Genomic DNA, 241,407 nt, shown 5'->3' with positions numbered 1-241,407 from the left:
GTACATTTTAGAATGAGTATCAGTTCTCATGTTGGAAAAGATTTGAGACATGAGGGACAGGGCCATGGGGAGATTTAAACACAACGATGGGTAAACAGGACTTGGTGCATGTTAGGAAACTGCCAACTGAGTTTGATGAAGAGAAGTTTACAAAGGGTGCAACACAGGTGCCCACTCAGAAAAGCATTGGAATAGTTGATTATGGAGGTACAGAATTAACCTGGAACTACATCCATGGCAAAGAAAGAACAAAAAGAAAGCCATAGAAAATGCTTTCAGGAGCAGAGGGTCTGAGGTAGGAGGGCAGTTCGGTAGTATTGAAGAAATGAAAAAATTACTATGATCAGAGTTTTACTACTATTCAATCCCACCCAACATTAACTTTCTCAGATGTGTTCCCTTTTAGACTTCGTAACCAAAGTGACCGCTTGATTCATTATGAAGAATTTGGAAACATTTCAAGGAAATAATAGGACCATACGATACAAGGACAGAATAAGGCCATTCAGACAATTGAATCTGCTCTGCTATTTGTTCATGGCTAATACGTTTCTCACTCCCAATTTCCTGCCTTCTCTCAGTAACCTTTGATCCCCTTACTAATCAAGAACCTATCTATCTGTCTGAAATACACTCAATGACATAGCCTCCAAATCCTTCTGTGACAATGAGTTCCATAGATTCACCACCTTCTGGTTGAAGAAATTCCTCCTCATCTCAGTTCTAAAGGGTCATCCCTTCACTCTGAGGCTGTGTTCTTGGGTCTTAGTCCAATTCTATCCAGGCCTCTCAGTATTCTGTAAGTTTCAGTGAGATTTCCGCTCATCCTTTTAAACTCCATCGAGTGCAGACACAGCAACAAATTAAAAATTTAATTTCAAGTTGTCAAGTCACTGATAATATCAAAATAGAACAGAAGGAATTCAATTGGGGACTTAAAAAGATAAACTTATATCAGGTAAAAATTAATGTTTTTTTAAAGTCAGTCGTAAGGAATAGCAATATTGTTCCAAGTCAGAATGGCGTGTGACGTGGAGAGGAATTTGTAGGTGGTGGTGTTCCAATACAAATTCCTCATGAAAATTTGTAGTATACAATAATTTGCTGGGCAGAATTCCCAACCTACAGATTATATTATAGTGTAGAAATACTTAAATATACTTGCACTTATGTCATTTATACCACATGCCATCCTGACTTGGAACAATATTGCTGTTTCTTATCACTGACTGTTAAAAACATTAATTTTTTCAGTGACTTGAAAACTTTGCATTAAATTTTTCATCTGTTGATGTTAATTTGAAAAATAAATTGGGATCCATGCACCTTTCCAGGTCACACCATTGAAGACTGTCCTGCAATTTATAACCTAGAACATCGAACACAGAACATTACAGCACAGTAATGGGTTCTTCGGCCCTCGATGCTACACTGACCTGTGAAACCCATCTAACCTACACTATTCCATTCTCATCCATATGCCTATCCAATGACCATTTAAATGTCCTTAAAGTTGGTGAATCTTCTACTATTTCAGGCAGTGCGCTCCACGCCCTACTACTCTCTGAGTATAGAAACTACCTCTGACATCTAATCTATATCTATCACCCCTCAATTTAAAATTATGTCCCCTCATGCTAGCAATCACCACCCAAGGAAAAAGGCTCTCACTGTCCAACCTATCAAACGCCCTGATTATCTTATATGTTTCAATGAAGTCGCCTCTCAACCTTCTTTTCTCTAATGAAAACAGCTTGAAGTCCCTCCACCTTTCCTCATAAGACCTTCCCTCCATACCAGGCAACATCCGAGGAGATATAGCTTCCATATCTTTCCGGTAATGCGGTGACCAGAACTGTACGCAATACTCCAAATGTGGCTGCACCAGAGTTTTGTACAGCTGCAGCATAATCTTGTGGTTCAGAAACTCAATCCCTTGCCCAATAAAAGCTAACACACCGCATGCCTTCTTAACAAATCTATCAACCTGGGTGGCAACTTTCATCAGTCAATGTACCTGGACATCGAGATCTCTCTGCTCATCTACACTACCAAGAATCTTAGCATTAGCCCAGTACTCTGCATTCCTGTTACTCCTGCCAAAGTAAATCACCTCACACTTGTCCACATTAAATTCCATTTGCCACCTTTCAGCCCAGCTCTGCAGCTTATCTATGTCTCTCTGTAAACTACAACATTCTTCGTCACACAACTCTACTGACTTTAGTGTAATCCACAAATTTATATAAAATGACAAAAAAAAGTGGACCCAAAACAGATCCTTGCAGTACCCCACTAGGAATTGAACTCCAGGATGAATATTTCCCATCAACCACCTTCCTCTGTCTTCTTTCAGCTAGCCAATTTCTGATCCAAGCCGCTAAATCATCATCAATCCCATGCCTCTGTATTTTGTACAATAGCCTACCGTGGAGAACCTTAAAAAAAAGCCTTACTAAAATCCATATACACCACATCAACCACTTTACCCTCATCCACCTGCTTGGTCACTTTCTCAAAGAACTCAAGAAGGTTGTGAGGCACTGACCTACCCTTCACAAAACCATGTTGACTATCCCTAATCAACTTATTCCTCTCTAGATGATTATAAATCCTATCTCTTATAACCCTTTCCAACACTTTACCCACAATCAAAGTAAGGCTCACAGGTCTATAGCTTCCAGGTTTGTCTCTACTTCCTTTCGTGAAAAAGGGAACAACATTTGCTATCCTCCAGTCTTCTGGCACTATTCCTGTAGACAATGATGAAATAAAGATCAAAGCCAAAGGCTTGGCAATCTCCTCCATAGCTTGCCAGAGAATCCTAGGATAAATCCCACCCGGCCCAGGGGACTTATCTATTTTTACACTTTCCAGAATTGCTAACACCTCCTTCATATGCACCTCAATCCCATCTAGTCTAGTAGCCTGTACCTCAGTATAGGGGAACCTCGATTATCCGAACATGGTGGGTAAGCACTATTTCGTTTGGATAATTGATTATTTGGTTAATCAATTAAATGCCTTTCGTCTGGGGCTCAGAGTTTTTAAAGTCTGCTCCTCATTCAGCAGACTGCAGCAGCACACAGCGCGCGAGGCCCTGCCCAACACCTCCCCCGCCCTCGACACCACCCCCAAAATCATCCAACTCTGCCCACCCCTCCCCCAACACCGTCTCCCATCCTCCAACACCACCCCCAGTCCTCCAAAACCGCCCCCCCCAACAGCACCCCTCCACCCCCAACACTGAATCCTCCGCCCTCCAACACCACCCCCTGTCCCCAACACTGGCCCCCCCACCCCGTCCAACACCACCCCCACCCTCCAACACTGCCCCCTGCCCTCCAACACTGCCCCACCACTCTGTCCAACACTGCCCACTGTCTGCCCCCAAACCCATCCAACACTGCTCCCCGACCCGACACCACCCCCCTCTCCCAACACCGACCCACCCACCACAAGACTGCTGCTGCTGCCTTTGTGGGGTAAGTCTCCAAATAGCATACACACACACAGCCACAGCCACACACACAACGTTTTACTGCAATGTTTTGACAGATTCCACCTTTGCCCTGTACAGGACAATGTTGGAGTGATTATCTGGGGAAGGGGGCCGGGTTAGGGTACACCCTTCTGTAGAACTCCAGAGAAAATGTGCGGAGAGAGAGAGGGTGGGAGGTCAGTCATTTAGAAATGGTGCCTGTTTAATCAATGTAATCAAAAAACGTGATCACTGTTGGAAACACGTCTTTGATGTAATGTTTCTATCGGGACCTTGAGATCTCCTTTGGATAATCTGATTTTCTGATAATTGGTATTCGGATAATCGAGGTTTCTCTGTGTTCACCTCGACCACATTGTCTTTTTCTAGTGTGAATATAGATGAAAAGTATTCATTTAGCGCTTCCCCTGTCTCCTCTGAATCTATGCACAACTTCCCATTATTATGCTTGATTGGCCCTAATCTTACACTCGTCATTCTTTTATTCCTGATATAGTTATAGAAAGCTTTAAGGTTTTCCTTGATCCTATCCGCCAATGACTTCTCACGTCCCCTCCTGGCTCTTCTTAGCTCTCTCTTCAGGTCTTTCCTGACTAACCTGTAACTCTCAAGCACTCTAGCTGAGCCATCACATCTCATCCCAACATAAGAAACCATGGCTCCCACTCTCGACAACTTCGTCCCTGCCTGACAGGTACATACTTATCAAGGATCCGCAGTTGCTGGTCCTTGAATAAGTTCCACATTTCAATTGTGTCCATCCCCTGCAGTTTCCTTCCCCATCCTATGCAGCCTAAATCTTGCCTAATCACATCGTAATTGCCTTTACCCCAGCTATAACTCTTGCCCTGCAGTATATACCTATCTCTTTCCATCATTAAAGTAAATATAACCAAATTGTGGTCACTATCACCAAAGTGCTCACCTACCTCCAAGTCTAACAACTGGCCGGTTTCATTACCCAGTTCCAAGCCCGAAATTCCTGAAGAAGGGCTAATGCCTGAAACGTCGATTCTCCTGTTCCTTGGATGCTGCCTGACCTGCTGCGCTTTTCCAGCAACACATTTTCAGCCCAAATCTAATGTGGCCTCGCTCCTTGTTGGCCTGTCTACATACTATGTCAGGAAACCCTCCTGCACATATTGGACAAAAACTGACCCGTCTAAAGTACTTGAACAATAATATTTTCAGTAAATATTTGGAAAATTAAAGACCCCCATAACAACTACTCTGTCACTCTTGTTCCTATTGAGAATCATCTTTGCTATTCTGTCCTCTACATATCTGGGACTATTTGGAGGCCTATAGAAAACTCCCAACAGGGTAACCTCTGCTTTCCTGTTTGTAATCTCAGCCCATACTATCTCAGTAGACGAGTCCTCAAATGTCCTTTCTGCAACCATAATACTGTCCTTGATTAACAGTGCCGCACCAACCTCTCTTTTACCATTTTCTTTGTTCTTACTGAAGCATGTAAATCCCAGAACCTGCAAAAACCATCCCTGTCCCTGTTCTACCCACGTCATTGAAATGGCCACGACATCGAAATCCCAGGTACCAACCCATGCTGCAAGTTCACCCACCTTAATCTGGATGCTCCTGGCATTGAAGTAGACACACTTCAAGCCAATTTCTTGCGTGCTGGTGCCTTCTTGCGATCTTGAAATCTTAATTCTGACTTCACTACTCTCATCTTCCCATATATTCGAACTACAATTTTGGTTCCCATCCCCCTGCTGAATTAGTTTAAACCCACCCAAAGGGCATTAGCAAATTTCCTCCCCAGGATATTGGTACCCCTCTGGTTCAGGTGAAAACCATCTTGTTTGTAGAGGTCCAACCAAACCCAGAAAGGGCCCTAATTATCCACGAATCCAAAACCCTTCCTCCTGCACAAACCCTGTTCTCTCTCTCATTTACATCTTATTGTTCATTCCTTATTTAGTACATTTCAGATTATTTAGCAGCTGAATTCAATCTCCATAAGATAAATACAATCTCTTGAACTGAACAGAAATGAAATTAGTAAGTTTGGAAACTGCAGAAATTGAAGCTGTTCAGATAAGAAGTAATAAATTGGCAATATTTAGAACATTGAGCAAAGAACAATACAGCACAGAACAGGCCCTTTGGCCCTCGGTGTTGCGCGACCTGTAAACTATTCTCAGCTCGTCCCCCTACACTATCCCAAAATCATCTATGTGATTATCTAACGATTGTTTAAATCTCCCTAATGTGGCTGAGTTGACTACATTAGCAGGTAGGGCATTCCACGCCCTTACCACTCTCTGTGTAAAGAACCTGCCTCTGATATCTCTCTTAGATCTATCTCCCCTCAATTTGTAGTTATGCCCCCTCATACAAGCTGAAGCCATCATCCTAGGAAAAAGACTTTCACTGTCTAACCTATCTAATCCTCTGATCATCTTGTATGTCTCTATCAAATCCCCTCTTAGCCTTCTTCTTTGCCAATGAGAACAGGTTCAAGTCTCTCAGCCTTTCCTCATAAGACCTTCCTTCCAGACGAGGCAACATCCTGGTAAAGCTCCTCTGAACCTTGTCCAATGCTTCCACATCCTTCCCGAAATATGGGGACCAGAAGTGTACACAATATTCCAACTGTGGTCGCACCAGCGTTTTGTATAGTTGCAGCATGATATTGCGGTTCCAGAACTCAATCCCTCTACTAATAAAACCTAACACACTGTATGCCTTCGTAACAGCACTATCCACCTGGGTGGCAACTTTCAGGGACCTATGTACACGGACTCCAAGATCCCTCTGCACATCCACACTACCAAGAATCTCTGCCTTCCTGTTATTCTTACCAAAGTGCATCACCTCACATATAGCTGCATAAAACTCCATTTGCCACCTCTCAGCCCAATTCTGCAGTTTATCCAAGTCCCCCTGCAACCTGTAACATTCTTCCACATTGTCTACTATTCCATCGACTTTAGTGTCATCTGCAAATTTAATAATTCATCCACCTATACCTGCGTCTAAGTCATTCATAAAAATGACAAACAGCAGTGGTCCCAAAACAGATCCCTGTGGCATACCACTAGTAACCGGACTCCAGATTGAATATTTTCCATCAACCACCATACGCTGCCTTCAAACTGCTAAATCACCCTCAATTCCATGCCTCTGCATTTTCTCCAACAGCCTACCATGTGGAATCTTATCAAAGGCTTTACTGAAGTCCATGTATACCACATCAACTGCTCTACCCTCATTTACATGCTTGGTCACCTTCTCAAAAAACTCAATGAGGTTTGTGAGACACGACCTGCCCTTGACGAAACCATGTTGACGATCTGAAATCAAATTGTTGTTTGCTAGATGATTATAAATCCTATCTCTTATAATCCTTTCCAAAACCTTTCCTACAACAGAAGTAAGGCTCACTGGTCTATAATTACCTGGGTCATATCTACTGCCCTTCTTGAACAAGGGCACAACATTTGCAATCCTCCAGTCCTTTGTGGGCAAAGTCTTAGAGAGAATTGTAAGGGATAGGATTTATGAACATCTGGATAGGAATAATGTGATCAAGGATAGTCAGCATGGTTTTGTGAAGGACAGGTCGTGCCTCACAATCCTTATTGAATTCTTTGAATAGGTGACTAAGGAGGTAGACAAGGGGTAAAGCGGTAGATGTGGTGAATATGGATTTTAGTAAGGCATTTGATAAGGTTCCCCATGGTAGGCTACTGCAAAAAATACGGAGGTATGGCATTGAGGGTGAGTTGGAGGTTTGGATTAGGAATGGGCTGGCTGGAAGAAGACAGAGGGTAGTAGTTGATGGTAAAAGTTCATCTTGGAGTGCAGTTACTAGCGGTGTTCCGCAAGGATCTGTTTTGGGACCATTGCTGTTTGTCATTTTTATAAATGACCTGGAGGAGGGGCTAGAAGGTTGGGTGAGCAGGTTTGCGGATGATACGAAAGTCGGTGGAGTTGTTGACAGTGAGGAAGGATGTGTCAGGTTACAGCGGGATATAGATAAGTTGCAGAGCTGGGCAGAAAGGTGGCAAATGGAGTTCAATGTAGGTAAGTGTGAGGTGATTCACTTTGGTAAGAGTAACTAAAAGACGGGGTACTGGGCTAATGGGCGGTTACTTGGTAGTGTGGATAAGCAGAGGGATCTTGGTGTCCATGTACACAGATCTCTGAAAGTTGCCACCCAGGTAAATAGTGCGGTGAAGAAGGCATATGGTGTACTGGCTTTTATTGGTAGAGGAATTGAGTTCTGGAGCCCTGAGGTCATGTTGCAGTTGTATAAGACTCTGGTGTGGCCGCATCTGGAGTATTGTGTGCAGTTTTGGTCGCCATACTATAGGAAGGATGTGGAGGCACTGGAACGGGTGCAGAGGAGGTTTACCAGGATGTTGCCTGGTATGGTAGGAAGATCGTATGAGGAAAGGCTGAGGCACTTGGGGCTGTTTTCATTGGAGAAAAGAAGGTTTGGGGTGACTTGATAGAGGTGTACAAGATGATTAGGGGTTTAGATAGGGTTGACCATGAGAACCTTTTTCCACGTATGGAGTCAGCTATTACGAGGGGGCATAGCTTTAAATTAAGGGGTGGTAGGTATAGGACAGATGTTAGGGGTAGATTCTTTACTCAGCGAGTCGTGAGTTCATGGAATGCCCTGCCAGTAGCAGTGGTGGACTCTCCCTCTTTATGGGCATTTAAACGGGCATTGGATAGACATATGGAGGATAGTGGGCTAGTGTAGGTTAGGTGGGCTTGGATCGGCGCAACATCGAGGGCCAAAGGGCCTGTACTGCGTTGTATTTTTCTATGTTCTATGTTCCTCTGGTACTAAACCTGTGGACAATGACGACTCAAATATCAAAGCCAAAGGCTCGGCTATCTCCTCCATAGCTTCCCAGAGAATCCTCGGATAAATCCCATCCGGCCCAGGGGACTTGTCTACTTTCACTCCTTCTAGAATTGATACCACCTGTTTGTAACTAACCTCGATCCTTTCTAGTCTAATGTCTCGGACCTCATTCTTCTCCTTAACAATATTCTCCTTTTCCTGAGTGAAAACAGATGAGAAATGTTCGTTTAGCACCTCTCTGATCTCCACAGGGTCCACACTCAACTTCACACTTCTGTCTTTGATTGGCCCTATTCCTACCCTAACCATCCTTCTATTCCTCACATACCTTTAGGGTTCTTCTTTATTCTATTTGCTAAAGACTGCTTGTGTCCCCTCTTTGCTCTTCTTAACTCTCTCTTTAAATCCTTCCGAGATAATCTGCAACTCTCCATCGCCTCATCTGTACCATCTTGCCTCATCAACACATCAGCCTCCTTCTTCTTCGTAACAAGAGATGAAATTTCTGTAGTAAATCACGGTTCCCTTACCTTATCACTTCCTCCCTGCCTGACAGGGACATACTTATCGAGGACACGCAATATCTGTTCCTTACACCAGCTGCACATTTCCATTGTCTGCATCCCCTGCATTTTGCTACCCCATTCTATGCATCCTAATTCTTGCCTAATCGCATTATAGTTGTCCTTGCCCCATCGATAACTCTTGACCTGTGGCATGTACCTATCCCTTTCCATCGCTAAACTAAACGTAACTGAATTATGGTCACTCTCTCCAAAGTGCTCACCTACAAATAAATCAAACATCTTGCCTGGTTCATTACCAAGCACCAGATCCAGTGTGGCATCCCCTCTTGACGGCCCTTCAACGTACTGTGTCAGGAAACCCTCCTGTATACACTGGACAAAAACTGATCCATCTGATGTACTAGAGTTATAGCATTTCCAGTCAATGTTGGGGAAGTTAAGGTCCCCCATAATGACCACCCTGTTCCTTTCACTCTTACCCAGAATAATTTTGCTAATCCTCTCTTCCACCTCCCTGGAACTCTGCGGAGGCCTATAAAAAACTCCAAGCAGTGTGACCTCTCCTCTCCTGTTTCTAGCCTCAGCCCACACTACCTCAGTAGACGAGTCCTCATCAAAAGTTCTCTCAGCCACCGTTATACTATCCTTGACTAACAAGGCCGCACCTCCCCCTCTTTTACCGCCTTGCCTGTTCTTAATGAAAGATCTAAACCCTGGAACCTGCAACATCCATTCCTCACCCTGCTCTATCTACATCTCCGAAATGGCCACAACATCCCAGGTACCTATCCATGCTGCAAGCTCACCCACCTTATTTCGGATACTTCTGGCGTTGAAGTAAACACACTTCAAACCACTTCGCTTTCTGCCAGCACATTCCTGTGACCCTGAAATCTTGCCCCTGTCCTTCCTACTCTCAACCTCCTGTGCACTGCAACTCCACCTCCGGTTCCCATCCTCCTGCTGAACTAGATTAAACCTACCCGAATAGCATCAGCAAATTTCCCACCCAGGATATTAGTACCCCTCTAGTTTAAGTGAAGACCGTCCTGTTTGTACAATTCCCACCTTCCCCAGAATGAGCCCTAATTCTCCAAGAACCTGAAACAACTGTCTCAAAGTCTTAATAAGTCACCACGTTGAGCTGAACTGCCTTGTTTATTTGTCTCCCTTTACTTTTTGCAACAAGATCCACTCTAATTTACAAAAATAGGACATGCTTTGTTTGTAACTAGAAGTTTCTGAGCTCTGTTAATTTGTTGCTGATGAAGCTGAAGTCTCATTCAGGGCTGTGACAATGGTAACAATAAGAGTGATGTCCTTGGTTCCTGCACTTCTCGACATGATCTGTTGATTTGAGTTTGGAATGTTTGAAACAATATCAAGGAGTAATGGCTTTGACTTAACTGGAAGAACAGAAAACTACAGATCAAATGACATCTCATTTTATCAATAATATAATATATTTTTATTGTTGACTAGCTTTTCAGTCACAAACCTTTAAGTGTATCTACGGAAGGGAACCTCTTCATAATTTTGTTATCTTCATGTGAATTTTCTTTGCTTTTCAGACAGCTCAATTCTTGAGAACTTTAAATCTTGACACAGTTGACTCCCATTGGAATGTGACAGTGCAGGACAAGTGTTGGGGAACTTCACTGAGAGAGGGATGGAGATAAAATTAGTTAGCTGTTAGAAATGCACAAGTTAATAAAAGCTGTATTTGTTAAAGGCATGTCATGTATGCAAATTTACAGCTAATTTACTGGAGAAGGCAGACGATAATCCACGGGCGACAAACATTAATCTTTCTCATGCTGTTGAAGTGGGATGTCCCTTTGGATTGGAGGTAAACAGTCCACAATCTTATATTGTCTATATTTATACAATTTCTTTATTGCAATAAAACATCCAAAATAGTTTACAGTTGCAACATAAAGCAGAATGTGATGTCAGGTTACATAAAATGACATTAGGAAGAATAGCCAAAAGCCAAATGAGGTCAATTTTAAGCAGCAGCTTCAAGGAAGAAAGAGATTTAAAGAGGTGGAATGATTTCAGAGGAAATAAGTGAATTTCAATTCTAGGCAGCTGGAGTCATAGCCACCCATCGGATAGCAATTAAATCACTTAAGTTCAAGAAATCAAAACTCAGCACATATATCTTGGAGTGGGTTAGAGTCATAGAGATGTACAGCATGGAAACAGACCCTTCGGTCCAACCCGTCCATGCCGACCAGATATCCCAACCCAATCTAGTCCCACTTGCCAGCACCCAGCCCATATACCTCCAAACCCTTCCTATTCATATACCCATCCAAATGTCTTTTAAATATTGCAATTGTACCAGCCTCCACCACTTCCTCTGGCAGCTCATTCCATACATGTACTACCCTCTGTGTGAAAAGGTTGCCCCATAGGTCTCTTTTATATCTTTCCCCTCTCACCCTAAACCTAGGCCCTCTAGTTCTGGACTCCCCAACCCAAGGAAAAGACTTTGCCTATTTACCGTATCCATGCCCCTCATAATTTTATAAACCTCTATAAGGTCACCCCTCAGCCTCCGACGCTCCAGGGAAAACAACTCTAGCCCGTTCAGCCTCTCCCTGTAGCTCAAATCCTCAAATCCTAGAAATATCCTTGTAAATCTTTTCTGAATCCTTTCAAGTTTCACAACATCTTTCCAATAGGAAGGAGACCAGAATTGCACGCAATATTCCAACAGTGGCCTAACCAATGTCCTGTATAGCCGCAACATGACCTCCCAACTCCTGTACTCAATACTCTGATCAATAAAAAAAAGCATACCAAATGCCTTCTTCACTATCCTATCTACCTGCGACTCCACTTTCAAGGAGCTATGAACCTGCACTCCAAGGTCTCTTTGTTCAGCAACACTCCCTAGACCTTACCATTAAGTGTATAAGTCCTGCAGCCCCTCGCATTTATCTGAATTAAACTCCATCTGCCACTCCTCAGCCCATTGGCCCATCTGGTCAAGATCCGATTGAAGAGATAAGGAGAGACTATAAGTGGATATGAAAGCCAGAATGAGAATTTTAAAATCAAGGCATTACTTAGTTGTCGGCCAGTCGGTCAGTGAAAATTTGGTCTAGGGTGAACAGGACATAAAGAACACAAATAAGAACTATGTGCAGATGGAGGCAGTTCAGCCACTTGAGCCTGCTCTGCTGTTAAGTACAACCATGGGTGATCTCATATATGAAACTTAGCATGAGTAAGGTCAGGAGTTTTTGACGACTACAGTTTATCAATGCCAGAGGCCAGTTGATGGCAATACTGGATAAGTCAGATTTTAAAAAACTGAAAGAACTGTGGATGCTTTGAATTAGAAACAAAAACATATGTTGCTAGAAAAGCTCAGCAATTCAGAGGAAGTGTTGCCAAAGCTGAAACATTAACTTTGAATTGTTTTCACAGATGCTGCCAGACCTCCTGAGCTTTTCCAGAACCTGATGCTTAAATCTGATTAAAATCTGGGGGATTGAATGGCCATAAACTTTTATGTTTTGCAATTTGTTACTATGATCATCTAAATCTATTCACACAAGACTATCAATGTAGTTTTAACAAAAGCATGTAAAATAATTACTCAAGAGAAAGAAGAAAAATAATTTATCATTGTCAGCAATCACTCGCAAACATGTATAATTGCCCACTTGGGAAAGTTCACATCACTGGCCATGGGTTCTATGGGTCCTTGTGTAATGAGCCTGATCCTAAAGCCACATCACCAACCAAACATTTGGCAGGTGTTTCCAGGAAGTGGACGTTGTCCCTGACCTTGAGATCATTTGCATTCTTTCTCCAGTACCTTTTCTGCACTTCCTCTTGCTGATGGGTGTTCTCAAAGACTTGTGTCCCTACACACAGGAGTTCCCTCCAAGTTGGTTTCTTCTGAACAAGGGTCTCCCATGTTTTGACATCAAGTTGCATTTGTTGAGGGAAGACTTTAGGGAGTCTTTGAAACACTTCCTTTGTTGTCTTCTCATTCAAATGCCTTCCTTGAGGTGGGCAAAGAAGATTTGAGTTGGTAGTTGGAACTCAGGCACACTAACCACGTGGTTGGCTCAGCGGAGTTGGTTTTGGATGATCAAGGCCTCGATGTTGGTATTATTAGCTGCTTCAACAATGTGGATGCTAAAACACCTGACCTCTCAGCTGATGTGGAGAATCCAAACAGTGTTGATGGTACTTCTCAAGGATCTTGAGATGGAATCTATATGTAGAGGTGTTGGAGCGATATAGAAAGTCAGTAGGATCACTACCTTATACACAAGGATCTTGGTATTAGCACGGATGTGACGGCTCTCAAAAACTCTCATCCTTAGGCAACCAAAGGCAGCACTCACAGATTGTATGTGATGTTGAATCTTCACATTGATGTCAGACTAGATGTGAGGTCTCTTCCCAGGTAAGGGAAATGTTCCACATTTGGGAGGATTTCTCCATTGATCTTAATGAAGGGATGGATCAGCTCATATCCTGGGATGGTTTGGTAAAGGATTGGAGCCTTCTTGAGGCTGACACTGAGGACAATGTTTCCGTCTGCCACAAAGGCATTAGTAAAGCTTGAAGACTATCTTCCAAGAAAGCAGAAAGGACAAAGTCATCTGCATACTGAAGTCCCACACGCAAGATTGGTCTCTCATTTTCTTCTTGGATTTCAATCGGTTGAGGTTGAAAAGTTTTCCATCCATTCTGTAGACAATGTTCATTCCACTGTGAAGCTTCTTCTTGGCAAGATGAACAATGGTGGTGATGAAAATGGTGAAAAGAACAAGGTGGGGGGCAGCGGGTTGGAATGACACAGCCTTGCTTGACCTCAAAGGAATATGTCATATTGCTTGATGAGAACTGTCACTGATACCTTGTCTTTTTGAATATGGAGGATGTTGATGAATTTCGATGGACCGTCAGCCTTTGACAGGGTCTTCCATAGCACGACCTGAAAAGGCTTGGTCACGTCAATCGCTTTGTAGAGCAATTGGTGTTATTCCTGGCATTTCTCTTGTTGTTGCTGAGCAATGAAAAACATGTCTATAGCTGCATGGTTTGTCAAAAGCCCCACTGGCTTTCAGGAAGGATTCCTTTAGAGATTGGGAGAAGGCACCTAGCGAGGATTCGGGGAATGATCCTTCTGGCAATGGAGATTAAGGATGTTCTTTACTAGTTCCCACAGACCACTTTGTCTTCTTACTTGAAGATGGTGGCAGCATCCCTGAAATTGGCAGGGATTTCTTCTTTGTCCCTGATATTCAGAAAGAATTGATGGAGATGACAGGTAAGCATGCTCCTCCAAGTTTGTAAATCTCTATTGGAATATCACCTGTCCTGCAGCTTTTCTATTCTTCATGTGCAGTTTGGCGACTTCACCTTCTTAGGTGGGAGTCCAAGATCATCTTTGATGGGGAGTTGGAGAATTTTCTCAAATACGTCCTCATTGATGATTGTATCATGCTTTAGGAATTCTTTGAAGTGTTCTTTCTATCAGAGGCTGATATTTCGTCTGTCTATCCACAAGGTCCTATCCTTACTCTGCACTGGTTTGAGACCAAGGGTGTTGGATCTCTACATTGCATTGGTGGCACTGAAGACACTCTGGGTACTGTGCTTGTCAGCATGGAATTGCAGCTCTTAACTTTCTCAGTCCACCATCACTCCTTGGTTTCCTTTGTCATTTTTGTAACTTCACAATTACTGTTTGATGCATTCACTTTATCTCACCAGTGATGACTTTTGCCAGGCACGGAGAGATTTCCTCTTCTTGTGGATGAGGCCTTAGACGATATGGACAAACCATTCTTGGTGTTTGCTGGTTTTTCCACAGCATGAGATGATGATTGTCTTCAGCTCTTTCCAGCTTTCTTCCACTCATTAAAAATGAACTCTTTGGAGATTTTGGTGAAGACATCATTGGGCATTTGCTTGTCTTCTTGGTGGGTGAAGCCACTCAATTTTGAGCTTTTTTCTGAACTGTTTCTGTATCTTCAGCTGCTTCTGATGGAATTTGATGGACTTTGAAGAGCAGATGAACTGGTGGTCTATCCAGTAGTCATCTGCACTGGTCACTGCTTTTGTAAGAGGTCATCCTTTAGGCCTCAGGATTCAACAAAATCGTAGTCGATTATGTGCCAATATCTTGATCATGGGTGCCTCCAAGAAGTCTTGAACTTGTCTTTTTGGTGATGACTAGCTATTGTTTCACACATTTGGTGAGCAGGAGAATCGCACTGGTGTTGCAATTCCTGACTACTTCCTTTTTGATAGTTCCTTTCCAGAGTTGGGCATCCTTTCCAACCTGGCATTGGAGTCCCCAAGAATGATCATTTCATCTTCAGGGATGTTGGTGAGTATGGTGTCCAGAGTGGAGTAGAAGCCTCCTTTGGACTCATCAGTGCTGATGACTGCTGGACAGACCACCAGCTCATCTGCTCCCCAACATCCATCAAATTCCATTAGAAGTAGCTGAAGATGAAGAAACAGTTCAGAAAAAAATCTCAAAGTTGAGCGGCTTCACCCACTATTGTTACCTTCTGATTCTTGGCGTGTTGTAGATGGAGAGTAATGAGGTGATTGTTGGTGCCAACAGAGAGCTCTGAGAGTTGGTTGATGAGCTTATGCTTGATGGCAAATCCAATTCCATGAGTCCTGAGTTGCTGTTTGGGTTTTCCACTCCAGAAGAATGTGTAACCACTACATTCTTCTGTCAGCTGCCCTTCGTCTGCTCTTTGAGTCTCCCGCTGGACAGCAATGCCAGCATTGAAGTGCTTGAGTTCATAGGGCAGTTCTTTGTTTTGGAGGATTGTTTTGCTCATTATCTATCAGAATTTGTACATACAAGGTTCCAAGATTGAGTTTCCTGTTGGTTTTCAGATGGCAGGTAGATGAGCCTACTGGATGTGATTTTCTAGCCAGGTTGGTGATGAAACAGGCTATTTATAGGACATCTTTTCTAGCCCCTTCCCATGGAGGGTAAGCAGAGTGAATCCTGAAGAGGGTTGTTCAGTCATGAAGAAAGCTGGTCCTATTCCAAGAGTGAAATGACCAAGTCAAATTCCATTGACTATGTACTTATCTGCAGCTAGGGACTTCCAGATCATGCAATCCTATCCCGTCACCATAAGACCATAAGACAAAGGAGTGGAAGTAAGGCCATTCGGCCCATCAAGTCCACTCCACCATTCAATCACCTCTTGCCGATCGCTGCAGGGCTTGTGTTGTGTGTGTGGGGGTTTGAATTCCTCTGGGTAGATGCTTTTTGTGAGACATCTTTTAATGTGAGAATGTTGTTGCACATCAACAGGCACACAATTCTTGACAGAAGGAGAATCCAGTTCCAGTGGCAAGGAAACCATGATGACTGGGGATTCTCCTTCTGCTGCCGATTTCATTCACTGTCACAGCTGTTGATATCAGATTAACATCTTCTGCTTAGATTGCCATTGAGGACATTTTTCTGATTGTGTTCTGTATGATTCCTCTCCTCCAAGCTGGGTGACCCTGACGGAAGTTGAGAATTCCTTACAGCATTGCTCTTGGCATCAATGGAAAACATGTATGAAATAAAAACATAATTTGGAAAGATCTTGCCATAAACAGCAAAAAGAAAATTCAACCCTTTTCCCATCAGTATTTTGAATCAATATTCAGTGAAGTTCCACTCCTATCTTCAGTTTTAAATGTCTTAACTGACTCATGAGGTTGGCAACTTTCTGCACATTCAACAGATGTAGTTCTCTCCATTATTGGCTCTCCCTGAGATTAAAAAACAGACTAACTCACCAACTGTCAGATCAGATCTTCACAGTACGGAAAATCAAAAAGCCATTTACCTCTACATTAGAATCCAAGTTCCCAAACTATAAACGTGCATTGTAACCTCTCATAATAATTAAAATGTCAAGTTTAGTCATAACAAATGCACAAAGAACTGACAAAGCAAAGTAATGCCATGGGGAATGAGAGTAGGTAATCATATTAATAACCGATTGGAAACCCTCATTTTGTGGATAAATATAACATCAAAAACAGTCTGGTCAATAGACAGAAAAAAAAGTTGTAGAAAGACCAAAGATCATGGATTCAGTTTTACCAATGCTGGAAGATGCTGTGCTAATCTGGTACTGAATGTTAGTCAAGCAACCTGGATAGTTTAGAAAGGTGGTGATGAGATAAAGCTTCATATTGTCATCATACATTTGTTTTTTGCTGTGTTTTTATGTAATGTTATGAGTAATATGCTGATGAGAAATACACAAGTACTGGAAAAGATCCAGAGGAAATGATGTGGGTGCAGCTGATGTGTCTGTGCTTGTCTGAATCCATTCTGATCTACATAATCATTGCCAGATTATCACTGAAATGGCTTCTATTCCTGGTGTGGTGGACTGTGTCAAGTCAAGACCAGTGAGTGATAGATTACAGTATATTCACTGTCGTCTCTTAACATGTTTAGCATATCTTTAATTAGAGACCACATGTAGTCCAACAGTAAATCAAACACATCCAGCATTGCCAGTTTCCCCAATAAATTGCAATTCTGTTCACATCTACAAACCATTTAATGGCCCTGTCTTACCTTCTTGTTGCAGTTTCCTCCAGTCCTATGTCTTCTTCAAAATCTATTCTTCTATGTTCTCCATTGCATTACTCACTCTTTATTCCTCCATAGGTGGCAGAACTTTCAGCTTCCTTGCATCTATTCTTTAGATTTCCTTTTTTAAAGTACTCAACCTCTAGAAACTACTTAAAAGCTATATTTGACCAGGGTTTTGCTAGCCTCCCCACATAGAGTTATGTCAGCTGTTCCTGAATCTTTTATTATACTTTAGGTCGAGCCTTGTGGGGGCTCTAATCTTTGGCTGTTCTGTACAGAATAGCTTGGAATTGTGGGAGGATCTTCGTAAAGACCCATCCCATGTAAGCCTGGCTGATAGTTTCTAGGTTTTAGACTGGGAGGACTTGGGAATGTTATCGAAGTTTAAAAAATAATGAGATGTATAGATTGAATTAATGGTAGTTGTCTTTTCCCTAGGATAGGGGATTTCAAGACGAGGGGGCACATTTTTAAGATGAGAGAAGAGACATGTAAAAAAGACATGAGTGGTAAATCCTTTACACCAAGAGTGGTTCACGTGTGGAATGAACTTCCTGGGGAAGTGGTGGAAACAGATACAATTACAACATTTAAAAGACATTTGGATAGGTACATGAATAGGAAAGGTTTGGAGGGATATGGGCCAGGAGCAGGCAATGGGACTAGTTTAGTTTGGGATTATGTTCGGTACAGTCTGGTTGGACCAAAGGGTCTGTTTCTGTGCTGTAGACTCTATGAGTCTATGAGCAGTAACTCACTCTGTCTTAATCTTTTCCAGAGTTTTTTCCATGTCCTGTGGAAGGAGCATGGAGTAACTAAGATTGCTCTTGATGAACTAAGTATGCAGCACTAAGTATGAAATGTCTGTGAGGGTTTTGTGGCACATTAGTAGTGTCCTTACCTCTGAGCTAAAAGGCCTGGGTTCAAATCCCACTGCATTCAGATATGTGTCATAATATGCCTCAACACATTAATTAAAAACAACCACAATGTGCAGATGACATCAATAATAATAGACTTCATTGAGTGTTTTTTTGGTTCTGAAGCTTTTTTTTTCACTTTTAGTAAATTACAAGTACCTTAAACAGGACACTTGGTGCACTACTTATTTGGTGATCCCACCTGCAGAAACCTTCATTGATCCAGCCAGTTTTCCACAACTCTTTACAAAGAGATGTTAAAAGAGTCAAGAACCAGATGGCACAGGTTTAAAATGATTTGCCAAATAAATGCAAATGCGAACCAAAACATTATTACACAACGAGTAGTGAGATTATGGAAGTATAACTAGGATATTCAAGAGGGTATTGGATGAATATTTGGATTGAAATAATATACAAGAGTACAGGGAAAAAGTAGGAGATTGGTAGTAAGTAACTATCCTCATTAAGAGAGCCGGTGCTTTGAACACTCTGCTTCTACCCTGTAACACTTATATGATTCTGAGATATAAAACCAATTGCCTCTCTCCCTCCCTTTGTGATGAAGAGAGAGAGAGGATGTCAATAGCCCACAACATAGAGGGAGCAGGAGGAGCACCTGGAAAGGCAGTGAGCCAGTGCAGCGCCCCCGCGTGCCCAGAGCGAGAGCAGATCAAGGCGGGAGGCTGTGACCCGGAAGTGCGGCTCTGGGGAAGGGGGAGGAGAGAGTGGGTTTAGTTTCCGGGTCGGGGCTCTGCAGCAAGGATGGCGGCGCCGCTGGAGGACGGGGAGGTGCTGGACTCTGAGTCTGACTCGGAGATGACCACGGGCGGAGAGCCGCAGGTACCGGGGGAAGGGTTTGCAGTTGAAAGGGTTTTCCCCTCTCTCTCCCCCCCCCGCCTCAGGACTGAAATCATGATCAGAGTCTTGCTGCATGGAGAGCCAGCCCGAGTACAATGGACTCTCAGTGTCCTGTCCCTCCCCAGCACTGCAGGGGGCAGGGGGGGTCTGACTGACTGACTGGTGTAACCGGCCTCTGGGCGGGGGCGGGGGCTGGGGCTGGGGCTGGGGCGGGGGTGGGAGAGTGCAGCACTCTCCGTACCCTCCCTCCAATACCAAACCCCACTTTTAAAATTCACGTCCCTATTCCAAGACCCTTTTTGCAGCCAGTCGCTTCCCCCTCACCTCCCCCCAACCCCCACCCAGCGATTGTTGGAGAAACTCAGCAGCATCTTGTGGAGGAAAGAAAAACCGTTCAAGGTTTCGACTCCAGCGACCCCTCTTTCTAAACCCTTTGGTATTCTTTTCCCCCTCTTTCTGTGGAGCCTCCACCACCAGGGTTTATGCTATCTTCCCACTCTGTCTATCCTCTTGTGCATCTCCCTCCAATTTATCTCTCCCCAGCCTTCAATAATATTTAAAAGCTGAATATGCTGCAGGTTGGTATGCAAAACTCGCATTTCAGGTCAGCCTCTTTTTGCTGTTGGCAAAATGTAGCCCCACCTGTAGTTGACTGTAGTAACAGTTGCAACAATAGGGCTTTCAATCTCTCAGCAACAATTTCTGCATGGGCCAGGTCTCAAAAGACTAACAATGGAAGGTCGCAAACCTGAAATGTTAACTGTTTGATTCCACACATGCTGCCAGACCTGAGTAGGTCCAGTGTTTTCTGTTTTTAGATTTGCACTTGCTTTTGTATGGCTGATCTATAAAATTTACATTAGTGAATGATTGCACCTGATTTCCTTCACAAACTTCAAGTTGATCAACTTCAAGTTAGAATTGTCATGGTAACTGAATTTTCAACTGTCCTGACAGCATGCTTATCTTTAGAGGAAAAAGACCCCACTCTTCTCTGTTTACCTTGAGTAATGCCAATGCACAACAATGAGTTAATGCAAGTTTATTTACCCCTTTTGCAAACCTGTCTGTACCCTTCCAGCTTTGTTTATTATAATTTAAATGTATAGACCAAGCACCCTTGCAGGCATCTCTCAAATAGTTTCCTTTCTCTCTGGTTAAAATGTTAAAGTGAAACATTCAAGTATATTTAAACTATTTAAAGCATTTTATAACTCACCTGGACTTGTGTCTCTTACTTTCTTTAAGATGCTCCTTTAAAAAATATTTATTAGGAAAGTTGTCCAGCTGCTTGATCAGGTATATATCTATATGGTCTCTTTTTCCCCCTTTAAGACTATTTCAGTCATGCAGTCTGGGATGTTTTACTATCTAAGATATTCAGGTGGATGGAGAATACCTTATGATACTCATTAGACTCTGCAGGAAGTAACCTACCCAACATGAACACTTAGCTATCAAACAGTGTAGCTGGACAGTTTGTTTTGTTGTACAAGACATCTTTCTTGAAACTTAGCTACTGTGGATTTGTTATAACATCATTCAGGGGCTATTTAGGGTTGTGCCTAGAACAATCCAAGTAATTGGAATTATTTGATCTGAATTCACCTTTTTGAGGAGGGGGGGGAATTCTGTTGGTGCAAAGATTAACATCTTGAGTGTTTGGGCCTATAGGTGGACTTTCTAAATTCCATTTGTGTGTAAGCTGTGGTTAATCTCTCATAATATTCTGTCTCTTCTTATGGATTTGTACTTTTTAAAAATAAATTTTACCTGAATAAAATCCAAATTTGCATGTTAGTTTTCTTAATTTTGAAAATGTTTGAGTGGACACTTCTAGAATATTCCATCAGCAACTAGTGCTGATGCAATGTAAGAATTTAACTATAGTACCATACAACCACCTATCCTTTATTACCACCCATGCTGTATATCAGTACATTTCTATCAGTAGCTTCTCCAAGATTGTCTCCCTGGCTCCTGCTATTTTTCAGTGACATCTTGTAAAAACCTGCCAGGATCCATATGTACACAGACACCTGGTTTGTCACTCTTTCTCTCAAGCTGTTCACCACTTTTTGATTTGTCATTGTGCCTGTCTGACATCAAATGAGATGAATTGTTTTCCATTGTGTCAGAAAGCCCAAAGCCATCGCTTGAGGCCAAGTCCAACTGTTTGACACTGTGTGATGTGATGTTTGACGCAGTTTCCACCTCCATGTCATAGAATCCCTACAGTGTGGGAGCAGGCCATTCAGCCCATCGAGTACACTCTGGCCCTCCAAAGAGCATCCCATCTGGACCCACGCCTTACTCTTTTCCTGTAACCCTGCATATTCATGGCCAATCCACCTAACCTGGGCATTTTTGGACTGTGGGAAGTATCCCATGCAGATTTGTGGAAAATGTGCGAACACCACAAACACGGTCCCACAAGGGTGGAATTTAACCTGGGTCCCTGACGCTGTGAGGCACCACTATGCTAATCACTTAGCCACTGTGCAGTCCCATCTCCTCCTTCACCAGGAGTACTGTACTGATTTTCACTCTGAAATTAATGAACTTGGTCCCTCCCTCAGCTTCTTTGTTGCTGACATCTTATTGACAAGAGAGTTACTGTCTGAACTTGACTATTCCAATACTTCCTGTCTGGCTTTCAGTGGCATTATTGCAGTCTGGGGTGGGAGAATGGAATGTCTTCAGTCTGCCCAGTATTTGATGGAAATTTGTGCTCGTCCTGTACTTTTTCATAGCAGTTTGACTATTATAGACAATGTGGAAGTCAACATAGATGATGAGGTAAAGCTCGATGGTGTCAGGGTATACCTAAAACTCATCAGCTTCAAGCCAACTGTTGAAGTTCCACTTCCCCTTCAATCCATGTACATTGACCTAGTTTGTTGCAAAGTGTGACAACAACTTTTAAAATCCTCAAACAAAATTAGGAATTGCTGGGAAGGCTCAACCTGTCTGGCAGTGTCTGTGGAGAGAAATTAGAGTTAACATTTTGGGTCGTCATAGAATCCTCACAGTGTGGAAACAGACCATTTGGCCCATCAAGTCTACACTGACCCTCCAAAGTGCATCCCATCCTGTCCCTGCAACCTGACACCTCCCAAAGCTAATTCACCTAACCTGCACATCTTTTGACTGGGAGAAAACTGGACCACCTGGAAGGAACCCACGCAGACACAGGGAGAATGTGCAAACTCCACGCAGAGGTTGGAATTGAACCCAGGTCCCTGCAATTGAGAGGCAGCAGGGCTAACCACTGAGCCACCGAGCGGCCCCAAATGGCATTTGAGGAAGGGTCATTCGATCTGAAACATTGACTCTGAATTCTCTCTACAGATGCTGCCAGACCTACTGAGCTTTTCCAACAATTTCTGTTTTCATTTATAATTTACAGCATCTGCAGTTCTTTTGATTTTGTTTACAATTCACATCTTTTCAAGTCCTTTGGTCTTGTCCCAACTTATCTCTGCAATTTGTTACAGCCCAAAAACTGTAACAAGATTTTTTTTAAGATTACTGAGCTCCTCGATGTTGCACATCTCTAATTTTATTTAGCTGTTTTTGGCTGTACCTTTAGTTGCTTAGGCTGTAAGCTCGAACCTCTTCCCTAAACCTCTCCATCTATTTACTTCCCTCTTTTGTTTATGATGCCTCTGACCAAATTCTTGGTCACTGGTCCCAATATTTCTTTATGCAACTGGTCAAATTTTGATTTTGATTCCTCATGATGTCTGTACAAAGCAAATTCAGTTCATGGCTGCGGTCATGGGCAAAGGTATCAAGTTCCAAGCCCAGGTGTTTGAAAGACTGAGATCTTCACTTAAAGTCTATAAAAATAGAATTTCAGGTTGTAAATAAAATTTAGGAGGTTAATGCAATCTCTTTTTATTGTTGGACAAAATTATTTCAATTGCTGAAGGGAAAAAATCTCAAGTACATGGGGGCATGCAATACATTACAAAATAAGAGCAAGGAGGTCCATTGGCAAAATGCATTATGAACAGGGGTGAAAGAATAAATTTGAAACATTGGTTGGAGAGGTGGCAGCCATTTTAGTAGCCACAGCAAAGTGTGAATAGCAAATTATCGCTTGCATGTTATTTTCCAAAGCAATAATTTTAATTAGGCTGAACATAATGTTCATGCTTAGTAACTGTATTGTACTTCATTTGCAGAACCAGCAAGCTGCTATACCCAACTTCCCAACTACACCCTTTAATGCACAAAATGATGTGCCAGCTCACCCATCTTCATTTGATTTGAGCAGCCGCTACCGAACCACAACATCTGACAATTCAAGTGAAGAGAGTGATCTTGATTCTGATGATGAGGAAAGACTCTTGTGGCGAAGGAAGCGTCAAAAATGTTCAAACAGTGCAAACAATCTACCTTTAAAACCTCCAGGCATGCCTTTTGGTCCAGTTGGTGATGGTTTTATGGGGACTGGAAATCCTGCAAAAGTACAAGATCGCAAAGTTAACAATATTTGGGGCTCAGTGTTACAGGAGCAGAATCAAGATGCTGTGGCAACAGAGCTGGGAATTTTGGGAATGGAGGGCTGCATTGACATGAACTCTCGACAGTCTGAGACTTACAATTATGCAATGGCAAAGAAGATGATGGCAAAACAGCGTCGGGAAGAGGACGAGGAAATGAATAAGTTAGAAGCAGAATTAGATGAGTATATACAGGATGGAAGGAAAATCAAAAACCAGGAAGAGTGTAATCAAAGCAATCTCAAGCGAAAAAGGCCAGTTAAGGAGAGGCTAGGGGAAAGGCTTGAAATGAACTACAAGGGAAAATGTGATATTAAAGAAGATGATAGTCCAAATAAGATTTCGGATGAAATAGCCTACAGGTTGGTATGTTCTGTTTATCTAGAATATGACAACTGATAGGTTTTCTGCAGAGGTAATATTAAGGTGCTATCTGCAGTTTAAATTTCTACCTTGGGTGAGTCTCAGCAAATTTGCCACATGTTCTGTGTGCCCCTGAGTCTTTGTGGCATACCCATCTGTGGAATAGTCATCGAACATTACCTCTCTTCTTTTTTTTGTTCTTTGACACAAGTCAAAATTATTGTTCAAAGAAAGGGGAAGTAAAAAATACCTTTGTCTCCAAACTTCAAGTGAAGTACGCTGTTCAAGTAGAATTTTTGTTTTTATTTCTTAGGATATGAATGTCCTTGGTAAGGCCTGAATGTTACAGAATCCCTACTGTGTGGAAATAGGCCATTCGGCCCAACAAGTCCACATCAGTTCTCCAAGGGGTAACCCACCAGACCCATTCCCCTACCACTCTACATTTTCCCCTAATTAATGCACCTGAGCACTTTGGGCAATTTAACTTGGCCAATTCACCTAACCTACGTATCTTTGGATTTTGGGAGGAAACCGGAGCACCCAGAGGAAACCCACACAGACATGGGGAGAATGTGCAAACTCTACACGTAGTCGCCGGAGGCTGGAGTCGAGCTCTGGTCCCTGGTGCTGAGAGGCAGCAGTGCTATCCACTGAGCCACCTTGCCACCAGATGATGTTCATCTCTAAGAGTCAGTCAGATTGCTGTCTGGAGTCATGTGCAGGTCAGATAGGCAAAGCCAGCAGATTTCCTCTCCCAAGAACATTAATGTACAAGATGGGTTTTTCAAGGAGCCATTGTAATACGGTGAGATGACATCAGCACAAATGAAGTGATTTTGGCACATCATCTACAGAAACTATAATGCAACATGGGAGGAACTTAATACAATTAAAGCTATAATCAGATCTTTAGAGAATACCTTGAGGATCCTGTCTCAACTCCTCCATTTTGAACACAGTTGCATTATTGTTACAAGTATTGCACAAGAGCTTTGGTTCTAGGCGACTACATTACTTGACCTCCTTTCTGATATTTTAAAATTTGTTTCAAGTTGTCAATGAGATACTTAGCCTTTGGCTTGTCAGTAGTCATAGTAATTTTAGCTAGTGTTTAAAGCTGAATTATAGGTACAGAACATTTTTTATTAACTGGCACTTTATTAACCTGGAGGTTGAGGGAATGACCTTATCGAAGTTTATAAAATCATAAGGGGACATCATAGGTTGAATAGCCAAGGTCTTTTCCCCAGTGCAGCAGAGCCCAAAACTAGAAGCCTTAGTTTAAGGGGAATTTTTTAAAAGTACCTAAAAAGCAACCTTTTCGTGCAGAGGGTGGTAAATGTATGGAGTGAGCTGTCAGAGGAAGTGGTGGGGGCTGGTATAATTGCCCATTCAGATGCCTTTTAAATATTGTATGTGAATTGGAAGGGTTTGAGGGATCTGGGCCAAATGCTGACAAATGGGACTAGATTAATTTAGGATATCTTGTTGGCATGGACAAGTTAGACTGAAGGGTCTGTTTCCATGCTGTACATCTCCATGACTCTGACTATGGGACCAGGAGTGTGCCAGTTGACTAAATATTATGGCTGATAAAGAGGTCCACATTATTAATGTAAAAACATACAGTAACAGAAATGTAATGCAGTGGCTATACAGATCACTGTTATACTTAATTTACAGCATTTATCACTTCAAGTTGCATTATTATTTCCCTTAAATAAAACTTACCAGAAGAGAGCCTTCTCACTCATATCCTCAACTGATTACTCTGATGTCGTGATAATACAGTGAACCTCTGGTATTTGAGGTATATCATTTTTGCCCGTTTATCAAGAGTGTCATTCATAAGGTAGCAGTTAAAACAAAGTTTGTTATATTTCTAATCAACCGAGACAGGTGTTATGACACACCTCTCGAGCAGGTGACTTGAGCGCAGGCTCCTTGCCCAGAGATAGGACACTACTACTGTATCACACAAGCGCTGATGCACTGTTTAGTCTGATAGTGTTGCTAGGAGATACTCATTTGCAGCAATGTCTCAATTTATACATGTAAACCAACAATTCAGCAACTGAAAATCAGATTCAATGAGGAAGATTTTACATGTTGACTATTACTAAGACATGACTTGAAGATAGGACCAAGAACAAGATATGCCAGGTTAGAATTTCTATAGGAAAGCTGGGGAAAATGGCACGGGAACCACCTTGATGAAGATTGAAATCATTTCAGTGGTAAGAGAGGATAGAACAAGAGAGAAGCAAGTTTATGGGTAGAATTATGAAATGGGAAAGGATTAAGACAGTAGTGAGTGTTGTGTAAATACCCTCCGATTACTAAACTGTATAAATGCAGAGATTAGGTAAGGATAGTAAAGGCAGTTGGGGTTTAATGGAAGATTTCAAAATTTATATGCATTCTCTCAACTTCAGTGTTAAGTTATCAGAATATATATCAAACATCTCGTACTGGTTGAACAGAATCAGACTGTTCTCAACCTTAAAGTCATTTTTGACACCAAGTTGTTCTTCCAGCTACATTTGTATTATAAGCAAGACTACCTACCTCCAACTCCATAACAGTTTCTGACTTTATGCCCATTTCACTTAACTGTTGCTGAAACCCTGTTCATATTTGTTACCTTTGAAACTTGACTTCCATTGCATTCCTGACTATTCTCTCACATTCTACCCTCTGCAGGCATCAGTTCATCCATGTCTGATTTGTGCTACGTTCCTTTTATCACTGTTGTGCATGTTGACATACAGTGACTCCCATCAGGCAACGTCTAGCATGTCACCACGATAGTGAACTACTTATGTGTCTCAAGCTATGTACCCTAGAACCAATAAAATTCCTGCCATGTTAGATTTAATAATGAGCCTGATTTAGTTTGGTGTCTGTTGGTGAATGAACATTTATCTGTTATCGATCTTAATCTGATTATATTCAGCATAGTATTTGCAAAGAAGAAACAAAATTTGTGAAGCTGACTTCAATGCAGTGAGAATAGAGATTGGTCATAGTAAACTGAACAACTGTTAATGGATAAAACAACAGAAAAGTAGAGGGAAATAATTAATAAAAATATGAATAAGATTCAGAACATGTTTACACCTCTAAGGGTAAGAACCATATTTCCCAAAAAACACACCGGTAACTAAAGAGGTGAGATAAAGCTAAAATAATGCAGAAAATAGATTGTGTCGTGGCAAATGAGAAAGAAAAACAGCAATAGAGGTTAACAGAACAAAAGCCCCTCAAAATCTTGAGTATGAAGAGGCATGTAAAGGCCATAATAATCAATACAACTTTTTTTCATGACATTAGATGTTACCAGTGAAAATAAGGCAGTTGCAGACCTGCTGAAAATAATATCAGGCGTCACGGTGGCACAGTGGTTAGCACTGCTGCCTCACAGTGCCAGAGACCCGGGTTCAATTCCCGCCTCAGGCGACTGATTGTGTGGAGTTTGCACATTCTCCCCGTGTCTGCATGGGTTTCCTCTGGGTGCTCCGGTTTCCTCCCACAGTCCAACAATGTGCAGGTGAGGTGAATTGGCCATGCTAAATTGCCCGTAGTGTTAGGTGCAGGGGTAAATGTAGGGGAATGGGTCTGGGTGGGTTACGCTTTGGCGGGTCGGTGTGGACTTGTTGGGCCGAAGGGCCTGTTTCCACACTGTAAGTAATCTGATCTAATCAAATATGGCATTTCTATTTAAGATAGAAGAAGTTGACAAGATGACAGACTCTCCAAGGAAACCAGCATTGAATCAGAAACAGATCCATATTAGATTAGATTAGATTAGATTACAGTGTGGAAACAGGCCCTTCGGCCCAACAAGTCCACACCGACCCGCCGAAGCGAAACCCACCCATACCCCTACATTTACCCCTTATCTAACACTACGGGCAATTTAGTACGGCCAATTCACCTGACCCTGCACATCTTTTGGATTGTGGGAGGAAACCGGAGCACCCGGAGGAAACCCACGCAGACACGGGGAGAACGTGCAAACTCCACACAGTCAGTCGCCTGAGGCGGGAATTGAACCCGGGTCTCTGGCGCTGTGAGGCAACAGTGCTAACCACTGTGCCACCGTGCCGCCCATAACATAAGCAAAATAATTTATTAAAGATTGACAAATCTGTTGAACCTCATATGGTTTGTATCTCGGAGGTCTTAAAGGAAATAGGTTGCAGGCACCAGAGCTATGATCTTCGAGAGTTGGTTCTTGAGGCTAATAGGACCGGAGGGTGAAAGCTAGAACAGTATGCTGAGTTGGATGATCATGAGCCATAATCACATTGAATGGTGGAGCAGACGCACATGGCTGAATGGTCCTCGCCTCCTATTTTGTACATTTCTTGATTTTGGAACTGTTTTAGTTTGAAAAATTAATCATTCTCCTACTTAAAGATAAATTGATTTGTTGTTATGTTGTTGAGATACAGTGAGAAGTGTTGTTTTCCATGCTATATAGACCGACAGAACCACACAAAGTGCATTAGGGTAACAGAACAGAGTGCAGAACACAGTGTTATAGCCACAGAGAAGGTGCAGAGAGTGAGTTCAGAATTAACATTGGTAAAGTCCATTCCAAAAGTCTGATAACAAGATGGAAGTAGTTCTTGAATCGATTTGTATATTTATTCAAACTTTTACATCTTCTGCCTGCTGGAAGAGAGTATAACCAGAATGGGAAGGGTCTTTGATTATGTTGGCAGCTTTCCTGAAGCAGCAGGCAGATGGACTCTGTGGATGGAAGACTGGTTTATATGATGTTGTTCACAACTCTTTCTCTCTTGCTGCCTTGGAAAGAGCAGTTGCCAATCCATGCTGTGATATATCCAGATAGGATGCTTTCTGTGGTCCATCTATAAAAATTGTTGTGTTAAAGGAGTGGTTCTGATCCACAAAGGTTTGGTGACTTTGGATAGCCATCTATGTCACCTGGTTTGTATCCTGTTTTCAATTTCAAATTGTTTTGAAGTTCAAAATGGATCCTACCTGTGCTGAACATGACAGAACAAAGGTGGATTTGGAAATCGATCATGCCTGACAAGTGTAGTTGAATTTTTCTCCACCTCTTCCTCCTCCTCTCTTCTCTCGTCTTCCCACACCCTCTTCACTAATAAGGAACAATCACTAGGTGGATTTAACTCCACTGAAAGCGTACATATATGAAATTTAAAACTGCATCCAAAGGCTGACGTGTTTTTAAGACACCCACCTTTTGAATTCGGAGATACAGCACATATTGATTACGAGATTAGCATATAATACCTAGGACTGGAAAGTTTGACATCTTAGTGGTGGCAGGTTGTCCTCATTTTTCTGAGTGGAGAGAAAAGTGGCTTGCTCAATATTTAAGCCCATCTAATGACACTTATTTTGACCCTGGAGTTCATTTTTCCATGGAAAATTATTTTAAAATATGCCCCAAGAATGCCTTGGCCTTTTTAAATCAAAATGATTGAGAATGTTGAAGCAGTGTGCACCTGTTATGAAAAATGTGTTGCAGAAAATGTAACAGAAATTTCAAATTTCTATTATTCAGGCTCCGAGAACCAAAAACCGATCTGATTCACAGGGTTGTTAAAACTATTGGAAGGAAGAAAGCAATAGAACTTCTGATTCAAACAGCGGAAGTGGAACAGAATGGTGGACTCATGATTGTTGTAAGTAATGCCTGTCTTTTTAAAAATTGTGCGTGACTCCATGACTTTGTCTGTGGAGTAACTAAACAGTGCCATTCAGGAGAAAATCAGTTTCAGTATCCATTCTTTGCTTAGTTAACTAATCTTAGCTGAGCTAGTCATGGAGTGTGACAGCTGGTTGCTGCATCCCTTGGTGAGGAAGAGGGAGGGTGACCAGTAATTCTTCTGAGTGCTGTTGGATTTGGATGGGGAGAGGAATGGGATCAGTTTAGATTAGATTCCCAACAGTGTGGAAACAGGCCCTTCGGTCCAACCAGTCCACACCGACCTCTGAAGAGTAACCTACCCAGACCAGTTTCCCTCTGAGTTATGCACCTAACACTATGGGCAATTTAGCATGGCCAATTCACCTGACCTGCACATCTTTGGACTGGATAGGGATGGAGTGGTAGGCATCTTTGGTTGTGTTGCAGTGGTCCAGATTGTTCGGTCCTCTGGTGAAGTGTTCGTTGAAAATAGTAAGATGGTGAATAAACTGTGTTTATTTCAATCCTGTGTACCGGTTGTGTCAGTAGGCAAATTGTAGGAGATAGAGGCAGGCTGGAAGACTGGATTTAATGTGGGCCATGACCAGCCTCTTGAAGCATTTCCTGATTTTGCAGTAGTCATGAAAGGGCATCACATATGTACTCTTAGGTACAGATATGGTGGCGGTCATCTTGAAGCAAGTGGGGACTTTTGCTTGTAGGAGGGAGAGGTTGAAGACGTCGGTAATTACCTCGTCCAGCTGGTCTGCACAGGATGTGAATACTAGTCCGGGGACACCACCTGGGCCCATCACTTTCCTTGGGTTGACTCCCAGAAAGACTGATCTGACATCTCCAGTGGCTGTTGGGGCAGGTGGCACTGTGCCACTGGCATTCTGCTCAAATTGAGCATAGAAAGCATTGCCCGCATCAGGGAGGGAGATGTCTTTGTCTGCTATCTTGCTCTGTTTCGGCTTGTATTCCGTAATCTTGTTTGGGCCTTGCCACAGACAGCAGGAGCCTGTTTGATAGGTTTGGGGCTCTAACTTAGTCCGAATGACATTGTGTAAGTCATATCCGGAGCTCCTGTATCAGTCTGGGTCATCCAACTTGAGTTGGATGGTCTTCCTGGTTGAAGAACACCTAGACTGTGTAACAAAGAAGTCAATCTTCCACACATTTCCTAATTAAGTCCATGATGGCAGTGGCATACTCGTGGAGGTATTCTGCTGAGAACCTGTACACGGTCCAGTCCGCTGACTCCAATCAGTCCCAGAGATGCTTATCCACAAGTTTGTGATGCTTTCTGCAATCAAATAACAATTTGGCAATATCGTTGAATTTCTCAAAGTGATGGTGTAAGATACTGAATAAAATTCGTTGCACAAGGGACCATGCTCCAGCAAGGACTCAACATGGTCATTGTTTTGAGTTCTGTCTTAATGCTTGAATGTTAATAAAGGACATACTCAAACATTATTGATCACAAATCCAAAACCCCTCTCATGGTTGTGAAATTCCAGGTTAATTTAGATGAATGTTAGCCACTCATGAACTAAAATAGGTTGAGACACTCCCTTAGTATAACATGAAATAAAGATAATCTTAAAGACACTTTTTGCAAGTTGACCTCCTAAGGTATTTGGCACAGGAAATTGGAAAGTATAGGATGCTGGGTTATGTTTCTACAGTTGTAATTATTGACAGTTGATTCAGGGTGTTGCCTTTTAAAAGTTGTAACAGAAGAAATGGATTTGCAAAAAAAAAATCCGTGTAGTGTTTAAGTTGTAAGGTTTTACATTATTGCATTATCATACAAGTAGATATGGGAGCTGAGGCAACTCCTTTAATACTAATGGCCTTGTTGTCTATTGGAGCGATTGGATATTTTTTGGATTCAGTGATATCAATCTTCCAACTTGCTGAAGAATCTTGTTTTCCCAATACAAGGCTGATCCCAGGAAAGATATACTGGAACTGGAGGCAGTCCAGAGATAGTCCCTCCATGCCTGGTATCAGCCTACTTTCCAAGAGGAGATTTGGTAGATTAGACCTGTACTCATTAGAATTTAGAAGAATGAGTGGCAAATGTATTGAAACAAATAAGATTAGTAGAGGACTTGGATAGGGTAGCTGCAGAAAGGTTGTTTCCTCTTGTGGGAAATCTAGGACCAAGAGTCGTCATCTTAGAATAGTTTGAAATTGGAGTCACAGGTGGACAGATTGGTGAAAGTGGTGTTTAATACACATGCCCTCATTGGTTAGAATATTGAGTATAGGAGTTGGGTCGACATGTTGTGTCTGTACAGGACTTTGGTGAGACCACTTATAGAATACTGCGTAAAATTATTGTCCTTCTATAAGAAGGATATTGTTAAATTAGAGAGTGTGCAGAAAAGATTTACAAGGATGTTGCTAGGACTGGAGGGTATGAGCTATAGGGAGAGGCTGAATAAACTGGGGCTATTTTCCTTGGAGCATCAGAAACTTAGGTGACCTCATAAAATCATGAGGGGCATGGATAGGGTGAATAGCCAAGGTCTTTTCTCCTAGGATGGAAGAGTCCAAAGCTAGAGGACATAAGTTTAAGGTGGGAGGGGAAAGATTTTATAAAGGATCTGAGGCGTAGCTTCAAACAGAGCACTGTGCATTCATCCAAAGGAAGTGGTGGAGATGGATACAATGACAACATTTAAAAGGCATCTGGATGGGTACATGAGTAGGAAGCGTTTAGAGGGATAGGGGTTGAATATTGGCAGTGGGACGAGGTTAGATTGGGATGTCTGGTCCGCAAGGACAATTTGAACCAAAGGGTCTGTTTTCACGTTGTCTGACTCTATCATACGTTTAACATAGATGAGGAATTTCTTGAGGGTGAGTGTCTCTGGAATTCTTTACTGCAGAGAGCTGCTGAGCCATTAAGAATATTCAAGGCCAAGGTAGAGAGATTTTTAATCAGTAAGGGAATCGAGGGTTTTGGGGGAAAAGACAGGAAAGTGGAATTGAGGATTCAGATCAGCCATGAGTTTGAATGGTGGAATAGACTTGGGCTGATGAGCCTACCTCTGCCCTATGTCTTATGGTCAAAATAGGCTTGGGAGGTTAGACTTTACATTTAAGATGGCAGAGATCCCTTAATAAAATAATACTTTCTAAAGAAAGCATAATAGTGTTTAGAGATGTGTTATGACTTTGTCCTTAGGGAGAGCTGAAATGCTTTTGTCACTTCAAAGGTTTGCAGCTGGAGGTCTTTCTCCAGGTCTCCAAGAGAAAGTGAGGATATAGAACTACATGTCCCAGGAGATCAAAAGAAAAAGTGGAAATGTCTGAGACACGTGTAAACAAAAAGAAAAGTCGAGGTCTAACAGGAGTGGGAGGAACAGTGAATTAGTAAGCAAAGATGGACTTGCAGAAAGGGAGGCTAGTTTTTTTTTTTGCATGAATCCAGCTTCGTTGTGCAATTGTTTTTCTGCTTCATAGGATGGCAGTCGCAGAAGAACACCTGGTGGAGTTTACTTGCAATTGTTGAAAAGTACACCAAGCATCACTCAAGACCAAATCAAGGTTAGAACTGAAACATTTTTATGTAATTAACTTAATCATCATACTGTTTGATAAGGGCAAACGAGTGATTTTGTTCTTTGCCTAAAATCAGTGCTTTAGCTGCTGGTTGTTATTTTGTAATGTCTGCTGAAAGTGTAAATGTGTAGGCAGAGTTCAGATGCATTACATGAGTGACTCAGTGCTCATCGCAACAGATTAATGCCTCTGCAGAGTACTTAGCTTGGGAATTTGGTGAACAATTAAGTTTCCTTTGCAGCTACAAGGCAATGGAGTGGTGCAAAGATGATTTATGAGAAATTTATCAGAAATGGATGGGCATAAACGTCAGGCAATAATTAATGGACTGTTTCTCTTAACTTCAAATTTCTAAAAGCTTTCAATAGGGTCGACACAGAGAATGATTCTGATTATGGGGAAGAGGATCACTAAAGGTCATCAATATAGATTTGAGAGTGCCAAAAGAGAATCTAGGAGAAACCTGTTCAGTCAAAGAATGGTGTAAATTTGGAACTTGTTACTATTTTAAGTGGTTGAAGCATGTAGTCTTAGAGATGTACAGCACAGAAACAGACCCTTCGGTCCAACTCATCCATGCTGACCAGATATCCTAAGTTATTGCTAGCACTTGGTCCATATCCCTCTAAACTCTTTCTGTTCACATACAACATTTAAAAGGTATCTGGATGGGTAATTGTACCAGCCTCCACCACTTCCTATGGCAGCTCATTCTGTACACATAGCACCCTTTGCATGAAAAAGTATGTCTCTTGGGTCCCCTTTTAAATCTTTCCCCTCTCACCCTAAACTTATGCCATCTAGTTCTGGACTCACTCCAACCCAGGGAAAAGACCTTGTCTGTTTACCCTATCTATACCTCTAGAAGGTCACTCAGTCTCTGATGCTCCAAGGAAAACAGCCCCAACCTATTAAGAGTCTACCTATAGCTCAAACCCTTCAACCTTGGTAACATCCTTGTAAATATTTTCTGAACCCTTTCAAGTTTCACAATCTCCTTTTTATGGGAGGGAGACCAGATTTGCATACAATATTCTAAAAGCACCCTCACCGATGTCCTGTTCAGCTACAATTTGACTTCCCAACTTCTGTACTCAATGTTCTGACCAATAAAAGAAAGCATACAAAACACCTTCACTATCCTACCTACCTGAGACTGCACTTTCAAGGAACTGTGAACCTGCACTCCCTTTGTTCAGCAACACGCCCCAGGACCTTACCATTAAGTTTTAGATAGATTTAGATTTAGATTACTTACAGTGTGGAAACAGGCCCTTCAGCCCAACAAGTCCACACCGCCCCGCTGAAGCGCAACCCACCCATACCCCTACATTTACCCCTTACCTAACACTACGGGCAATTTAGCATGTCCAATTCACCTGACCTGCACATCTTTGGACTGTGGGAGGAAACCGGAGCACCCAGAGGAAACCCACGCAGACACGGGGAGAACGTGCAAACTCCACACAGTCAGTCGCCTGAGGCGGGAATCGAACCCGGGTCTCGAGCGCTGTGAGGCAGCAGTGCTAACCACTGTGCCACCATGCCGCCAGTGTACAAGTCCTGCTAAGATTTGCCTTTGTTAATGTAATCAAGGAGGAGTAGATTACATTGTGATAGAGCCATGAATTAATACTCCAAAGGAACATTTAGAGGAGGGAAGATTCAGGTGAGGGTAAACACTGGTATGGACTTGTTAGGCCAACTGCCATTTATCTTGTGTGATCTTGTGTCATCAGTTGCATTTTGTTTTTCAAAACTTGTGAAGAATGGCCACTAGAGGGCTGCTTAAACCAGAATTATACAAGAACAATCTTTGAAGGAGAACCAGGCAGCACGGTGTCTGAGTGGTTAGCACTGCTGCCTCACAGTGCCAGAGACCTGGGTTCAATTCCCACCTCGGGCAACTGTCTGTGTGGATTTTGCACATTCTCCCCGTGTCTGCGTGGGTTTCCTTCAGGTGCTCTGGCTTCCTCCCACAGTCCAAAGATGTGCAAGTTAGGTGAATTGGCCATGCTAAATTGCCCATAGTTTTACGTGCATTAGTCAGGGGTGAATGTAGAGGAATGGGTCTGGATGGGTTGCTCTTCAGAGGGTCGGTGTGGACTTGTTTGGCCGAAGGGCCCGTTTCCACACTGTAGGGAATCTAATCTTAATGTGGGTGGCACAGTGGTTAGTACTGCTGCCTCACAGCGCCCGAGACCCGGGTTCAATTCCCGCCTCAGGCGACTGACTGTGTGGAGTTTGCACATTCTCCCCGTGTCTGCGTGGGTTTCCTCCGGGTGCTCCGGTTTCCTCCCACAGTCCAAAGATGTGCAGGTCAGGTGAATTGGCCATGCTAAATTGCCCGTAGTGTTAGGTAAGGGGTAAATGTAGGGGTATGGGTGGGTTGCGCTTCGGCGGGTCGGTGTGGACTTGTTGGGCCGAAGGGCCTGTTTCCACACTGTAAGTAATTCAAACAAGTATTCCTATCTTTCTCTTAAAATCATTTCATGCATGTGTTCCTTTCTAGTTCTGTATTCTACTTGAATTTGGCTTTCTGGGATCCTCTGTTCAGTCACAGATTAAGCTCTCAAAATTTAGTTGCAAAGGACATTATCTGCTAATATTTATTTTTGTTACAGTTTTCCAGTCATATTAAATTAGTCAGAAAATATCTCTTGCTTTCAATCAACAGGAAATTTTTTATGATGAAAATCAGAGAGAATATAATTGCAAAAAAGCAGCCAAAAAAAGGAGACGGCACATCATTGGGAAAAAGATGAAGCAAGCTATTAAGGAACTGAACCTGCAAGTGGATGATGATGCTTCACGAGAGACTTTTGCTAGTGATACAAATGATGCCTTAGCTTCTGTGGAGGATACAGAAGAGGTTCACATGGAAAAGCCACCATTAGATCCTGAAGATGCAATTGAACTGGATAACAGTAATGATCTAGAAATCTTTTGAAAAGGTTGCTTAATTACAGTACTGGAAAACTATGAGACAAATGTAATAAATACCCCATATCGATGATCTCATTAAAATTTCTAGTTGACATATTTGTGCTACATTTATAACGCCCTCCTTACTTGAAACAATTTTTTGACTTGTATTGTGTGTTTAACTTGCGAATTCATGCTTACCTTTCAAATGACATAAATTGTCAATTAACTTTGTTGTGCTCATATAACAGCATTTTTGAGAATATAGGGTAAAGTGATGCATTCCTATCAGCAAAGGAATCTTAAATCATTCTTCCATGTAAATTTTATGTTTGCGTATCATAACGTTTTGCAAATTTAGTAAATTTTTACTTAAATGCAAATTTTTTTGCAGCTCCTTTGATTCAATTCAGCTTATGATGGTGATTTTATTGGAAACTGCTGGATGGTATCGGGCGAACAGATATTATGGAGTTCAGTATTTGGCATGTGCATGTGCAGGTCTGTAAAGGCGTTAAAACGACCTATGGAAAACTGGATTATGTAAATAGCAGTACAGTGCAAAAACAGTGAGGAAATAAAGTAAATACATCAATAGTTTGACTGGTGCACAGCTTTGGATATCCGATTACAAAATTAAAGTTAAACCATAACATACACTGTTGTTTCACCAAAATTATAGCCAGAAGTTCAGTGGAGGGAATGTGGGTACTGAAACTATACCAGAGTAGATGAGTCATTTGAGCTTTTGGGCAAACGAGTAAAATACCATTTTCTCGGTTTGCAACCCATTGTTGAAGAAGTTTGAAAAATTCTGTTGTGACATCCCTGACAAGGCCATAATTTATTGTCTGTTCTCAATTGGGCCGACTGGTTAATTTGCTTTGGAAAATCAGGTTTCCATCTTATTGTGTATGCATGCCAGAGAGGTTAGAGAAGGAAATACAATATTCTTAAGGACATTGTGAATGTTCAGATCAAAAAGGGGCCCCTTGAGAGAAAAGAAAGGTTTCATTTGGCTTTTGAGATAATGTTTCAACAAGGTTCTCCAAAGGCGCAGAAAGCAGAACACCATTCATAGTCCTGCATGGGGTTGAGTTGAGTTAATCAGAGCCTCCTTCCATATAGAAAAGTGAGGGAGATGTGTCTCAATCATTGGAAAAGCCACAGTGCAGTGCAGCAGAGCAGGGGCATGAATAGACAATGGAAAAATGAATGATAATTGCTTTCCTTTTATTGAAATACATGGTTAAAATAAAAGTAAAATTTAATTTTTGAGGGTAAAACTTTTAATTAGATTAAAAATGAGCTTTAATACTTAGCATACCTTTTAAAAAGAGCCACTAAACAGCCCAAGAGAACTGGCTACCCTGAAGTATAGAATAGATAAATTGGCTGCTTCCAGAAATTTTCAAGTGCCAACACAAAAGCTTTTTCCTCATTTCTTTGAAGTGGAGCACTTATTTGCATGAACATTCCAAATCAGCCAAGGTGCAACAATCATATATGAAAGGTCTATCCCAACTAGTTCTGAAAAAAAAATGTTATGCAGAAGATGGTGCTAATGACTCCATAGTTATCTGCTACAAAGTACAATTGTTTAGTGAACAGAGCATCAAAACTAACCTCAGCTGAGCGCTGAAGCCACATATCCCTGGTTATGTGATTGTATCTGGTGGTGCGTTTAAATGATCTTTGATTATACAGTTTTTGACTTCTATCATTTGTCTGCTATTAACACCAAAAGAGTCAATAATAAAATCAGCTCTGTGCCTGGTTAAGCCTATCTCTAGTCTTGACCTTTCTGGGTTTCTATCTTTTACCTGCAGAGTGAACACATTCTAAGCCTACAACAATCCAACAATCATACCAAGAGAAAGGACAGATGTGAACAGTAAAAATAATACAATATACCTTTCCCTCTTGTCCTTTAGTGTTTTTTTTTCTTTCCAGCTGTATTAGCATGACAATAGCTATACTAATTTCTGTAATACAAAGGGACCTCAATTATCCAAAGAGCGTGGGTAGGAACACAGGAACAAAATATTTTGTTTGGTTAATGGAATGCTGGATAACATAGTTTAGCTAAGCATTGCGACCTTACCAGATAATCTGAAATTTGAATAATCGAATGCTGGATAATAGAGGTTACTCTAGATATCTCTTTTTATTTTTGGATTATGGACTTTGTAAATTCATTACATTTGCAATATAGTTATGTCTTCCATACAGATTTTTCAAAACATCTTTTATGGGATGTGGGTGTTGGTGGCAAGGCCAGCATTTGTTACCCATCACGAAACGTCCTTGCACTGTCGGCCACTGTCAGAGTCGACCACCTTACTGAGAATTTGGAGCCACGTGTCAATCAGGCAAACTCCCTTCCCTAAAGGACAGTAGTGAACCAGATGGGTTTTTATAATGGTCAATATAGGACTATTATTAAGACTAGTTGCATATTTCTGATTTTTGTTAATTGAATTTAAATTTCACCTACTGTCACGGTGTGATTTAAATATGTGCATTAGCATGTAATAGCTGATTTGTTACAAAAGGCTGATTGGAGTCATGATCTGAGATTTTTTTCATTTGAAAGCGTTTGACCCAAATGAGTGTTGATAGCTGCTTTTGTGAACAACTGGAGTTTTTATGCAGACTGTTGTCAGCTATAGTCTTTGGTTGCAGTGATTGTGTAGTTAGCCCATAGGAACAAGAAACAAAGTATCAGCAACAGATGGCCATCTCCAGAAAGAATAAAAAGCATTACAAGGAAAACTTTGGGGCTGTATTTGTCCAGTACAACTCCCAACTCATGAGGGTGTGAATGATGCTGGATATTGAACTATGAAGCACTTACATTAAAATAGGTGAATAACAGTTTAAGGATATCTCATATCAGTGATTGGGCTATCATTGGGAATACAGAATGGTATGATTCAGAAAATACAAGAAGGTATGGGAAGCAGCAGGCTAGATTTGTAGCATTGTGTTGCCATAGTCTTACCAGATCATAGTGGCTGCTCTCTCATTAGAGAGAAGCAATTGGTGGTGATTTAACCTGAGGGCTACCACACCTCAGGCTAGGGAAGAGGTTGAGAAGGAGAGTCCTTCATGGTAACCTCAAACCGGTGATGGGAATTAAACCCACAGTGTTGTCATCACACTGCTCTGTAAACAGACAATCCAGCCAACTGAGCTAAACCGAACAGTAGGTTAGAACCAAAAATGCAAATTGTGGAATCTCAGCAAAATGTTCATGAACTGTAAACTTGTGAAGACAATTTTGAGATTACTTTGTGCCATGTGTTTATGAAGAATTGTAAGAATGAATCATACATATATAAAAGTTAGCAGGATTTAGCCATTCAGCAGGAGAAAGTGAGGTCTGCAGATGCTGGAGATCAAAGTTGAAACTTTATTGCTGGAACAGCACAGCAGGTCAGGCAGCATCCAGGGTACAGGAGATTCGACGTTTCGGGCACATTCCTGAAGAAGGGCCTGTGCCCGAAACGTCGAATCTCCTGTTCCCTGGATGCTGCCTGACCTGCTGTGCTGTTCCAGCAATAAAGTTTCAACTTTAGCCATTCAGCACCTTGAGCCTGCTCTGCCTTTCGACAAGATCATGGTTCATCATAAAAACTTCAACTCCATGTTCCCACCTGCCACTCTTGCTGTCAGAGTTTTACATACTCCAGTTCTCCAGTACTCCTGTTCTTTTTCTTTGTCATATGGCTCCTGAGAATGGCTGCTATTTTAACTTTTCCCTTCCATTACACAGAGCTTGTAAGCAGCGCTCCCTGATTCTAATTTTAACTGTATGAAATAATGAATAAAATGTTAGTATCCTGAAAAGGAAAGAAAATATTCCCACCTCCTCCCAATAACTTTCACCCGATGTTCCATCTCTGCCTAAAAAGGCGATGAAAGCAGAATTTTTGGATTTTTTTAAAGAAAGTATAGAAGATTCTCAACTTTTACAAAATATATTTCTCTTTTGTCTTAAGTGGGCAACCCTCATTTTTTTAAACTTTGAGCCTTAGTCCTCGATTGTCCCACAAGAGGAAACATTCTTTCCATATCTGTTCTGTTGTGTCTCATCAATGGGGGAGGAGGAAGAATTCTTCGCCCAAAGTAAAGATGTGTAATGCTGATTTCTCAGGCACTGACAGTGGGTTTCGAGGTCTAAAATAGTATGCACATTTCTGGTGCATGTTATGCTGGGTGGTATATTGGTGAAAATGTTAGTATTGCTCAGTTGGGGTCTGATGGATAATGGTAGAATACACAGATTATTATGTCATACTCTATGTATGCAGAATTGATAGCAGCATTGTCACTATGGCATTCCAGCTAATGTTATCTCTTAACCTTGCATAGCTGAAGACAATTTTAGCAGCAGAATGGACTCTGCACTGGTAGTTTTCTCATAGCAGCATCAACCTGCTTTCAGGTTAGTTCAGAGCTTCCAAACTGTTGAGTTTTAACCCTCTAGTGAGGGTCACGAGATGAGATTGAGAGCTCCGAGCCAGGAATGGTCACTATGAAGCTCGTAGCAACTAAACATCCTTGTTTCTTTTTAATGGTGGGTGTGGCCATGTTTATTGATCTGGAGGCTTGCCCCAAAAAAGCTGGTGAGGGGTAGCCAGGCTTTTTAAAAATTCCAGAAGATTAAATGTCTTGCTGCTCATTGGCCTCTCAGCTCCATCATCCGTGATCACCATTCCCACAGTTCTCACCAAGGAATTCAATGGCAATTTTAAAGCCTTGAAAAGGGTTTGGGAAGCACTGGGTTTGTTATGGATTAATATATTTGGCTGCTGGGTGATATTTTCCAATGGAAGAGACTGAGAATTCTGTGGTACGATCCCTTTGGGAGTGGAGAGAATGGCTTCTGACTGCAACATCTCCACTCAGGCTTAAATACGAGAAGAAGGATGTATCATATGGCCTTTTTCTCCTTTTTGATATGTTGCTGTATAACCAAGGAGTAGGAAATAAGTTATTGATAAGATTTCTAAGTCATTTAGACAGATAATGCGGTAAAACCAGGTGATGGAATTTTCCTTTCCCTGATGTGGAGTGAGCAATTGGAGGAAAGGTGGGAAAATAGAAAAAGAGTGATAACATTAGATTCTCAACATGGAGAAAGGATTATGTTCCCTCAGCTGACTTCAGATTCTCACCATTGAGCAGGTTGACCTGGAAATCATGTCTCACAAATTTGATTGAGTTTTTTGAAGAAGTAACAAAGAAGATTGATGAGGGGAGAGCGGTAGATGTGATCTATATGGACTTCAGTAAGGCATTCGACAAGGTTCCCCATGGGAGACTGATTAGCAAGGTTAGATCTCATGGAATACAGAGAGAACTAGCCATTTGGATACAGAACTGGCTCAATGGTAGAAGGCAAAGGGTGGTGGTGGAAGGTTGTTTTTCAGACTGGAGGCCTGTGACCAGTGGAGTGCCACAAGGATCGGTGCTGGGCCCTCTACTTTTTGTCATTTACATAAATGATTTGGATGCGAGCATAAGAGATACAGTTAGTAAGTTTGCAGATGACACCAAAATTGGAGGTGTGGTGGACAGCGAAGAGGGTTACCTCAGATTACAACAGGATCTGGACCAGATGGGCCAATGGGCTGAGAAGTGGCAGATGGAGTTTAATTCAGATAAATGCAAGGTGATGCATTTTGGGAAAGCAAATTTTAGCAGGACTTATACACTTAATGGTAATGTCCTAGGGAGTGTTGCTGAACAAAGAGACCATGGAGTGCAAGTTCATAGGTCCTTGAAAGTGGAGTCGCAGGTAGATAGGATAGTGAAGAAGGCGTTTGGTATGCTTTCCTTTATTGGTCAGAGTATTAAGTACAGGAGTTGAGAGGTCATGTTGGGGCTGTACAGGCCATTGGTTAGGCCACTGTTGCGTGCAATTCTGGTCTCCTTCCTATCGGAAAGATGATGTGAAACTTTAAAGGGTTCAGAAAAGATTTACAAGGATGTTGCCAGGCATGGAGGATCTGAGCTACAGGGAGAGATTGAACAGGCTGGGGCTGTTTTCCCTGGAGCATCAGAGGCTGAGGGGTGACTTTATAGAGGCTTCACAATTATGAGTGGCATAGATAGGATAAATAGACAAAGTCTTTTCCCTGGGGTTGGGGAGTCCAGAACTCGAGGGCATAGGTTTAAGGTGAGAGAGGAAAGATATAAAAGAGACCTAAGGGGCAACTTTTTCACGCAGAGGGTGGTACATGTATGGAATGAGCTGTCAGAGGATGTGGTGGAGGCTGGTACAATTGCAACATGTAAGAGTCATTTGGATGGGTATATGAATAGGAAGGGATATGGGCTGGGTGCTGGCAGGTGGGACTAGATTGGGTTGGGATATCTGGTCGGCATGGACGGGTTGGACCGAAAGGTCTGTTTCCATGCTGTACTTCTGTATGACTCTATGACTTAAATCTCATGAAAGCTCCAACTTGCTTTGTTCAGTTGTCATTTCCAATTTCCTTCTCCTCCACTGAGAAATGAGACAGCACAAATTATTGGCAAGTGAATTAGCTTGACTCATGATGGCTGGAATTCACCAAAATGGAACTGCTTCATCACAGCAACAACTCCATATCAACCAGCCTTCTCAACCCCCATCCATGCAAGTTGATATTGGCACCTATCTAACTAATCATTGTGCCTGTTCTTGAATCAACTTGCACATTATTTCAATCCATTAAACTTTACTTTGGAGTTCAGGGTACAATCAATGACTTTTGTACTTCTGGGAGGTTACACATCGGGACAGATACACATCTTGCATATCTGCACAGGATGCATCTTTTGACTCTTGCTTTTATAGTGCTTGCTAACTTGGTGCTTATTTGAAGGCTGCTAGCCTCTATCTACTTCATACTGCTTTCTTTGTGCACAAAATCATAAGTGTTTAGTCACAGGCTGCCAGCCTCTGTGACTCCCTTGTTTTTTTAGTATAGAGAGGCAGGCAGCATGTGGCAGGGTGGAGTGAGGGCCGTGATGTGTGGATATGTTGCTGCATGACACCATGATACACCTATGCCAGCAGTTCTTGTGGCAAACAAACTCCATGTGCTTCAGCAAATGGTCATGTGTGAAAATTAAAGAGGAGCAGTCCTTAGTGTGTGAAGGTGTGCCAGTCAGTCAAGTGGCTTTTCTGATTCTACTCCAAGGATTGGCCACAGTCAATTGGTGCTTAGTCCTAAAAGAGTCTGGAGATTGGGCCATCTCCAGTCCTGCAGATCAAGTGCGAACATTCAGGAACTTAAGTAGATCAATTGGATGTTGAGGAGACATCAGTGCAGGGGATTGGGACATGGTCAGTCAGGGCTATTCTACCAAGATTAGAGTGGTGCTGGAAAATCACAACAGGTCAGGCAGCATCTGAGGAGCAGGAAAAATCGACGTTTCGGGCAGGAACCCTTCATCAGGAATGAGGATGGAGCCTCCGGTGTGAAGAGATAAATGGGAGGAGGGTGGAGCTGGGGAGAAGGTAGCTACCTCCAGCCCCACCCCCTCCCATTTATCTCTCTAACCCATGGGACGGCACTCGTCAAAAAGGTTATGTCAACTCTCTCTCTACATGAGAATTTCCCAAGTCTAGTTCTCTGGGGATAAAGTAGACACATTAACAGTTATATAAAGGGGCCCAATGGAAACTAGGGAAACAGAAAAGTTATAGAGTCCACGGGGCTGGCAACAGAATGTGGAACCTGAAAGGATGAGGGAAAATTCACACATCCCAGGCAGAGTGTAGTCACTGACTGAACTGCAGCTGGGACCTTGCCATGTCAGATCAAAAGCCAATTGTGTAATAAGTACACAACATGACACTGCAGACAAAGTGTGTGCAGTAAGTTACTGCTAAGGAGTAAACCTGTTGGAAGTGGAGGACCTGATAGGGATAATTACAGTAATCATGCCTCCACTAATTCAGTAATGCCGTTCATCTGACTTAAATTTGCAATTCATCAGCGGGTCATTCATTGTCCAAAAATGCACATTATAAATCAGTGCCTCAAGTAATCATGACATTACGTTGTATGGACTAATTGCTTTTTATCATGTCGGTAAGCAACTTTTGTCAGAAAGAAATACTTAAAAGTAAAACTTTCACAAACCATAACAAACACTGGACGACAACGCTTCACATCTGCCATATTTGCACACTAGACTGTGATGAGGAAGAACACTTGTTCTTTACGGTGTGGGGACATGTAGGAATTATCATGAGACTTCATGGCAGAATTCTATTCTTAATACCTCATGTAGACACGGTAATTACCTCAATAGGAAGCTTCTCCTCCAAGCTGTGGGGGCATAACATGACTATGTCCATGATGTAATTGTTACCACTTTATCCAAAAGCATAGTTCTTAATTTCCCTTGTTTCCATGACAAGGAGAGTCAAGGAGCCTGGCCAACGGGATTCTCCACCACCACTGGAGCAGATGTTATTGGTGGCACCGAGGTTACTTTGAGAGTGCCCAATCAGCAACCTGTGGATTCAACAGAAAAGGCTCCACTCCCTCAATGTTCAAATTATGTGTCCTCATCTATGGCAAATACCAGAGGTCTGCACCAGATATCCTGGGATCTGCTATGAGTTGCATTCTAGTGAACTCTTACATTCCTGCCTCCCTCCAGGGTCCTCAGGCCATACAGGGATGGTTGCTGGGAGACAAGAAATACCTGTTCCAAACATGGCTTATGACACATTTATAAAACCCTGAGACTAAAAATACAATATTGCTGAACTTCCACCATGGTTTCAGTAAAATAGAGTCAGAAGTCACATGACACCAGGTTATAATCAAACAGCTTTACTTGAAATCACAAGCTTTCAGAGCACTGCTCCTTTGTCAGGTGAAGTGGAGGGAATTGCACTTAGAAAGCTTGTGGATTTCAAATAAAGCTGTTGGACCAACACCAGTACCTCCACATCACAGCAAAATCAGACCATAGGCCTCTTCAAAATGAATCTTTGATGCCTGGACTGCTCCAGTAGAGCCTTACCAAACAGTCCAGAAAGGCTTCGTCACATCATTGTGGCATGCATTGCTCTTCACAACTTCAGCTAGCAAAAGGAGGTTAGCCTCGTTGCAAACAAAATAGGAAAGCAACAAAAATCTTCTGAAGGTGAAGATGAACTTTGGAGAAAAAAGATCAAAACAATGATGCTTTAAAAAAAGAGGAAAGAATGGGCAAGCACGGACAACATGGGAGGTGATAAAAAAAATGGAGCACCTAACCTGTACAGCGATCTGACCAGGCACCTAACCTGTACAGCGATCTGACCAGGCACCTAACCTGCACAGCGATCTAACCAGGCACCTAACCTGCACAGCGATCTGACCAGGCACCTAACCTACACAGCGATCTAACCAGGCACCAAACCTGCACAGCGATCTGACCAGGCACCTAACCTGCACAGCGATCTAACCAGGCACCTAACCTGCACAGCGATCTGACCAGGCACCTAACCTACACAGCGATCTGACCAGGCACCTAACCTACACAGCGATCTGACCAGGCACCTAACCTGCACAGCGATCTAACCAGGCACCTAACCTGTACAGCGATCTAACCAGGCACCAAACCTGCACAGTGATCTGACCAGGCACCTAACCTGTACAGCGATCTAACCAGGCACCAAACCTGCACAGCGATCTGACCAGGCACCTAACCTGCACAGCGATCTAACCAGGCACCAAACCTGCACAGTGATCTGACCAGGCAGTGAACCTGTACAGTGATCTGACCAGGCACCTAACCTGTACAGCGATCTAACCAGGCACCTAACCTGCACAGCGATCTAACCAGGCACCTAACCTGCACAGCTATCTGACCAGGCACCTAACCTGCACAGCGATCTGACCAGGCAGTGAACCTGCACAGCGATCTGACCAGGCAGTGAACCTGTACAGTGATCTGACCAGGCACCTAACCTGCACAGCGATCTAACCAGGCACCTAACCTGCACAGCGATCTGACCAGGCACCTAACCTGCACAGCGATCTAACCAGGCACCAAACCTGCACAGTGATCTGACCAGGCAGTGAACCTGTACAGTGATCTGACCAGGCACCTAACCTGCACAGCGATCGAACCAGGCATCTAACCTGCACAGCAATCTGACCAGGCACCTAACCTGCACAGCAATCTAACCAGGCACCTAACCTGCACAGCGATCTGACCAGGCAGTGAACCTGCACAGCTATCTGACCAGGCACCTAACCTGCACAGCGATCTAACCAGGCACCTAACCTGCACAGCGATCTAACCAGGCACCTAACCTGCACAGCGATCTGACCAGGCAGTGAACCTGCACAGCTATCTGACCAGGCACCTAACCTGCACAGTGATCTGACCAGGCACCTAACCTGTACAGTGATCTGACCAGGCACCTAACCTGTACAGCGATCTGACCAGGCACCTAACCTGCACAGCGATCTAACCAGGCACCTAACCTGCACAGTGATCTGACCAGGCACCTAACCTGCACAGCGATCTAACCAGGCACCTAACCTGCACAGTGATCTGACCAGGCACCTAACCTGCACAGTGATCTGACCAGGCACCTAACCTGCACAGCGATCTGACCAGGCACCTAACCTGCACAGCGATCTGACCAGGCAGTGAACCTGCACAGCGATCCGACCAGGCACCTAACCTGCACAACGATCTAACCAGACAGTGATTCTGCACAGCAATCTGACCAGGCAGTGATTCTGCACAGCGATCTAACCAGGCAGTGAACCTGCACAGCGATCTAACCAGGCAGTGATTCTGCACAGTGATCTGACCAGGCAGTGATTCTGCACAGCGATCTAACCAGGCAGTGATTCTGCACAGTGATCTAACCAGGCAGTGATTCTGCACAGTGATCTGACCAGGCAGTGATTCTGCACAGTGATCTGACCAGGCAGTGAACCTGCACAGCCGGCTGCCTCTGTTGTTTAGTCTCAAGTATCTCTGGACATTTGAGTTCATTCTAAGAAAAATAAACAAACAGTGAAATTCACGGCTGACTTTAGAGAAGTTTGAATGAATGAGCTCACAGCATGGAAGCAGCTAAGTGACCATTTTTTAAAGAGTAACCTTATTTTATTTTTGTAAATCTACAATAGTGAGTAAAGTGGTTTTTTTTCTGATTCTATGTTTTAATGAGATCTATCTCTTTATTAAACTTTAAATATATAAAACCTAGGTACAAAGCTATCCTGGAGCGGTGTTTTCTAGAGCAGTAAGACTGTGCTATTTTCTGGGGTCTGTAAATTGTTAAAGTGCAAAGATGGACTTTTGTAGAGTGATATGCTCTTCCTGTCAGCTGTGGGAGATCAGGGAGAGTTTTCATGTTACTCATGATTATGTCTGCAGGAAGCATGTTTGGTTGTGAATCCTATTGGATTGCATGGATCGGTTAGAGCATTAGTTAGAGGCAATGAGGAATTTACAGGAGCTGGGGTGTGACAGATGTGTTGCAGGAAAGGGACATAAACCCAAGATACAGTCAAGTAGATGAGTTATCTCTAAGAAAGGTAGAAGAGGTAGGTAGGTAATGCAGGAATTTCCTGTGGCTCTCCCCATCCAAACAAGTATATTGTTTTGGAAAATGTACAGGGTGGTAGACTCTCTGGGGAATGTAGCACTGACAGCCAGATTTCTGGTACTGAGATTGGCTCTGCTGTAACGAGAGGTACATCAGGTTCCAAGTGATCGATTGTGATAACAGACTGTCTAGTTAGAGGCACAGGCAGATGTTTCTGTGGCTGACAATGAGAAATCAGAATGGTGTGTTGCCTCCCTGGTGTCAGGATCAAGGATATGGAGAGGGTGCAGAATATTCTCAAAGGGGAGTGGGACCATTGGAACAAACAACATAGGAAGAGAAAAGGATGAGATTCTGAGGAGACAATACAGGAAATTAGGCTGAAATTTAGAAATTAGATCCTCGAGGGGAGTAATATCTGGAATACTCCTGGTGCCATGAGCTGGTGAGAGTAGAAATAGGAGGATAGAGCAGATGAATGCATGGCTGAGGAACTGATGCAGGGAAAAGGATTCACATTTTTGGATCATTAAAATCTTTCTGGGGTAGAAGTGACCTGTAAAAGGAGGACAGAATGCACCCAGAGTGGGGGTGTTGATTGGGACTCAGGGAGATAGTGAAGAATGACATTAGTCTAAGACCGAGGAAATCGGAAAAAGGAGCAAGTCAAACAGTCAGGGTAGGCAGGAACAAAGCAGAGAGTGAGGTAGGACTGATAAATTAAAATGCATTTGTTTTGAATCAAGAGGCCTTATGGGTAATGCAGATGAACTCAGGGCATGGTTGGGAACATGGATTGGGATGTCATAGCAATTACAGAGATGTGGCTCAGGGATGGACAGGACTGACAGCTCAATTGTATAGATGTTATAAGAAGGGTAGAACAGGCGGGTAGTGGTGTTTTTGATTAGGGATAACATTATGGCTGTATCTATGGAGGATATTCCTGGGAGAATGTGCAGGGAGGTTATTTGGATAGAACTGAGAAATAAGAAAGGAATGATCACCTTACTGGGATTGTAACTATAAACCCCCAATAGTCAGTGGGAAATTGAGAAGCAAATTTCTAAGGAGATCTCAGTTATCTGTAAGAATAATAGGGTGATAATGGTAGGCGATTTTAACTTTCCAAGCATAGACTGGGACTTCCATAATTATTAAGGGCTTAAATAGAGAGGAATTTGTTAAGTATGTACAAGAAATTTTTATGATTCAGCATGTGGATATACCTACTAGAGAAGGAGCAAAATTTGACCTACTCTTGGGAATTAAGGCTGCGCAGGTGACTGAGGTGTTAGTAGGGGAGCACTTCGGGGCTAGTGATCATAATTTTAACAATTTTAAAATAGTGATGGAAAAGGATAGATCAGACCAAAAAGTTAAAGTTCTAAATTGGAGGAAGGCCAATTTTGACAATATTAGGCAAAACATTTCAAAAGTTGATTGGCAGACATTTGCAGGTAAAGGAATAACTGGAAAATGAGATAATGAGGGTCAAGAGACAGTATGTTCCTGTTAGGGTGAAGGCCAGACTCGTCAGTTTAGGGAATGCTGGATGACTACAGAAACTGAGGTTTTGGTCAAGAAAAAGAACGAAGCATATGTCAGGTATAGAAGACAGAGATTGAGTGAATTTTTGGAAGAGTATAAAAGCAGGACATGTATACTTAAGCGGGAAGTCAGGAGGGCAAAAAAGGTACATGAGATAGCTTTGGTAGATAGGGTTAAAGAGAATCCAAAGAGATTCTGCAAACACAATAAGGACAAAAAAGTAACTTGGGAGAGAATAGGGCCCCTTAAGGATCAGCAAGGTTGCTTATGTGTGAAACTGTAGGAAATGGGGGAAAAACTGAATGTGTATTTTGCACAAGTATTTACAATGGAGAAGGATATGGAAGATAGACGACTTGGAGAAATAAATAGCAACATCTTAAAAAATGTCCATATTACAGCGGTTGAAAGAAGTTGTAATGGCCAAGCATTGCTCATTCCTCACAAGCAGACTACAGATAGTCAGCGATCCTTGAACTGTGATGCTGATTACAGACAAGGTGTTGTACTTTAATGTGGACAAATGCAATGTACAGGGAACATGCTAGGGCCTAGCCTACACACACATCTTCCACAAGGTAAAAACAATGACTGCAGATGCTGGAAACCAGATTCTGGGTCAGTGGTGCTGGAAGAGCACAGCAGTTTAGGCAGCATCCAAGGAGCTTCGAAATAGACGTTTCGGGCAAAAGTCCTTAATCAGGAATGGCTTTTGCCCGAAACGTCGATTTCGAAGCTACTTGGATGCTGCCTGAACTGCTGTGCTCTTCCAGCACCACTGATCCAGACACATCTTCCACAGTTACACCCACTTTGGGTGAGTGTGGGTACAGAATCAGTATAATTTCACACATCTCTGGAGGGAAATGTTCATTCTCTGGATTGACATTTCAAGGGAGCACTTGGCCTTTGAAGATTGGGAGATGTGCCTTGGCCATCCAATAAGTTCCCTCTGCCTAATAGTACATTAGTCTGCCAAGGCAAGCAGCACAAAGAACTGCCTCCCACAGGTTCAACATTGTCCTACTAGATACTCAAACAGTACACGACAAAGTCGTGGATTCATTCGCTGAGCTGATGTGTTTTCTGCAAACGTTTTGTCATCTCACTAGGTGACATCATCAGTGTATCTTTTGATAAGCTGTTGGTAGTCTGTCCTGCCTGGTATTTATATGTCTCTGTTGGTACTCCCAGTTCTGTATAGTAGTGATTTGTATACGGGGTCCAATGAAATGTGTCTATTAATTGAGTTCTGGTTGGAGTGCCAAACTTCAAGGAATTTTCTGGGATGTCTCTGTATTGCCTGTGCTATGATGGTTACATCACCCCAGTAGAATTCCCTCGTTGTCTCTGTGGTTAGGAATGAAGGAGTGCTGGTCCTGTCTGGCAGTGGCAAGCTGATGTTCATGCACTTGTATGGTCGGTTTTCTTCCCATTTGTCCCACATAGTGTTTTTCACAGTCTTTGCAAGGTATCTTTTAGATAACGTTCATCCTGTTGGATGTGGGTGTTGGGTCTTTGACTTTCGTGAGGAGCTGGTGGAAGGGTTTGGAGGGATATCTGCCGGGTGCTGGCAGGTGGGACTAGATTGGGTTGGGATATCTGGTCGGCATGGACGGGTTGGACCGAAGGGTCTGTTTCCATGCTGTACATCTCTATGACTCTATGACTCTATATTTAAGTGCATCACCATACTGTGCAATTTTGCATTGGTTTCATTTCACTCTTTGTGTTCAAGCAGCTAACAGATTTTATAATTGATCATAAAGTAAGAATGCCCTTCAGTTTGATAATGCAATATGATTAATAGAAAAATTCCATTGGTAGGTCCACACCCACCAGTTGGAAAGAAGGTGAGAACCCCATCTGATCAAGATCCAGTTGTAATCTGAAGTAACCTTCTTCGCTGTCCACTACACCTCCAATTTTGGTGTCATCTGCAAACTTACTAACTATACCTCCTATACTCACATCCAAATCATTTATGAATAGCAGTGGACTCATCACCAATCCTTGTGGCACATCAGTGGTCACAGGCATCCAGTCTGAAAAACAACCCTCCTCCACCACCCTCAGTCTTCTACCTTCGAGCCAATTATGTATCCAAATAGTTAATTCTCCCTGTACTCCCTGTATTCCATGAGATCTAACCTTGTTCACTAGTCTATCATGAGGAATATTGTTGAATGCCTTACTGATGTCCATGTAGATCATGTCTATCATCAACCCTCTCCGTTACTCTGTCAAAAAACTCAATCAAGTTCATAAGACATGATTTCCCATGCACAAAGCCATGCTGACTATCTCTAAATATGCTTTTAAAGATGAACATGAGGTAGTACGTGAGCCTTCTCGTGAAAATAAAGACAAATAATTGAAAAGAAATGTAGCCACACGAGTAGACTCACTTCAGAAAAAGAAAGCATCAAGGTCAGAATCACATTTAGAATTGTAAAATAAGTACCATTTAATATGCATTTAGTCTTCCTAGTGTAGAGAAACTTGCCTAGTCAAGAGGTGATAATTGCAATAACTTTTCTCTTTCAAATGTGATTTGAGTGTCACTGGCAAAGTTAGCAGTTGCAGAGGCTTCTTAGCTATTTTGGAATGCAATTAAGAGGCAGCCACATTGAAATGGATCTGTGGCTCAACTAGAAATAGACTCAGATGAATTCAAAAGACACTTCAGGAACTCTAATGCCAAAGACAGATCTTTCAGAATAGGTGCATGGAAACAGAGAAACTGGAAGAATAGGAGGAGGTTTTTATGGATAGTGGAGTTTCACTCAGGTAATTTCTTAAGTGCGACAATAAGAATTGTGAGATTTCTTGGCATATTTGCAATGTTTGTCTTCACAGATTGTGAGATAGACACACCTTCTCATTGACGCAGGTTACTTATTTAAAGCAATTTATACCAAAATATGAAATTCATTGTTACATTAATTAGGTCACAGGCCACTTCTGATGTTAGGTGATTATCATAAAGGACTGTGAACTTACATCATAATAGTGTGTGATTCATATACTAGAAAGTTTGTTCCTGCAGTTTGAAAGTTCATTGGACATTCAATGAAAAGGGCAGTGCTGCTATAAAGATGCTACATTAGATAGTCTTAAGTCATTAGCAAAATTGGAACTTAGAGACCCTATCTATTTCATAAAGTACAGTATAGATTCTCCATTATCAACCAACATGAGCTCTTCAAAGGTCGATGTTGCAACGAACACCAAATCAAAAACGTGAGGAGTATGTTTGAACCTGAAGCATTGAGCATATATGTGACCTATCTTTCCTTGAGTGTGAAAAATACCTCATCAATTTGTGTTCAGTTTCCCTGATCTATTTTTAATTTTGTCAACAAATTGTTAATGGTGTCTAAATGAACATTTTTAAAAACAGTAACAATTTCCTTTGCATCCTAGCTATTGCCATTGCTCTAGAGAGTATGGCGTGTGTAAATGGTGCGGAAACTAATTATAGTATTTGAACCTTGGATTTAGATCTGAAAGTTAAATTGCTTGGGTTTATTTCTCCCTTTATGAACAATGCCCCTGTAGCATCTTGGCAGGGTTCTTATTTTGTTCAGTTCTGGGGCCCTAACTATTTTCTGAAGGGATTTCCCTTCCATAACTTGTAATTTTAAGTTTTTATTTTTCTACAGTCTAGCCTCTCAGTACAGCAAGCCTCCAGCCTACTACAGGAGTAGGCATTGTTCTGGCTGACAATGTTGAGGGTGCTGAGCAGCTCGCCAATGGCAGCTGTCCTGGTTAGGATGGGTGTGCCTAACCAAAGGGACTGCAAGAGTTCAAGAACCCAGCTCAACACCATTTTCACAAGGGCAGCTATGGATGGGCAACACATGTTGGCAAATGAATCAAAAACCTCTAGGGTCATCTATAAGTTGTTTACCACCCGTTAAACTGAGTTGGCAGTCCTGCCAAACCATCCTTGTATATTTGCAACTCACTTTGTGATCAATATTAGGGTCACTGTCCAACTGGTAAATTTCAGTTTTGTGTCGCTTAGTTTTTTTTTTAAGTGTAAATCTTGTTGACATCAAAGGAAAGCATAACTTTTAAAGATGTTTGTTTACTGGTTTTATTTTATGCTTGTTGATAAACCATTTTATAGGTGTTATAGCCCATTGCCTTTTTAATGAGTAATGGACAAAAACATCCTCTAGCTGGTATACCATGTGTGTAACACAGTTCTCTTTAAGTATCCTTTTAATAGCCTTGACTGAGATGATTAGGGTGAATCCAAAGAGGTTCTTTAAGTATATTAAATGAAAAAGAATAACTAGAGACAGAATAGGACTCTTCAAGGACCAAAGTGGACATGTATATATGGAACGGCAGCAGATGATCGAGATCCTCAATGAATATTTCTCCTCTGTGTTTACTGTGGAGAAAGACATGAAAACTTAGGAACTTGGGGAAGTTAGTGTGATATCTTGGAGATAGTCCATATCATTGTAGAGGATGTTTTGGAAATATTAAAATGGATGAAGGTGTGTAAATCTCCCAGTCCTGACCAGATGTATCCAAGAACCCTGCAAGGGGCTAGAGAAGAAATTGCAGGTGCCCTGGCTGATATTTTTGTGTCATCTTAAGCCATGGTGAGGTCCCAGAAGACTGGAAGGTAGTGAATGTTGTGCCCTTATTCAGTAAGGTCTGCAAAGAAAAACCTGGAAACTATAGACCAGAAAGCTTAGTACCTGTGGTAGACAAGTTACTTGAGAAGATTCAGAGTGATAAGAATTTGGAAAGACAAGGTTTGAATAGGGGTAGTCAGCATGGCTTTGTGTGTCATGTCTCACAAATTTGTTAGAGTTCTTTGATGAAGTGACTAGGAAGGTTGATGAGGGCAGGGCAGTAGATGTAGTCTCAATGTAGATGTATTTCTAAGGCCTTTCATACGGTTCCAAGTGGTAGGTTGCTCTGGAAGTTAGAATGCATAGAATCCAGGGTGAGCTGGCAAACTGGATATACAATTGGCTTGATGGTAGGAAGCAGAGGATAATAGTGAAAAGATGCTTGTCGGACTGGAGTCCTGTGACTAGTGAAGTGCCTCTGGGATCAGTGCTGGGCCCACTGCTGTTTATTATCTATATCAATGATTTGGATGAGAATGTCCAAGGCATGATTAGTAAGTTTGCAGATGAGACTAAAATAGGTGGTATTGTGGACAGTGGGAAAGGTTATCAGAAATTGCAGCAGGATCTTAAGTGGGCTACGAAATGGCAAATGGAATTTAATATTGATAAGTGTGAGGTCTTGCATTTTGGAAAGTCAAATCAAGGTAGGAGTTTCATGGTGAATGATAGGACCTTAAGAAGTGTAGTGGAACAGAGGGACTTTGGAGTTCATGTGCATTGAATTGAATTTATTGTCACATGTACCAAGGCACAGTGAAAACCTTTGACTTGCGTGCAAAGCAGGCAGATCACATAGTTAAGTAGCATAGATAGTAAATAATAGGTAAAGCGGCAAAACAAATAAACACAGGTACAGGCAAATGTTAAGACTTTGTGAGTCCATTCAATATTCTAACAACAATAGGGTAGAAACTGTTTTGAAACCAGCTGGTATGTGTGCTCAGGCTTCTCTAACTTCTCCCTGATGGTAGAGCTTATAGAAAAACATTGCCAGGGTGAGATGGATCTTTAAGAATGCTGGCAGTCTTTCCTTGACAGCAGGCCTGGTAGATGGATTCTACACATGGGAGGTTGGCTTTTGTGATTGTCCGGGCCGAGTTCACCACTCTCTGTAACCATCTCCAAACCTGAATAGTACAGTTGGCAAGGGTATTCGCTGTCATGCCAAATTTCCACAGCTGCCTGAGGAAGAAAAGACGTTGTTGGGCCATTATAACCAGTGCATCCACATGAAGAGTCCAAGAAAGCTTGCTGTTGGAAGGTTCTCTGAAAGTGGAGTCACAGGTAGATGGGGAAATGAAGAAGGCTTTTGGCACACTAACCTTAATCAGTCAGGGCACTGAATATAGAAGTTGGGAAGTTATGTTGCAGTTTTACACTTCGTTGGTGAGGGCTGCACTTGGAGCATTGTGTTCAGTTTTCGTCACCTTGCTATAGGAAGGATGTTATTAAACTGGAATGAGAGTAAAAGAAATTTATAAGGATGTTGCCTGGACTCAAGCGTCTGATTTATAGGAAGAGGTTGGATAAGCTAGGACTTTTTTCTTTAGAGCATTGGAGACTGAGGCGGAACTTATAGAAGTGTATAAGATCACGAGAGGCATGGATAGGGTGAATTCTCCAGGGTTGGGGAATTGAGGACTGGAGGGCATCAGTTGACGGCTAGAGGGGAAAGAATAAAAGGGAACCTGAGGGCCAATGCTTTTACACAGAGGGTACTATGGAAATGAAATGAGCTGCCAGCGAAAGTGGTTGAGGCATGTACATTAACAACATTTAAAAAGCTTTTGGACAAATACATGGATAGGAAAGGTTTAGAAGGTTATGGGCCAACTCCAGGGAAATAGTGTTAGTGTGGATGGACAATTGGTCAGCATGGACCAGTTTGGGCCAAGGGCCTGTCTCCGTGCTATAGGACTCTATGACTATGATTCTAAATGCTTTATATTATTGAATTCCAGGTTTAAATGGTCTTAAAAATTTGAACTACAAATTTCAATTAAAATGTAATTAATATCCTTTACAGAAGAAACACTTCACAAAATTTGTATTTACATAATTCTGCTTTGACACATTTACGTAGCTTTTTTTCCAAAGTGAGAAGTTTTGATTCTATGAAAGTATAAAAGTAGAAATAAAAATCCTTTCAGTTGCAATAAAAATTTATGCTCATCTAAATAATTGGAGACTTAAAATTTAGACCCTAATTTTGTATATAGCATATCTTTCTCAAATTTAGTATATTTTATTATGCTTTGATCACACTTTCCTAAAGGACCCAACAATAAGATTAATTATTGTTCATACCTCATTACACAAACATTAGAATTTTTTTCCTAAGTTTGTTCTTCAACATGTTTTCTTACGGCCTTCTTAGTTTGCATTGTCATTTGTGTACCTGTATCAATGGATCTGCCAGTTCCCTTACCTCTTTTAGACTCTCAATTTTCAATGAAAATTGTCTCCATGTTTTTTCTACCACATTGCCCCACTTCATACCTACTTTGGTTGAGTAGGCAGAAAAGTAGCAAATGGAATTTAATCTGAAGAAATGCTTTTGAGGAAGGCCAAAAACAGCAGTGGGGTACTCAACAAATAGGAGGTTTTGGGAGGGATACATGAAGGAAGAGATCTTGGATTGCATGTGCATTGGTCCCTGAAAGTGGAAGGACAGGTAGATCAGGTGATAAAGAAGGTATATGGGGTGCTTTCCTTTATCAGGTGAGGTAGTGAATACAAGAGCAGGGATATAATGTTAGAACTATGTAAGCTACTGGTTAAGTTATAAGTGGAATTTTGGACACAATTATGGTCACATTAGAGGAAGGACATAATTGTTTTAGAGAGAGAACAATGGAGATTTAAAAGACTTGAATACTTCAGGTATGAGGAAAGATTGGTTATGCTAGAGTCTCCTTAGAACAGGGGTGGCTGAGTGTTGACTTAATCAAGTTGTACAAAATATTAAAGAATTTAAATAGAGTGGGCAGGAAAGACCCCACAGCAAAGGTCAATTACCAGGGCATAAATTTAAGGTGATGTGAAGAAGGATTAAAAGGGGCATGAGAAAAAAAAACTTTTTGCCGGGGATAATGGGTGGCTGGAATTCACTACCTGGTTTGATGGTTAAGGCGGAAACCTTCAACTCATTTACAAGGAGCCTAGTTCTGCATCTGAAGTGCTGGAACCTGTAAGGCTATGAACCAGTGCTGACAAATGGGATTAGGAATGGGCAGCTAGCTCATGTCACCAGAGTAGACATGATAAACGATGGTTCTATACCGAAGTTAATATGTAAACTACACATATATTCTGCAAGTTTGTTAATATATTCCTGCCTTATGTTATAGTTCTTCTCTGTATTAACTCTTATTTTAATGTCATCCACAAATTTGTTCCTGATGAATAATATCTAACCCCCAAACTGAATTTTACACAGTGATGGTTACCCTGGAGATTCTTCTCCTTAGCCAAAGTTAAGCAAATTATACAGTCGTGCTAAATGCCCAATAACATGGTATTTTCAATCCAAGCATCTTGTTTAGTAAACCATTGTGACTTACTGTCTCTACTCCCTACTATTTTTCAAGAAAACAACCAATATTTTTCAAGAAAAAGACTAATGAGCATAGGCTTCCTATAGGCACTTATCTTCTCAATGGTAACATGAATTACAAATATCTTATATCCAGGTGAAAGTATTAATGTGCAATCATTTAAAAACAAACTTTGTTCCATTCTGAAACTAAATAAATGGTTTAAAGTATAACCACTCATAAAACCTGAAATTCCTGGGAATTAGAGACTAACAATTTATCAATCATCAGCACAGATGTTTTGGTCAAAGTGTGATCTCCCTGTGCTCTCTTCCTAGCAAAACTACCTAGCCTGCCTTCTGACCTTTAACACTCAAGCAACCCAATTGTGTTGACAGCAGAATTAAGAACAGGTCTCATGAATGTCTTCATTCTTGCATTTTACCCTAAATTAAAAACACAATGCCGAAACGTTACAACCTTGTAAAATCTTACATTTGTAACAGAACAGAAGGTTACTCTTGTAGACTGGATGTAAACATAAGAGGTATAGTTAGTAAATTTTCAGCTGACACCAAAATTGGAGATGTAATGGACAGCGAAGAAGGTTACCTCAGATTACAATGGGATCTTGATCAGATGGGCCAATGGGCTGAGAATTGCCAGATGAAGTTTAATTCAGACAAATGTGAGGTGCTGCATTTTGGGAAAGCAAACCTTAGCAGGACTTATACACGTAATGGTAAAGTCCTAGGGAGTGTGCTTGAACAAAGAGACCTTGGAGTGCAGGTTCATAGCTCCTTAAAAATTGAGTCGCAGGTAGATAGGATAATGAAGAAGGCATTTGGTATGCTTTCCTTTATTGGTCAGTGTATTGTGAAAAGGAGTTGGGAGGTCATGTTGCAGCTGTACAGGACATTGGTTAGGCCACTGTTGCGTGCAATTCTGTTGTCCTTCCTATCGGAAAGATGTTGTGAAAATTGAAAGTGTTCAGAAAAGATTTACAAGGATGTTGCCAGGGTTGGAGGATTTGAGCTATAGGGAGAGGCTGAATAAGGCTAGGGCTATTTTCCCTGGAACGTCGAAGGCTGAGGGGTGACCTTATAGAATCATGAGGGGCATGGATAGGATAAATAGGCAAAGTCTTTTCCCTGGGGTCAAGGAGTCCAGAACTAGAGGGCATAGGTTTAGGGTGAGAGGGGAAAGATATAAAAGAGACCTAAGGAGCAACTTTTTCACTCAGAGAGTGGTATGTGTATAGAATGAGCTGCCAGAGGAAGTGGTGGAGGCTAGTACAATTATAACATTTAAAAGGAATCTGGATGGGTATATGACTAGGAAGGGTTTGGAGGGATATGGGCCAGGTGCTGGCAGGTGGGACTAGATTGGGTTGGGATATCTGGTCAGCATGGACGAGTTGGACCGAAGGGTCTGTTTCTGTGCTGTACATCTTTAAGACTCTATGACTCTAGACAGTGCTAGTCGGATGGAAGAAACTTCGCATGGAGCATAAAAATCAACTTAGACCTTTTGGATTAAATATCTTGTTTCTTCATTGTAAAGATTTGTATTAATCTTATTGAAAATACCAAGACAATTTAATAATTTAATATTGTTATCATTTTGCTACCATTGCCTGTGAATTTATCATGTGCAGTACTTAATTATTTGATTCTGGTTTTTCTTTTTTGCTATTTAGGTGTCTGCACAATATTTTACTATCTATTTTTGTACTTTTGATCATTATTTTTGTAACGCCTCCTAGCCATTTTAACTGTTGCCTTAGTTTCTTTTTAATCTTGTATCCACTTTCATTATGCTCTTTTTGTTTATTTTCTTGGTGTGTTTTTTAATTTACCCATGTTCTGTCATCAGGGACTAATTTGTTTTATAACATCAACTTTCCAGTTTGTTGTTCCATTCTTGTTACCCCAAAAACAACTTCTTACCCCTTGCGTTGGTCTTTATCTTAATCCAATGTGACATACTGTAGATAAATAAATAAATGAGGCAAAATTGAAACTAAAGAAAAAGTCATATATTAGAATATAAATAGAAAGGAGAGGGTGATAAAAGTGGGGCAAGTGGGGATTGATGTCATGTCTAGCAATGGGGAAAAGGGAGTCATGTCCAGTATTGGTGAAGGGGGATTGGGTCCTGGGCTTAAAATGAGGGTGTTGGGTCCCATAAAGAGAGGGAGAATGTTGGGTCCAGAGTGGAGGCTGTTGAATTCCAGGAGGAGGGGGGTGGCTAGTCAAGGACTAGAGGGAGTTAGGTGTCTGGGGGAGAGAGGTGTAGCTGGGGATGTGTGAGCTAAGTTGAGGGAGGGTGTCAGTTGAATATTCTTTTACCTGTTATATTAGGTATTTAATAGTCTTCCCTCAGTAATTATTTATTTAAGTGCAGCAGAACCCACTACACCCCAAAATGAGATTATATGTTTGCATTGCTCCTGACTATCCATAATATTTATTTCGTCTATAGGTAGGACATTTATGGCAGGGTTTTCACCATTTTGAGTCCTCTTCCCAGATAACATTTCCAGTTTTTTTGAGAAATGCTAATAAACAGTACGGCGTTGTTGAAACATAATAATATCCTTCCAAATAGATCTTTAGTTAAATTACAGTTTCCACAGAAAAAAAGATAGGATTAAGAAAATTTACTTCAGGAAAATTCCCTATAATTGATACATAAGATAACAGAATTTGATGGAACCACTATAATTTTTTGATATAATTATTGATTAGTTGTTGGGTGACAAAGTTCATGATCAGAAAATAAGAATAAAATATTTGCCATATATTGTCGCAATAATATGGAATTGTAATATTAGTTTTGTTAAATGCTACTTTTTAGACAAAGTATATTAATCAAAATTGGAACTGAAAATATTAATTTATAATTTATATTTTCCAGTTGTACCATAGGTCATATCCCAATTTTCTCTGACCTCCATCCTTGTATTCCAAGGCGCTATGTAATGCCATGGAAACAGGACATGAAGAACAGTAGGCTCATTTTAAAGGTATTGTTAATTTAATGTCAGCAATTGTTATGACTGAAGACCTACATTTTTCCTATGTTATTTCCTATGTTATTTCCTATAATACTGTAGAATGAATATTTTTAAAGTGCAATCTTAAAATCCCTGCTTCACGAGGTTCAAATCCAGCTCAATCAGAATTAGTATTTTCATATTTATAAGAATCCTTGACTGTGTGGATTATGTAAACTGAAAGTCCTTTGCTATATTTCAAAAATGTATACTGGCATTTCTTTGATCCTTCTGAGAAAGATTAATGCTGTTAGTGCCAATTTGTGCAATGTTAGAGTGTATTGTACCATAAATGGGTAGGCATGGGGGATGCAATTGCCTTGTGGTATTATTGCTGAACTATTAATGCAGAAACTGAGCTAATGTTCCTGAAGAAGGGCTTATGCCCGAAACGTCGATTCTCCTGTTCCTTGGATGCTGCCTGACCTGCTGCGCTTTTCCAGCAACACATTTTCAGCTCTGATCTCCAGCATCTGCAGTCCTCACTTTCTCCCCTAATGTTCTGGGACCAAGTTTGAATCCCACCAAGTACGTGGTGGAATTTGAATTCAACAAAAAATATCTGGAATACTGATGACTATTGTCAATTATTGGAAAAAATCTATCTGGTTCACTAATCTTGTTCAGGGAAGGAAAATCTGCCATCCTCGCCTGATCTGGCCTACATGTGACTCCAGATCCACACACCTTGACTCTCAATGGTCGAGCAAGCCATTCAGTGGTACCAATCAATACAAAGTATCTTCAAGGGTTAGGCAATAAATGCTGGCCAGCCAGCAATGCCCACATCCTACAAGTGAATAAAAACAATACACGGCAGTAAAGAGAGAACTAAACAGGGGTCTAATTGATGAACAAAAGGAAATGAAGAGTCACAGAGTTATATAGCATGGAAACAGACCACTATGTCCAACTCATCCATACCGATCAATTAATCCAATCCCATTTGCCAGCACCAGGCCCATATCCCTCTAAACCCTTCCTATCCACATACCCATCCAGTTGCTCTTTGAAAATTGCAATTTTACCAGCTTCCACCGCCACCTCTGGCAGCCCATTCCAAACACACACCCTCTGTGTGAAAAAGTTGCCCCGCATGTCCATATTAAATCTTTCCCCTCTCACCTTAAATCTATGCCAACTAGTTTTGAACTCCCCGCTGTGAGGAAAGGATCTTGGCTATTTACCCTAGCCATGTCTCTCATGATTTTATAAACCTCTATAAGGTCACCCCTCAGCCTCTGATACTCCAGGGAAAACATCCCCAGCTTAGTCAGGTTTTCCCTATAGCTCAAACCCTTCAAAACTGGCAACATCCTTGTAAATCTTTTCTGAACACTTTCAAGTTTCACAGCATTCTTCCTATAGCAGGGAGACAAAAATTGCAAGGAACTATGAATCTGCACTCCAAGGTCTCTTTGTTCAGCTCAGACCTTACCATTAAGTGTATGAGTCCTTCCCTGATTTGCCTTTCCAAATGCTGCACCTCATATTTATCTAAATTAAACTCCATCTGCCATCCTCGGCCCATTGGCCCATCTGATCAAGAACCATTATACTGTGAGGTAGCCTTCTTCACTGTCCATTACACATCCAAATTTGATGTCATCTGCAAATTCACTAACTATACCTACCATGCTTCCATTCAAGTCATTTATATAAATAATTAAAATCTAGTGGACCCAGCACCAATCTTTGTGGCACACCGCGGGTCCCAGGCTTTCAGTCTGAAAAGCAACACTCCACCGCCACCCTTTGTCTCCTAACTTGCTCCCACTACTTTTGTATCCAAATGGCTGGTTCTCCCTCTATTCCATGTGATCTAACCTTACTAACCAGTCTACCGTGAGGAAACTATCGAATGCCTTATTGAAGTCCAGATAGATCATGTTCACTGCTCTGCCCTCATCAATATTTTTCGTTATTTTTTTCAAAAAACTCAATCAAGTTAGTAAGACACAATTTCACATTCACAAAGCCATGTTGACTATCCCAAATCAGTCCTTGCTTTTCCAAATACATGTAAATTCTGTCCCTCAGGATTCCCTCCAATAACTTGTCCACCAAGTCAAGCTCACAGGTATATAGTTCCTTGGCTTTTCCTTACCACCTTTCTGAAATAGTGGAACCATGTTAGCCAACCTCCAGTGTTTTGGCACCTCACCTATGGCTATTGATGATAAAATATATCTAAGTAAGAGGCCCAGAAATCACTTCCATAGCTTCCCACACAGATCTAGGGTATACCTGATCAGGTGCTGCAGAATTATCCACGTTTATGCATTTTAAGACAGGTGTCAAAGAAATTAGCATAGGATAAAATGAGGCCCACACAAAAGAATACTGGCTGAAGTTACTCAATATCAAAAGCTACTTGCATTTGAAAGGCATCTTACAGAAAGCATTATTTGAATAGCAATAAAAGAGGAGGGGCAGTGTAAAAATACAGGATTGAGCCTATGATTAGGAGTCAGAGTTATAAAAAGAGACTAGAAATTTGGGGCTGGGTGTTACTAGATTAGATTACATTACAGTGTGGAAACAGGCCCTTCGGCCCAACAAGTCCACACCGACCCGCCGAAGCGAAACCCACCCATACCCCTACATTTACCCCTTACCTAACACTACGGGCAATTTAGTATGGCCAATTCACCTGACCCTGCACATCTTTGGACTGTGGGAGGAAACCGAAGCACCCTGAGGAAACCCACGCAGACACGGGGAGAATGTGCAAACTCCACACAGTCAGTCGCCTGAGGCAGGAATTGAACCCAGGTCTCAGGCACTGTGAGGCAACAGTGCTAACCACTGGGCCACCATGCCGCCCACAAGTTCTTTGGTGTTGGATTGGAAGGAGTGAATGCTGAAAATGTGGGAAAGTAGTCGATGATAAGTGTCATGCCAACGTCTTCTAGCAGGGACAAATGATGACCATCCAACCAGAGCCCAGTAAAGTGGCCAATTAAGGGCTTCTTTATGACTACACTGGCATTTTACTTGCCACATGTAATTGATGTTTAAGACTACTTTCAGGCTCAGAACATGCAAACAAAGAACAAGAGTACGTCACTTGGCTGTTCGAGCCTAGAGCACTTTGGATGTACTCAACTATTCAATTGATCTGATTTTAACCTCAACTCTACATATACTGATCACCTTACATCCCCTCAGTAATTCAATATAATCCATGTAAGATTCCATGTTGCAGATGCCATGATGATGGGAGGGCCCACTGCCTCACGTCGTGTGAACCTTAGTGGCCTCTGTCAGACACAAGGGACAGACTGTTCACCTTTTGAGAACTCTTTGGCTTGCAGCTGGGCCCAAAGTGGCAACGGTCATCATCATGGCAATGGCAACATGGAATTATACACAGGTTACATTTGTTTACCAAGGGTGTAGAAAGATTATCAGTAGTGTATGCATGAATGGAGAGTTGAGTAAAATCAGATCAACCGCGATCATATTGAATGGTGGAGCAGACCAAAGGGCCAAGTGGCCTACTCTTGTTCCTTGTTCATATGTTCTGAGTCTGAAAATAGTCTCAACCATCATTTTGAACCAACTTTGTGTAAGGCAGCCTTCCAATTGTTCGCCTCTGTGTGTGCCATCCAGTTAAGGACAATGGGTAGCCCAAGGAAGATGGAGGCTCTCAGCATGATTTCGGGGCTGAAGCCACTGAGAGAAGTGAACATTACCGGAAAAGACAGATGCAGGAGATACCTCAAAATGCAGGGGTTCACATTCTTCCATGGTAAAAATAACAATAACGTAATGTGAGGCAGTTCAGGCTGGAGAGTTGACCCACCCAGAAAGCCATGGTTGTCCATGAACAATACAGACCCTGATGGTGCTAACCTCCTATGGCCTGTCAACCTCCCTGTGTGAGGCCTCCTCTACAAATGTAGTGATTGGGACCAGGTGGACCTTGTTTACTATGAGGTTCCCTGATTGGCCCAGGTAAACAGCCCCAACCACGTAGTCAGTGACGGCCACCTCGACCTAATCACTACAGCAACATTGTTGGGCCCCAAAACCAGCAGGTAGGTGCATGTGACAATAGGAAAGTAGGGGGGAATGGCTCTTGATTGGGCCCGATTAGGAGTTGGATGGTCATGCTGTGGCTGGACAGGACCTTGGTTAGCCCACTGTTGGAATATTGAGTATAGTTTTGGTCTCCCTCCTATTGGAAGGATGTTGTGAAATTTGAAAGGGTTCAATAAAGATCTACAAGGATGATGCCAGGATTGGAGGGTTTGATCTACAAGGAGAGTCTGAATAGGTTGGTGTTGTTTTTCCTGAAGCGTTAGAAGTTGAGGGGTGACCTATAGAGATTTATAAAATCATGAGGGACATGGATAGGGTAAATCAACAAGGTCTTTTCCCTGGTAGTGGGGGGGGAGGGGTGAGTATGGAACTAGAGGGTATAGGTTTAGGGTGAGAGGGACATGCAGAGGGTGGTGCATGTATGGAATGAGCTGCCAGAAAAAGTGGTGGAGGCTGGTACAGTTACAACATTTAAAAGGCATCTGGATTGGTATATGAATTGGGCATGGGCCAAGTGCTGGCAAATGGAATTAGATTAGGTTAGGATATCTGGTCGGCATGGACAAGTTGGACTGAAGGGTCTGAGTCAATGACACGATAATTGAACTTGCTCCCTTCCCATTTCAATGGCACAGGCAATATTGATAATGTCTAGCCTTTTATTTCAGTTTCTTTTCATGGATTGTGCAAATGGCAGCTGAGTTCACCTAAATAACCATCCTTCAAATTAACTCATTATATGGATGATACTTTGAAATAAAAGCAAAATACTGTGGGTAGTGGAAATCTGAATAAAAACAGGGAGTGCTAGAAAAACTCAATAGGTCTGGTAGCATCTGTCGGGAAAAAGCATTACTCTGATGCTGAGTCCAGTATGACCCTTCTTCAGAACACTGAAATAGTCATCAGCAAAATGATAAGACGCTCAATAAATACTAGGCTAGGCTTTCTGTTACTAGCATGTTTTATTATTAAATAGAACGAGCTGAGTTACAAATTGGATTATCCCCAGGATTAGTGAGGAAAAAGTAATCATATCAAAATAAATATTTGCAGTTATATGTACCTTCCACAACCACAAGGTATCCCACACTTTACAGTCACTAAAGCAATTTTGGCATTTGTCACTGATGCAATGTAGCAAATGTGGCAAATAATTTGTGCACAGCAACCTCCTAGAAGCAAATGGCAACCTCCAGATATAATGATTGAGGCATCGATATTGTACAGGACGCTTGCTTTTTTATTAAAAATAGTGCAAAGGGATCATTTATGTCCACTTGAAAAAGACAGATGGACTCTAAGAGAAACATTTTAACCAATAGATGGTTACTCTGACAGTGTGAGTACTGCAGCAGAGTACTAACCTGCACCCCAAGTGGGAAGTGAGAATGCTACCAAACAAACCACAGCTCAGAACTAATGATTTAAAATACAAGTTGATGCCAATGACAATTTGTTTTGTAAATTCATAATTGATGAGCATTGATTTAAAAGCGTTTGGAAGTTAATCTTCTTGAATTAATCACCTTATTGATCATGACTTTCCCATTTTAGCACCAAAAACTGAGTGGAATACCACATGATGAAGGGGAAGAGAGCTTATTCCTGGAGAGGCGTGAACGGCTGTGTCATGGAGAGGACAGACTCTGTCTCAGTGATCAAATGAACCAATTGACTCCAGGCAATATGCTTCATATTCCTCTGTCTTCCCATCTCTCCAGGTACCGGAGCACTATTATACGACGCTGGGGCAGATCTCGCACCTAAACACTTTCTGATTGAGCCACCTTCCTATATTCTTTGACCAGTATAAAAGAAGTAGTTGATATCTTTGGGGACCTGCTCATCATCAGTTACTAATTGTTCCGTGCTTGTCAAGAGTAATAAACTATATCACTGTCTCAATAAAAAATGTAGCATAAGCTCATCTGCACTGTGCCTCTGTGACTCTATGTGTTCATTTATGTTAACTGTGTAAAGGGGATTCATCGTAAGTAACTTAAGACCAACTGTTAACAATGATGATCCATATTAATTCATCCGTGAGCTGCCATTGGCATTGAGTTATAGTGCATGCAAACAGACCCTTTGGTCCAACCAGTCCATGCCGAACATAATCCCAAACTAAAGTAGTCCAAAACTCATATGTGTGTATACTACTTGTGGAGAAAAGGTCATAGCTTTCTGGGGTCAGGCTGTCACAACAATCACTACTTGTTCTCCAAAAATATATTAAAATGGCACTTTTCCTTCCAACATCCAGGCCACTGGCCAGAATGATGCCCAGGATTACAAATTTGGATGATGGAGGTTCTTGTAATTTCTATATTGTCTATTCTTGTAAAAAGATGATTAAAGCAGCATGTTGGGTCCTGCAGTCGTGTTATTTAAAGGGCCAGACATCTTGATGACTTGTACATAACATGTTTTAAACTTTTCCAACACAAGATCCCTAAAATGTCTTGTTGTGTTTTGTTTTGGCATCTGCCAAAGACTATTTTTTTATACTCATGGGAATGACAGGGGAGTAGGTGACTTGCCTACTGAACAGGTTTAGGGATCGCAGTGTCAGTGTCTCTGAGTCAGAAATTACAAGAAGGTAGAGCGGAAGTGGTGGAGAGAATAAGCCCTGCCATTGAATGTCAGGGTGGGGGAAGGCAGGGGCACTTTTCCTGATTGGATATTGTCTTTGCCAAGCAGTTGGATGATGAGAATGTTATTTGCTGCTTATCGGCATAAGCTTGAATGTTATGCAGGTCTGGCTTTGTATGGATACAAACTGCTTCATTTTTGTAGGAGTTGTGAATGGTGCACAGGAGGGATCAAAACACCGAGAGAGAGAAATGGTTAACAACAACTAGTATTTACAATAATTGAAGAGGGCATTCAGTGGAATGCATAGCTCCACCACACTGTGATATCAACATTATTACACTGAAATAGAAGACATATATGGATACTGAAAATCTGAAACAAAAACAGAAAATTGCTGGAGAAACTCAGCATGTTTGGCAGCATCTGTGGAGAGAAAACACGTTAAATCGTTTGAGTTCAGCAAATCTTCTTCAGTGCTCTGAAGAGTTTCCCCAGCAATTTCTGTTTTATGTTTACAATTTGGATACCATCGGACTGTCATAATGTACTTGCTCTGCTTTTTCTTCACAGGTGCTGCCAGAACTGTTGAGTTTCTCCAGCAACTTCAGTTTTTGTTTCAACATTATTACAACTGCCCACATCTTTGTTAATGTTTTTGCTTTTGTGACTAAAAAGCTCAAAAAAAGCTTTGTATGAAGAGCGCCTTTTTTTTTTAGGAGGCTTCAAGGCAATCCACATTTAACAACCTGCTTTGGAAACTCTGCTTATAGTTTGATAGCTGTGACAAATTTTATAAGAGTAGTTGAGTTAATCCTCATTATTCCACAAAAAAATCACTTTATCCTATCTCCTAAAGTTAACAGATCAATTTTATAAAATTAAATTCCAGGATCCAATTCGGTATCTTCACACCAATAAGTAAGTAGTTCTTCCCTAAGCAGTACCCTATTGGTGTACCAGGTTTTGTTGAAATCCATCCACTAAGTGGTAGATGCAGATACAGTTACAACATTTAAAAGATATTTGGATAGGTACACGATTAGGAAGTATTTAGAATGATATGGGCCAAAATGGGAGTAGCTTAGTTTGGGAAACCTGGTTGGCACGGATGAGTTGGACCGAAAGGTCCATTTCCATGCTGTATGACTCTATGACTCTATCTATGACTCTAGGCTTTGAAATATATTGCCAACAGACAGACCAACAAGCAGGGAAAAAAAAGTACTATCATCACACAATAAAAACAAACCACTGTAAATATTCAGCATATCTGATATCGTCCAAGATGAGAGAAACAGAGTTAATGTGTCACATTGATGACCGTTTCACATTTCCAACCATAAATCTTGAGAACTGGTTCTGATGCGATTGTAATAGAGGAGTCTCTAGTCAGCGGCACAGACAGACGTTTTTGTGGCAGGCAGCAAAACATCAGAATGGCGTGTTGCCTAACTGATGCCAGGGTCAAGAATATCTCAGAGAAGTTGCAGAATGTTCTCAAAGGAGAGAGGGATCAGCAGGAGATTGTTGTACACATTGGAACTAACAACATAGGAAGGGACAAGGATGAGATTCTGAAGCGAGAAAACAGACAGTTAGGCAGGAAGTTAAAAAGGATGTCAAGGGTAGTAATATCTGGATTACTCCCAGTGTAACAAACTAATGGAGGTCATGGCTGAGGAGCTGGTGCAGGGAGAAAGGTTCACATTTTTGGATCATTGGAATCCCTTTTGGGATAGAAGTGAACTGTACAAGAAGGGCACATTAGATCTGAGTTGGAAGGGGACTAATATAGTGACAGGGAGGTTTGCTAGAACTGCTCGGGAGGATTAAAATAGTAAGGTAGGGTGTGGGACCCAGAGAAATAGTGAGAAAAGAGATCAATCTGACACTGGTACAGTTGAGAACCGGAGTGAGTCGAACAGTCAGGGCAGGCAGGAACAGGGCAGAGAACAAGGTAGGACTGATAAATTAAACTGCATTTATTTCAACGCAAGAGACCTAACAGAGAAGGCAAGTGAACTCAGGGCATAGTTAGGAACATGGGATTGGGTATCATGGGATTGGGTATCATGGTTCAGGGATGGACAGGACTGGTACGTTAATGTTCCAGGATACAAATGCTACGGGAAGGATAGAAAGGGAGGCAAGACAGGAAGGGGACTGGTGTTTTTGATAAGGGATAGCATTATGGCTGTACTTAGGGGGAATATTCCTGGAAATACATCCAGGGAGGTTATTTGGGTGGAATTGAGAAATAAGAAAAGGATGAGCACCTGATTGAGATTATATTATAGACCCCCAATAGTCAGTGGGAAATTGAGAAATAAATTTGGAAGAAGATCTCAGTTATCTTTAAGAATAATAGGGTGGCAAGAGATTTTAACTTGCCAAACATAAGCTGTGACTGCCATTGTGTTAAGGGTTTAGATGGAGAGGAATTTGTTATGTGTTTGCAAGAACATTTTCTGATTCAATATGTGGATGTACCTAATAGAGACTTGACCTAATCTTGGGAAATAAGGCAGGGTATGTGACTGAGGTGCGAGTAAGGAAGCACTTTGGGGCTAGTGACCATAACCCTGTTAGATTTAAAATAGTGATGGAAAAGGATAGACAGGATCTAAGAGTTAAAGTTCTAAATTGGAGGAAGACCAATTTTGACGGTATTTGGCAAGAATTTTCAAAAGTTGATTGGGGGCAAATGTTCGCAAGTAAAAGGATGGCTGGAAAATGGGAAGCCTTCAAAATGAGACAGAAGTTTCCTGTTAGGGTGAAAGGCAAGGCTGGTAGGTATAGGAAATGCTGGATGGCTAGAGAAATTGAGATTTTGGTTGATAAAAAGAAGGAAGCATATGTTAGGTACAGACAGAAGAGATCGAGTGAGTCCCATAAAGGCAGTAGGAATATATTTAAGAGGGAAATCAGGAGGACAAAAAGAGGACATGAGATAGCTTTGGCTAATAGGATTAAGGAGAATCCAAAGGGAAGCTATAAATACATCAAGAGCAAAAGGGTAACTAGGGAGAGAATAGGCCCCACAAGATCTTCAAAGCAGCCTATGTGTGGAACCGTAGGAAATGAGGGAGAAACTGAATGAATATTTCGCATTAGTGTTTACTTGTGGTGAAGAGCATGAAAGATACAGAATGTGAACAAGCAGATAATGACACCTTGAAAAATGTCCATATTACAGGGGAGGAGGTGCTGGCTGTCTTAAAATGTATAAAAGTAGATCAATCCCGAGGACCTGATCAGGTGTACCCTACAACTCTGTGGGAAGCTAGGAAAGTGATTGCTGGTCTCCTTGCTAAAATATTTGTATCATCGATAGTCACAGGTGAGGTGCTGGAAGACTGGAGGTTGGTTAACATGGTGCCACTATTTAAGAAATGTGGTAAGGAAAAGCCAGGAAATTATGGACCAGTGAACCTGACATCAGTAGTAGGTAAATGTTTGGAGGCAATCCTGAGGGACAGGATTTACATGTATTTGGAAAAGCAAGACGGAGTAGGGATAGTCAACATGGCTTTGTGCGTGGGAAATTATGTCTCATGAACTTGATCAAGGTTTTTGAAGAAGTAAGGAAGAGGTTTGATGAGGGCAGAGTGTGGACATGATGTATATGAACTTCAGTGAGACATTTGACAATGTTCCTCATGGTAGACTGGTTAGCAAAGTTTGATCTCATGGAATACGGGGAGAACTATCCATTTGCATACAAAACTGGCTCCAAGGTAGGAGACTGCGGGTGGTGCCGGAGAGTTACTTTTCAGACTGGAGGCCTGTGACTAGGGTATGCTACAAGGATTGGTGCTGGGTCCACTTTTTCATCATTTATATAAATGATTTGGATGTGAGCATAAGAGGTATAGCTAGTAAGTTTGCATATGACACCAAAATTGGGGTGTGGTTGACAGTAAAGAAGGTTACTTCAGAGTATAACGGGATCTTGATCAGACAGGCCAATGGGCTGAGGAGTGGTAGATGGAGTTTAATTTAGATAAATGCGAGGTGCTGCATTTTGGAAAGGCAAATCAAACATGAAATATACACTTAACAGTAAGGTCCTGGGGAGTGTTGCTGAACAAAAAGATCTTGGAGTACAGGTTCATAGCTCCTTGGAAGTAGAGTCGCAGGTAGATAGGATAGTGAAGAAGGTGTTTGGTATGCTTTCCTTTATTGGTCAGAGTATTGAGTATAGGAGTTGGGAGGTCATGTTGCGGCCGTACAGGAAATTAGTTAGGCCACTTGTGGAATATTGTGTGCAATTCTGGTCTCCTTTTATAAGAAGGATGTTGTGAAACTTGAAAAGAGTACAGAAAAGATTTACAAGGATGTTGCCAGGGTTGGAGGATCTAAACTATCGGGAGAGGCTGAATAGGCTGGGAGCACCGCAGGCTGAGGGGTGACCTTATATAGGTTTATAAAATCATGAGGGGCATGGATAGGGTAAATAGACAAAGTATGTTTTCCTATGGCGAGTCCAGAACTAGAGGGCATAGGTTTAGGGTAAGAGGGAAAAATTTAAAAGGCACCTAAGAGGCAACTTTTTTCATGCAGAGAATGGTGCATGTATAGAATGAGCTGTTCTGTGAAGTGGTGAGGGCTAGTACAATTAGAGCATTTAAAATATATCTGGATGAGTCATAGAGTCAAAGAGATGTACAGCATGGAAACAGACCCTTCAATCCAACCCGTCCATGCTGACCAGATATCCCAACCCAATCTAGTCCCACCTGCCAGCACCCGGCCCATATCCCCCAAATCCTTTCTATTCATGTACCCATCCAAATACCTCTTAAATGTTGCAATTGTACCAGCCTCCACCACATCCTCTGGCAGCTCATTCCATACACGTACCACCCTCTGCGTAAAAAAGTTGCCCCTTAGGTCTCTTTTATATCTTTCCCCTCTCACCCTCAACCTATGCCCTCTAGCTCTGGACTTCCCGACCCCAGGGAAAAGACTTTGTCTATTTATCCTATCCACGCCCCTCATAATTTTGTAAACCTCTGTAAGGTTACCCCTCAGTCTCTGACGCTCCAGGGAAAACAGCCCCAGCCTGTTCAGCCTCTCCCTGGCAACATTCTTGTAAATCTTTTCTGAACCCTTTCAAGTATATGAATAGGAAGGGTTTAGATTGGGCTAAATGCTGAAACTGGGACTAAATTAGGTTAGGAGGGAGGAACCTTTGCAAGTCTGTGAGAGTGTTGTCCTGAGCTGGGGTAGAGCTAATTGCAGGGAATGTAGGTAGCGGCGCATGGCTGCAAGCGTGGAGCGGAGGATCCGGAGGGAGGTCTGTTGCTGGAGGCTTCGGATTTGTTGTAAGTACTGGTTGTTCTGCTTGGGTCCAAATTTTGTTGGTCTGAACGTAGTCCAGAGTCCGTGCAGGGTCAGTCGGTTCCGTAGGCAGGTGCTGAGGAAGGAGATGTGGCTGTGGTAGTGAGTCTGTTTGAGAACCTGGCTGAAGAGCTTCTGCCTTTGCAAGTCTGTGAGAGTGTTGTCCTGAGCTGGGGTCGGGCTAATTGCAGAGAATGTAGGTAGTGGCGCATGGCTGCAAGCGTGGAGAGGAGGATCCGGAGGGAGATCTGTTGCTGGAGGCTTCGGATTTGTTGTAGGTACTGGTTGTCCTGGTTGGGTCCAAATTTTGTTGGTCTGAACGTCTTTTGCAAGTCTGTGAGAGTGTTGTCCTGAGCTGACTTTGGGGAGACAGGCCACCTACTTCAGAGAACACCTCTAGGACACCCGGACCAACCAACCCAACCACCCCGTGGCTCAAGACTTCAATTCCCCCTCCCACTCCTCCAAGGACATGCAGGTCCTTGGACTCCTCCATCACCAGACCATAGCAACACGACGGCTGGAGGAAGAGCGCCTCATCTTCCGCCTCAGAACCCTCCAACCACAAGGGATGAACTCAGATTTCTCCAGTTTCCTCATTTCCCCTCCCCCCACCTTGTCTCAGTCCCAATCCTCGAACTCAGCACCACCTTCCTAACCTGCAATCTTCTTCCTGACCTCTCTGCCCCCACCTCCACTCCGGCCTATCACCTTCACCTTATCACCCTCACCTTAATCTCCTTTCACCTATCGCATTTCCAACTACCCTCCCCCAAGTCCCTCCTCCCTACCTTTTACCTTAGCCTGCTTGGCACACTTTCCTCATTCCTGAAGAAGGGCTCATGCCCGAAGCGTTGATTCTCCTGCTCCTTGGATGCTGCCTGACCTGCTGCGCTTTTCCAGCAACTCATTTCCAGCACTAAATTAGGTTAGGATATCTGGTCAGCATGGGCGAATTGGACCAAAGGGTCTGTTTCCATGCTTGACATCTCTATGACTTATGACTCTATGAATGGCCATCAACTGAAAATGTTAACCTTATTTCACTCTCCTTAGATGATCCTGCTGACAGGGCTACCAACCATTCTGGAAGAGCCAACAGGCATTGAAAGCAACCTGGAAATTTTAAAACAATAGAATTCCATTAATTGATTTCTAGCAACAAGAGTCTATTTTACTGATTGTGGTCACAGGTACCATTCCTCTGCAAGGTGGCATGGTACATATGTGCCACCGTTGCACACATGTTCAGCCCCAAACTTTCACTGCCTTTGCCTGCCTAGAAAATTCATACCCACCAATCCAGTTCCAGCACAGCCTAGAAAGCTTTAATTGCTCCTGAGATCCTGACTGACAATCTTGTAAGGCCAAGTCTTTGGCTAAAAAGGGGCACTGCACCCTGCTTTGTTGCTGCCATTACCAAAACTCCAAATTGTTCAAATCCTTGGAATAACACATAGAATACATTTCACCTGAAAGAAATGATATCACCTTTGCTTCTGCTTCCCCTTTTGCATATCATTCCTTCTAGTTTATATTAAAATGTAATTGTTGGTTGCACAATGACTGGCACAATTTAGCACAATCTATGTACAATAAGCTAATTGCTTTCAATGGGTCTGACATCCCTTGCATTGGGATAATTGATTATAAAAGTCAATACAGTTCCCTGGGTTCAACATCTGGAAAGTTCTACATTGTTGATACAGCAGGACCTTTTCTGATTTTTTTTTCAGCATGCACAAATCTATGTATTATTATGATCTGTGAGATAACAAATCCATCAGTTTAGCACCAAATTGCATGGCTTTGCAAAGCAAAGATTTCAGACTGCAACCTTGTCCACATTCATTTTTGGTCAGAGCCAAGTAGACCTTATTCAGCAAGCTGCATCAGATGATCACTATCATCACCAGGTGGTATGAGTGAATCTTTAACAGGCCCACAAACTAGCATGTTCATTCTAAATAGGACCACCAAGTAATGTAATCTCAAAGGCAAACAAAAGGTGATTGTGCAAGTTCCACGTCAATATATGCTGGACCACATACATTTAGGTCACATGGGCTCAGGAAAAAAATACAAGAGATTGGTGCATGAATCTATATATTGGCATGATATATATAATAAGAACATCAACCAGCTATTCAAATTGTGGGAAACATGTCAACTGCATCAACATCAACAATGACAGTATCGCTCCTTCCTCTTGAGATTCCTTTCATGTCGAGGTGCAAGATCACTATTGTTATTTCCATATTCAAAGAAATAATTACATTTTGGTCACTGACTACTTCACCAACTTCCCCTTTATGCAACAAATCAAAGATACCATTAGTGCAATAGTTTTGACACATTAAATGCCATATTTATTATATTTGATGTGGCTCAACAAATTGTGGTCGAAAAATGTGATGCTGGAAAAACACAGCAGGTCAGGCAGCAACCAAACAGCAGGAGAATCAACATTACAGGCATAAACCCTTCATCAGAATGCTGCCTGACCTGCTGTGCTTTTCCAGCGCCACAATGTTTGACTCTGATCTTCAGCATTAGCAGTCCTCACATTCTCCTAATCAACAAAGTGTGCTTGACTAAAGTCCACTGTGCACTAATGTATCCTTCCAAGATGTGTAGGAAATGTGACTTTAAAAATATTATCTCTTCTCCTTTTCGCTCTCAAATGAACAGCCTGGCAAAATGCACTGTTTGTGCTGTAAAATCCATGATAGTCAAAAGTGGCTTGCTAAGATTTTTAGTGGCTGTGCTAAATCTGCTTGCTACTTCTCCAATGAGTTTACTCTCAATGGCAGCTCTCATATTTGGAAGGCAGAGCGACTCAGTTTTTCTTACCCACACTCTCAGCTTCCAACCATATGTGTGTGATGAAAGAGAGAAGGGAATGGTATAAAGCATAATCAAAAAGCATCCAGGCAGTTTTTCACTTGAACCAGGGCAGAATGTGAGAATTCAAGTATTACGAACAAACATATAGCTCAGTGGAAAGAGACTACAGTTGTTTTGTGTAGCCTTCGCCATGTAATGCTGTAATGACAAATGGTTAAATTCTATGAATAAATAGGCAAACGTCTGAACAGCATGGAATCAACCATCAGTTACACAAGATAGTGACTACTGACACATCTATGACAAATTACATATATCCATTTGTGAAGACACGTATGGCACACATGGCCAAGGCGTGAAATTTGTCCAAGGACTGGGTCTGGTTGTGTCACACGTCCATTAGAGCATTGTCCAAATATGTAGAAATATTGTATCTATATGCGTTATTGTACTTGTTAACGGAAAAGGGTTCCAATTCTTTAACAAGAAAAGGTGCGGGATGTTATATGGATTTCAGATAGGAATGACAGTGGTATAATATGACGGGCAACATTCAAGTATAAAAGTGCCGATTTCACCTTCAATCATTCTTTGTAAAAATGGAGTCAGTGTGTAGAACATAGAACATAGAACAATACAGCACAGAACAGGCCCTTCGGCCCACGATGTTGTACCGAACATTTGTCCTAGCTTAAGCACCCATCCATGTACCTATCCAATTGCCGCTTAAAGGTCACCAAAGATTCTGACTCTACCACTCCCACAGGCAGCGCATTCCATGCCCCCACCACTCTCTGGGTAAAGAACCCACCCCTGACATCTCCCCTATACCTTCCACCCTTCACCTTAAATTTATGTCCCCTTGTAACACTCTGTTGTACCCGGGGAAAAAGTTTCTGACTGTCTACTCTATCTATTCCTCTGATCATCTTATAAACCTCTATCAAGTCACCCCTGGTCCTTCGCCGTTCCAATGAGAAAAGGCCTAGCACTCTCAACCTATCCTCGTACGACCTATTCTCCATTCCAGGCAACATCCTGGTAAATCTTCTCTGCACCCTTTCCAAAGCTTCCACATCTTTCCTAAAGTGAGGCAACCTGAACTGCACACAGTACTCCAAATGTGGCCTAACCAAAGTCCTGTACAGTTGCAACATCACTTCACGACTCTTGAATTCGATCCCTCTGCTAATGAACGCTAATACACTATACGCCTTCTTACAAGCTCTATCCACCTGAGTGGCAACTTTCAAAGACCTATGAACATAGGCCCCAAGATCCCTCTGCTCCTCCACCTCACTAAGAACCCTACCGTTAACCCTGTATTCCGCATTCTTATTTGTCTTTCCAAAATGGACCACCTCACACTTGGCAGGGTTGAACTCCATCTGCCACTCCTCAGCCCAGCTCTGCATCATATCCAAGTCCCTTTGCAGCCGACAAGAGCCCTCCTCACTATCCACAACTCCACCAATCTTCGTATCATCTGCAAATTTACTGACCCACCCTTCGACTCCCTCATCCAAGTCATTAATAAAAATTACGAACAATAGAGGACCCAGAACTGATCCCTGCGGAAGTCCACTTGTAACTGGGCTCCAGGCTGAACATTTACCATCTACCACCACTCTCTGACTTCGACCGGTTAACCAGTTTTCTATCCACAATTGGTCTCACTATTGCAATGCACAATAGTGAGACTAATAAGCACAGAACTCAAGACTGTAGATGTCTGTGATAGGATAGCAATTTAAATCATTAGTATTGCCTCAACCAGAGGCCACTCTTCGTAACATGGACTAACAAGTAAAACAGCACTTGGGCTTTATCATACTGACAGCGGTGCTTGACCCGTGAAACTGCAAAGTAACCTGGTAACACATTTCTCATCCCTAGGAAAGCAAAAAAGCAGTTTATTGAAAACAAATTTGAAAGTGACAAGTCAAACGACATCATATTAGGAGAGAAAAATAATGTCGCTGAAGTTTGATTAAGAGTTGTCGACAATAATCTCGAAGTGCCTTCCTGCTGCTTCTGCATATATCAGATTTCCAGCACCTACAGAGAGTTACATTTCCACAGCCCCTCCCCCATCTGTGACGCATAAAACCAGCTGCTGCCTCCACGGAAGCAATGATGACGTCCAAGCTACCGCATGGACGTGACGGCACTTGACCAATCATCGCTCCCTATGTAAATACGGACCCGAGGGTCTTTCCAGATTGGCTGCCTCCGACCGGCCCGTTGTGACGTAATTGAGGGTGACACTGGGTTTGAGGTCAGAGGGCGGAGCGGTTGCTGTGAGTAAACAGGTTGTTGTGGGAGAGGATTAATGTACCTGAACCTGGGTCCCGGGGCGAGGCCCACTGCATCTCCCGGGGAGTTGGGAAAGCCCGGACCTGTTGATGGCCTTCCTTCCCGGTCTGCATTGCTGTCCAGGTCACTGCAGGAGAACCATTACAGCGTCGTGAAACAGTGTTGCGTATCTGATTCTCTTGACTCTCCAATGAAAATATTGGAGTTGGGAAACCGGGTTGTTTGTGTTGGGGGTCACATGGGCCTCCAGGAAAATGTCTTAACTCGTGTTGACCGGTCCTGAGCCCAAAGCAATGACTGTTTCCACTGAACTGAATCCTGTCTTATTTGTTTCTCTTGCTCAGATGTGAGGCTCTTTAAGTTTTCAAACTGGGGTGTACGACGTTATCCTCAGTAATCGAATCGGGTTATGTTGATCTGATTTGGCAGGTATTGATGGTCGGTTGTTAACATAGCTGTTAATAACAAGCATTGAAGTTTTCAGCACTTCCAAGGATATTACCACAGGCTAGAGATTGAAAATAACCTGTCTTATGTTTGTGTATTTTTGCTTCTAATATTCCATCTCCATTGATGAGCTAGGAGTTAGATTTCAAAGCTATGATATTGTGATAAGGTAGCTTAATTTCTTTGGTAACTCCAACTTGCAAGTTATTTCTTTGTAATTGTGTCTAATGGATGTAGCTGGCTGCAGTTAGTAAATGACATCTGTTCTACAGGTCAGTTTGGAGCAAATTATTTGTTTTGTGAATGTAGGCCTCTGCTGTTAATCTTTTGACAAAGTAGGTAAAAAAAAAAATTTGGCTTCTTGAAACGTGCAATGTTTGAGCACTTCAAATAGGTTGCAAGTTTAGGTTGGCTGGAGAGTTTACGACTAAGACCATAAGAGAGGAACAGGAGTAGGCTGTTGGCCCATGTGCCTGCCCTACCATTTAACAGGATCATAGCTGATCTGACATCCTAATGTCCACTTTCCTGTCTTTCCATGTAACTCTTAGATTCTTGACTAATAAGGAAATATCATATCTTGGCCTTAAATGTACACAAGGACTCTGTCTTCAGCTCTCTGGCAAGAAGATCCAAAGACATTTAACCCTCAGATGAAATTCTTCCTCATGTCGGTCTTGAACTAGTACCCCTTTATTCTGAGATTGTGCCCTCCATTCCCATGAGGGGGGACAAGGTGGCTCAGTGGTTAGCACTGTTGCCTCACCGCACCAGGGACCCGGGTTCAATTCCAGCCTCAGGCTATTGTCTGTGTGGAGTTTGCACATTCTCCCCATGTCTGCGTGGGTTTCCTCTGGATGCTCTGGTTTCTTTCCACAGTCCAAAGATGTGTAGGTTAGGTGCATTAGTCAGGGGTAATATAAGGTTCTGGCTGGGTTACTCTTCGAAGGTCACTGTGGACTTGTTTGGCCAAATGACCTGTTTCCACATTGTAGGGATTCGTCTATGATGATTTACCATATCAAATTCTGAAGAATCCTATATATTTAATGAGATTACCTTTCAATCTTTAAGTTAACTGCAATTTCCCTTTCATGAAGCCATGCTGACTCTGCTTGATTTGATTATGAGCTTCCGAATGTGCTGCTATTACCCCCTTATGGGAGTATGAGTAGCCTGGTCACTCAGTAGTTAGCATTGCTATCTCTCAGTGCCAGGGACCTGTGATTGATTCCAGCCCTGGGCAACTGTCTGTGTGGAGCTTGCAACTTTCTCCCAGGGTCTCTGTGGAATTCTGCCAGGTGCACAGGTTTCCTTCCCACAGTCCAAAGATGTGCAGGTTAGGTGAATTGGCCATGCTACTTTGCCCATAGGGTCCAGGGCTATGCAAGCGAGGTGGATTAACCATGGCAAATGCAGGGATAGGGTGAATCTAGGTGAGATGCTCTTTGGAGAGTCAGTGTGGACTCGATGGGACAAATAGCCTATTTCTGTGCTGTAAGGGTTTTATGATTAATAATTGATTCCACCATTTTCCCAACAATAGTTATGAACCAAATCGGCTCATAGTTATCTGCTTTTAAATCAGGTTGTCACATTGACATTTTTCCAATTCCCTGTACTTCAGAACTTCTCCAGAATCCAAGGATTTCTGAAAAATTACAATTAATACATCTGTCTCTGTAGCTTCTTTTAGGATTCTCAAATGCAAGCCAGTTATCTACTTTTAGCCCATTAGTTTGTCTAATGCTATTTCTCTAGTGATGATGGAACATAATTCTACCAACATAATTATTTAGTATGAATGGAATGTTCAAAGTTTCTTTCATTAAAGATTGATGCAAAATATCTGTTTAACTTCTGTGCCAGTTCCTTGTTCCCCATTACACTCTTTCCAGATTAACTTTCTGAGGGCCTTATGTTCACTTGGACTTCTCTCTCTTATATAATTAAAAAGCTTTTATTGTCATCCTCACTTGTTTATTTTCTGTGTTCATATATTCAGTACTCCTTTCCTGGATTCTGAATTTATTCCAGTCTTTCATGCTATCACTGACTTTTGCCCTGATATGCTTTTTCTTTCAACTTCTGTACTGTTCTTAACTTCCTGAGTTAGCTATGGTTGGTTTATCTTCGAATCTTTCCAGCTGAGAGTCATGAAGTACCTCTTAAATGTATGTTGCTGCTTTCTTATTGTCTTTTCTGTTAACTTATCTACCCAGTTCATTTTTACTAATTCTATCCTCATTTCATTGTATTTCATTTGATTTAAATTAAACAGTTTTTTGACTCCAGTTTCTCTCACTTAACATGATAAACTGAATATTAAATTCTATGATCACTAATTCCTAGGGGATCTTTTACTTGGAGGTCTCTTTTTAAACCTCCTCATCACCCATTACTAGATCAATAGACACCTTGCTTCTTGATTTGTTTCCAAGCAATATTGCTGTAAGAAACTATGCATAGTGCACTCTGAATTTGTTTTTGTAGTTACCTTTTCCAGCACAATTGACCCAATCAACATGAAGATTAAAGTCACCCACAATTATTGCTCTATTCTTTTTGCATGCTCCTATTATTTGTTGATACACTCCCTTTCCTATAGCTTGAAATTGTTTGGGGTCTATATGTCACTCCTACCAATGTCTTTCCCTTCCTGTTGTTTGTCTTCACCCAAATGGATCTACATCACCTGAGCTGAAATCATCTCTCACAACTGTCCTCATTTCATTTCTGAACAGTGCTACCCAACTACCTTCTCCTTTCCTCCCATCTCTTGGGAAGGTTAAATGTCCCTCAAATGTTAAGTTCTCAGTCTTGTTCTACTTGTATAACCATATTTCACAATGGCTGAGATTATATTCGTTCACCTCTTGAACTACCAGATTACTTGGGATCCTACCTTTCACGAGCCATTATACTTCAGAGTGGATGCCATATCTGTCATTAGCAATCTTTAAAGAAGAGAAGGAAGAATGGTATCAGAGATTAACCGATCATTCATCTTTTTTCTGTTTGTGGTTCCAAACTGTTTACTGTGACTGTACATTTGCTTGCATAATTTAAAATTCTGTCACTTATTCAGTTCATTTTGAGTTTGGGAAGTTCTTAAATCATGAAGTATGCTGTATAAATACAGATTGTTGTAGAAGAACTCAATGGTTGCGATCTTATGCAACTCCTCATTGTAGAAAAATCACGTTTTAGAAACAGTGCTTAGTGTTGGCTGTAATGAGATTACATTGCCAACAACCATTTTAAATGTTTGTGCTTTGGAAACAGTGTCCCCAATTCATTAATTGCATTACAGTGAACTTGTGTTAATGAAATATGTGTTATAGCAGAACAATCTGAATGTTTTTTTTGCCTATTTGGAACTTTGCTGTTCTAAGTCTGGGAATGACTTCCAAATAGTAATCTCGTTTTAAAATTTAAATCTAATATGCAACTGGCTAATTTACTTATATTAACTGACCATGCTAATGTTGTTATTGTTCCTAGGTAGCTGAAAATGTGTTGCTGGAAAAGCACAGCAGGTCAGGCAGCATCCAAGGAGCAGGAGAATCAATGTTTCAGGCATGAGCCCTTCTTCAGGAAGAAGGGCTCATGCCTGAAATGTCGATTCTCCTGCTCCTTGGATGCTGCCTGACCTGCTGCACTTTTCCAGCAACACATTTTCAGCTCTGATCTCCAGCATCTGCAGTCCTCACTTTTTCCTATTGTTCCTAGGTAGCCTGTATTAACACACACGCTGTGCCTCGGTGTAGAAGTTGCTTCAATAAAGCTAAATTGAGTGCAGGATTCCTGTTCTTCATTCCACTGGCATTCAGGAAGACTCCTTTTTTTAAAAGTAAAGTGACGAGAATGTTGCATAGTACATTTTATTTTTAAAAATAATGCTATTTTAAAATAACTGGGATGGATTACTAAGAGTAGCCTCATTTTTGGGGGGGTTGGAGTAGCTTTAGGGTTTTGACTTTTTTTCCATTTGAAAGACTAATGGATTACACAGTTTAACTGTGTTCCAGTTTGTTTGGGCAACCTGCCTGTGGAACAGGTGAGAGTGAGGTCTTAAATGAATATTTCTCATCTGTATTCAGAGGAGAAAGACATTGTAGCTGGGGAAGTGAGGGTCTAGAACATATCAGTAAGGCTGTGTTTGATGATGTAGCAGGTATGAAGGTACATAAATGCCCAGAGCCTGATTAAAATTCTTCTGCTATAGAAGCAGGGGAGTAGATTGCCAGGCACCTAGTAAAGATATTTAATATTTCATTTGCCCGTGAAGTGCCAGGTGACTGGCGAATAGCTAAAGAGGTTCCTTTTTTCAAAAGTGGTACAGTGGTGATAGGCCAGGTAATTACAGGCCAGTTAGTCTGATGTCAGTGGTAATCATTTAGAAAAAAGAGCGATAGGGATAATCAACATTTGGAAAGGCAGGGATTGATCAGGGTGAAAAGTGTGGATTTGTTAGAGGGAGATCCTGTCTGACTAAATTTGAGTTTGTTATAAAAGTAACAAAATATATTGGTGGTAATGCAGTTGGAGTGCTTTAAATGGACTTCACTAAGGTCTTTGACAAGGTCCCAAATGGAAGGGTAGTCTAAAAGGTAAGAGTCCATGGGATCCGAGTTGGTAAACTCTATCCAAAATTGGCTTGGAAATAGGAGGTAAAGGGTGATGCTGGTGGGTTTTTATGATTGAAAGCCTGTGACCAGTAGTGTATCACAGGGACTGGTGCTGGGACCCTTGCTGTTTATGCGTTGGATGTGAATTTAGACTTGGATGTGAATTTAGAAGGTAAAATTTGTAAACTTGCAGATGACATGAAAATCAGCAGTGTTTTTGGTGGTGAGGAGGATGGTCTCAAGCTAACTTTTTATCTTGATTAGCTGGTAAATTAGGTAGAGCAGTGGCAGATGGAATTTTAATCCTGATAAGTGTGAGGTGATGCATTTTGGGAGGTCCAGTAGGGAAGAATATACATAATGAAATTAGGTTCTGAGGAAGTACTGAGGAACAAGGGGACCTTGGTGTACAAGTCCATGGATCCCTGAAGGTGTCAGCACAGTTAGACGGTGATGAAGAAAGCATATGGGATGCTTGCCTTCATTAGCTGGGGTGTAGAATATAGGAGTAACATACTAAGCACTGTTGTTAATTTACCTTTTAAATCCGTGTTGACTGCCTAATTATTGTCAAAGCATCCTTTTTTATTATTGTTTAGAATTTTCCCAATGATTGACACTGGAGTATTGGGTTGGTGGAAATCGTGGGGTTACAGCATTATGAAACATTAGTTTGGTCACAGCTGGAATACTGTGTGCAGTTGTGGTCACCACATTATGGTAAAGACCTGACTGTACTGGAGAGGTTACAGGGCAGACTTACCAGGATTTTTGCCTGGGATGAAAAGTCTCAATTATGAGACTTTGATTTTCCCTTGGTTTGATTTTACCCTGGGTTTGATTTTCCCTCGAATACTTGGATGTTGAGCAGGGATTTGATTGAGGAACACCCTTAAAATGCCAATATATGATGACAGTGGATCAAGTGCCAGGTAAATGGGATTGGGGTGGTTTGATGCTTGTTGGTCAGCATAGACATGGTGGGCTGAAAGGTCTGTTTCTATGCTCTTATTCTGAACAGTTTATTCTACCAGGCATTATTTATGGAATGTTTTGATAATTAAAAATCATAAAATGATTCATTTTGTTTTTAGCTGTTAAATGCACTTTTTAACATTCCTGATGTTTTTTTTTATTGCAGCAAATAAGTCGTCCAGTTTGAAAAGGGGTAAAAAGAAAATGTTGCAGTTGGCAGAGTTGGTGTATCTTCTAGTTTATTTGTGTACAGTATGGAATATGTTCATATCTTTCAGGTAAAATAAGCTTATATGCAGAGCCAAGCTTTGAGCTTGATTAGCCTTTTCAATTGATGTAAATGCTAAGCATACAATACGTTTTAAATTAAAACCTATTAAGAGCAATTTTTATGGTTGATTTTGGGTGATACTAAATACTCAATATGAAAAACCTCCCAAAGATAAATGAAACATCTCTGGACTAATGTCAATAAGGAACTGAAATGTATTAATTTTTTTTTAAAAAAAAGGTAATATTACAGAAATTGAAGGGACATAAAATAGATTGTTACCTGGACCTGATTATCCACATCCCATAGGTGACTTTGGTAAAGGATGTGTTGGTGGTCAGCTTATAAAATTCTATAGCCTGGGGAATGATTCCAGCAGATTTGTAAGGTTGCAAATGTAACCACATCCTTCAACAAAGGAAGGACAGAGAAAACCATTATTTACAAAAGGAAAATGAAGACCAGTGTCTGGTCTGAGCTAGTCACTCTATGACAATGATTGGTTGTCAGAATTAAATGTACATCAAACTTTGTTTTAATTGGAACACTTGGTAAACAGGCAAAAAATTGTATACCTAAAATCCGACGATCTACTGTGATGTCCGAGTGTTTATGCTGTAAATAAAGTATGTGATGCCTATACCCCCCCCCCCCCCTCGTTACATTACTTACTGTATGTTTTTACATTAATGCACCTAAAATCAATGTATTTACATAGATTTTTTGGGGGGTATGTTGATGTCTCAAAGTTTCACTTGGTCAGGGTTTGCTGTGGTTATGCATACCTCTTGACTATCCAGAATATTTGATCACCTGGCATACTTTTGGTTCCATAGATGCTGCCTAACAAAAGGTGTGCTTTAATATTTCCAAGTTTACAGATGACAGGAGCTGGATGAACATGCATGTATGAAATAGATGCAAAGATGCTTCAAAGGAATATGGAGAGGTTAAGTGAGTGGGTAACATTGAGAGATTGAGTACCAGGTAGCAACATGAGAGATAGTAAAATATAGTGTCCAAATGGTGAAAGATTGAAGTGTTGAACTTCAAAGGGACTTGGATGTCCTTGATCAGGAGGTACTGAAGATTAATGTGCAGGTACAGCAAGCAAGTCAAGAAAAATGGTATGTTGATCTTTATTACAAGAGGATTTGAGGGTGGAAATAACTGTCTCACTGTAATTATATAGAGCTTTGAGACCACACTTACATATTGCACACACTATTCTCCTTGCCTACAGATTTATTTGTCATAGGAGTGTGAGAAAGGTTGACCAAGTTAATTCATGGGACAGAGGAATTATCTTATGAGGAAAGATTAAATAGGCTGGAGTTTTGGAAAATGAGAGGTAGCTTCATTGAAACATACAAAATGCTTAGAGAATGGTGGTGAAGATATTTACACTTGCTGCAGGGGATCTAGAACTGGGAAACCGTCTCGGAATAAATGACTGCCCATTTAGGATTGTGAGAGGAATTTCTTCAGTAGAAGAGGGTGGTGAATCTTTGGAGTTCTCTGAATTCTCATACAGCATTGTGAAGCATAGCTGTTTGACTGAGATTGATGTTTTTAATGTGAGGAAATCTATTGAGGGATATGGGCTGCTGCAGAAAGTGTTCACTAGAAGATCAACCGATAAATGATGGAGTAGGCTTGAAGCATGGAATAGTGTACTCCTATTTCATATGCTTTCACTAGACACACAGCCCTTTATTGCTCTGTTTCCTTGTAGGGCACCTTCAGATAAATTTGAATTGGACTTTCGCTAATTATAGTCCAATCTTTAGTGAGCCTGGCAATGGAAAGTGATGCATCATCCTCCGAATTGATGCAGCCTCTTGATTCTGCTGACTGTGTAACATACCTTGGGATGTTTTACTGTGTTCAAGATGCCATAGAAGTGGTTGTGGTTGTTGTGGTGGTTTTTCACCCTCACCCTCACTTCTATAAATCACAAAGCCATTGCCTGTGTCTATTATTAAATAAAGGTATTATCCAGAGTACCTCTAGACACTGCTGAACAGAACACCACCGATTTCATTCCCACCTTTTAAACGTGTAGTTCATTTCAACTAAGGCAGAATCCTTCCTCTTGGGCTAGAAAAGGGAAATAGTCAAAACTTTGCTTAGTAATTTGTATTGGGTTAGTATGGAAAGATGACAAGTGTCAGCTATAAACAAGATGACTATAGTTCAAATCTTTTGATAAGTATTGGCCTACTTACCTTTTGGTGCAGTTTGTCACATGTTTTTCTGACCCAGAATCCTTCTCAACTGAAGCAGCTTACACAGGCTATGCAAAGGCAGCAACAGAATGGATCAGTGCTGAAACCACCCCCCCTTTTTTTTTAGCAAAACGTCATGTGTTTTAATGGTCCATTATGCTCTGAGGGTACTGAGTATATGTAGGTGTGACAGGCTGCTGAGGGAGTAGGGTACATATGGGTGCCAGGTAAATTGGCGAGGGTTTGGGGTAAGTCGGGGCAGGTTCGGGAAGGGTAGAATCAGACTTTTGTAATGTGGCAAATCTGCTAGGGTAGATTTGGGATTCGAAGGGATAATAAGGGTTTGGTAAACGTTTTTTTCTTGGAGAGGAGATTGAGAAGTTTACAAAGTCATGAGGTCTGGATGGAAAGTTGTTCCTGCTTGTGAAAGAATGAAGAATGAAAGGCTGCAGATTTTAAATGTATTTGCTACAGTTGCAATTCCATGTTGGGGGGAAAAGCTTTGGTTCTGGAATGCACTGCCTTGAAGTGTGGTGGACGCAGGTTCAGTTGAGGCAATCAAGAAGACATTAGATGATTATCAAATAGAAACAATGTGCAAGGCTAATGGAGAAAGCAGGAGTATTTAGTTCATTTGGAAAGCTGTGTGGATACAGTGCACCAAATGGCCTCCAATGATTGTGATCTTTCTAGTACCGAGCAGAACATGAACTTTGGAATTGATTTTGTGACTATTATATATACCTAATTTCAAAGGCCCTTTTAAAAAGTAAACATTAATTTCGTCTGAGCATAAGAATTTATTTTGTTCTACTAACTACAAAGTATATAGCCTGATTTTGAAAAGTGGAATAATGCATTTGGACCTAATTTACCAACACAGATTACTGATAATAAAATTCAGTTGAAAGATTCAGTTAAAATACTGAATAGAAACTTCAAAGACCATAGTGAGATTGCTGGCTCAAGTTTTGAACTTTCCAACTGTTGCCATACAAACCTTTTGAAATCTTTCAGCAAGCAAGATGCATAATCAATTTTTTATAATTGGTTGTTATCCTCTTTCAATATTTGTCACTAGTTCTAAATTGCATCACTTTTGGTCCATTACCAGTTTAAATTGCTCACAAGTGTGCATGATGAATTACTCATGTCACTTTTATCAGAATATCTTGACTGCACAAAATTAAATATGAAAGAAAATGCAGTTTTAATTGGTCATAGAGATATACAGCACAGAAACAGACTCTTGGGTCCAACTAATCCTAATTGGTTTAATAATGTATACAATATTTACACTTTTGTATAATGCATTTACAAAGTTCATCTTAGTTAATTTTGTTTTTTTTAATTTAAAATTGAGGAGTGCAGCATAACAGCTTGTTTGTTGATATAATTATAATTCAGTGAACTTGTTGTCTGGATTCTTCTAGAGCATGTGATGCTGTGCCATTGCAGTCAGAAAGGAATGCAAGTAAGTACTGAAATGATTAAATTAACAAGTAGCAAAATTTACTGTAATTTTTGAAGAGAGAGCAAGAAAAAAAGGACAAGTCCTAACTGCCATTGAAACCAGTGTAATGTTAGGATATAATGTTTTGACGACAAAAATATGCATCCCTATAGACAGACATGTTGTTGTTAGTGAGTTTTGAGAAGATTTGTAGCTCAGGTTGAAGTTCTGGTTGTAGGTTTGCTGGCTGAGCTAGAAGGTTTGTTTTCAGACATTTCATCATCATATGAGGTAACATCTGCAGTGAGTCTCCGGATGAAGCATTGGTGGTATAGCCTGCTTTCTATTTGTGTTTGGATTTCCTTTGGTTGGTGGTGTCGTTTCCTGTGGTGGTGTAATTTCCTGTTCTTTTTCTCAGGAGGTGGTAAATGGGATCTAAGTCAATGTGTTTGTGGATAGACTTCTGGTTGGAATGCCATGCTTCTAGGAATTTTCGTGCATGTCTCTGTTTGGCTTGTCCTCTGATGGATGTGTTGTTCCAATCGAAATGGTGTCCTTCCTCATCTGTATGTAAGGATATTAGAGAGAGTGGGTCATATCTTTTTGTGGCTAGTTGTTCATGTATCCCGGTGGCTAGTTTTCTGCCTGTTTGTACAATGTAGTGTTTGTTACAGTTTTTGCAAGGTATTTTCTAGATTACATTCGTTTTGCTTGCTGTCTGTATAGGGTCTTTCAAGTTCATTAGCTGCTGTTTTAGTGTGTTGGTGGGTTTGTGGGCTACCATGATGCCAAGGGGTCTGAGTTGTCTGGCAGTCATTTCTGAGATGTCTTTCACATAGGGGAGAATGGCTAGGGTTTCTGGACATGTTTTACCATCTTGTATGGGTTTGTTGCTGAGAAATTAGCGGACTGTGTTCATTGGATACCCATTCTTTTTTAAAACCGTGTGATTTTTGTGTGTTGGCTCGTTGAAATAATGTTCTGATGCAGCTTTGTTTGTGGGTGTTGGGATGGCTGCTTCTGTAGTTTAATATTTGGTCCATATGTGTTTATTTTCCTGTCAATGCTGGTTTGAAGTTTCCCATTGACTGTTCACTCTACTGCGATATCTAGGAATGGCAGTTTGTTGTTTTCCTCCTCTTTAGTGAGTTTTATGCCAGTAAGGGTATTACTGGTTGTCTTGAAAGTTTCCTCCTAATTGGTTTTGTTTAGAAATAACAAAGGTGTCATCTATGTAGCGGACCCAACGTTTGGGTTGGATGGTTGGCAGAGCTGTTTGATCTAGACATTAGACAGCGACAAACACAGAAAATGAAAAAACTAGACCTGAAGAAAGTAGACAAACTTACACAAAATAACAACACTGACAGCACAGAAGCATGGATAAAAACTTATCTGACCGACCCTTAACAGACACTGAAAAAGCCGTCTTAGTAAGAGGATTGAAGTACAACTTGCAGGGTGCGGACAAGAAAGATTTCTTCGCAGCATTAGAAACAATACTGAAAGACAACCAACCCTCAGAAGAAACCCAGCAAACAAACCATCAAATAGACAGTCACACCAACATTAAGCAGGAAAAAGGAAGGAAGGAAGGAAACACACTCAATACATAAGAAAGGAAAACACTAGAAAGATTTAAAAAAATAATAAAAACGTTGTTATCCTATCTGCAGACAAAGGATGCTTGACAGTTATTTTAAATCAAAGAGACTACATTGAGAAAATGAACGCACTACTTGTAGATACCAACACTTATCAACAAGTGACGATAGACCCGACCCCACAACTAGAAAAGCGAATCACAGCCCTACTCAAAAAACTTCAGAAATCTGGAGAAATAAATAAGACCAACTTCCAAAAAATTAAACCAGATGGATCCAACACACCATGCTTCTACGGATTACCAAAAGTTCACAAACCAGGAGCCCCGCTCAGACCCATAGTCTTGCTACCTGGAACACCAACTTACTGATTGACCAAGAATCTATACCAAAGACTAAAATACTTAGTTGAACACTCACACCACTCCATCCAAGAATTCCTGAAGATTATCAAAGACACCAAGATGAGGATGAAATAATTGTCTCCTTTGACGTAACCGCCCTGTTCATATCCATCAACATCAACCTAGCCAAGGAAACACTGACTACATTATTAGAAGACCCAAAGACAACATAGACCAAACACCACCAACGTTGATCACCCAAGGTCAATATCATCAAGCTAGTGGACCTATGCCTTACCACCCACTTCACCTTCAACAACAAAACCTACAGACAAACCAATGGAACACCCGTGGGATCTCCGATATCAGGGTTCTTAGCATAGGCAGTAATGCAGAGACTTGAGCAAACAGCTCTGCCAACCATCCAACCCAAATTTTGGGTTCAGTACATGGATGACACCTTTGTCATCACTAAATGAAACAAATTAGAGGAGATCTTCAAGACAGACAATAATACCCTTAACTGGCATAACCTTCACGAAAGAGGAGGAAAACAAAACAAACTGCCATTCCTAGATATCTCAGTGAACAGCCAATGGGAAACTTCAAACCAGCATTGACAGGAAAACAACACATACGGACCAAATATTAAACTACAGAAGCAATCATCCCAACACCCACAAACTAAGCTGCATTAAAACATTTCACCGAGCCGTCACACACTGCAGCACAGAGGAAAATCACTTATACAGTGTATTTAAAAAGAATGGGTACCCAATGAACACAGATATCTCAGCAACTAACCCAAACAAGCAGACAAACATGTCCAGAAACCCTAGTCGCTCTCCCTTACATCAAAGACATCTCAGAAATGACTGCCAGACTACTCAAACCCCTTGGCATCATGGTAGCCCACAAACCCACCAACACAGTAAAACAGCAGCTAATGAACTTGATAGACCCTTTACTGACAACAAGAACAATTAATGTTGTCTACAAAATACCATGCAAGAACTGTATCAAACACGACATTGGACAAAACTAGCCACCAAGGAACATTAAAATCAACTAACCACAAAAAGACTACTATCCTTACTTACAGATGAGGAAGGACACCACTTCGACTGGGACAACACATACATTAGAGGACAAGTCAAAAAGATATGCACGAGAATTCCTAGAAGCATAGCATTCCAACCGGAACTCTATCAACAAACTTGACTTGGATCCCATTTAGCACCACCTGAGAAAAAGGACAGGAAATGACATCATACAACCCAAAGAAATGCAAACACATAAATAGAAAGTGGGCTACACCACTAGTGCTTTATCTGGAGGCTTACTGAGGATGTTACCTCATATGGTGATGAAACATCTGACAACAAACCTTCCAACTCAGCAAGTAAACTTACATCCATGTTTTACTTTGTTTTCTTTTATGAGAATGTAGGCAAGGACAACACTGAATATCAATTCCTAATTGCTCTTGGTAGTGGTGAGCCAACAGAAAAAAATGCTGAAGTTTGTGTTGAGAAGATATTTCTGTAGGGTAGCTCGATAATCAAGTTGAGAATTTTAATTTAGCAATGATGCAGCAATTTTTATATATTTCTTCAATAAAAACTTTGACGTAATTTGCCTCCAATGAAGAAAATGTATGAAGGTGTTTCAAAGGGACATTATAAACGAATAAAGCACTAATAAACATGGACATTTTACAGCACCAGTCCATTTGGCCTGTGATATTTGCACTAGGCAACAAAATTCTGATCCACTAATCCTGTCTTTCCAGCTTTGGCCCATAGTCTTGGATCAAATTTAGCTAGCTATCTAAATATTGCTTAAATGTTGTGAAAGTTTCTGACTCAACTGCACTTTCAGGCAGTGAGTTTCAGACTCTGACCACCATCTGAGTGGAAAAAAAAAATTGTCCTCCACTCTCCATTTCACTTTCTACCTTTTGCCATAAATCTATGCCCCTGGTTATTGACCCCTGTACTAATGGAAAAAGTGCCACCTTATTTATCCTATTGACGCTCCTCATCTTATCAATCTCTATCCGGTTCCTTTTCAGCCTTTTTCTACTCCAAGGAAAACAAGGTCAGCCTATCCAATCTTTCCACCTAGCTCAGACACTCCAGCCTGGGCAGAACCCTGGTAAACCTTCCCTGTATCCTCTGTAATGCAATCACATTCATTTGTAATGTGACCAGAATTGCATGCAATACTCCAGTTGTGATCTAAGCAGCATTTTCTATACACCTCCAATATGAACTCCTTGCTCTTGCCTTTGTTAGCCAAGGCATAGAATACAAGTATCCCCTACACCTTTTAAACACTTTACCTACCTGCCATGCTAACTTCTGGGATCTGTGGACATGTACTACTGGCCTCCAATGTTTTCCAGTGTCCTATTATTCATACAATCAGTCCCTTAGAAATCTTTGTTTAACTTCCCCAGCACTAAAGTTAGACTGACTGACTTAAATTTGAAAATTTCTGCTGTGGCCCTGATATCTCCTTCCTCAACAGCCTGGGATACCTCTCATTGGGGTTTGTTGTTTTATCCACTTTTAAGGCTGCTAAATACAATAGTACTTTCTGTGTGCATTTCTTCTGATATCTCATGCTCTCTGCCCTGATGTCTTTACTTGTGTCTTTGTTTTTCATTATGAAGACTTCCTCAAAGTATAAATTGAGAACCGTGCCCATGACTTCTCCACTGATTGATTAACTCTAACTCTATGGTACCTAAAGGACTCTAGTTTCCCTAGTTCTCTTGCTCTATATTTGTTTGGAAAAACCTCTTTCTGGATTTCCATTGTTTTTTTCTACCCACTAATGCTTTTTCATCTTTGCTTTCCTAATTTCAAATTTTATGTTTCACCCCTCTGCATTCTTATGCTGCTCCATGGACTGTATTAAACCCCCTAGTAGCCGGCATAAACTCCTTTGTTTCTGCGAGTGATCACCTGTGAGTCTCTGACATCTGGGATTCTCTGGCGTTAGTTCCATCTTTTGTCTTTAGGTAGAAATATATTTAACCTGTAGAACATAAAACAGTACAGCACAGGAATGTGTCCTTTATTTTTAAATAACAACATTTGAAGGCAAATAAGTGCAGCTCCAATGACATTATAACAGACTGACATCACACCCTGACTTATGCCTTTTAAAAGTCAGGAATTCACCACTTGGAAAGATGAACAACAAATATAAGGGAGCAAAGTAATCTGAAGTTCCAGCCAAGTGGCCAAACTTGTACATTTTTGATCAAAATCTTGGAACTTCTTACTAAATGCGTTGTGGGAGAACTTTCACCACAGACTTAAGTAAATGCCCTTGATCATCTTGTAGGCTGTTGGAAATGGGCAATAAATACTGGCCTTAGCATTGGTACTCACATCTTTAAACTTTTTAGGGATTGCTTTTTTGAATGTATTGATCTCTATGATTGAGGTTTTGACTGGTGAAATAATTCAAGATCATTTGTGCTTTTTGTTGTACAACAGCATGTCAAAATAATTGCAGCTGAAATAAATAGAACTTTAGTATTTTAATGTTAAATCCAAACCATATTATTAATGTGGACTGATGAATTATGTTAGCTGATATAGTTTTAAAAAATATAATCCACTTAGTCTTACTCTGATCTTGATCACAAGAAATTACAGTGGAATAATGTCGATTTTCTCCCAAATTGAGGGCATGCTTATTTGCAAGTTTTCTAAAAAAAAATAAGCACTTTGTTTCCAGACTACATATTTGAAAATGTTAATAAAGCACTTCAAAAACCATAGCGCTCAGTATAAAGGTTGTTTTGTGGAATAGTGTTGCCTCCAAGCTTTAAATCCTTTTTTGACAATGTCCAGCGAGTAAATGAGTTTTCTTCAAAATACAACAGTTCTAATTGCACAGGGCAAACAGAAGCAAGGACCTTTGATCTCTCAGGCAGTTTGCAGTCTGCCTTAATTTTGAGATGCACTAAGAAGCTAAGTCACCTACAGCCACTTCACCTAGAAATCACACGTTCATCTAAATAACTGAAGTTGTTCTCTTTTTTTTTTCTCCATGGGAATCAGTAAACATTATTTTTAAAATCCAAGCATGAAGATAAGAGACATTATGAAAAAGTGTGATTCTGAGCTATAAACTGGTCATTTGAGATGATTGGGCATAAAGGAGCAATTGTGAATTATCTTTAAGTTTTATTGTTGCATGGTATACATTAGCATTAAACAATATGTGCTATTTAGCTTGTAGGCTACAAATCTGGTGATTTTTCTATTCCTAAAAGGCAAGACTAGAGTTATTTTGTTCAAAAGCCATTTATTCATCCTGAGTCATGCATCTATTGAGGAAAGAAAATGTTCTTTTAATATCAGTTCATTGGAGTCCTATGCTAATCGTTTATGGATGAATAATCCAAATTCACTTTATATATTTTCCTGCTCCTCCTGGAAAAAAATACTTGATTTCTGCTTTGTGCCTTATTCCAATATTCTCCAGGCACTAGATACCTGACATAGGAAATCACAGATACAGATAGTTCAATATCTTAAACTGTAGCTGTGCTGGTTCACTGAGTATTTTGTACCAATGAACTGGTGCAAAAGACCATGTTTACTTTTTAGAATTTTATAATCTAACTGTGATTATTTTTTAAAAAATCAAAATTCATTTGGAGGGGGAAAATTGGCTAGTAAAAGTAATATGACGTAAGGCTTGATTTATGAATTTTACACTTTTTAAAAAATTTATGATTAAACAGCAAGTATTTCACAATCAAGGCCTTGCTGGGAAAAAGAAGAATTCAGCATTATAAGAGAATGCACTCCATGTCATGATTATGAAAAGGTACTGTGTGCATGTAATTTTGAGTAATTATAGACTTTATTTTGAGAGTTGCAAAATCATTAAGTTATAGAGTCATACATATGGATAGCATGGAAACAGACACTTGGGTCCAACTCGGCATGCTGATCAGATATCCAGTTAAATCTAGACCCAATTGCCAACATTTGGCGCACATCCCTCTTAAATCCTTTCTAATCATAAACCTATCCAGATGCCTTTTAAATGTTGTAATTGTACTAGTGTCCTCCACTTCGTCTGGTAGCTCATTCCATAATGCACCATCTCTGTGGAAAAAGTTGCCCTTGACCTCCCTTTTTATATCTTTCCCCTCTCTCATTAAACCTGTGTCCTTTTTAGTTTTTGGCTCTTTCCCCTTTATTGGTCAGTGCATGGAGTATAGGAGTTGGGAGTTTATGTTGAGGCTGTACAGGACATCTGTTCGGTCACCATTGCAATAATACATGCATTATGGTCTCCCAGCTGAAAGAAAGATGTTGTGAAACTCGAAAGAGTTCAGAAAAGATTTACAAGGATTTTGCCAGGGTTGGCTGAATAGGCTGGGGCTGTTTTCCCTTGAGCATCAGAGGCTGAGGAGTGACCTTAGAAAATTATAAAATCAAGAGCAGGGAAAGAGTAAATAGCCTAAGTCTTTTCCCCAGGGTGGGGAGTCCAAAACTAAAGGGAATAGGTTTAAGGTGAGAGGGGAAAGATTTAAAAGGGATATAAGGGGCAACCTTTTCATGCAGAAGGTGGTGTTTGTCTGGAATGAGCTGCTGGGGGGAAGGGGTGGTGGCTACTAAATTTACAATAATTTTAAAGACTTCTGGATGGTTATATGAATAGGAAGAGTTGAGGGATATGGGTCAAGTGCTGACAAATGGGACTAGATTAGTTTAGGATATCTGGTCGGCCTGGACAAGTTGGACCCGAAAGCTGTTTCTGTGCTGTACATCTAACACTATATGAATTATGAACAGGAGTAGTCCATTTGATCACTTGAGCCTGTTCTGCTATTTAATGATATCATGGCTAATGTGGCAGTGACCTCAACTCTACTTTCATATCAATGCACAATGAAGATCAAGATGAGGAATTTCTTGAGGGTAGTGAATCTGTGAACTTATTTACTGTAGAGGGCTGTCAAAGATGGGGCATTTATTCAGGCCTGAGAGATAGAATCTTAATCAGTAAGCCAGTTGGAGTAAAGGGAAAAGGCAAGAATGTGGAGTTCAGGATTATTAGATCAGCATGATCTTGCTGAATCGTGAAGAGGACTCACTGGGCTGAATGGACTCCTGCTCTCGAATCTTATTGTCTTATGGTAACCCCTGATACACTTTAACTTCCTAGTTAGTCAAGAACCTATCTATCTGTTCCTTGAAAATAGTTTATTACTCTGTCTTCTTCTCTGAGGATATAAGTTCACCATATTCATGACCCGCAGAGAAAAATTCTGTCTACTTAAAATGGAAAATAACTTTTTTTTTCAATTTTGAGCCCTAGTTCTGTCTCTTCCCAAGGTAGAAACTTTCTTTTCGCGCATCTCATATTAAGTCTGCTCAAAATCTTGAATTTTTCTGTAAGATCAGCTCTCATTCTTCTAAACTTCAACCTGCTCAATTTCCTCAAGTCCTTCATCCCTGGAATCTCAAGTGAACAGCATTTAATGCAATTATGCCCTTTCTAAATAAGGAGCCCAAATTGAACATGGCACTCAGAGTTTGGTCTCATCAGTGTTGTGACTTGTAGGAAAACATTGACTCTCTTTATGTACCCCTTGCAGTAAAATTGTTTGTCTTTATAAGGAAATGTCGTCCCTGCAAATTAACTTTGTGCTTCAAATACCAGGACACAAATCTCTTAAGAGGCGTGCAATATTTCTTCATTTACTAATGTGCATTTTAGATTTTTCATGCGAAAGTGGATGAGTTCACATTTCCCTACATTGTACTCAATGTGCCAAAGTGTTGCCGACTTGTTTAACTATATCTCTTTTGACACCTTCCTCTTCACAGCGACAATATATTTAAACCCATCATCCGATTAATATGTATAGATTGTAAATGGGTGAGGCCCCAGCATTGATCCCTGTGATATTCCTCTTGTTACATCTTGCCAGCCTACTGTTTATGCCTGTTCTCTGTTTCTTGTCAGCTATCCGATCCTTTATTTGTACTAATACTACATATTCTTCAGACAATGAAACAAAAAATGCATAATGTTCCAGGTGTGGTCTCAGCAAGGTCCTGTACAATTGCAGCAAGACATCGCCGCTGCTTCTGCACTTGAATCCTCTCATTATGAAGGTTAATGTATCATTCACTTGCTACACCTACATCTTGCTTTTCATAATTGGTGTAGAAGGACACCCAGGTTTCATTTTACACCTCCCTCTTTACCAATCTATTTATCTTAGATACAGTGTATATGTCAAGTTTTGAAGATTGTTCTTTTCAGCTGAAATTAGGGGGGGTCACCTTTTTCACAAGGTATTGTTTGGGGAATGAAATTCATGCTGGGCATGAGCCAAAAAATGGACAAACGAGCCAGATCTCTCTATAAAATAAACAACAAAAGGAAAAGGAATTATGGCTATTATTGAATATTTATCTACAAAGTAACTGTCTCCATTCTGCCTTCTAGGATAGAATGGTTCTGTCATACCATCTTCCAGTTACCAGTATCATAAAGTGCACATATCTACACATACGTATAAATGTTAATAGGCATACCAACAGGTGGTCAGGTCATCTACCGGAGGTATTTGTACAACACACAATTCGTAAAATTAAAAAGAGGAGCAGTAAAAACAAAGAGACTGGTAGTATTTTATTTAGAAGAAAACGCATGAAACTGTTAATATATAATAAACACTTTACATCAAAAAAACTCTTCTCACCATATATCACATATTATGGGACAACTACTTAAAAGACAAATTACAAGCAAAAGACCATTAGAATCCTTCAAATTAACTGCCCTCATCGGTTACACCACTGAATAATTCATTCCAGTTGTCTTGGTCAAGGATATCGTTATATGGATCATCTTCATCTGCATTCTCAAGGGAATCATCAATTGATTTGTCATCACTTCCATCTGACCATACATAGTCATCCTTTATACCATTTAAAGCATTAGAAATTCCACATTTTTGAAGGCTTTGACAATTTCAGTTTTCATCTCCTTTCAGGACTCAACGGTCCACTCACATGCAGTTGCAAGTAATGGAGCACACATGTTGCCACCCTTTGTGAAATTTTCTTGCCTCTTCTTGCATCCAAGTATCCCATTTCTTCCATACTATGTCCTTAAAAGGTTTATTGATGCTAACGTCCAGTGGCTGCACCATGCTCGGAAGGCCTCCAGGAATCATTGCAATGTCAGGATTGTTATCTCGAAGTTCACAGATGACTCTTTCCACTCTGTGATCTGAACATATCCCAAACCAGTAGGCTTTATTCCTTTCTAGGTTTACCTGGTCGCATATTCCAGACCTCCCTAATCCAAGTCTTGCAGCCACCTTCATCATCCACCCTTTTTCATAATGAGGACAACAATGCCTTTTGGGAATTTCTATTTTGGGCAGAGTTTTCCACTTAAAAATCACCATAGGCTTTAACTTTGTTCCATCTGCCATACAACCAAGTACCACAGTGAATCAACTCCCACAGTGAATCAACTCCTTTCATGGGCAGTTGTCTTAACTAAAACTATTTTGGCTCCAATCTTGTCCGCAGTTCTGTTCCCTGGCATATCAAAGTTCGTTGGGGTTTTGTCCATATTGCTGATACATGAGAGCCTGTGCCCCTTTTCCTTCCGACTTCTAACTACAAAGCAATGGAAACCTATTAACTTAAGTTCTGCTGGTAGACGTTGGACAATCTTGGTTTTCTGTTAAAGCACTAAATCATACCTTTTCATAAACCTACTACACCATCCAGCACTGGCTTGGAAATAGTCATAGAGATGTACAGCATGGAAACAGACCAGGTATCCCAACCCAATCTAGTCCCATCTGCCAGCACCCGGCCCATATCCCTACAAACCCTTCCTTTTCATATACCCATCCAAATGTCTTTTAAATGTTGCATTTGTACCAGCCTCCACTTCCTCTGGCAGCTCATTCCATACACGTACCACCCTCTGTGTGAAAAAGTTCCCCCATAGATTTCTTTTATATCTTTCCCCTCTCACCCTAAACCTATGCCCTCTAGTTCTGGACTCCCTGACCCCAGGGAAAAGACTTTGTCTATTTAGCCTATCCATGCCCCTCATAATTTTGTAAACCTCTAGAAGGTCACCCCTCAGCCTCTGACGCTCCAGGGAAAACAGCCTTAGCCTGTTCAGCCTCCCCCCTATAGCTCAAATCCTCCAACCCTGGCAACATCCTTGTAAATCTTTTCTGAACCCTTTCAAGTTTCACAACATCTTTCCGATAGGAAGGAGACCAGAATTGCACGCAATCATTGAATCCGTCTTTTTTTGTTTTTTGCTTCGTTTTTGGCACATATTCTTATACATTGTCGAGTGACTATGCTTTCATTCTGATGACACATAATTACCCAGTCAGCAATCTTTTCTTCTAGTTGTGGCCTCTTATTTAGCTTTCCTTGGTTGGCATTCTTCTGTTTAGGCATAACCTTTAACTGTGAGGCTTTTTTCCTCCAATCTCCAACATGTTTTTCGGAAACACAGAACTCTCTTGCAGCTACACTATTCTTCTCTGCAACTTCAATAACTTTTAAACTGTACTATATACTTATTTCTTTGTGATGCCATTTTGTCAAAAACATTTGGGGGTTTTGGAGTAAGTTCAGAGTACAACTGTACATGACACCTACTTCTAAGAAGCTGAGGCAACAACGGGAAGACCAGTTCGAGGGCTGCCATATGGTACCGTAGATATTTGCGTGCACACGTCAAATATGTATGTAAATATAACAAATATATACAGAAAGTTGTAGTTATCAACATTAAGTTTCACGATTTGAAAATTGTGTTACACAAATATATACTGTGGTAACATGATGATGCAGATATTGCATTTGAATAAAAATGTGCAAATCATGCCCTTTTAAGGCTGCATATATGGTCAGGAAGAGACCCCTGGAAAAACTAGAGTTGACTTATACACAAAATATATGCAAAGTACCAGATTTTTTTGGCCAAAAATAAGGGGTTGACTTGTACATGAGATTGACCAATACACAAGTATAAACAGTAATATAGAATCTGTCACATAGCTTGTGTTGATACACATGATGTGACGTGCTGATGTTGGACTGGAGTGGACAAAGTTTAAAAATCTCAACACCAGGTTATTGTAGTACTAGGAAAAATAGTACTTCCAAATAAACCTTTTGGACTATAACCTGGTGTTTGTGGTTTTTTTTAAAAACCTTGATGTAGTTAACTGTATGTAGCCTTTTATGTTTTAACACATACTCCTGATCATCATTTGATACTGTTATTCAATAACTTATTTTCGAACCTTTTGCAGACTGTGCATGTAGAATGTACATCCACTGGATTTGTTGAAGAAGTAAAGTGTGTAACAGACCAAAGGTATAGGAGGTAAGGTGAATTCAGTCCAATAGAACTTTCTTATTATTAAGAAAGTGTTGTTGACATTGGAAAGGTCAGCTTAATCTGTAAATACTAAATTACCTTGGGAAGAAAAATAATCAGCACATCTACTTAATAGCTGGATAAATTCAGAAACAAAAATTTACATTTATATTTCTTATACTTCACTTGTAACTTTGACTTCTCCATTGAATTGCTTGAAATCTTTAACATTCTTTGTGTACCCATGTATGAACACTCACTCGGTCCCTTTTAATGTTGCCTCTTGCATACATTTCGCCTAGCTTGAGATCATGTAGTTGGATGTCTCTAAATCTAACTACACATGGTCCTTTTTTTGATAGGTGCTCCGATACATTGCATTTATTTGGGATCCATAACATTGGAGAGGGTTGATAGTAATGGAGATTATTGCCCTTTTAAAAAGACGTGGGGACAGAAACTCAGTTTAGATTTTAGGATACGGAGATTGCAAATTTAGTGTGGTGAGATATGTGTAATTTTTGTTTCAGAATTTGGAATTTAAACTCATGGCACGTGGCTGTTCATCTAATTTTGTGAATTGGGTTTAATAATTAACTGGATCAGTCTTTCCGAAACCATGGTTTTAAAGAAGTATGTACCTCTCAATATAATTGGAATTTACTTTATTATCGGGTTTTATAATGGGGAAAGAAAACATGCAAACCTTAAAGCAAGCTAATGTCTTTTAATAATCAAAGATTGATTTTTAGCAGAGAAAAACTCAGAATGGAAAGCTTTTAGGTATTTCAAAGGAGACCTCGTTGAAGTCAGATACAAGTATAGTTTCTGGCAGAAGAATTGACTTGTTCAGAGCAGTTAGGGAAATAAGTTACCTCTGTGAAATAACTTAGTTATCAAACTTCCAGATCAGGAGTATTTGGTTAGAAATCTGCATTGGTAATTTCAGAAACTGAGCAAGTCTAAGCTCTCATTTGAGAGTATGCTCGAGGGGAAGATCTCCCAAGCTTGAGAGGCTGGAACTGAAGAAACAGTTAAATCAAAATCTACAGATTTGATAGGGAAGGGATTTCTCTGCATTTTGATTAACTATGAAGTTATGATTTTGGGGAGTCGATGGGATTATATTTGTTCATGTGTTTTCGAAACAACTTTAAATGGTTATATTTAGCTTATTTTGATTTCATTTGTACAATAAATTTTGTTTGCAAAAACATGCAGCCATGTTCTAATTTTTGAATAAATGATTGCCTTTACAAATTTCCAAAAAAAAAAAATCTTATCAAATCAAATTTAGGTCTGGGATCTGGCTTGTTCAATAATAATATCAACTAGATTTATAAAATTAGTCTTGGGTTTTAATTTTATTACATCTTGTATAATCTAAATGTATTCACAGATGACTCTTCACTTCCCTCCTAATGTATGTATCTCCACATATTTGCACTTGAGGATTATGCAGAATGCACTATACAAAAATGGGCCTTTTAACTTTTGAACCATCTCAACAGTAGAACTATTAAAACTCCACACCATCCTCCTCATTGCTGTTGTTTACCTCATCCTCTACATCTAATTCAATGACTTTTTTCTCATTTTAAGTACTTAACTCTCTTCTCTTTAAATACATCTATAATATTCATGTCAATGATGCTTCCCCGCTTGTGGTAGAAAATTTTGCATTACCTTCATTTTTAGGTAAAGATTGTTCGATAAACTCTTTAGTGGATTTATTAGCAACTATCTTGCATTTATAAGCTTTGTTTTGAATTCTCAAGTGGAAGCAACATCACTATATCTACACTTTCGTTTGTAACTTTAAATGTCTAAAATTTATTGGTGAGACAATTAATAGATTTTTCACAAGCTGTTCTAGTCTAGTTAGAACACTGGCATCTACCCGATAACGTGGAAAATTGTCCAGATGTGTCTTGTACATGAAAAGCAGGACAAATCCAACCCCACCAATTACCTCCCCATCAGTCTACACTCTACCATCAGTAAAAGTAATGAAAGCACTATCAACCTGCTTAGCAATAACCTCCGTGACATGCAGTTTGGGTTCTGCCAGGGCCTGACCCATTGCAGCCTTTAATCAAACATGGACAAAACAGCAGAGATCCAGAGGTGAGGTAAAAGTGCCAGCCCTACATCATGGCTGCATTTGACCAAGTGAGACATCAAGGAACCCTAGCAAAACTGGAATCTGTGGTTATCAGGGGCAACCTCAGATGATTGGAGCCATACCTGACAAGTAGGAAGATAGCAGTGGTTGTTGGAGGTCAGTCATAGTCCTAGAGATGTACATCATGGAAACAGACCCTTTGGTCCAACTTGTCTGTATCGATCAGATATCCTAACTTAATTTAGTACCATTTGCCAGCAGTTTGATCATATCTCTCTCTCAACCCTTCCTATTCAGACTCCTTCAGATGCCTTTTAAATGCTGCAATTATACCAACCTCCTCCACTTCCTGTAGCAGCTCATTCCATACACATACCACCCTCTGCGTGAAAACGTTGCCCTTCGGTTCCCTTCAAAACCTTTCCCCTCACCTTTAAACTTGTGGCTTCTAGTCCTGGACTCCCCCCTATTCTATTTATCCTATCCATGCCCTTCATGATTTTACAAACCTCTATAAGGTCACCCCTCAGCCTTCGATGCTCCAGGGAAAACAGCCCCAGCCTATACAGCTTCTCCCTAAAGCGCAAATCCTGCAGACCTGGCAACATCCTTGTAAATCTTTTCTGAACCTCTTCAGGTTTCACAACCTCCTTCCGAAAAGGAGACCAGAATTGTATGCAGTATTCCAAAAGTGGCCTAACCAGTGTTCTTTACAGCCACAACATGGCCTCCCAACTCCTATACTTAATACTCTGACTAATAAAGGAAAGCATACCAAACGCCGCCTTCGCTATCCTATCTACCTGCGACTCCACTTTCAAGGAACTATGAACCTGCACTCCAAGGTATCTTTGTTCAGCAACACTCCCTAGGACCTCACTATTAAATGTATAAGTCCTGCTCTGATTTGCTTTTCCAAAATGCAGCACCTCCCATTTAGATAAATTAAACTCCATCTGCCACTCCTCGCCCATTGGCCCATCTGATCAAGATCTCATTGGACTTTGAGGGAACCTTCTTTGCTGTCCACTACACCTTCAATTTTGGTGTCATCAACAAACTTACTAACTATACCTCCTATGTTTACATCCAAATCATTTATATAAATGATAAAATGTAGTGGACCCAACACCAATCCTTGTGGCATGCCACTGGTCACCGGTCTCCAGTTTGAAAACCAACCCTCCACCACCACCCTCTGTCTTCTATCTTTGAGCCAATCCTGTATCCAAATGACTAGTTCTCCCTGTATTCCATGAGGTCTAATTTTGCTTCCCATTCTCCCATGGGGAACCTTGCCAAACGCCTTAATGAAGTCCATATAGATCAAGTCTACTTTTCTGCCTTCATCAATCCTCTGTGTTACTTTCTTAAAAAAAAACTCAATCAAGTTTGTAAGACATGATTTCCCATGCACAAAGCTATGCTGACTAAAGCTGATCAGTCCTTGCCTTTCCAAATATATGTAAATCCTGTCCCTCAGGATTCCCTCCAACAACGTGCCCACCACTGACACCAGGCTCACAGTTTTATAGTTCCCTGGCTTTTCCTTCCCACCTTTCTTCAATAGTGGCACCATGTTAGCCATTCTAGAGGCTTCTGGCACCTCATCTGTGACTGTTGATGACACAAATAATCTCAGCAGGGGGCCCAGCAATCATTTCCCTAGCTTCCCAGAGTTGTAGGGTACACCTGATCAAGTCATTGGGATTTATCCACTTTTATCATTTCAAGACATCCAGCACCACCCCCTCTAATATGGACATTTTTCAAGAAGTCACCATCTATTTCCCCATATTCTACATCTTCCAACAGTAAACACTGCAAAATACTTGTTTAGTATCTCCCCCATCTTCTGTGGGTCCACACACAGGCTGCCTTGCTGATCTATTCTCTCCCTAGTTACCTCTTGTCCTTAATATATTTATAAAATCCCTTTTGCTTCTCTTTAACCCTGTTTGCCAAAGCTGTCTCATCCCCCTTTTGCTCTCCTGATTTCCCTCCTCAGTACAGAAGACTCGATTATCCGAATGAGGTGAGCAGGCACTATTTCATTTGGATAACTGATTATTCAGTTAATTGATTTCCTCTGGAGCTCTGCTTTCTGTGAAGTCTGCACCCTGTTCAGAAGAATTGGCAGCAGCACACTGTGCACAAGTGCCCCCCCCCCCCCCCCTGTTTACCTGCAAACATCTTCCCCAATCAGCTTTTGAAAGTTCTTGCCTAATACCATCAAAATTAAACTTCCTCCAATTTAGAACTTCAACTGTTACATCTGGTCACTATTTTAAAACCAGTAGAATTATCATCGCTGGCTCCAAACTGCTCCCCTACTGACACCTCAGTCACCTGCCCTGCCTAATTTCCCAGGAGTAGATCAGGTTTTACACCTCTGGTAGGTACATCCACATACTGAATCAGAACATTTTCTTGTACACACTTAAATTCCTCTCCATCTAAACCCTTAATACTATGGCAGTCCCAGTCTATGTTTGGAAAGTTTAAAATCCCCTACCATAACTATCTATCATTCTTACAGATAACTGAGATCTCCTTAAAAATCTATTTCTCCATTTCCTGCTGACTATTGGGGGTGTCTATAATGCAATCCCAATAAGATGATCATCCCTTTCTTATTTCTCAGTTCCACCTAAATAACGTTCCTGAATATATAATCCCAGGAATATCCTCCCGAAGTACAGCCGTAATGTTATCTCTTATCAAAAATGCCACTTCCCGCCTCCTCTCTTGCCCTGCCTTTCTATCCTTCCTATAGCATATGTATCCTGGAACATTTAAGCTGCCAGTCCTGTCCATCCCTGAGTTATGTTTGTGTAATTGCTATGATATCCCAGTCCCATGTTCCTAACCATGCCCAGAGTTCACCTGCCGCCTTTGTTAGGCCTCTTGCATTGAAGTAAATGCAGTTTAATTGATCAGTACTCCCTTGTTCGCTGCATTGACCCTGTTTGACCTGACTATTTGGCTCGCTCCTTTTCCCACTTGTACCAGTGTCAGATTGATCTCTTTCCTCACTATCTCCCTGGGTCCCACCCTCCACTTTTTACTAGTTTAAATCCACTGAGCAGCTGTAGCAAATTTCCCTGCCAGTATATTAGTCCCCTTCCAATTCAGGTGCAGTTTGTCCTTATGCATGTCACTTCTACCTCAGAGGAGATTCCAATAATCCAAAAATGTGAACCCTTCCCCCATGCACCAGCTCCTCAGCCACACATTCATCTGCTCTATCCTCCTAGTCTTCAGCTGCAGAGTTGTCCTGGGGCAGAGTTCCTCAGGGTAGTATCCTAGACCCAACCATCTTCAGCTGCTTCATTAATGACCTTCCCTCCATCATAAAGTTAGACTTGGGGTTCACTGATGACTGTACAATGCTTAGTACCATTCACAATGACTCAGATACTGAAGCTGCCCATGTTCAAATGTAACAGGATCTGGACAATATCCAGGCTTGGGATGACAAGTGGCAAATAACATTTTTGGCATTCTTGGCATTCAGTGTGTTACTATTATTGAATCCCCCATGGTCAAAATCCTGACGGTTGTCATTGACAAGAAACTCAATTGGATTCACCACACAAATGCAGTGGCTACAGGAGCAGGTCAGAGGCTAGGAATACTGTAGCAAGTAACTCATCTCCTGCCTTCCCAAAGCCTGTCCACAATCTATACAGCACAAGTCCAGGAGTGTGATAGAATATTCCCCTCTTGCCTGGATGAGGGTAGCAAGAAGCTTGACACTATCTAGGACAAAGTGGCTCACTTGATTGACAGTACATCCACAAGCATCAACTCCCTCCACCACTGTGCACAATCTACAAGATGCACTGCAGAAATTCACTAAAGATCCTCAGACAGCACCTTCTAAACCAACTAACACTTCCAACTCGAAGGACAAAGGCAGCAGATAAATGGGAACACCACCACCCTCAAGGTCCCCTCCCAGACACTTACCATCCTGATGTGGAAAGAACAGTGATATTTTTCCCTGTTGCTGGGTCAAAAACCTGGAATTCCCTCCCTAAGGGCATTGTGGTTCAACCCTCAACAGGTGGACTGCAGCAGTTGAAGAAGGCAGCTTGCCCTCACCTTTTCCAGGGCAACTCCGGACTGCTGAGACTCTAGAAGGCTCTGGTCAGACCACATTTGGAGTATTGTGCGTAGTTTTGTGCCCCACATCTTGGGAAAGGTGTATTGGCCCTGGGGTATGTTCAGAGGAAATTTACGAGAATGGTCCCAGGAATGAGAAGCTTGACATGAGAAGAGCGTTTGAGGACTTTGGATTTCTACTGCTTGGAGTTTAGGAGGATGAGGGGGGATCCAATTGAAACATACAGAATACTGAATGGACTCGACAGAATAGATGTTGGAAAGATGTTTCCATTTATAGGAGAGACTAGGACCTGAGGGCATAGCCTGGAGTAAAGGGAAGACCTTTTTTTAGAACAGCAAAAAGGTGAAACTTCTTCAGCCAGAGAGTGGTGAATCTATGGAATTTGTTGTCACAGAAGGCTATGGAGGCCAGGTCATTGGGAATATTTAAGACTGAGACAAATAGGTTCTTGAGTCTCAAGGATTATGGGGAGAAGGTGAGAGAATGAGATTGAGAACCTTGTCAGCCATGATTGAGTGACAGACCAGACTCGATTGGCTGAATGGCCTAATTCCTGCTCAGATGTCTTATGGGCAATAAATGCTGGCTGACAGTGATACTCACGTCCCACACATGAATAAATTTTAAAAAAGCTCTATTTAAATGAAATTGTTTAGGTTGAAACTTGGTTTTGCTTCATTTTAATAACTGCATTAATTTCTATTATTGACTTATTAAAATGCTTAAAATGCAAATGTGTGCATATAATGACACAAGGGGAAGAAAATTATAGCATTTTTTTTTCTTAAATTCATTTTAAAGAAAAATCCATCACCTAATGCTTGAATTCAACCTATGTTCCTTGGATTAGATTTTTAAAAAATGACTGTTACACTTACTTAGTTGGTAAACTTTGACCATGATCTGCTAAATAATTTAACTGGAATATTTATAGCTGAAGTTACTCCCGAGAGAGAAGAAAATACATGATATTTTCTGGACTTTGGGGAAAGGCAGAGGAGTGGCACTGGATGATTTACTTTTATATAGTGCCCTCGAACACAATGAGCCAATTGATATCCTGTGGTGTAACTATTCTATGAATTCACTTTCATTATTGAAATTCTCAATTCCATTTTAGCACATGTAAAATATTTATGATTTAGTATTTGGGGGATAATCTGAAAATAAATGTTTGTAAAAAACACCAAAGATTTTCCATTGTGCTTTTATACACTGTTGATTAGCACTTTATATTACTCACAATTGATAATTTTGGATGCAATCTTTTAATCATTCCCTTGTCCAGGAGGAGCAAATTTTATGCCAATTGTTCAGAATATAGCATGTTTCCTGACTACACTTAATTTTATAAGAAGAATGTATTGCATCTGACTTTATAAATTTGGATCATGGCAAAAGTGCTTGAACCAAAAATGAAAGCAAATATTGGGTATTGGAGTAGATCTTGTGAACTAGCTGCCATTTCATAATCTCCTACAGTGCCACTAACTAATCCTGATGGTGTCGTGGTGATGCTGAAGATGTTTGGGAGCTGCTCAGTTTGTTTAATGACATTTAGTTCTACTTCATCACTGCCACACATTCTTTCTCCAACACTCCAGTTCTGGATGAACTGAAGCTTTCTCTGATTGAAGACAAAACTGTTATGTTCAGCACCTGTTACAAACTCCATTCCCAGCCACAGATTTCACATCTGCCTGGCTACTGCCTCTCACTGAACCAATCGGTTTCTAACTGTTGTCCTATTTTGATCCCGCTTCGGATGTTTATTTCAAAGAATGAATACCTTTGTTTTAATATCATCCCTGTCCACACCTATATCAGCCAAAATCCTGAAAACCTCATCTATACTTCTGTGACTATTCAAAACTCTCCTGGTCAGCTTTCCCTTCCTACTGTTCATAAATGAGTTCATCCAAAGTTCTGATATGTGTTCTAACTCTCTTCAAATCCTCTTTACCCGTCACTTTCCTGATTCCTCTGTCCCCATCCCACCCCTTGTGATTTAACCAGGGAATTTGTGAGACTCTGTTTTAAAGTACAGTGAAGTACAGTAAACCTCATGTTTAGGTTCTTTCCACTGTTGAGGCTCAGTTGTTTGAAATATAAAACTATGTTACACCATGGCCTATCTTTTATCCTCTAAAATTTGTACTTGGAGTTGTTTATAAAAGTCAATGATCTGTTTAATTTGACAAGTAGATCTCAATGTTGGATAAAGAAAGTTGCCTAAAGTATACATTAAGCTTTAATTTCTATTTTCACTTCTACCTCTTTCTAGCTGTCGTTCAGTTGAAATGGAAGAATTGAAGTTCTGGAAATTTGAAGGAATTATGGTTTTGCTGGGGGTGATCTTTGCCATCATTGTTATGTTTAGACAACGAACCCTAGATAGACGTGCAGAACAAAAAGTGCAACGACAACTTGGGGTGATTTAATTATTTCATAACTTTATTGATGTATGTTTGAAATTTTTGGGAAAGAGAGAGAATACCTTGCTTTTTAAATTAACCTTTCCTATTGTGCTGATCCTCGGTGCTGTGTTTATTCCATAAGATTTGACCCATGTATGTTGCAGAAAAGCAATGATTCACATTTTTGTTTTATTTCAAATGTTGTCACTTTCCAGATGGTTATAAATATTGAGATGTAATTAGATAACACAACCATTACTAGGGAGACGATGTACAATATTTATATGGTGAAATTAATGTAATAAATTTTTATTTATGTAGAAAATTAATAAAATGGTTTGAAATGATCTGTTTGTATTGTTTTGTCACATTTTTACAAGATTTATTTGAAGTAACATTTTTGTATAAAACTAATGAAATTGCTCAGGCACTGGTACAGTTCTTGTACTACTGGTGACTTTTTTTGTACTTTGTACTGAACAACTTTGTATTCCCTCCACACTGTGCTCAACCCAACCGTGCCCCCCCCCCCAAAAAAAAGCAAGCACGTAATTTTCATGTTATACAATGCAATTTTGAATGCATGTTGCCTCTTCGGCATTGCTTGTGTGGAATAAAGTTATTCAAGCTTTCAGTAGTTTTTGAGAAATTGCTGCATAGATAATGGTCCAACAGGTTTATTTGAAATCACTCAAGCTTTCTGAGCACAGCTCCTTCGTCAGGTGCAGAGAGAGAGAGAGAGCAGAGCACACCAGTTTATAGGCAGAGATCAAAAGATCATACAAGAGCTGTGAGTGGAGTGTTAGATAATAAGTCTTTGCAGGTGACCAAGAGTGTTAGATGTTGTGTAGAGTGTCGGGGGGGGAAATTCCAAATGACAGTGGCCCTGTAGGTCTGCCTTGCCGAGCTCTGCACCAGAGCTCACCCTCCCTCTATTACCCATTGTAGTAGAAATTGTCAGTTTTTGACCCCCAGAATTGTTCCATGTTAGTTTAAAAATATTAGAAAAATGACTAAAGGGAAAGGACCACGAGGATCACAACCAGCAGTGCATTTCCCTGCAGCAACGGACATGCCTGCGGCCGCAGCGAACTCCCCAGGGGACTTACCTGTGGAGCAGAGCCTGGTCGCTGAGTTTGTGAAACTCCGAGAAGATTGATACAGCAATGGAGGAGAACTGGGCCATGCTGGAACTGATCTCTGTCATGCTGCAGAAGCATGGCCAGGAGATTCAGTGTCTCAGGCAGCGCATCATGGAGGTAAGGCAACGGACTGCAGCCTCTGAAACTGCAGTAGAATCTTCAGCAGGTCGGGTCCATGTCCTAGAATGGCAGATACGGGCCTTGGAGGAGCAGATTGACGACCTCTAAAATCGAGGCCGTTGGAAGAACATTCGTTTGGTGGGAGCTTCTGGAACAGGAGGAAGAAGGCCAGCTCGTCAGCTTCTTGCAGCAATGGCTCCTGCAGTTTTTGAAGCTGGAGGTCAAGGCAGGCTGCGTGCCGGTCAAGCAGGCCCACCAGGTTGCAGTGCGCAGGCCCAGATTGAACCAACACCCCCACCTGGTCCTAATGCGACTCCAGCATGACAGAGATAAGCAAATGATGCTGGAAGCCTCTCGAGCACCGGGGTAGGATCCACAGGCTCTGATATACAAAGGATCACGAATTCTGATTTTCCAAGACTTTTCTGTGGGTGTGATTCACAAGAGCAAGGCGTTTGATGGGGTAAAAAGATGGTTGAGGGACTTGAATATCCAGTATTCTGCAAGATACCTGGCAATATTATGTTTCAGCCATGGAGTGTCCATGTTTAATTTTGACTCACTGGAAAAGGCAAAGGACTTCCTGGATGCCTTAAAATAGACTGGCTGGCTCGAATAATATGGTCAATAATGTTTACTTTGTTTTTCTTTATAATTTGCCTGGTTTACCTGGTTGTCGGGGGGCATTTTTTTTAATATAAGTGGGGTCCGAATTGTTTTTTTTTCTCGCTTCTCTCTCCCTTCCCATTATCCTTGTTCTTTTTTCTCATCATTTCCTGTTTGTGTTTCTCTCTTGGTATGGGATTAGGAGTAGGAGGGGTTATATATTTATTTTCTACCAGGAGTCCCTAGGGTTACAGTATGGATGGGATGGGTTGAGTGCCCACTTTTACCTTTCTTATTAAAAGATATGTGTAATGTTTTCTTTCTTTGTGTTGTCTGGGGCGGGGTGCATAGCTTTAGCTAGGAGGAGCCATAGAGGGGTTAGTGGGTAGTATGAGTGCCCTGTGGGCAAGGGGGAAAGGCTCCTTTTAATTTATGTTATATGTTTGTCTGTTGTAGAAGTAGTTGTTAGAAGTTTTGATTTGGTAGTTTTGGTAGTTGTATTTTTAAATTTATAGGAACTGTTTACTCTTTTCACTTGGAGCGCTATAAATAGGTTTCTTCCTCCCGGGTAGGGTCATGGACTGCTATGGCTATCCATTCGTTTAAATGGTGCACCTGGAATGTTAAGGGGAGTCATTCACCGATAAAGGAAAAAAAGATATTTTCAAGCCTTATAAAAGAGAGGGTCAATATAGCCTTGCTGCAAAAAAACACATCTAACCAATAAGGAGCATTTGAAGTTATAGTAGTGAGGTTTCAGGCAGGTGTTCTTCTCATCCTTTAATTTGAAAAGTAGAGGAGTTGCTATACTCATCCAGAAGAATCTCCCATTTCAACTGTTAGACCAAATTAAGGATGAATATGGGCAGTTTATGATTCTTAAAGCTTTAATACATGGAGAGGAGTATGGGATTTTGAATATATATTGCCTCCCGGCACAATGCCTCAAATTTTTAATGGATGCACTTTCCAGTTCGACGGGCCTTGGGGCGCATCATAGGGGGAGACTTTAATCGTCTTATTGACCCGAAGTGGACAGGATGCCTTGGGGTCTTGCAGTATGTCCCCGCAATCTAGGCAGCTGGTGGACCTGAACAGGGAGCTGGGCCTGGTGGATATGTGGAGATGTCTTCAACCTGGAGGTAGGGAGTTCACCTTTTTCTCTGACCCACAAAAGTGCTATACTAGGATTGACATGTTTTTTGTCCCATTGACCTTTTTGAATTCAGTGCTGTCTAGCAGAATCAGGAATATAGTCATTTCCGATCATGCGGGCAGTGTACATGGAGGTCAAAGACAAGCTTGTGGCACTGGCACATCCATCCTTTCCTCCTGAAGGATACTAAGTTTATAGAGTATATTTCGCAGGAATTTAAAATCTTTTGGGACATTAATTTGGGTACGGCCAATAATCTGGGAGACTGCCAAGGCCTGTACACAGGGTTTGCTTCTTTCTGACTCAGTGACCTGGAAGTGGCAGAGGGGAGAGCAGCAGCGTTTGCTCGAGGCTCGTCTGAAGGCAGCTGAGTTAGGATACTATGACAGACTGTCTGTAACCAAATTGCAGTGGATTACAACCCTCAGGCCTACTTTGCTGTCTGGGTGAGCGCTGTATTCAAAGAGGGAAATCTCTTTTGTGAAAGAGGTTATGGTGATAAACTGGGTAGGTATCTATCGTACCTGGCCAGAATGACGAAGGCCCCCCCAATCTATCACATCCATTAGAGAGACTGCTGGTACTCTTACTTGTGATGCGAAAACGATTAATGCAGCATTTAGGAAGTTCTACTCTGAGCTGTACTGGTTGGAGGGCTGTGAAGAAAGATTGGAGAAGATTGAGTCCTTTTTTTTAAGACCCTGGACTTTCCAGGTTTAACTTCAGGGCAAGTGTCTTTTCTGACTGCCCCTCTGACAATCCAGGAAATACAGAAAATTGTGAGGCAGCTCCAGAGTGGTAAAGCATCTGGCCCAGACTGATATCAAAGTGAGTTTTAGAAGGATTTTATAGATATGCTGGCCAGGTCACTGTTGGATATGTATAATTACTTGTACAGTCAGGACTGCCTTCCATCCTCTCCGAGAGAAGCAAATATTTCTCTCGCTTTCAAGAAAGGGAAAGCCCTAGAGGATTGCACTTCGTACAGTCCCATATCATTGAATATGGATTTTAAAATTCTGTCAAAAATGCTGGTATTGAGGTTGGAGAGAAGTTGCTCGAGAAGAGAAGACAGGACCTTCGGCGCTGGGAGGATCTTCCAATAGTCTGGTTGTGTGGAATAGCACTGGTCAAAATGAATGTTATTCTTCATTTATTATATCCCATGCGAATGCTGCCTAGGCAAGCACTATGGAGGCTTTAATAGTTGGCTTGGATCTTTCATCTGGCATCATAAGCGGCCTCCTATTAAGCTGGATAAATTGCAGCTTCCACAGGGGGTGGGAGGTTTGGATTTCCTGGATTTTTAAGAAATATCAATCTAGTTCCTTGTTATCGTATGTGGCTGACTGGACTTGCCAGGACCCGTGGTCAATTTGGTTGGACACAGAGGCTTCCCTGGCAAAATGCCCCCTCATCAATTTGTTGTTAATTGTCAAGATTAAGACTGTTATGGACCACTGCAGAAATCTGATTGTCCTTAACACGGTTAAAGCATGGAGAATGATGTGGCAAGGTGGGAGCAACTTACAAAAAACTTGCCTTTTCACTCACGTAATAGGAATGTTAGGATTCTGTCCGGGGTTGATGGACCCTGGCTTTAAGCTCTTGGAGTCTAGAGGAGTCCCTGTTTGGGAGACTTAATTGACGGGGAGATCATGATGTCTTTCAAGCAGCTGAGTCAGAAATTTGAGCTATCCAGAAGGGACCTTTTTAATTACTTTCAGATGAGGGACTTTATACAGAAAAAAGCTACATTGATGGTTAGTCCCTATAAGTCTGATAATGGAGAGGAGAGTTTTCTGGTCTATGGGTGCTCTCTTGGTCAGCACCCTCTATTACCTACTTGGACGTAATGTTTTGAAGGACACTGAGCGGCTATGCGGAATCTGGACTCGGGAATTAGGGGTGGAAATCACGTCAAAGGCGTGGGAGGATATTTGGGGGAATGTAAGGAAGATTTTGATTTCCAACAGGATGCACGCTATAAAACTGAAGATACTCCACAAGGCTCATTTGGCAATGGAGCGGCTTGCGAAATTTAAGACAGGAGCATCCCCAATGTGCCCCATATGTAAAACCGATGTTGGCACTCTTACTCATTGCTTGTGGTCATGCCACAAGCTTTGTAGGTATTGGGGTGTCATAATGAGTGTTTTGGAAGGGGTCTTGGAAACTGAGGTTAAGGTGGATTTGGTGTCCCTCCTTTTGGGCTGGCCAAATCTCCCTTCTTTGGATGTGTATGGGAAGAAAGTATTTAATATTCTTGCATTCTGTGCGTGGAAGAACATTCCAATGAGCTGGGTGTCGGAGAATCCCTCAGGAATCTTGGGGTGGTGTAGATTAGTTATAGAGCACTTCTTCCTAGACTTCCTTAAGAGTATGGTGCACCAGAAAATGGAACTGTTTCATCGAGCATGGCGGCCCTTTCTGAATTATGTAGCCGCTACCTTGTTGACTATATTGGTCAAGGCCTTTGTGTTTACTCATGAGCGCTATGTCTGGCGGTCTGGGGGCCCCTGGGAGGAGGAATCCCAAACAAATGTGGGTGTGCCAACTGATGCTGTTGGTGTGGGGAGCTTTGGTGGGATTGCGCTGAGTCCGGTAACTTAACTGAATGTAATTTAATTTACCTTGGTTTAATTTTGTTTTTTTTAGTTATTTATTGAATTGTAATTTTTGTAGGTTTGTTCTTTTCCCTCCCCTCAGTGGTTTGTGAAGCAGAGTAGTGGTTTGTTTACTGTTATTGTCGTTATATTATAACGTTGTTATTCTCTTTTGTAGTGATTTTGTAATTTTGTGAAAAATTTTATATTTTTTTCTCAATAAAAATATTTACAAAAAAATTATAAAGTCAGTGTCAGCACTATCCTGTCATGACCACCAGGCAGTGTGATAGAAATACACAAAAGTGGGCGGCACGGTGGCCAAGTGGTTAGCACTGCTGCCTCACAGCGCCTGTAGACCCGGGTTCAATTCCCGACTCAGGCGACTGACTGTGTGGAGTTTGCACATTCTCCCCGTGTCTGCGTGGGTTTCCTCCGGGTGCTCCGGTTTCCTCCCACAGTCCAAAGATGTGCGGGTCAGGTGAATTGGCCATGCTAAATTGCCCGTAGTGTTAGGTTAAAGGGGTAAATGTAGGGGTATGGGTGGGTTGCGCTTCGGCGGGTCGGTGTGGACTTGTTGGGCCGAAGGGCCTGTTTCCACACTGTAAGTAATCTAATCTAATCTAATCTAATCTAATCAAAAGGTGACATGTCAGGTCAGACACTGAATTGTAGGTGTGAGGCTTTGTTCAGAATCTGCCTGAGTTTTAGTCTGGAATCAGGCTTGTTTTATTCTGAAAGCTGGAATTTATAAGATGCCGCATTAATTGTGACTATAAGTGGTGTTTTTTAAATAAAATAGAATATATCTGCAGATAAACACAATTCTATTGCAATTGAGACTGCTGTAGATGTGATACGTGAGTTAAAAATTTGAGCTGCTGAAGGGTTATAATTATACCAAAATAGGTAGCACATGCCTTTATAGTAAACTAAACCTTGCATTACATAAAAAGACTATGATACAATAAATACCAATAAAACAGATTAACTGGTACAATAAGAAGCTTTGTAATTCATGGTCATAGAGGTCTACAGTACACAGAGGCCCTTCAGCGCATTTTCTGCACCAGTCAAAACTGACCATTTTTCATCACGTAGCTTGTATGCCTTAACATTGCAAGCATCCATATACTACTGAAATGTTGAGTTTTTGCTTGTACCATCCTGGCAAGCAGTGAGTTCCAGATTGCCAATTCTTGGGTAAAATAAGTTAAAAATCACACAACACCAGGTTATAGTCCAACAGGTTTATTTTGAGCTTTCGGAGTGCTGTTCCTTCATCAGGTGGTTGTGGAGAATAAGATTGTAAGACACAGAATTTACCACAAAAGTTTACAGTGTGATGTGATTGAAATTACGTATTTAAAAGGACCAGGATTGTTTGTTAAGTCTCTCATCTTTTAGAATGTTAAAAATCACACAACACAGGTTATAGTCCAACAGGTTTATTTGGAAGCACTAGCTTTCAGAGCACTGCTCCTTCATCAGGTAGTTGTGGAGGGGAGCAGTGCTCTGAAAACTAGTGCTTCCAAATAAATCTGTTAGACTATAACCTGGTGTTGTGTGATTTTTAACTTTGTACACCCCCAGTCCAACACCAGTGTCTCCAAATCTTTTAGAATGACCATTTTGGTTTCAGTTCTTTCGTATGTAAATTGCAAAACTTTTTTAAAAAAACTTACATTCTCAAGTGAACTACAATTGGTGTCATGTCGGCCCAGATAATGTATTGAAGGTGTGAGCTTCCCTGTGAGGCTGTCTGTGCCACAATGGTCTGAATCAGTCTGAATTGCCCAAATCACAGGTAAAAGAAAAAAATCTTTCCAAATCTCCTGCCCCTTACCTTAAATCTACACCTACTCAATGATCCCCAACCACCAAGGGGAAATGTTTCTTCTTGTCTACCCTATGCTCACAATTTTATACATCTCAATTATGATCCTCTCCACCTCTGCTCCAAAGAAAACATGAGATTATCCAATTCTCTCTGATAATATAGAATCTTCAATATTATCAACATCAGAAATACTTACTTGGAACTTTGTCTGGCCAAAATGATTATAAAAATGAATGTTAGAAATGGTAAAACAAAACCATGATCACTATCAGTGATAGTGCTGTTGAGGTACAGTTAAGTTTTTTTGACGCCTAACAGCTGGCCAATACTTGCATATTTGGGATAGAAGAGTTATCATTCCACTGATGCTTCTTGATTGGTCAAGTTGTTCAGCACAACCTGTTTTTGTTATATTCAATTAGATTCCCTTGGCATATTGTATGTCACAGTCAGATAAACTCAGCAGAAGTACAGGCTCAGTTGTAATAGTTATATCAAACTATGGACAGTTCAACAGTAATACTACACCCCACAAGTTTTTTTGACCTCATGACAAACATGGGCACAAATTTCTGTGAGATTACCACTGACTGACCTCTCAGTTGATGATTCATTATTCTTCCATTCTCAATATCCATGGAGCAAGCACTGATTGTAGTGTGGAACATAATGTAAAAGCATCATCACTATATGTGAGGACCAACACTGATTGAATAGACAAAGGATATGTGACCTTGTTAACTCCATTAACAAACATATAAATTGGGACTCCATTTACCAACCTCTCAAAAACAGAACCAGAAATGATATCACCCATCAGAACAAACCAAGACACATAAATAGCAAGTGGAACAGAACACCAATGCTGCACCAGAAGCACACTGATGATGTTACCTAGCATAGTGATGAAACCAGTTCAGCGAGCAAACCAGCAACCTGATCCACAACTTGAACTACAAATCTCCAAGATCTCAAGTGTGATCTGAATTTAGGAAACCAGGATATAGAAGCAGTTTGGTTAGAAATGAGGAATGATAAAGACAAGACGTCACTTGTAGGAGTTATTTGTAGACCCCAATAGTAGCTACATGATAGGACTGGGTATTATTGGATGAATTAATAGCAGCTTGATAGTAACTGCAGGGGAATAGCATGTTATGGCACCGATGAGAGAGTAGATTATATAATACTGGATTTGACCAATGAGATAGAATTGATTACTGATCAAAATACTGAGCCAAAAGTATAAAAAGATAGGAGAAGTTTCCATAGAATGCCTACAGTGTGGAAACAGGCCATTCAGCCCAATAAGTCCACACTGACCCTCCAAAGAGTAATCCACCCAGACCCATTGCCCCCACCCCATTACTCTACATTTACCCCTGACTAATACACTTAACCTACACATCCCTGAGCACTATGGGCAATGTAGCTCAGGCATTTCACCGTACCTACTCGTCTTTGGATTGTGGGAGATATTTTCCAAAGAAAAGGGAATAACAAGTATTAGATTAGATTCCCTACAGTGTGGAAACAGGCCCTTCGGCTCAAGTCCACACCGACCCTCCAAAGGTAACCTACCCAAACCCATTTCTCTCTGACTAATGCACCTAACACTATGGGCAATTTAGAATGGCCAATTCACCTGACCTGCACATCTTTGGACTGTGGGAGGAAACCGGAGCACCCAGAGGAAACCTACGCAGACACGGGGAGAGTGTGCAAACTCCACACAGATGGTTGCCAGAGGCCGGAATCAAACTTGAGTCTTTGGTGCTGTGAGGCAGCAGTACTAACCACTGAGCCACTGTATCCCAGGTTCGATTCCAGCCTTGGGCGACTGTCTGTGTGGAGTTTGCACATTCTCCCCATGTCTGTGTCGGTTTCCTCCCACAGTCCAAAGATGTGCAGGTCAGGTGAACTGGCCATGCTAAATTGCCCATAGGGAAATTCATCTAGGTGGGTGGGTTACTCTTCGGAAGGTCGGTGTGGACTAGTTGGGCTGAAGGACCTTTTTCCACACTGTAGGGAATCTAATCAAGTATTAATGCTTCAGAAAATGGATTTGGAGAATTAGTAATGAAGGATAAAGAAACGGCAGATGAGTCGAAAGACATTTTGTGTGGAAGCAGGCCATTCGGCCCATCAGGTCTACGCCAACCCTCTAAAGAGTCCCTATCCTATGCCTATAACTGTGTTTCCCATGGCGAATCCACCCAACCTGTACATCTCTGGACACTATAAATAGTTTACCATGGCTAATCCATCTAACCTGCACATCTGTGGACTGTGGGAGGAAACCTGAGCACCTGGTGGAAACCCACACAGGCAGAGGGAGAATGTGCAAACTCCACACAGTTACCCAAGGGTGGAATCTAACCTGGGTCCCTTGCACTGTGAGGTAGCAGTGCTAACCACTGAGCCACTGTGCTGCCCATGCCCTGTTGTTCTTCAAGTAGCATCCCAGAAATAGAAGGAATTGAAAGGGAGGGAGGAATGTAAGGAAATTACAATTATCAGTGAAGTAGTACTGAGTAAATTGTTGGAACTGCAAGATGACAAGTCCCCAGGTCCAGATGGATTTCATCCTATGGTCATCAAAAAAGTAGCCAGTGAAACAGGTGATGCATTGATTTTAATTTTCCAACATTTATTAGAGGGAATTATCAGGAAAGGTTTCTTTTGATTGGAGAATAGCTAATGTAACTCATTTATTCAGAAAAGCAGAGAGGCAGAAAATAAGAAACAAGCCAGTTATCTTAACATTTGTCACAGGGAAAATGTTAGAAGCTTTTATTAAAGTCATTATAACAGGGCACTTGGATAAGTTCAAGATAATCAGGCAGAACCAACACTATGTTGCCAAAGAGAAATCCATATTTAACTAATTTATTGGAGCTCTCTGAACTTGTGCTGTAAATAAAGGGGAGCCAGCAGATGTATTGTATTTAGATTTATGGAAGGCCTTTTGATAAGATGCGACATGAAAGAGAATGGTGGGAAATATAAACATGTGGTATAGTCAGAAGATTGGCTGGCTAACAGGAAGCACAGAGTAGAAATAAATGGATCTTTTTTAGGTTTGCAGGATGTCATGAGTAATGTGCCACAGGGCACATTACTCTTTCAATTTAAATAAATGATTTGCATAAAGGGATTGAAGGTATGGCACCTAAATTTGCTGATGACATAAAAATAGGAAAGTGAGTTGTAAAGAGGGCATAAGGAGCCTAAAAAGGGACATAGATAGGTTAAGTGAGTTGTACAATGTGGTAAAATGTATAATTGTCCATTTTGGCAGAAAGAGTAAAAAAGAAGCATATTTTCTAAATGGTGAGAGGTTGCAAAGCTCTGAAATGCAAATGGTCTAGGTGTTTTCATGCATGACTCACATGCATGAAGGTTAGTGTGCAGACACATTAAGTAGTCAGAAAAGCTAATAGAATGTTGTGGTTTATTGTGAGGTGAATTTCATGCAAGAGTTGGCTGCTTGTGTTTCAGCTATACAGGGCATTGGTGAGACTGCATCTGGAATACTGTGTACAGCTCTGGCCTCTATATTTATGGAAGGATGTTAATGAGTTGAAGGCATTTCAGATTAAGTTTACTAGATTAATACCTGAATGAATGGATTGCTTTATGAGGAAAGGCTAGACAGACTTTGTATCCTCAGAAGTTTAGAAGAGTCAGAGGTGACTTAATAGATTCTGCAGGGACTTGATGATTTGGATGTTAAAGGATGTTTCCGGTTGTGGGAGAATCTAGAACTAGGGATGATAGTTTAAAAATAAAGGATGCCCATTTAAAACAGAGATATGGAAACTTTATTCTCTCAGAAGGCTGAGAGTCTTTCAAATTCCTTTTTTCAAAAGGCAGTAGATGCAAAATATTTAAATATTTTTAAAGCAGAAGTTGATAATTCTTGATTATCAAGGGGATGAAAGATTACTATGCAGGAATGTAAAGTTGAGCGGCACGGTGGCACAGTGGTTAGCACTGCTGCCTCACAGCGCCAGAGACCCGGGTTCAATTCCCGCCTCAGGCGACTGACTGTGTGGAGTTTGCACGTTCTCCCCGTGTCTGCGTGGGTTTCCTCCGGGTGCTCCGGTTTCCTCCCACAGTCCAAAACTGTGCAGGTAAGGTGAATTGGCCGAGCTAAATTGCCCGTAGAGTTAGGTAAGGGGTAAATGTAGGGGTATGGGTGGGTTGCGCTTCGACGGGACGGTGTGGACTTGTTGGGCCGAAGGGCCTGTTTTCACACTGTAATGTAATCTAATCTAATCTTGAGATTAAAATCAGGTTAGCCATGATGTTATTGAATGGTGGGGCAGGCTCGAAAGGCTGACTTGTCTACTTCTGTTCCTTTATGTTTAATGACTTTACAGAAGTATATTTGGAGACAAATTAATCCTTATCTGTCTAAAAACCATGATCAGTGGTCATTTGACTTTCTGGTAACCATTTTGGGGGACAGTATGTTCATGATTCTTCCTTTTCTTTTTAAAAACACAGTAACTAGATTGAACTAACAAACTGCAAAGAATGAGAACTACACAATAGTATTGTTCATCCCCTCAGTAATCCGAAAATCACTCTCATTCTTAAATGTTCAATCAAACATGAAGCTCTCACAGACTTTCACTCTTGCCTTTCGTGATATTGGTCAAAGGTCAAATCTCAGACCACTCAATCAAGATGACAAATAAACTGAATCTTTGATAAAGTTTTTAAGTTTGTTTTTCAAATTCCCACACTATCTTTACATAATCAACAAACTGAATAAAACAGAGGTTTCATTTAAGATCATTTTAAAATGTACATATATTCTCAAATATTAAATGCATGACAGACAGAATCAATAATTCAACAATGTCCTGTGAGAACATACTAACTTAAAATATCTTCCAAACTGAGAGACCCAACAATGAATCTGTTTTCATGAAGAATTATCATTGTCTTTAACATTGACACAATTTCTCTCCATAGATGCTGAGTATTTTCAGCATTTTCTGTTTTTATTCCAAAAATAATTGAAATGAATTTGTATTAATTTAGGGACTATGGGTAAACCAAATTGTGAGTTTCGTCTTTTAAAGGATTTCCAATAATGTAATTATGTAGCTCAGGGTAACAAATACACAAAGGCCATTTGGCATAAGGCTTAAGTCAGCACTAAAATACCTTTATAAATTTATATAGCCATAAGAATTAAGACATAATAAAATTAAATAGAATGCATAACATCTCAAATTAAATATAATTTGTCTCATGTGAGAGGAACGACTTCTGGCTTTACCATGTTACCTCTAATTAAATATTGGGAACACTGAACCCTTTGTCATAAATCCCACCGACTCCATGACCCTTACGGCCAGAGAAACAGCTTGCAAACTTGTTGTTTGGATCTTTGATCTTACACTGCATTCAAGGCATCATATCCACTTTGTCACAGACACCCAATCTCCAAAACATTATGCATCTTCACACTACCTCAATCACTTTGCTGTTGAAACCCTGATACACATCCACATTACCTTCAGAGTTTACTCCAGTGTTCTTGCTTATTTTCCAATTTGCTCAATAAACATCAGCTCATCCTCTTGCTTACACCTATTCTGCACTGGGTTGTACATAGTCATAGCTCCTATTCTCATTCTGCATTTGCTTCTGGACCTTCAAAAGTGCAAATTTAAATTTATGTCCTTGTCTTTACTGTGTGTTGTTCCCTTATCATTGTAAATTTCTCCTGCCTTTCTAAATCTGTTGCTCTGACTCTGGCCTTCATGCAAAGATTTCCTTTGTATTCGCTGCTGATGGCTATGCCTTCATCTGCCTAGATCTCACACTCTAGCATTTTCCTTCAGTAATCCCAATAACAGAATAGATTGCATGTTTAATAGCTGACTCTATATATCTGGCAACATTGTTTATTAGAAGTTTGAAACAATTCAGGTTGTATCTACCAATATTATAGCTCAGTTAGCTCAGTGGGCTAATAAGTGATTCAAAATAATGGCAACAGTGGAGATTCGTGGCATGGTGGCTCAGTGATTAGCAGTGCTGCCTCATAGCACCAGGGACTGGGTTCAATTCCAGCCTTGGGTGAAACTAGGTGTAGAGTTTGCACATTCTCCCAGTGTCTACATGGTTTTCCTCCCACAATCCAAAGATGTGCAGCTTAGGTGAATTGGCCATGCTAAATTGCTCATAGTGCCCTTCTTAGCCATGGGAAATACAAGGTTACAGGCACGGGGTGGACTGGATGGGATGCTCTTTGGAGGGTCTGTGTGGACTTACAGGCCGAATAGCTTGTTTGCACACTGTAGGGATTCTAGGATTTGATTCCCACTCCAGCTGAAGTAGATGCAGATCCTCCCTCCATGCTGTGCCACTGAAAGTGGAAAGCAATAGCAATCCACCACTTTTGTTATCTGCTGAAAAGTAAGCCAATAAGCCAAGGATCTGCCTTTATGCAGAGCACACATCAAGGAAAGAATGAATAACTAAAGTCTGACATGGATATAGGTTATTCACAAGACATTTTTTTTAAAGATTGGATTCCCTACAGTGTAGAAACAGGACCTTTGGCCCAACAAGTCCACATTGATCCTCCGAAGAGTAACCCACCCAGACCTATTCCCCTACCCTATATTTATCCCTGATTAATGCACCTAACACTATGGGCAATTTAGCATCGCCAATTCACCTGACTTGCATATCTTTGGATTGTGGGAGGAAACCGGAGCACCCAGAGGAAACCTACTCAGACACAGGGAGAATGTGCAAACTCCACACAGTCACCTGAGGCAGGAATCGAACCAGAGTCCCTGGCGCTGTGAGGCAGCAGTGCTAACCACTGATATACCCAATATTTGATAATATATTTGGCTAAAATCACAGAAGAAGTAATTTACCTGAATTTATTTAAATACTCATGTTTGTCACAGCAACACAGTTCTTACTATTCATAGAACTGTTTGTTAGCTTCACAAGGAAACTACTGCTGTTAAGGTGTCCAGGTCAGGTTTTTATTCAAAGAGAAAAACATTCTCCAGCCTTCTTTTTTTTCTAATCTCCACAGTCCTATCTACTTAGGACACTTGGATGACCTCCACTGGGTGCTTTAAATTATTGCAGAAGCAGCACCAGTGATATCTTCACAACATGTTTCAAATATGAGGCAAAAGAAGTGATCCAACAGCAGTGTCCTCTCCCAATTCAACATGCCTAACATTGAGGTGTTAATATCTTAAAATCAGCTCTGATGGGCAGCACACACCAGGATCCCAAAAGAACGACCGTACTTGAATGTCAGTTGTGGCAGGTCTCTTCCAGGAGGATAGTATAACTACTTTAGGAACATTCTCCAGTCATCCCTGCTGACCCATGGAAGTACCTGTGTTACCAACCAAAATAAGAAAGGCTCATTCAGGAAGTCAGCAAATACATCAAAAGAGTTAGTCAAGAATATTCATAGGTGAAGTCAGGGCATAAACTCCAATACACCAAGTACCATTATCCCACATAGTATTGTAGAATCCCTATAGTGAAGAAAGAGGTCATTCAGTCAATGGAGTCTGCTCTAACCATCTGAAGAGTATCCATGCAGATCCAACACCCACTACCCCCCCCCTCAAAATCCTTGTAATCCCACATTTAGCATGGCTAATCCACCCAACCTGCCCATCTTTGGACTGTGGGAGAAAACTGGAGCACTGGGTAGAAATCCACACATACACAGGGAGAACATGCAAACACCATATAAAGAATAAACCAACTCTGGCAACTCAGTGCGAATCACTGAGCCACCGTGCCACTGTTCCAGGTGAGGTTTCTCACAGAGTTTGAAGCTCATATTTGTACTCCATGGGAGCTTTGACCCACTTTATTTCATCTGACCAGATTGTTATATACATCTATTTTCCTCATGTCATTATCCAACTTTCCCTTAAATGCACCAAGTTATTTGTCTCAACTATTCTATGAGAGGGGAAAGTGAGGACTGCAGATGCTGGAGATCAGAGTTGAGTGTGGTGTGCTGGAAATGTACAGCCGGTCAGACAACATCCAAAGAACAGGAAAATCAATGTTTTGGGCATGTGATAGCAAGTCCCATATTTTCATTACTCCCTAAGTAAGACATTCCTTGTCAATTTTGTATTGGATTTATTATTGAATAAAGTCTACTTATGGCTTCTGGTTTTAGACTTCACCTCATCTCAACTGACGATGCTGTCTACACAGAATCACAAGTTTCTGCTATATGACTGAACAGATCCATTTCAAAACTTTGGGCACATGAGCCAAGATATTCCAAGAGATAGTGAGATGCAGACTACAGGATTTTCTTCTTACTCATTACTAAGTGTTGGGATTCGAAGAGTGATGCAGTTAGATGGACACGTTGACATTTTGAACAACTGGTAAGAACTACTTCCCAGTCATTAGTATCAGTACTGTTGCACTTCAAGGAGAGCTTTAGAAACTGGTAAGGAGGGAAAAATTCACTATCACTGAAGAAGTTGTACTGAGTAAATTGTTGGAACTGAGTAAATTTTTGGAGCTAACAAGTGCCTGGGTCCTGATGGGCTTCATGCTAGAGTCTTAAAAAGCGATTAGTGATGTAGTTGATGCATTGGTTTTCATTTTCCATAACTCCCATGATTTGGGGCAGTCCCATTAGATTGGAAGACAGTGAATGTAATTTTTTTTATTCAAAAGGGGAAGGAGACATGAGCAGGTTGTAGCCTTACAGTTGACAAATTTGCTACACACACGAGAACTAAACAGGATAGGCAGGAAAACACTTGACTACGGCGGGTGTGTGTGTGTGGTGGGGGGCATTTGGTCAGAAGAATTAAAGATATCTGTTCACAGTGAGAATGGATCAGTGTAAATAAGGTGCTAACATTTGTTCACGTGTGGAATGTGTGGCAGTACTTCCCTTTGACCCAGAGGGCTGGAAACTGCACACATATTTTACAGTTCGATGTTGGTTTATATTGAAGACTCTTAACAAGACTCATACTCAATAGGAAAAGAACTTGTAATTTAATAAGGTGAATGGAATATGCATGTAACAGAACAAACCTGATACATTTTCATGTATACCACACTAAGCAGATTTGAATTTATGAAGCTCAGCTCCCTAATCTTGACCGTTCTGGAATGTTAATGTCTCAGCCGTGCAAACTAGGAAAACATAAAGGCTGAAACTGAGATAGTAAGAAAGTTAGAAGGTTTCCCTACATGAGACAGAGAGAGAGAAAACATTCTTCTGTAACTTACATTCACTGACCTAAGGGTTCAAGGGACACTAGCTGTGAGACAGAGGGGGAGAGACAGGATGAAAGCTGGTGAAAAGGTTAATTCTTTGTGGTATGACTTAAATGTACACTTGCTTGTCATGGATTGAATGTTTGTATGTTGTTCCGAGGAACTCAAGATCTGGGAATGTTATGAATTTAATTTGCATTTTGGGAATCAAACATGATTTTTAAAAACTATTTTGTAGGACAATGGTATAGGGCAACATTAGCTGAGTGACGTTAACTCATAACCTTTTCCACATAGTTTCGACAAGTCTCTCATTATGATGTACTGTTAAAAGGGAGATTATCTAGCTAAGGCATTTGGTTATTTGGCCTGGCTTGATCAGGGTTTCCCACTTTGATGTGCATGTAGCTTAATTAGTCAAGCGTACTCAGACCTGTCAATTAGTTTCTCTTCCTCTCCAAACTTTTGCTACTTTATGGCTGCTTATCTGATTAAGGACATATGGTGTTTTTGTAATCTCCGTACCAATTTCTGTATAAAGACAGCTTGTTTGCAGCAATAAGGGGAACTGCCTGAGACAGCTCTTCGAGGTAAGAGCCGGAGCCGTTACTGAGCTAATGTTTTAAAATCTTACCTCAAGCCTGACTTGTAGGTATCTATGTTATATTGTAACATTGATGCCATTGATAAATAAACTAAACTGTCTGTAAATGTTTTATATTCCAGACTACCACAGAGTACAATCTTCGGGATGAACCAAGAGAGGCTTCCAGGTCCAGTCCATTAAGGATTTCCTGAGCCGTCTCGAACAGGTACTTTAACAGACATAAAGCAAAAAACTACAGGCCAGTTAGCTGAACATTATTTGTAGTGAAAATGTTAGAAGGTATTTTTAAAGAATTTTTAACATGGCACTTGAATAAATTCAAAGCAATCTGGCAAAGTTTTTGATAAAAGTTTCATTAATGATGTTTGACCAATCTAATGCAATTCATTGAGGGGGTAATGTGCTGTGGACAAAGGGGAACCAGTGTATATTCTGTATTTAGACTTCCAGAAGGCATTTGACAAGGTGCCACATCATAGGTTATTGCAGAATATAAAAATTAATATGGAAGGGAGCATATTGATATGGATAGAAGATCAGCTGGCTAATAGGAAACAGAGTTGATGTAAATAAACTTTTTCAGGTTGGCATGATGTGATGAGAGGTGTGCCATAGAAATTGGTGCTGGGATTCCAACTGTTATTAATTTATATAAATGGCTTAGTTGAAGAAATGGAAGGTATGGTTGCCAAAGTTGCTGACAATGCAAAGATAGGTAGGAAAGTAGGTTATGAAGTGGATAAAAGATGGTTAAAAAAAGGTATTGGTAGGTTAAGTGAGTGAACAATGTAGTGGCAAATAGAATATAATGTGGGAAAGCAAAGTCGTCCAGTTTGTTAGGAGGAATAAAAAAGCATATTATCTGACGCGTGAGAGATTGTAGAGCTGTAGAATAAGATCATATGAAATAGGAACAGGAGGAGGCCTTTTGGTCCCTCAAGCTTGCTCCATCATTCAATAGGATCATGGCTGATCCGAAACTCTTCACATCCATTTTTTTGTCCCTTCTCCATAAAGTTTGATTTCCCTAAGCTTACCTACAAGGGAAAACATCCTGTCAACATTTACCCTATAAGCCCCTTATGTTTCAGTGAGATCATCGCTCATTCTTCTAAATGCCAGTGAATAAAGTCCCAACCTATTCATTCTTTGCTCATAAAACAACCCCTCCATACCAGGGATCAACCTGGTGAACCTTCTCTGAACTGCCTTCAATGAAATATATCTTTCCTTAAATAAAGGGACCAAAACTGCTCACAGTATTCCAGATGTGGTCTCACCAGCACTTGGTATAGCAAGACTTCCCTACCTTTATACACCAACCCCCTTGAAGAATTTGATTGCCTGTGTAAATGAGTTACAAATGATTATGAAGGTAACAAGGAGAAAGTGAGGACTGCAGATGCTGGAGATCAGAGTTGAGAATGTAGTGCTGGAAAAGCACAGCAGGTCAGGTAGCATCCGAGGAGCAGGAGAATCAATGTTTCGGCATGAGCCCTTCATCAGGAACTATGCAGGTACAGCAAGTAATTTGGATAGGTATTTGAATGTCATTATTTATCATGAGGGGAACTGATTACAAAAGTCAGGAGTTTAAAAAAGAAAGAGGCAACTTTCTTGAAACATATAAAATGCCAAAGGGTCTTGACAGGCCGATGTGGATAAAATGTTCCTCTTATGTTTATGGGATAATCTAGAACCAGGGGGTCACTATTTAAAAATCACTCATTTAAACATTTTTTTTCTCTCGATATGTCTTTGAAACTGTCTCATTAGAAAAGTGGTGGAAGCAAAATCCTTTCCTTTTATTTCTTTTAAGGCAGAGGTAGATAGATTCTTGTTAAACAACAGATTTAAAGGTTATTACGGATAGGCAGGAATCTGGATTTGTGACTATGCTGTGGCTTTAAGAGGTGTATTTTGACTTGTTTTTTGTTTGAACAGAGGTTTTAAGGCAGAAGTAATGAGCTGGCTAGTGAGGCCAATAAGTTAAACAGTTTGGGAGGCTTTGGGTATTTATTTTAAGTTGGAACAATAGAAGCAGCCTGAGTGGGTGTGGTCCAGCTCTTACAGATCAGGATTTCCAGGGTTTTTTTATATAAGTTTAGCTTTAAGCAATTGCTGTTAGAGTCTCAACAGGGTTGGAAGCTGCAGTAAATGTTTCCTGGCTGCTCCTCTAAGTTTTTGCTTGATATTCTTTTTCTCTCTCTGCTGCTGGACTGCATGTGCGAAAATTTGATTTCTGAACCTGCCTTTTTACCAATAGGTGTGTTTACAGAATGTTACTATATTGTAACAGTTAATTAGTTAGTAATAGTTACTGTATCTATTATTCTGTTAAGTTTTTCGATATGTTATTGTAAGTTCTTCTTTCTTTTGTTGTCTTTGAATAAATAACGTTTGAATAAATTACATCTTGCTTAACACCAAGTAGTTTGACCAGCTGAGTTGCATCTGGAACATAGCACTTTACACTCACCTTTAAAAACAAGAAAAGTAGGGTCTAGGCTATCTTCTTAAAATATTTTGAGGGGATCTGGCCTGGCCCATAACAGATAGATTACGATCAGATCAGTCATAATTTTAACGAATGACAGAATGGGGTCATGGGTGGCGTATGTTTGCTTCTGATTCATATGTTTGAATGTTTTCTTGAGGATTTTCATTGCCCTCCCATAGAAAGTTGGCCATTTAAAAGCTGAGAGAAGAGGACCTAGCAGGAGAGATCATTTTCAGCCATATAGACAGTGTCTAGACCACCAAGGTTGACTTCAAGAAGGCCACGGTGGCACAGTGGTTAGCACTGCTGCCTCACAGCGCCAGAGACCCGGGTTCAATTCCCGCCTCAGGCGACTGACTGTGTGGAGTTTGCACGTTCTCCCCGTGTCTGCGTGGGTTTCCTCTGGGTGCTCCGGTTTCCTCCCACAGTCCAAAGATGTGCAGGTAAGGTGAATTGGCCATGCTAAATTGCCCGTAGTGTTAGGTAAGGGGTAAATGTAGGGGTATGGGTGGGTTGCGCTTCGGCGGGTCGGTGTAGACTAGTTGGGCCGAAGGGCCTGTTTCCACACTGTAATGTATTGTAATCTAATCTAATCACAACCCCTTCATAATTTTTTTAACTCATCAATGAGGAGCTGGTGGGAGTACTCAGGGAAATATAAATGCAAGATCAATGGAAGAAATATTGAGCTTGTAGGACAGAATTGTGTTTGAAGTAAAAGTAAATGGTGTCGTTCAATAAGGACAGACGGCTTATAAATGGAACTAGCAGATTAATGACCTGGGTGACCTCGACGAGAAAGAGAAAAAATAATGGTTCGATGTGGTAGTCATTGTGGAGATGTGGTTACCATGCTTGAGGATAACTATTTTGGGATACTTCACTTTTAAAAGAGATAGCTAAATTGGAGAAGAGAAGGTGTAGTCCTTATTATAATGAATAGAATAAATACAATAAACAGAAATTATTTTGGTTCAAAAAAATCCAACATATATACTCACATTCGATGAAGCTAAGGAGAAACGAATGTCAATATGCACTGTTGGGATGACTTTAAAGGCACATAATTTTAAGTGTAACGTTGAACAGAGTATGAAACAGGAAAACAGAGGTAAATGTAACAAGAGTAACACAGCAATTTTGAATGACTTAAATCTTCATTTGGACTAGATAAAACAAATTTGTAATGGTAGTGTGGAGGAAAGGTTCCTGGAATACACTAAAGGTAATTTTCTAAATCAATATGTCATTCAAGGAGTATGGGATCAGTCTATTTTAGATCTAGTACTGTGCAAAGATTGAAGGTGAACAATAAGCTTTTTAGTAAAGGAGCCTTTAAAAATAATGTACACAGTATGATAGATTTTATATTGGCTTTCTTGACAATTTACTGAAGCATGGAATTTTATCAAAGTAAACCATGTTGGTGTGAAGGACAAGTTGGCTCATGTAGATTGTGAAACTGGATTAAAAAGAGATATTGGGCAGATAGGCAAAGTGGACATTTAGAGAATTAATATACATTCCTCCAGGAATAAAATCCTGTTAGAAAGAGTTATTCAATTGTGGCTAAAAAAATAAACTAAAGATAACATTAGATTCAAAGAAGATGGCTTAGACATTGTCAAAAAACCTGAGGATTGGGACAATTTTAAAATTTAGCAAAGTACGACAAGGAAATGACATAAGAAACAATGAGAGTTATTTATTTATTGTTACATATGTCTAGAACGAATCAGTGGAAGGTGCTTTATTGCCACAATTTGGCACCATTTTGAGTTACAAAAAGAATAACAAGAAAATACCTGAATAGAGTTCACCCTCCATACAAGGGGGTCTTCGAACACAGCTGATTCTGCAATGCCATGAGAGTAAACTAGCTAGGAATGTAAAAACAGATTATACTATGAATCCTCCCTTAAAATTGTTGTAGTATTTCTATAAAACACAACTTTAACATAAGCACGATTTCCCACATGACTTAACGTTAGAGCCGGAGTTAGTTTCCAAAGGACATTCCCTGTCTGCAACTTCTTCTGAAATGCAAAGTGAGTGGCATTTATTATATCACAAATCGTAAATCACAACCCAACAAATGCTACAAGGCCAATGAAAAACATTAGAGCTTCACCTCAACAATAAAAATGAAAGGGAAGAGAGTTAATGTGAAGAATGTTGTAATGGCTGTCTGAATTGGTGTTGTGCTGCTTTTGTCTCTTATTCTGGGCTCTTTTCTGCTCTACATCATAATATAGTTACTGAAAATCCAGGAGATGGGAAAAATGGGAAATCTGAGTTTCTCTAATGACAATTGTTTCACTCAGAGAATCAGTGCCTGCATTGTGCAAAGGCACCAACAGTCACCTCCACTCCATTGGTTACTGTGTATGTTTTTGCCTTGTCTTGGTCCTGCCACTCAACGGTGAGAATTTCCTCTTCCTCTTACCAAACTCAACTTACTCTTCTCCTTGGGATCAGAACAAATGGACTGCATTAGGAATTACTTAAGCAAGTAAGTGCAGTTCAGTCCCCTTGCAAACCAGCAGAACAAAAGACAGAGAATGTCAGGATAGCATGGATAGGGTAAATAGACAAGGCCCTTTCCCCAGAGTGGGGGAGTACAAAACTATAGGGCATTGGTTTAAGAGAAAGGGGTAATATTTGCAACAGACCTAAGGGGCAACTTTTTCATGCAGAGGATGGTGCGTGTATTGAATGAGTTGCCAGAGTAAATGGTGGAGACAGGTACAAATACAACATTTAAAAGGCATCTGGATGGGTATATGAATAGAAAGCATTTAGAGGGATATGGACCAAATGCTGGTAAATGGGACTAGGATTATTTAGGATATCTGGTCAGCATGGATGAGTTGGACCAAAGGGTCTGTTTCCATTCTGTACATCTCTATGACTCCATGATTCTATATGCTGATCTGTAATAATGATGCACGTATTGTGGGTAAATCACCAGAAGTTACCTTTAATTTGGCTACTTCTTAAGAAGTCTCATAAACAAGTACTGAAACAATGATTTAAACTTTATCGTATATAGCAACCAAAATAAGACCCCTCAAGTTAAACCTCAAAGCTCAACTTGTCTATCACTCGATTAATGATGGAATTTAACTATGATTCCAACTAAGTGTCTGTCTCTGGATGTGTCCAGGGTTCAACCCTTATGCAGTGTTGTTCTGCTGCTGAATTGTTTGGTGTTGGACTTTTGTCCCTCAGGTCCATAATGTGATATTGATTACGATTCTTTAGATTCTTTCATCCAAATTACTGCAAATCTGCAACGTGCCTTCTTATCAGAAGTAAATTCTTTGTACCTTGTTACACTTGGCATTGACTGTATGAAAACACAGCTTTTCTGTGATTAACTCCTTGACTTCTTCTGCAGGGTAATCATTTGGCCATGTGACTTAATGCAGTCACTATCAAGCAGATGTCAAAAGAGTTTTATTCATGTAGCTTTGATTCCTTCTTTTCCCAGACATGGCTAATTGCTTTCAATTTCGGTATAAGTTTGTCTTTGTCTCTTAATAGTTCATTCCAGACAGAGTTATTGCTACTGCTTTCATGTGTAACAGTCTATCTTTGTTGATTCTTTCAATCCATGAACAGTTGTTCAAATTCTGAAGTTTGTACTATCACACATGATACTGATGCACAACTCCAGCATTAATGGGGAACACTTTCATGAATGGACTGGAGTTATTTTTCAATAATTAATCATTTTGACTTGATAAATTAAGTGAGGAATTATATATTATTTAATAGTCTATTGTCGGAGAACATATTTGATGAAAAAAGTCATTGTTCAAAAGTAAGATAATTGTTCATGGTTTTATTGTTGTTTGACAGCTCAGGCTAACATACACTTAGAATAACATGCATGGTATATGTTTAGAGGCAAAGGGCTTTTTCTCAAAGACAATGATGTTTTAAAATAGCTAAGTCAGGTAACAAAGTGTGTAACATGCCTGTTGAGTATTTATGTTTGTGTGTGCAATTATGTATACATATATAGTGCGTGCATTAGTTTGGAATTAGTTTCTGTAGCGGGCTTTGTCATCTTGCAGTTGCTTTGATATGATAGCGGTGGATGTTTATGAACTTCAGTAAGGTAGTCGACAAGGTTTCTCATGGTAGACTGGTTAGCAAGTTAGGTCACATGGAATACAGGGAGATCTAGCCATTTGGATACAAAACTGGATCAAAAGGTAGAAGACAGAGGGTGGTGATAGAGGATTGTTTTTCAGACTGAGGCCTGTGACCAGCAGTGTGCCACAAGGATCGGTCCACTGCTGTTCATCATTTATATAAATAATTTGGATGTGAACATAGGAGATATGGTTTCCAAGTTTGACACCAAAATTGGAGGTGTAGTGGACAGCGAAGAAGGTTACTTCAGAGTACAATTGGATCTTGATCAAATGGGCCAATGGGCCAAAGAGTAGCAGATGGATTTTAATTTAGATAAATGCAAGGTGCTATTTTTTGGAAAGGCAAATCAATGCAGGACTTAAACTCTTCATGGCAAGGTCATGGGAAGTGTTGCTGAACTATGAGATCTTGAAGTGCAGGTTCATAGTTGCTTGAAAGTGGAGTCGCAGGTAGATAGGATAGTGAAGAAGTTGTTTGGTATGCTTGCCTTTATTGGTCAGTGCGTTGAGTATAGGAGTTGGGAGGTGATGTTGCAGCTGTACAGGACATTGGTTATGCCGATTTTGGAATACTGCGTGCAATTCTGGTCTCCCTGCTATAGGAAGGATGTTATCAAACTTGAAAGGTTGGGAAAAGATTTACAAGGATGTTGTCAGGTTTGGAGGGTTTGAGCTATAGGGAGATGCTGAACAGGCTGGGGCTGTTTTCCTGGAGCGTTTGAAGCTGAGGGGTGACTTTATAGAGGTTTATAAAATCATGAGGGGCCTGGATAGGGTAAATAGACAAGATCTTTTCCCTGAGGTAGGGGAGTCCAAAACTACAGGGCATAGGTTTAAGGTGAGAGAGGTAAGATTTAAAAGGGATCTAAGGGGCAACTTCTTCATGCAGAGGGTGGTGCATGAATGGAATGAACTGCCAGAAAAAAAAGTGGTAGAGGCTGGTACAATTGCAACACTTAAAAGGCATCTGGATGGGTATATGAATTGGAAGGGTTTAGAGGGATGTGGGCCAATTGCTGCCAAATGGGACTAGATTTATTTAGGATAACTGGTCGGCATGGATGAGTTGGACTGAAGGGTCTGTTTCCATGGCGTACACCTCCATGACTCTATTTAGCTGTGCCATTTATTTCAAATGGAATGATGGTTAATCACTAAGAGGTGATAAAATCTAAGCAGATGCATAAATTGTTCATTGATTCCAACATATCTTGGTAAAGATCTATGGAGCTTGTAAACTAAGAAGGACAAGCTGTATTAAAAGAAATTATCTTGCAAACTAATTGACGTGAAACAACGAATCATAGGACCGTAGTCATGATTTGGAGACACCGATATTGGACTGGGGTATACAAAGTTAAAAGTCATACAACATCAGGTTATAGTCCAACAATGCTTCCAAATAAACCTGTTGGACGATAAGCTGGTGTTGTGTGATTTTTACCTTCATAGGACCATAAGAGGTGATACTAGTAAGTTGACCAATGCTTTGAAATACATCAATCAGGAATAAGGTAGATACTACCTAGCCAATTCAACACTGACCATGAGCTGTTCATGTAATAATAAGCCAATTAGAATTGAGAATGCCTCAGATCATGTATACGGCTAAGTGTGGAGCCAGGGTTAGGTCTGCATTTTAATTGTTCAATGCATAAAGAAGGTCAAATTCAGAAGAACTACTTCAGTTAACAGAACATAACGAGAAGCCTGTGCCCAATTACCAGTGTCACAAACTGGCATTCTAAAGTCGATCAAGTATAAACTCACTGCTTTTATTTACTATTGTCTCTTATGTGCTTGTTATAAGAAATTTAATAAGTTCTTTAAAACTTATGAAAACATATTTGTACTTGGAATAGAACTAATTAGTTCTTTCAAACTGAGTTTGAGAAAGTCAGTAAATTGTAATTGACTAAGATCTTACAATTTAAGTTAAAGTGCATCCCAAAGTCTTACAGCAACAGAACACACAAATGATCACAAAATGAAAATGGCAATGCAGAACTAAAAAATGGCCAAATGAACAACATTAAAACAAAAAAGATATTAAGCAGGATGACTTACACTGGGGACTTGATTTAAAAGCTTCTGTAAGTATGTAAAAAGTAAGAGACCAAGAAAAGACAGATGGAATATTTTGTGACAAATGTGTAATAACTTACTTTGGCTGGAAAAATGGAGAAAGCAGACTTTAAAAAGCTGAGAAACTGTCGAATGCTAATAATATTCTGTGGGACCAGTATGTCCTTTTTCAAAAGTCATAGCAAGTTAACATGGAGGGACAATAAGCTATTAGGAAAGCAAATGAAAATATGACAATGCCTTTATTGTAAGGGATTGGAGTTTAAAAGCAGAAAAGCCTTACTGCAATTGTATAGGACCTCAATGGGTCCACATGTGTATTAATGTGCAGTGTTGGTTTCCTTATTCAAGGAAGCACAGATTTGCCTTAGAGGGAGTGCAACATATGTTAATTAGACTGATTCTGGTATGAGGAGATTGTCCTCAGTGTAATAAGACCATAAGACCATTCGGCCCATCAAGTCCACTCTGCCATCAATCATGGCTGATGGGCATTTCAACGTCACTTTTCCACACTCTCCCCATATCCCTTAATTCCTTGCGAGATTAGGAATTTATCAATCTCTGCCTTGAAGACATTTAACATCCCGGCCTCCATTGCGCTCCATGGCAGTGAATTCCACAGACCCACCATTCTCTGACTGAAGAAATGTCTCATTTCCATTTTAAATTGACCCCCTCTAATTCTAAGGCTGCGCCCACGAGTCCTGGTATCCCTGCTTGATGGAAAAAATTTCCCAGAGTCCACCCTTTCTAAGCCATGCATTATCTTGTAAGTTTCTATTAGATCTTCCTTCAACCTTCTGAGCTCTAATGAATACAATCCCAGAATCCTCAGCCGTTCATTGTATGGTAGGCCTACCATTCCAGGGATCATCCATGCGAGCCTCCACTGGACATGCTCCAGTGCCAGTATGTCCTTGCTGAGGTGAGGGGCCCAAAACTGAACACAGTATTCTAAATGGGGCCTAACCAGAGCTTTATAAAGTCTCAGTAGCACGTTACTGTTTTACATTCCAACCCACTTGAAATAAATGACAACATTACATTTGCTTTCTTAACCACAGACTCAACCTGCAAGTCAAGCTTTAGAGAATCCTGTACTAGCAGTCTCAGATCCCTTTGTACTTTGGCTTTATGAATTTTCTCACAGTTTAGAAAATTGTCCATGCCTGTGCTTTTTTTCCAAAGTGCAAGACCTCGCATTTGCTCACATTGAATTTCATCAGCCATTTCTTGGATCATTCTTCTAAACTGTCTAAATCTTTCTGTAGCCTGCCCACCTCTTCAGAACTACCTGTCTGTCCACCTAACTTTGTATCATCGGAGAACTTCGCCAGAATGCCCCCAGTCTCTTCATCCAGATCATTTATATATAAAGTGAACAGCTGGGGCCCCAACACTGAACCCTGCAGGACACCACTTGTCACCAGCTGCCATTCCAAAAAGAACCATTTATGCCAACTCTCTGCCTTCTGTCAGACAGCCAATCCTCAATCCATGCCAGTAGCTCACCTCGAATACCATGGGCCCTCACTTTACTCATTCTTAACTAACAGGGTAACCCCAACCCTTCTGCCCACCTCCCTGTCTTTTCGATAAGTTGTAAATCCTTGGGTGTTTAACTGCCAGTCCTGAACTCCCTGCAACCACGTCTTTGTGATACCTATCACATCATAATCATTTACGATTATTTATGCTGTTAATTCATCTATTTTGTTTCGAATGCTTCAAGCATTCAGGTAAAGCATCTTAATACTAATTTTCTTATCCTCATGATTTTCATCACCTCTACCTAAGTTATCCTTCCTTTTTGCATCACTCCTAGTCTGTCTTGAACTTAAACCCTGCACATATGCTAACCTGCTGTTTATCTTTCTACTTGACTCCATACTCCCTGTTGTGTTCCCTTTCCCTTCCCCCGACTCACAAGTTTATCTTTTTTGCCAGAACACTGGATCCAGATCAGTTCAGGTGGAGTCCGTCCCATCGGTACAGATCTCCCTGGTTCCAAAACTGATGCCAATGTCCCATGTAATGGAATCCCTCCGTCCCACACCAATCTCTTAGCCATGTGTTTACTTCCCTAATTTTCTTATCCCTATGCCAATTAGCATGTGGCTCGGACAGTAGTCCAGAGATTATGACCCTTGAGGACCTGTTCTTCAATTTCCTTCCCAGTGCTTGATAATCTCCAAACAGGTCCTCCTTCCTAGCCTTGCCTATGTTGTTACAACAACTGGATTGTTTCCCTCCCGCTCCAATATCCTTTCAAGCCGTTAGAGATGTTCTGCACCCTGGCACCGGGCAGGCAACGCACCATGCGGGACTCCTGATCCGGCTCGCAAAGGATACTATCTGTCCACCTAATTACAGAATTCCCTATAACAACTATGTGTCTTTTTGCTCCCCCCTCTTGAATGGCCTACTGCACCATAATGCCATGGTCAGCTGGCTCATCCTGTCCACAACCCTTTTCCTTATTCGTACAGGGAGCAAGGATCTCATAACTGTTGGACAAGGTCAAGGACTGAGGGTCCTCCACTCCTGAGCTCAGAATCCCCCAACAGCTGGAGCACATCACCTGCCCAGCCATCTCTATTTATTTAATTAATTTGTACAAATTTATGAGTTAAACAATTGTTAGTACTTCTCTATGGTCTTATTCAACTCACCAACTAATTGTAAACTTTTAATCAATCACACGAAACACAAGAAATATCAATTGAAATGCCTTACCTTTGCAAAACATGAGAATTCTTTTGTTTGGTTAGAGGAGGAGGGCGGGTGGGAGACACTACATGTGTAGTGTCTCGGGATTTGGCTGCTGCCAAAATATGTACCTGTAACTCCCGAGGTCAGTTTTTATATTTAAAAATTACCTTCCCATTGTGCCGCTGGTCCATGCAGTCGCTCCTTCCACTCGCCACTGAAACAATGTTAAAGGGTTAAACTGCACTATCTTTCTCCAGAAGCTAAACATTTTGGAAGTGGGTGGAGATGACATTCAAGCAGGAATGTAGATGACTCCCATTTCCTTTGGGCAGCCATTTACTACTACTCTCCTGCTATTCAAGGAAGAAATAGCAGGGCATCCCAAAATAAATTGTCCCATGATACAGCATGGGTTCACGAAGAACAAGTCATGCTTCACAAATCTTTTGGAATTCTATGAAGACATTTCAAGCAAGGTGGACAACAGGGAGCCAGTGAATGTGATGTACCTAGATTTCCAAAAGCCCTTTGACAAGATGCTGTACATGAGGCTACTGCATAAGATAAGGATGCATGGTGTTAGCGTTAGAGTATTAGCATGGATGGAGGATTGGCTGACTGACAGGAAGCAAAGAGTGAGGATAAATGAGTGCTATTCTGGCTGGCAATCAGTGACTAGTGGTGTGCATCAGGGATCAGTGCTGTGACCACAATTATTTACAATTGATATAGATGATTTGGAGTTGGGGACCACATGTATGGTGTCAAAATCTGCCAATGACACGAAGATGAGTAGCAGAGCAAAGTGTGCAGAGGACTGTAAAACTTTGCAGAGGAACATAGATACGTTGAGTGAGTGGGCAAGGTCTGCCAGATGGAATACAATGTTAGGAAATGTGAAGTCATACATTTTGGTAGGAGTAACAGCAAAATACATTATTATTTCAATTTATACCAAATGTTTACAGTGTGATGTAACTGAAATTATATAATGAATCAAATCTGGACTGTTTGTTAAATCTCTCTTCTTTTAAAATGAACATGTTGGTTTGACTTCTTTCATATGTAAATCACAGTACTTTTTTAAAGTTAAACTGTGAGGTGCCCTGTGTGAAACTGTCTGTGCCATAATGTTCAGACTGATTCTAATCTAAAAAATGAATTTATAAAATCTTACATGGATTCGTGCAGTTTTTGAGCAAAATAAAATGTAATTCTGTAAGTACAGATTCACCCCACAAACTTATATGTGTGTGTGTGTGTGTGTGTGTGTGTGTGTGTGGGGGTGGGGGTGGGGGGGGGGGGGGGTTATGGATGTCTGTAAGAAAGTGTGTGTATGTGTGTGTGAGTGTAAAGGGTATACGTCTATGAGAGGGAGCGTGTGAGTGTGGGAGTGCATGTGTGAGGTAATGAAAGAGAGCTTGTGCATGAGATAGGGTCTGCGAGAGTGTATGGGTCTGCAGGAGTGTGTGTGTGTCTGTAGGAGTGTGTATGTGTGTGTGTGTCTGTATGTCTGTGTAGTGCAGTGGTGTCACCTGTAGTGTGACATGAACCCAAGGTCCTGGTTGAGGCCATCCCCATGCATTTCCCATCAAGGATGGGCACCTCAGCACCTCAATCTACCACAAACAATCAGATTATCTCACAATGCTACACTTCTCCAACTTCCACCCAAAACATAATAAAACAGCCATCGCCTATGGACAAGCCCTATGCATACACAGGATCTATTCAGATGAGGAGGAACATGACAGGCACCTGGAAGTACTCCAGGATGTCTTCATAAGAACAGGGTATGATGCTCGACTCATTGCCTGCCAGTTCTGACATGCCACAGTGAGAAACCGTAATGACCTTCTCGGGAGACAGACACGAGCTGATTGAAGGGTATCCTTCATTATCCAGTACTGATCAGGAGCTTAAAAACTCTGCCATGTTTTTTGCAGTCTGCAACACATTATCAATGAGGATGAGCACCTCACCAAGACCTTCCCCACACCTCCACTCCTCACCTTTAAACAACCACCAAACCTCAAACAGATCATTGTTCGTATCAAACTGCCTGGCGTTCAGGACAACGCCAATACAACCTTGTCATAGTAAACGCTGCAAGATGTTTCAGACTGTCGACACGGATACCACCATTACGCGTGGGTACACCTCCCACCGTGTACAGGGCAGGTACTCATGCGACTCAGCCAATGTTGTCTGTATCATATACTGCAGGCAAGGATGCCCTGAGGCATGGTACATTGGTTAGACCGAGCAGAGGCTATGGCAACAAATGAATGGACACCGCAGAACAATCAACAAACAGGAGAGTTCCCTCCCATTCAGAGAATACTGCAGCGGTCCGGGACATTCAACCTCGGACCTTCATGTGACCGTCCTTCAAGGCGGACTTCAGGACAGGCAACAACGCAAAGTGGCTGAGCAGAGGCTGATAGCCAAGTTCGATACCCATAGGGATGGCCTCAAACGCGATCATAGGTTCATGTCACACTACAGGTGACCCCATTGCAGTACACACACACACATGCACCCTCTTGCAGACTTATACCCCTTTACACTCACACACACTTTCTCACAGACACTCATAACCTGCCTACGTGCGTGTGCACGCACACACACATACATACACCCACATATAAGTTTGTGGGTGAATTTGTATTGCAGAATTACATTTTATTTTGCTCAAAAACTGCATGAATCCATCCAAGATTCTGTAAATCCATTTGTTAGATTAGAATCAGTCTGAACATTACGGCACAGACAGTATCACACAGTGCACCTCACACCTTCAACGCATTATCTGGGCCGACATGACACCAATTGTTAAAAGTTCACTTGAGAATGTTAATTTAAAAAAGTTCTGCGATTTCCATATGAAAGAACTGAAACCAGCATGCTCATTCTAACAGATGAGAGACTAACAAACAATCCAGATATTTTTCAATATATAATTTCATTTGCATCACACTGTAAACTTTTGCTATAACTTCTGTGTCTTATGATCTTATACTCCACCACCACCTGATGGAAGAGCAGCGCTCCAAAAGCCAGCGCTTCCAAATAAACCTGTTGGAGCATAGCTTGGTGTTGTGAGATTTTTAACTTACTTAAGAAAAGATGCACTGGCACTGGAGGAGGTGCAGAGGAGGTTCGATGGGTTGATTCCGAAGTTGATGGGCTTGCCTTATGAGGAGAGGCTGAGTAGACTGGGATTATGTTCATTGGAATTCAGAAGAATGAGGGGTGATCTTATTGAAACATATAAAATTATGAAGGGAATTGATAAAATGGAAATAGATAGGACGTTTCCACTGGCAGGTGAAACTAGGACAAGAGGGCATGGCCTCAAGATCAGAGGAAGCAGATTTAGAACTGAACTGAGAAAGAACTTCTTCATCCAGAGGGCTGTTAATCTATGGAATTCCTTGCCCAGGGAAGTAATTGATACTACTTCAATAATCACTCTTAAAGCTAAGGTAGATACATTTTTGAAAAATAAAATGTGAAAACGCGGGAAGTGGAGCTGAGTCCACGAAAAGAGTAGCCATGATCTTATTGAATGGTGGAGCAAGCGTAAAGGGATGGTGGTCTACTTCTATTCCCAGTTCTTATCAAATTGAACTCTCATTCAGTCCCTTCCATTCAGAAATGCTTTACTGAAGCTTATCACACCTACATTGTCAGAAATGCTTTACTGAAGCTTATCACACCCCCATTACTGAAGCTTATCACACCTACATTGTCTTGGGGAAGCACTGAGACAGGAAATCATTTGCATAATTATTCCCCTGGATTAGGGCATTTACATTTACATTATCTCTGAGGATGACCTCATCCTACAATTGTACCTGAGATAACGTGTGGTTATGGGAGGGGGAGTGGCCAGAGTACCTGTTAGCATTAGCAACTGACCTATATAAAGGGGATGTGTTTCCTTTGTTCGGAGCCTCATTTGACTTGACTTTGCACGCCTGTGAGGAGGGTGAAGGGGGTCACCTAGCTTGTACAGGCTTTAATAAACTTTAATTGTTTGCATAAGTTGGTGTGTGCAAGCTGCATCTTGTGTGTGAAACCTCTGGAAAAAGAACCCGATATATGGATTGGATAGGCATATGGAGGATAGTGGGCTTGGATCGGTGCAACATCGAGGGTCAAAGGGCTGCGTTGTACTGCGCTGTATTTTTCTATGTTATATATGGTGGCAGCATTGATATTCCAACATACATGGAGCTTCCAGGGGGACTGAATAAACGATTGTTTTAAAAAATTCTCAAGGTCAGGTTCGTAGGAGAGTAGTCTGACACAGAACAAACGACCAAGAGGCGAGTCTGCTAGAATATGGGCATTTTATTCCCCGCAGCGTCGCCACAACGGGTCTGGCTTATACTCACTCTACATGTTACCAAAACTGGGAGCCGTCAGTTCTCGTAGAGCGGTTGCCAACAACCCACGCTCGGCGGTTAAACGTAACCCCGGAGCAGACTCACCGAACTGGAGACTTTTCCAGCTGATATACTCTTTTCCAGATATAAACGTTCGTGTGAACAGCAGAGCAAGGCTAAAAAACACATTCCATTCTGGTTACATACAGATAAGAAGATTCACACGGGACTAAGCAACACCTCCATTCCGGTTAGATTCACACATGTATTGGGACATAATTTTTAACCGTTTCACCACATTCCACTGCTTGGAATTTTACACCACATTCCACTGCTTGGCCCAATACATGTGTTACATTATGATTCACACATGTATTGGGACATAATTTTACACCACATTCCACTGCTTGGCCCAATACATGTGTTACATTATGCTTAATTCAGTTCAATTCGTTTCAGTTAATTTCAGTTCAGTCAATTCAGTGTAATTCAATTCAGCTCAGTTCAGGTCTGTTCAGTTCAATTCAATTGTGTTCAATTCAGTTCCGTCCATTTCAATTCAATTTAGCTCAGTTCCATTTTGTTCCGTTCAATTTGATTCACTTCAGTTCCACTCAGTTCAGTTCAGTTCAATCCCATTCAATTCTGTTAACTCCGCTTCAGCTTTTTGGACATGCCCACATCCTCCGCTGTACCCCAGGCAAGGGGTTCTTCGGCAGGACTGGGATCCTTTCTCAAACAAACTGCCACGTACATGCCCACATCCATGCCATCCCAGGACGGTCGGGACCTCCACAGTTTGTTCCTCTGGTTTCTTAGTCTTTTTCCAAAACATTGTTCTGTATCAAAATCTCTCCTCAATTGCGATTGATCCTGCCGACTACGCCAAATGTTTTAAAAAATTCTCAAGGTCAGGTTCGTAGGAGAGTAGTCTGACACAGAACAAACGACCAAGAGGCGAGTCTGCTAGAATATGGGCATTTTATTCCCCGCAGCGTCGCCAGAACGGGTCTGGCTTATACTCACTCTACATGTTACCAAAACTGGGAGCCGTCAGTTCTCGTAGAGCGGTTGCCAACAACCCACGCTCGGCGGTTAAACGTAACCCCGGAGCAGACTCACCGAACTGGAGACTTTTCCAGCTGATATACTCTTTTCCAGATATAAACATTCATGTGAACAGCAGAGCAAGGCTAAAAAACACATTCCATTCTGGTTACATACAGATAAGAAGATTCACACGGGACTAAGCAACACCTCCATTCCGGTTAGATTCACACATGTATTGGGACATAATTTTTAACCGTTTCACCACATTCCACTGCTTGGAATTTTACACCACAACGATCATCTGAGTGTTTGTTGCGTGAGATGGATGGGCACACAACGTAAGATTCACCCTGATCTCTCTCTCTCTCTAAACAACACTCAGTCGACCCCTCGTCTCTTAGGACTTGGTGGTGACGGATTCTTTGAAGTAACTCGCACACTTGCACACAACGAGTCGCTTTACACAAAAAAGGGTTTTGATTGGGGTTAGAGTCGGGGTTAGAGTCTCCAGATTCTATATAGAATAAGAAAAGGGTGAGAGGTAAAGTGAGAAAGGGGTTAGAGTCCTCTCGGTAAAAGGGGGTTAAAGTCCCCTGGAAAAAGGAGTTTAAAGTCCTATAGACATGAGGTTTGAGGTTCCAGAGTAAGAAAAAAGTTAGAATTTGGTACTTCTTAAAGTTATTGCCTTTATCCCTCACATCTCCCCTTAGAAGTACTTTTAGAACAACATGACGTCACCGGGAAAAGGGGGAGAAAGTGGAGCCGGTCTGCTCGGATCCCAGCAGTGAAGTGCATTGACTGCCGGGGAAGCTTTGTTCAGGTTTTTATTGTGGAATCTCAGTTTCTGGGCTGTGGACTCGACTTGATGAGTGTTTCGTCTGGGGGAAAGAGTGTGGCTTGGACTGTGGTGCCATGTAGTCCGCTGCGAGGGCTTTGTCTTTTTATAAGAGTAATTTCAGGGAGAGGATGTGAAAAAAAAGAGAAACGCTGAAAATAAGGTTGTACTAATACTTAGGTCGGAAAAGGCAGTTTCAATGTAAATTGTGGATTAGTGGTGCTGGAAGAGCACAGCAGTTCAGGCAGCCCTTCATCGGGAAGGGCTTTTGCCCAAAATGTCGATTTTACTGCTCCTCGGATGCTGCCTAAATTGCTGTGCTCTTCCAGCACCACTAATCCAGAATCTGGTTTCCAGCATCTGCAATCATTGTTTTTACCTCAATGTAAATTGTGCCATGCTGAGATGTTTGATATTTAAATATTTTGATTTGTTAAAATACTGGTTTAAAAAAACTTTTAAAAGGCTGTTTTGCCTTATTTGGATTAGGATCTCAATTCAATGTGTTTTGTGGATTATGTAATAGGGCATATTTTATTTTTACACTAATACTATACAGCATTATGTCCTTTTTAAAATTAAACTAGTAACCTTAAAACAAATTGATTGAGGACCCTGAGCCCCTGAATTGTTTGAAATTCTACAATGCCTGTTTAAAAAAAACAATTGTGTCAGTGGTCATGCTTTAGCCAGATGAGGATATTGTATTATAATATCTTGTTACTATGTTTTTAATGCAGAGTGTTCACAAAAAGAAGAGTGCATTTTAATTTTGATGTTTTGTCAAGATTTTAGAGAATATTAGAACTTGAGGCTGAGCCTTTTAAGTTCTGTCAATTATTGTTAAGACTTCATTGGCCCCGTTCATATTGCAAAGTCAAAGAAGGTTGAAATAGGCAGACATAATTTAGTGTAGTTAAACATGTGACTGTCTTCATATTGATAACCACCTTGGCAAGGAAGGAATGAGAGAGGAAATGCAGAGATATTTTTAGCAGCTAACATTGTCTCTAGAATTTCTCCATTCACAGGTAAAGCATGCTTTGCACAACCTGATCCAACAGATTCAATCAGCTCTCCAGTCATGAGCACAAAAAGTGAAGAAGCTAACAACAGTGAAGTGGAGGTTGGTAGGTTTTTTGCCAGTGGTCTTCCTATGGATGTGAAACCATGTGAGCTTGATCCTTCTCTTTCGGTCATTTAAGGTACATGTGAAGCTAACATCAAAACAGCCAATTGGTTTTGTTACATTTGACAGCAGAGCAGGAGCAGAAGCAGCACAGAATGCTGCGTTCACCTAGCCTGCTGCTGCAGCTGCAATTGCTGCACTTCACACTCAGATATGCTGGTATCCTATATCTGAAGCATTTCCGCAAGAATGGAAGTCTCATCAGTTTTGTTAGGTATATAATTGCCGTTATCCAAGAATTCAGATTACTCTGTGGAGTGATGCAAAAGGCTAGACTGGATTTTGTTTTCAGGTTGGACTTTACTGAACAGGATTTTGAATAACTGGCTTGTTTCCACTCGACTTGGAGAAGGTGGACTGGTCACTAAGGACTGTAGATTTAAGAACTTTACTGGTGAACTGTTTTTCCACGTGGGAGGATTCTGCAAATTCTTTTTACTGCATGGACTAGTAATTTTTGTTGTTATAATTATTGCATGTTGTGTATCATTAACTTGTTTAAATACTGGTGGTCAGAGTCTTATGAAAGCTGATAGTGTCAACTAGGCGGTTATCATGGAATGATAAAAGGGTGGAACGTAATGCTAAAAGATTAAATTGTACTATCTCTCTGGACATTAATGTAATGTTAAAGGGTTAAACTGTACTGTCTTTCTCCAGAAGCTGAACATTTTGGAAGTGAGTGGGAGTGGGGGGACATTCATGCAAGAATGAGGATGACTCCCATTTCATTTGAGCAGCCATTTACTACTACTACTCCTGCAATATTAAATTAAACTCTCATCCAGTCCCTTCCATTCAGAAATGCTTTCATAATAATCCCCTGATACTGAAGCATATCACACCTACATTGTATTGGGGAATCACTGTGTCAGGAAATCATTTGCACAATGATTCCCCAAGATTAGGGCATTTACATTTGCATTATCTCTGAGGATGACCTCATCCTACCATTGTAACTGGGGTAACATGTGGTTATGAGAGGGGGAGTGGCCAGAGTACCTGTGCGCATTATCATCTTACCTGCATAAAGGGGATGCGTTTCCTTTGTTTGGGGTCTCTTTTGACTCCACTTTGCACGCTTACGAGGAACGTCAAAGAGGGTCACTTAGTTTTGTACAGGCTTTAATAAACTTTAACTCTTTCCAGAAGTTGGTGTATGCAAATTACATCTCGTGTGTGAAACCTTGGAAAAAGAATCTGACGCTCAGAAAGATTGAATACATGACATCTATGTAGATTTATTGAGTAGTAGAGATATATGGCATGGAAACAGACCCTTCAGTCCAACTCGTCCATGCCAATCAGATATTCTAAATAAATCTAGTCCCATTTGTCAGCATTTGTCTCATATCCCTCTAACCCCATCCTACTCATAAACCCATCCAGATGCCTTTTAAATGTTGTAATCGTATACCCATGACTTCTAACATTCAACATTTATGTCACATTTAACATTATGAATGGTTCCAAGGTACTTACAGAAGAATACAGTCACATAAGGAGATATATGAGAGCAGATGACTGAAAGCTTGGCTTTAATAAGCATCTTAAAGGATGAAAGTGAGGTAGAGGAATGAAGAAATGTAAGTAGGGAGAGCTTAGAGCTAAGGCAACTGTAGGCACTAGTGGCTGGGCAATAGGGAATACTTAAGATACCTACAATCTTGTTAAAATGAAAAAAAACACTAGTCAGACCATAGCTGAGTTGCTGCGAACAGTTTTAGTCCCCTTATCTAAGGGAAGGTACAATGGCATTGGAGGCAATCTAGACAAGGCTACAGGGGGACTGAGGAGAGGTTGAGTAGGTTGGGCCAATACTCATTGAAGTTTAAAAGAATGAGAAGTGAACTTACTGAAACATTCAAGACTTATAGGGACTTGATACTAAAGGTTGTGATCTTTGTGGGAGAGTTCAAGACGGACGGTCATCGCTTCAAAATAAGGGGTGGTCTTTTAAAATAGGGGTGAGGAGGGATTCTTCCCTCAAAGAGTAGTGAATCTATAGAATTCTTTACCACAGAGGGCTGTAGGGGTTGGATTGTTGAGTACATTGAAGACTGAGAGATTTTTAATCAGTCATCGAATGCTACAGAAAAAAGGCAGTGAAATGGAGTTGAGGATTAGCACATCAGCCATGATCTCATTGAATGGCAGAGCGGACTCACTGGGCTGAAAGACCAATTACTGCTTTTATGGTCTTATGATCGTCTTATAATTTATCTCCACTACTCAAGCAGTACAATGAACCTCATTAAAAGTAAAAAGAGTTTAGGCTAAAAAAATCTTAACTGCTTCCCCGTTTCTCCCTAGACCCGTTGAGCATTTCCAGATCTTTCCTGTTTTTAGATTACTCATGTTCTTGTGAAAATAAACAATTGTTTACTAATACTCTGTATCATTTACCTGTTTATTATCGATGCTGTACGCTTTCATCATATGATGAAATCCCTGTTCACGAATGATTTATGTACTTAACAACCTAACAACGATTTACGTCAGCACGATAAATATAAACGAGAAACTTCTTCAAAATAAAATTAGAGATATGGAACCTTAAGTCATGTTGAATAAAGCAATTCGTCTAATCCGTTCAATTTTCATACTTCCAGTCAACCTGTTATCTTATTCCCCGAATACAGAGAGCACTTCGATACAAAGTGATGCAGGGCCCATTTCATTCACATTAAGCATCTTCACATCTACAACAATCGCAGCACCACCGATTCTGAGAAATAAAAACCCTCAACGGTCAAATAGCGTTTCACAAGTGTAATCCCTGGTTAACTAATTCAGAAGGGATGCATTCCGTCTTATTTTAGTAATAATCGAAGAAAATATTGCAGTTACAGGGTGATTTACCGTGGAAAATTGATACTTCGCAAACTTTGCAGCTGGCGGTGTTTGAGGACCGGTGTAGTCTCGCGGTACAATTGGTCTGCAGATGGTCACGTTGTGCATTTCCAACACTAAAACCAGGAGCCATTTTAACAGCGGGAGCTAGTGATTGTGGAAGAGAAGCGCGGGCACAGAACAAGAGGAAGGAAAATCAGGTGCTCGCGCTTCTCTCATTGCTTTGGTTGTTTTGTTTCAGGGGGGAAAAAATTGCCCCTTCACCTCATTGTGCATTTGTTTTACAAAATAAAATTTAAAAAACCTCCACTGACTGCAAGTTATGGCGATGGCTACTCCAAAGAGCCAGCCCCGTCCGAGCGGCCGGAGTGCAGCGAGCTCCCCGCTCAGTCCGACCCGCATCTCCCGGCTGCAGGAGAAAGAGGAGTTGAAGAACCTCAACGACAGGCTCGCCGTATATATCGAAAAGGTACGCTCGCTGGAGTCCGAGAACAGTATCCTGCAGTTGCAAATCACCGAGAGGGAAGAAGTGACGAGCCGGGAGCTGACCGGCATCAAGAACCTGTACGAGAATGAGCTGGCGGACGCTCGCCAATCTCTGGACGAGACCGCGAAAGAGAGAGCGCGGCTGCAGATAGAGCTGGGGAAGCTCCGCGGGGACTATGACAATGTGCTGCAAAAGTAAGGCTGGCTGAAATTTGGGGTACGCGTCTCTTCGATGATAAAATGCAATTATTTTTTAGGCGGATAAATATTTACCTACGGAGTTCATGTTAGCAAAGTGCACCCCTCCCATTTGCGTACAAAATGTGTATATAAGCTCTATTTAAATTTTAGTATCGAACTAGTGTCGATGGGGCAAATATTTTACGAGATGAGTATTTTGGAAGAATCGCCCTGAATTGTGATTTGTTTGTTAAGGTCAGTTTTTTTATGACTTTGTTTATTGACTAGTAATTTTGAGATATTTTCCTATTTTAAGTAGACTAGCCTCTCCTTGAGAGGCAGTAAGCTCAATGTGTTTGTATAATTTTACTATATGTTCATAAAGGAGTGATTGGGTACTCGGGACGAATGTCCGCAGCAAATTCCTAGCGAATTCCTGGATGTAGAGTTTGTACCGAACAGCTGTTTTAAATAATGCACCGACTCTCGCCTTTTTCTACTAAATTAGTGGGCAGATGGTTTGTTTTTAGCCTTCTACATTTCAAAAAGTAATTTGTGTTGATCTGAAGTGTTATCTTTTTAGCCGGTGAAATCCGAATCGTTAAAGCCAACGTCCATGGCTTCATGTTGGAATTGTTTTTTTGTTATCTCTAAATACATGCCAGTTGTAATTGGCGCTGGTTGAATGGACAAATCTGTCAAGTCATTACACAGGCTGCCCTTTTTATGGACTGAAGGCTGTGGCGCTTTCCTGCATCTTCTTTTTAGTGGGGGGAAGGGCCTCCTAAAATCTCAGTTCTTTGAATATCACATTATGGATTCGATTTTTTTTTGTAAAACTGTTAAAACGGCGAAGTGGTGCGAGTTCCGTAGTAAATGTTTATTTTTGTTCACTGGGGGTGTGTTTTGAGGGGGGGGGGAGTGGTGACTGAGTGTTGGACAACAGCCATCTGTCGTGTGGAAGCGTTGCTGTGCAGACAAAGAAGCTGTTCCATTCAGCCGGAGGCTGGGTCCCTACGAGACACATTGAATGAGAACTTTCCATAAATATTCCCAATAAGAACAGTGTCGCACGTAAGGTTACACTGTAACATTTCTCATTTACTGTGCTGTGTAGGTTCGAAAGGTAGCTGCCGAGGCGGGCTGAACGATTTAGTTTGTTTAGTAACAAAGAAGCAGCTTTTGGTGAGGATGAGATGGTGAAGGCAGGGGGGGCTGCAGGGGTAACCCCATCTACCAGTTTTTAAAAAAAATAATCACCTTTTAATGTTAAATGCATTATTCACAATTTCCGCGATACCACCCATCGCCACCGCCGCATCCACTACTTTTTTTTCAATCAGTGGCAAGAAATAGATTTTCGAAAAATCTCCAGGAGCAGTTGTTTGTTTTTCCTTGTTGACTTGCGTCAATCATAGATCAAGTGTTTCCCCCACCCCAACGTAAGTTTGTGCGGTGTTTAATTGTTTGTAAACAATTTCTGATCGGTAGTTGCAACTAAGGGCGACTGTTGGATACATGGTAGCTTCGATATTGCATCTATCAATTTTTTCATAAACGGTTCAATGTACACGCGCTAGTGCACTTGTCTGTTTACATTTTGTGATCGCGATATGAAGGTAACCATCTTTCTTCAATTAAGTGTTCTGTATGGAATCGCTTTTTTTGATATTAAATTGAGGTTTGTGATTAGAGTTAAAAAGGGAATCGCATGAAGTCTGCCTGGAAACCTTGCTAGGTGTTCTAATTGCTGGAGGTTAAAGCAACCCAGGTGGTGTTGCTTTTAAACTGAGAAAATGTGCAAGGTGATGATGATAGCAACCTGTTTACCAACAATGGATAGTCTGAGCATTTCCAAAGTCCCTGAAATTTTAAACTGTATCTTTCCAAGCTGGAAGAATTGGGCGCTCAGTAAGATCACGTATAACAGAATGGCCTACTTCAGCTCCTGTGAAATCCGGGCTGTACTGATCATCACCCTTAACACGATTTTCCTGCCTTTCCCCCCCACACAACCCTCAATTCCCTGACTGATTCTGAAGTCTGTTTACCTCGGCCTTGATCACGTGCAGTGATCCTGGGCAATATCCATGCTTGGACTGAAAAGTAGCAACTAGCATTTGTGGTGCACAAATGCCAGGCAATAACCATCTCTAGTAAGAAAAAAAATCCAACCACCAGCCCTGAATGTCTGTCAACATCCTGGGTCAGTGGGGGGAGGGGATGGCATGGGATGGGTTAACACTGACCAGAAAATGAACTGGACGAGCCATATAAATCATAACTACAAGAACAGGCCAGAGGCAATGAAAATTGCAGTGACTAATTCGCTTCCTCAGTGCCCAAAGCCTGTCCACTCAGCATAAGTCAGGGTTGTGATGGAATACTCCCCTCTTTAGAAGCTCCGACAACAGTCTAGAAGTTTGACATCATTCAGGACAAAACAGCCTCTTCAATTGGCACCACATCCACAAATGAAGTAAACTACTGCTGATGTTGTAAACCTGAAATGGAAAGGGGCAATGCTGGAAATCTTTCAGTCTGGTATCATGTCGAAAGATGAGCAGCTAATGTTACAGATTGGCCTGTATCTGCTGAAAGGGCATAACCTGAAACATTCTCTTTCGACAGAGAGAAACACATTTGATGGTGATATTTGCACAAGTTTGTTTTGAAGTTTTAATTTTGAAAAAAAAAGTTACTTGTTTTTCCTCTCCCAATCTTAGTAAGATTTTTTTTTAGTACGTGATGTGCATAGTTAACTTTTCATGTTGTTCCAAACTTGATGCATGATAAGAAATCAATCCTGCTGCACCTGGTATTAATTTTAGGACAGTGCAAGGTATTTTGTATCCCTGTGCACAGACTTTGAAATGCTTGGCTAGATTTTGGATCAAAGCTTGAAATCCCTACAGTTACAAATACCCTAACAGTTATTTATTTGTGGCAGTACTTCTCCAAGATATTTGTTTGCTGACCTCCAAACATCCAAAAGTGCAAGTCATTCAGAATTTCTAAACTATATTTTAGATTAGATTAGATTACTTAGTGTGGAAACAGGCCCTTTGGCCCAACAAGTCCACACCGACCCGCCGAAGCGCACCCACCCGGACCCATTCCCCTATATTTACCCCTGCACCTAACACTACAGGCAATTTAGCATGGCCAATTCACCTAACCTGCACATTTTTGGAGTGTGGGAGGAAACTGGAGCACCCGGAGGAAACCCACGCAGACACGGGGAGAATGTGCAAACTCCACAGTTGGTCGCCTGAGGCGGAAATTGAACCCAGGTCTCTGGCGCTGTGAGGCAGCAGTGCGAACCACTGTGCCACCGTGCCGCCCGTGAATTTTAACTGCATTCACTTTCTTGCTAATCCTTTGTGGGCTTCCCATCTTTACAAAAATACTAATTAAGATTCTCTCCATGCTGCTAATTCTTTTTTTTAGAGAAAAGTAGCTTTATGTCTCTCAATGGCCTCTAGTTCTTGTGCATCTCTTCATTCTGTGTTTGTTACTTCCTAAGAAATAGGAGCAGGCGTAAGACATTCATCCCCTGAAGCTTGCCCTGCCATTCCATAAGATCATGAGTGATCTGTTATAGGCCTGATTCTGCCAGCTCTTCATAGCTCTGTTTTTCAATTCGTATAATAACCTACCTATCTACTCTTTAAATACTTTGATTTAGCCTCCTAAGCACTCTGGGGCAAGGAATTCCAAACATTCACTACCCTCTGGGAAAAGAAGCTGCATCATATTTCAGTTTTAAATGAATGACCCTTATTTTGTAACATCATCTCAACATCTACCCTGTGAAGCCACCTCAGAATTTTGTATGCTCCAATGGGATCACTTCTTATCCCTTAATTCCAGGAATCTGTGGAGTGAATCTGTTTTGAACCAGCTCCAAAGGCAGTATTTTTTATTTAATTTTTATTTTTTATAATTTTAAAATTTTGTACACAGTACTCCAGATGTGTCCACACTAGCACACTGAGTCTTCCATTTGTAAATTTCAACTTCATAGTAGTAGGGAAAAATTCCATCTGTTGCCTAAATCACTTGCAGCACCTGCATGCTAACCAATTTTGTGTTTCATACACTAGAACACACAGATGCTGTTCAGTACTTTTTGGACCCTCTCTCTAATTAAATCATAGTTTGTGTTTTGATTCTTCCTATTGAGGTGCATGTCCTCTCATTTGCCTACATTATACTTTACCTACCAAGTTTCTGCCCACTCACTCATCCTAGCTATATTACTTCCCAGATTTCTTGTACCTTCTTTGCAATATGCCTTCTCACCTATTTTATTTCAGCAAATTTTGATACGTTCCATTCTACCCCTTTCTCCAAGTTATTAATGTAGATGGTAAATTGAGGCACTGGGATGAATGCTTTTGGCACTCCACTAGTTTTGTCTTTCCAAACTGAATAAGATCCATTAATCCTGACCTTGTCCTTTGTGTCCACCAATCCTCAATCCATCCTCGTGCGTTACCCTCAAGTCTGAGTTTCTCTCTTCTACAATAACCTTTCATATGGCACCTTTTACAGAATGTCTTGCGGAAATCTCAGCAACCATTCACTTTCACTGTTATTTCTTTGGCATTGTGCCACCTTTTTTCCTGCACTTTTTCTCCCTCTCTTGTTCTAGTACAAAACAAAAATAATCCAGATGTTGGAAATCTGAAATAAAAGCAAAAACTGGAAATGACCAGCATCTGTGGAGAGGGAAAAAAAGTTGACCCTTAAATGTCATGGTATTAGAGGGACGGAATGTAGTCTGGTGTTGATTACGACTGCTGTAGTTCTGTGGTTTCCTCTTGAATGGTAACCCTCTGCCAACTTTGACTGCAATGTAGGATATTGCAGCTGATGTGGATTGCTCCAGGATGGCTATAGTGAAAGCAGCTTTCAAACAAGTCATTCAGAAGAGAAAGTTGTTTGCCCAGTGTCATTAGTTGAGAAGTGAAAAATAATTTGTAGTTTTGAAAAGAGACCAGAAAAGAGACCAGAAAATACATGGCTGACAAAGTGAGGCTGAAGCACTGAAATTCTTTTGAAGTGTAATCACTGTTGTAATGCAGAAAATGTGGCAGTAACATGACAAAGTAATTTATGAAATGTTTATATGCAGAAACCTTTCAAATTGCCCTCATTGGGTGAAAGCAAGAACACCAAATTTCAAGTAGTTGCAATTCATACTACAGTAAAAAAAGTGCTGATTGGTTGCAAGATTACCCTGATCAAGTCATTGCTATGGCAAAAGTAACAGGCGATTATAGATTCCCCAACTTCCAGATAGTTTAGAAAAGAATATGACTTGAACATATTTCTTTTGCTTGTGGGGAGCAGATCCCTGTATATGACATGCTTCACTTCCAACAAGCTCAAATGTGGCTTATGAGCACAACGGATCATCTTCATTTGGTAGTTGCTATTACTGTATTACACTCAGGACTGTTCATTAACTGCTGCCTGCTCACAGAATCAAATCTAACAGTAGGGATTTTGTGCTGAGTTTTGCAAGAATGAGCTGATTGAATATGGCCTTTACCCTTTTGATTATGAATAAATGAGGGAGCATGTTGTTTTGAATCTGCTGTGTCATTATAACTATATATCTGGCATCTCACAGCATGACTTCATACTGCTTCTCACCCAACCATGTGGTGGGTAGAACACTGTTTTTGGACTGACTGAGGAATTCTGTTAGTAGTATTGATGTGGAAATAGAGTGCATCAAAGATATCCTGCAGAACAATATCTCCCTTTAATTGGGTTATTGTTCACTGTGTATCACGCAAACTCAAACACATTCAAGACTGCTGGTTTTGGATTGGAGTGTGTCCAATATATTACACATTAAACAAGCTTTCTCATGGCTATGCAAGTAGTATTTTCTACTAGTAAGATGCTGCTTCTAGCTTAAAATGCAACTTTCCAACCAAATCAGCATTCTTTTTTCCTGTAACATATAAATTGTGATCCTCTGAAATGAAATGTATTGCATTTGTCCTCAGGAGTGAAAAATACAACGCTTCAGCATCAGTGTCTCATACAGCAATGCATATTGCGTCATGTGCCTAAGTACTGGGATCAAAATTTGTCTGTTTCTGAAGCTCTAGGATTGAAGCTGAGTTTCAAGAGACAAGGGGGCCAGGGATTGCAGAGTCTTCACTTAAAGTAATATGCTAGCCATTAGAGTCCTGAATGGTTTTAACTTTTATCTAATCACTTGCTCCTGATGTCAGGAAGGTTGAGTGGCTAAACTGGTTGTGACCCCAATCCAGTTTGGACCTCAGCAGACGCCATCACCAAGAACTCCTTGGGCAACAGGTTAAAATTGTAGGGGTTGACAGAGCAACGTGCTATCTGTGCCATGATATTTACTGTTTTAAAATGGCATTTAAATAGGATAACCAAGCCATGACTTGGGTTAGTGTAGTGAGAATATAAAATATGCATGGTAATGACTAGTCAAGTACATTTAACACATGCAGAATAACCGCATTCAAATGACAACTGAGAAACATAAAGCTTAGCATTAGTTGGGAAGGTTCTTACTTCAAAAACAGCTGTAAAATGAAAATAATTAGAATGTGCTCTAAACTTGAATACCTATATATTCAAAATGTCTACCAGAGCTTTTTGTAACTTATACCCCTTGTAATATTCCAGATCATTGGTGTCTTAACCATTTATTGTGCTATGAAGTAATAAGTGGTGTTATTCCAATGGAGATAATTTGCTGCTTCTGCTTCACAAACAGGTCTTTGAAATTCTCAAAGCAGTTAATCTGTTTTGGTTTACACATTGAACATGTTGAATACTTCCCTCTTTGCTCACCAATGTAAAAATTGAGACATGTTTTTAGGAGTCTGGGATTAGTCAATTAATCTACTCCAGTGAAAGTGCATTTCTCTTTTTTTTTAAAGAAAACATAGAACTGCTCTGCTAATGTGAACCTGACAATTTCTGTTGTCATTTTGGGGCAAATCAGTGGTCCCTGATTGGATGCTCATCTATGGCTCACCACCTTCCTAGATATGATAGTTCAAATCCTCTTTGGTGGTCCCTCACAGATGAGACTGACTCTCATCCACTTTGTGTGTCTGTAGGTGGCTGTACAGACCCTGGAACAGAGCCTGTGGTACCTACATTTATGAGCAAGTGCTGATCACGGAGAGGGGTGGGTGGGGCATTGGTGTGACAGTGCACTTTTTTTGTTGTTTGTGCCTGGCTTCCCATTTCTTTCTGATGGCAAGTCTTGAGGTGCTCAGTGCTTTCCTGGATGCTTCTCCTCCACTTTGTACAGTGTTGGGCCAATGATTCCCCAGCGTCAGTGGGAATGCTGCACTTTGCCAGTGAGGTCTTGAGGGTGTCACTGAAGTGCATTCTTTTTTTCACCTGGGGCTCACCTGATGTTTTAAGTAGAGCACCTCATTGGAGATTCTTGTGTCAGTCGTGCAGACGACGTGGCCAGCCCATTGTAGCGATCAAGGGCCATCAGTACCTTGATGCTTGGGGATGTTGGCTGGGTCAAGAATGCTGGTGTTGGTGTCTTTTTTTTTTAACAAGTGAATTTGCAGGATCTTGTGCAGAGAGCATTGGTACTGCTCCAGTGCCTTGAGGTGTCTGCTGTAGACTGTCCATGTCTCCAAGCCATATAGGAGGGGTGGAACTACTACAGCTCTGTAAACCATGATCTTAGTGTCAAATCTGATTATTGTTGTTCTCAAACACCCTTTTCCTCAGTGCGCTCCCACACTGAGGCATTGCTGGATCTCATCATCAGTAGCTGCTTTGGCCAACTGGATACTTCTGATTGGAAGTGGTCAGCATTCTCTAAGGCCTCTGTGTGGACCTTGATCAGACATTTCTTCCACAAAGCTAGACTAGGTTGATGGAGGACCTTTTTTGTCTTGGAGATGTTGTCATATGCCTCTAAAGGTGCTGATGATGGTCTGGACTCCATCCTCTGAGTTTGCACATACCCAAGCATCATTTGCGTGCTGCAGCTTGACAACACTGGTTGGAGTGATTTTGTTCTTGGATTGAAGGCAGTGGTAGTTGAAAAATTTCCCATCAGTTTTTTGTAAGTTTTGTTCCGCTCCAGTGGGAGTTTGGTGAGGTGAAGTATTGCAACAAGCTAGATTGACAACAGTAGCAGGAAATCCATGCAGATGCTGTAACTCTTCAGAGCTTATCTAGACTCCACATTGGCTTGCTCTACCTCTATCAATGCTGACTGAACAGCTGTGATCTCAAGCATTTGTTGTTCTCTGGTTGAGAACTGTTGGGGCAATGACTGAGCCCTGCTTGACAATGGTTTGAATGGGAAAATGGGTTGGTGGTAGAGCCATTTGTCATTTCCATGACTTCCATGTTGTCATGGAGAAGGATGACAAACTAATGGTGGAGCAGGATGTTTCATTATTCTTCCCGATTGAATGGTGTCAAAGGCCTCCCCTCACCTCGCCCTTATCTTCTCGTGCCTCAGTTGACCTCTCCTGGTCTCACACCTGCGAGGACTGAGACCTGAGCGTCACCACTCCTGTTTCCTGACTGCCTTCAAACTGAATCTTCTGGTGCTTGGAATGGGGTGTATCAGTGGCTGCATGGCCTACAAACTGTTCAATCAGTGATCCTGTCACAGCTACAACTGCAGCGAGATTTTAGAAACACTCCATCCAGTGTTTATATCACTGCAATAATTTTTGTAACTACCTCCTAAGTGTTTTAATCTTAACCCCAATCATTTTCTAATGACCACCCCCGGCCCAATGATAGTTTAAATATAACTGACAACCTCCGTGAACTCCAGTTCCTCAAGCTGTACCTTTTTTGGGTTCTATCTCACATTAGACCCACTTGCCCATTATCCAAATCCTTAACTGAAATAAGTTGGCACTTAACCCAAATTTCTCACTTATTGATCTGGCATTGACTGTAATACTGGCATTAGTAATAAATATGATAACTACAGCTATTCCTGCTCAAAAGATGGATGCACAGTGCTATGCAGTTTAGGGTATACACTTTCCTAGCCACACCTAATTAAATGTTGCAATCCATACTGGTGCACAAGCTAAGTGAATGTTGTTCGCCTGAAGTTAACAGTCATCATGGCCGTTTACAGCTTTTGCCTGTGGTCATTGCACAAAATATGACTGTAAATTGTGGAATGCTCATGTGCAGATTAATGTCCAAATCAAGTAGCTACTGCCAATGATACCTTAACATGCTACCCTGATCTCTCAAAAGTGAACAGTTATGAATACTGCTTTCTTTTTTTAAAAAAAAAAGACTATCATGTTAAGTAAGGTGTAACTTTTCCTGACATAGTATTCATCATTACTATTGAGTGCCTTCAGTTGCCCTGACAAACACACTTTTTTTGAATTTGTGGAACAGTTTGAGGATGATATCCACATTTTAATGTAGAAATGTGAAAACAAAACTTCAGATTTGGAAATAAATCAATTAAATTCAGAAGTGAGAAATATTAAGTGCCTTTAACTTTGTGTGAATGTTTCGATCTGGTTTGGTTGCTTATTGACCATAACTGCTGCTTCCTGCCATATGTTGCCTTGACTCGGCACTCAATTTTAAACTATCATCAGGAAAGGGGTAAAAATCACAGCACAAACCTCCAATGTTTTTGTGGGCTGTTTTCTTTGGAAATCTGTATTGCTCTTTGTTTGACTACAGGAACTAGGCCAGTAATTTTGGGATATGGAGAAAATTGAATTCAAACTGGCTGTGAGCATGCGAAATTGAAGTTTTGATTTCTGTAAAATTCTTAGAACGATCAATAAAACAAAACCTCTAACATATTCTAGTGATTTCACCTCCCCTCTCCAAGTATCTTGAAAATGTTTTAAGTGGTTATGGCAATGGTAGTAGAGTTGATTCAGCAATCTCCAATCTTTGCTCTTTAAAAAGTTTCCAGATGAATCAAATTTTTTGAGATGGGGATTTCAAGCATAGAAGAAATGCCCAGCAGAATTTTCAGTTTTCTGGACAATTCTTCCAGAATTGTTGTGGATTCCACACTGGCCCCATGTGCAACTCTTGTCGATGCTGAAGTCGTGACTGTCTAGCTATGGAAGCATCTGAAGAAGGGCTTATGCCCGAAACGTCGATTCTCCTGTTCCCTGGATGCTGCCTGACCTGCTGCGCTTTTCCAGCAACACATTTTCAGCTCTGATCTCCAGCATCTGCAGTCCTCACTTTCTCCTCCATGGAAGCATCTGAGTCAACTAGATTCCTTTTGGGATCGGACTCTTTTTTTGTATTGCTGATGTACAGTGATGGACATTGGTATTGATGGTCCCTAGTAATTTTAAATGAAGAAATAGATCAAACCAAAGAGATTCTTCTTTTACAGTGAAGTTCATGTAAAAGTAGTGTCGGCCTGAATGCATCTTCTATGTAAACCTTTGGGAAATTCTACGTAATATGAAGTTTGTTTTGGCTGTTCTGTAGAACAAATTGACAGGGGCTGATATTTAAAACCCTGCATGAAGCAAAGAAACTTGACTTGTGTAGGACAGGTGGATGTTTGAGTCAAATTTATAATCTCAGCTGTTTTCAGTGATTTTGCAAATCGACCCTTTTTAGTATAGCAAAAAATTAGGCACTGTTTTAATTCCAACTAGTCTAACATCTGCAACTTTAAAAACCAACTTAAAATAAAAGCATTTCTTTGTCGCCTATGTTGATGGGAAAAGCAGCTGCAAGTAGCAGAACCAACTGCCTTATTTGACAAGTGTTTTAATAATGCCTCCCCTTATCCACTGAAGTCTACTGATTAAAGCAGTTGTTTTCAAAAACTGTGCTGCTAACCTTCTGTGAAACAGGCTTTTTAATAACATTTTAACAAAAGTATTTCCAATGTTGATTTAAAGTATATGTATTTTGTAAACTCTGAATTAACATAAACAACTATTGCATTTTAAATTGATTAAGGTAAAGTATTTGTTCCTCCTTTTCTCATCAGCCCAGACAGTTATTACATGTACAGGGTATAACCTGCATGGCATGGTAATCAATCGATCAACAGCAGGCGTGCTCTGTTTTGCCTCGTGTATTTAATTGTTCACAATACAACATCTCAATGGGTGAAATTATCAATCAGTTTAATGCTTTGGTTTTGTTGCAGGTCATCACAAGCAGCTTAGTTAGACAGAGATTTTTATTTTTAATGTCTGCAGAATTCAGGCTGAGAAATAAGTTTTCAGCTGTTGAGAAGGAGGGGCAGAGTGAGGGGAACAGATAAGTGCCCAGAGCAAAAGACCAAGGGAGGGCTAATGATGCTAAAAGAAGTATAGAGATGTAATGTAGGTGTAAATAATAGATGTGAGAAGGAGAAATGGGGCTCAAGTTTGTGGAAAGATACAGTGTGCTTTAATAAGCCTGAGGATTTGGGAGTATATCTTGGCATGGTTAGAGGATTGGCTAACTAAACCAAGGGTTTGGGTAAGAGGGTATTTTCACCCTTCACCCTGGAGGCAGCCTGCCTCATTCGTGAAGAAGGGCTTTTGCCCGAAACGTTTTTTTTTTTTCCCCTGCTGCTCAAATGCTACCTGACCTGCTGTGCTTTGTCTATTTACCCTATCCATGCCCCTCATGATTTTATAAACCTCTAAGGTTACCTCTCGGCCTCCGCTCCAGGGAAAACAGCCCCAGCCTATTCAACCTCTTCCCTATAGCTCAAGTCCTCCAACCCGAGACCAGAATCGCACGCAATATTCCAACAATGGCCTAACCGATGCCCTGTACAGCTGCAACATGACCTCCCAACTCCTGTACTCTATACTCTGACCAATAAAGGAAAGCATACCAAACACTGCCTTCACTATCCTATCTACCTGTGACTCTACTTTCAAGGAGCTATGAACCTGCACTCCAGGGTCTCTTTGTTCAGCAACACTCCATAGGACCTTCCCATTAAGTGTGAAAGCCCTGGTAAGACTTGCTTTCCCAAAATGCAGCACCTCACATTTATCTAAATTAAACTCCATCTGCCACTTCTCAGCCCATTGGCCCAATCTAGTCGAGATCCCGTTGTAATCTGAGGTAACCTCCTTCGCTGTCCACTACACTCCAATCTGTTCACAGTACTGTATTGGTCTCCTTATTTCAGGAAGAATGTAAATCTATTAGAAGCAGATCAGAGAAAGTTTACTTTTATTTAGTCACGAGATGTGAGCACAGCAGTGTTGGCATTTAAGGCCCTTTCCTAGTTGTCCTTGAGAAGGTGTCGAGGTTCTGCCTTGAACTACAGTTGGTTAACCCACTGTGTTGTTAGGAAGGGAATTCTAGGATTTTGATCCAGAGCCAGTGAAGGAATGACAATAATATTTTCTAGTCAGAATGGTGAGCAGCTTACGTAAGAACATAAGAACTAGGAGCAGGACTAGGCCATCTGGCCCCCTCGAGCCTGCTCTGCCATTCAATAAGATTATGGCTGATCTTTTCATGGCCTCTGCTCCCCTAACCTCCCACTCACCATAACTCTTAATTCCTTTACTGATTTAAAAAAAAAAATAAACTACCTATGTTAGTTTTAAAAACCTTTTACTGAGGAAGCCTCAAACACTTCACTCGGCAGGGAATTCCATAGATTCACAACCCTCCTGGGTGAAGAAGGTCCTTCTCAGTTCATCTTAAATCTGCTCTCCCTAATTTTGAGGTTATGCCCTCTTCTCCTAGTTTCATTTCAGTGGAAACATCCTGGGAAAAAGTGAGGACTGCAGATGCTGGAGATCAGAGTAGAGTGTGTGGTTCTGGAAAAGCACAGCAGGTCATGCAGCATCCGAGGAGCAGGGGCATCGACATTTCGAGCATAAGCTCTTCATCAGGAAGCATCCTCTCTACTTCTATCTTATAGAAACATATGAAATTACGAAGGGAATAGATAAGATTCTTACCCCCACCCTTCCATTCTTCTAAATTATAAAGAATATAATCCCCAGTCTAGTCAGTCTCTCCTTGTAAGTCAACCCCCTTAACTCAGGAATCAACCTAGTGAACCTGTTCTGCACCCGTTCACCTGCCAGAAAGGAGATCAAAATTGCACACAGTACTCCAGGTCTGGCCTCGCCAGCATCCTGTACAGTTGCAACATAACCTCCCTGCTTTTAAACTCAATCCCTTTAGCAATGAAGGACAAAATTATGGTTGCCTTCTTAATTGTTGTACCTGCAGACCTGTAATTCATGTACAAGCACACCTAGGTCCCTCTGCGCAGCAGTGTGCTGCAATTTCTTACTATTCAAGTAAGAAATTTATTCCTTTATTCCTACTGAAATGGATGACTTCACATTTATTAACATATTCCATCTGCCAGACCATTACCCACTCACTTAAAGTATGTTCTTCTGGAAAGTTTCACAGTCCTCTGCACACTTTGCTGGACCACTCATCTTTCGTATCATCTGCAAACTTTGACACACTATATGTGGTCCCCAACTCCAAATCATCTGTGTAACTTGTGAATAATTGTGGTCCAAACACTGATCCCTCAGGCATACTACTAGTCACTGCCAACTGAGATAGCACTCATTTATACCTTTCTTTTTGCTTCTTGTTGGTTAACCATTCCTCTATCCATGCTAATATGTTGCCCATAAACCCCTTTTCTTTGCCTAATGCAGCAGCCTTTTGTGTGGCACCTTGTCGAATGCCACTTGGAAATCTCGATACACCATATTTACTGGTCCCCATGGTCCACCATGTTCATTATACTTTTGGAATTCTATGAAGACATTACCTGCCCTTCATGCTGCATTTGCCCAATGGGACAATTTCTATCTAGATGCCTTGCTATTTCTTCCTTGATAATAGACTCAAACATTTTCCCCACAACAGGAGGTAAGCGAACTGGTCGATTTAATTCCCCATCTTTTGTCTACCTCCCTTTTTTAAACAGTGACGTCACAATTGCTGTTTTCTAATCTGCTGGAAGTGCCCCAGAGTCCAGTGAATTTGGGAAAATTACCACATGTGCACTTGCTATTTCTCCCAACAATTCTTTTAGCACCTTGGGATGCAGTCCCTTAGGACCAGGAGACTTGTCTACTCTTAGCTTTGTTAACTTGCCCAACTCTACTGCTTTCATGATAATAATTGTTTCCAGGTCCTCACCTACCTTTTTGTTTCTTTGTCAAATATTGACATGTTATTAGTGTCCTCCGCTGAAGACTGACACAAAAATACCTATTCAATACCTCAGGCATTTCCTCAAATCCCCCTTCCCATTCTCTGAAGGACCAATGTTTACTTTAATCACTCTTTTTGCTTTATATATTTAAAGAAACTTTTGCTATCTGTCTTTAGATTATGAGAAAAAACTAGCTCAGAATATATGTTTCTCTTCTTTTAGAGCTTTTTTTTTGTGTGGTTTTCTGTTGACCTTTTTAAAGCTTTCCCAATCTTTAGTTTCTAGCTGACCTTAAGCCACTTTATTAAATTGAAAGAGCAGACACATAACCTCCCTTATTTCCTTAGACACCCGTGGCAGATTACCCCTTTTCCGACAGTCCTTCCTTTTCACTGGTATATACTTCTGCTGAGCACTTTAGAAAATTACTTTGAAAGTCCTCCACTGTTCATCACCTGTCCCACCATAGACTGTTTACTTCCAGTCTATGTTAGCCAACTCCTTCCTCTTCCTATTATTAGACTCCCTTGTTTAAGCCCAGGACCTTGGTATTGGATTTTAACTTCGCACTTTCCATTTGTATTCTAAATTCAACCATACAGTGATTGTTCCACCCAAGAGGGTCCCTAACTATGTCATTGTTAATTATTCCTGTCTCATTACATGCAACCAGATCTAGGATGGCTTGCTCCCATGTCAGTTCCATTAAATACTGTTCAAGAAAACTATTGCAGATACATTCAATGAACTCCTCAAGGCTACCCTGACCAATCCGGTTCAACAAATTGACATGTAGATTTAAATCCTCTATGATAATTGCTGTACTGTTTTACAAGCATTAGTTATTTCTTTGTTTTATTGTCTACCCCAATGTGATATTATTTGGTGGCCTATACAACTACTCCTATCGGTGACGTTTTCTTCTTAGAATTTCTCATTTCCACCCAAATGAATTCCATCTTTATTCTCCACAGAACCTAGTTCATCTCTTACCACTACCCTGATGTTGTCCTTAAATATCAGAGCTACACCACTTTTCTTACCTACCTGTCTGTCCTTCTGAATAGTCTGATACTCCTGATATTTAACACCCAGTCGTGGCCATCCTGCAACCATGTCTTCGCAATGGCTACTAAATCTTTTTCATTTGAGATGATTTGGGGCCATTAACTCCTCTACCTTGTTATGAATGCTGTGAGCATTCCGGTAAATTGCCCTCATGCTAGTTTTTGTACCCTCTTTTTATAAATTCCAATATCTCCTGAGTTATCCATCCTTTTTTACTTCTTTCATAGTCTGTGTAATTAAACTCTCCTGCACACATGCTAATCTGCTGCTTCCCTTTCTATTTACCACTATACTTACTATAGTTTCTCTAGATTAAAGTCCTAGTGACTACCCTATTTATTCTTTTTGATAGAACACTGTTTCCAGATTGGTTCAGGTGGAGACCATCTCATTGGTATAGACCCCTCTTGTTCCAAAACTGATGCCAATGCCCCTTGAAATGGAACCCCTCTTTCCCATACCATTTCTTTTGCCATGTGTTTACTTCCCTAATTTTCTTATCCATAAGCCAATTTGCACATGGATCAGGTAGTAATCTGGATATTATAACCCTTGAGGACCTGTTTCTAGTGCTTAATAGTCCCCAAACAGGCCTTCCTTCCTAGCCTTGCCTATGTTGTTTGTCCCAATGTGGACCACAACATAGTTCCTCCCCCTCCTGCTCCAGTATCCTTTCGGGCCGGTCAGAGCTGTCCTGCGCCCTGGCACCGGGCAGGGCTTGGAAGGGAATTTGCAGGTGGTGGTGTTCCCATATATCTGCTGCAATTGCCTTTCTCGCTGGAAGTGATTGTGGGTTTGGAGGTACTGTCTAAGGATCTTTGGCAAATTTCTGTGGAGCATCTTGTACATAGCATACAGACTCCACTTACTGGACATTAGTGGTGGAGGGAGTGGTTGTTTGTGGATGGGGTACAAATCAAGCTTCTTGAGTGTTGGAGCTGCACTCTGTTGAGACAAGTATTAAAATATACTCTTGGTTTGTGCCTTGTAGATGTTGGACAAGCTTTTGGGAGTTGAGTTACATCAGTATTCCTAGCCTGTGACCTACTCTTGTAGCCACTGCATTTAAATTGCAAGTCCAATTGGGTTTCTTGTCAATGGTAACCCCTGGAATGTTGATAATGGAGAATTCAGCAATGGTAACACCACTGAATGTCAAAGGTTGGCGTTTAGATCATCTTTCAGTGGAGTTGGTCATTGCCTGGCATTTGTGTGGCATGAATGTTACTTGCCACTTCTCAGCCCAAGCCTGGATGTTATTCAGATGTTGTTGTTACATTTGAACATTGACCTGTTCAGTACCTGAGGAGCTGTGAATGGTGCTTAACATAGTGCAATTGTCTATGAATGACCCCATGTCTGACCACCTGATGGAGGGAAGGTCATTGAAGCAGTTAATGAGGGTTGGACCAAGCACAAACTCTGAACTGCTGTAGGAATGCCCTTGAGCTGAGTGACTGATCTTTAACAAATGTAATCATTTTCCTATTGTGCCAGCTTTGACTTGAACCACCAGAAAGTTATTCCCTGATTCCCATTGGTTACTGATTGCTAGGCTCTTCGATGCCACTCTTGGTCACATGTGACCTTGGTGTCAAAAGCTGTCATTCTCACTTCACTTTGCCTTGCCTCACCTCACCTTCTTCTTTAATTCAGCTGTTCTTCTGTATTTGAGCACCTGAAACGTCGATTTCCCTATCTCGTGATGCTGCCTGGCTTGCCGTGTTCTTCCTGCCTGTCTACATTGACAGAATCCAAACTGGGTGTCAGTAAGTGGATTGTTGCTTAGCAGGTGCTGCTTGATAACACTGATGACCCCTTTCATTGTATACACTACACTTCTACCTCCTCCTTCAGAACAGTGCGATGTGCTAGGTTTGCAACTGTGGGATTTAGAACAGTTAGTGACTTCATTGGAACACAAGGTCATGAACAGTCTTAAACGGATTAATGTGAAAAGGATGTTTCTTCTTGAGAGCATCTCTGTCCCTGTTTTAAGAATAAGGCATTACCCATTTGAAACAGATAAGAGTTTTGTTTTCTTCCATAAGGTCAAGAATCCTTGGAGCTGTCTTCCTTGAAAGGCAGTGAACGCAGAGCCTTTGAATGTCTAAGGGCAGAATTATCTACATTGAGTAGTGGTGTGAAAAGTTATCTGGAGCGACCAAAATGTGGAGTAATCGGGTCGGTCATGATCTGATCGAATGATGGACTAAGCTCTCCAGTTGAATGACCACTCCAGCTAATTTGTACATTCATGAGCAAGACCTAGTGGCTCCAAGATTGGCGACTGAGTTACTTGTGAACACACCTCCAAAGATGTGCAGATAAGGTGAATTGGCCATGCTAAATTGCCCATAGTGTTCAGGGATGCGTAGACTAGGTGCATCATTCAGGGGCAATGTAGAGTAATAGGGTAAGAGAAATGGGTCTGGGTGGGATACTGTTCAGAGGTTCAGTGTGGACTTGTTGGGCCAAATGGCCTGTTGCCACACTAGGGATTCTGATTCTGTGAAGCTTGGTAGATGTTTTGAGGGACTGGCAACTGATTACCATCTGAGTGTTTCCCTTCAGTTCCCTGAATCACCATTTACCAATTGCCAGTTATTGCATGTTGCTGCTGCAAAATGGCTGCTGTCACCACCTGCACAATTTCATTGTTTAACTTGCTGAGCATAGCAAATTCTTTCTTTTTATATGGTTAATGATGTTAGTGCTGGCAGCAATGTGTGAAAATACAATCTTCTAAGCCCAGCTCAACTGTTTTGATTACCTTGGGTTTCTTGCTCTATGAATCTTTTCATGGTGTGGAATTTTGCACCTGCCAATAAAGATTGTTGGTGCTTCATAAATGCATCATTTTCCACATATATGAACATGGATTGTTTAATTTCAGAATTACAATGCCCTGTTGGTTTTGACTTGGTCTAGGAACATACACATTTTAAGAAATAAGATGACAGCATGTTTGAATACGTACTGGCATGCATGGAATGTTGATGGTGGTGAGCAGTCAGATTACACTTGGAGGCCTATTTAAAACAAGTTAACATAAAGGTTGGTGAATATTCTTGCAGGGTACAGTTCTCCTTATTTTGTATACAGACTTTCCAAACAAGATCTCAACGTCCCATTAAAAACATTATCAGTTATCTGAACAAAACACTCCCTGTCCATCTTGTTTGGATAATTAGAGGTTGTCCTATATACTGAAATCTGAATACATTGGATGCACACATTGGATAGTCATTAACTTCATTTTTGCACTCCATGAGTTCAGATGTTTGAATAAAATATGCTGATAGTATAGTAAACTATTTTATCTGGCACCTTAAAAACCTGTAGTCTTTGATTAAACTGGCAAGATTTATTTACTTCCTACTGCATAGTTTACTGTATTATTCTGTTCAATTATTATAGTTTTTAAAATGTTTTTACCTCTGTGTAAATAAACTTGTTCAGCTGAATGGCCACAAAATTTAATCAATTGTTGCTATTTCAAGTCAATTTCTTATCAATACTGCGATGACCAGCAAGTCTGAGAAAGATGTATGAAAGCTGTCTGTCAGTAAGTTTTTTTTTGAAATTTAAGGCAAAGTTGGATTGTTATTGAAGTGATTTATGCTGTAAATGAAGTATAACAGTATATTAGGTTTCTGTTACTTGGTGTATGTTTTTACATTGATTATGTAGACCTCTTGATTGATCAAATATTCCAGATAACGATCAGCACACTCCTGGTTTCATAGGTGTCAGTTTTACTGTAATTGATCTTTGAGTATGTGAACAAAATCTATACTTTGATTTTTCAATGCTCATCTTGTTTGAAAACCAGATATTTGTATGTTGTTTTAATTAAGCTTGCACTTGTCCGCAGTAACAATCAGGGCTGATTTTTGCACTCCATCTTGGTGCACAGCAATGTACACTGGCAGTACCTCCTTGGAACTAGAGGCCTGGTACTAATCCATTTTCTTTGTTGCAACCTAAATGGCTAGAACATTAGGCATTCTATCTGGATGCCCTACTCCTCACTCAACTCACCTCATTCCAAGCAGCATTTGTGATTTTAATTTATAACCCCTGTTCTGGAGCTGAATTGAAAATTCTGGATTGCCATTCCATTTAGGTAAAATGGACATGTGTGAAATAGTGTAGGTTCGATTGGCTTCAGATTGGTACGACAGGTTGGCGCAACATCGAGGGCTGAAGGGCCTGTACTGCGCTGTGTTCTGTAAAAGATATATTAATAGATTCTGCTGGTTAAATCAACGGTTTCTGCTTGCTTTGGATTTCTTGTATCTGTAGGAAAGTAACTTTGTGTTATTGTGTAATTTACTGCCACTCTTCCAGAAATTCTCATTAGTACAGCTATTGTTCTGAATTTGATTGATTGATTGTCTCATGTCTTCATTTCATTTGTTCTGTTTTCTTTCTTGTGTTTGATCATGCACAGTCCCATTTCTTCACTTATTCTACATGGACCCTAAATGAAAATCTACCCAGGATGGATTGAAGGATGGGTCAGGCAAGTTTGCAGACGACAAAAAGGTTAGAGGTGTCTTTGACAGTATAGAGGGCTGTTGTAGGCAGCAGCGGGACATTGACAGGATGCAGAGATGGGCTGAGAGGTGGCAGATGGAGTTCAACATGGATAAATGCGAGGTGATGCATTTTGGAAGGTCGAGTTTGAAAGCTGAGTACAGGATTAAGGATAGGATTCTTGGCAGTGTGGAAGAACAGAGGGATCTTGGTGTGAAGGTAAATAGATCCCTTAACATGGCCACCCAAGTGGACAGGGTTGTTAAGAAAGCACATGGTGTTTTGGCTTTCATTAACAGGGGGATTGAGTTTAAGAGTCTTGTTGCAGCTCTATAAAACTTTGGTTAGACCGCACTTGGAATACTGCATCCAGTTTTGGTCGTCCTATTATAGGAAAGATGTGGATGCTTTGGAGAGGGTTCAGAGGAGGTTTACCAGGATGCTGCCTGGACTGGAGGGCTTATCTTAAAGAGAGGTTGACTGAGCTTGGACTTCTTTCATTGGAGAAAAGGAGGAGGAGAGGGGACCTAATTGAGGTATACAAGATAATGAGAGGCATAAATAGAGTCGATAGCCAGAGACTATTTCCCGGGGCTGAAATGGCTAACACAAGGGGTCATAGTTTTAAGCTGGTTGGAGTAAAGTATAGAGGGGATGGCAGAGGCGGGTTCTTTACACAGAGTTGAGAGCATGGGATGCATTGCCAGCAGCAGTTGTGGAAACAAGGTCACTGGGGACATTTAAGAGACTGCTGGACATATGGTCACAGAAATTTGAGGGTGCATACATGAGGATCAATGGTCGGCACAACATTGTGGGCTGAAGGGCCTGTTCTGTGCTGTACTGTTCTATGTTCTATCACTAATATTGGTCTCCATAATATTTGTATCGTTCAAAACTCTGCCCTTGTCTTTTTTTCTGAGCGTGGACCACAAATGCACTACCAAATGAAGATCATTTAACCTGTCTTCAGACTGACTTGCTGTCTTTGAATAGTCCAGTCTGTGTCGTTCTATTTCAATCTTTGCATCCTTTCATCCTTTTTCTTTTGGATCATTGGAATCTCTCCTGGGATAGAAGTGACCTGTCTAAGAAGGACGGATTAAACCTGAATTGCAAGGGGACTATTATGCTGGATGGGAGATTTGCTAGAGCTGTTCAGGATTTAAACTAGTAAAAGGGTGGGGTGGGGGTTGGGGAAGTGGGGAAATAGTGAAGAAAGATCAGTCTAAGGCTGGTACAGTTGGGAAAAGGAGTAAGTCAGTAGTGACGATGGGCGAGAACAAAGTAGAACTGAGAAATTAAACTTGCATTGAAATAAATGCAGAGCCTAATAGGTAAGGCAGATGAACTATGGGCATGGTTGGGAACATGTGATAGGAATATCATAGGCATGACTCTGATGGACAGGACTGGCAGCTTAATGTTCCAGGGTATGGATCCTATTAGAAAGGAGAGGAGGGGGTGTGTTTTTTTTTTTTTTGCTAAGAGCTAACAATATGGCTGTATTTAAGGAGGATTTTCCTGGGAATATATCCAGGGAAGTTATTTGGGTGGAACTGAGAAATAAGAAAGGGATAATCACCTTATTGGTATTGTGCTACAGACCATCCAATAGTCAGCGGGAAACTGAAAAACCAATTTGAGGAGATCTCCGTTATCTGTAAGAATAATAGGGTGGTCATGGTAGGAGATTTTAACGTTTCAAACATAGACTGGTAGTGCTATTGTGTTTAGATGGAGAGGAATTTGTGTGTACAAAAAGAATTCTGATTTAATATGTAGATGTACCCACAAGAGAAGGACCTCTACTCTTGGGGAAATAAGGCAGGGCAGGTGACTGAGTTGTCGGGGGCGGGGGGGGGGGGGGGGGGGGGGGGTGAAGCACTCTGGGGCCAGTGACCATAATTGTATTAGTCTTAAAATAGTGATGGAAAAGGATAGACCGGATCTAAAAGTTGAAGTAAATTGGAGAAAGGCCAATTTTGACAGTATTAGGCAAGAACTTTCAGAAATTGATTGGGGGCAGATATTCTCAGGTAAAGGGAAAAATGGAAAGCCTTCAAAAATGAGATATTATCTCTGGACGTTTGCTATGTTCATGTTAGGGTGAAGGGCAAGGCTGGTAGGTGTAGGGAATTCTGGATGACTAGAGAAATTTGAGGTTTTGGTCATGGGAAGAAAAAGAAGCATATGTCTGGTATGGACAGCAGAAATAGAGAGAGTGAATCCTTAAAATACAAAGACAGTAGGAGTATATGTAAGAGGGAAATCAAGGGAGCAAAGAGGATATAGGAGATGGCTGAGGCAAGTAAGGTTAAGGAGAATCCAGAGGAATTTTATAGATACGTTTAAGGACAGACCAGTAACTAGGGAGAGAAAAGGCTTGCATAAAGATCAGCAAGGTGGCCTACGCATGGAACTGCGAGATGGGGGTGATACTACATGATGATTTTGCATCAGTGTTTACTGCAGAGAAAGATATGGAAGACTTAGAATGAGGGGAAATAAATCGCGGCATCTTCAAAAATGTCCATATTGTAGAGGAGTTTGTGCTGGATGGCTGACAACTCCTAAAGGTGGATAACTCCCCAGGACCTGATTAGAAATACACTAGAACTATGTGGGAGGCTAGGCACGTGGTTGCTGGGCCCCTTGCTGTGATATTTGTATCATCGATAGTCATGGGTGAGGTGCCAGAAGACTGTAGGTTGGCTAACGTGATGTCACTATTTAAGAAGGGTGGTAAGGACAAGCCAGGGAACTCTAGACCAGTGAGCGTGACGTCAGTGGTGGGCAAGTTGTTGGAGAGAATCCTGAGGGACAGGGTATACATGTATTTAGAAATTTAAGGACTGATTAGGGATAGTTAACATAGTTTTCCACACACAAAGCCATGTCTCTCAAATTTGATTGAGTTTTTTGAAGTAGGATTTGATAAGGGCAGAACAGTAGACGTGATCTGTATGGACGTCAGCAAGGCGTTTGACAAGATTGCTCATAGACTGGTTAGCAAGGTTAGATCTCGTGGAATAGCATGCAGTGTGCTTTTGCCTAGTCTCCTGAATGCAGAGCGAACTTCACGGAAAACCCTGAGCCCCTGAGGAATTCGATTTAACCGAAATAATCAATTAACCGAACGAAATAGTGCCCACCCATCTCATTCGGATAATCGAGGTTCCTCCGTATTTGGATACAGAACTACTTCAAAAGTAGACTGGGGTTGTGGTAGAGGGTTGCTTTTCAGACTGGAGCCACTGACCAGTGGTGTACTCCAAGATTTGGTGCTGCATCCACTACTTTTTTTGTCTTTCAGATAAATTACTTTGTGAACATAGGTGTACCAAGTAAGTCTGCAAATTGGAGGTGTATTGGACAGTGAAGGAGGTTGCCTCACGGTACAATGGGATCTTGAATGAATGGGTCAATGGACTGGAGTGGCAGATGGCGTTTAATTTAGATAAATGTGAAGTGTTGCATTTGGAAAGGCAAATCTGGGCAGGACGTATATTCTTCATGATAAGGTCCTGCGAGTGTTGCTGAACAAAGTGACCTTGGAATGCAGGTTCATAGTTCCTTGAAAGTGGAATCGCAGGTTGATAAGATAGTGAAGAAGGCTTTATTAGTCAGTGCATGGAGTATAGGTATTGGGAGGTCATGTTGCAGCGGTACAGGACGTTGGTTAGGCCACTTTTTTTTATTGGAGTACTGAATTCTGGTCTCCCCGCTATAGGAAGAATGTTGTGAAATTTGCAAGGGTTCAGAAAGAATTAAAGGAAGTTGCCAGTTGTTTTTTTGGGGCGGGTGGGTTGAGCTGTAGGGAGAGGCTGAATGGATTGGGGCTATTTGCCCTGGAGTATCAGAGGCCGTGGGATGACCTTGGAGGCTTATAAAATCATGAGGGGCGTGGATAAGATAAATAGACAAGTCTTTTCAAAGTTTGTGAGAAGATTTGTAGTTCGCGTGCTTGTTGTTGTTTAGAGGTATGTGGGCTAAACGCTGGCAAATGCAATTAGATTTATCGAGGATATCTGGTTGGCATGGATGAGTTGGACCAGAGGATCTGTTTGTATGTTGTACATCTCTGACTCTATCTGGCACTCTTCAGGAGTTTTGTTAATTTTATTCATGGGCTGAGGCAGCATTTGTGCCCCTGGAGAAGGTGGTGGTAAACTGTAAGTAGACCCACAATGCTATGAGGGAGGAAGTTCCAGGATTTTGAGCTTGAATGGGAAGTTGCATGTGTGGTGTTCCCACAAACCTGCTGAAATTGTCCTTCTAGATTGTAACAGTCATGGCTTTGATAAGTGCTTTCCAAGGAAGCTTGGTGAATTTTTCTGATAAATCGTGTAGATGGTACACTCTGCCACTGTACAGTGTTGAGGAGGGAGTGAATGTTGATGTGGTCCTATCAAGTGGCCTGCTTTGTTTTGGATGGTATTGGGCTTCTTGAAAGTTTATGGAACTGTTACTGTTCCAGGCAAGTGGGGCATATACCATCACACTCCACTTGAGCCTTTGTAAATGGTGGACAGGCTTTGAGCATTCAGGAAAAGTGCAGTAGGTCAGGCAGCATCCAAGGAACAGGAGAATCGACGTTTCGGGCAGGAGCCCTTCTTCAGGAATCCTTCCTGAAGAAGGGTTCCTTCCCGAAACGTCGATTCTCCTGCTCCTTGGATGCTGCCTGACCTGCGCTTTTCCAGCAATGCATTTTCAGCTCTGATCTCCAGCATCTGCAGTCCTCACTTACTACTTTGGGCATTCAGGAGGTGAGTTACTTGATACAAGATTCCTAACCTCTGACCTATTCTTGCAGCCACAGTGTTTATATGGCTAATCAATTACAGTTTCTGGTCATTGGTAACCTCTAACATATTGATGCTGAGGGATTCACTGATGGTATTGTCATTGAATGTTCAGGGGTGATGGTAGAGTTCTCTAAGTGGGCATTTGTAAAGCAGACCTTTTTTATCAAGTGAACGTTGATCACTAACTCTGACAATACTGTCTATCTCGCCCTGGATGAAAACCTAATCACTGAACATTAATTTCTTTGTAATATTGAACACATTGTATTTTGATTTCATGCCTATTTTCAAAATAAAATAGTTCCTGAGGCACTGATATGACAGTGAACTACTTTGTCCTTTTATTTATTTTTTTTTTTGTTGTACTAGACTCTTCCCATACCCTATAAGTTCCTTCTCAGTACGGCTACTGGTTGTAGTTGAAAGTGGGAGTTCCCTAAACATTTTGTCTCTGAATTCCATCGAGGCTCACCCTTTTCTTATCAGGGCCAACCTTTGTAAATGACTACTTTCTGTGCTCCTTTCAATAAATGAGTTATGCTCTTTGATATTGAACACTATTTTGCATTGAGGGTAATGAAGACAGAACAATGCACTTAGATGACCAACTTCTAGTGTCCATCACAAAAGTTACACTCGCCACGACGACAGCTGTCCCAACCGTGATAATGACTGCTTGGTGGCAGGGACACAAACAAGTTAGAGATCTGCCCCACCTACACACATAATGTGAGAGTGACCATTGCACAAACCCTGTCTACTTCAGATTTAAAAGTAATTAACTTGCAATATTGACTGTTCAACGTTCCATTGCTCTGGATTTGTGTTTCTAGCTTTAATGTTTGTTTAATGTTAAGCTGGTTTTACTGGTTGCATTTATTTGGTGGTGCAGAAATTGCTCTACAATGAGTAATAGCACAACTGCATTTTTGAGATAGTGGATGCACTATCTGACAGACCTTCTAAACTCGCTCTAAGGCAAGCATGAAGGAAACTGGTTTGCAAATTTCTTTTTTCGGCACCAAGTCAAACAGTTTGAAAAGCTGGATTTAGGTTTGCTCGCTGCTTTTCCTGCTTTCTATATATTTCTATTTCTAAATAGAAAGCGGGAATTATCCTTCACCTGAGGCCCACTGAAGATGTTACCTAGTAGGGTGATGAAACATCTGGAAATAAACCTTTCAGCTCAGTGAGCAAACTTACATCCAAAATCTCCAACCTGAACTATAAATCTTCTCAAAACTCAGTTTGAAAAGCTCTAAAGGTGGTGAATGACTTGTCACTTAAATGATTACTCCATACGATTATTCATAGGAAATATGAGGATTGCTTCCAATTATTGCCAACAGTTGGGGAAAGATAGAATATCTATGTTAAAATTCTGAAGCATTAGAGTTTGTATTGTGTAAAGGTTGCAATGGAAGTGCAAACCTCCTTTTGTGGTTTAACTTTGAAGGCATTTTATCCTAGTTGGCTTGAGACCATTTCAGAGAGCAACCATGTTGCTTTGGGACCATGGTCACATGCATATCTGACTGAATTGAATGGCAAGTTTTTTTCCCTGACCAGCATTAGTGAACCAGATGGTGTACAAGCAAATTTGAAGTAGCACTGCATAGTAGTGTTCCAAAGTAAGACCTGGATAAGAGTACAAAATTGTTTTCTTTAGCTCATACTTCACATTAAAAGGAAATTGATTGGTGACATCAACTGAAGATTCTGACTTGGCAATTCCAATTAATTGTGGATCAAAATGAGCAGACCAAATGTGGATGACTACTGAATTCTTGTTTTTGTTCAACTTTCTCTGTGACCTCTCTCTTCTCTATCTCCTAACTTGCCTTTGCTGTTCTTGTTCATGCCTGATGATTGGAAAAAAAAACATTGGTTCAACATTAACTGTGCTTACAGCTGCATCATCCCAAGTTATGGACTTCTCTCCCAAACCTTTGGCTGTCCCACTCTCCTCCTAAGATATTCCTTTGCATATTGGTCTACTAGTATAACATTTATGCATGGAAATGTGTTGCTGGAAAAGCGCAGCAGGTCAGGCAGCATCCAGGGAACAGGAGAATCGACGTTTCGGGCATAAGCCCTTCAGGAATGAGGAAAGTTTGTCCAGCAGGCTAAGATAAAAGGTAGGGAGGAGGGACTTGGGGGAGGGGCGTCGGAAATGTGATAGGTGGAAAGAGGTCAAGGTGAGGGTGATAGGTCAGACTGGGGTGGGGGCGGAGAGGTCGGGAAGAAGATTGCAGGTTAGGAAGGCGGTGCTGAATTTGATGGATTTGACGGAGACAGGGTGGGGGGAGGGGAAATGAGGAAAGCGGTGAAATCCAAGTTCATCCCTTGTGGTTGGAGGGTTCCTAACCGGAAGATGAGGCGTTCTTCCTCCAACCGTCGTTTTGTTGTGGTCTGACGATGGAGGAGTCCAAAGACCTGCATATCCTTGGTGGAGTGGGAGGGGGAATTGAAGTGTTGAGCTACAGGCTGGTTGGGTTGGTTGGTCCGGGTGTCCCAGAGGTGTTCTCTGAAACGCTCCGCAAGTAGTCGGCCTGTCTCCCCAATATAGAGGAGGCCACATCGGGTGCAGAGGATGCAATAGATGATATGTGTGGAGGTGCAGGTGAATCTGTGGCGGATATGGAAGTTTCCTTTGGGGCCTTGGAGGGAGGTGAGGGGGGAGGTGTGGGCGCAAGTCTTGCACCTACTGCGGTTGCAGGGGATTAGATTTTTTTTTTTTTAGATTAGATTACATTACAGTGTGGAAACAGGCCCTTCGGCCCAACAAGTCCACACCGACCCGCCGAAGCGAAACCCACCCATACCCCTACATTTACCCCTTACCTAACACTACGGGCAATTTAGCATGGCCAATTCACCTGACCCTGCACATCTTTGGACTGTGGGAGGAAACCGGAGCACCCGGAGGAAACCCACGCAGACACGGGGAGAATGTGCAAACTCCACACAGTCAGTCGCCTGAGGCGGGAATTGAACCCGGGTCTCAGGCGCTGTGAGGCAGCAGTGCTAACCACTGTGCCACCGTGCCGGGAGTGGAGGTTGGGTTGGTGGGGGGTGTGGATCTGACGAGGGAGTCACGGAGGGAGTGGTCTTTACGGAATGCTGATAGGGGAGGGGAGGGAAATATATCCTTGGTGGTGGGGTCCGTTTGGAGGTAGCGGAAATGACGGCGGATGATGCGCTGTACATGGAGATTGGTGGGGTGGTAGGTGAAGACCAGTGGGGTTCTGTCCTGGTGGCGGTTGGAGGGTCGGGGTTCAAGGGCGGAGGAGCGGGAAGTGGAAGAGATGCGGTGGAGGGCATCGTCGACCACGTCGGGGGGGAAATTGCGGTCCTTGAAGGAGGCCATCTGGGTTGTGCGTATTTTGAACTGGTCCTCCTGGGAGCAGATGCGGCGGAGTTGAAGGAATTGGGAGAATGGGATGGCGTTTTTACAGGGGGCAGGATGGGAGGAGGTGTAGTCCAGGTAGCTGTGGGAGTCGGTCGGTTTGTAGTAGATGTCAGTGTTGATTCTGTCGCCTGAGATAGAAATAGAAAGGTCGAGGAAGGGGAGGGAGGAATCTGAGACTGTCCAGGTGAATTTGAGGTCGGGGTGGAAGGTGTTGGTGAAGTGGATGAACTGTTCAACCTCCTCATGGAAGCACGAGGCGGCGCCGATACAGTCATCGATGTAGCGGAGGAAAAGGTGGGGTGTGGGGCCAGTGTAGTTGCGGAAGATGGATTGTTCCACATATCCTACGAAGAGGCAGGCATAGCTGGGGCCCATGCGGGTGCCCATGGCTACTCCTTTGGTTTGGAGGAAGTGGGAGGATTGGAAAGAGAAGTTGTTCAGGGTGAGGACCAGTTCAGTCAGTCGAAGGAGGGTGTCAGTGGAAGGGTACTGGTCGGTACGGCGGGAAAGAAAGAAGCGGAGGGCTTTGAGTCCTTCGTGATGGGGGATGGAGGTGTACAGGGACTGGATGTCCATGGTGAAAATAAGGCGTTGGGGACCGGGGAAGCGAAAATCATGGAGCAGGTGGAGGGCATGGGTGGTGTCCTGACCGTAGGTGGGGAGTTCTTGGACTAAGGGAGACAGGACGGTGTCAAGGTATGCGGAGATGAGTTCGGTGGGGCAGGAGCAGGCGGAGACAATGGGTCGGTCGGAGCAGTCAGGTTTGTGGATTTTGGGCAGGAGGTAGAAGCGGGAGGTGCGGGGTTGTGGGACTATGAGGTTGGAGGCGGTGCATGGGAGATCCCCCGAGGTGATGAGGTTATGGACGTTCTGGGAGATGATGGTTTGGTGGTGGGCGGTGGAGTCATGGTCAAGGGGGCAGTAGGAGGAGGTATCTTCGAGCTGGCGTTTAGCCTCAGCGGTGTAGAGGTCGGTGCGCCAAACTACTACTGCGCCTCCCTTGTCTGCTGGTTTGATAGTGAGGTTGGGGTTGCAACGGAGGGAGTGGAGGGCTGCGCGTTCCGAGGGTGAGAGGTTGGAGTGGGTGAGAGGGGTGGGCGAGTTCAGGTGGCGGTTAATATCGTGGCGGCAGTTGGCTATGAAGAGCTGGCCTCCTACCTGCCCTCGACCCCGTGCTGGCCTCCTACCTGCCCTCGACCTCTTCATAGCCAACTGCCGCCGCGATATTAACCGCCACCTGAACTCGCCCACCCCTCTCACCCACTCCAACCTCTCACCCTCGGAAACCGCAGCCCTCCACTCCCTCCGTTGCAACCCCAACCTCACTATCAAACCAGCAGACAAGGGAGGCGCGGTAGTAGTTTGGCGCACCGACCTCTACACCGCTGAGGCCAAACGCCAGCTCGCAGATACCTCCTCCTACTGCCCCCTTGACCATGACTCCACCCCCCCACCACCAAACCATCATCTCCCAGAACGTCCATAACCTCAACACCTCGGGGGATCTCCCATCCACCGCCTCCAACCTCATAGTCCCACAACCCCGCACCTCCCGCTTCTACCTCCTGCCCAAAATCCACAAACCTGACTGCTCCGGCCGACCCATTGTCTCCGCCTGCTCCTGCCCCACCGAACTCATCTCCGCATACCTTGACACCGTCCTGTCCCCCTTAGTCCAAGAACTCCCCACCTACGTTCGGGACACCACCCATGCCCCCCACCTGCTCCATGATTTTCGCTTCCTCGGTCCACAACGCCTTATTTTCACCATGGACATCCAGTCCCTGTACACCTCCATCCCCCATCACGAAGGACTCAAAGCCCTCCGCTTCTTTCTTTCCCGCCGTACCGACCAGTACCCTTCCACTGACACCCTCCTTCGACTGACTGAACTGGTCCTCACCCTGAACAACTTCTCTTTCCAATCCTCCCACTTCCTCCAAACCAAAGGAGTAGCCATGGGCACCCGCATGGGCCCCAGCTATGCCTGCCTCTTCGTAGGATATGTGGAACAATCCATCTTCCACAACTACACTGGCCCCACACCCCACCTTTTCCTCCGCTACATCAATGACTGTATCGGCGCCGCCTCGTGCTTCCACGAGGAGGTTGAACAGTTCATCCACTTCACCAACACCTTCCACCCCAGCCTCAAATTCACCTGGACAGTCTCAGATTCCTCCCTCCCCTTCCTCGACCTTTCTATTTCTATCTCAGGTGACAGAATCAACACGGACATCTACTACAAACCGACCGACTCCCACAGCTACCTGGACTACACCTCCCATCCTGCCCCCTGTAAAAACGCCATCCCATTCTCCCAATTCCTTTGACTCCGCCGCATCTGCTCCCAGGAGGACCAGTTCCAAAAACGCACAACCCAGATGGCCTCCTTCTTCAAGGACCGCAATTTCCCCCCCGACGTGGTCGACGATGCCCTCCACCGCATCTCTTCCACTTCCCGCTCCTCCGCCCTTGAATCCCGACCCTCCAACCGCCACCAGGACAGAACCCCACTGGTCCTCACCTACCACCCCACCAATCTCCATGTACAGCGCATCATCCGCCGTCATTTCCGCTACCTCCAAACGGACCCCACCACCAAGGATATATTTCTCTCCCCTCCCCTATCAGCATTCCGTAAAGACCACTCCCTCCGTGACTCCCTCGTCAGATCCACACCCCCCACCAACCCAACCTCCACTCCCGGCACATTCCCTTGCAACCGCAGGAGGTGCAAGACTTGCGCCCACACTTCCCCCCTCACCTCCCTCCAAGGCCCCAAAGGAAACTTCCATATCCGACACAGATTCACCTGCACCTCCACACATATCATCTATTGCATCCTCTGCACCCGATGTGGCCTCCTCTATATTGGGGAGACAGGCCGACTACTTGCGGAGCGTTTCAGAGAACACCTCTGGGACACTCGGACCAACCAACCCAACCAGCCTGTAGCTCAACACTTCAATTCCCCCTCCCACTCCACCAAGGATATGCAGGTCTTTGGACTCCTCCATCGTCAGACCACAACAAAACGACGGTTGGAGGAAGAACGCCTCATCTTCCGGCTAGGAACCCTCCAACCACAAGGGATGAACTCGGATTTCACCGGTTTCCTCATTTTCCCCTTCCCCCACCCTGTCTCTGTCAAATCCATCAAATTCAGCACCGCCTTCCTAACCTGCAATCTTCTTCCTGACCTCTCCGCCCCCACCCCAGTCTGACCTATCACCCTCACCTTGACCTCTTTCCACCTATCACATTTCCGACACCCCTCCCCCAAGTCCCTCCTCCCTACCTTTTATCTTAGCCTGCTGGACAAACTTTCCTCATTCCTGAAGAAGGGCTTATGCCCGAAACGTCGATTCCCCTGTTCCCTGGATGCTGCCTGACCTGCGCTTTTCCAGCAACACATTTCCAGCTCTGATCTCCAGCATCTGCAGCCCTCACTTTCTCCTCTAACATTTATGCATAACTATCAAATTAAATAAGTTGCTTTGGACCCTATTTTTAAAACTCATGTTCTATGGATGCATATGTTTAACTTCAAATCCTGGGAGTGGGCAGTAAAAATTGCTTAGCGATAGGGCTGTTGCAAGGCCGTTATGGGGAAACATAATGCATAGACTATTGAGCAACATTCAGTGACTGGGTTCAATGGTACAGTTTGTTCAAATTGCTCAAGAATATAATAAAACAAAGTCAGCTGTGTGCGTGTATACATTTTTTTTTGTTTCTAAAAACAGGCCTTTTGAGAAATCAACTATTGAAATATTCTTGAATCTGGATCTCACAGAACAATGCATTTCATAATCCAAATTTCACTTTCATTGCACACCTATCTTAAAACGGAATGTACTGTTTTTTATTTTTAGATTTTTGATATGGAAAATTGTGGGCCATTTTGTGCTGCAGCTCATCAGTCTGGTTGGAACTGGGCTAAGAATACTCAAATGTTATATTTTATACCAATTCTTATGAGTGGAGACTTCAGCCCACTCATTCCTATATTAGAATGCCAAAAGTTAAAGGTGGGTGTACTAATCTACTCCCATTCTGCCATCTAGTTTCTCCCTTTCTGTCCAATTCCTTAAATTCCTAAAATGACTTGAGGAAATCGTTCCTCTGTTATTTTTTTTCTTCAGCAGCATGTATTCATATAAATGTTGACCAAGATTGGGTATTGAATATTCCTGAGAAGGTGATCAGAAAATATAGGCAAGGAAGAAGGATGGCCGTTTTGGTGTAAGGTGAGTATTGCTGCAGAAAGCGATGCTCTGGGTTCCAAGGATAGAATCGATTTAGCCATAGCTAAGGATCAAAAGGGGTACATTTACATTGTTAGATGTTGTCTGTAGACTTTTAAAATGTAGAGGAATCAAATATGCCAGGAAGTTAAGAAATCCCAACATTATGGGGCCCTTTATAATGTTAAGTGTCCAAATACAGTCCAGGACTCTAGTAATGTCAGAATCATCAAAGGACAAACATTCCTGACTTGATGTTCTGGAGCGTTTCCTGCAGCAATGTGTCCGACCCATCAAGAAACCATGCACTTGTGGATCTACTTCTTAGCAATGAGGTGGGCCAAGTAAATCAAATGTCAGTGAGGGAATATTTAGGAGATAAGATCATAGTATTGTAATGGCATTAGTCAATCCAGAACGAGAAAAGTTGATTGGCAGTAAGTTGGCTTTAATGGGGTAAGAGCAGAACTGGGCAAGATAGACCGCAATAAGAGACTGGCATTATGGCTATTGTTCAAGAAAACTTGTAAGAATAAGCTCAGCAATTATACAGCAGTCAGTTTAATGTCAATGTTGGGGAAGTTGCTAGTAATAATTTGGTGTGGAATTGGTAGGTTGGGGGATGGTGAAGGCAGGCTGTTTAGCAAGAGTCAGCATGGATTTCTGATGGGAAATTCATACTTGACTAAATGTGCTGGAGCTTTTGGAAGACCTAATGGTTCTGAAGGAACAGGTTTTGAGGGTAATGCTGTTATTTGATGTATATTAACTAGTAGAAGATGCTTGGTATGGACTTAAAGTTTACAGTTCATGCAATAAAAGCAACAATGCATTGTGCAGACACAAAATTTCCTACGTGATAGGAAATGGAGTAGTGGTCAATGGATATTTTTCAGGCTAGTGGAATCTTTGTAGTGAAACCAGCATTGGGATCTGTTGCTGTTCCTGTTTTATTTTTTAAAAATATATGCGAATGACCTAGATCTTCGTGAGCAGGGGGCACTTTCAAAGTTTACCAGTATTTTGAAAAATTGGAAGGATTGCAAACTGTGAAGAGGATAGTGTAAAACTCCAAAAGAACACAAGTTGATGGATAGATGGTAGATGTGGTTCAATGTAAGGAGGTCTGAGGTGATGTATTTTGATAGAATGTTGAAAGACAATATGAACCAAGAAGTAGAATATTTCTACAAGTAACAGGAGCAAAAGTATTTGAGTGTATGCGTAACACAGATCATTGAAAGTGGCAGGACGGGTGGAGATTGTAATTAATCATGCAGCATCTTCAGCGTTATTAATAGGGACATAGAATACAAGAGCAAGAAGATGATGTTAAAGTTATGAGACTCTTGTTAGACCTTTAGCTGGAGTTTTTTTTTACAGTTCTGAGCACCACTTTTACAGGAGATAGGTTCACTTTGGAGAGAACACAAATGTGCAAGAATAGTTCCTAGGATATGAGACTTCATCTTCTCCAATCTGTCTTCAGAAGGCTCGGTGTTGGCCAAATAGGGGTTTTCAAAATCCTAAGCGGCTGAATAGAGTGAGCAGGGAGAATCTGATCATGCTTGTACAAGGGCCAAGAATGTGAGCTTATAGATTTAAAATGATTTGCAAATGGCGCAAATGTGCTAAGTGGGCAAAATAAAATTTTCTCACCACAAGTAATTAAAAATTGACAGCCTGGAAGTGTGGGAGAGGCAGGCTCAATTAAGGCTTTCAAGAGGGTATTGGGCCATTATTTGGAAAGAAATTGTATTCAAGAATGTGGGGAGAAAGGCAGGAGAGTGGCAGTGGGTAATGCTCATTTGAAGAGCTCATGTGGACACAACAGACAGAATGGCCTCCTCCTGTGCTATAACATTTTTGTTACTCTGTATAATTCAAATAAAATAATTCTTCTGAACAATTGTGGTTAATTCTGAATTTTCCATTAAGATGGTTTTAAAATGCTTTATTTTCCTGTTTGCTAAATATATCACAATGCTATTTTTAAAAGAACGACATCTATTATGATCAGATTCCTTGTCAATTCATTTGTTTTCAGTCTTGCAGGGGTGGGGGAAAACTCCCTTCCGCTTGCAGATCACAGAACCTGTTTGGTCAGTCTGTACACTCCTTATAGACAAATGTTATTCATTTGCATTGGCACTGCAGTTATTGCATTGTAAAATCTTTCCTAATGGACTACAGTTGTTATTTTTAACTTCAAGGAACGTTGACTGAAACTCAACTGGACTCACCATAAATACAATGGCTACAAGACTATCAGTGGATAGGAATCCTGCAGTTAGTAACACTCCTGACTTCCCAAAGCCTGTCCAGCTCCTCGGATGCTGCCTGAACTGCTGTGCTCTTCCAGCACCATTTACAAGGCACAAGTCAGAAATGTGATGGAATATGCCCACTTGCATGGATGGGTGCAACTCCAACAGCACTGTAGAAGCTTGTCACCACCCAGAACAAAGCAGCCACTTGATTGGCACCATATCCACTCCCTCTCTTCCTCTGCTCAGTAGCAGTAGTGTGTACTATCTACAAGATGCACTGCAGAATTTCACCAGAGATCCTTAGACAGCACATTCCAAAACCATGACAGCTTCCATTGCAAAAGACAAGGGCAGCCGATTACATAAGATCACTACCACCTTCAGGTGCCCCTCCAAGCCACTCCCCATCCTGATTTGGAAATGTATTGCTGTTCATTCACTGTGGCTAGTCAAAATACTGGAACTTCCTCCCTAATGGCATCGTGAGTACGGTAGTCCCCACAGGGGTGATACATTCCAAGACCTACCGGGCAAGCCTGAAACCACGGATATTAGTAAACCCATTCATTTTAAATGGGAAAATTACCTCCCCAGGCAGACCCTTGGTCCCTGGTTCTGGAATGTTTCATGTAATGTGTTCAGGCCGCAGCAAACCGCGGGTAATTGAAACTGCGAAAACCGGACCTGTGGATACAACGGTCACCCTGTCTGCTCCAAGGGCATAGACTACAGCAGTTCAAGAAGGCAACTTGCTACCATCTTCTCAAGGGCAGCTATAACAAGCAATAAGTGTTGACCAGCCACTGATCTCTATATCCCCTGAGGGAATAGAGGGGAAAAAAATTCAATTTGTATGCAGTTTTGGCCTGCTTAATTTAAGGAAACTAAGTGCATTCGAGGTGAGTCAGGGAAGTTCAGTCCATTGATACCTGGACTGAACAGATGCTCATGAGAAGTTAGACAGTTTGGACTGTTTCCTTTGGCATTTCAGAGAATGCAGGGTGATGTGACTGCAATAACAAGATTCTGAATGGCCTTGACAAGGTGGACTCCATTTTTTAAGCTCCTGGAGGGGGCAAGGGTGGGCCAGTTGGGAAAATATGGTAAGCTTGGGAAAGAAAGTTTCTTGATGCCAAAGAAAAATGTTCAAAACCTTAATGCAGAACTGGACAATGAGGCAAGAATCTCATGAGTGAACAGTGTGCAATTACTCCTAACTTCGTTGAGCAGCCTCCTAGTCTCCCATAAACTGGTAATAATTCTCAACATGAAAATCTGAGCTGTTACCAGACAATTCCATCTCACTGTTTCGCTTCTCTGGATGCCCATTTTGTTGCATTCCATGCTTGCGCACCCTGTCCAAGGAGGTTGGCATCAAACACTGACCATCCTTGCCATATTGTGACACCTTTCAACCTCTCAAACTCACTTAGAATACTTAAGAGTGTGCTGGCACTTTTTTTGTGTTTGGGGGCAAAAGGTGATGGTGTTCTGAGCTGGTGAGTAGGTAATGCAGAGTTGCTAGTGTGGTGAGTTTAAGGTGCATTAGATGAATGGTGAAAAATATTGCACGGTATAGTAAGAATGTTAGACCATGAGCCCGGTGGAATGTGTGCAGTTGCAAAGTTCAAGTGATGTATGAGGTAACTGAGACGAAGAATGCTGAAACTTTCTTTCAGAGCACAGAACATCATTAAGCTTTCTGCCTGCATTGCTAGGCATTCCTCCAGACTGCTGTGGGCACCACAAGGAGCCAGGGAACAACTATGGACCAGGTTGGCAGTCTGGCGCAATGGTCTCTTCTGGTAGTCCTGAGGAAAAAGAGTGACACTCCTATGCATCATCCCATCCACCAGGTCCCTGCCTGCAAAGCAAAATTTCCTTTCTTCGCCATCCGTGGGGCAGTTTGTCACATTCTGGAACTGTGAAGGGCAGCTGCACTTTTAAGATGGTGCTGGCTTCAGAAATCAATGGAGAGCTTGACAGTGGTGAATACTTCCACTGTCTGGGAGAAAGTGAGGTTTGCAGATACTGGAGATAGAGTCGAGAGTGTGTTGCTGGAAAAGCACAGCAGGTCAGGCAGCATCAGAGGAGCAGGAGAACTGACATTTCGGGCCGGAAGCCTTCATCATACTGTCACTGTGTAAGTGGGTGCATAGAAATACAGTGCAAAACACAAATGTGGCAAGCTGCAGAGAATTGAGAGGGAACTTGTTGCAGCTGACCAAAGAAATCCTTCATGAAACTCCTTGGATTGACACTTTGCCAATTTTTATGGTAAATTTTCAGTCTACTGGGCAAATCCAGCATTAGGGGCTACTGTTTAAAAGTTTAGTGTTTACCCTTCTTTTAAGGACAGGATGAAGCAAAATGTTTGAACATTGTTCAACTTTAACTCTAAATGCAATGGAGGCTGGGTGATTGGATATTTTTAAGGCAGAGGTGGGTAGATTTGTGTTGGGCCAGGAAATTGAAGGTCGGAATGTGAAATTTGAAACCGATCAATCATGCTGAAGGGCAGAGCAGGCTCAAGAGGGCCTCCTAATCTACTTCATTTGTATGTTCATATGTCTACTGTACTCTATGGGCCCAGCACATTAGTGCAAAACACAAGACTGAAGCTATGACAGCAACGTGTACTGTACACTATAAGCAAGTTCCCGAGTCCCCCTCAACAGAACCATCCATATTCCTGATTTGGGGGGAGCCGGTGTTGGGCTAGGATGGACAAAGCTTAAAAATCATGCAAACCAGGTTATAGTCCAACAGGTTTATTTAGCGGTACTAGCTTTCAAAGCATTGCTGAAGTGCATACAAGTGGATGACCAAGAAATCCAATAGAGAATGGAAAAAATAGAATTTCTTTAGTCAAGGAGTGTAAGAAATGGGCAGTTGTTGAAGCAGCGCTTTGAAAGCTAGTGCCTCTAAATTAACCTGTTGGACTATAAAGTTTGCACATTGTCCCCGTGTCTGCGTGGGTTTCCTCTGGGTGCTCCAGTTTCCTCCCACCATCCAAAGATGTGCGGGTTAGGTAAATTGGCCATACTAAGTTGCCTATAGTGTTAGGTGGATTAGTCAAGGGTAAATGTAGGGGAATGGGAATGGGTCTGGGTGGGTTGCTCTTCTGAGGGTCAGTGCGGACTTGTTGGGTTGTAGAGATTTGTTTCCACAATGTAGGGAATCTTATCTATTAACTTGGTGTTGTGTGCTTTTTAACACTTTCCATATTCTTGACCTTACCACCTAGAAGGTGGTAATACACAGATCATTGCCTGCAAGTGCACAATACTCCACAATTGGTGTGGTCTAACCAAGCTCCTGTACAGTTAGATGGCTTCACTCCTCCCATATTCAATGACTCATGCAATAAAACTCAATGTTCCGTTAGCCTTCCTAAATACCTTGAATATTTGCTTCAGTGACTTATTGACGAGCATCTAATTCCCTTTTTGTACATCTATTCTTCCCAAACCTCTGTCATTTGAGTAGCACTCTGGGCTTCCTCTAATTCCATAATTTCCTTTTAAAATGTAATTTGAAGACTTTTTGGAATGAATATGGGGGAATGTCCCTAAAGTCCATTAATACAGTGGGTCACCAAGAAATAGAGAATGGAAAGAATAGAGAAGGTTTTTTTAAGCTAAGGAGTGTAAGAAATGGGAAGTTGCTACTACAGGGAGTGGCTGAAATGAACAGGATGGATATATTTTTTAAAGAGAAGCTGTACAAGTGGAAGACTGGAAGTTGGCAAACATGGTGCCACTATTTAAGAAGGGCGGAAAAGACAAGCTAGGGAACTATAGTGAGCCTGACCTCTGGTGGGCAAGTTGTTGGAGGGAATCCTGAGGGACAGGATGTACGTGTATTTGGAAAGGCGAGGGCTGATTCGGGATAGTCAACATGGCTTTGTGCATGGGAAATAATGTCTCAAACTTGATTGAGTTTTTTGAAGAAGTAATAAAGAGGATTGAGGGCAGAGAGGTAGATGTGATCTATATGGACTTCAGTAAGGCATTCAACAAGGTTCCCCATGGGAGATTGATTAGCAAGGTTAGATCTCATAGAATACAGGGAGAACTAGCCATTTGGATACAGAACTAGCTCAAAGGTAGAAGACCGAGGGGGGTGGTGGAGGGTTGTTTTTCAGGCTGTAGGCCTGTGACCAGTGGAGTATAACAAGGATCAGTGCTGGGTCCTCTACCTTTTGTCATTTACATAAATGACTTGGATGTGAGCATAAGAGGTACAGTTAGTAAGTTTGCAGATGACCCCAAAATTGGAGGTGTAGTGGACTGCGAAGAGGGTTACCTCAGATTATAACAGGATCTGGACCAGATGGGCCAATGGGCTATGAAGTGGCAGATGGAGTTTAATTCAGATAAATGTGAGGTGCTGCATTTTGGGAAAGCAAATCTTAGCAGGACTTGTATGGTAAGGTCCTAGGGAGTGTTGCTAAACAAAGACCTTGGAGTGCAGGTTCATAGCTCCTTTGAAAGTGGAGTCGCAGGTAGATAGGATAGTGAAGAAGGCATTTGGCATGCTTTCATTTATTGGTCAGAGTATTGAGTACAGGAGTCGGAAGTCATGTTGCAGCTGTACAGGACATTGGTTAGGCCACTGTTGGAATATTGTGTACAATTCTGGTCTCCTTCCTATCAGAAAGATGTTGTGAAACTTGAAAGGGTTCAGAAAAGATTTACAAGGGTGTTGCCAGGGTTGGAGGATCTGAGCTACAGGGAGAGGCTGAACAGGCTCGGGCTGTTTTCCCTGGAGTGTCGGAGGCTGAGGGGTGACCTTAGATGTTTACAAAATTGAGGGGCATGGATAGGGTAAATAGGCAAAGTCTTTTCCTTGGTGTTGGGGCGTCCAGAACTAGAGGGCATAGGTTTAGGGTGAGAGGGCAAAGATATAAAAGAGACCTAATTGGCAACCTTTTCACGCAGCGGGTGATATGTGTATGGAATGAGCTGCCAGAGGATATGGTGGAGGCTGGTACAATTGCAACATTTAAAAGGCATTTGAATGGGAATATGAATAGGAAGGGTTTGGAGGGATATGGGCCAGGTGCTAGTAGGTGGGACTAGATTGGGTTGGGATATCTGGTCGGCGTGGATGGGTTGGACCGAAGGGTCTATTTCCATGTTATACATCTCTATGACTCTATGATTCTAAGTAGTTTACGGAGTTATGAGGGGATTTATTTAAGGGTAAAAATGGGAGAAAGCTCAAATGGAGTGTAAATGTACTTGTGGATTGAATGATGTATTTCTGTGTAGTGTATTATAGTTTTAATACAGAAGAATTTTGTATTAAAGCATCTATTAGCTAACAAAGACAAAGATGCCAGGGCTGTCCAAAATACTCTAAAGTAAATTTTGAGGTGTCATGATGTGACAAGGATGGTCAGTGTCTGATACCAACCTGCTTGGGCAGGGTGTGTAAGCAGTCACTGTCCAGAGTGTGTACCAAAATAGCCATCTAAAGAGGAAAGCAGTGAGATGGGACTGTCAGCCACCAGCTCTGATTTTCATAGCAAGAATTATTGTTATCCAGTTTCTGACCAGTGCATGGGAGACTAGGTCGCTGCTCAATGAAGTGAGATTAAGTGCTAATTGCACATTGCTCACTCATGAGATTCTTACCTCATTATTCAAAACTTTTTAATGCAGAATCAGATATATTTTCTCAACTGACTCTTAGCCACATCCTCCAGGACAGAGGAAAATGAAATCCTCCTTGTCAAGACTGTTCAGGATTTTTATTATTGCAATCGTGTCACCCCATTATTCTCTGAAACTCCAGAGGAAACAAATGTTCTTGAATTGTTGAAATATCTTAATTTTAACTATCCCTTTTTACTATGGTGAAAATAAGAAATGTTGGAGATCACAGTGGGTCAGACAGCATCCATGGAGAGAGAGCAAGCTGAAGTTTTGAGTTTGGATGACGTCACTTCAGTTCTGAAGAGTCATCTAGACTCAACGTTATCTTGCTGTCTGTCCACAGATGCTGTCTGACCCGCTGTGATCTCCATTTGTTGTTTACAGTATAGATTCCAGTATCTGCGGTAGTTTGTTCCTGCATCTTAATATTGTGTCATTTTTGTTTCTTCGCAATTTAACTTGATAATTTCAGTGAACTATGTTGTAATCAATGCCCAAAGTTCCTCTAAATAATTGAGCATAATCCAATTTTAGTTATTGAGACAGAAAATTTAATTTTTTTTCCCCTCTTGTCTTCCAACAGTTACACCAAGAAAGAATCTGATCTTCGTGGTGCCCAACTTCACATCAAAGATCTAGAAACTGCACTTCATTCCAAGGAGGCTAGCCTTGCCACTGCACTGGGAGGAAAGAATGCCCTTGAAGAAGAAGTTGAGGATTTGCAAGCTCATCTTTCAAAGGTAGCATTGTGACCGGTAACTGGAAAATTCTTTTGGAATTCTGAAGGACTGCAATTTTAATTTTCATCAATTCATGTTTGGGGAATTGCCATTACCTTTCCTTCTCGAGCATTGCTTTTATTTCATAAGTTACATGTATGTATTTATTCCTCTCCAGTGTGCAGTTCAGCAAGACCTCACTTAAAATTCATCATGCTGGTAATAATGATAAAACACACAACATTCAAAGTAATGACTGCATGTCCACTTCATGTGGCTTTCACTGTACTATTATTTGTCATTGTTTTCCTTACTTGTAGATTGCATCCCTCCACCCCTCAAAATTACCTCCTCCTCTAAGATAGTATGAATGTTCTTTCTCCTCACAATCTGCATGTTATGATTGATGTTTCAATGCCTTTTTCATTTTGTTATTTTATTTTCTGGAATCTGCAGATTATCTTTTCATTGAAGTCTCAGATCTAACCTTCTCTCCTAGGTGCTTTTATGAATTTGTGCTTAAGTTTTATGGTTTTCATTGCTTTGGCCAAAATTTAAATGCACAATCCTTGCTGTCCACCTTCCTTCCAACTGATCCATTTCATCCTACCTCCGACTTATCACTATCATCCCCCCCAACCTGCATTTACCTAATGCCTTCCCAGCTGCCTTGCCCACACCCACCCTCATATATTTATCTCTCAGTCCCCTTCTGGCTGCCAGTACAATACTTTTTACATTATGTCACTGCACTTGTACTTTGCTTATCATGTTATTTCTGTACACTGCATGGTCCACCACACCCAGATGCAGTACTTGCGTTAACAGTATAAGGTAGTTTCAGATTTTCTGTATGTAGATTGGTTAAAGCTCCGGTATCAAGTAGTTGCTTCTTAATTTGAATTTACTATTTTATTGGCAACCTTGAACTAGTTGCTTCCTCCTCTTGTCCTCACCGCTGGAATGATTCGATGCTATTGTGGAATATATGTTCAGTAAAAGCCCAGTGCCATTGTTGATTATTCCACAGGCTTAATTAGAAAATTACTTCTGAATTTTAAGAATAATCTTCACAATTGATATGTCTGATCAATCATCTCTTAGTGTATAGTTACAGTATAAATGCTTAGGATTTCATCAGATGATTATGGACTTGGTTTGTGCAAACTGATCAATAGGTAGAAACCTTTAGTATCCTTGTGAGCTGACGGATCTTTAACATGAAATTCTTCTATCTTAAAAATATCTACATAATATACTACACAAAAATCATTCAGTCCGCTACTGTGTTTGTTTCATTTGAGTCTTCTCCCATTTTTTTTCCTTCAATCCTATCATTGTAACTCCTTTTAAATGCTTGTGCATATTCTCCTTAAATGTATCCATCCTATTCACTTTAACCACTTCTTTGATAGCAAGTTTCCATTTTTTTATATTCCTTGGCTAAACTTTTCTTCTGCATTCTTTGCATTCTCTAATGGATTTCTTGATGACTGACTTGCATTAATGGGACATTCTCCCGGTATCCATTCTAGCAAAGTCATAAAATTAAATTTTAAAAGGGAAATTATGGAAGCCAAGAAAGCCCATTATAGAAACCTATTCCAAAGAAACAAGTCAATGTTACAACTGACCTTTCCATGTTTTTAACTAGTGCAGTCCAAAAGTAATCCAGTTTACCATGCTGTCTCGCATAGCCTTGTCATTTTCCAATTTTCCAATTTTAAAAAAATGTGGTAGCCTCAGACTCCTAAAAGATCATCATTCCATACCATTTACAGATTTCTATATAAGGAGGTTTCTGCTGGCTCCTGTCAGTTTAAAGATGTTGTAAGTATGATCTTGCCCCAAAAAGTTGCCTGTAGTCAAGGCATCTACAAATGTTTAAAATAATTAATGGTTGTGCTTTTTTTTTGGATAAATTAGCTGTGCAGTATATTTTTATATTTTTGGTTTCTTGAATTCTTGAAAATGATGAAGTGACCTCCTTTCCTGAAGCTGGAAGTTTCCTTGGCTGCGGTGAAGAAGCAACTTGAGGAAGAGACCCTCTTGAGAGTAGATCTTGAGAATCGATGTCAGAGCCTAACGGAGGAATTGGAGTTCAGAAAGAATGTATATGAGGAGGTAAGAATTCATGCTGTTAAATGTAATGCAATACTTATGAACCTATATTTACAGTCTGCAGTAAAGCTGCAATTGTCACTGATCTCCAATGGACCAAATGGTCTGTGCTGATTTATTATTTGAGGGATTCCCAGCACTCCAGCTGTAAGTTGATGGCATCAACCTATCTAGGCACCCAATCACTACATTTTTTTTCATGGACATTGGTGAAAGCTGTGTAGAATCGTAGAATCCCTACAGTGTAGAAACAGGCCATTCAGTCCAACACATCCTCACTAACTCTCCAAAGAGCATCTATTCCCTATCCCTGTAACCCTGCATTTCCCATGGCTAATCCACATCACCTACAAATGCCAGGGCAATATGGGCAATTTGGCATGGTCAATCCAGCAAATGGGCACACCTTTGGATTGTGGGAGGAAACCGGAACACCTGAAGGAAATCCATGCAGTTACTGGGAGAATGTCTGTCTGTGTGGAATTTGCAGTCACCAAGGCTGGAATTGAACCTGGGTCCCTGCTGCTGTGAGGCAGCAGTGCTAACCACTGCACCACTGTGCTGCCCAAAATAGATTATTTTTTACAAGTTGTCTTGTTTTACAAAGTGAGGCAGATCAATGAAGTTACAGCTATGATTGTTCTCTTTATTTTAGAAAGATTAGCAAGCTGTTGTGGAGCCATGACCTAAATCCAGCATTGCTCAGAAAGCATGTGCCAGCAGATCTCTGGTGTTAATAGAAAGACACTTATACTGCTGGGTTTGACAGAATGAACACCTCTGAGGCCAAAACTTTGTTTCAGTTCAGCAAGATTTTTTTTCTGTTCAGTTCAGAGAGCATGAGAAATTCCGAAGCAATTTTTACAATTTGTAGTTCAAGGAAGCCGTTAACTCCTCAGAATTGAGGGCTCTGAAGGGGGGGTCACTGGACTCAAAACATTAACTCTGTTCCTCAGTCCTGCTGAGTTTCGACAGCGATTTCTGTTTTTTGTTTCAGATTCCCAGCATCCTCCATTCTTTTTATTTTGGTGTTTAACTCAACAGAAGTGTCTTGTTTGTGAAGCTTCTAGTTGGGGAGTTTGGATAGAATTCTGCCAGTTATCGTAACTGAGAAAGCTTAGGGTGTCTCTGGTTTGCATTCATGAGAGTGGACTCTGAGAGGAATAATCAAATTGTCTCCACAATCTGGGAGAAAAACCAGAAGGAAGGAGTCCATTAAGTAGAAACACAGAATTGAGATAGGTGTGTAATTTCTCTTGACTTTATTTCTAACAGTGCTGAGAAGCAGGTAGAAATCTAGTAATGTCTGTGTTAAGATTTCCAAATAATATGTCTATTGTTTTCTTTGTATTAATAAACTGCCATTCCATTGTTAATGAATATATGTGCAATGTCATGTGGATATATTTTGGTGACTAACAACCATATTAATTATCAAAAGAAATTAATAAATCTGACAATCTAGCCTTCATTCTAGTGGTTGATTGTCTGTCTGGTGGTGTCACCAGTACTGGACAGGCAGGAGGCTGGAAGAAAACAGCAAGCCAGGCAACATCAAGAGGTGGAAAATTCGACATTTTGGGTGTAACCCTTCTTCAGGACTGGGGGTTGGTGTTGGGGGGTGCTGCAGATAAAGGGGGTGGCAGGAGCAGGGTGGTGAAATGGGGATAGGTGAAGACAGGTAGAGAGTACAACCTGATTTTATACTGACCAATCAGGAATGAATCCAGTAGGTGGCTGGGGAGGAGTGGAAGGGACTGGAGGGATGAGAAAGGCAGGTTATTTGACACTGGAGAACTGAATATTGAGTCTTCCAGGCTGTAGGCTGCCCAGGCAGAAGATGAGGTGGTGTTCCTCTGATTTACGGTTTGGTTCGTTGTGACCATGGAGGAGGCCAAGGATGGTCCTGTCAGAAAGGGAGTGGGAAAGGGAATTAAATGGGTGGTGACTGCGAGGTCTGTGCGGGCCCAGCTGAGATCTCAGCGAGCTGTTCCCTAAATTTGTTTGGTCTCCCCGATTATAGATGCTGTTGTGTGCTCTGCTTCATGGAGACTTACCTCATCTCTGCCATTCCCAACTCTGCCCTACAAGCTAACAGCTTCTCCATACATTGCATGGAATGCATGGCATCCTCTGGCAAGGCAAAGAGTGGTAGGGTATGCTTCCCAGTCAACACCACCTGGTGCTCAGATGTAGCCACCCTGACAAGCCATTGCACCCTTGGACCTAGAATACCTCACAGTAAAATACTGTCCCTGCTGCTACATTTTAGAGTTCACCTCTGCCATCCTGACAGAAGTCTACAGTGGATCCTCCATCCGAACGAGGTGGGCAGGCACTATTTCGTTCAGTTAATCGTTTATTTGGATTATTCGGGGTGGCGGCTGGGGTTGGGGGTGTGGTTGTGGGTGGATGGGGGACCGGGTTGGATTGGATTGGGGGAGTTGGACTTGGGGGACGAGGGCAGACGGGAGCGGGGCTCGCGCACGGTGTGCTGCTGTGTGCACTCCTGAATGGGGAGTGGACTTAGTGCTCGCTGCATCAATCCTATTGAACTGGTGGTGGGGGGGAGGGGTTGGAGGAGGCGGCACGTGTCAGCAATGCTGCAGGGCCCTTGCACATGTGTCTCCTCAGAAACAAACCCTGCGACGGAGGAGAAAGGCAGAGTGAGGAACAAGGAAACTTCAGGAAACACCGAGCCCCAGAGAAGAGGTGTTGAATCAATTAACTGAACGAAGTAGGGCCCACCCTTGTTCAGATAATCGAGATTCCTCTGTAATTGAATTTAGCTTAAACAGGAAAGCCATAATGATCTAATACTGTGCTCTACAAGAGAATTTCATTATAATTTTTAATGAGTCTGCCATTTAAGCAAACTAATCTTTTGCAGTCTGCAATTTACAGGTTAAAATGAGAAGATCATGCGAATGTGTAAAGGCATACTGGAGAGGAAGAGGCATTCAGAGGAGGATAAATGTGGTTAGGTACATGGGTGAAAGACGTGGGAAGGCTGGGAATCAGTGCAGGCGTACAATAGTTTGATGGCTTTTCCTCACTATCCCATGACTATACCTGGTAAAATCTAGAATACAGCATTTGTCCACACAAATGTTGACTTACGGAACAGGTTAATTTTCTGTGATTTGTCCTCTTTCCATTTTAGTTTGCAAGCTTTCTCTGCTGAGTCACTGCTTAATTCTCTTAAGATTGTCTTGATCTGGTATCCCTCTGTTGTCCAGATAGGTGGTGCAGTAGATGGCTATGTTCCCCATTCCACTGCTCTAAAGCCCACCCCCCAAACACAAAGATAGAGTCCCCCTTGTTCTCACATACAACCACACCCATTTCCGCATCCAACGTACCATTCTCCAACTCCAACTGGACCCCCACCACCAAGAACATCTTCCCCATCCCACCCTCTCTGCCTTCTGCAAGAACCGGTTTGCGACACTGAGCTTTTTCAGCAATTTCTGTAATTCATATATGATGGTCCTTGTGTATTCTTAGTGTAAGAATTGTATGAGCAATTGAAAATTAATTAGTTGGGCTTGTGGGGTGGCTCACTTACTTGTGTTTGAATCTACCCACTTTCACATGCAGGGGCTTGTCCTTTGCAAACAGTATGTCCAACAATAGTACCCTTTTTCAACTAAACAAAAGTTAGAGAGGGACAGCATTCACTATTGGAATCCCTTGAAATGCATGTTTTTATTTCAGAATGAGCCTAATAAGATCTTAATAATCAGAATGGTGGTGCAGCTTGAAGTGCTAGATAACCCCCCTCTCCTGTTCCTAATTTGTTCACTGTCAGAATTCAGCCTCTGTAATTTATCTACAGGCAAAATCATCAGATCCAAAAATGGTAAGCTTATGAAACTGAAGCAATTTTAATCGATTCTTCTTAGAGTCATAGATGTGCAGCATGGAAACAGACCCTTCGGTCCAACCCATCTATGCCGACCAGATATCCCTTGTAGATACTTCAGATTTCTTTGTAATTCCAATGTATGCTCAGTTTGCTCAGCTAGTCTTGATGCTGTAGCTTTCCATGCAAGTACTTTTCCCAAAGCAAGTCTGGTCTAGTGAATTCATATTCTGGACAACATCCTTTCAGATTCCATCTGCTATTTTCTTACTGAGATGTGAGCATTGGTATTTGTTTGGTGTCACTACGCTGTATGAATTTGTCTCTTTTCTTTGACTCCAGGAAATCAAAGAAACCAGAAAGAGACATGAGACCCGCCTGGTGGAAGTGGATACAGGTCGTTTGGTTGAATATGAGCACAAGCTGGCCAAAGCTCTCCAGGAATTGAGAGAACAACATGATCAGCAAGTGAAAATCTATAAAGAAGAACTAGAGAAAAATTTCCACGATAAGGTACCAACCTTATTTATCCAATTTCTGTGATGGAGTGTACAGGGAAGAGTGATCCACTGTATCAAAATAAAGGAAAAGTTACTGTGTAGGTTGGGATAATTTTGTGCTGTTTTTAAGTCATCAGATATTTCAATTCAGACAACTTTTTTTTTTTAAGTGATGAAATAAATATAACCTTCTCTTCAGCCCTGGTCCATAGTTATTGTGCTGTATGCTGTTACAATCTTTATATGATGGCCTGCCCACATCTATCTGCAGAATACTCAGATGTGTGTGTAAACTCAGTCTTTATGTATCAAACAGCAAAATGATTTGCTCTTTTCTTAGTCTTTTTAACCTGCATTTTCAATCTGTCATTATCTATAATACCTACATTCATTGGTTGCTCTTGAGATTTTATTATTTGCAGTAAATTTCCTTCAGTTTATTTTTTTCTGTTATACTCCATCTATTTTAACTACATTTGCTACACTTCCAAAATTAGAGAATGGTCCTGATTTTGCCCTCAAAAACACATACATCCGAGCAAAAACCAATTTTGACATTTTACTCCATAGCAACCAATAACTTTTGAGAACAGTTTTACTGAACATTGAGTGTTCACCTGTATGTGGTAACCAACATGTAGATAGTACTGGTTCTTAACAATTACATTCCAGCAAATGGTTACATCTATAATTTCAAATTCACTGAGATGTGAACAAAATCTTTTCTTCTGACACTGGAAATATTTGACTCTTTCTTTCAGTTTTTTTGTTTTTGGTCTTGCTCGAGTTTTTAGAAGATTTAGTTTTATTCTTCATGGAAAGTAGGCATTGTTGGCAAGACCAGCATTTGTTGCCACTCCCTGTTTGTCATTTGACTAGGCTTGCTAAGCAATTGCATAGGAAGTTAAATATCAACCACATCAGTCTGGAGCAATGCATCAGGCTGATATGACCTATTTCCTTCCCTAAAAAGACATTTGGATGAGTTTTTAACAACAATTAACAATGGTTATCATCGTTGTTATGAGACTAACATGTAAACTCCATTGATAAATATGGAGCATCTAGTGCCATCGTGGAATTCTAACCCATATCCCCTCAGAGCTTTATCTTCTGGATTATTAGTTCAATGACATTATCACTAAGCTGCCATTTTCCCTGAGAGTGACTTTAAAAAAAAAAATAAGAAATTACTTTGTGTTTAGTTTTGTAGCTAAGTGGTGTACAGATTCAGGTGTGACTATTGTAGTTACTGTGGTCTCACTTTAACAATGCATTATAACTGCAGTAATTAAAGACTTGGCTCTCGTGGTGCAGTGGTAGTGTTCCTACCTCTGAGCCAAAAGACCTGGTTTCAAGTTCCACCTGCTTCAAAGATGTGTAAATAACCACTGAACAGATTGAATTGGAAATGTTAAAGACTGCCTACTTCCATCTTGGTAGTGTCATTCATCACAACCCCTGTTGCATTTAACTGCTCTAAAGTATATAGTCATCATGCCTTTCTTTACTTGCTAGACTCTTTCATTGCAGTGCTGTCCTGGTTGGCCTCCAATTTGTATCCTCAGTAAAAGGGAGGTTATCCAGAACATTTTTCAACATACTCAAATCTGCACCAAATCCCATTCAGCTATTACCAATGCTACTGTGCCTAGTCTAGTGATACCTGCTAACATTCTCACTGTTGGTTTTTACATCCTTCCATGGAGTTGTATCTGGAAATCTCAGTCTTCTGCAATCTATTCAAATCCCTACATGGCTTCCAATTTTGACCGCTTTGTACCCACCATTAACAGTGTTAGCTTCAACTGCAGAGAGACTCTTCTCCTAACTCACTGTCCTTCATTTGGGTATTCCTCAGCCTCTGTAACCAAGTTTCTGACAGCTATCCTAATTTTGCTAGATTTCTAATTTTGCTTGATAACTTGCCTTTCATCATCTTGATGTTTTGGTCCATCTTAAAATTGGGAGGACTTTTTAAATGAAATACACTACATTTATTAGTTTCCCCCTTATCTGTCCTAGTATTCACAAACCCTGATTGTCAATGACTAGATTAGATTAGATTACTTAGTGTGGAAACAGGTCCTTTGGCCCAACAAGTCCATACCGACCCTCCAAAGAGCAACCCACCCAGACCCATTCCCCTACATTTACCTCTTCACCTAACACTACGGGCAATTTAGTGACTCTTTTTCTAAAACTCTTTAACATCAAAAATTGCACTTCTGTGTCATTAGTTGTGATATTAAAATTGAAAGGAAATTGATGGCATAGTTAAATGACTCAATGATGAAGCATTTTTTGAGGAAGTACAGATTATGAAACTTCCTGAATGTGTTTTTCAGCTTGAGAATGCAAGGCTTGCCTCGGAGATGAACACTAGGTCAGCCAAGGCAGCTGAAGAGGAGCTGAAAGAAAATGTAATGAGGATAGAGAGCCTCAGCACTCAGTTGTTCAACATGCAAAAAGATGTAAGCAAGTTTTTATTTATTCCATTTAAAATACAATTGGTAAGTATCAGTACTTTTAATTATTCTAATCTCATCCCGCTTCCTTCCCATAGGCTAGAGCTTGGCAAGAAAGAGTTCAGGAGTTAGAAGATGCTCTGGAAAAAGAGAGAGATGGAAATCGCAGGATGCTGACTGAAAAGGAGAAAGAAATGGCTGAGATGAGAGCGCAGATGCAGCAACAGCTAAATGAATATGAAGATCTTTTGGATGTTAAGCTGGCATTGGATATGGAAATCAATGCATACAGGAAACTGTTAGAGGGTGAAGAAGAAAGGTAATTCTAGAACTAATATAGCATCATACATTGAAGTTTAACTTTTATGGAAGCTCTGAGGGAATCATTTTTAACATGTACAATTTTTGTTTCTGCTAAACCTGACTCCTCCAATGTCCAACACCAATTTCTGCTAGCAAAATTTTAGTCTCTCTGCATTTAAATAATATTGTTTATTTGGTTCTTCCCCCTTTCTTGAATGGATGTATTATCTTTATTTGACTACTGCTGGCACCTTTAGTGAATTCAGGAAGGTCACAACCAATGTATTTCCTATCTCTCCTACCATTTCATTTTGAGATTCTGGGATGAATGTCATCAGAAATGATTGGCTACTATTTTTGTTTTGTTTGTGTTATCTACAAAGTTTAAATATTAACATGGAAAAGATGCATCCATGGCCAGGTGATGCTTAGTTGTACACAGAAGAAAAACATCTCATTAAACACCTCTAATGTTCCAAAGTATTCCATATCCAATTTACTTGCAGTGGTGTTGACCATTACCCAGTACCTACAGACCAAACAGATTAGCCACTGTCTCTTAGCACATCATTTATTGATTCAAATGACAGGTTGCTTTGCAATTTCATGCCATTTGAAAATGATGTAGCTTCCAGGTTTCTTTGGGCTACGTTTTTCCGATTCTTCAGCCAGAGAGTGGTGGGCCTGTGGAATTCATTGCTGCAGAGTGCAGTGGAGGCCAGGTCACTAAATGTCTTCAAGGCAGAGATTGATAAATTCTTGATGTCACAAGGAATTAAGGGCTATGGGGAGAATGTGGGTAAGTGGAGTTTAGATGCCCATCAGCCATGATTGAATGGCGGAGTGGATTCGATGGGCCGAATGGCCTTCCTACCACTCCTATGTCTTATGGTCTTAAGGTCCATGGGACAGGGGACTTATCAGCTTTTGGTTCCACTAGTTTTCCCAGCACTCCTTATCCCCAGTTGACTTTTTTATGTTCCTCCCTTTTTAGCTTTGGAATTTCCAGTGTTCTTGGAATTTTTTGTGTGTCTGCTACCTTGAGGCTAAGCATAGAAAACCCAATTGATGCTTCCACCATTTCCATGTTTCTTATTTGCCAGTCTTGCCCTTTTTAAGGGATCGATGCTTATTTTAGTTATGTTTCCTTTGTAAATACTTGCAGAAACGTTTGGTTTGTTTGTTAACTCTCTTTCTCTTTTTACTTAATTTAATTGCCTTTGCATTTATTCTTTAGCAATTCTTGACACACCATGAGCATGTGTGGTGCGTTTTTACTTAAAATGTTATATTACCTCAGCAAGTGATGTGTCCTTCTCATGAAAACTTTTTCTTCTTGGCATGTGTCTTTGCAGAATATTATGAAGTATCCTTCCTTCTCTCTCTCCTGTGTTCCCCACCATTCCAAACACTTCATCTCTACTGTTCAACTTTTTATAACCTATTTTCAAAGTTCACTTTGAACAAGTCTGTCATCGTATCCTGTAAATGTCATTTATTTAATTGTAAAATGCTAGTTTTAGATCCACAATTCTCACCCTCGGACTGAATATAAAATTCATCATGTCAACATCACTGGCTAAAACTTCCTTTACTATGAGATCATGAACTAAACCTGTCTCACTGCGCATTTACCAGGTCTAAATAGCCTGCTTTCCATTTGGTACTGCACTAATTGTCCTAAATATGCTCTTCATCCTATTCAGACTATCATTACCAATCTGATTCATCCAATCTGTACAAAGAATAAAGTCCCATGATTACTGTATCTCCCTTTTTCTACAACACCCATAAATTTTCTTTTGTTTTACTGTTTAATTCCTGTGAAGAGTCTGTAAACTACTTCCACTTTGTTTAAACCTTTTTCTATTTCTACATAGCATTCTTCTGAAATAAGGTAATTTCTCTCTCGTGTACTAATATCATCCTTAATTAAAAGTGCCACCCGACCACTTTTTCCTTTGCATCCTGTAGAAACTTGTCCTTTTTGTTTATTGTAGTACTTGACACTTTTTGGGTTTCCTTAACCTTTTTTCAGATTGAAGTTGTCACCAAGTCCATCTTCCCGTGTGACTGTTTCTCGTGCAACATCTAGTCGCAGTGTCCGCACAGCTCGTGGAAAGAGAAAGCGTGTCGATGTTGAGGAATCTGAGGCCAGTAGTAGCCTCAGTATCTCTCATCTTGCTTCTGCCACAGGGAATGTTGCCATTGAGGAAGTGGATGTAGATGGTAAATTTATCCGACTAAAGAATAATTCAGAACAGGTAGGAATGGAGGAAGAAATTAAATATAGGATGCATCAGATGATCTAAGATTCATATATGCTGAATATATATATATATATATATATATATTTTTTTTTTCTATTTCCTCAAACATTTGAACAGGATCAACCTATGGGTGGCTGGGAGTTGACAAGAAAGATTGGTGATGCATCTGTCTCTTACAAATTTACTCCAAAGTATATGTTGAAAGCTGGGCAGACTACAACTGTAAGTTCAAACACTTATTTAATGAGATACTGCTTCATAAAGACCAGGAAAATGCAAAGTTTAGCATCAGATCTGAAAGTTAACTCATTATTATCAGTGGTTATGGTGGGGAGGGAAGAATGGCATTGTTGGTCAGCTTTAGTTTATTTCAGCTAGAAAAATCAGTCTGGATCATTGATCCTAATATTTACTTTCCTGTCACCCTTGCTCAAATGGTTGGTCTGCTTTTTGCTCCTGGAATACCTGTTGTCTGTGTGAGTTGAACTCTGATATTTGTTTTGTAGTGTTGGCTTAGGGAAAGAAGTCTGTGTGTCCTCTGCAATATAAAATTGGATTTTTAGTTCTTAAACTGAGTTTCTGTAAATAGGAGGTTGGATATTAACTGTGATCAACATTCCTAATGCAAAAATGTCTCCAGTGTTGCTCTAAATTTCCCCTTTCGTCAAGTACATGGTGATAAGCGATTTTTTTTTTGATTTTTTTTTTCTCTTTTGTCTAAAGTGTATTCACTTTTTTTTTCCAGAGATGTGCTTTCATGAAATTGAGAATAAGGAGGGTATGAGCAAATGTGAGCCCCCCCCCCCCATCCCCAGCCACTCCTTCCAAATTGATGAATTTTATTTCTTCATCTTGCCTTACATTAGTTTAGTTGTATGTAGCCAAGTGTGAATCACCTTCATTTCCTTTCAAATATCTGCATCAGTTGATTACGGCGTCTGCCACAATAGTTGCTTTCTTTTCACCTTCCAGCAGGGTCTCTTGTAAATAGCTTGACCCAAGAGATTCTTGCCCCTCCACCCCCAATACTCATTTGAAGGAAATCAGTGATAAGTTTGGTAAGTTACCAATAAGTAAGTATTGCTAGGTTGACTAGTGTAAAGTTTCTTAGAAGGGACACAATAAACCACTCATGATTAACTTCACATTGTACCCAAAAGGTTATTGCCCATTACGATCAGGAACTTGAGCAGCAGCTTCACTCCCTACACACCAAGTATCAACATAAGTGTCAAACCTGAGATATGAAGATTTGAATGCATATTTGTGCTTTTAGCTTCAGTAACATACAGCAGCTGGATTTGAAGTCTAAAGTTTCTACACTCTGTGCCTGTCACAGGCTATACAGTAAATAGTTCACCAAAATATATCAGTTGATTTATGGAATTGCATAAATTCAAGTTATCATGTAAAGACTTCACCATAGATGTGTCTGCCTTGATGTTGTCCTATTTTTAAGGCTTGCATAAAGTTTGATAACTGCAATATATTATGCTGATGTAAATATTTCTTGTTCAATAATCTTGTTACTGCAGATCTGGGCTGCTGATGCTGGTGTGATATCAGCTCCTCCTGCCAACCTCCTCTGGAAGAACCAGAATGCTTGGGGCACTGGAGCAGATGTGAAAGTGGTCCTCAAGAATTCTCAGGGAGAGGTAATGCTTCTTTTAACTGATTGGAAATCTGTTTGTTACATCGATTCAGTAATATTAGTTCAAGATGTGGACGTTTTTGGTTGGGTGTGACTCCCAAACAGCCAAGTTTTCTGTGATTCTCATTGATGTTTGCTGTCGAATGTTCTGTAGAAGGAGTTGGTGAGATGCTGCCTTGAACTACTACAGTGTTTGGGTGGCATGTACACTCTTTCAGTGCTCTTAAGAAAGGATTTCTAAGATTTTGTCTCTAGAGCACTGATACAGTAGAAGCTGTAGGTTTGAAGATGCTATCTGTGGAGCCTTGATGAGCTGCTGCTTGGTGTATACTGCTGCCATTGTCAGTGGTGAAAGAAATAAATGTAGGTATTGGATGGAGTGTCAATAAAGAAGGCTGCTTTACTTCAGATGGTGTTGAACTTTTTGATTGCCGAGATGTACCAGTGTAGGTGAGTATTCTGTCACGCTCCTGACTTGACTTGTAGAGATGGTGAACCAGTTTCCGAGAGATGACTTACTGCAAAGTTCCTATTCTTTGGCCTACACTTGTACCTACAGTATTTCTGTGGTTAGTCCAATTCAATTTCTGGTCACTAAAGAAGGAAGATAGTAGGATATTCAACAATGGCAGTACCCTTGAACATTAGTATGGATATTGCCTGGCACTGGCAAATGTTACTTGCCACTTAATCACCTCAAACCCGAGTATTCTCCAGGTTTTGCTGCATTTGGAAATGCACTGCTTCAGTATCTGAACAGTCATGAATGGTGCTAAACCTTGTACGATCACCAGTGAACATCCCTGTTTCCTACCTTATGATGGAAGGAAGTCATTGAAGCAGCTTGAAAATGTTGGGGCTAGAATGCCACCCTGAAGAACAGAAGAGAAAGGATGCCTTGGAATGGAGATGACTGACCTCAAACAACTCATTGGTTTTGTATGACTTCAACCAGCAGGGGAGTTTTTCTCCCCTTTTCCATTCACTCAGTTTGCTCGGGCTCCTTGATGCTGTACGCTGTCAAATGTTGCGTTGATGCCAAGGGCAGTCACTCACCTCAGCTCTGGCGTTAAGCTGTTTCATTCATGTTTGGCTGTAATGATTCAGGAGCTGATTGCCCTCAAACAAAACTGTGTGCTTTAGTGAGCAAGCTCCTCTTGACTATTGTTAACAAGTCCATCCAGCAGTTGGATGGGTTGGATCTGTCCTGCTTATTTTTCTTTGTGGACTGCAGCAGCTCAAGAAGGTAGCTGACCACCACCTTGTCAAGGGCAACTAGGGACAGACAAATGTTTGGTCTTGCCAGTGATGCTCATGTCCTGTGAACAAATTCCTTTTTTTCAAAAGGACAGATGCTGGAAGCTTTCCATGTTGTGAAATAATGCTGGTGTTGTAGCTGTACTAGAATAGATTGGTTAGGGAAGTGGCTAGTTCTGGAGTCAAGACTCAAGTACTACTAAAGGAATATAGTTAGCCTTTACAGGATCCAGTACCTTCAGCCATTTCTTGATTATCATATGTGATGAGTCATATTGATTGAAGATTGGCATCTGTGATGCTGGGAAGAGGCTGAGATGTATGATTCACTCAGTACATTTAGCTGAAGATGAATATGAATGCTCCAGTTTGTTTTCTGTAATGATGGGAGACCCCCCCACCATATCAATAAGGATGGGGATGTGTGGACCCGCCTCCTCGTGGGTGTTTGGTTGTCCTTCACTGTTCATGAACACTTGTGACCGAGCTTGCATCTGATCTGTTCGTTGTGGAATCCCTTAGCTCGATCTGTTGCTTATTGTTTCTGTTGTCTGGCATGCAGGTAGTCTTGTGACATTGAGGTTAGCACCTCATTTTTAGGCATGCCTGGCATACTATCCTGTATTGATTGAACCAGTGTTGAGCTCCAGGCCTCATGGCAATGGGAGAGTGGGATATGCCAGCCCATGAAGTTACAAGTTTTGGTTTAATTCTGCTGTGCCTCATAGATGTCAGTTGAGTTGCTTGGGTAGTGCCGCACATGTTAGTCGGTTCCCTACATATGAAGATGGGACTTTGTTTCCACTATTTACTGACTCTTCCTGGCTGTAATAGATAGGAGTGACCACCATGCAGTCCTCTGTGATGGCTATCATGGTGAGGATGAGCTCATACTTGTTTCCTTTCTGATTCCCTCTTCACCTGACCCAGTCTAGTAACTATGTCCTTTTAGAGCTTGGTCAGTAATGGTGCAGTAAGCAACTTGGGATAGACATTGAAGTCCCTCCACCCACAGTGCATTCTTTGCCCTTGCTTCCCACAGGTTGGGTTGAATATGAAAGTCCAATAATTGATGGGCATGTGGTAGGTAGCAATCATTGGGTGGCTTTCCTCATCACCTTTTAACCTGATACCATGATATTTTGGGGGTTCCCAAGCAACTTCCAACTATGTATCATTGTGCCACCTGTGGTGAGTCTATCTTCCTGGTGCTACAGAACATATTTAGGGATGGTGTTGGTGGTGTCTGTAAGATATGATTCCGAGAATGGGACTATGTTAAGTTGTCGCACGACTATTCTTGTACAGCTCTTATAATTTTGTCACAAACCATCCGATGTTGATAAGGTGTACTTTACAGACTGGTATGGCTGCAATGGTGTTTGTGGCGCGTTGCTTGATGCTGGATATTCTGTCTGGCTTCATACTTTTTTTTTATTTTTGGAGGTTTGATACAACAGAGTAGCTTCCTTTTGATTTTAACTGAAATGGCTATCATGTTGCTGTAGGTTTTAGAGTCACGCACCAGGAATAGCCAAATATTACTGAAGCAGATGACTTTACTTTTATGACAATGATTACATTAGACTAGCTTTAAATTCCAGACTTATTGAATTTATATTTCACCAGCTGCCCTGATGAGATTCATCTCTTCCCCCCGCCCCGCCCCTCTCTCTCTCTCTCTCTCTCTCTCTCTCTCTCTCTCTCTCTCTCTCTCTCTCTCTCTCTCCCTCTCTCTCTCTTCCCTCTCTCTCTCTTTCCTCTCTCTCTCTCTCCCCCCCTCTCCCCCCCCTCCCCCCCTCTCTCTCCCCTTCCCCCTCTCTCTCCCATTCCCCCTCTCTCTCCCCTTCCCCCCTCTCTCTCCCCTTCCCCCCCTCTCTCCCCTTCCCTCTCTCTCTCCCCTTCCCCCCCCTCTATTCTTTTCCCCCTCTATTCTTTTCCCCCTCTATTCTTTTCCCCCTCTATTCTTTTCCCCCTCTATTCTTTTCCCCCTCTATTCTTTTCCCCCTCTATTCTTTTCCCCCTCTATTCTTTTCCCCCTCTATTCTTTTCCCCCTCTATTCTTTTCCCCCTCTATTCTTTTCCCCCTCTATTCTTTTCCCCCTCTATTCTTTTCCCCCTCTATTCTTTTCCCCCTCTATTCTTTTCCCCCTCTATTCTTTTCCCCCTCTATTCTTTTCCCCCTCTATTCTTTTCCCCCTCTATTCTTTTCCCCCTCTATTCTTTTCCCCCTCTATTCTTTTCCCCCTCTATTCTTTTCCCCCTCTATTCTTTTCCCCCTCTATTCTTTTCCCCCTCTATTCTTTTCCCCCTCTATTCTTTTCCCCCTCTATTCTTTTCCCCCTCTATTCTTTTCCCCCTCTATTCTTTTCCCCCTCTATTCTTTTCCCCCTCTATTCTTTTCCCCCTCTATTCTTTTCCCCCTCTATTCTTTTCCCCCTCTATTCTTTTCCCCCTCTATTCTTTTCCCCCTCTATTCTTTTCCCCCTCTATTCTTTTCCCCCTCTATTCTTTTCCCCCTCTATTCTTTTCCCCCTCTATTCTTTTCCCCCTCTATTCTTTTCCCCCTCTATTCTTTTCCCCCTCTATTCTTTTCCCCCTCTATTCTTTTCCCCCTCTATTCTTTTCCCCCTCTATTCTTTTCCCCCTCTATTCTTTTCCCCCTCTATTCTTTTCCCCCTCTATTCTTTTCCCCCTCTATTCTTTTCCCCCTCTATTCTTTTCCCCCTCTATTCTTTTCCCCCTCTATTCTTTTCCCCCTCTATTCTTTTCCCCCTCTATTCTTTTCCCCCTCTATTCTTTTCCCCCTCTATTCTTTTCCCCCTCTATTCTTTTCCCCCTCTATTCTTTTCCCCCTCTATTCTTTTCCCCCTCTATTCTTTTCCCCCTCTATTCTTTTCCCCCTCTATTCTTTTCCCCCTCTATTCTTTTCCCCCTCTATTCTTTTCCCCCTCTATTCTTTTCCCCCTCTATTCTTTTCCCCCTCTATTCTTTTCCCCCTCTATTCTTTTCCCCCTCTATTCTTTTCCCCCTCTATTCTTTTCCCCCTCTATTCTTTTCCCCCTCTATTCTTTTCCCCCTCTATTCTTTTCCCCCTCTATTCTTTTCCCCCTCTATTCTTTTCCCCCTCTATTCTTTTCCCCCTCTATTCTTTTCCCCCTCTATTCTTTTCCCCCTCTATTCTTTTCCCCCTCTATTCTTTTCCCCCTCTATTCTTTTCCCCCTCTATTCTTTTCCCCCTCTATTCTTTTCCCCCTCTATTCTTTTCCCCCTCTATTCTTTTCCCCCTCTATTCTTTTCCCCCTCTATTCTTTTCCCCCTCTATTCTTTTCCCCCTCTATTCTTTTCCCCCTCTATTCTTTTCCCCCTCTATTCTTTTCCCCCTCTATTCTTTTCCCCCTCTATTCTTTTCCCCCTCTATTCTTTTCCCCCTCTATTCTTTTCCCCCTCTATTCTTTTCCCCCTCTATTCTTTTCCCCCTCTATTCTTTTCCCCCTCTATTCTTTTCCCCCTCTATTCTTTTCCCCCTCTATTCTTTTCCCCCTCTATTCTTTTCCCCCTCTATTCTTTTCCCCCTCTATTCTTTTCCCCCTCTATTCTTTTCCCCCTCTATTCTTTTCCCCCTCTATTCTTTTCCCCCTCTATTCTTTTCCCCCTCTATTCTTTTCCCCCTCTATTCTTTTCCCCCTCTATTCTTTTCCCCCTCTATTCTTTTCCCCCTCTATTCTTTTCCCCCTCTATTCTTTTCCCCCTCTATTCTTTTCCCCCTCTATTCTTTTCCCCCTCTATTCTTTTCCCCCTCTATTCTTTTCCCCCTCTATTCTTTTCCCCCTCTATTCTTTTCCCCCTCTATTCTTTTCCCCCTCTATTCTTTTCCCCCTCTATTCTTTTCCCCCTCTATTCTTTTCCCCCTCTATTCTTTTCCCCCTCTATTCTTTTCCCCCTCTATTCTTTTCCCCCTCTATTCTTTTCCCCCTCTATTCTTTTCCCCCTCTATTCTTTTCCCCCTCTATTCTTTTCCCCCTCTATTCTTTTCCCCCTCTATTCGTAACAGCTGGAAATATTAAGGAATAGGAGATGAATGTTCTGGGCTATTTTATTTGAAATTCTCAGGTAGTTAAGATTAAAATGGACTTTGGGGAGGGGGGGGATATGAAACTCCCATCTAGAATTGTGTTTTTAGTGCAATTCACTAGTTTGAGGTCTCGCTGCTTAAGAAATTGATTTCTCACCCTATGTAGGAGGTGGCTGATAGAAGTACCATCTTCACAACCACTGTACCAGAAGAGGAGGAGGAGGAGGAGGAAGTTGAGATTAGAGATGAAGATCTCTTCCATCAGCAGGTACATTTCTGTCTAACAGTAAAAGTTTGCATAGCACACAGTAAAATACACTGGGAGACTTGGTTGTGGGCTGGTGTTCGTGGGAACTTGTGTGCTTTCACTTCTCACGCAGCTTGCATTTCAAGATTAAAATAAGAGGCAAACAGGGATTCTGCAAGTGGAGTAAAATGTCAGCTTTTCTCTTTTTGAATTTTCTAAAACCTTTTTTATTTTGGTCAGTTGATGCTTGCAAAAGAGAAGTAGTTAATATAATACTTCAGTTCTGCTGTAGATCGTGAATATAAATGTTGCTTTTTTTTACTTGAAGAATAATTCTGGAATATGTGTATTCATGGCAAAACACCATATAATGAAGAAAACTCTCTCTACGTCAGTTACTAGAATATTTTATGTATGTTATATATGCAATCTATTTGTACTTTTTAAATAAATTTCACACTTGGTTTATAAATCAGCAAGTGCTTTAATTCATAACATTATGCAATAGTGTAAAACAGAAGGCAATCATCCAGTTGAGTCAGTGATGCTGCTTTCAAAGAAAAATCCAATCAGTCGCACCAGTCCGAGTCTCTTGCCATATTCCTGTATTTTTTCCACAAGTATTTATCTAATTTCCTTTTGAATGCTACTATTGAATTGGTTTGTGTTAAATTAGGTCTTGGATTCCAGATTTGGAATGCACCATTTTTCTTTTAGGTTGCTTCTGATTCTTTAATCAGACAGCACAGATTTCTGTCCCTACTCTATCTAACCAAACTGTAGTCTGTAATTTCTGGAGTCATTCTTTAAATTAGTAAGAAATAGGAGTATGAATGTGCAGTATGGCTCCTGAAATATGCTGCATCATTCAACAGGATCGTGGCTGATCCAACATTTCTCTCATTCACTTTCCTACTTGTCCCCAAAACCCTCTTTCCCCCTACTGATCAAGAATTGTATCTGTTTCAGCCTTCAGTGTATACAAGGACTCTGCCCCCCACAGTGCTCTGTGGCAAGGAATTTCCAAGAAATTCAACCCTGAGTGAAGGAATCCCTCCTCATCGGAGTTAAATTGGCATCCTTTTATTCTTTGCCCTCTGGTCTTAGACTCTCCTATGAGGGTAAATGTCCTCTGAGTTTACCATGTCAAGCTCCTTAGCTATCTTGTATGTTTCAATGGAGATCACTCCTAATTCTACTGAAGTGCAATGAGTATTCTCAACCTGTTTAATCTATCTTCATAAGAAAATCCCTCCATACTAGGGATCAGACTTAAACCCCACACTTTGATCAAGCTTTTGGTTCAGGAACCCAAGGAGATATTAATACTGCTCTGATTATGCTCTCATGAAGAATTGTAAAGGCACAATATTGATGCAAAGCATTGTGCTGATATTTGAGGCCATGAAATGGTTCTTTATTCAAAACACAGAATTAAATTGCCATATATACTCATGTATGTGTCAAATTTTGAAGACATTTTTTTTAAATCTGAAATTAGGGGGTCGACTTGTGCACTGGGTATTGTTTTCGAGAGGATGAATATTTATCCATAAAATGGGAAATTTACCTTGCCGACAGCCCACAGTCCCTGGTTCTGGAACGTTCCCTGTAACATGTTCAGGCTGTGGGTAACTGAAACTGACTCCGCAGCTACGGTGGTTGCCCTGTACTGTCGTATTCTTCCAGTAATTCTGAAAACATGGAGCGGAGCATGGCAGAAGGCCCGGAATGGAGCGGTACGGCCAGCAGACTAGAAAGCTATAGCGGAGTGCAACGGGCAGGCACACTGACACTAAAAGATCGATCTGTAACTGAAGAACGAGAGTTGACTTATACATGAAATATATGGAAAATACAAGGTATTTTGGCCCAAAGTTAGGGGTCGACTTGCACATGAGATTGACCTATATGCAAGTGTATATGGTACTGTTTGACTTTATTGATCATGAGCAAATTGATCTTATAGTGGGTTTATTTTTCAGGGAGATCCAAGAGCAGCTGACAGAAGCTGTGCAGTAATGTGATCATCCTGCAAGATAACATCTTCAAAAACTCATTGCTGCCTATGTTGAACTTAATATCTAGAAATTCAAACTATTTTTGTATTTCAGTAATTTGTATTTTAGATATTTTGTGAATTTCTTTTTGTACACATGACATCAGTTCAGGGCTTTTTTTATACTATTGTTTTTTTGAACATTACAAGGTCTAGAGCTTAAAGTGTAAATCTGAAACCAATGTGAATCATAGGTTTTTTTTTTGAACCTATGAAAGATGCCCTTTTCTGAAGATTACAGATAAAACCAGTGAAAAATAATTTTGTGTAGTTGAGAAACTACAGTTATTTGGGGGCAGCTTACATTTATGATTGAATTTGAGTTAATATGTGCAGCAGGGAAATGGGGGTGTTAAAACATTTTGGTAGCAACATTTTTTGTAAATTTATAAATAGAACAGCACTGAGCTTGCTCTTTTTAACGATTTTTTAATTGTTTATACCCAGTTGGTAAAAATATACTACAGAAAATGGGGATGAAGTAAGTTTTCTGTTTTATGGCTTTTGACCCCTTATTTAGATAGTGTTTGGGGCCTGGTATGACACAATGCAAATGTTTTAATAAGTTTTAATGTAGCAGTGGTCCACTGGGGTTTTCTTGTCAAATGTGAATAAAATAAACATTGTGTAATAAAGAATTGTTGCTCTTCTCTTCTGAAAGCAAACCTGTATCAACATATAATGATTTGGGGTTGGGCAAAATAAATGGCAATGGAAATGGGCCTTTTACTGCCTTAGGAAGCCATTTTGTTCCTAGCTTTTAAGAATACTGCAATGGTAAATCTTTGGAACATTTTGTCGGTGAATTGTAGGGAGAAGATTTAATCATTTTGCTTTTAGACAGGCTGGTTGTAATAGCTAGTCCAAAATGTTTAGGGAAAGGGATGTGCACAATTTAGTCCACAAAGACTTTTTATATTCCTTTTTATACAGGGATGTGCAACATCAGCCAATTTGACCTAACCTCTGATCAGAGATCACAAGTAACCATTTTCTTTAACAATCTTTGGATACAAGGGAAAGCATATGAGATAAATTATAAAGTTAAAAATCACAACACCAGGTTATAGTCCAACAGGTTTAATTGGAAGCACACTAGCTTTCAGAGCGGCCCTCCTTCATCAGGTGATAGTGGAGGGCTCAATCGTAACACGGAATTTATAGCAAAAATTTAGTGTGATGTAACTGAAATAATACATTGAAACATTGATTCTGTTATGGCTTTATTAAGCCATAACAGAATCAATTTTTCAATGTATTATTTCAGTTACATCACACTAAATTTTTGCTATAAATTCCGTGTTACGATTGAGCCCTCCACTATCACCTGATGAAGGAGGGCCGCTCCGAAAGCTAGTGTGCTTCCAATTAAACCTGTTGGACTATAACCTGGTGTTGTGATTTTTAACTTTGTACACCCCAGTCCAACACCGGCATCTCCAAATCAGAAAAAGTTAATATGTAATAGGAATTTAACACCACTTCAGATGATATTCTTCAGTGATACACTCCATTGGTGGGACCACAACTGGAATATTTGTGTACAATATTGGTCTCTTTAATAAAGTAAGGCCATAAATGCATTTGGATGCAGTTCAAAGAAAGTTTGCTGATACCTGGAATGGGCAGGTTGTTTATGAAGAAACATGGACAGACTAGACTAGAAATGACTGCTGGTGTTTAGAAGAATAAGGGACAATTTGATTATAACATATAAGATCCTGAGGGATCTTGACAGGGTGATTGTGAAAAAGGATGTTCATTCTTGTGGGATAATCTAGAACTAGAGTTCAAGTTTTTAAAAGAGCACCATCCACTGAAGTCAGAGTTAAGAGATTTTCATTGATGGTTGGATTCTTTGGAACACACACATTCCAATGGAAGCAACTTCTTTAAATATTTCGAAGATAGAGGTAGCTTGATTCTTATTGAGCAAGGGAGTGAAAGGTTATCAAAGGTAGGTGGGAATGTGGAGGCCTACTTCTTCAACCAGGATTCTCGCCCATCCTCTGACGACCGCTTCTTCCACCTCCAACACACCCCATCCACCTGGACATCCCGTGCTGGCCTCTTACCCGCCCTCTATTTCTTCATAGCCAACTGCCGCCGCGACATTAACCGCCTCAACTTGTCCACCCCTCTTACCCACTCCAACCTCTCACCCTTGCAACATGCAGCCCTCCGCTCCGACCCCAAACTCGCTATCAAACCGGCAGACAAGGGAGGTGCGGTGGTAGTTTGGCGCACCGATCTTTACATTGCTGAGGCTAAACGCCAGCTCGCAGACACCTCCTCCTACTGCCCCCTTGACCATGTCCCCACCTCCCACCACCAAACCATCATCTCCCAGACCATCCATAACCTCATCACCTCAGGGGATCTCCCATCCACTACCTCCAACCTCATAGTCCCACAACCCCGCACCGTCCGTTTCTACCTCCTGCCCAAAATCTACAAATCTGACTGCCCCAGCTGACCCATTGTCTCAGCCTGCTCCTGCCCCATCAAACTCATCTCTGCATACCTCGACATGGTCCTGTCCCCATTAGTCCAAGAACTCCCCACCTATGTTCGGGACACCACCCACGCCCTCCACCTCCTCCATGATTTTCACTTCCCCAGCCCCCAACGCCTTATCTTCACCATGGACATCCAGTCCCTATATACCTCCATTCCCCCATCACAAAGGCCTCAAAGCCCTCCACTTCTTCCTTTCCTGCCGACCCAACCAGTACTCTTCCACTGACACCCTTCCACTGAACTGGTCCTCACTCTGAACAACTTCTCTTTCCAATTCTCCCACTTCCTCCAAACCAAAGGAGTAGCCATGGGCACCCGCATGGGCCCCAGCTATGCCTGCCTCTTCGTCGGATATGTGGAACAGTCCATCTTTTGAAGCTACACTGGCACCGCCCCCCACCTTTTCCTCCGCTACATCGATGACGTATCGGCACTGCCTCGTGCTCCCACGAAGAGGTTGAACAGTTCATCCATTTTACTAACCCCTTCCACCCCAACCTCAAATTTACCTGTACCATCTCAGACTCCTTTCTCCCCTTCCTAGACGTCTCCATTTTTATCTCGGGCGACCGACTCAACACGGACATTTACTATAAACCCACCGACTCCCACAGCTACCTAGATTACACCTCCCCCCACCCTGCCCCCTGTAAAAACACCATCCCATATTCCCAGTTCCTTCGTCTCCGTCGCATCTGCTCCCAGGAGAACCAGTTCCAATATCGAGCAACCCAGATGGCCTCCTCCTTCAAAGACCGCAATTTCCCCCCAGACATGATTGACAATGCTCTACACCGCATCTCCTCCACTTCCTGCTCCTCTGCCCTTGAACCCCCGCCCCTCCAATCACCACCAGGACAGAACCCCACTGGTCCTCACCTACCACCCCACCAACCCCCAGATACATCGTATCATCCTTCGTCATTTCTGTCACCTCCAAACAGACCCCACCACCAAGGATCTATTTCCCTCCCTTCCCCTATCGGTGTTCCGGAAAGACCACTCCCTCTGTGGCTCACTCGTCAGGTCCCCACCAACCCAACCTCCACTCCCGGCACCTTCCCCTGCAACCGCAAGAAATGCAAAACTCGCGCCCACAGCTCCCCCCTTCCCCCCCCCCCCCCCCCCCCCCCACTTCCCTCCAAGGCCCCAAGATATCCTTCCATATCTGTCACAAATTCACCTGCACCTCCACACACATCATTTACTGCATCAGCTGCACCCGATGTGGCCTCCTCTACATTGGGGAGACAGGCCGCCTACTTGCAGAACGGTTCAGAGAACACCTCTGGGACACCCGCACCAACCAACCCAACAGCCCTGTGGCTGAACATTTCAACTCCCCCTCCCACTCCGCCAAGGACATGCAGGTCCTTGGCCTCCTCCAGTGCCAGACCATGACAACACAACGCCTGAAGGAAGAGCGTCTCATCTTCCGCCTAGGAAACCTCCTACCACAAGTGATGAATGCAGATTTCTCCAGCTTCCTCATTTCCCCCCACCCCAGCTTATCTCCGTCCCAACCCTCTGACTCAGCACTGCCTTCTTCCCGACCTCTCCGTCCCCAACCCCTCTCCAGCCTATCACCCTCACCTTAACCTCCTTCCACCTATCACATTCCCAACGCCCCTCCCCCAAGTCCCTCCTCCCCACCTTTTATCTTAGCCTGCTTGGCACACCTTCCTCATTCCTGATGAAGGGCTTTTCCCCTAAACGTTGATTCTCCTCCTTGGATGCTGCCTGACCTGCTGTGCTTTTCCAGCAACACATTTTTCAGCTGTGGAGTAATCCGATCAGCCATGCTCTTATTGAACAGAGTAGCAGGTTCAAAGGACTATTTAGTTTAAATCTACTAATTTGTATGGTCATTCATGGAGTAATTGAGTCATGGAGCTATACAGCTTTGAAACAAACCCTTTGGTCTCACTTGTCCATGCTGACCAGATATCCTAAATTAATTTAGTCCTGTTTGCTAGCATTTGGTCCATATTCCTCTAGACCCTTCCTATTTGTAAGCCTATCCAGAAGCCTTTTAAATGTTGTAATTGTATCAGTCTCCACCACTTTCTCTGGCAGCTCATTCCATATACGCCTGGCCCTCTGTGTGAAAAATGTGCCCCTTAATCCCTCTTAAATCTTTTCCCTCACCTCAAATCTATTTTCTCTAGTTTTGAACTTTCCACCCTGGGGAAAAGACTTTTTGGCTATTCACCCTATGATATTATAAACCTCTATAAGGTTACTCCTCAGCCTCCGGCACTCCAGGCAAAATAACCCCAGTCTCTTCAGCGCCTCTTTCTCACTCAAGCCCTCAACCTGGCAATATGTAGATCTTTTCTGAACCCTTTCAAGTTTTGCAACATCCTTCTATAGCAGGGAGACTAGAATTGAATGCAGTTTTCCAAAAGTGGCCTAAGCAATGACCTGTACAGTTGCAACATTACCTCTAAACACCTATACTCAATGCACTGACCAAGCATTCCAAATGCCACCTTCACTATCCTGTCTATCTGGGACTCCACTTTAGACCCTTGCACCTCCTCCACTATCTGATTGACCTCCTTAACTCCACTTTATTACTGGCCTTCTAATCTTTAACTCCCCTGTAGATCAAAAACTTGTCTTTTTCAGCCTTGAATGTATTTGAGAGGGGAATGTTTAACAAGACCTGGGTGTCCTTGTGCACTAATCACAGAATAAGCATGCAGGGAGAGAGGCAGCAAAGAAGGCAAATTACAATTTTGTCTTTACAGTGAGAGGATTGGAGTACAGGAACAGGAATGTCTTGCTGCAATTGCATAGGGCATTGGGCACTTTTGGTGTCCTTATCTGAGGAAGAATGTTCTTGCTACAGAGGGAGTATAACAAAATTTACCAAGTTAATTCCTGGGATAGTGGGACTGACATGTGATGAGAGATTGAATTGGTTAGGATTGCAATCACTGGAGTTTAGAATAAGTGCAGGATCTCATTGAAAGCTATGAATGTCTGACAGGGTAGATGCAAGAAGCATGTTCCTAAGGGTGGGGACATCCAGAACCAGGTATCATAGTTTAAGGATGAATCTTTTAGGACAGATGAGGAAAATTTCTACATGCAGAAAGTGGTGGGCCTGTGGAATTTAGTATCACAGGAAGTGGTTGGGGCCAAACATTGTGTTTTCAAGAAGAAGCTAGATATACTTGTATCTAAAGGGATCAAGGGATATTGGGGTGGGAAGTGGGGAGGGATGAGCTCAATCATGGCAAAAGTGAGGATTGCAGATGCTGGAGATCAGAGTCAAGGTTAGAGTGGTGCTGGGAATGCACAGCAGTTCAGGCAGCATCCGAGGAGCAGGAAAATCGACGTTTCGGGTAAAAGCCCTTCATCAGGAATGAAGGCTGGGAGCATCCGGGGTGGAGAGATAAATGGGAGGGGAGTGGGGCTGGGGAGAAGGTAGCCAAGAGTACAATAGGTGGATAATGAAGGTGATAGGTCAGAGAGGAAAGTGGAGTGGATAGGTGCAAAGGAAATTGGGCAGGTAGGGCAGATCAAGAGGATGGTGCTGAGCTGGAAGATTGGAACTGGGGTAAGTTGGGGGGGAGGGGAAATTAGGAAACTGGTGAAGTCCACATTGATGCCCTGGGGTTGAAGTGTTCCGAGGCGGAAGATGAGGCGTTCTTCCTCCAGGCGTCTGGTGGTGAGGGAGCGGCAGTGAAGGAGGCCCAGGACCTCCGTGCCCTCAGCAGAGTGGGAGAGGGCGTTGAAATGTTGGGCCACGGGGCGGTGTGGTTGATTGGTGCGGGTGTCCCAGAGATGTTCCCTAAAGCGCTCTGCTAGGAGGTGCCCAATCTCCCCAATGTAGAGGAAACCGCATTGGGAGCAACGGATACAATAAATGATATTAGTGGATGTGCAGGTAAAACTTTGGATGTGGAAGACTCCTTTAGGGCCTTGGATAGAGATGAGGGAGGAGGCGTGGGCACAGTTTTACGGTTCCTGCGGTGGCAGGGGAAGGTGCCAGGATGGGAGGGTGGGTTGTAGGAAGCATTGACAATAGTGGGTGTGCAGGTGAATCTTTGATGGATGTGGAAAGCTCCTTTGGGGCCTTGGATGGAGGTGAGGGGGGAGGTGTGGGCGCAGGTTTTGCAATTACTGCCGTGGCAGGGGAGGGTGGGTTCTTGGGTGGCGTGGACCTGACCAGTTAGTCACTGAGGGAACGATCTTTGCAGAAATTGGAAAGGGGTGGGGAGAGAAATGAATCCCTTGTGGTTTATAGTTGGATCTGGTCATAGTCCACCAATTGTTGTACAAATATGGTACATAGCCCAAGTCTAAACGTTGTTTAGGGTATGCTGCATCAGCAATTATCTCTACTTTTGACCTTATACTGGAGGGACAAGCTCCATATGAGACTGCTACTTTTGGAGTCCATTTGGAGGTGGTGGAAATGTCAGCTGAATATGGTTTATGCAAAGGTTGGTAGGGTGGAAGGTGAGGACCGGGGGGGTTCTGTCCTTGCTGTGGTTGGAGGGATGGGGTTTGAGGGCGGAGGTGCGGGACGTGGATGAGAGGGCATCTTCAACCATGTGGGAAGGGAAATTGTGGTCTTTAAAGAAGGAGGCCATCTGGTGTGTTCTGTGGTGGAACTGGTCCTCCTGGGAGCAGATACAGTAGAGGTGGAGGAATTGGGAATACAGGATAGCATTTTTGTAGGAGGTAGGGTAGGAACAGGTGTAATCCAGGTAGCTGTGGGAGTTGGTAGGTTTGTAAAAAATGTTAGTGTCAAGTTGGTCATCATTGATGGAGATGGAGAGGTGCAGGAAGGGGAGGGAGGTGTCTAATCTTGAGCTCAATCATGTCATATTGAATGGTGGAGCGGGCTCGAGGGGTTGAATGGCCTACTCCTGTTACTATCATTTTTGTTTCTAAGAGACAGTCAGCTGATCCAAAAGAGAATGTAAAAAAGACTTTTTTTTGAACTGCACCTTTTTCTGATGCATTGGCTATCTCAAAATCCTTTATAACTGATTGTATATTTGAAGTGTAGTCTATGTTGTAAGGTCGGCAATGTGGCAACCAAATTTTATGTAACAAATTTTCAAAAGTAGCAGTCTCATATGGAGCTTGTCCCTCCAGTATAAGGTCAAAAGTAGAGATAATTGCTGATGCAGCATACCCTAAACAACGTTTAGACTTGGGCTATGTACCATATTTGTACAACAATTGGTGGACTATGACCAGATCCAACTATAGACAATTGAATGCTTTACATTTGATAATCAATGGCATTCTCATCACTGAACGCGTCGTCAAGTTTTGCAGGTCACCATTGAGCAGAAACTTACCCAGATTGGCCTCATAAAGGTGGTGGTTGCAAAGCAGGTCAGATACAGAAAATACTGTTGTGAGTTTTTGTTTTTTTTGTAGTGTGATTAAGAGATAGAGCCTGGCCAAAATGCAAACTGCCATGTTCTTCAAAATTATGCAATGAGATCTTGAAAGTCTACCTGAGGAGGAGGAGGAGGAGGAGGAGGAGGACAGGACATCAGACTAACATATCATCTGAAAATCAGCACTTCCATTAAAGCAAGACTCCCTCAGCATTGCAGCTGAGTATCAGCTGTAACTTTGTACTCAAATATCACTTGAATCTGCCACCTTATTATTCTACCAACTGAGCCACAATAGATGCACTATAAAACCTTCTACAGGTATATACTTTGTGGCATGAGAGGTGGGCCAGTAAGGGACTAAATGGAGGATCTGGATGTGGAGGCCGAGGTACTATAGAAGTACTTTGTATCTGTCTTCAAACAGGAAGATACTGCCAAAATCAGTGAAAGAGGCAGTAGTCGAGGTAATTAATTGAATAATTATACAGATATTGACCTGAGTAGTGAAACTGAATTGAAAAATCTAAAACTGATGCACAAATTCCTGAAAGATATTTCACACGAAAGTTAATAAAACAAGTGAGAGATGATTGCACAACATTTTTAGAGAGATTGTGAGTGAAGAGGGGGATATTAGAAACTGACCAGGACCAGATAAGATGTCTTCAAGGATAATGAAGGAAGTAATGCTGGAATTATGGAAATATTGATCAGAGGATTGAATTTCCCAGCCACTAGATGGCATGGGCATTGGTGGGTCTTACAGAAAGTACAGTGAGATGAGAAGAAATGAGATTCTCGATGTTGATAGTTCCAAGTTTGGAAAGGTGAAATAGGAATCTTGCTATTCAGCAATAATAGTCCTATTTGATCCATAAAGACATGATAATTTTCTGGGATGAGAGACATTAATTATAAGGTGGGGGACAATTCAATGTGTGGGAGGATTTCAATAATGTGTGTGAGGGGAAGGGGTATTGTGGGAAGGGAGTTATTCATAGACTGCACCATTCTGGCTTCATTGATTGGGACATGCATTATTCTATTCGGCAGGATGTTGCTGTTTGCCTCCTGTTTGGGGTAGAGTGGAGAGATGAACAGGTGAATAAATGGGTTGGGTGGAAATATAGGGAAGATCAAAGCTGATGGAGTTGATAACGAGGGAATATGGAGATTTGCAGGGTCACCTAGACTGAGAGGCTGTGTCTGTGATTCACTTGAAGTGTGACTGCTGTTTCCTTTTATTATCATCCAAATAGCAAGTCTGCTCAGACCCAACCATCTTTAGCCACTTCATCAATGATTGTCCCTCCAGTATAAGGTCAGAAGTGGAGATAATTGCTGATGAATGACGAACATTCAGTTCCATTTGCAATTTCTCAGATATTGAAGCAGTCTGTGCTGACGTGCAGCATAGCCTAAACAACATTAGACTTGTGCTGTGTACCATATTTGTACCACAATTGGTAAGCTATGACCACCTCCAACTATAGAGAATTGAACGCTTTACATTTGGTAATAAATGGCATTCTCATCACTGAATGCACTGTCAAGTTTTGCAGGTTACCATTGAGCAGAAAATTACCCAGATTGGCCTCATAAAGGCTGTGATTGCAAAGCAGGTCAGATACAGAAAATACTGTTGTGAGTAACTTACTTCCGAACTTCCTGGAACCTGCCTAATCATTCACAGGACATAAATCAGGAATATGATGGAATCTTCTCCACTTGCCTGAATCATTTTCATTACACTAAAGAAGCTCAACACCAACACAAGGCTTGTTCGGTGTCTCATCCTTCTACATTAAACGTTCTATCACTCCACAAATAGAGCATAATGGTAGCAGTATGTACCAATATACAAAACACAGTGCCACAATTCAGTCAGGCTCCTGTGACAGCATCTTTCAAACCCATGACCTCTACCATTTAGAAGGTCAAAGAAGAATGGGCATATCACCACCTTAAAGTTCCAATGCAATTGCTTATCACCTTGAATTAGTTTTATGGTAACGCCACTGGATTATTAATACAGAGCCCCAGACTAATGTTCTAGGGTCACAAAGTCAAATCCTAACCTGGTTGATGGTGAAATATGATTTAATAAAATTTGAAAGTAAAAGTTATCTTAATTGTAACTGTTGTAAAAACCCAACTGCTTCACTCATGCCCTTTAGGGAAGAAAGTCTGGTGTGGTTTACTCTACGTATGACTCCACATCCAGAGCAACATGGTTGACTCTTATTACCCTCTGAAATGGCCATTTAATTATATCAAACCAATTGGGAATCCAAACAAATAAATGAAACCAGATAACCCAGTCATTCAGGCATTGGAAACAACAATTGTATACCCAACCCTGTCAACAATGTGAAATCTTCCTTATCAACACTTGGGGCTTGTAGCAAAAGTGAGAGAGCTATCCAACAAAAGTAGTCAAGCAACAGTAGTCATGTAGTCATACTCACAAAATCATACCATACAATGTCACAGTCACCACAATCACTATCCCCAGGTATGTCCTGTCTTAGCAGTAGAGGCATAGAGTCGTAGAGCATGGAAATAGACCCTTCAGTCCAACCAGTCCACACCAACCATAATCCCAAACTAAACTAGTCCTACCTGCCTGTGCTTGGGCCATATCCCTCCAAACATTTGTTATTCATGCACTTATCTAAATTTCATTTAAACATTGTAACTATACCCACATCCACCATTTCCTCAGGAATTTCATTCCACATTTGAACCACTCTCTTGTATATAAAAAAGCCCCTCATATCTTCTTTAAATCTTTCTTCTTTCACCTGAAAAATATGCTCCCAGTCTTAAAATCCCCCCCCCCCCCCCCACCCTAGGGGAAGACACCTGCCATTCAGCATATCTACATCTTTCATTATTTTATAAACTTTTGAAAGGTCAATTCTCGACCTTCTATACTCTAGTGATAAAAGTCCCAGCCTATTCAGCCTCAGCTTATAACAAACCCTCTATTCCCAGCAACATCCTGGTAAATCTCTTCTGAACCCTATCTAGCTTAATAATATCCCTCCTATAACAGGGCAACTCCAAGAGGCCTCATCAATGTCCTGTGCAACCTCAATGTCAAAATTCCTATACTCAGTGGTCTGAACAATGAAAGCGTGTGTTAAATACCTTAGCTACCTATCTAGATTTGATGTAAACTTCAAAGAATTATATATCTGAACCTCTATACTACCCAAGGCCCTGCTTTTAATTATGTAAGTCTTGCCTTTGTTAGTTTTACCAAAATACAATATCTCACATTTATCCAAATTAAACTCCATTTGCCACTCTTCAGTCCATTGACTCAACTGATCAAGATCTCTATGTAATCTTAGATAACCTTCTTCACCGTCCACTTTACCACCAAATTTTGATGTCATCCACAAACTTACGAGCCATGTTTTCTATATTCTCATCTAAATCATTTACATAAATGACAAACAAAAGTGGACCCAGAACTGATCCTTGTGGAACACAGTCCTCCAGTCCCAAAACCAAAGCTGCACTATCATTCTCTATCTCCAGCTGTTCAGCCAATTTTGCATCCAATTGGCAAAATCACCTTGAATCCTATGTGTTCTAACTTTACGAATTAGTCTACCATGTGGAACCTTGTCAAAGGCTTTACTAACGTCCAAGTAAACAATGTAGCAGAGAGCCACCAGAGGTGGCAGCATGGTGCTTTACAATTGGGGATGAATTGCCCTGAATCTTTGACATTGATTCTGAACCTTGTGAAATCTGTAAAACATGGCCAAGAACATCTTATTGATTCCCACCCACTCTCCCTTCCCTTCTGCCAGCTGCTTAATAAGCTTCTCTTCGTTGGAGGAATCAATGAGTAGCAAGGACACAGCCCTTTGGATGGGAGACTTCAATATCCATCACCAAGATTGCCTCAGTAGCATTGCTTCTGATCAAAATCGCCAAGTCCTATGGAACATTTGATTTGCTAGATTTGGTTTGTGATAGTTTGGGAGAGAACCAACAAGAGGGAAACGTTTACTTTTATCTGTTGCAAATGCACCCATCCATATCAGTAAAATATGCAAGTCAGACAAGTGATGAAATCCGTCATCTTCCGCCTCGGAACACTTCAACCCCAGGGCATCAATGTGGACTTCAACAGCTTCCTCATTTCCCCCACCTCATCCTAGTTTCAAACTTGCAGCCCGCACTGTCCCCTTGACCTGTCCGGACTTGTCCGACCTGCCTAGCTCCTTTTCCACCTATCCACTCCACCCTCTCCTCCCTGACCTATCACCTTCATCTCCTCCCCCACTCACCTATTGTACTCTATGCTACTTTCTCCCCACCCCCACCCTCCTCTAGCTTATCTCTCCACGCTTCAGGCTCTCTGCCTTTATTCCTGATGAAGGGCTTTTGCCCGAATTGTCGATTTTGCTGCTCGTCGGATGCTGCCTGAATTGCTGTGCTCTTCCAGCACCACTGATCCAGAAGTGATGAAATCCCCCCTCTTGCCTGGATGCATGCAGCATCAACAACACTCAACACGTTTGACACCATCTGGGGTGAAAGTTTGACACCATCTCTGCTAGTTCAGATCATACCTGGCACAAAGGAATATAGTTATCATCTTCATTCCAAGACATCATGTCAGGCATTCCTCTGTGTAATGTCCTAGGCCTAACCATCTTCATGGTAGATGATGGTGGCACAATGATCAGCGCCATTCATGTCTCCTCAGATACTCAAGCTATCAGTGTTAATGCACATTAAGACCTAGAGAATATCCCGGTTTGGGCTGACAGGTGGCAAGTAACACTCATGCCACACAAATGTTAGGCAGTGACTTCTTCAAATCACCTTCAAACATTATTAACAAGGCAGAAATCAGCAGTATGATTGAATACACCCCACTTGCCTGGATAAATGCAGGTCCCACACATGCAAGAAGCTTAATGTTATCCAGGACAAAGCAACGCACTTGCTTGACACTACATTCACCAAATTCAACTTGCACTCCCATCACAACAGGTGCACAGTGACTGCAGTGTGTACTTGTCTACAGGATGAGCTGCTGAAACATACCAAGGTTTGCTCAACGGTATTTTCTAAACCTGTGACATCTGCCATCTCAAAGGACAAGGGCAGCAGATACATGGAAACACCACCACTAACAAATTCCCCTGCAAACCACCCACCATCATACATTGGTTGTCTGTACACTGTTGCTAGGTAAAACCTCTTTCCCGACATTGCTGTCGATGCCCCCCCAAAGTCTTCAAGGACTTCAGCCATTCAAGAAGGCAGACCACCACCACTTTCTCCAGCGTATTTCAGGATGCTGCCCTTGCCAGTCATACCCACATCCAATGGCTGAATAAAAACTGGCAAATTCCTTTCCAAAAAAGCAGTGAGGCATACCTATTGAATGTGGACTGCAATAAATTTGAGAAAGAAGGCCACTCTCGCCTTCTCAAGGCCAATTAGTGATATATAATGAGCATTGATCTTACCTGGGATTCTCCCAGCTCATGATGAATAAAAATATCTATGTAAACAGCCTCTAGATGTCACTGATACATTAATGATAAAGAAGGCCAGCTCAGTCCGTTACAGCACATTTCTTCCTTCAATTTCAAACTTTTCTCCCAGTTTCTCACAGGATTTTTATGACGACAAACAAAAGGGTTGAATTCCATGTGAGTTATGTTGTCAGTCTGTGGAATACTCAGAAGAAGAAAGAGGAAAATAATAACTCGCATTTATGCACTTGCTGTGATCGTGTGAAACAGCTAAAGGCACTGCTCAGGTCAAAATTTGAGATGAACTCACAGAAGGACAAATGATCAAAATCTTGGTCAAAAGACAAATTGTAAAAAGGAATCTTCATCAAGGCTAAAGATTAGGAGAGGTTTAAGGAGTGAATTCTGGAGCTCAGGGTTCAATCATTAATGCTGGAGCAATTAAAACCAGAGATAGTAAAGGGATCAACATTTTGATGGGGATCGTATCGTATCGTTTCTGATGATGTATCAGAAACCATCGTTGGTGATGTAATGGTCTTTTGCTGATAATGAGACTCTGCAAGAGGAGTAATAAATTAGACATTGTGTTGAGGTTGAATCAATATAGTGGCATGGTGTAATTAAACAGTTGATATGAAACAATTAAGAGCTTAGCCATATTGCCAAAAGAACATAAAAGAGTAGACCATTCTACCCCTCAAATCTGCCCTGCTGTTCAACTAAGATTGTGGCTGATCTACCCATGCTTCAATACTTTGTTGCTGCCAGCTCATCACAGCCCCCAACTCTTCTACTTGTCAAAAATATATCTCTGCTGTGAATACTTCCAGTGATCTAGCCTCTGCAATTCTCTAAGATAGTTGTTCACTACCCTCTGAGAGATGAAATTCCTTTGCATCTCGGTTTAAAATGAGTGGCCCCGTACTCTGTAACTATATCCCCTAGTTTAAGATTCCTTCACTGGTGGAAACATCTTCTCAACATGTAGCTTGTCAAGTTTCTCAAATCTTGAATGCTTAAGTAAAATCACTTCTCATTCTTCTAAACTCTCACCTTTTTTCTGAGTTCAAACACAGCAGATAACTTAAGAATTTTAATTGTAACAACTTCCAGTCCTCCGGTACCTCACCTATATTTAAAGATGCCACAAAGTTATCTGTCAAGGCTCCAGCTATTTCCACTCTCGCCTCCCTCAGCAACCTGACATAGATCCCATCCGGTCCTGGGGATTTGTCCACCTTAATAACCTCGAGCATACCCAACATATCTTCCCTACCTTTGCCAACGTGATCCAGACTAATCAACTTCTATCTCTAATCTCAAGATTCATCATGTTTCTCTCCTCAGTGAACATTGATGCAAAGTAATCATTCAGAATCTCACCCATTCTCTCAGGTTCGGCACACAGCCTTCCTTCACTATCCTTTAGTGGACCAATCCTTTCTCTAGTTACCTGCTTGCTTCTTATATAAGAATAAAATGCTTTGGGATTTTCCTTATTTCTGCTTGCTAAAGCTATTTCATGACCCCTTTTAGCTTGCTTGATTCCTTGTTTAAGTCTTGTCCTATTCTTCCGATATTTCTCCAGGGCCCGTTCTGTTCTTAGCTGCCAAGACCTTATGTACGCTTCCCTTTTCCTCTTGGCTAGTCATTTATTTCTCCTGCCATCCACGGGTTCACGAATATTGCCCTTCCTATCCTTTGCCTTCAACGGGACATGCCTATCCTGCACTACCGTTAACCTATCTTTGAAAGCCTCCCACATCTCAAATGTGGACTTCCCTTCAAACAGCTGTATCCAATCCACATATCCCAGCTCCTGCCTAATTTTGATATAATTGGCCTCAGCCCAGTTTAGTACTCTTCCCTGAGGACCACTCTCTTCTTTATCTATGAGTATTCTAAAACTTACAGAATTGTGGTCACTGTTCTCAAAGAAATTCCCCACCACAACCTCTCCCACTTGTCCTGGCTCGTTCCCTGGTACCAGGTCCAATATGGCCCTTTCTGCTCTAGAAAACTCTCCTGGACGCTTCGTACAAATTCTACTCCATCCAGACCTCTGACGCTAAGTGTATCCCAGTCAATGCTGGGAAAATTAAAATCTCCCATCACCACTACCCTATTGCCTCTACATCTATTCATAATCTGTTTACCTATTTGTTCTTCTACCTCATGCTCACTGTTGGGAGGTCTGTAATACAGCCCCAACAATGTAACTGCACCCTTCTTATTTCTCAGCTCCACCCATAATGCCTCACAACCCAAGACCGCCATAGTATTCTCCTTTAGCACAGCCGTGATATCGTCCCTGACCAGCAATGCAACTCCGCCCCCTCTTTTACTTCCCTCCCTGTCCTGTCTGAAGCGTCTATATCCTGGAACATTTAGTTGCCAATCATCATGCCCTTCCTTCTACCAAGTCTCTCTGATGGCAATGATGTCATACTCCCAGGCACCAATCCAAGCCCTAAGTTCACCTGCCTTACACACTATACTCCTTGCATTAAAGTAGATGCATTTCAGGCCACCAGTTCTTTTGCGCTCACCTGCTCTCTGCCTATTCTTCCCTTTATTAATGTTAATCTTCATAATTCTTACAGTCTCCAGCCTCCACCTCGCTACCTACTTGTTTTCTCTTCTGGTTCCCAGTCCCCTGTCACATTAGTTTAAAACCTCCCCAACAGCAGTAGCAAAAACTCCCCCAAGGACATTGGTTCCGGTCTAGTTCAGATGTAGACCATCCCTTTTGTAATGGTTCCACCTTCCCCAGAACCGATCCCAATGTCCAACAATTCTGAACCCCTCCCTCCTATACCATCTCTCAAGCCACGTGTTCATCCTGCCGATTTTTCCATTTCTACGCTGACTAGCACGTGACACTGGTAGTAATCCCGAGATCACTACCTTTGAGGTCCTCCCCTTTAACTTCTCTCCTAGCTCCCTGAATTCTTCTTTCAGGACCTCATCTCACTTTCTACTTATATCGTGGGGCCTATATGCACCAAAACAACTGGCTGTTCACCCTCCCCTTTTAGAATGCTCTGCAGCCGATCAGTGACATCCCTGACCCAAGCACTTGGGAGGCCACATACCATCCAGGAGTCCCTTTTACGGCCACAGAACAGCCTATTTACTCCCCTCACAATTGAATCCCCTATGATTATGGTCTTTTTCCCACCCTTCTGAACAGCAGTGCCCGCCATGGTGCCATGATCTTGACAACTGCTGCCCTCCCCTGGTGAGCCATCTCCCCCAACAGTATCCAAAACAGTACACCTATTTTGGAGAGAGATAACCGCAGGGGACACCTGCACTGCCTTCCTACTCTTTTTCTGTCTTTTGGTCACCCATGCACTGTCTCCCTCAGCAATCCTAACCTGTGGTGTGACCAGTTCACTAAACGTGCTACCCACGACCTCCTCAGCATCGCGGATGCTCCACAGTGAGTCCATCCGCAGCTCCAGAGCCGTCATGTGGTCAAACAACAGCTGCAGCTGGACACACTTCTTGCAAGTGTAAGAGTCAGGAATGTCAGACACGTTCCTAAGCTTCCATATCCAGCAAGAGTCACATGCCAGGGTCTGAGGTCCCCTGCCATTGTAAGCTTAGCTTTATATGAACTAACTAAAACCAAAAAATGCACTTAAATAAATGAAAAAGATAAGAAATAAAAGCCTTACCTTACAGGGTCTTTTTCTTCCAGTTAGAGGAGGGGAAGCGGGAGGGAGATACTACATGTGTAGTATCTCGGGTTTAGCCACTGCCCAAATATAAATTAAGCCCTTACCTTCCCAGCAGCTTCACTTCTCACCGCTCTGGCAAAATGGAGGCCCAACTCCAGAGGTAAGTCCCTTTTTATACGGGAAAACTCACCTTTCCCGGCAGCCCTTGCTTCACTCCTCCTTCTCTCCTCACCGCTCTGGCAAAAAATGGAGAAAGGTGACCAGTAGTGTTCCACAGGGGGTCAGTACTGAGGCCACTGTTGTTTGTGATATACATATATGATCGAGAAGAGGGTACTGTTGGTATGATCAGCAAGTTTGCAGATGACACAAAGATTGGTGGAGCAGCAGAAAGCATAAGGGACTGTCAGAGAATACAGGAGGATATAGATAGACTGGGGAGTTGGGTGGAAAAGTGGCAGATGGATTTCAATCCAGACAAATGTGAGGTGATGCATTTAGGCAAGTCTAATTCTAGAGCGAATTATACAATGAATAGAAGAGCCTTGGGAAAAGTCGATGGGCAGAGAGATCTGGGAGTGCTGGTCCATTGTACCCTGAAGTTTGCTGCACAGGTAGATAGAGTGGTCAAGAGGTAATATAGTATGCCTGCCTTCATTGGACGGGGTATTGAGTATAAGAGCTGGCAAGTCATGTTAAAATTGTACAAGACATTGGTTCGGCCGCATTTAGAATTAAGTAATGTTCTGGTCGCCACATTACTTAAAGGATGTGGACGCTTTGGAGAGAGTGCAGAGAAGGTTTACGAGGATGTTGCCTGGTATGGAAGGTGCTGGCTATGAAGAGAGGTTGAGTAGGTTAGGTTTATTTTCACTAGAAAAAAGGAAATTGAGGGGGGACCTGATTGAGGTTTACAAAATCATGAAGGGTATATTCAGGATGGATAGAGACAAGCTTTTTCCCAGGGTGAAGGATTCAATAACGAGAGGTCATGCTTTCAAGGTGAGAGGTGGAAAGTTTAAGGGGGATACACACGGCAAGTACTTCACACAGAGGGTGGTGGGCGTTTGGAACGTGTTGCCAGCAGAGGTGGTACAGGCAGGCACAGTAGATTCATTTAAGATGCATCTGGACAGATGCATGAGTAGGTGGGGAGCAGAGGGATACAAATGCTTAGGAGTTGACCGGCAGGTTTAGACAGTACATTTGGATTGGCTCAGGCTTGGAGGGCCGAAGGACCTGTTCCTGGGCTGTAAATTTTCTTTGTTCTTTATCGGGTTGCATGGTGAGGTGCTCTTCGGTGGGACGGTGTGGACTCAATGAGCCGAATGGCCTACTCCCACAGTGTAGGGATTCTATAATTCGAGGGCATACCTGAAGTAAGATTTCTCTGGTCAATATGCAGTTTAAGATTCCCTATGACAACTGTAGTGCCCTTTTTACATGCTCCATAATTTCCTAACTTATAATTTGTTATACAGTTTGGGATTGTTCAGGGCCAATAGAAAACTCCCATTTGTGAATTTTTTTTCTCTTGTTTTTCCTTATTTTCACCGAAACCGATACCACATCACAAGTCTATTCCACTTTTCTCACTACACACCATCACACTGATACTTTCTTTTAATAAGACAGCTAGGTCATCTCTTCTTCACTTATTCTTCAGGAATATTGAATACCCTTCAATATGGTGTTCCCATTCCTGGTCACCCTGCAACCGACTGAAGAACATGATAATGAGACTTTGCAACCCTTTTACTTGAATATAGAGTCAAAAGAATTTGGATAATAATACAATAAAGAGAGAGATTGGGCATTCCGGAGGGAAATTCTGCAAGAGATACTTCATCTTGATGTATCAGCAGATTTAAAAGTGACAGTAAATGTGATCATTCTTACTTTATGCCTCTGGTTACCAAATTATCAACCAAATAATCCATTACTCATTACTCTTTTACATACCACTGTTAAATATCTATAAGATTACCTCTCACTTTAGCTTTTTGGGTTGCAAAAGAAAAAGCCCAAATTGTTTAAGTTCCTCATAATGATAACTATTATTCTTGGTATTATAGTAAATCATCAGCAGCACATTTTCCACAGCTTTAGTGGATTGTTTAGAACTGGAACCAATGCACTGACTGTGGCCAAACCAGTTTCTTCATAAGGAAATATTCCTCATCACCATAAGTCTGCTTCTTTAAAAGAGTGTTGCTAATACAGGAACAACAGTTTGGATTTCATCCTTGAGACAAGTATCAAGAGTACAGAAGGAAACTTGGCTGAGAGTCCAAACATTCATCACTCTATTGGAATGATTGACACTCTTATTGAGCTGTAGTAAAATAGAGCTTTTTTTCAGAAAGTAGAAAATAATAAATTAATGATCTTTTTGTAATTTTATTTACACATTTGGTTCTATATAGTTTATAGTCGGTGAATGGGCATGGGGGATATATGATGGATGGAAGGGAGTCACAGCTTGGTACACAGGCATCAAGGACCATTAGGTGTGTTTGGAGGGCACAGCCTTGCATGGAATAACATGAGGAGAATATTTTGAACTTACTTTTTGAAAGATGCCCTCATTTACCAAACCTCCTGCTGCCTTGAAGCATGATGCAGTAAAGATTGATCAGACTCTTGAAAATTGTGAATGGCTTGGGCACGTAAAGGAGCCAGCTGAGCCAAGTGGACTGAAGAAGCCTGCCCTCTCATAAGGTACTCTATAAAACTGGAAAACCCAGGGAATGGTCAGTATTCCGAAAATAGAGGCACACCCATCATTTTAAACGGCTCCAAGTCATCCTGCGGCTTGACCAACATCCATCATCCAACCTATTCATTTATATATAGGCTTAGGGTCCTGCTTAATAACAATTTTACGGGTTACTGCACTGGAAAATAGTTCAAGGAGACTTTAATCTTTCTTCATTAATCACAAAGTTGCAAAATGATTTGCTTTTGGAACAAGTTTAAGTCAAACTCAAGGTTAACTTATTGCTCCAAACCTTGGTTAAAGTTTGTAAAGAAATTGAATTCTGTGGCTGCTGGGACTATTATTTTTGAAGAAAGAACCAAAAATATTGTCCAGTTCCATGGCATTAACACAATATATCAATCTTTTCTGAGAGAGATAAGGAGGAAGACAGCAAAATAAAATTAGTTGACTGAAGTTCTAATTAATAAGGAGAGAAAATCTTTATAAGCAGGGATGCCCTTCTACATTGGAGTTTGCACGTTCTCCCCGTGTCTGCGTGGGTTTCCTCCGGGTGCTCCGGTTTCCTCCCACAATCCAAAAAAGATGTGCAGGTCAGGTGAATTGGCTATGCTAAATTGCCCGTAGTGTTAGGTTAGGGGTAAATGTAGGGGTTGGGGTATGGGTGGGTTGCGCTTCGGCGGGGCGGTGTGGACTTGTTGGGCCGAAGGGCCTGTTTCCACACTGTAAGTAATCTAATCTAATTACCTTTGAATTTCTAACTGAACATTTAGCTATCTACTTGGAGTTGGAAAATTGAGGTTATAGAATTGAAATCAAATTCTTGACCTGGTTAGAACATTGAATGAATAGCATGAGACAGAGAATGGGGATAATAGGCAACAATTTATTATCACGTCTTGTGACAAGGACCTCCTGCAAAGTTATTGTTGGAGCATCAACTATGTTTACTATATTTATTGAGTTAGATGGTGGGATAGAAAACCACTTATCCAAGTTGCTCTTAAATGTATGCTTGAGTGACTTGTAATGTTAAAGATGAAATGAATAGATGATTCAAGTATTCACAAGTCATTTATTCATACTGCACAAAAGTATAGCACAGAAAAACTTCCAGTTTTGCAACAGGTCAAAAGACAAGGACTTTTATATAAAAAGTCAACAATTAAAAGGCACAGAATTAAAAGTTACAACAGCACAAGTGCATAATTGGTTAACAGACAGAATGCAGACAGCAGCGGTCAATTACTTATCACATAGGATGGTAGCATAATATAACCCAGGAGTTTTGTCAAGATCACTGCTATTTTTTAGTACAAATTTTAACGACTGGTCTTGGGCACAGAGAGAATTTAAAGAATTGCAGATGCTACAAAGCTCAGAACTGCAGTAAATAGTGACGAATAGTAATAGATTTCAGGAGGATATAGACCAGGCCTGTCCACCAGACATGTCTGTGGACCACCATGTGTCCAGCCAAGAGGCCCTACATGGCCTGTGGAGCCCATGTTCAAAATCCCAGGAAAGTGTAACTCAGAAAGGTGCTGTTCCTCCAATCAAAGGCAATTTCTCTTCAGCATTTGGAGCAAAAGTGGGACAAGACCAGTCTGTGGTTGGAGAAGCAGTGCAATGTGTGTTTTTTCAGAGCCCAAGACCTGGAACTATAGTGGAGAGTCTGTGGAATGAGGACTGGGAGACAGTAGCCTGGGCAGGTGGTGAGAGAAAGAAATGCACGTTGCGCAGAAAGCATTATGCTGCCAATAAATTTAGGATTGTTAGTCAGGCTCACAGTGTTGTGTGGAGTGGAGTTACATATATTAATAAACAGCACCTTGTGCTTTACAGACAAAAAGAACATAAAAAGTCACTGTACCCGTTTCAACTCAATTAAAACTAACGATGGCCATTTTGCTGTTTTGTTTCTCTGGGTAAAGTTTTGACCAGAGTTAACTTGCTTGGTTTAAAATTTAAATAAAGTCTGAGAGTTGCCTAGCAATTATTACTTGGTCAATTCTGCATGGCATTGCCTCTAGCTGAGTTCACTGGCCAATAAATCAGCACTCTCTTTTCAAATTGCATAGAAGTTGGTTTTCCTCTTGAATTGTTATTCTTGCAAAATTTCCTGATAAATGCAAGTGGTAGAGCTTTCTTGAGCAATACTCAAGTTCTGACTGACCAAACTCTTTGCTTGCCCTTGGTCCCATCCCCTTCCCTGGTGATCAAGGCCAGATCGTTTCTCTCGTTAACTCTTCTCCACCAAAAAGGCAAAAAAAGTTTATTATTTTGTTGTTAGATAATTTTAAAAAAATTCTTGATTTACAAAATTCCAATGTCACCATCTTGCTGTGGTGGGATTCAATCCCATGCTCCAGATCATTACCGTGGGGCAATAGCTTACAAAATGAGTGACATTATTACAACAGAATCGCCTCCCATCAGCTTTGCTGTGTGGCATTTTTAATGAATTTTTTAGGGCAGCACGGTGGCTCAGTGGTTAGCATTGCTGCATCATAGTGCCAGGGACTCAGGTTCAAATCCATCCTCAGGTGACAGCTGTGTGGAGTTTGCACATTCTGCTCATGTCTGAATGGGTTTTCTCTGGTTTCCTCCCACAATTCCAAGATGTGCAGGTTAGGTGAATTGGCTATGCTAAAATTGCCCATAGTGCTTAGGGATGTGTAGGTCAGGGGTAAATGTAGGGTTGGGGAATGGGTTACTCTTTAGATGATCGGTATGGATTAATTGGGCCGAAGGGCCTGTTTCCACACTGTAGGAATTCTATTCTAAATTATTAATTTATTGTTTTGGATTTGATCCATTCCTTGAAATGTATGTTTATTGTTGTGGAAAACAGAGCTTTCTGAAATTTTCTTATTGGCCCCATCAGTGAGACAAAAATTGACATCTCTTGCTTACAGAAATGTTGGACAAATCTGGCAGACAGTGAAATGGTTAGACAAGTAGCATTACACAGAAGTTCAAGGTGATATACTTCAGCAGGAAGAATGGAGGGGAGGTAGTATATCTTGAACGGAGCTGCAATAACAAAAAAGCCATGGGAGTGTTTAACTACCAATATTTAACTTGCAGCACGACAAGTTGAGAAGCTTGTTAGCTGTGGGTATATTAGTAGAGGAATAAAATATAAAACAAAGAACTCTTATGATGCAGTGGTAGTGCCAATACCTGTGGTCAAGGAGGCCCAGGTTCAAGCTGCACCTGCTCAAGAGGTGTGTAATAACATCTATGAACAGGTTGATTACAAATTATCTAGAGCACAAAAAGCAATTTATGTTATACTTGAAAGAAACATCGGCTAGGCTTCACCTGGAGTGCTGCGAGTTCAGTCTAGGTTCTGTGCATTAGGCTGGATGTTAAGGCCTTGAAGAGGATGTAGAAGATTAGGTAAAATGACAGCAGGTTCAAAGTAATTCATACACAGGAGAAGCCAGGGTTGTTTTCCTGACAGTAGAAAAGGCAATTAGAGAGTTCCAAAAACAAGCTATCATAGATATAATGGGCAGAATGGCTTCCTTTTGTGCAGTATATCCTATGACTCGAAAGAAGAAATATCATCATTTATGTTCCATCAATAAGGATAGAATAACATGTGAAACATAATTATTGAAGGATATAATTTTTGTACTTCGGATTTTATTTTGATATGTACTGTTTCTGGTTAATACAAAAACTGTAAATAAATTATTACAGTTTCAAAAGTGAACATGCATCAGTAGGCACAAAACTAAAGTTTTGCTGGATAGTAATTTCATTCAGGTCATGAGAAGTTCTGAGAAAGTATGAGTCACAAAATCATGACCACAGACATGATGCACATTCTTGAAATACACTGGCATCAAATTCCAAAAAGATCATTCCTCTTCTCTCAAATCCTGAACTTGAGCATCTTGGGGAAAAAAAAAGTAATTGATTTAAACATACATGAAGGCAAAACTAAAATGATATTTATGCGAGATACATGAAATGTATACGGATTTAACAAAATGTCACAATATGGGTGGCATCTCTCTTTCTACATACTCGCCCGGAGGTAGAAATTTAGAGTGTTAAGATTCAACACTTGGGTTTAGAAGGAGACAATATTTTGTTCCCTCTATTGCATTTATCCCTAATGTTTAGCATATGTTATATTGTTTATACATATGTATGTGTCAGATTTAGGCATTTATAAAATGACTGTACAATAACTTTTAACTTAAAATCAATACATGCTAATTAAATATTGCCTCCTTGAATGTTTGACTGATAATGTTTGTTTCACTTTATGTTATATCAACACAGCAGAAAAATACGAGTGTATCAGAATTTAAAACAACTGATAAATGTCAGAATCAAAAATATTCAGTTTTAAATTTTGCCTGCAGTTTGAGAAAATGGTAAATTTTATCACTATGTTAGCAATACATTGATATGGCTTTACATGTTTGACTTACTAGCATAAAGAATAGCTTCTAGTGCTGCGTGCTAATTACAATAAACTCGGGTGTAATTTTGGTGTAGAATGTTTCATTTGACTTAAATATTTCAAGACTACAATTACACATACAAGATAGGATCTAAGCACTTTCAGATATGTTAATTCACAATTTGGCAAATAATATAAGTAGATGCATAAACTTATTTTGGATTACAGAAGCAGTGTATTGATTTAAAGAAATATTTCCAATACAAAATAAAATAACATTGCTATTTTTAAATAAAAGTCCATTATATCAAATGCAATATGTGTAGTCAAACATCAAAGATTAAAATGATGCATAATCATGAAGCAAACAATGTTTAGAATGAATGTAATTATAATATATAATTTGTCTGATCTGTCACATATCCCATTCCATCAGAATACAATTTTTAAAAATTCAAAGTGTCTATCAACTGAATAACTCAATCAACAGATCATTTACTTGGATAATTTTGTGAACATATTAAACTTTACGATAGTAAACTAAAAATAATTCTCATAAAAGCTTCATTTTAAAATTGTGTCCTCCCCATAACAAATTATGAGCTAACCAATTTTCATTTGGAAATTAAAAGCAAAATGGTGAATCTGATCAAGTTTCTATGCAGAAAATAAAGTGATCCATCAGTCTCAATTCCAAGAAAAATAACTGACATCGAGAAGTACATTAAGAGTTTTACCCAATTAATTTGGAAATCAAGAATCCACAAAGACATAATCTGAGATTAAAATAAAACTAAACATCAAGTATCATCAATAATGATAGTATAAAGGATGATATTGCAGGCCTTATTGTAGTAATAAAGATTACAGAATTTTAAGAAATACCGGCAATCTAATCCAGTTTTCCAAATTTCATTAAGTTGCTGCATTGTGAACTTGGCTAACCTTTGAAGAAAGGTATCAGACTAAGTTAATTATCTTTGGTTAGAACTCATAGGATTCAGGATTGAAAATTCTAAGTGACTGACATATGTCATACAATTGTCTCTTTTGAGTTCCTTTTCAGCGGATGCAGACCAAGAAGTAATTGTTGAGAAGGTGATGCATCTGATGGCTTTGGTGTAAGCAGTATAATTCTTTGATTGGTTCGACGCCACTCATTGTACAATCGACAGTGATAACGGAATGAAACCTAAAGGGGTTAAAATAAATTCAACATAAAGAAGAGTCTCTCAGATGCTATAATAAGCCAAACTTGGAACAGTACACCGCTCAGAAAGCTTTTGGGAATAAGAAAAGTTTACTCCTTCATCCAGTTAAGGAATGATTTATGATCAAGGAACAACTTTCATTTATCCAGTAGCTTTAAAGTGGAAAAGCATCCTGAAGTACTTCGGTGTATCATAATCAGACAGAAAATGGAAAAAAAACACAAAAGGAAAAATATTGGGATAGATCTAAACAGATTCGCTAAAAAGGCAACTACAAAGAAGGAATTTTAGATCTTAAAAGGAGGAGATGGAGTGGAGAAGTTTTAGAGAGTGGTGGTGATGTTGAGCATGAGGATAGAAATTTTAAACTCAAAATGCATTCATTTGTCAGTCCTTAAGTGGGAAATGAGGATAACGTACTTCAAGGAATCTTCTGCCACAAAACTCTCCCATCTTCATCTGAAGGCTTTCACATTAATGTGACTTTTGTAAACTACCATAATGTTAATAGGCTGATTGCTAATCAGACATTAATTTCTTTTAAACAGTAAAGAATATTTAATTTATGAGGCAAATATATCAGCAAGCCAACTGACTTCTGTCGCATGGTTTGCAGACACAGACCAGGACAACTGCCAGGCAGAGTCACAACATTGCACACACACAGCGCATGGAGTCCTTAAAGATGAATTCGCTTAAATGCAAGATACACTCAACAATGATCAGATATTAAAACGTAAAGATTCTTCTTTCTGAGGGTTGTGAATCTGTGGAATTCTTTACCATGGAGAGCTGTTGAGGCTGGGTTACTAAGTATAATCAAGCCTAACTACTAAGGGAACCAAGGATTACATTGTATAGGGAAAAGGGAGGAAATTGGAGTTGAGGTTCATTAGATCAGACATGATCTTATTGAATGGTAGAGCAGACTACATAGGAGAAGAAATAGGCCATCTAGCCAATGTCTTATGATCTTACCAAACCAAATCTCTCAAAGCTAGAGCTTATATGAACATGGCAGCAAGAAGCATGCTATGTTTCTCATGTTATAAGCAGACTACATACAGACTGAGGCACAGCTAGAATATGGAAAAAATGCAAAGTATTTTGTGCTCTGTCTGTAACTTGGAGATTAATTAGTGGTTAGGAGGAACGTGGGGATTATAGTAGTGAGTTGAGAAGAGCGATGTTAGCATAATGATTTTAAACAAAATGTTATGAAACATAAAATGGTTCCTTGTAAACAGCCGCTGCAAATGAATGGTGGAAGAAATGGGAGCATATATTGATTCAAGGAAATCCTCCAAAATAAAGCACATTAATTGAGATAACAGCTGTCTCACAGCGTTTGCTTCAATACTTTTAGGGATGGGTGTAAAATATTATTGCCTTTATGTTCCAAATACGATGTTCCAAATCGTATGTTCCAAATACGATGGAATGATTGATGTAAATTATGTTTACAAGAAAACAATAATATGTACTTACTAAAGTCCAAAATAGATAAATAGTGAACAGTGCAGTGGTTAGTGCAATGAGTCCAACTGCTTCTAGTCGGCTGCTGAAGTGTAGATGATCCACGGCACCTCGCAAACACAGCCAGCCAGAAATTGTGGCTAGTGGGGTTATAAACAGGAAGCACACAATATCTCCAAACAAAGTCCGCTTCTCATGTTGTGGGCCTGGATTTCTTAACCACTGAATGGGATGATAGAGGAGAGAGAAGAAAAAAAATCAAAACCCTTAATTTTAAAATTGATTTCAGCAAATCAGTTGTTTACTTCCTTTATTCAGCCTTCTAACAGATAACATACAAACTGAAGAAAACAATGATGTATTTGAAATATAAATGCAAAATACTTCCATACTGCACAACGCAATACAGCTCCTTCAATTCACCTAAAGCTACTAGAAACCTTAATAAATATTAATTCATTAGTTCAAGCTTCCTTTCACGAAGGCCTTCATTTTTATTTGTGGATCCACAATCTCAATCCCACTCTAAATAGAGCTACATAGTTTTTGAGCTCAATTCCATGCGAGCAGCTTAACTGCATTTCGATCCTTCATGTATAGATGTCAAATAAACCTTGAAATTTTGCAGGTGTTGGAAATCTAAAACAAATACAGAATTCTGCAGTAAATCAGCAAGTCTGGCCTCATCTGTGGAGAGATTAACAGACTTAAAATTTCAAGTCCAGTATGAACCCTCATCAGAACTTCTTCAAAACTCTAGCTCAGAGTCAAGGAATACCATCTCAGAGTAAATGCAGGTGTTCAGGTCGGATAGGAGAAGGATTTCTTCAGAAGGTGATGCAAGTTTAGGATTTTTCTGCCACAGATGTCTGTGGAGGCTCAAATCAATGACAATATTAAAGATTGAGATCAATAGATTTCTATAAATTAAAAACATCAGGAATATTGCAGAAAAATATTCAAGTAAAAGCTCAACAATGATCTCACTGAACGGTGGAGCAGACTACAAGGACTAAATAGCCAACTTCAATTTCTATTTTTCATGTTCCAGTAACAGCATGACAACTATATCTGCTCGGTGCTACCAGTGAGCAGAATGAAGGATGCTGGGTAATCTAAGAGGGAGGAGGGGAAAAATTGTGGCAGTAAGAGCTGCTCCCTTTTGGACATATTTTAGGTGCTGGAGGAGATTTTCTCAAATTCCAGGAGCAGCAATTACTGTTTTATATACCGTCGCATTGTTTTGGAACTTTGGGGGACAAAAGATCAAAACAATGGCACTTTGAAAAGGAGGAAGACAGACAAAGGCAGTGACCACATGGTCAGAGAAAGAAACATGTGTCAGATACAGCTGTGAATCTGCACAGTTACTGCCTTTGCTGTTTGCTTTCAAGTATCTCTGGACACTGGAGTGCATTTAGCAAAAATGGACAAGCAGCGAAATTCACAGCTCACCTTGGAGGAACCTGTGTTTGACAGCTCACAGTACAGGAACAGATTAGTGCAAAGTTTTTGAGTGTAGCCTTGCTGTAAATCTACAGTAGCTAGTACAGTGGGTTCTTTCTTCATTATATGTTTTCTTGAAAACTGTCTCTAGATTAATACTTATAACAAATTTTAAAAATATAAGTCTAGACTGGAGCAGTATCTTTTTAGGACAATAAGAAAGTGCTATTTTCTGGGTTTGTAGATTGTGAAGGAGTAAAGATGGCCTTTGGTAGAGTAATGTGTTAATCCTGTCAATTATAGAAGTTTAGGGAAAGTTGCCATTTTACTGATTATGTCTGCAGCAAGTGTCATTGGTTGCGAATCCTATCAAATCGCATAGATGAGTTGGAGCAGCAGTGAGAGGCAATGAAGAATTTACAGGAGCTAGGGGGTGTGATGGATGGAAGCTATAGGAAGGGAGATAAAGATGCAGATACAGTCAGACAGATGGGTTAACTCCAGGAAAGGTAAGAGGGGTGAGTGAGTAGAGCAGGAGTCTCCTGTGGATATCCCCATTTCAAACAAGTATGCTGTCTTGGCAAATATAGGGTTGATGGACTCTTGGGGGAATGTAGCATGAACAGCCAGGTTTCTGGTACCGAGAATGGCTGTATTGTAACGAGGGGTATGTTGGGTTCCAAACAGTCAATAGTGATAGTGGTCTCTCTAGTCGGAGACACAGTCAGACATTTCTGTGGCCAGCAGCGAAACACCAGAATGGTGTGTTGCCTCCGTGGTGCCAGAATAAAGGGTATCTTAAAGAGAGTGCAAAATGTTCTCAAACGGGAGAGGATCCAGAGGAGGTTGTTGTACACGTTGGAACCAAATGACATAGGAAAGGAAAAGAATGAGATTCTGAAAGGTGAATGTAGAAAGTTCGGCAGAAATTTTAAAAAAGGAGGTCCTTGAGGGTAGTACTATCTGGATTATTCCTGGTGCTATGAGCTAAGAGGATAGAGCAGATAAATGCGTGGCTGAGGAGTTGGTGCAGGGGATAAGGATTCACATTTTTGAATCATTAGAATCTCTTCTGGGGTAGAAGTGACATGTACAAGAAAGATGGGATTGCACCTGAATTGGAAGGGGACTAATATAACCGCAGAGAGATTTGCTAGAGCTGCTCAGGAGGATTTAAATGAGTAAGGTAGGGGTTAGAGCCGTGTGACCCAGGGAGATAGTGAGGAAAGAGATCAATCTGAGACTGGTACAGTTGGGAAAGGGAGTGAGTCAAACAGTCAGGGCAGGCAGGAACAAAGCAGAGAACAAGGTAGGAGAGACAAATTAAACTGCATTTATTTCAAGGAGAAAGTGAGGACTCCAGATGCTGGAGATCAGAGCTGAAAATGTGTTGCTGGAAAAGCGCAGCAGGTCAGGCAACATCCAAGGAGCAGGAGAATCGACATTTTGGGCATGAGCCCTTCCTGAAGAAGGGCTCATTGCTCCTTGGATGCTGCCTGACCTGCTGCACTTTTCCAGCAACACATCAGCTCTGCATTTATTTCAATGCAAGAAGCCTAACAAGAAAGACAGATGAACTCAGGACATGGGAACATGGGACTGGGATATCATAGCAATTACAGAGATGTGGCTCAGAGATGGACAGGACTGGCAGTTTAATGTTCCAGGATAAAAATGCTATTGGAAGAATAGAAAGGGGGGCAACAGAAGAGGGGGAGTGGCATTTTTGAGAAGGGATAGCATTATGGCGATACTTAGGGAGGATATTACTGGGAATACATCCAGGGAAGTTATTTGGGTGGAACTGAGAAATAGGAAAAGGGATGATCACCTTATTGGGATTGTATTACAAACACCCCCAATAGTCAGCAGGAAGTTGAGAAACAGACTTTTAAGGAGATCAGAGTTATCTGTAAGAATGATAGGATGGTTATGGAAGGGGATTTTAACTTTCCAGACATAGACTTGGATTGCCATAATGTTAAGGGTTTAGATGCAGAGGCATTTGCTAAGTGTGTACAGGAAAATATTGATTCAGTGTGTGGATGTACCTACTAGAGAAGGTGCAAAACTTGACCTACTCTTGGGAAATTAGGCAGGCCAGGTGACTGAGGTGTTAGTGGGGGAGCACTTTCGGGCCAGTGACCATAATTCTATTGGTTTTAAAATAGTGATGGAAAAGGTTAGATTGGATCTAAAAGTTGAAGTTCTAAATTGAAAGGAAGCCAATTTTGACAGTAATAGGCAAGAAATTTCAAAAGTTGATTGGGGGCAGATGTTCGCAGGTAAAGGGACAATTGGAAAATGGGAAGCCTTCAGAAATGAGATGACGAGCGTCCACAGACAGTATATTCCTATTACACTGAAAGGAAAGGCTGATAGGTATAGGGAATGCTGGATGACTAGAGAAATTGAGGGTTTGGTTTAGACAAAGAAGGAAGCATATGTCAGGTATAGACAGGATAGATCGAGTGAATCCTGAGAAGAGTATAAAGGCAGTAGGAGTATGCTTAAGAGGGAAATCAGGAGAACAAAAAGGGACATTAACTAGCTTTGACAAATAGAATTA

At 41.4% G+C, this 241,407-nt stretch overlaps 5 protein-coding genes, 1 long non-coding RNA gene and 1 pseudogene across 16 annotated transcripts in view; 5 read left to right on the top strand and 2 right to left on the bottom strand.

Moving 5' to 3' along the window:
• Positions 1 to 19,172: 19,172 nt before the first annotated feature.
• phax (phosphorylated adaptor for RNA export) lies at positions 19,173 to 38,135 on the top strand. Its single transcript, XM_043711966.2, has 5 exons — positions 19,173 to 19,261; positions 23,470 to 24,152; positions 29,720 to 29,840; positions 33,326 to 33,409; positions 36,102 to 38,135. The coding sequence occupies exons 1-5, from the start codon at positions 19,184 to 19,186 to the stop codon at positions 36,372 to 36,374; spliced, it is 1,239 nt and encodes a 412-aa protein (XP_043567901.1). The 5' UTR covers positions 19,173 to 19,183; the 3' UTR covers positions 36,375 to 38,135.
• A 14,107-nt stretch (positions 38,136 to 52,242) lies between these two features.
• Positions 52,243 to 66,660, top strand: LOC122539244 (sperm-associated microtubule inner protein 10-like). Its single transcript, XM_043673949.2, has 3 exons — positions 52,243 to 52,265; positions 60,592 to 60,700; positions 66,335 to 66,660. The coding sequence occupies exons 1-3, from the start codon at positions 52,243 to 52,245 to the stop codon at positions 66,545 to 66,547; spliced, it is 345 nt and encodes a 114-aa protein (XP_043529884.1). The 3' UTR covers positions 66,548 to 66,660.
• Positions 66,661 to 77,859: 11,199 nt separating this feature from the next.
• LOC122557348 (protein JTB-like) lies at positions 77,860 to 109,283 on the top strand. 5 transcript variants are annotated; one of them, XM_087998020.1, is made up of 7 exons: positions 77,872 to 78,004; positions 82,061 to 82,181; positions 84,101 to 84,212; positions 87,867 to 87,907; positions 94,606 to 94,691; positions 100,195 to 100,268; positions 108,804 to 109,283. In XM_087998020.1, the coding sequence occupies exons 3-7, from the start codon at positions 84,139 to 84,141 to the stop codon at positions 108,958 to 108,960; spliced, it is 432 nt and encodes a 143-aa protein (XP_087854146.1). In that variant the 5' UTR covers positions 77,872 to 78,004; positions 82,061 to 82,181; positions 84,101 to 84,138; the 3' UTR covers positions 108,961 to 109,283. The 5 variants fall into 5 exon arrangements, with proteins under 5 accessions (XP_087854142.1, XP_087854146.1, XP_087854139.1 ...); XM_087998013.1 differs by having other exon boundaries at positions 77,882 to 78,004; positions 82,065 to 82,181; XM_087998025.1 differs by lacking the exon at positions 77,872 to 78,004 and adding an exon at positions 78,028 to 78,310.
• LOC148151923 (uncharacterized) lies at positions 88,843 to 90,868 on the top strand (annotated as a pseudogene).
• Positions 109,284 to 123,094: 13,811 nt separating the features above from the next.
• On the bottom strand, positions 123,095 to 148,042 carry LOC122560848 (uncharacterized). 2 transcript variants are annotated; one of them, XR_006314831.2, is made up of 3 exons: positions 147,630 to 148,042; positions 130,595 to 130,669; positions 123,095 to 123,802 (listed from the first exon to the last, which is right to left on the bottom strand). It is a non-coding gene; the product is annotated as an uncharacterized LOC122560848 (long non-coding RNA). The 2 variants fall into 2 exon arrangements; XR_006314832.2 differs by having other exon boundaries at positions 147,779 to 148,042.
• Positions 148,043 to 148,267: 225 nt separating this feature from the next.
• Positions 148,268 to 211,185, top strand: lmnb1 (lamin B1). Its single transcript, XM_043711992.2, has 11 exons — positions 148,268 to 148,757; positions 189,512 to 189,668; positions 191,646 to 191,771; positions 195,976 to 196,146; positions 198,482 to 198,607; positions 198,700 to 198,920; positions 200,943 to 201,168; positions 201,292 to 201,396; positions 202,710 to 202,829; positions 208,324 to 208,425; positions 210,390 to 211,185. The coding sequence occupies exons 1-11, from the start codon at positions 148,399 to 148,401 to the stop codon at positions 210,429 to 210,431; spliced, it is 1,755 nt and encodes a 584-aa protein (XP_043567927.2). The 5' UTR covers positions 148,268 to 148,398; the 3' UTR covers positions 210,432 to 211,185.
• A 22,728-nt stretch (positions 211,186 to 233,913) lies between these two features.
• LOC122560854 (E3 ubiquitin-protein ligase MARCHF3) overlaps positions 233,914 to 241,407 on the bottom strand; it is a 117,498-nt gene continuing 110,004 nt past the window's right edge. For 5 of the 6 annotated variants that reach the window (XM_043712026.2, XM_087997972.1, XM_087997978.1 and 2 more), the window contains exons 4-6: positions 237,405 to 237,614; positions 235,745 to 235,897; positions 233,914 to 234,186 (exon numbers count right to left, since the gene is read on the bottom strand). In XM_043712026.2, the coding sequence (XP_043567961.1) occupies positions 234,166 to 234,186; positions 235,745 to 235,897; positions 237,405 to 237,614 (384 nt within the window). In that variant the 3' untranslated portion in view covers positions 233,914 to 234,165. Of the gene's footprint in view, positions 235,898 to 237,404; positions 237,615 to 241,407 lie in introns of all 6 variants that reach the window. The other variant, XM_087997965.1, reaches the window with a different exon arrangement.

Source organism: Chiloscyllium plagiosum, unplaced genomic scaffold (assembly GCF_037043375.1).
Source record: "Chiloscyllium plagiosum isolate Xiang-an unplaced genomic scaffold, Cpla_swu_hap1 HiC_scaffold_2, whole genome shotgun sequence".
Classification (NCBI taxonomy): Eukaryota; Metazoa; Chordata; class Chondrichthyes; order Orectolobiformes; family Hemiscylliidae; genus Chiloscyllium; species Chiloscyllium plagiosum.
Note: the sequence above shows the minus strand (reverse complement) of the source record. Positions and strands in the feature narration are given on the sequence as shown.

Excerpts from the sequence above, each read along its gene's own strand:
- phax (XM_043711966.2), top strand. The coding sequence starts at position 19,184 with ATGGCGGCGCCGCTGGAGGACGGGGAGGTGCTGGACTCTGAGTCTGAC. Across the intron at positions 19,262-23,469 it reads CCACGGGCGGAGAGCCGCAG|AACCAGCAAGCTGCTATACC; the intron begins GTACCGGGGGAA and ends CTTCATTTGCAG. Across the intron at positions 24,153-29,719 it reads TCGGATGAAATAGCCTACAG|GCTCCGAGAACCAAAAACCG; the intron begins GTTGGTATGTTC and ends TCTATTATTCAG.
- LOC122539244 (XM_043673949.2), top strand. The coding sequence starts at position 52,243 with ATGGATAGTGGAGTTTCACTCAG. Across the intron at positions 52,266-60,591 it reads GATAGTGGAGTTTCACTCAG|TTGTACCATAGGTCATATCC; the intron begins GTAATTTCTTAA and ends TATATTTTCCAG. Across the intron at positions 60,701-66,334 it reads ACAGTAGGCTCATTTTAAAG|CACCAAAAACTGAGTGGAAT; the intron begins GTATTGTTAATT and ends TTCCCATTTTAG.
- LOC122557348 (XM_087998013.1), top strand. The coding sequence starts at position 77,971 with ATGGCCTTCCTTCCCGGTCTGCATTGCTGTCCAG. Across the intron at positions 94,692-100,194 it reads CATGTCATGATTATGAAAAG|ACTGTGCATGTAGAATGTAC; the intron begins GTACTGTGTGCA and ends AACCTTTTGCAG. Across the intron at positions 100,269-108,803 it reads ACAGACCAAAGGTATAGGAG|CTGTCGTTCAGTTGAAATGG; the intron begins GTAAGGTGAATT and ends ACCTCTTTCTAG.
- lmnb1 (XM_043711992.2), top strand. The coding sequence starts at position 148,399 with ATGGCGATGGCTACTCCAAAGAGCCAGCCCCGTCCGAGCGGCCGGAGT. Across the intron at positions 191,772-195,975 it reads GAAAGAATGTATATGAGGAG|GAAATCAAAGAAACCAGAAA; the intron begins GTAAGAATTCAT and ends CTTTGACTCCAG. Across the intron at positions 196,147-198,481 it reads AGAAAAATTTCCACGATAAG|CTTGAGAATGCAAGGCTTGC; the intron begins GTACCAACCTTA and ends TGTGTTTTTCAG.